General features: G+C 44.9%; 5 protein-coding genes and 1 non-coding gene across 20 annotated transcripts in view; 2 read left to right on the top strand and 4 right to left on the bottom strand.

Annotated features, from left to right (window-relative positions):
* Positions 1-54,834: 54,834 nt before the first annotated feature.
* Positions 54,835-89,870, bottom strand: Dram1 (DNA damage regulated autophagy modulator 1). Of its 2 annotated transcripts, XR_007228522.3 has the most exons (8): positions 89,594-89,870; positions 77,069-77,136; positions 73,901-74,043; positions 68,310-68,487; positions 60,441-60,499; positions 57,416-57,508; positions 56,680-56,886; positions 54,835-55,074 (listed from the first exon to the last, which is right to left on the bottom strand). XR_007228522.3 is itself a non-coding variant. In XM_048418386.3 (7 exons), exons 1-7 carry the CDS (start codon positions 89,722-89,724, stop codon positions 56,842-56,844), a joined length of 717 nt encoding a protein of 238 aa, XP_048274343.1. In that variant the 5' UTR covers positions 89,725-89,870; the 3' UTR covers positions 54,835-56,841. The 2 variants fall into 2 exon arrangements, 1 of the variants encoding a protein (XP_048274343.1); XM_048418386.3 differs by having other exon boundaries at positions 54,835-56,886.
* Positions 65,665-65,771, bottom strand: LOC125390120 (U6 spliceosomal RNA). The gene has a single exon (XR_007228655.2). It is a non-coding gene; the product is annotated as a U6 spliceosomal RNA (small nuclear RNA).
* A 23,246-nt stretch (positions 89,871-113,116) lies between the features above and the next one.
* Positions 113,117-172,922, top strand: Gnptab (N-acetylglucosamine-1-phosphate transferase subunits alpha and beta). 2 transcript variants are annotated; one of them, XM_085683285.2, is made up of 21 exons: positions 113,117-113,362; positions 129,333-129,418; positions 138,254-138,373; positions 138,735-138,776; positions 140,702-140,907; positions 145,911-145,975; positions 146,298-146,432; positions 156,468-156,629; positions 158,062-158,241; positions 158,400-158,570; positions 159,645-159,768; positions 160,756-160,959; positions 161,542-162,629; positions 164,341-164,540; positions 164,717-164,936; positions 165,806-165,919; positions 167,345-167,430; positions 167,799-167,897; positions 169,341-169,508; positions 170,608-170,698; positions 171,294-172,922. In XM_085683285.2, exons 1-21 carry the CDS (start codon positions 113,246-113,248, stop codon positions 171,369-171,371), a joined length of 3,756 nt encoding a protein of 1,251 aa, XP_085539411.2. In that variant the 5' UTR covers positions 113,117-113,245; the 3' UTR covers positions 171,372-172,922. The 2 variants fall into 2 exon arrangements, with proteins under 2 accessions (XP_085539411.2, XP_085539412.2); XM_085683286.2 differs by lacking the exon at positions 129,333-129,418 and having other exon boundaries at positions 113,128-113,362.
* An 8,949-nt stretch (positions 172,923-181,871) lies between these two features.
* Positions 181,872-190,793, top strand: Sycp3 (synaptonemal complex protein 3). Its single transcript, XM_085683280.2, has 8 exons — positions 181,872-182,005; positions 182,395-182,458; positions 182,809-182,843; positions 185,423-185,540; positions 186,215-186,314; positions 188,847-188,945; positions 190,221-190,325; positions 190,450-190,793. Exons 1-8 carry the CDS (start codon positions 181,876-181,878, stop codon positions 190,501-190,503), a joined length of 705 nt encoding a protein of 234 aa, XP_085539406.1. The 5' UTR covers positions 181,872-181,875; the 3' UTR covers positions 190,504-190,793.
* On the bottom strand, positions 190,358-229,650 carry Chpt1 (choline phosphotransferase 1). Of its 3 annotated transcripts, none has more exons than XR_014999754.2 (9): positions 229,335-229,645; positions 215,603-215,750; positions 213,793-213,934; positions 208,395-208,479; positions 206,961-207,092; positions 196,647-196,805; positions 196,159-196,284; positions 192,665-192,868; positions 190,358-190,529 (listed from the first exon to the last, which is right to left on the bottom strand). XR_014999754.2 is itself a non-coding variant. In XM_085683278.2 (9 exons), the coding sequence occupies exons 1-9, from the start codon at positions 229,605-229,607 to the stop codon at positions 190,485-190,487; spliced, it is 1,221 nt and encodes a 406-aa protein (XP_085539404.2). In that variant the 5' UTR covers positions 229,608-229,645; the 3' UTR covers positions 190,358-190,484. The 3 variants fall into 3 exon arrangements, 2 of the variants coding, with proteins under 2 accessions (XP_085539404.2, XP_085539405.2); XM_085683278.2 differs by having other exon boundaries at positions 192,758-192,868; XM_085683279.2 differs by lacking the exon at positions 192,665-192,868 and having other exon boundaries at positions 229,335-229,650.
* Positions 229,651-245,525: 15,875 nt separating this feature from the next.
* The window catches only part of Mybpc1 (myosin binding protein C1), a 78,848-nt gene continuing 48,070 nt past the window's right edge, over positions 245,526-276,303 (bottom strand). For 4 of the 11 annotated variants that reach the window (XM_087901909.1, XM_087901913.1, XM_087901911.1 and 1 more), the window contains 17 exons: positions 274,768-274,934; positions 272,552-272,714; positions 270,609-270,715; positions 270,054-270,187; positions 268,157-268,316; positions 266,421-266,525; positions 265,082-265,270; positions 263,399-263,533; positions 260,239-260,292; positions 259,178-259,345; positions 257,423-257,511; positions 256,890-257,085; positions 254,868-255,007; positions 252,712-252,871; positions 251,933-252,069; positions 250,067-250,253; positions 245,526-245,837 (listed from right to left, as the gene is read on the bottom strand). In XM_087901909.1, coding sequence (XP_087758035.1) covers positions 245,737-245,837; positions 250,067-250,253; positions 251,933-252,069; positions 252,712-252,871; positions 254,868-255,007; positions 256,890-257,085; positions 257,423-257,511; positions 259,178-259,345; positions 260,239-260,292; positions 263,399-263,533; positions 265,082-265,270; positions 266,421-266,525; positions 268,157-268,316; positions 270,054-270,187; positions 270,609-270,715; positions 272,552-272,714; positions 274,768-274,934 — 2,392 coding nt within the window. In that variant the 3' untranslated portion in view covers positions 245,526-245,736. Of the gene's footprint in view, positions 245,838-247,014; positions 247,058-248,422; positions 248,482-250,066; positions 250,254-251,932; positions 252,070-252,711; positions 252,872-254,867; positions 255,008-256,889; positions 257,086-257,422; positions 257,512-259,177; positions 259,346-260,238; positions 260,293-263,398; positions 263,534-265,081; positions 265,271-266,420; positions 266,526-268,156; positions 268,317-270,053; positions 270,188-270,608; positions 270,716-272,551; positions 272,715-274,767; positions 274,935-276,303 lie in introns of all 11 variants that reach the window. The other 7 variants (XM_087901910.1, XM_087901916.1, XM_087901915.1 and 4 more) reach the window with 4 other exon arrangements.

Raw genomic sequence — 276,303 nt, 5'->3', positions numbered from 1 at the left:
CTCAAGAAACTAGACACTAAAACTCTAATTAACCCAATTAAAAAATGGGGTACTGATCTGAACAGAGAATTCACAACAGATGAACTTCGAATGGCCAGAAGACACTTAAGGTCATGCTCAACCTCCTTAGCGATCAGGGAAATGCAAATCAAAACCACTTTGAGATACCATCTTACACCTGTCAGAATAGCTAAAGTTAAAAACACCAATGATAGCCTATGCTGGAGAGGATGTGGAATGAGGGGAACACTCATCTATTGTTGGTGGGAATGCAAACTTGTGCAGCCACTTTGGAAATCAGTGTGGCGGTTTCTCAGGAAACTGGGAGTCAACCTCCCTCAGGACCCAGCAATTCCACTCTTGGGAATATACCCTAGAGATGCCCAAACATACTACAAAAGCATTTGTTCAACTATGTTCATAGCAGCACTATTTGTAATAGCCAGAACCTGGAAACAGCCTAGGTGCCCCTCAATAGAAGAATGGTTAAAGAAGGTGTGGAACATATACACATTAGAGTTTTACTCAGCGGTAAAAAATAATGACATCTTGAATTTTGCATGCAAATGGATGGACATAGAAAACGCTTTACTGAGTGAGGTAAGCCAGACCCAAAAAGAGGAATATGGTATGTATTCACTCATAAGTGGATTCTAACCATAGTTAAAGGTCTTTGAGCCTATTATTCGTGATCCTAGAGAAGCTAAATAAGAAGACGAACCTGATGAAGATTTTTTAACTATCCGCCAGGAGGTAGGAAATAGTCAAGAGTCCCAGGTAACCTTGGGTGCATGGGGGGGGGTTGTTGGAAGGGGAGAGGGTTAGAGAGAAGGGAGTAGGGGAGGAATGGAGAAAGCTCTGTTGACCGGGATGGGGGGAAGGGAGGAAGGATGAATGTGGGATCAGGGAAGAATATATTTCAACTAAGGGAGTCATATTAGAGTTTACAGGAAACTTGATTATATATGGGATCCCAGGTCCAAGGAGAGATCCCCAGATTGTTCTCTGGACAGAGGAGGGGGTTCCAGGCTGTCTTCTAACGTCGCCTTAAGAAAGAGTCTCCTTGTTCCAATCCTGTTGAAGGGTAACTGAGTTCGGTGTAAAGTGGATGGCCTCGGGCTTCCTCCAGTGTGCCTCCGCTGGTCTGCATCCTTTACGAGCACACTGGAAAGCCAGAGCAGCACGGCCAGAGGAGAGTACATTTGTCATCCCAGCTCTAAGAGAAAAGGAAAAGCCAAAGAAAAGAATTCACCTTCGCTGTGGTACTAAGTGGGAAAAGATTTCAAAGTGAAAATAGCTGCCCTTAACTGTATTCTATTAGTATTACTCCCAAATTAAAGTACAATATAAGAAGCCATATAACCAACCACAGCCTAAACGGCTTGTGTTCTTGTTTGATGTTTGCTTTTTAGCTTGATTTTGTTCATTTGTTTGGTTGGTTTATTTTTGTTTGTTTGTTTGTTTTTTCTAGACAGGGTTTCTCTGTGTAGCTCTGGTGCCTGTCCTGAAATGTTTTTGTTTTTATTTATTGTGTTTTATTGGTTACCTGGACCACTTTTGATTAAGAAAACTGTAGAAAGTTAGTAACCGCATGCATCAGTTTTCCTCAGAGTCCTGCTTCTCGGGGTATCTGAACGTCTGCTCAAACTTGTTGGACTCACTTACGGCAGATGTTAGTGCACAGGTTGCTTTTCCCATATCTCTTTGTAAAATCCTGAACATTCTCCAGAACTTTTATTATAGTCCCCATAAGATCCCTCTGGTCAAACATTTAATTAGATATAAACCATTCCCAGTTCTGTAAACTCCATTTGGTGACAAGGGGTGTCCAGTTTGAACTCTGTCTCCCCTGTTATTTGGTGAATGTCTTTAGATCACATCCATGAAGGTATATATTTTAGGAAGCTTCTCCTGTATTAGGTTTCCATACTACCCTCAAACGGCCCCTGATTTTAGCTATCTCTCCTCATATTCCTTCCCTCATCCCTTTCTCCCTCTTTCAGCTCAACCCTCACATCCCAGTCCCCCCACCACCACATACCCCATCTATCCGTACAATAGATTCTATTTTCCTTTTTTCTAGGGAGGGCTATCCATCTCCTCTAGTCCCTGACTCTATATAGAACTTCTGTGGCTCTTCAGATTGTGACTTGGTTATCATTGACTGAACAGTCATTACCCACATGTAAACAAACACATATCATATTTGTTTTCTGGGTCTGCGGTACCTCATTCAGAATGGATTTTTTTCTATTTCTGGCCATTTACCTGTGAGTTTTATGATTTCAGTATTTTAATTGGAAGTAATAGTCCATGGAATATAGGTGTCACATTGTTTTATTCATTCTGCTGCTGAGGGACATTTAGTTGTTTCCTGGCTATTATTAATAGAGCAGCAATGAACATGATTGAGCAGGTGTCCTTGTGATATGATGGAGCGTCCTTTGGGTATATGCCCAAGAGAGGTATACCTGAGTCTTGATGTAGATCAATTCCCAGTTTTCTGAGGAACTGCCATATCGATTTCCGTAGTGTCTGTATGTAACATGAAGGCCGACTTGTTGGGGGGGCCACCCGGTACCCCACAGCCAGCATACCCCAAGGAAAATCACACACAGGACTCCGTAAGATTATAAACTGATTGGCCCATTAGGTCAGGCTACTTATTAGTTCTTATGACTTATCTTAACCCATTATTCTGATCTATGTTAGCCATATGACTTGGTACCCTTTTCAGCTGTCAGCTCACATGTTGCTTCTTCAGTGATCTAGGCATGAATGGTGGAGGGAACTTCCTCCTCCCTAGCCTTCTCCTATTCTCATTTCCCTGCCTCTACTTCCTGTCTGGTTGACTCGCCTATACTTCCTGCCTGGCCAATTAGCGTTTTATTAAAATATATGATTGACAGAATACAGACAATTCACCCACACCATCTGTACAAGTTTGCCCTCCCACCAGCAATGGAGGAGTGTTTCCCTTTTCCACACCGTCATAGCATGAGCTGTCATTTGTTTTATTGATTTAACCATCCTGACAGGTGTAAGATGGAATCTCAAAGTAGTTTTGACTGGCATTCCTTGATGACTAAGGATGAACATTTACGTGTTGCTCAGAATTTTGAGAGTCCTCTTGAAAATTCTCTGTTTAGATCTGTACTCCGTTTTTAAATTGGGTTATTTGTTCTCTTAATATCTAGGGAGTTTTTAGTTCTCTACATAGATGTTAACCTTCTATCAGATGTGTAGCTTATAAAATCTTTCCCCATTCTGTAGGCCGCCACTCTGTCCAATTGTTGTTGCCAATTGCCTTAGTTTCTCACTTTCACACGACTCCATGTGTTAATTGTTGATCTTAGTTCAGGAGTTCGTCTCCTGGACCAGTGCGTCCAAAGCTCTTCCACACTTTCTCTTCTCTCAGGTTCAGTGTATCTGGTTTTAGGTTGAGGTCTTTGTTCCACTTGTTCTTGAGTTTTGTGCAGATATGAATCTGAAGTGACATTCTATTTGTATTTTCATCAATAAAGCTTGCCTGAGGATCAGAGTGCAGAGCTAAGCCACTAGATGTCAGGCAGTGGTGGCACACATCTTTAATCCCTGGACTCGGGAGGCAGAGGAAGATGGATCTCTGTGAGTTCAAGGTCACCCTGATCTACACAAAACTGATCCAGAAACAGATCCAGGTGGTGGCGGCTCACACCTTTATTCCCAGTGTTTGGGAGTCGCACACCTTTCATCCCAGCTCTAGGGAGGTGGAGATAGGAGCGATAAGGCAGGGCAGAGGGATGAATATAAAGGAAAAGAGATGGGAATGTGGTGAAGCACAATGAACAAAAACTCAGAGAGAGAAACTGGGGTTCAGTCTGAAGGTCAGAAAAGCAAAACAGCCAGTCACTAGCTCTTACCTCTACCGCAGTCCAAAATGGCGATCCTGCCTCCAGGAATCTGAGAATGAGACTGAGCCTAAGAGCTGTCTCCTCCTGTTTAATAGTCTTCTCTGGTTCTGGGACTAAGGGCGTGCACCACTACCGCCTGGTTTCTATGACAAGCTAGTGTGGCTCCTGGGATTAAAGGTGTGTGTCATTGCTGCCTGGTCTGTAAGGCTGGCCAGTGTGGCTGTTTTACTTTTCTGATTCTCGGGCAAGTTTTATTTATTAAAATGCAAATGAAATGCACTAGAGTATGGAGTCTGAGGTTTGGTGGAGACACACAGTGCAGTCTGGGCAGCCCGAGGATCGCCCCTTCAGTCTGAGCATCGGTAGAGGTAAAAGGTCTCTCTAGTGGCTGACTGCTCTGCTTCTCTGACCATTAACCCCCATATCTGTCTCTGGGTTTTTATTATTCATGCTGCGTGGATCTATTTACTTTTTTCCACACGCAGACATCCAGTTTGAGCAGTACCATTTGTTGAAGATGCTGTCTTTATTCCAGGGTATACATCTGGCTTTTTTTTTTCTCAAAAATCCTATGTTCATAAGTGTGTGGATTTACATCTGGGTCTTCAGTTAGATTCCATAGGCCAACATGTCTTCTTTTATGCCATAACCACACTAGTTATTACTATAACTCTATAGTACAATTTGAAGTAAGAGATGGCGACACCTCCAGAGTTCTTTTGTTATTCAGGACTGTTTCAGGTATCCTAAGTTTTTGTGTTTCCATATGAAGCTGAAAACTATCCTTGCAAGATGTGTGAAGAATTGTATTGGAATTTTCATGGGGATTGTATTGAATCTGTAGCTTGCTTTTGATAGGAAGCTCATTTTTTTCTTTTTATTCATTTATTTATTTTGGTTTTTCGAGACAGGGTTTCTCTGGTAGCTTTGGAACTGGTCCTGGAACTAGCTCTTGTAGACCAGGCTGGCCTGGAACTCACAGAGATCCACCTGCCGCTGCCTCCCGGGTGCTGGGGTTAAAGGCGTGCGCCACCACCTCCTAGCAGGAGGATCATTTTTACTATATCCATTCTATCAGTCCATGAGCATGAGAGATCTTCCCATCTTCTCATATCTCCTCCAATCTCTTAAAGTTTTTTTTTTCATACAAATCTTCCATTTGCTTGGTTAGAGTTACTCCAGGATATTTAGTATTATTTGAGGCTGTTGGGAAAAGTGTTGTTTCCCTGATTTCTTTCTCAGGTCACTTGTCACTTGTGTAGAGGAAGGCTACTGATTTTGGGTGTTGATTTTGTAGCCAGCTACTATACTGAAAGTGTTTATCAGCTGTGCGAGTTTCCCGGTGGAAAATTTAGGCCACTTGTGTATACTACCATATCATCTGCAAATAAAGATACTTAGATTTCTTTCCCTTCCATTGTGTATCCCCTTGATCTCTTAAGTCGATGTTGGCCATGAGCTTACTGTAAACCGCATCTATTAGGTTGATGAGTGTCAGCTGTATCCTTAATACCTCCAGGAGGTTTTAAATCGTGACTTATGTATTTTAGGAATTTCGATGTTGTGTCTGCATGTATGTCTGCACACAAGAAGAGGGCTTCCGGTCCCGTGGTGCCTCAAGTATAGACGGCTGTAAACAGTCTTGTGGGTGCTGGGAGTTAAACTCAAGACCTCTGGAAGGTCAGCCAGTGCTCTTAACTGCTGAGCCACCACTCCAGCCCCCTCTCCAGAATTTTCATCATGAAGGGGTGTTGGATTTTTTTTCCTCAAGGCTTTTTCTGCATCTAATGAGATAAACATGATGTTTTTGTCTTTCAGTCTGTTTATGTGGTGGATTATATTTTTGATTAGCATATGTTTAACCATCCCTGAATCTTTGGGATGAAGCCTGCTTGATCATGTGGATAATTTTTTTCATGTGTTCCTGGAATTACTTTGCAAGTATTTTATTAAGATTTTTTGGCTCTTTTGTTTATTAGGGAAATTGGTCTGTAATTCTCTTTCTTTGTTGAGTCTTTATGTGGTTTGGGTATCAGAGTAACTGTGGCCTCATAAAACAAATTGGGCAATGTTTCTTTTGTTTCTATTTTGTGGAATAATTTGAGGAGAATTGGCATTAACTATTCTTTGAAAGTCTGGTAGAATTCTGTGCTAAAATCATCTGGCCCTGGGCTTTTTTCAGTTAGAAGACTTTTAATGGCTGCCTCGATTTCACTAGGGGTTGCAGGTCTGTTTATATTGCTTATCTGATCTTGATTTAACTTGGTAAGTGATATTTTTTTAAAAAAACAGAAAACAAAAAAACGTTCTTTAGTTTAGATTTTCCAATTTGGGGGAATACAGTTTTTAAAGTATCTTCTATGAATCTCTGGGTTTTCTTGGTTTCTATTGTTATATCCCCTTTTTCATCTCTAATTTTGTTAATTTTGATGTTCTTTCTCTTCCTTTTAGTTAATTTGGGTAAATGTTTGTCAATCTTACTGATTTTCCCAAAGAACAAACTGTTTCATTGATTCTTTGTATTGTTTTTGTGTGTCTGCTTGTTTGTTTCCATTTTATTGAATTCTCCCTGTGTTTGATTATTTCCTAATGTCTACTCCTTTTAGGTGTAATTTATCCTTTTTGTTCTAGAGCTTTCCAATGTGCTGTTAAATTACTCATGTGAGATCGCTCCAAATTTTTTCTATAGGCATTTAGTACTATGAGCTTGCCTCTTAGAACTGCCTTCACTGTGTCCCGTAAATTTGGGTATGTTGTGTATTCATTTTCATCAATTCTAGGAACTCTTTGATTTCTTTCTTGATTCATTTTCCATTAAGTAGATGGTTTCTCCATTTCCATGAGTTTGTAGGCTTTCTGTTGTTTCTGTTGTTGACATCCAGCCTTAATTTGTAGGGCTCAGATAGGACACAAACTATTCTTCCAATTTCCTCGTATCTATTGAGACTGGCTCTGTGTCTGAGAATGCAGTCAGTCTTGGAGAAGGTTCCACAAGGTACCCAGAAGGTGTAGTCTTTGTATCCGGGCGAAACGGTCTGTGAAGGTGTCAGGCTCATTTGGTTTATGACATTAGTTAGGTCCAGCATTTCTCGGTTTAGTTTTTGTCTGGACGACCTATTTATGGGCAAGAGTTGGGCATTAAGGCTCCCACTATCGGTGTGTGAGGGTCAATACACCAAAGCTGTAGTAGTGTTTATTTTATAAACTTGGCCCCCCTTGTGTTTGGTGTATAGCTGTTAAGAATGGCAATGCCCTTTTGATAATTTTTTTTTCCTTCGATGAGTATGTGGTGTCCTTCCCTATCTCTTCTGCTTGGTTTGGGGTTGAAGTCTGTTTTGTCAGATATTAAAATGGCCATACCAGTTTGTTTCTTGGCTCCGTTTGCTTGAAATATTGCATACTTGATGTTAAGGTGTGTTTCCTGGATGCAGCAGAAGGATGGATCCTGTTTCTCCATCACTTCTGTTTCAGATGCCCTCTCTGATTCGTAGGAGGTTGTGGCATCCGTGTGTTGCCTGGCAGGGAATGCTCCTGGGATCCTGCCAGGTACTGCCACTGGGGGTTTCTGGGTGAAATGGTAGGAGCTGACTATCAGAAACAGGCATGGGATGGGCAAGTGAGGGAGTCTGCAGGAGAGAGGGAAACAGGGTGTTTCACCAGGTTCTGCTCAGTTCGCTGAGAATGGGGACAGGGAGAAGAAAGGTCACATCAGAGGTCTGCTGCCGATCTGGGAATGAGACTGGACTTAGAGTGGAGGAGTGAGCATGAAGACCGAATGCTCTTGATTCTCGTTGAAGATCTACTTGTTTCCCGGAGAGCCTGTGGAGCTGGGGGCTGGGATAAAGAGGTGCCCCCTCATTATCCAGAAGGAAGGATAGATGGGAAGATTTGCATGAGCCACTGGAGATGGGCCAACAGGAAGGGGGGGCAGCAAATGTTCTGCTACAGAGATGAGGGTGAGAATGCGGGATTGAATTTGGAGGCAGGGAGGGAGGGGAGGTGAAGACCTCTCTTTATTCTACCTGCTTCCTTGGCTGGGATACTGTTTGTCTTTATATGTGGTCTTGCTTTACATCTCTGACTGGCTTGATGCTACGCAGCTCATGTTGGTCTTGAACTCATAGAAGACCTCTTTTCTCAGCTTCCTGAATGCTGAAATGACAAACAGGTCTATAGCAGCAGGAGGCGGTTTGCCGCTATGTTTAAAATGGGGCATGTAGGCTGATTTTTTTTCCATCGGGACCACTGGCTCCCCAGTAATGACATGGAGACTTACTGTTAACTATAAACGCTCGGCCAATAGCTTAGGCTTGTTGCTAACTAGCTCTTATAACTTAAACTAGTCCATTTCTATTAATTTACTTTCTGCCTTATGGCTTTATTACCTTTACTCTGTATTGCCCATGCTGCTTCCTCTGAGTCCTGGCATCTCCTTGAGACTCCACCCTTCTTCTTCCCAACATTCTCTCTGCCCCCCAAATCCTGCCTAGCTATGGGTCATTGAGTTATTTATTAAACCAATCACAGTAAAATATCTTCACACATTGTAAGGGAACTTTCCACAACAGGGGCCATCCCTAAAGTAGTGTTTTACGACAATAAACCTTGGAATAGTGAATCTCGGTCCTTAAAAACCACAGCATGCCGGCACCATGTAAGCAGCTCTATATAAACTCCTGGAGTTTATCGTTAGCAAGATGGGTTAATCCTGAAAGCTTGGGGAAACTTCTTTTTGGTTTTGGTTCACCATCAAGACAAAGTTAAAGCACATGGTCTGTATTCTCTTTCCTCTGAGACATCTGCTGCTGTGGAAACATATTCTCCTAGAAGGCTCTTCCAGTCCTGTATAGAAGACTCATATGTTTCTCTAAGTATTGCCTTTCCTCAGCTTTTCCTTAGATAGTTGAAACTCAATAGGAAGAAAATAGATTCCATAGGATTTCTTTTCTTTATATAAAAGAATAATTATTCTTGAATGGAGCTAGAAAACATCATTTTGAGTGAGGTAACCCAGACCCAGAAAGACAAATATCGTATGAACTCACTCACAAGTGACTTTTAGACATAAAGCAAAGAAAAACCAGCCTACAATTAATAATCCCAGAGAACCTAGAGAACAAAGAATACTCTAAGAGAGACATACATGGATCTAATCTACATGGGAAATAGAAAAAGCAAGATCTCCTGAGTAAATTGGAAGCATGGGGACCATGGGAGAGGGTTGAAGGGAAGGGGAGAGACTGGGAGGGGAGCAGAGAAAATGCAGAGCTCAATAAAATCAATAAAATTTTTTTAAAGAATTATTACTCTTAATTAACATTCATAACTATTTTTCGACTTGTTGGAATACACAGTTCAGTCAAATCAGCAAAACAACCAGGCAGATGCAACACCGAATTCTGCAGAATGAATTTAGTAAAGAGAAATTCAGTGTGAGGGCGGGAAGATGGTGCAGCCAGAGACGAGTTTTCTGTGCAGGTAGAAGGATCTCCATTTAATCTCTAGAACTCAACGTAGATCAGAGCTCAGGATGGTGTGTATGGTTCCAATCGCCCTACCGAGAAGAGCAACATCGAGGCACCCCTGAGGCTCCCTGTCCAGCTAGCCTAAGTTCCTTTCCTGGTTCCAGGTCAATAAGAGACTGAGAAACCCATCCCAAAACCAAGTAGAAAAATAAGCAGCAACAGATAAGGTAGATAGCACTGAAGGCTTCCTCTGGGCTCTGCACACACACTTGTATTCACACAAGCACACACATATGTGCATACACATATACACAGACACACATATACATATACATACCAATAAAAGAAAAGTTCAGATGAAAACGTACAGAGACGTCTAGAGTGTGAAGCTTCCAGCGCACGGGCGGATGTCATCTGTAACATTGGCAGGGGAAGGCTGAGGTCAATTTCTCTTTCCCTCCTTTTATTTGTACTAATAATTATAACTGGAGAGCAGGGCTGTGCAATTTGACTGTAATTATTAGGCCAAAGAGATTGCAGTTGACAAGGTAACAAAATTCAGTTTAGAAGAAAGAGAGAGAGAGAGAGAGAGAGAGAGAGAGAGAGAGAGTCAAAATAAGTTTCTCCTCCTGAATGGATGGCGTGAGAGAGAACAGCTTGTCCGCTAACTGCACGATGAAGTCATCACTGCTGTTTCAGTAGGAAATGCTTAGCATGAGGCTCCTTCCATCTCCTCTTGCTCTGCAGTATAACGCTGGTGACAGGTATTTAAGAACTGTGTGTTCTTCCAGAAGGTTCACTGTCTGCTGAGGACTCTCAGGCCATCCCCACACAGAGACTGCTCCTGACTGTTTTGAAGTACAGCAGACCCTCCGTGTGGCAGGCATGCCTCAGGTTGTAACTCTCCCTTTTAGATTTCATCATCATAATTTAACTTCTGTTTTTTTTTTTTTTTTTTTTTTTTTTTTGGCTTGCTAACACCTCAGAGACGTTGAATAAGGTTTTACTTTTTTAAACAAATTCCATTTGTACTTAAAAACAAAGTCACTTCCTAAACGCAAAGAGTCCCGCAGAACATAGTAAAATACTTGACATGGTATCTCAGATCCTCACTAAGCTTATTTTATTTTCATTGTGTAATCAGTTCCATTTGGTGGCAAATCCTTGAGGCAATTTCACATTCTCTTAAATGCTGGCATACACCAAATTTCATGGAATCATGGGAGTTTGCTGGTGGGAAGCAAGAAAGTTCATAAAACCAGGGCAAATTAGGCTAAAAGTCAACGTGATGATCAAACCTTACATTTCCGTTAGCCCATAAAAGAAAAACATGAAAGCCCCTCAATTGATTTCAGGAATCCCTTTCTGACCGTTTCTTTTGTTCACCAGTGTGAGAGCAAAATGACCCTTCAAGCGCCGTCTCTTGAGAACTTGCTATCGCTGCTGCTGTGCTAACAGATGCAGGCTCCAAGCGCTTTGCAGGAGAGCAGTATTTAGCAATAACTTCTCTAGAAAGGGTGAGTCGTCCATCTGAGTATGTCAGACAACAACTTGCCTAACGTGAAAGTTATTAATAAGTCACCTCCCTCCCTCTGTCTTTCTGCTTTTTAATGACCAAAAGTAATGAGCCGTTTTAAGAGGTTTTGTCTCACTAATTTTTATAATACGCAAACTGTACAGAACATCGTGACCATTAAGACAAGCTTGTAATTACACGGATCTCCATGGAAACACTGAAATGCAGATAAACAATCCCAGACAATAGATAAGAATGCATGAACCTGTTTGTTAGGCTTCAAACGTCTTCCTAGTGTTCGTGTTAGCAAGTTCCCTATAAGGGAAAAAAGAAAGTGAGAAGAATCAGGGAGGTGGTGCTGTTTATTGTCGCGACCGAAAATAACGTGGCGTTTCTGCAGTTCTCCCCAATAAAATGGAAGTGTGAGCCACATATTTTATTTGAAATTTAAGTAGCATCCAAATACCAAAGTAAACAGAAATACTTTAAATTTACTTCAACAACTTATTTAACCCAATATAGCTAAACTAGCATTTCAACAGACAACCGGTAACAAAGTCTTAATGAGTAGCTGACATTATTTTTCTCGTACTGTCTTTGAAATTGGCTGTGTTCTCCTGTATCCCAGGCTGGTCTGCAACTTTTGATATGGCTGAGGATTTCCTTATACTCTCTCCTGCCTTTACTTCCCCAGTCCTGGAATTATATGTGTATGCTGCTAATTCTAACTTTATAAGGTAGTAAGACTACAACCCAGGGCTCCACTCTCATTGGGCAAGCATTATACCAACCTCCCTGGAGAGCCTGGGTCACCACATTTAAAGTATACAGTGACCACATACAGCCTCGTGGCCATTGTGTTGGATAAACATCTATTGTATTTTGAAGAGTAGTAGAGACCCTTCGAAGGAGAGCCCTTGCAATTTCACTTTGGTTTAGTTAAGACGTTACACACTCAAACACAGCCTGCCCTGGCCCTGGAGGCCTGATGTTCCTGCCCAGGGTGATCAAGCCTTAGGGACTTTTCATGTTACCAGGAAGAGGAAGCAGACTCACCAAAACTTGCTGATATTTTTGCTCCAATGTTAATATTCTAGAATCTTTCTCAGTTGAAGACCTGAGCTCTACCAATCACTGAAGCTGATTTGAACCCAAGAAGAAACCCTTAAGGTTCTGATGAACTCAGAACTAATATACCCCATACAATTTATCAAGCACACAGGACCGAGTGCCAATTATAGGCGGAGCACTGGCTTAGTTGGTAAGTTTATTGCCCCACCATCATTGGCTTCCAGCAGCATTCAGTGTTAGCCATCTGGTTGCCTAAGCATATGGTATCGTTCCCACACTCTTTTTCCATGCCCTCTGTCCACATGGGACTTACTTTTTGCCGTCTTTTGACCATGTATATAACTTAATATCATCCAGGTTTATATACAGCTTCTTGTGCACATGCCTTTTACAAGACAAGACACAGTTTCTTCTGGTTTCACCTTGGATTGTCTCAAAACCCGACTCATTCATTCTGTGGAATGCAGGAAATACCCCAGACCCAGCCCTTGTTCTACAGGGAGTTTCCCGGTAACCTGAAAACAACTTTATCTCTAATCAAGGCGCTGCTACAGCTTCCATGTAGAAGCACTCTTTGACTTCAGTGTTAATCCTGTAGTCACACGAAGGGCGGACTCACAGGAAAGTCAAGGATGAGCTTGCCTTTAAAGGTTCACTTGAAAGCTATTCGAAGAGTAAGATTTATTTTTTAAACATGGATGTGTCCACAAGGAACCAAAACTAAGATAGGAACCTTTGAGCCCCTTATGAGAGCCAGGTCCACACGAGCATTCATCTTGTGAGGACCCGGTACCCTCTGAGGAGTAGCTCAGCGCACTTCCCCAACCATGTTGAAACATCAGTGCATCCTCACCTTTCAGGCTACCCTAGTTCAAACTCTCTTCATCCCCCTAAAACTTGCCCTTTCAAACTCTTTAAGCTCCCGAGTGAACATCACTTCAACACATAGCACGTTCTTCTATACAGCTCTAGCATCAGCCAAGGTAATCCCATGCTGAGCTCCGGCCACTGCCACCTCTAGCTGACGCAGCCTCTCAGCTTTTCCCCATTGCCTCATAACGGCCCAACTCTTTCTAGCTGCTGTCCAAGGCCCACCCATGCTGTGACCCTAATAGCATCATAATGTGTCCTCCCCTACTCTCTACATGAAGTCCAGCCAAAGCGTACTGGTCAACTCCCAACAGCATCCTATCCAGTCCAGCTTCTGGGCCCCGTGTCTGTAGCATTTGTATTTTTTCTTAGTTCCCTGAATTCTTGCTGATTGAAATGTGAGTCCCACCCATCAGGTCCCCATCAAAGCTACTACCTCTTTTATGAAGTCGTCCTGGATTTTTCCAGCAGGAAATAATCTTTTGGCCCTTGAATCGACTTGATCTGTATGGTCTATTTTGATCCTTTTTGCTAGTTGCATGGTGAGGCTACTTGTGTGTCTTGGGTATCATCTTTCCAATGATGAGGCTATAAAGTTTCTCATTCAATAACTATGTATCTATGGTGTGCTTATAAGAAGACCGATAGAATGTTTGTTATATGTTCCTTCCATTGTCCCCTCTGCAAGTACTCAGAGAATGTTTGTGGAATACATGGCTAAGTTCCTCATTTGTTTGAAAGCTGTACATCCAACTGTCTTTATTTTCAGAACGTAATAGCAAGAAAAGTCTGAGCGCAATCTAAGTAGGAGTTCAAACACAGATGCACTTGACTGTGACCCCACTTAGCCACAGAGACCTTGGCAAGCCCTCTTACACACAGAGCCTTTTGCTCTCAGTCTGTACACGTTTCTAACAACAACCACAGTGGGCTTAAGCATCTGATTTCCAAACTTATTTTAGCTGAGAAACAGCCAATTTGGAGCACAGACTAGAAATGGTTAGTCATTTACATAGACATCAGTAAGACAACAGCCTCATCAAAGAAAAGTCTAAAAACGCACCCCCATGCACGCACACACACACACACACACACACACACACACACACACACACACAGAGAGAGAGAGAGAGAGAGAGAGAGTAATAATAATAATAAAAACGGCAACCTGTGGCCATTTAGGACAGGGACAAGCAGTTCTCCATATCTCAGAAGAGCCCAGGGGCTTCTGGGGTTATAATTCACTACTCCATTTAATGACGGCAAGTGTTCTGACCGGACTGTGTTTACAATGCATTATTTCAGAAGAACATCTTGGAAATGTTTCCATCCAAGACAATTAAAAGTAAAACTTTTGGTGTTTAAAAGGCTAAATCCTCAGCCATCTATTAAACTCGTTTATGCGGAACATGCCTCCTCCCACCCCACCCCCACCCGCAGCCTGGGAAGCCAGGATCTTAGTGTACATCCTTCTACTGCTGGCTCATTTGCCCTAGAACATGTGTTGGCCTCGAGCGTTTCGTTCAATTTTCTTCAGTAAGTTTTATTCCCATATGATCTACAAAACACTCCCAGGGGGCCGATAGAAGACACAGAAGATGCAGGTCTTAGGTTTGTCCTAGAGGCGCTCCAGGAAAGTCCCCTTGAGCAGGTAGGAGCTGTATCCTAAGGAAGGAGAAGTAAATGGGTAGATGGGAAGATACTTAGTAATGCCTCATGTGGGAAAGGAATCATAGGTAATTAAAAGGGGTTCTCAGAGCTGTGCCTCCCAACCAGAAGTGGGAGATTTGTGGAGGTCATCTGGGGTAAACAGCACAAGGGGGGGAGAAGCTAGAAGCATGAAAGAGCAAATATTCTTCAAGAGACGCTGGAAAGCCAGCCTGGCAGAGCCACGGGACCTCGCTTGCAAACCGCAAGAGATAACTTTTGAGCATTTTCGCAGTTTTTTTACAGACCTCTGTAACTATCTAAGGTCATATCTCAGTCTGCTTAGGCTGTCATAAAGAAAAAAGCCACACATTGAGTGGCTTCAACACGAGGTATTTGTTTCTCATCATTCTGGGGTTGACAAGTTCAAAGTCAAAGGGCTGACTTATTTGCTTCTAGGAAGTTCTGTGTTCTTGGTTTTCAGATAACAGATTTCTCTCTGTGCTGTGGGACAATGGTCTTGTACCCTGTCACTAATATCGTATTGTTTTAACAAAACACTGATTGGCCAGTAGCCAGGCAGGAAGTAGAGACAGGGCAATGAGAACAGGAGAATTCGGGGAAGAAGAGTCAGTCTGCAGTCAACACAGAGAAAGCCAGACATAGGGGAAGCAAGATGAGAATGCTTCACTGATAAAAGGTACCAAGCCAAGTGGCTAACATAGATAAGAATTACGAGCTATTTTAAAATGTAAGAATTAGTTCATAAGAAGCCTGAGCTAATAGACCAATCAGTTTATGATAAATGTAGACCTCTGTGTGTTTCTTTGGGACTGAACAGCTGTGGGACTGGGCAGGACAGAAACTACTGTCAACATTTCCGTTTCCTCAACTGCTAGGGAGATGGAAAAGCTATCAGGTGGCTAACCCATCATGACAGCATTGCTCTAAGGGAGGCTGACCCATCATGATGGCATTTCTCTAAGGGTAGCTGACCTACCATGAAGGCCTCATCTAAGTCTTACTCCCCAAAAGTCCCATCTCCAAATATCACCAGATTGGGGTTACAGCTACAACCTATAGATTTGAAGAAGACCAATATTTTCTCTACAACATGATATAATATAAATATAAATCATGCATTTTAAAAAATCACAAAGTCAAGTTGTAGATTATCTCTGTCTCTAATCTCTTATTTTGCGGGAGGGTTTGCATGACAGCCAGTTACAAGCTGTAATGCTCACTTGGTTGGCCTCCTCTACGTTGATTTTACAGGCAAAACCTTAAGAAATGTAAATATTTCCTTTGGTTAAGAGTTCTGGGGAATTTATTTCTAGAAGTCACCAGCTAGTGCCATGCATACATGCTGGGCAATGGTTAACGGATTCCCTAGTAATTGAGTCTGAATGAAAATGTATCCTCAAGTCTGTCAGCTGTAAGGACTGGAGACTGATTGGCTTGTTAAAACAAGCTCCTAATAATTGTTGTCACCTTCCTCACCAGGCTAGAAGAGCAAAGTAAGTGTTGCCCCTAACATCTAGCCCTGCCAGCAAGGCGGAATGTAGAGAGCAGCTTAATAAATGTTTGACCTTGAGATGAATTCATATTTTAATACTCAACTGAAGGAAAATCATATGTTGCTCAAAGTCAACCTGGTCTGAGTTGGCTCAGATCTTTGCAACTGTTAGATCATGTGTGTTTAACGAATTAAAAGCAAATCACAAAATCAGGGATTTTAAAGTCATTAGTTCAAGGACACGTTCATAGTAAATCCAATACACACATCCTGTTGAATTGGCTGCTCCTGTGTAATTGGGAGCCAACTTGAACATTCACATGACAAGGAAAATTGTGAGTTTAAATTTATTAATATGTTACCTTGGCAGAACACCAGACCTCTTAGTAGCAAAACATGGAGAGAAAAGATATTAGTCTCCAAAGGCTCCAATAAACTGATGGTCTTTTTTTTTAAAAAAAGAAAATCATTCATAAGAGCCATAGATGGGGGACTATAAAGCCCTAAAATTTTAATGTTGTGTTTACTTGGAAGTACTGTTGAATATTCAAGTGTTTTGGTGTTTACCTAAGCAATTCAAATCCTGCACAGTTCCTCACTCACTGCCTCATAACTCTTAGGCTAACCTCACAAGGAACAGATATAGTTGGTAGCTCTCCTATGATATAAGGCCCACGCTGGGCCATGCCAGGCACTCACCCAAGACTATCCTCACAAAACCCATTTGAGCAGATGACGCAAAGCTTAGTTAAGGAAGACTACCTCCCATCAACAATCCTATGACTGGCAAAGCAAGATTTTGAACCCAGACCTTTCCTGGTGCTCAGAATTGAACAGACACTATCAGCATTGTCTGGGAACTTGTTGGAAATCAAAGTCTCAAGCCCTATTCTGACCTGCTTGATTAAGAATCTCTGGTTGTAGCCGTGGCAGTGCATGTTTTTAATCACAGGTGGATTTCTGTGAGTTCTAGGACAGCCTGGTCTACATTGTAAGTTCCAAAACAGCCAGAGCTACAAGGGAGAAAGAAAGGAAGGAAGGAAGGAAGGAAGGAAGGAAGGAAGGAAGGGAGGAAGGAAGGAGAGAGGGAGGAAAGGGAGGGAAGGAGGGATGAAAGAAGGAAGGAAGGAAGGAAGGAAGGAAGGAAGGAAGGAAGGAAGGAAGGAAGGAAGGAAAGAAGGAGTTTCTGGTTTGTGGGGCTGCAGAAATGGCTCAGTAATTCAAAGCATTCTGTTCTTACAGATGATCCTAGCTCAGTTCTCAGCCCCAGTGTGGGGCACCTCACAATTGTCTGTCCAGGTTTAGGAGATCTAATAACTTCTGACCAGGTAGGCAACTGCCCTAATGTTTATAGACACCACTCCAACACACATACACATACACGCGCGCGCACACATACACACACACACACACATGCAGCACACACACACACATGCAGTACACACACACACAATTAAAAATAAAATAACCCTTTGAAAAGAATCTCAGCTTTCACATAGATTCTAATGTGCCCAAAAGTTGGGAAAGGACCATCTGTTTCTGTCTAATTTGAGAAAACATCTATGTTTCTTACAGGTTTTTCTGTAGTCCAGAATATTAATGTTATACACATTTTTTTTATTCAGACCATGTGCGTAATAATAGTCTTTATACCAGCAGCAACAATTCTTACATTTAGAATATGTCAAATAAGCTCCAATAAAAATGACAGCACGTTCTTATCTATCAAATAAACGAAAAAAAAAAAAGCTAGAGAGATCGGAGTCCTGCCAAGACCTGACTGCACATACTGATTTGGGATTAAAACAGTAATCACTTAGTTCATTCTAAACCTCAATAGATAAGGCAAATTTTTAATATAAGCTTAGAAACAAGCACCCTGCCAAGAGGGCAAGGGCAATCACCCAGGATACGGCGACGAGAGGGAAATATAATCCTTGAAGATGGCAATCGGAGTCCATTGCCATCAAGGGTTGTTTTGCCAAATAATGAAATGTATTGACATTAATCCCGAGCTCTCATTGGAATGTCATAGAGACAATGACATTTTTAAAGCAAAGTTACTGGAAGTCATTCAAGATATTCATGTTGTTGTAACAGATCAACTAGGGATTTTTTTTTTTTTTACTCCAAACTCCTGGATGAGAAAATATTTGCAATGAAGCTTAGTACTTTCATATACAGGCTTCCGTGGATGAAAACTGATTTTTATCTCCCTGGGAATTTAGCGGTCATTTTTAATAGTTGAGAGCTGGCGTGCTCTCAACAGGGTCAAGGGGTTGACTTAACGTGAAGCCAGAATTTCTGGTTTCCTGGTAGAACAGAGAATTCAGATTCTGCTTATTTAGCTGAGAGCCTGGCAACTCTGGGGCATGGTGCTTGCCTCTTCCAGATGTTTCTAAGTCGTTGCTCAGTGCTTTTCACTTAATCTCAAAGCTGTTCTCTTTATCATTAGACCTCAAAGAGGCTCAGGTGGAAGGAGAGCATGGAGACGTTTGACAATTTTACCATCTCATTCTTTTTTTAAAGTAGAGAACTCATTTGAAACTGGAAAGAAATCACTCGAGTCTATTTCCTGCCCTCAAGGTATGTGCCGCTGCTTTGCAAGAGACTGGCTCAAACAGATGGGCCGATTCAATCTCACAGCTACTGAAAGTGCCCTCGTCTGAATAAGTATGTAAAAGTTTTGCAGATTCGTACTATTTATGAATTTAAAGAAAGCAAAGCCATTCTTTCTACCATTTTTACCTAAACAAAAATTCAACACCGTCATTGCAAGTTCAATCTCTACTCAAGGTTCTAAGTCCTCTCTAGCCATACTTAATTATTCGTCTACGCTCTAGGTCCTCTCTAGCCATACTTAATTATGCCTCTATGCTCTAGGTCCTCTCTAGCCATACTTATTTATTCCTCTATGGTCTAAGTCCTCTCTAGCCACACTTATTTGTTCCTCTATGCTCTAGGTCCTCTCTAGCCGTACTTCCTTTTTCCTCTTGATCACTATTTTCCTACTATCTAGGGATCTACTAAGGGCGAACATTATACTATGTGTTTTACTAGCAGAAAAATGTAACAGGATCCTTAGTTCCTGCTGGCGGAGACTCTACAAGGTACCACCTTGTAGTGAAAAGAATGACATAGGACTCTGTGCTGCTTAGCCGTGTCATGCTTTAAACCACGGAGAGCTTGAGTTCCCATCTCTGTTCGACTTCTTATTCCCTCTGCGTTCTGAACTTGGGTCATACTGAAAAGTATTGAATGACATGTGGCCAGGCGTGGTGGCACACACCTTTAATCCCAGCACTCAGGAAGCAGAGGCAGGTGGCTATCTATGAGTTTCAGACAAGCCTGCTCTACAATGTTCGGGCCAGCCAGGGCTATTACACAGAGAAACCACTTCTTAGATTCATGTTAATACTGGATAAATCTAGTTGATGGAAATAAGAGTGTTTCCGTGCGTGTGAGACTCCTACATCTTCCACCTACTGAATGCTCTTTGGTTTCTCTGCTCCTGGATTGCTTGCCCTTCTGTGGTTATCAGCTTTTTTTCCCGCTATCCTTGCTTGGAGCACTTTGCTCTACATCTTTGCCTATAGGTAGAGTCTAGCCTTGAGCTCCAACCTCCACTAGGGACTGTTCTGCCCCTGCCGTTCGTGTATACAGTTAGACATTTGCTGTGGAAATAATCTGCGATTTCCTGAAACACAAAAGCAGTTATCAATGTAAGTTTAAAAACAGAGTGCATATATGTTTTCTTAAAACACGTTAAACTCGGATTTTCCTAAACTCATCCAAACAGAATTATGGGCCAGTTGACATTCCAGTCAAGCCCAAAGTTTCTGTTGGACTATTTCCATGATCTAAGTATCAGATTATTACAGCCTTAAAAGACATTGTCACCAACTCAAATCAGATAATTAATTAAAAGACTGGTTTGAGGCGAGCGGTGGTGGTGCATGCCTTAATCCTGGCACTCAGGAGGCAGAGGTAGGCGGATCTCTGTGAGTTCAAGGCCAGCCTGGTCTACAAGAGCTAGTTTCAGTACAGGAAAAGCTACAGAGAAACCCTGCTTCGAAAAACCAAAACAAGCAAAAAGACTGGTTTGAGTGGTATTTTTCCTCCTTCCTCTTTTAACTGGAAACATGTGACAGCTATTTTGTTAAATGGGGTTTTTCCTTGTGTAAAAAGTTGCTCAAACATTGATGTGCCTTTATCTAGGTAAAAGTTCATGTTGCTTTGATGAATAAATCTGTCAAACAAAGCAAAACAAACAAAAACTTTAGGTTTCCCATACCTTCTTTTCCAGTAGTGTAGGGCTGTTGTAAGAGCATGTAACACTGTTAGCATGTGCAGACGGGCATCCCTGGCACTCTCTGGACATCTTTTTCATCATCTGTGAAATTAATACCATGAACAGTTGGGCTGCAAGTTCCGCAGGGTGGAGAATCGGATGTCTTCTCTCTGATTGACTGCTAGTCCATAGATGCCTGGCTGACAGTAGACACCAATAAGACTTAAGCGGATGGATTGGATGGATTCTATCCACAAAGTGTTTAGCCTGAAGCTCAGAACACAATAAGTGTTCAAAAAAGAAAAAAAAAGGCTAATGTATTTTTAACTTTTTGTGTGGAACTTCTTAACAGAGCATTTTTCAAACCTGACCCGTGTCCGTAGCATTGTGTGGCTGGGAAGTCTCCACATTATGGAACTAAACCTCAGAGAGGCCCCTTCCAGTAGCAATCTGAAATAGTAACACCTTGGCAAGAAAAGAGTTAGTGGGGGGGGAAAAGTACTGGACCAGAACCCGGTAGATGAAGATTAAGTCTTCGTTCAAGCACTCCCTTGGAAGGGTTGGTTCTCAACCACGAAACACGTTCTTTCCCCTCTTTGCGTCTGCTGCTTCCACTGTGACACAAAACATTTGAATTGCAAGATACCCTCTGGATCTTCGACCAGTTGGAAAGTATAGCAAGTCTTCATCCCTGTGCATTTAACAGCTTTAGCGTTTATCCTCCATGTATGTTAGCCTGTTTTATACACATGTCCACCCTCCAGCGTGCGTGGGAGCCAATGCCTGCCCTGGGTTTTTCCCTAATATAGCAGCATCCCTTCTGGAACGATGAAATCCTCTCTCCTTTTCCCCTTCTTGTGGTGAAGATTACATGTTGTTGACCGTCTGGATCTGGAATCCTTATTAGGTTGAAATGAGAAATGTTTTAAAAGGAAGGCATGATTAAGAAAAATCAATGACCTGTCTTTTCCATTCCAACCCACTGTGATTTCCTACTTACCAATTTTTTCTTTTTATGCTAATTATTTGCCATATTAATATAGCCAGCTAGCCACGTGTATAGAGATGTGTGTACCCTGCCTCTCTACAGTAGAGGAATGGTCGCTAAGTGCATACAGTATTTTGGACACCATGCTTGAGAACTCTCTCTTCTGTACAATTCTGAAAAATCCGAAGTTCTCAGGCACCCCGGAAGTCAAGTCTTCCTCCTCTTCTGCCTTTCCCAGTATTCATAGACCTAAGCAGCAGCCTCTATAGACAGCACCCTGTGGAGTACCTGAACCCCACGTCAGCCACTGACAGAGACCTCCCCGCAAGACTCTTTTATACACTAAAGGAAACCATTTTCTCTAGGCTTGTTAAAGTATATTTTAGGAGAGTTGATCTTTTTGGAATTATTAACTTTCATGCTAATAGTTTCTTGAAGTCTGAAGACTACAATAGTAAGAGACTAAATAAGGTTTTTCTTCTTCTGTTCTCTCTTTCTGTGCGTGTGTATGTCTGTTGTGAATGAACAAAGGCCATGGCCGTGACCAAAATGTATAATTTCAGTTAAGTATTACGTGCTATCAGGGATCCAGGTAAATAGTCAAGAGATGACTCAGAAGTTAGGAGCACTTACTGCTCTTTGGAGAGGAGACCAGAGTTTGGGTAGATGGAGGGGTAGATGGATGGATGGGTGGGTGGATGGATGGATGGATGGACGGGTAGGTGGATGGATGGGTGGGTAGATAGGTGGATGGATGGATAGATGGGTGAGTGGGTGGATGGATGGATGGATGAATGGATAGATGGGTGGGTGGGTGGATGGATGGATGGATGAATGGATAGACGGGTAGGTGGATGGATGGGTGGATGAGTGGATACTTAGATGATTGATAGATAAATAGATGATATAGGTAGATGAGGTGATGGACTTCTTGCAAGCTGGAGAACCAGGAAACCTGCAAGTATTGCTTGGTGCGAGTTCAAAGGTTGCATCCAATATGGGTTTCGTGCCTTTCCATCGTAAGGCAGAAAGACGAGCGAGTGAGCGAGCAAGGGAAAGGACAGAAGCCCAGCCCGTCCTTTCATCGAGAGCCTGCCTCGTCATTCCACCGCAGTGGTGATTTAAATGTCGACATGACTTTTCCAAGCCATTGCATTTTGTATTTCCTTGGACGTTTTATTTGGGATGTCAATTCAAAATCAAATAGCCGCTAGCTCTTTTTAAATAAGCATGTAATGGATTTCACTGTGAGCTTTTCATCCATGAATGTCAGCTAGTTCTTCTGTAATGAATCATTCCAAACTCAATGACTTTAAAATCATGGATCAGGTGCCTATTTGGTAGACACAAATTTATTTGGACATGGTAGTGTCTGTTCATCACCTGCCATTTACGACTATTTTGGAATCCATGCGGCAGAGAAGTCACAAAGGCTCCATGAGCTGATATAATATTTGCTCTTGAGCCCTTTAGAAAGAAAAGGGAGCCACGGTACTGCAGAGATGACTCAGGGGGTAAACAGCTTATGATGCAAGCTTGAGGGCATGAGTTAGGATCCCCAGCACCTACATAAAGGCAGGGCATGACTGTGTGCACCACAGTCCCAGATCCGGGCAAGGGAGCAGGGAAGGTGGAGCGGCAGATTCCAGTTCGCTGGAATGGTGAGCTCCAGTTCAGCGAGTGAGAGAGACTCTGACTCAAAACCAAGGGGGAAACAATAAAGGATGATTTCTTTTTGCAAACCTTCTCATGTTATTTTTTGAAACAAGTTCTCACTGCGTAGCCTTTGCTGGCCTAGAACTCACTACATTAACCGCGCTGGCTGCAGGCTTTCGGGTCCGCCTGCCTCTACCTCCTGAGTGCCCGGATTAAAGGAGGAGTCCTACTTTAAACCACCCATGATTCAGCTGGGCAGCCTTTCCATTCTCACTCTGGCTTCAGTCCTGACCAGCCGAGCGGCAGTGTAACCGTGTGAAGAGGTGGTGCATTGAAAAGACGATGATGTCCTGATCATCAGATGGTTGCCCTTGGGGAATACTTTGTCGTTCGTTTGCACCACGGAAGGACACACCATCCATTTCTTCTAGAGGAAGTATCTGCTTCAAAGTATCATCTCAGAAAGAGGAGATGAGCCTCGGTATGTCTCGGCCTCTATAACTCTGAGACGTAAGTTTCTAATCTTTAAAAATTACCCGTCTCAAAAGAAAAAAAAAACAACAAACATTAGTCTCGTCGAGCAGTGGTGGCACATGCTTTTAATCCCAGCACTCAGAGGCAGAGGCCAGCCTGATCTACAGAGCTAGTTCCAGGACAGCTAGGGCTGTTACACAGAGAAACCCTGTCTCGACAAAAACCAAAATAAATAAATAATAAAAAAATAAAAATGACTCAGTCTTGGGTATTTTGTGACAGCAGTAGAAACAGACTAAGGTGCATTATGATAGAGAAAGTGGTGGAGGTGGTGGTGGTGGTGGTGGTGTGTGTATGTGTGTGTGTGTATGTGTGTGTGTGTATGTGTGTGTGTGTGTGTGTGTATGTGTGTGTGTGTATGTGTGTGTGTATGTGTGTGTATGTGTGTGTGTGTATGTGTGTGTGTATGTGTGTGTGTGTATGTGTGTGTGTGTATGTGTGTGTGTGTGTGTGTGTGTGTGTGTGTGTGTGTATGCCACAGCATGTGGAAGTCAGAAGACAACATGCAAGAATTGATTCCCTCGGCTTTGGATTCCAGGGATGAAACACACGTCTTCCGGCCTCTGGCTTGCCCAGCAAGAGCCTTTACACGGTGAACTATCAAACCAAAGGTCAACTGGGTCATAAGACCCGTCCAGATTTAAGAGTTACAAAGCAGTTTAGCCTGAAACAAGCATTGATAGAAAGCCATATTGCAAAGGATATGGATATGAGAAAGCCCAAGAAAGCACGTCTGTCTTCCCAGTTATCCTGCCACACAGAATATAGAAAATATGGCAGGCTGGGGCTTGACAGGACCAAGGACAGATTTTCATCTGGCTTCAAACTCACTGTGTGACCTTCGATTCCCGCGCCAATCTCCTTAGCACTAAATCCTGAGGTTTTTTAATTTAAAAAAAAAAAAGGCACCCTTTATTTTTGTTTATGTTCGACAAATGTGAATTTTCTTGAAATGCTTTTAGTGGGGCTTGAAAATACTCTGTTTTCGAATGTGGAATGTTGGGGGCCAGCATAACAGGGAACATCTGCTTCCATTTCATTCCCTTGACAGGGATTCTAAATATTTGTAAGTTACATGAAAAAAAAATCACAATAGTCACGCATTTTTTTAAGGCGAAGAGAGGAGATTTTGCAAGTTAGAACAATAGAAGAGGCTGCCACATAGGGAAAGGGGCTGGAGTTTTCTTACTGACTTATAAAAAAAGTCCCTGAGTGACAATAAGAAATTTGGGTTACCGACTCCCTAGAGAGTACTAGGCAAGGGGTCAGGAGAATTGGACTTCCTATGTGCGTGCCAGCCTCTCCAGGTGAAACGAGGAAGATGTTCCTGGACCATCCACGAGACATCCTTCGCAAGCATCCTCCCAGCCCAATCAATCCCTAAGAGGGCTCGCTGGGCAACTCCTCTCAACAAGGCCACACAGCTGGGGCTGGGTTTTGTGACCACTGTCATCCTTCATACTGCGGTTTCGGTGCCTCTCCGGACTGCACATCAGGACCCAACATTACCCCAGTCGTTAAATCAGTTACTAGTTAGCACACTTTTCATCCAACCGCGTGGCATGCAGTCCCCTCCTCCCTCCCCAGTTACTGCCTATTCTCATTTCCTCTTCCTCTTCTTTTTCCTCTTGTTCTCTTACTAAAATCCTTATCAGACTTCAGAGCAGAATAAATTCTATTTCTAGAAACCACCCATGGCCAATACCAAGTCTCTTTGCCTTTCTTTAATACCGACGTAATTCACTTACTTGGCAGATAGCATCCGTGATTAGTGTAGTCCCGACTGTCCTGAAACGCACTCTGTAGACCAGGCTGGCCTCAAACTCACAGAGATCCACCTGCCTTGGCTTCCCAAGTGCTGGGATTAAAGGTGTGTGCCGCTCTGCCCAGCCCAAATGGAATTTAAAACCGCTGTGTGGTTAGTGCTCAGACCTGGCATGTCATTTATTTTCGCCATGCTATGTGAATTATCACTATCACTATATTATTATTATTATTATTATTATTATTATTATTATTATTAATCCTGTAAGGAGATACTCTGCCACTGGCTGAGATTTTCAGAGAAGGTACATGAGTGCCAATGTGGGGACAGGAAAGGAAACAGGCAGCAGTAACGGTCACTGGGCATTCACCACATGCCTGCCTCCAGTTAGGTTTCCATATACATTATCTCTCTTGTCTCTCACAGAAACCTTGTACCCATTTTAAAACCGAGTTGAGCTTCAGAAAGACCAATTGGTTTACCAAAGTCTTCCAGTCCAAGGCACCCCAAACAGGCTTTGAACCCTGGCTATCCAGCTGCGAGCTGCTCTCCTCCCCTTCCTCCCTGTCCCCCTGTACCCAACACCCTGCGGACAGAACGACCTCCTAAAAGTTTGCAGTACGCAATTCTTATTTTCCACAGTCAATGACGTAGTCAATCAGATTCATCCCCACTCAATCAAGTTTCTGCCTTGGACAGGAATGCAGAGGAAACGCCAAGGACGTCACCTGCAGTGCTTTACTTCCAGCGAGGACATCTCTGCAAGAGCAGCACGGGGCAATCGAGAGAAATCTTTCATAGAACTGGTTATTTTTACCCTGTGTCGCTTCTCCTGGAAACAGTTCCCCGGCATGGGAAGCTGTGTTTCCTTTAACTTCGCTCTCCAGGAACGACTGCGCCTCATGCCCCAAATACATATATAAATGGAGAGTTAGGTAAGCTTTTCTCAAAGAGCCAGTGTGCTGGGAAGGGCAGTGTAAATCTGGTTTAAAGAAAAAAGAAAAACCCTAAATGAGGCCCCTCAAACTCGGCCTCTGAGATCCAGCCTGAAAACGCGCCACGGATCTGTGTCCAATAATAAAATCCTCCTCAAATCTGGGAGCACTCAGCCCGGTCCTGCCGTCTCAACCTTCTCAGTGCCTCCTTCTCATGGGCTTTATTTCTTTCCCTATCCTCTTGCAAAATCTTGTTCCAAAATGTCAGTCAACCATCAGCTAATGGGATGAGAAGTTGCCTCACAATCACGAAAACCTCCTGGTCCTGGCCCAGAGCCCCCCATTACGCTCGCGTCCCCAGATGACCTCCCAGCCTTCATGACATAAGACATCTCGGAGCGGCTTCAGAAGCGGACACGCTCATTCGCTATTCATTCAAAAGACCAAGAGAAAAAAGAGAGAGAGAGAGAAATGAACAGGGACATTTTTTTGGTGGGTCACCGGCCAGGACACTGAAACTTGAACATCGAACAATTAATTTGAGAATAATATAAACAGGTTCCAATATTTAAATTTTAGGAATATGCCCTGAAGAGTCTGTGGCTTTGAATTTAAGAATGTTCTCCCCACAGTTGCATTCGGCACCACACTTCACCAGCCCCTCTCCGCGGTCTGGCATCCCTACTCTATCCCTACTCTTGGACTGCCTGCTCCCCTCATTTCTCCAGCTACCTGTGCTATCTACGTGCTATCGAATCCCTTCTCTGGTTGGCTCCGTGTGGCTGCCTAGGCTGCGCTCACTCTAGTTCCCATTGTGCCTCCTGACTCTCATGGTGTTAGGGTTCTTTTTACTCCGATAAAGTTTGAGTTTTCAAAGTGCAGTCTTTTAAAATGCGTCTGTTTATATAAGTCAAATTCTTTCTTGTTCTTTGTCCTACTCCACAATGACAAACATGTAATCCATAAGGAATTCATTAATGTGTAAGACTTTGAAGCTGCTAGGTTGTGGGGGTGGAATGTGTGTGCACGGACACACACATACACACACACACACACACACACCATTCTTTTCTCTTTCTCTCAGAATCTTGCCACTTCCAGCCACTGATTTCGGAATGTTTAAGGGTATATGCCAGCTCAATAATCAAAATCGTTTTGGTACTGGGAACCCAGTTTCAGTCTCTGTAGACCCGTGGAATTTATTGCTTGCTCCACTTAACTCAGTAATAGCACCAACGTTTTGGATAGAGATGGTTCTGATATGATGTGATACGTGCCTTGTGATTCATTTTGATCACAAAACAATTCTTGCTTCGAATCTGAGCCACCAAAAGCCCAATTAGTCGAATGATCGTGGTCTCCTTGCCTTGACCTGGTAAGGAGACAGAGATTCACGTTCACTTCAGAAAAGAGACTTGGTTTTCTGCTGCATACACATTCCTGCTTCCACTCACAATGTAGAACTAAGACCCGCTGTGGAGCCAGCCACCGTGCTAGGCTTTAGGCCCACAGCGGTCATGACGAGAAACACAATTCCGGCCTCATGGCACTCACTGAAGGAAGATAAGTCGGCTGCATAAACGCCTTGGTGAGACATTTGAGACACACAAAAACAGTGTTGGTGACGTTTTGGAACTGCAATCTGCCTTCACCCTGTTCTGGTTCAGGCTTACCCACTCCAGTCTATTTTGCCTTGGATGATTTACACAGTCTTGCTCCGTGGCCGAGCCTTCAATGACAGCTGTCCTCACATTGCAGGGCTATGGGGGAGGTTCAGAGAGCAATAAAAACCTGTGCACAACACTCGGCCAAGTGCCTGATTGTTGTCTGTTAGAAGCAACACTAGTAGATAGGCCACGCTGACCTTCTCCAGAAAAGACTGTTTCCTCATCCTTGGCTTGGTAAACTCATGGGTCCAAATATCACTAGGAGACGGCAAATTCTCCATGTCCTAACAGCCTCTTCAGTCCAAAGCACAGGTTTGCCCAGTGCCCAGAAGTGAGCTCTGTCTGCAGGGCTATATCTGTACCCTTAGCAGCCCGACACTGTTCACTTGCTCAGATCACCATGGCAAGGAGCCCTCACACTAAGTCCTGACACTCTTACCTCAGAGATCGAATTCCCCTCCTCCCTTGTGAGACCTGCCACCAGACACCATGTCTGCAGGCACTAGCCATCTCTCCCCTTCTGGGTATGTGTCAGAAGACGCTTCACTTTGCTCCACGTGGGTCTCGGGAGCAGCAGAACTGCAGCTTTCCATGGTACTGGATATCAGGGGACTTGAGTACCAGCCTCAGCACCCCCACAGGGTCCAGCTAAGATTCGCCATAGCGGACCAAAACCTGGCTAATTGGATCTGAGGGTAAAAATGGAATAAATGAACTCGCACACATTGCTTCTATAGGTTTTCTAGTCCTTTGGGCGGAGAAGCAGCGAGAAGAAGGGGAAAGGGGGCAGGGTGATCTCCACCAGGATTTTAGTTTTTTGAGACATGGTTAAAAATATCCCATGAGCAAAACCAATGATATCATGTGTATTTTGGACTCACACAAAGGGGCAGGTAGAACCTGACGAAGCAGCGCTCCAGGAAGGGGTGCTTCAAGAATCCAGTAGTTGTTCAGCCCACGAGGCTGGATGCCTCGGCTGGTCTCCAGTATACACTGGAATCCTGAAGACGTAGGCTCTAAAGCCAGTGACGTAATGGACTTGCTAGTGAGAACAAGAGCAAGCAGGCAAAGAGAGACCTTTCTCCTTCCGTCTCATTTACATAGATTGCAAACAGAAGGTGTGGTCCAGATTAAAGGCAGGTCTTCTCACCTCAAAAGATCTAGATAAAGATTTGTTTTTTCACCCCAAAGATCCAGTGTGTCTTCCCAGCCTACAGAAGCCTCAGCAGCTAGGTGGAGAAGCCTACGCATGGCAGAGGGCTGTGGAGACAGTAGAAGCTTCCAGAAATTATCTGGCTACTGGAGCTTCAGCCACACCTGCTCCTGGAGGAGCGACCACCTGAGCCTTGGATCTGTAGGCACCAAGAGGAATGATCACCGAAGGCTCTGCCCTGCTTACACCTGAAGGAGCATTCAATGGCGCCAAAGCCCCCAACTACACCATTTGGAGGAAAAGGAACCCCCCCCGAAACACATGCTCCACTTGTTCCAATTAGAAGAAGAGACAGGTAGACAACAGGGTAAGAATACACTGAACAGCATAAAGAGGAGCACAGTGCCACCAGAAGCTAGTGACTCTTCAGCAGCAAGACCTGGACATTCGGACGCAGGTGAAGCAGAAGAAAACAGCATTAAAACTAACTGTATGAAGAGGAAATCAAAAATTCCCTTAAAGAAGTGGAAAAAAAGACAAACAAAAAATTGCAAGAATTTTTTTAAAAAAAAATCCCCTAAAGAAAACCAAGAAAAAGCAATCAAACAGGTGAAAAAAACAGTTCAAGACTTGAAAACTGAAATAGAGGCAATAAAGAAATCCTGAACCAAGGGAATTCTGGGAATAGAAAAGCTGGGTAAACAATCAGGAATTGCAGAAGCAAGCATAACCAACAGAATACAGGAGATGGAAAAAAGAATCTCAGGCACTGATGATATGATAGAGAAGATAGATTCATCTGTCAAAGAAAATCCAACAAATTCTTACCACAAAGTATCCAGGAAATCTGGGATACCATGAAAAAACTGAACCTAAGAGTAATAGGAATTGAAGATTGTGCCAGCTCAAAGGCACAGAAAATATATTCAACAAAATCATAAAAGGAAAACTTCCCCAACCTAAAGAAGATATGCCTATGAAAACACAAGAAGTTTACAAATCAAATAGACTGGACCAAAAAAAAAAAGTCCCCTCTCCACATAATAATCGAAACACTAAACATACAGAATAAAGAAAGAATATTAAGAGCTGAACATTGATGCAAAAATACTCAATAAAATATTGGCAAACTGAATCCAAGGACACATCAGAAAAATCATTCACCATGCCCAAGTAGGCTTCATCCCAGAGATGCAGGGATGAGTCAACATATGAAAATATGTTAATGTAATCCACCATATAAACAAACTGAAAGAAAAGAACCCAGATGATCATCTCATTAAATGCTGAAAAAGTCTTTGACAAAATTCAACACTCCTTCATGATAAATGTCTTGGAGAGAGCAGAGATACAAGAAGCACACCTAAAAATTAAAAAGGCAGTATACAGCAAGCCAACAGCCAACATCAAACTAAATGGAGAGAAACTCAAAGCGATCTCACTAAAATTAGGAACAAGACAAGGTTGTTCCACTCTCTCCATATCTGTTCAATACAGTACTCAAAGTCCTAACTAGCACAATAAGGCAACAAAATGATCAAGGGGGTGCAAATTGGAAAAGAAGAAGTAAAGCTGTCACTATTTACTGATGATATGATAGTTTACAAAAGTGACCCCAAAATCTCTACCAGGGGACTTCTACAGCTGATAAACACCTTCAGTGATTTAGCAGGACACAAGATTAACTCCTAAAAAATCAGTAGCCCTCCTATATATAGATGATAAATGGGCTGAGAAAGAAATCAGAGAAACATCACCCTTTTACAATAGCCATAAATAATGTAAAATATCTTGGGGTAGCTCTAACCAAACAAGTAAAGGACCTGTCTAGCAAGAACTTTAAATCTTTGAAGAAAGAAATCGAAGAAGATATCAGAAAATGAAAAGATCTCCCATGTTCTTGGATAGGTAGGTTTAACATAGTAAAGATTGCAGTCTTACCTAAAGCAATCTATAGATTCATACAATACCCATCAAAATACCAGCGCAATTCTTCACAGACCTTGAAAGAACAATACTCAAGTTCATATGAAAAGAAAAACAGGATAGTCAAAATAATCCTGTACAATAAAGGAACTTCTGGAGGCATCACCATCCCTGACTTCAAACTCTACTACAGAGCTACAGTACTGAAAACGGATTGATATTGTCACAAAAACAGACAGAAGGACCAATAGAATTGAATTGAAGAACCGGATATCAATCTACATGCCTATGAATACCTGATTTTTGACAAAGAAGCTAAAATTATAAAATGGATAAAGGAAAGTATCTTCAGCAAATGGTGCTGTCATAACTGGATGTCAACATGTAGAAAAGTACAAATATATCCATAATTTTCACCATGCACAAAACTCAAGTCCAAGTGACTCCAAGACCTCAACATAAATCCAGTTACACTGAATCTCATAGAAGAGAAAGTGGGAAGTATACTTGAACACACTGGCACAGGAGACCACTTCCTAAATATAACTCCAGTAACACAGATACTGAGAGCAACAATTAATAAATGGGACCTCCTGAAATGTAGAAGCTTCTATAAGCAAAGGACATGGTCAACAAGATGAAATGGTAGCCTACAGAATGGGAAAAGATCTCCACCAACCACATAACTGATAGAGGACTAATCTCCAAAATATACAAAGAACTCAGTAAACTAGACATCAAAATACCAAATAATCCAATAAAAATGGGGTACAGACCTAAACAGAGAACTCTCAACAGAGGAATCTCAAATGTCTGAAAGACACTTAAGGAAATGCTCAACTTCCTTAACCATCAGAGAAATGCAAGTCAAAATAACTCTGAGATTCCATCTTACAAGGCAGTGGACAGACGTTACAGGGCCACCGTTTCAGTTGCCTGTTCCCAAGGAGAACAGTCTTGTCCTCAACCCAGGTCAGGGAGCAGAGCGAAATAGCAGAGTCATTCTGAAAACCCCACTGACTGACCATCTGCTGTTCCAGCTGCCCTGAGCCGCATTGGTCCAGATGAGGCAGGGGCCCTGTTGCCCTCATCAAAACTGAATGAAGGGCTGGTGGGAAGAGGAATGGGGGCTGTTGACATCAGTTCCCTGAAGAGCCCCAAGTGTCCTTGCTCTTGGCATGAGATGTCTTCTCCACGGGTCCTCAACAGAGGAGAAACTGGAAGCTATTCCAAGTCCATTGTGCCCCACCAGGGCTGAAAGTAAGTTATGCAGGTAGGCAGAGGTGGGTCCACACGATGACTCGGAAGATAAAGGCACCTGCTGGCAAACCTGATGACCTTAGTTAGGTCCCTGGGATCTACCTGGTGAATGAAGGGAACTGATTCCTGAAAGTTGTCCTCTGATACTGTGGCAGTGTGCCCTCTTGCCACTGCACGAACACACACACACACACACACACACACACACACACACACACACGCACACACACTAAACAATAGAGTACCAACAGGGCCCTTGGGGAAGCAGACCCAGTGAAGACTTGGCTTGTCGCAGGATCAGACAGGAGTACTTAGAGGCCTTTTCCTTTTTCAGGCCTTCTTACGGCTCTGCTTCAGTCATGAAAAACTGGGCGCCTCTTTAGATGGAACAGAAGAGCCCAGAAACCTCTGGACTCCAAGAGGCTACATGTCAATGGCTGGCTCGGCAGCCTGCAGGATGATGAAACCTCCCAGACCGAGGGAGAAGCCCGTGGTCAGGAATGCCTGCTCCCGAGAGCTCGCTGATTGCCATCCTCCCGTGAGTGAAAACAGATGTGTGCTCGCAAAGACAGCAAACATTGGAGGTCAACGTATGTTCCTTTCTGCAGACCTGGTTTGGCACGTCAGTCGAAGAATGCCGTCTCTGAGGCGGAGTGGAACTTTTCTTTAATGTCAGTGTCGTGACAGAACCACATCTACAGACTTGGGTAACTGTTACACCAACCATCTACAGTAGGTCTTTTTGTCTTCCCCAAGAAGGCTCGGAGCTACAACTCTACCGACATGGAATACATAAGAAAGTATAAGATGTGAGATCCTGTGTGTGATCTTAGTTTTAACACGCTTTTCTGTATAGCCTGGGGCAAGCCATTTAACCTCAATGCTTACATCTGTAAAATGGAGCTCTTGTTTTCTTTTTTTTTTTTTTTAAAAAAAAAAGTTTAAAGTGGAAATATGCATGAGCTTACTTTTACATCCCAGGGAAACAGGACCTTGGGAGAGAATGGAGCACCGGGCTGGTTTCTCTGACGGGGCTGCTATTACCGTATACTCATGTTAACGAAGTCATCGTGAGACTGTGCCTTTGTGTCCGTGTGTTACCTACCACCCTCCTGTACTGTACTTCTCCACCCATTCACCTGTCACAAGATTGACAAAGGACCCAGACCCAACGGGTCAGCCACTGTACAGCAGAGAACCTATTGTATTTGTCTCCCCCTCCCCCCCGTGCTTAGCGTCCGATTATTCCATGGTGCTTGAAGAAGTGGTCTCCCAAGAATTGAGATCCCCAAGTTCATCTCCATTCCTTCCTTCCATAATGTTTACTGAATGCATGCAGCGTGCCATGTACAAAGCTGCAGCCGTAGTGACGGCGTGGTATTGAGAGCCATATCTGAGTCATTATGAAGAATATGGTCTCATGATTCATCTGCTCTAGGTGTGACCACCCACACGATGCATCACCCAACGCTTGTAGTTTTTTTTTTTAAGGTTTATTTATTGAGTGTGCACGGGGACGGGTGTGCTTGAGTACTCATGTGTGTATGGTGTGCATTCAGGAGCCTGTGGAGTCTCCCGCAAGAGCAATAAGTGCTCGTCACCTCTAACCCGGCACCCAGCTCTAGGTTGGTCTTTACACCTAAGACCCACCTATACCCTCCGAAAAGACAGAACCTAACCCCATCGTCTCACCCCACTCGGTGACTTCCTGTCTCCTCTTTAGCAAAACCAGGGCAGAGCAACCCTGACCACAGTCATATGTGTTTGCATGGGTGTTGCCTTGGAAACCACAATGTTACCCTCTGGTGGTTGATAGCCAAACGCCTTCTGGAGGTTTTGAGGGTCCAGCCAAAGGTCACTTGGAGCCTGTGATCTGCCATGGGACCCTGGCATCTACCTCCTCTTTCTGGGTTTCCTGAAGACACGAAACAGAGCCTACCTAATGAGTCAGTGGGTACCTGCTGGTCCCTGAGTCAAGCCTCTCCCCAAGCTCGACCTGTAAGTTGTCCTACAGAGTTCCCGTGACCAGGCTGCCAATTGTAACAACAGATGGATCTCAAGGCCTGCCCCCCCACCTTCCTTGGCTGGGAGATGACCTGCAAGGTCAACACAATGTACTTTTTTTTCTTGATAAATTATCAGGCAGGGGAGGTCTGGTTACTCTCCGCACACCCACCTGCCCTCTCGTTACCCTTCCCTTCTTTCAGCAATAAAAAACCTCTGATTTTTTAATCACTCACAAAACCATGCAGAATAATGTCTGTGTTGACCTTACTACTGTGACCAGTGGGATCATGGGTGTCACAGGGCTATATTTAGGAGTAGTCCATAATAGCTAATTAGCATGCTTCTGTCCCTTTATCTCCTGACTCCCTCCCCCCCATTGCTTGGACTATAAGGATGATGGCTGAAGCTCTTTCATCTGCTTTCAATGTTGGGGTGACCATATATTGAGAGCTCTGGGACAGAGAGGAGCCTAGAGTGGAGCAGAAGCCCTAGTTTTGAGCTGTGTAGCCCTGGACTTTGGACAAAGAAGAAATGATCTTACATAGAGGTTAAGCCGTGCTGCTTCGAGCCCTGTCACAGAGGAATAAGTCCTCGCCAGCATGAAGTCCGGTGTGTGCATTCTGGAGTTAGGTCATCCAGGTTCAGCCACTTGGAAGCCTATAGCTGTGGCAAATGTGCTCCACTTCCCCCCTTCTGTAAAGTGGGGATACTAAAGCTAGCATGTTTACCGTCTCTGATTGTTATAAATGAGCTAAAATACGTCCTGCTTAAAATGTGCAAAGCCCGTAATAGACTAGGAATATATGGGCTATCTTAACAGCAGCCATTTAATATATAAATGAGGAGATTCCTCAAAGGCAAAATTGAAGGTTACTCTCTAAAGTCCGACACAGTTTTTTCCAGCTGCTCCGGTAATAGCAATTGTTATAATAGAAATATCCTTCTAAAACTGGGTTGGAGATATTCCCTAGTGCATGTCTATAGCATGCACAAGGCCTGGACTGCTTACTTGGGTTTTTTATTTGTTTTCGTTTTTGTCTTGTTTGCTTTGTCAACTTGACACAGGCTAGAAGCAGTCAGGAAGAAGGACCCTCAGTTGAGAAGACGCCTCCCTCAGACTGCCGCATAGACAAGCATCTGGGCCGTTCACTTGATTGGTGACTGACTTGGGAAGGCCCAGGCTACTGTGGGAGCTGCCGCCCCTGGGCAGGTGAGTCTTGGGTTGGATGTGAATTCAGACTGAGCAAACCATGAGGAGTAAGACGTGGCCTCTGTTTTAGTTCCTACTTCCAGGCTCTTTCCTTGAGTTTCTAGACTTCTCTCCCAAGTCAGTTTTAGTCAGACCTTTATCACAGCTATAGAAAACAAGCAAACCAGGATGTGGCCATAGGTTCAATCCCTTGCACCAGTAAATAAATAGAATTTTCACGTAGCACTTAGTAACTTAACCTGATGGGTCAAGTATTATTATCGTTATTATTTTGAGGCAGAATCCTACCATGTAGCCCAGGCTGCCCCGGAACCCTCTATGCCGTCCAGAACGGGGACTCATAATCAATCCTTCAGCCTCCCGCCTCTCAAGGGTTAGGTTTAAAGGCACATACCCCTATGCCCAGAGAGTTAGGTATTGTTACTTTTATTTCAAGGAGAAGAAAACTGATACTCGGAGAAGTCGAGCCAAGGATTACACAGTTGCTAAGAGACAGCGGTGACATTTAAACAGAGATCGTTCCCTTCCAAATCCCCTACATTTTCCACAGGCTTTCGTTTGTCCTTCGATACAAACCAACACACCACTGTGCGCTGTGCTTCCTTACGCTCCATCATCCATGTATATTTTTCTTCTAAAGGACTGGATTTTTCTGTTAATAAAGAGACATAGAAAATGTGCACATCTCCACCTAAGAAACGCTGTTTTCCCGTTCCTGGCAGAACCCCGACGGGACTAGGCCCTTTGTGTGTTTACAGAAAATGTCAATCCTAGGAGATGTAGATCCAACTGAGCCTTGGCCTGGGAGTGAACGTGGACGGTGAGCCTCCCTCCATCTTGACTGCCGCCTAGATCCCCAGGCCTGATTCTGATACTCAGGCTCCTTGCTGAAAGGGGCTCCAACAAGACTTGCGCATCTGGGGTGGGGCCGGCCTGAAAGCATGTGTTTTGAATTGGCAATTCTTTTCACAGAAGCAATTTGGAACCCAGACAGGGAAGCAGCCGCTGCTGGGACTCTGACAGCCATTTTCCGTGTCCCCCGAGGGCAGGGCCAGCAGGGCCTCTCGGAGGGGACTTCAGTTAGATGTTTGGAAGAACTTTCTCACTCTGGTGACTGGGAAAGACGTACAAAAGTGGGTTTTAGAACTTGGCTAAAATCGGGGGTCTCCGAAGAGAGAAGGGGTGTCACACAGATGGAGGATGTGCTGCGGTCCCACCAACGGGAACTAGGGAGTGAAAATGGGAAGTCTTGATATAGTGGTTCCCAGCAAGGACTTCGTGGGACAACCCTGAGTACAAATCCCAGCTTACTGGTTCGGTAACTTGGGCCCATATTCCTCACCCAGAACAGAGTGACTGAAGTTTGAAGTAAAATACATCCAACGTTATGGAAGGTGACCGGCAAAGATTCATTTCGTCCTTTCCGTATAAAGCTTTCCCTCGCCTGCTACTCTCTGATTCATCACTTCCTGGAATTCTAAGACACCGGTAACTTTCCAAGAGTGGAAACGGCCTCGGCTGCGGCTTCCAGGCCCTTCCCAGCATTCCTGTGAGAGGTGAGTGGAAGAGACCAATCAGAAATCAGCAGCCCAGCCCGATGTTCCTACCAGTGGACCACCACACCACGTTTTTCTCTTCTGCTCCTAGTAGGACAAAAACAGAATTGCCAAAGAAAACAAACAAAACAAAACAAAACAGAACAGGTTGCTTCACAAGGTAGTGGAATCCTGGTGGAGCGTGGTTTGATGACTCCTGGCCACGCTTGCCTATGAAGGTCAGTGCCCGGAGCCTCTCGAACACCCAGGACTAAGTCTACCATAGGACCATGAGCCGCACTCCTTTGGGAACAGGACTCGGAAACCTCCAGCACTGGTAGGGCCGGTCCCCATCTGCCTCTCTTGAGAAACCTGATCACCTTGCAGATACAAAGAAATGATGCCATTAGATGAATGTTAAAAAGTTCTCTAAACTCAAAAGTTCCTAGGAACCAACCATGTATCCTATCTATAGGCGGAGACGGATGGTCTGTCCCAACTTGGGTCCACAGGCTACCCCTACCCAATGTCTGTTTAGACTTTCTTCTGGGGAGACGCTTTGAAAAGCCTACGTGAAATATTTTTCTTAAGTAGGGCTTTACGTAGAGGGGGGTATCAGTAGGAAAGGCAGAGGAAGAAAATAGTCATCGGCCTGAGCGTTTGCTGCTGACAATATTATTTCAGAGCAAGTCACCCCGGAGGCCTTGGGGTGCAGCTCAGTGCTGGAGTGTTTGCCATGAATACACAAGACCCTGGCTTCAGTCCCCAGCACCAAAAAGGGAGAAAAGTCATCCTAAGTTGTGTTTAACTCGGGCTCCCTTCCTAGATACACATCACGTGACAAAGGTGTCAAAAAGATGTGGGTGCCCATTTTGCCCCCAAGCCTCTTACAGCTCACCACAGCATTAAAAGAAGTCAAAGTATAAAATATTAAGGTGGGTTTTAAATTATAATATATACATATATTATAATTAAATCTGTTTCTCAGCTGTATGTATATCAATATGTAACCCAGGCTACTCTTGAATTCTCTATCCTCCTGCCTCCGTCTCCTTACTGCGAGATTTAAAGACATGCAAACCGCACCCTCCTTTTTAATTTATAATAAAAGAATTTATCAAGAAAAAAAATAAGGTTTTCATGGTCAACTGCAGCTGGCCCAAAGTGAGTACAGACCCTTGAAAGACGGATGAAAATATTTGCTTTCTGGGATGTGTTTTCTCCCTCTGAGGACAAAGGGCAGAACATGCTTCTTTACTCGGTTCTGTCCTTTTCTTCCCCTTGTGCAGAGGAAATAGAAACCCAAAAGGAAAAGCAGCTAGTTCTCAGTAGCTTTCCATTTGGTTGGGAAAGGAACTGCTCAAGTCCCCCTGGCTGCTGCAGCTTGGGGTTTGCCCTCCCTTGCCAAGTCTGTCGTGGGTTGGCCATTATGACAGTCCGCTAGCGCCCCCTATGTTCTGTCTCAGGACACTGGCCATGACCCATATACTGCTGAACCTTTCCACCCTCTCTGGAAAACAAATCTCAGAACTTCAAAATCAGAATTTCACCTTTGATTCCCCAAGGAACCACTGGAAGTCACGTTCTGAGGTTATCTCCTGGACTTAGGAGATTCTAGAAAGAGTCCCTCAAAAGCACTCAGCCAGATTAAAAGAAAAAGTGTGGAATTAATTATGACCAATGTTATTCAAGGAAGAGGGCTGGGAAATGCTGGGTGAGATAGAATCAATAAACATTAAAGATGAAGGCTGCTTTCTGCCCTTCCTCGGAGTATTTATTATGGACCTTCTATCTCCCAAGGGGAAGTGATATTTCCCATTGCCTGACAATAGGTCAGCAGCCAGGAGGAAGCTAACGATGTGTAAACTGAGTCCCAAGAAGGTGGCAAAGATCCCTTGGAGGAAGGTGACAAGGTTCCTTTGGCGGTAGGAAATCAAGTCGACCCCTTCCACGTTTGGCTCACCTCTTCGGGAATAATTTGTTCCCACGACGTTTACTGTGCTTTCTCTGTTCCGGGAAAACTTCGCTGTTATACGAAATGTTCTATTTAACAAATACTTATTAAGCAACCCCTGCCTCCACGTACAAATGAGGGCAAAATCATGCACGATCCAAGAAGAGCAGAGATTTGGTGGCTCGGGTTCTGCTTTGGCCATATCCTCGCCGTGCTCTCCGGGAATCTGCTCCTCAGTCTAATGAAGCGGACTCCTCATGTACAAAACAGGGCTGATGATAGATAGGTCCGTTGCTAGAGTGTTATTGAGACTGTAATCAGATAATATCCACAAACTAGTTAGCAGAAGACTAGCATGTAGGGAAAACTCAGTAAATATTTACCACTTCCGTTATTGTTGTTGTTGAGATAATTCAGGCACGGTACCCTCGAGGACGTGATAGTTCCGCTAGAGACAAGGGACAAGGACACTTATGGAATTAAACACCAATATGAAGGAACCGGGCAGAGAGGACAGCCGAATTTCCTGTCGTTTCTCATTCCAGCCTGCTTTTAGTGACGGCCTAAAATGCCGCTTAAATTTAGTTCTGTTCTAAATGTCTTACTAGCATCTATTAAAGTACACAATAAAGGGCTTCAGCATGATATTTCGTACTTCACATGATACGATTCCGTCGTATTTCTCCCCTTGTATCTTCACGCCACTTCTCGGTTAGCTTTCATTTTCTTCTTGCTTTTCCTTCTTCGCTGGCTAGTTTCATGTCAGGTTGACACAAGCTAGAGTCATCCGAGAGGAGGGAGCCCCAGCTGAGAAAATGCCTCCGTAACGTCAAACTGTAGACAAGGCCGCAGGGCATTTTCTTAAATAGCGTTAATGTAGGAGGGCCCAGCCCATCGTGGGTAACGTCACCCTCGGGCTGGTAGTTTTGGGCTCTATAAGAAAGCAGGTTGAGCAAGCCATGAGAAACAAGCCAGTAAGCAGCGCTCCTCTGTGGCCTCTGCATCAGCTCCTGCCTCCAGGTTCCTGCCCTGTGTGAGTCCCTGCCCCGGCTGTTTTGGACCACGAATGTTCCATGCAAGCGTGAGTGAAATAAACCCCTTTCTCCCCAAGTTGCTTTTGGCCACAGTGTTACATCACATCAGTGGACACCCTAATGGAAGCTCCTTCCTTCCTTCTTTCCCTCCTTTCTCTCTTTCATTTGACAAGACCTACCTAGCTCAAGCTGGCCTTGAACTCTCAAACTTCCTGCCTCAGCCTCCCAGAGTGCCTACACACCCCCCATGCCTAGCTCACTCTACGTCTTATTTTAAGACTTCCAAACCAAGCATAGAGATCAACGCCTATAATCCCAGCACGTGGGAGACTAAAACTGGAAGATCACCAGTTCAAGGATGGCCTAAATTGCCTATCAAGACCTTGCTTAAAACCAAATGAAAACACCCAGTGACGTGTGACTTTAATCCCTGCATTTGGGAGGCAGAAGCCAGTGACTCTCTGTGAGTTCCAGACCAGCTGGTTAGTGCTACACCGACTCTGTCTCAAAAACAAACAAACAAAAAAGACACTACCCCTGCAGATGTAGCTCAGTGGTAGAGAACTTATCTGTAATGCATAATGCCCCAGGTTCAATCCCCAGCAAAACAGAGAGACAGAAACAGAGAGTGAGGGGGGGAGAGAAGGGGGGAGAAAGGCATTGACAGCTACAAAGAGAAAGAACAGCAAATAGGTAAATAAATATGTGTTGGAGACATCACAGAAGAGTGGGGTGGAGAGATGTGGTTAGGAGCCATGCATTTGCTGCGGATACAGCAAGTGGTTAATGATTAGACAGACCAATAAGCTCTGAAGGAGGGCAGACATATCCCTGAAGGGTGAGTCAGCCATGATCATGAAGAAGACTGGAAGACAATGAATCAAACGGATAAAGTTTTGTGAGTGAAAAGGACAAACCCGACACAGCCTGTTTAGGGGCGTCCGATCTAAAGGAAGATTTGATGCTGGAGGCTCACTTTGTAACTATGGTAACCAGAACCGCTGCACCGGTCACCCACCATCAAATAGGCTGCCTGTGGTTCTAACAAACCCCCTCATACACACTGGACCACGGGCCTACATCTGAAGGGGAGTGACGTGGATGCCATTCGGCCTCTGCCTTGAAGCTCTTTCTCACAGCCCTTGCTCACAAACAAAATCCCACCATGTCAACTCGGTAACCGGGAAACCCCGTGGCCAGGACTATGCCTGGGATTGGAAAGATCAAGAACCGGGGGTCTGAATGCCATCGGCCTTCCCTCCTCCTTCGCTTGTTTCTCTGGCTCCCTCGCTCCTCATCAGCCTTGTGCCCACTGAAGATCCACTTTTTCCACATGGCAAAAGGCATGGGGGCCAACAGCTCCTAAATGTCTTAGTACCCCGCCTAAAGACTGGCCAGTTTCTCTGGTTCTAAGACCGAAAGTCTCAGGAAGGACCTCTTTGTCTAACCTGGAGAGTCACAAGACAGTTCGGCAGTTTATGTGGGGGACACAAACATGGGGGTCAAAGAGGAAAAGTTCTGGGAAAGGGGAAAGTGAAATTCGAGGCAAGCAATATAAAGATGCCTGCTGCATTCTTCCATTATGAGTCATTTGTCTACTGTGTGGCTTGAACGCGTAGGTACTATTCCCGTGGCGGCGGCAGCGTTCTGGGATGTGTTACAACCTCTTGGACATAGGACCTACCAGGAGAGGTGAGTCGCTGAGGTGACCTTTGAAGGGAATATCCATGGCTGGGTCCAGCCTGAGTTTCTACTTCCGGATCCAGCAAGATATCTGCAGGCCAAAGCAAACGCTCCCACCATGATGGACAGGAATCTGCCGAACCCAGGACCCAAAGCAAATCCTTTCTCCCAGAACTTGTTTCTGTTCACTACCCTTTCCCAACAATGACCAAAGTAATATATGTGGCAATTCAACATAGCTGTCAACAAACAATTCTATTGCTTTGGTGAGCATCTATTCTCTGGCTGAATGTGTGCACTAAGCCGGGGTGTGCACTATGTTTTAGAAATGTACAGAACTTCCCATGCTTTTCTGTGAATAATGTGTTTCTCGGGGGACCAGGCATTCAGAGATACAAAGAAATATAAGACATACTTGGCTTGGAGCCTTTAGCAATTCATGTTATAGCTGGAGAAAGAAAACAATACTGAGTCATTTAGTAAGCTGTGTGTCATTTGGGACGGGGGGGGGGCATCTTGGAGACATCAGTGGCCTTGCAGGGTCTTTAGAGGAGGAGGGAGCTTTGTTTACAAGCGCATGTGTTTAGCATCCCGTATTCTCACAACATCGCACCAAATGAGACCATCTGCATCTGGAGGCTTTCGGGAGCACAGTCTGCAGTCAGCGGCCTGGTCCTTGTTCACAGACAGGGCTGCCACCCACAGCTCTTCTGATAGTCTTGTTTTTACTTGTTATGGACTGTTGGATCAAAGCCGCTGAGTTTGATGCAAGTTCAAAATAATTTCCTTCAAGGATTAACTCATCTTTCTGAACTTAGGGAGCTCCACAAGCAACATCTGGAATGGCCGTCAGAGGGGTTTTTTTTTTTTTCACCAGTTTCAGATTTCAACATGTGAGCCATCCTGCTGAAAAACATGGATGGGAAATAGGTCTGGGTGGCTTTATCTTGTAATGAGAGCCCCGCAGAACACCCCCGCCATCATGTTTTGCACGCCACCCTAATAAATAGCACCAATTGTAACAGGTTCCTTATCATTCCCTCTCTGGCCAGAGTGACTGGATTCCAGCTGTCGGGTTGAAAGCCCCTTGCGGGTTTCCTCTGGGGCCATTCCACAGCCCATCCTAGGCCCGTGAATAACACAACCCCCTCCCTTGTGCACCGAACAACCCTTTGCTCGCATTTTAAAGCAGCCTCAGGGACTCTGCTGGATGGGTCCTATCATCTGACTCCACCCACCACCTCCCTGTCTGCACAGGCCTGCTGGCAGGACCCCAGGGCCTTCTCTTTGCCTTGTGGTCATCCCTGGCCAGTTTTCTCCGTGCAGTGCACTTGGTATTCCTGGCTCTCTCCTCTGCGTCTCCTGGTCCAGTCCAGGCACCCCTGGCATTCTCTTCCAGGGTGAGACAATTCGTGTTCTTAAAGAGGGGACACCAAGAGTTGGGTGTTGTGGCAGGGATGTGGGACTTTCGGAGTCACGATTATCATCAACGGAGACTTCCTGACGGAAAGATGCTTATTGTGAGCAGAGAGACACAAAGCCTTTCCTTGTGCTGGAGAAACAGTTCGGTGGTTAACGGCATGTGCTGCTCTTTCAGAGAACCCAAGCCCAGGTCCCAGCACCCGCGTCAGGCTCGCAGCCACCTGTACCCCCATCTCCAGAGGGAGGCTGCACCTCCAGCCTCCCAGGCCACCTGCACTCACGATATACACCCACACAGAGACACTACCCGTAATGACAAATTAGATTCTTTTTTAAAAACGTCACGTCTGGTCTGGAGAAATTGCTCAGTCAGTAAAATGCTTCTTCCACAGTGTGAAGGTCTGGGTTCTATTCCCAGCACCCACAGCCAAAACATTTAGTTGTGGCAGCATGCCTGTCTAGTACTGGGGACAAAGAGATAGCAAGGTCCCTAGGAATTACCGGCTAGCCCAGTCCAACTGGGTCAATGAGCATCAGGTTCAATGAGAGACCCTGTCTCAAAAAAAAATCCAATGCAAACATCTGACACATGTACACATACATATGCATGGACATACATGGGCATGTATGTGAACATACACACATATGAACACATACATACTCAAACTCACACCCCAGGGTTTCTCTGTAGCGTTGGAGCCTGTCCTGGAACTAGCTCTTGTAGACCAAGCTGGTCTTAAACTCACAGAGATCCGCCTGCCTCTGTTTCCCAAGTGCTGGGTTAAAGGCATGTGCCACCACCGCCCGGCTTGGTACTGCAGTTTTTAAAGAACAAGCATCAAAATTCAAAGAAAAGGTCATGGAAGTCTGTGCTTCCACATGAAGGTAAAAGGATGGCAGGGAAGTAAAACACCCAGCGCAGCAGCCGGAATTCGGAGGAGAGACTTGTAAGGAATGACCGACTGTGTCTGAAGCAGCAATGTCTGAGCATACAGAAGCCAGCGGCATCCAGAAGGCTGCTAGCACACATTTTCCAAAAACAAAAAGTTCAGTAGTAGGTCTGGAAGAGGTTGTGAGAAAGGGGGCAGGAGGGGCAGAACACAAACGGAAGCAGTTAGAGCATGGTGGAGTAAGAGAACTGGTCTCTATCTCCTCCACCAGAGATCTGGGCCTGGGGCCCAGGGCTCATGGCCTGCTGGGCCCTGCAGGTGAGGCTGGCATGCTGAACTGGAACTGCGGGGCTCCGCTGTGGCGGTACCTCCGGCCCAGGCCCTGAAATTCCTCTGTAATTGGTCTGCGTTCTGGGGTTTGTCAAAACTCTCCTGGTGGCTCCAGTGTGCAGCCAGGGTTGAAAACCGCTGCTGCGGAGAGAGGAGCAATGAAGGGGTGGAGGGGTTGGTATGAGACATGAGCTCCAGTCAGGCCAGGCACGGTGCGGAGGCTTGGTATGATCGTCTGGATCACTGAACAAGCCTCTTGACACCTGAGCTCGGTGGGTGACTATCTCAGTGGGTAGTAAGACAAAGCTATGGTGTAGAAGCCAACCTAGTCCTTCGTGATATGACTCCAAGAAGTCCCTGACGTCCTGGGTAGTGACGGGACTGGGAAAAGTAGATCTTTTTAGACAGCAAAATACTCAGTTTTTAAGAAAAGTATGACAAAATGAAATACTCTAACCTTTTTATCCCCACTGTTTGTTTGTTTGTTTTTGTATTTTTGAGCTGGGTTCTCATGCATCCCAGGCTGGCCTTGAAGTCACTAGGCAGCGAGGACCTTGAACTTCTGGCCCTTCCACCGCCCAAATGTTGGGATCACAGGCCTGCACCACCACACCCAGGCTTGGATGGTGCTTGGGATGGAGCCCTTGGCATCGTGCATGCTAAGCAAACACTGTACCAACCAGGCCACCTCCCAGTTGTGTAGCTATTGTTAGCCCAACAGTATTGAGAGCACTGCACAGCCACCATTACTGACCATTTCCGGACATGCTTCCATACCCCAAGCAGAAACTCTCACCCATTAATAATGATGTCCACCTCCCCTTCCCTACCCCCAGTGACTTCTGTTCTGTTCTTTGTCTCCATCAATCAAATACTCATTCTTCATCCCTGTGTCATGACGGATTCCAGCAGAGATGGAGGTACTGAATGTGATCAAGGGATTTCCTTGAATTGATGGTATCTCCAAGTTAGCCGAGGCCAGCACCACACCTTCCAGTCCCAAAACAAGTTTAAATACCTTACTCCCAAGCACATTCTCTCTTCCTCACATGCTTCTGCACTTCTGAAACCTTCTACGAGTTGTAGCCCCACCCCTATCCCACCTTCATTTAGCAAACGTGGTCCCCCTCTGAGTCTCTAGCCAGGCAGGACTGTCCACAGAGATCTAAACCAAACTTCAACCAGTGTGGTCTCATGGACCAAGGTTTCAAAAAGAAACATTCACTCAATTTGCTTGTGGAAATGCAGGAGTAGATTCAATGAGTCTGGTGCAGAGGCCTGACAGTTCTTTCAAGCTCCCAGATGATGCTGATGCTGATGCTGATGCTGATGCTGATGCTGATGCTGATGCTGATGCTGATGCTGATGCTGGGTACCAGTCCCCACTCTGTTAGTGAAGGCTACAGAAGAAGTCCTCCATGGTGATAGACTTTATTAGTGTTCACTTGGCTAAGCTCCCAGGTGATGCTGATGATGCTGATGCTGATGATGCTGATGCTGATGCTGGGTACCAGCTCCCACTCTGTTAGTGAGGGCTACGGAAGAAGTCCTCCATGGTGATGGACTTTACTAGCGTTTGCTTGGCTAAGCTCCCAGGTGATGCTGATGCTGAGGCTGGGTACCAGCCCCCACCCTATTAGTGAGGTCTACGGATGAAGTCCTCCATGGTGATGGACTTTACTAGTGTTCACTTGGCTGCCTCACTACTCCACTGGAAACATCTTGAGGGCAGAACTCCATCTTGTCATTATGTCCCCAGACTCTAGAATTGTGGCCGGTCCAGAACAGCATTAGATAAATGCTGAATGGACGAACAAATGAATGAGCTCGAAGGTTGGCGGGAAATAAAAAGGAATCTACAAAATGCTCCCTAGGTTAGACTAAGATGTTTGAAATTCATCAGCCTACGGGCAGCCTCCAAAGGATTTTCAGTAAGCGTGTGAGAATGTTCGACGTGTGTCTGTGTGTGTGGCATGTAAGATGTGTAGAGAAGGGCCTAATCTGGAGGAGATGGCCGCAAACTGGGAATCTTTATTTCCTTCTCTCTCTCTCTCTCTCTCTCTCTCTCTCTCTCTCTCTCTCTCTAATTTGGTTGGGTTTTTTGCTTGTTTGTTTTTTGTTCTTCAAGACAGGGTTTCTCTCTGTAGACCAGGCTGTCCTGGAACTCTCTCTGAAGACCAGGCTATCCTTGAACTCACAGAGACCCACCCGCCTCTGCCTCCCGAGTGCTAGGATTAAAGGCCTGTGCCACCATCAGCATCACCATCTAGAAAATGAACTCGTAGCTTCTTTAAGAAAGTCTTTAAGTTGGAGAGTTATCGCAATGTACTTTGCAGTCCAGGGCTCAGCAGGAATTGTGTAGCAGATACACAGTGGTTGCTGTTGGTAACATAGGTAGAAGACACCACCAAGCAAGAACACGTCCCCGGAAGTTCAAGATGGAGTTGGTCCCGGATATTTTATTACAGAGGGAACCTGCCTTGTTGGCTATTGAGACCAAGTGATGACAGTGGATTGTCAAAAAGGCCAAGCCATTCTGGTTTCCATTTTTCTCTCCTCATTCCCTTTCCTCCAGATCACCAACGCAACTGCCTCTGTTGGTGTTCCATGACTTTTGAGTGTCTTCAGAATGAACTGGACCAGTTAACCACGTCATTTACACAGTCGGTGTTAACTACTTACCACATCAAGGCCTGGCAATTTGAGTTGGAAGAACGCGCGCCCTGGTCTGACAGTTCCAAGCCCAAACTCAGGGACACAAAAATGTCCTGCATCATTTATAAACCTCGTGACCCAAGAGCATTACTAATCCCCAGTCCTCCTTGCCAGCATGTCGGCTTCCACCACCCCGGCAGTATGTCAACAGCTAGGTAATTATTTAATAACAACAGGAGACAGGCTTGTGCTTCCTCCCCTGGCGAGTGATAAGGGATTTTCCTGGTTTCAGCTTCAAGGTGGCTCTGATTTAGTGGCTCTAGTGCAGTCGAACGGAGGAATGGATCCACCTGCTACCGCCCTGGAGCGAGCTTGGAAACAGCACGTGGCTTTTCCAGTATTAAGAAGGAATGAAAGACCGAATCTGTTCATTGTAATCCCTGTATTAAAGAGTCTGTTCTCAGCGGTCTGCGTGCTGGCCAGTTCCACGCTCTTCACTCTTCATCTTGAATGAGATGCCCGGGGTGGGACCCGGGACTAGCTTCCCGAGGATTACCCTGACTGAAGAGCCGTGGAGAAAAGGTAAAATACGCCTCCTAGGCCTTCCCGTCATTGGTTCTACTGTTATCCTGATTAATGGGACAGAGGAAGAAAGCTGGAGCCCAGGGCTCCAAGTCCTACTGTGGGCTCAGAGAGGACGACTCCGTGTGTCAGAATGTCAAACCTGCATATTTGACCAGAAGTGAATGCCGAGACACCGTCTCACACTTGTTCTGATGGCTACTTTCAAAAAACCTCGGAGAAAAAGCAGCAAACGATGCAAGAATAAGGAGGAATTGCAACCTATACACCGCTGATGGAAATGTAAAATGGTACAACCGTTGTCGAGAAACTGTATGGAGACCCCTGTCTGGGAAGACAGCTCAGTAGCAGAGAGGGGTTGGAGAGAGGAGAGAGACAGAGACAGACAGAATGACAAGGAGAGTCAGAGACAGAGAGAGGAGGGGCTAAGACCAGGCAGGGTGGCTCAGACTTGTAGCCTCAGTACTTACAAGGCAAGAGGGGTACAGTGAGGTCCAGGCCAGCTTAGGCTACAAAGTGAGACCCTATTCCAAAAGACCAAAGGGGGGAAAAGAAACACGAGTCACAGATTATATAGCAATTTCACTTGTGTGTACCTGGAAGGGGTGTACCTGGAAGACTGCTTGTACGTCTGTGTTGACACCAGCATCACCCACGATAGCTGAGCTAAGGGAGCAGCCAGTGTCCTCCGGCTGTCCGGTGACTGCAGAAGTCGAATGCGGGACGTTGTACAGTGGGGTCCCATCTGGCCTAATGAAGGAGGGTGATCCTATCACACAACACAAGAGGAACCTGGGGGGGGGGGCAACATGCTGAGTGAATCAAGCCGGTCACACACGATGAGCACCGCCTGATCCCAAGGCAGGAAGCAAACTGGAGGTCTCTAGGGTCTAAGGAAGCTGAAGAATTCTTGTGGCTGCACGGCTTCTGCCTTTCAACGAAGACAGGAAAAGCGCATTTAACAACACTGATGCATGCTTTAAAGAGCCTGAGATCATGGATGGAATTTCATGTGGGGTTTTGTTGTAGTTACGTCTGTTCCCATCATGCCTTCGTCCCACCGGTTCCTGAGATAAGGTCTCACTCGCGATGCATCCCAGGCTGGCCTCCAGCTCCTGACCCTCCTGCTCTGGCCTCCCCAGTGCTGGGACTGCAGGCATGCACTGCTATCGCTTGATATTTATAGATATTTAATGACAATAAGTGTTTAAAATATGCGCGTGGTGGCACGTGCCGATAATCCCAGCCCTCTAGAGAGATGGGAAGATGTCCACACACACACCACACATGTGCACGCACCTATGTTAGCTGAACAAAGTGGGGCACATGTATAACCCCAGCACTTGGGTGGGAGAGGGTCAGGAATTCAAGGCCAGCCTTAGCTACACAGTAAGTGTGGAGCCAGCCTGGTCTACATGAGACCCCATTTAAGAATTTCTTGGGGCTGCTGGCATGGGAATGGAATGATGCTCCCCCATTCTGGGCCACCATGACTTCTCCCTTAGGAATTCTAGAACACACATTTCTTTCCAAACAAAGGCAGCTCCCAATCCATCTGCTGTGCCACCCAGAAGCAAAGATGCTGGAAGTCAAGAGTCCTACAGAACCTCCAGGGCCTGAAAAATCACCGCAAGTCCCAGCTACAGGTCCAGCAAACTCAGTGCTTACCCTCAAAGTCCAAGGGTACTGGGGAACTTACCTTAAACCCCCACCAAACATCAGGCCTATCGTTAATTCCAGTTACAGGGGAGCTAACACCCTCTTCTGAACTCTATGGGCAACAAGTGTGCAAATACACACACATACATATACATCCAGGCAGGCAAAACAGTCATGCACATAAAATGACTTTGCTAAAAAGGAATAACTTAAAGATTTATTATGCGATCCCAGGAAAACCGACAAATTGATTCATGCCCACAGGCAATTTTAAGGTTCTCAATGGTAGAGCTCTCTCACTCACTGCCCCCAAACCTCCTGAATCCCCTTATCCGTGGGTCATTCTGCACCAAGCCAAGGTCCAGGAGGCTCTCCATGTCTGTGAAACCCCCTGGGGTGCTGTTGTGAATCACCTGTCTCAGAGGGAGAAAGAGAAGATTGTGATGGTTGCTCTCTATCAGAGCGTAATTCTCAGCAAGCGTAGGGATGTGTTGTCCTTGATCCCAGCACTTGAGGACAGGGCCAGCCTGGGAGATTACCATGATTCATGTTCATTGTTCACCAGGATTAAGAAAGGTCTAGGGGGATTAACGAAGCACACTTTGGGGTTCGTCCACGATGATCCCAGGGGCTCTAGCCTAGCGGGCAGGTGGCGCCTTCGATGGATTCACGGTACGATGGCATCATCCAAAGGTGGCCGAAGAGAGGAGGTGGTTGGGAGAATGTCTCTATAGCTACAGCTCTCTCTGGGTCTTTCCGGTATCTGCTTACCCAACCGTGACAAGATGAGGAAGGCCCCCACCTTTCTTCTACCATCGGGATGAGGCGACACTTCTGAAACAGGAAGGCAGAATGGACCCTTCCTTAAGCCGTCCTGTCGGTCATCGGATGACACGTGACTCACACAGCTGAGTGATGAGATGCTGCTCTTATAAAGAGCACGGGTCTCTCAAATAAAATAATAATAGTAATAATAATAATAATAATAATAATAATAATGAAAGTAGATCCCCCAAAATGCCAAAAACGGAGCTAGGAACTCACATATCCCAGTCACAGTTTGGTCACTCTGATCAGTCATTTGTCCTCTCTCTTTACCCTGTGTCCTTTTCTGTGTCTGGTAAGAAAATGTTTCAAATAAATCTAGACATTTTGCTGTGTGGAGGCTGCAATTAAGGGGGCAGAGACAGGAATGGGGCTGTGCATGTGTGTGCGTCTCTAATACACACGGTGTGTGTCTCTAATATCACACTGCAGTTCTGTGGTACTGGGGACCAAGTTTAGAGCCTTGTACATACTAAGCTTGTTTTATGCTGAGCTATGGCTCCAGCATTTCCTTTCTCCAGTTAGAGTCTCTGTCGGTCAGGCTGGTTTGAATTTGCTGTATAGATCAGGTTGACCTCAAACTGTAGATCCCCCTGCTTCATCCTGCCTAGTGCTAGGATTACAGGCACGTGCTATCGTGCCCTGCACTGGTGTATCATATTTTCTCAGTCATTTTGTCACGCCGACATCAACTCTTCCAAAGGAATGGCGGAATTTTATTTTTGTGCCTGTGATAACTGCTACGGTTTCTATTGGTTGTTGGCATGACAGGTTTAGCCTCACCATGGAAACAAATGCCTGGGTACATCCGTGAGAGTTTGTCAATTGTGTTAATTAAGGGGGATGGCCATCCTAACTATGGATGACAGCCTTCTGTGGGTTTGGATAGTAGACTTCATCGGAAGGCCCGCTGACTGTGCACCAAGTTTCATCTCTCTCTGCTTCCTGACTAGAGACGGCATGTGACCAGCGGCCTCGGGTTCCAACCACCATCAACTCACCACTGTGACTTCCGCTCACACTGTGAGTCAAATAAACCCTTCCTTTAAAAAGTTGTGTTTGCCAATATTTCACCCCAACTGTATGTAAAAGTAACTAACGCTGATGACAAAACTTTAACCTCAAGATTTTCTCCTTGGAGAATTCAATCTCCCAAACTTTTTGTTCTCCTACCGACTACAGTACCTAAGTCATAATTATTATTTTTCTCTGTGTTAAAAATACCACTATTCTGATTTTTTTTTAAAACAAGATCTCATTACATATCCAATCTAGACCTCACTATGAAAAGCAGGCTGGCCACAAACTCATGGTCCTCCTAAGCCAGACTCCCAAGTACTGGGATTATTGTAGTCATCATTCCTGGCTTGATTTTTTTTCAATAAGCTCCACCCTTCCTCTTCCTTCTCCTCTCTCATCTGTCCTCTTCTCTCCTTTACCTCTCCTTCCTCATTGTCATATAATATATATCATTATATTATATTATATATATATATATATATATATATATATATATATATATATATATGATGCTGGGTAGTCGGGAGGGGTAGAGAAAGAAAAGATTATGCTGCTACAGTCGAGTGCTCCAGGGAGTCTGACATTCTTTTCTGACCACTTCGGTACCCACACACTGATGCTCACATATACACACACACTTTAGGTCTTAAGAAAATAAAAAAGAGCCGGGCGGTGGTGGCACACGCCTTTAATCCCAGCACTCGGGAGGCAGAAGCAGGCGAATCTCTGTGAGTTCGAGGTCAGCCTGGTCTACAAGAGCTAGTTCCAGGACAGGCTCCAAAGCCACAGAGAAACCTGTCTCAAAAAACAAAAACAAACAAAGAAAATAAAAAAGAGGCCAGCTGTGCCACACAGCTCTCTGCCGCAAACGACCCCCAAGAAGATCTAGCTGTATTAACAAACGTTATCTCCAGGAGACATTGCTAAATCAAGGGAAAGCTCAGAGCAGCAGTATTTAGTAGCATAGTTTTAATTTCTGTGCTTGAGATAAACATTCAAAGGAGAAAACTAAGAAATGTTTCGTTTTGCTTATGTTTAAAAAAAAAAAAGTAATGGAAGTAACCATCTATAGGCCAGTGGATCAAAGAGAGTTTGATCACCAGATCCCATGGTATAAGGAGAGGATCAATTTTCAAAATTACCCCTTGATTCCAACATGTACTGAGCACATGCCCCTCACCCAATACAAGTTAGAGTTTATTCTTAGTCTTTTCTTTTATCCCTTTTCATTGCAAAACGACCACAACTATTTTTATTAGTTTCTGATCAATATTCACCCCATCCTCTACCTCCCCCTGATTCGCCCCTTCCCCTCCCAAGGCACCCAACTTTCTTTTCTTCTCACCCCTCAAATCCAATTTGTGCGCCCCTCCATTCTTGGAGGCATGGCCTTCCAATGAAGGTCGTGTGACTCACCAGGGCCTACACTCCCGGAGAAAACTGGCTCTTACTCTCCCTGAGTGGGCGGGGTTTTGTCTCCACTCCCCCTCCCTCCCCTCTCGGGGTTGAAATTTAATTTTTAAAGTAATTATCTTTAGGGATAGGAGTAACCTGAATAAATGTAGATACTGCGAAGTGAATTGGCTGCTCGGGGCATACATAGTTTGATGTTGTTATAAGACTTCAATCAGTGATACACCGCTTACTTAAAATGTTAGAGCAAATGGTTCAAAGGACTTCGAGTATAGATGACCAAACCCCACTTACCTTGCAATTTCTTTTTTACCCAGAGAGTGACCCAGCAGCAGGTCACAGAACTGGCATTGGCTTTTCTGTCTTCCTCTCGAAGAGGCAGCTTTTGTCTATCCCCACTTCTTCCCTTCCTCCCTTCTGTTTCTCTCTCTCTTCTCTCCTCTCTCTCTCCCTCTCTCCTTCCTCTCTCTCTCTCTCCCTCTCTCTCTCCTCTTTCTCTCTCTCCTCTCTCTCTGCCTCTCTGTTCTTCTTCCATAACCTACTAAGTAAATATCTATCCAACCTCACTCTGAAAAAAAAAAAAAAGAACTATCATTGGTAGAATCCCGGGTTAATTGTGTCAGAAATCTTATAGGTAAAATGTCAAATGCATCTTGAGCTGGGTCTGGTGACTCACACCTGTAACTTCTGACTTTGTGTACCTGAAATAGGAGTACCACTTCAAGTTCAGGGACTTGGCTAGCAAGTTGGGTTCAGGCCAGTCTGGCCTACAGGACCAGATCCTGTCTCAATTTTTAAAAAAATGAATCTAAAATGGATTCCTGCCAGAGAGCAACAATCCACTTCTGATAAGAACAGAGGTGGAACCGGCTCGGGGCTTGGGCGGCAGACAGAACTGCTTCCTGAGAGGGAAAGCCCGCACCACAGGCTTCCCAGCAACTCGGGGCACCCCGGCCTCAGCCTCGCACATTGCTGGCGTCTCCTCCAGCCGTTTCCAAGCGTCAACTTCGGAGGTCGCTGCCATCTCCAATACGAGCTTGGGGTCCTGTTACCCTTCAGTTTAGAATGCGGATCTGCTGGGGGTGACCAAAGGGAGCCAGCAGCTTCCCCTCCGGGGCTTCAGTGCGGTTGCTGTCTTGTGCAACCGACATGATGCAGATGCATGACATTCTGGGCTGGAGAATGTGGGGCACTCAGAGCCAGACCGAGAGTATGTGTGTGGGGAGACAGCTGGGCTTACTGGCTTGCCAGAATCAGGGAGGGGGAGCGAGCGGGAGACCACTTATCTCCCCCACCACCGCTCCCCTTTCCTCATTAGGTCCAAACTCCAGACCAGCGTGTCTCCAAGTGAGGGGGGAGAAAAAAAGGGAACATGGGACAATGCCACATGTAAGGGATGTTAGGAAACCCAAACACAGTTCGGCACTGATGTACTTAATTTGGTTTATAAAATTGCAATTTGCAATTTCTGTGGAATCCTCTGTTAGTGTTAAGAGGGAAAACAAAAGGGCTCAGTTGAACAGAAGACAGGAAAAACAGAGTCCCGGACTGGAGTCTGTCGCCACGGGGCTGGAGACGGCTCGCAGGTCGCTGGACCGCTCTGTTAGTTTCCTTATCAGAAAAACGTGATACTAGCCTAGTCAGCTTCACAGAGCTTAGATAGAAACCTAACAGCCAGGGCTTACATCTTAACAAAAGGCATATGTGTTACTGAAATGGCTTGCTTTTATTTTTTTTTAATCTGAAAAGATTATTAGTGAATATAGCTTATATAGCTTGATTTGTTCTCAAGTAAGTGGGCTTCTTTTTTTTTTTCATCTTCTTTTTTTTTTCTCCCAACCTGTCCAAGGCCTGTTTCTACAGCTTTCTGAAGGTAGCTTTACCCAGCATCAACCCAGGGACTTTGGGTGATGCCAACCGCTCCTTCCCCCCAGTAGACATGTGACCAATCCGAGCAAACCTGTCCCAGACGTGACCCATGCTCACCAATCAGGGCAACAAGTTTCAAATATGAGCTTCGGGTGGAATTATTTATTAGACAAGCCCCTCTCCTTGTCAGGGGGCAGGTCTGGGGGTTCTAAAATCCCTCCTCACTCCTCCAGAGGAGGGGCTGCGGGAAAACGCCGACCAAGAGGCAGTAGCGAGGGTCCCAGTGACAGCTAATGCTGCTGCAGTCCCTAACGCTAGTTCTGCTCGGTGACCTCTTCAACTAAACCGTCTGACCAGCCAGTCACAACCATCCTCCTGTATCCTGACCCCTCCCAGCACTGGGGCTCCAGGGCATGTAGCCCTTATGTGGGTGCTAGGGTACCGAACTCGGGACTTCATGTTCAGGCAGCTCTTGTCCACTGCATCAGTAGGACCCAGCCACACCCTTGGAACAAACACCCAACTGTCTGGAACCAGCCCAGATAACTATACTTCGTCCGAGCACCCGGGGGACACTTTATAACAAAGACAAATGACCAGAATAAAGAAATATTTTTATTTTACCTTCTTAGGCATGAAGTTCCAAGGAAATACACATTTGTAGAAATGAAGAAGAATACCAAAATGGGGGATAAAGTTAGAAGTTGCATGGAATCTGCAGAATGGGGTGATTTGGGGCCTTCTCGGTTTGCCAAGACAGGTCTAGCCCGTGTAACAATTGCTGTGGTATCTGTCCGGAAGAGAGTTGTCACCGAATCATGAAGCCCAAACAACTGGAACGTGTGTACAGTACACAAAGCAAAATGGACAACGTTACTATGTAGCACAGCCTAGCTGTTGACATCAGAAGAACTAGTGAGCTAGAGAAATAAAGCCGCAGATGGCACCTCAAACATCCCCAGTCATTGCGGGATTTGTTCATTCGTTTACATATGCATACATTCAGTGGGTATTTATTAAGCACCGACTGTGTGCTAGAAGGCACTGTGTTGAACTCTAGTTAAGGCACATGTTCAGCCCTGAAGGAGTGAGTGCCCAGGGGTCTCCTCCAGTGGACATGCAGAGAGCTGCCTGCGTTCTGGGAAGTTCCGACACTGTTCCTGCTCAAAGCCAAGAGCAGCGTGGACTCAGGCAACCACAGTTCCCACGGGAAAGGTGTCGGCTCCCCTTTCTCTTCACAATGACGTCTTTGTGTCCCGGGACTAGCGTGGCATTGTATTACAGCGGACTCACAAACGGTCGGCAGTTTGCACCCCTCCACGCTTGAGGACACACAAGACATCGGGGCAGAAGTGGCTGCTGTGGCTGCTGACGCTCACCCACGCAGGACTCAGCACTTGCGTGCCCCTGGATCCCCAGGTGTCCCCTCACCAAGGCTGCCCAAATGGGCTGCTAGGCCCTGGGCACATGGTCCCTCAAGGCAGATCCACTTTCCCAGACTGAGATAGAGAGCTTGGGATCTTGTCAGCACCTCCAAGGCCACGTCTTCTCTACAACAGCTGGCATTTTCTTTAGTCAGTTGTGAGCCGGATGAAGAGGTGGAGTCTGCGGACCTTGCTTAGGCAAAGGCCTGACTCACCTTCCACATCACCTGCACTCAACAGTGGCCACAGGCATTGAGCAGAGCAATAAATGCAGCCTGCACCCGGGTTTCTAGCCCCCTCCCCTTCCCCCTGTCTTGGATTTGCGTTCTGGCTAACTTGCTCACAGGGAAGCTAACAAGTCTCATTCCTGACGCCTGGACCCTCCCAGGCAAGGGCAGTTTTGACAATTCTAAGCTGCCATCCTGAGCCCATCCTACCAGGAATGAGTTCCTGGGCCACCTGTTAACAGCAGCCCAAAGCTTTCACTGTGGCCCTGTCGGGGAAGCAAACCAGACCCGGAGGCTGAATTTCCAGACCGAGGTCTTCTACACTGCTTGGTTAATGTGCATAGTAAACGGGTTTTGAAGCCTTGACTGTAAAAACGTTGTGTCTAAAGCGCTAAAAATCAAAGTGTTTTAATATTGATTTATTAACTCTATCTTTACTAGTAGGGTATATAATCACCATGAATTAGATTGTGTAACTGCTCTTGGAATGAAAATGTGTGCAGCTCATCGTGTTTTTCAAAAAGCAAAATTTTAAAGTGACTATGTCCTGATTTGGCTTCTTCTTTTAAAAAAAAATGGATTAAACTTAACATTTTTCACTTAGTGTATTTTCACCGATCATACATAAAAAGTCTAAAGAGTCTATACAAAAATAATCCCCCAGTTTCCATAAAGCGGAAAATGTTCTTTTCTGCATGTGAATTTGTCCATATAAAGAGTGTCTTAGAAAATATAAAAACTATCGCTAAAGTGTCATAGGTGCTGAGCATTCTCTAGGAAAACATACCTTTGTAAATAGAACAACTGCTAGAAATTCTTAATGGAATTCAAGTCCCGGGTGTGCCATAGATACGTCCTGATCAGGGCGACACTCAAGCCCATCTGTCCTCTGAGCCACTTCCAGAAGCTGTCTGTGACATTCGCTGAGTGAGACAGGATGCCCAGGCTTTCAAAAGTCATCGTTGATCTCTGTGGATATCCTCAGGGTGACGCTCTACGGAGAGGGAGGGGAGGGCACCAGAGAGGGAAGCATTCCAGTGTTAGCTATGACATTCTCAGACGCTCTCCTCCCCCTAAGAGGTGACCCCACTATTGCGCCATGCTTGAATTGAGCCCCGAAGGAGTTTCGGCTTTATACATCATTTTGGCCAATGACTCACTCGTTCCCTGCGGTCAAACATGCTAAATTCTTGTCTTTTCAACAACACAAAGTTTTTTACACAGTCATATTTTCGGGGTTTTGGAACTAGTGAGATCTACCTGAACACAGACAGGATTTTGAGATTTGAACAGCAGACAGCACGAACGTGTCCCCGGTTATGACCAGTTAGAGCTGTTTAGAGCTGTAATCTGATCTATCCCGCTTTGGGAACAGGCTAACAAAGTTGTGTAGGACACAAGCCTCGCCCCCAACACACACATTATTAACAGGGAATGTTTTTCAAAATGCAAGAACTTTTCTAAATTTTTACTGATCCTAATCGTCATGGACTCATAGAACGCTTGAGCTGATGCATCCTTACCTGGAAATCCTGGATGAATGTTAGGAAATAGAAAATAAAACCAAAGGCCACGATCCATTCACAGATGGCGCTCACTACGTGATATACATAATCCTAGCAGGAACAGGAAAGAAACAGAGGTTAGCCCAGCGGGGCTCATCCGAAGGAACTCACCCGAAATATGAGAGAATCAGGACCGGAGGGAAAAGCTGCCCAGAGAACATAAACTGTGACCGCGAGGAAATGCCAGGAGCAAAGACTCGCGGGGAGAGCTCAGAGACCAACCCGGGGCTGATGCGAACGCGCAAAGGTGCCCAAAATTCTGGACGGCTCTCGCTTCTTGTTTGAAGACTCAATGTGCGTGACTTCAAAATTAGGTAGATTAAGGGCCACAGAACAGCTGAGACCTCGAAGCAACTGAGCTCCAGTAAAAATTAGAGCTTGATTTGATTTGGTTGCCCTTCCCTGGGGAACCCCATAGTTGAAGGGCACAAGGAAGCGTCTTGTGGGCGCTCCCAGAGATGGCCCAAGAATGAGTACGTGCATGCTTTCAGACGGGATCAGGTCAGCCCGGCATCTCACGGGGTTTTTGGGTCTCTCTGCTCCTGTAGGTGTTAATTGTGCAAACACTTCTGCTCAGCACCCTAAGAAAATGCAGCTGCACAGCAAACGCCAGCAGCAAGACACCCATGGAACCCAGCTGTGCTTGGAGGTGAGGGATAATGAACCAAACAGTTGAGATACAGAAGGTCAAAGCTCATGGTTCCTCAACTCATCCCATTTCTTTGGATTCTTTACTTCAATTTATTATTTACTTTTTATTTTTATTATTTATTTTATTTATATAATTATTATATTTATTATTTTATTTTACTTTTTATTTTACTTCAGTTTATTATTTGTAATCTTTTTATTTTTTGTATTGTTGGGGGTTGAACCCTGGGTGTGTATTTCCCATGTCTGTGTGGGTGTGTATTGTATGATCATCTGCTTTTTTTTCCCTGCTGTATGATCACTTAAAAGCACTCTTCAATTCTATGGTTTTTTTTTTTTTTTTTGCCTTCATCTGCATTCTGACCAACTCACACGCCAACCCTGTCGACACTTGGTTTGAGGCCTGTGATGTCAGATAAACAAGTCAGTTCTAGGGCAGCAGCTCTTTGGCTTTCTTCGCACCCACAGAGATTTAACATGTGTGTGTCTCACTGCAGTACATGCCTCTACAGATGTTCACATCCGTGCACGGTTTTTACCCCAGGTCACAAGTGAGATGGCTCTGGCCTGATTAGAGGCGGAAAACAGTGGCCACTAATACTTGGTACCAGCAGCAGGAGTCATGCCCTATCCCAAATCACCCCCGGACAAAAAAGATGGCTTAAAAAAGCAGAGGGCAAGGCGTTAGAGGGATGGTTCAGTTGGTAAGAGCCCCGGCTGCTCTTGCAGAGGACTGGGGTTTGTTCCCAGCACTTGCATGGTGGCTCACATCTGTCTGTAACTCCAGCCCCAGAGGATCCCAAGCCCCTTCTGCCTCCAAGGGGGAGCACCAGGCATGAGCATGGTGTGTATTCATACGTGAAGGCAAAACACACATAAACAGTTACTTAAAATTTTTAAGCAGACAGCAAGATCAGCTCCCAGGGAAAAGGCATCTTGGCCAAGCCTAATGACCCGAGTTTGGTCTTTTGAGTTCACATAATGGAAGTAGAGAACTGATTTTAGACAGCTATGCTATAGGGTGTGTGTGTGCGCGCGCATGTGTATCAATGTGTGTGTATCAGTGTGTGTCTGTGTGTGTGGATCAGTGTGTGTGTATCAGTGTGTGTGTGTGTGCGTGCATCAGTGTGTGTGTGTGCGTGCATCAGTGTGTGTGAGTGCATCAGTGTGTGTGAATGCATCAGTGTGTGTGCATGTATCAGTGTGTGTGTATCAGTGTGTGTGCATCAGTGTGTGCGTGTATCAGTGTGTGCGTGTATCAGTGTGTGTGTGTGCGCGCGTGCATCAGTGTGTGTGTGTGTCAGTGTGTGTGTGTGTGTGTATCAGTGCGTGTGCGTATCAGTGTGTGTGTGTGTGTGTGTTAAACAAAAATGGTGAGGCCATATGATACTAAGAAGGTACCAGACCAGAGTCCCAATTTCTCCACTTTATGTGTAAATGTAGGCTAAGCTGCATGAATGACAAAGAGCTGTATAATTCTTCCCCTCCTCTCCCCCATCAAGTAAGCCCCAGTATATAGGGAAAGATCGGACACACTCTGTGGAAGTTGAGGGCAGTGCCTAACTGTGACTCTACCCAGGCAATTGATTTAAAGGTTCTCACTGCAGCCACTGACACTGGAAGCAGAAGGCAATATCTGGGTGGCACAGTGAAGAGAAAACCAGTCACTGCCTTTATGCTATTTTTTAAGGCTCTACAAGGTCTCCCTATGTAGCCCAGGCTGGTCCTAAAGTCATGCTCCTTCTGCCTCAGTCTTTAGAGTCCGGGCATCGCAAGCAGGAGCCACCCATCCTGCCTTCCTCCTTTTCACACTTTCAGATAGAAAATGGAAGAAACTAACAAATTTCCTAAGGGCATGCTCATTGAGCCCAGCTGAGCCATTGATTGCATCTGATTGGCGGTGGAACGCTGCCACCTAGTGGCTGCATATTGAAGTACACCCGGAGTTGCTCAACTGTCATGATGTCCTCCAGTGTGTGTGCCTGTGTGTACGCGTGCAGGTGTGCATGTGCACGTATGAACGCACACTGGTCTCTACCACTGAGCTTCTTCCCCACCCAGAGTAGTTCTGGAGTCCTTACCCTAGGCTGTAGACCGGCAGGTGCCTTGGACTCAAGAAGTACAAAATGGCCAATCGCTCCTGTTCCTATGTTTGCTTCCGTACTGTCTTTTGGAGCTAATTTTCACACGCACACAGTAAATTGATTCCAAGTCACGCTGACTCAGCGTTTTCCAGCCCATTCTAAGAAAGGACAGGGACTCTTCCTAGGACTCACCAGCCGCAGGCTCACAGACCCAGGCTCAGCAACCGTACCAAGGATAAGTGGTTTACCTTTTCTTTTGGATTCCATTCCAGCTTGGTTATAGAAATTAGCGAAGCACAGGCAATCACTTGAAAAGGAGGAGATGGTTAAGGAAACGGCAGAAGAAAACAGGTCCTTTACTATTAACTATTTACTATTAACTACTAATGATCTATTAACACAATCATCACACAACATTTAAATATAATATTTCTACAATTGAATCAACTATATGAATTTCTTGTCATCTCAGACCCTCAATCCCGACAGTAGCTAAGTTACAACCAAGTTGCAGAAACACTCGCATGGCAAGCTCAGGGCCCTTGGGTTCAGTCCCCAGTTCCACAAAAAAAATACACAAATCAATAAATTATAGCATGGAAATGTAGTTATTCCTTAGCAATACTTTTTTGGGTCCTGGGGTGGTTTGACCCCCATAGGCGTGATAGATTTGAATGCTTAGTCACCAGGGAATGGAACTCTCTGATAGTATTAGAAAGAGTAGGAGGTGTGGCCTTGCTGGAGGAAGTGTGTCACTGGGGTGGGCTTTGAGGTTTTCAAAAGCTCACACCTAGCCAAATGTATTTCTCTCTTTCAGCCTGTCAATCAGGATATAACTCCTATATCTGTGCCAATTCCAGCACTGGGTCTGCAAGCCGCCACGCTCTCTGCCGTGATGAGGTGACAGCTTTCGTGAAAAGGAACATTCTACATACAAGAATAAGCTGTCAAGGGGCTGGAAAGATGGCTCAGTGGTTAAAAGCACTGGCCTCTCTCCAGAGAACCCAAGTTCCAATTTCTCGAACCCATATGCATAAGCGGAAAACCAGTTCCTAGGGCTCTGGCGCCTTCTTCTGGCTTCTGTGGGCAGCACATAAACTTGGTGCACAGACAAACATGCAAAACACCCATACCCACAAAGTAATAATTTTTTTTAAAAAAAGCTATTTTTCAAATTCAAATTACTACCTTTAAGAAACAGACTTTTGGAAAAAAGTGGGGCCCCTTCCTCTCTATCCTGAATTTTAGAGTCAAGAGGTTCCGCTTAAGTCAGGCTTTGGGGAGAAATGTTAAGCCCCTTACGGTCCCATATGATTCCAGCCACAGAGCCCCTGCCTTCCTTAGGCACTGCTACCTCACAAGGACAGGGGTTGACGTTGGAAGGCAAAGGAAAAAAGCTATGGGGAGAAAGAAGGCTCTAGAAAGTCTATTTTTAAAAATACAGGGAAGCAACTCCAAGTGCTGAGCCAAAGCCACAGTTTGTGCCTCTGCATTTTAGAGCCGACTCGTCTTTTCTTGGTCCCTCCCTTCGCATTCGGCAAAGCCTAACAATCTCCATCGCTCAGAATAAAAGCAGCCGAGAGCAGAGATGTTTCTTGATAATCTAATGGCCACATTTCTGTTTCTACCAGTTTTAATGTCTACGAATTATCTTATTTATTTACTCCTTACTTCCATCTTCCTTGCACCAGATACCACGCTGTCTGTCGGGGGGTAGATGGGACCACACTGTCTGGGGGTAGATGGGACCACGCTGTTTGGGGGTAGATGAGACCATGCTGTCTGGGGTAGATGGAACCACGCTGTCTGGGGGTAGATGGGACCACGCTGTCTGGGGTAGATGGGACCACGCTGTCTGTCTGCCAGTAGATGGGACCACGCTGTCTGTCTGCCGGTAGATGGGACCACGCTGTCTGGGGGTAGATGGGACCACGCTGTCTGTCTGCCGGTAGATGGGACCACGCTGTCTGGGGGTAGATGGGACCACGCTGTCTGGGGGTAGATGGGACCACGCTGTCTGGGGTAGATGGGACCACGCTGTCTGGGGGTAGATGGGACTACGCTCTCTGTCTGGGGTAGATGGGACTACGCTGTCTGTCTGGGGTAGATGGGACCACGCTGTCTGTCTGGGGGTAGATGGGACCACACTGTCTGTCTGGGGTAGATGGGACCACACTGTCTGGGGTAGATGGGACCACGCTGTCTGGGGGTAGATGGGACCACGCTGTCTGGGGTAGATGGGACCACGCTGTCTGGGGGTAGATGGGACTACGCTCTCTGTCTGGGGTAGATGGGACCACGCTGTCTGTCTGGGGGTAGATGGGACCACACTGTCTGTCTGGGGTAGATGGGACCACACTGTCTGGGGTAGATGGGACCACGCTGTTTGTGGGTAGATGAGACCATGCTGTCTGTCTGGGGGTAGATGGGACCACACTGTCTGGGGGTAGATGGGACCACGCTGTCTGGGGGTAGATGGGACCACGCTGTCTGTCTGGGGGTAGATGGGACCACGCTGTCTGGGGGTAGATGGGACCACGCTGTCTGGGGGTAGATGGGACCATGCTGTTTGGGGGTAGATGAGACCATGCTGTCTGTCTGGTGGCAGATGGGATCACGCTGTTGGCCTGGGGGTGGATGGGACCACGCTGTCTGTCTCAGGGTAGCTGAGGAATTCAGTTAAATAGACTTAGTCTCAACACTCCGAGATATTAAATTCCCGTTCGACAAAGCCCAGAGAACTCGGAGTGCTAGAGACAAGGGAATGACAATGACTCAGAAGAAAAACACGAGCAAACAAACCATTAATTCAGTACGCACTGGCATTTGGGGCACTGTGGGGAATTCATCACAGAGCTCGGCTTCATCTGCGTTATTTCTTTGAAGGCCTCTCTATGGTAGCCATGCCCTCACAGAGCTAGAATGTCCTAGTTGCTAGTAGTCATGTTTTTAAAAACCAAAAAGAGCTGGGCAGTGGTGGCGCACGCCTTTAATCCCAGCACTCCGGAGACAGAGGCAGGCGGATCTCTGAGTTACAGGCCCACCCGGTCTACAAAGTGAGTTCCAGGATAGTCAGGACTGTTACACAGAGAAACTTGTCTCTAAAAAATCATAATAACAATAAATAATAATAAAATAAATAAATGAGCTGGGTGGTGGTGGTGCACGCCTTTAATCCCAGCACTTGGGAGGCAGACGGATCTGTGAGTTCGAGACCAGCCTGGTCTACAAGAGCTAGTTCCAGGACAGGCTCCAAAGCTACAGAAAAACCCTGTCTCAAAAAACCAAAATAAATAAATAAATAAATAAAGGCAATCAATCTTAATAGTGTATCTTATTTTATCCAATTTACTAATATAATGCTATCATCATCATCATCATCATCATCATCATAATATATTATTTAGTGTTGGGTTTGTTTTGTTTTTCGAGACAGAGTTTGTCTGTGAAACAGTCCTTGCTGTCCTGGAACTCGCTCTGTAGACCAGGCTGGCCTGGAATTCACTGAGATCCACCTGCCTCTGTCTCCCAAGTGCTGGGATTAAAGGTGTGCGCCACCACTGCCTGGCTTACTGTTATTTTTTATACTAGTAAGTAGCATATATCTTATTAAATACTAATGGTGATGGAAGAGAAGTCATGGCTCACTGTCAAGGGTGCGCTGTTCTTGCAGAGGACGTGGGTTTGGTTCCCAGCACACACAGCTGGGCAGCTGACTATAAACCTCAGCTCCAGGGCATTTGATGCCCTTTCTGATCTCTGTGGGCACCTGTACACATGCACATATAATTTAAATAATAATATAAATCAAATATTGGTGATGGTATAATTTTAATGTGTAATAATTCAGAATTATCAGAATTAAGTTGGGTGTAGTACCTCCTGTCAGTAACCCCAACACTTGGGAGGCTAAGACAAGAGAAATGAAAAGTTTGAAGCCAGTCTGAGCTACATAATGAGTTTAAGTACACTCACAATCCCCCCACCAAAAACAACAACAACAACCAACCACCAAAACAGCAAAAGGAGAAGGAAAGGGAACTAATGTTGTCATCTAAACTACACTTCTTCTTCTTACCAAGTCTTTGAAATGAGTGTGTATTTTACATTTATGAAAGACCTCCATTTGGGCTAGCCACATTTCAACTATGCAAAAAGTCAGGCAGTTACTGTGATGGACCAATAGTCCAGTTCTAGAACAGCCCCTGGGAGGAGCAGAGGCAAAAACAGAGAACAGGAAACCACGGTGCCCAGGGCGGGGGTAAGAGGGTCGGGGTGGGGTGGGGGGGGTTACAATGATCACATGTCTCAAGAACCGGGTGAAGCTTTGCTCTCTTCCTTTCTTTTCCACTCCCCCTTTCTTTCTTTTTATTTCTCTTTTTTTCTTTCTTCTTCTTTCTTCTTTCTTTCTGTCTGCCTGTCTTTCTTATTAATTAACTAATTTATTTATTTTTGAGACAGGGTCTTATTATGTAATTCTGGCTATCCTGGAACTCACTCTGTCAAACAGGTTGGTCTTGAATTCATGGAGATCCACCTGCCTCTGTCTCTCAAGTGCTGGAATTAAAGGCACGTGCCACCACCACCAGGCCCTTTTCTTTCTCTTTCTTCTTTTCTTCCTTTCCCTCTCTCTTTTCTTTCTTTCTTTTGTTCTTTCTTTTTCTGAGTCAGGTTTGGGCTATTACCATCATGACTGACTTCTGTGAAGTTTTTGGAAGCTTTACAAATCGGGGCAAGATAAGCCAATAAGCAGGAGAAATTTAGAAGCCTGGAATGAAATGAAAGGCCTCCTAGCTGGGCATGGAGGCTGGCACATGACTTTAGTCCCAGCACCTGGGAGGCAGAAACAGGTGGATTGCCATGAGTTTGAGGCCAGCCTGGTCTACAGAGCGAATTCCAGGACCAGCTGAGGAAAATTTGCCTCTAGAAGTTGTAAACAAACAAACAAAAAACCTGTTTACAATGCTACAAACATCCCTTACTTACACATTTTACAGTCAACACAAGCTAAAGATTTATGGAAATCTCTTCTGAAAGTCCGAACATCTTCAAACTGTAAACAGGAGAAGCTGAAGGTGCTGTCTTAGGAGTGAAGGCTGCAGTGTGCTAGTACACGGCTCAGTGTCTGTCGGGGCTTAGCTCCTCCTTGACTGAAAATTCCATAATTATTTCCCCAAGACTAGGAGAAGGAACCCAGCTAGGTGGCGCATGCTTTTAATCCCAGCGTGTGCCTTCAATCCCAGCACTCGGGAGGCTGAGATGCAAAGGGTTGCTGCAAGCTCATGACCAGCCTGAGCTACAGAGTAAGCTTCTGTCTCAAAACATTACAGAAAACAAAAGCAAAATTGCATACTTGGGCTATCTGGTGTTAATATCTATTTTAGGAGAGAAACGGGGAGCTCAGAGTTTAGGGTCCCACAGCTCGCTTTTTTGGTCAGTTGACGGGTTTGTAATGTAGCAGTAAGGTTGCTGAAAAATATAGAACACTTCGCGAATTTGCGTGTCATCCTAGGGCAGGGGCCATGCTAATCTTCTCTGTGTCAACCCAGTCTTACTGTGTGTGCTGCCGAAGCCAGCACGAAGCTGAGCCTTTAAAGGACAAGATGTGTCCCAGAGCTTGGCCACTACACACCACGACCTGGCCTACATCGCTTACAAAAAAGAAACCCTCCCTTTTCTTTTCTGCAATCTGACACAAGATCAAAAGATGGAGAACTTTCCACCTTTGGAATATGGTATAGCTTTTATTTTCTTGGTTTAAATACTTCATTAAAGAAAGCAAGGGAATCGGGTGTGATCATACACACCTGTAATCCCAGCACTTGGCAGGCTGAAACAGACTAAGCAGAGGGAGTTACATAAGGAGACCCTGTCTCAAGCAAGCAAATAAACAAATAAAACACACACAGGAGAGAAAGAGAGAGAGAGATTCCATTTTCTTTGTGAAAAATAGATTATTCGTTGATACAATCCATCCCTACACAGTTCTCCCACCTTCCCCTCTTCCCCTCTCCTCTCCCCTAGATCTATTCCCCTTCCACTTCCCCTCAGAAGAGAGCAGGCCTCCAGGAGACAAACCAGCAAACCAACAAAACAAAATATAGTAAGGCAAGGTCAAAAGCCCTCACATGGAGTCTAGACCAGGAGGGAAGGGGGCTTTCTTAGGACACCAGTCCCATGAACCCAGGCTGATCCTCCTGCCTAGGCCTGTCAAGAGCCAGACCTATAAGCACGTACCACCATGCCCAGCTTTCATTTCCTGTAGATCAGAATATATAAGCATGATTAAATACTCATCTCCTTTTTTTCTCATTGCTTAAATAGAAAAAGAAGTGAATTTCATATTGAAAACAAGAGCGGCAACTACAGAAAGGTTAAGTGTCTCTTGGTTGACTTAGTCACGAGTGATAAGAGTTTATTTAAGAGGAAACTCCCTGAGTACAGCTGAGCTGGTCAAACTGCCGCATCCCCAGCGGGCAACGCGTCTGGACTGTGGGGATGTCGCAAAGCTACTTCTTTAAATGCAATGCCAATATTTGATGTCTTTAACCAAGCACTTCAAAAAATTAAGTATTTTCATGTGGCTTGTGAAACCGACTGGTGGGAAGGAAATGCCAACAGGCTCGAGAGTACCTTGCTTTTTTTCTATTCCCATTCACTCCTTCCCCCCAAAGCCTGTTTGGATCTAATTCTTCCGTAGCACTGTACACTTTTCTCCTATTTCCTCTGAAGAGGATGGACACTTGACAAGGGAAAACTCCTTAGTGCTTTAGAAACAACAGCGTAGAGGGAACATCAGACTTGCTGGGGCAAAGATGCTTTGCTTTAGCTGAACTGCAGTCTGGATCCTAAACCTTCTCCTGGACCCATATGTGCCCGTCAAAATAAGGAACAACTTAAGTGGGACATAAATTTAGAATATAAACTCAATTTAACCACCCCTGATTAAGGTTAGTGTGGTGGGCTGAATCAGAATGGCCCCCCAAAGGCTCATATACGCTAATGTTTGGGTCTCAGTTGGTGGAACTGTTTGGGAAGAATTCAGAGGCGTGGTCTTGTTGAAAATGCGTCACTAGGGGTGGGCTCTGAAGTTCCAAAGGTCTTTGCCATTCTCAGTTACTTCCCTTTGCCTCATGAGTGTAGATCAAGATGTAAGTCCTTAGCTACCGCTCTGGTACCATATGGGCCTGACCGCCTGCCTGCCATCATGGTCCCCTCCCCCCCTGCCCCATGATGTCATGGACTTCAACCCTCTGCAACAGTAAGCACCAAATAAACTCTCTGCTCAATAAGTTGCCTTGGTCATGGTGTCTTTCACAGCAACAGAAACAAAGTAACTAAGACAGATAGAAAGTGTCTCCATCCCAGCCCCCAAAGGTTCAAGCATCTGTGGGGGACTTGGTCCCAGCAGGTGGCACAATCAGGTAGAGATTCTAGAAATTTTAAGAGGTAGGACCTATCTGGAAGAAGCAGATCACTGAAGTCAGTCCTTGGACCAGGGCTTGGGGAGGCATGTCCCAGACCCCTTCCCCCACCCCCTCCTCCCATCCCTGCCTCTCTTCCTCCCCTTCTCCCCCTTCTTCCCCTGCTTTCTCTTTCCTGTTCATAAGGAAGTGAAGAAATTCTGTGCCCACATGCCCCAATTGTCACAGTGTTCTGCAAGAGCTCATGGGTCCAAGCAACCATGGCCTGAAGTCTCAGAGACGGTGGATGGAGTCTAGTAACCCATCTCCACCCAACTGATACAATCTCTCTGGTTAGAGTCGACTCCCTCCGTCCCATGCATCCCCCAGGATATTTGATTGCCCTGATTGTGTCTTGTACAAGAATCCCACCGAGGAAGTTTAGCTACCTCAGGTCTCCTTGGTTCTCTCCTACCCAGTGACCCCAAGTTGCTTCCTGGCTCTAGACTCCTACTTAGCTGGTCTTGGCAGGCTGGGGAGGGAGTGGGCGTGACTTATCTCTTAAAGAGGCAGGACAGACCATTACATCCGCGTACTCAGTGAGTCTCTCTCCCTACTGCATGACACACCCCCACCCCCACCCCCCCCACCCCCGCTTAGAGCAGCCCCTCTAGAACAGACCGCATTTTTCCAGTTGACACGTGGAAAGGATACTGGGGATGACAGCTATACAGGAAATGGCAGAGATGACCATGCGGACATGGCACGTGGTGTGACTGTTCCACTGGGGACACGATTTGTAGGAGATGACCGATTGCAGGAATGTGTAAACCACACCGCAGACGAAAGCCAGGAGGGCGCCGGCGTCGTGGACCACGGGCATAGCTAACTCCTGCAGAGATCGTGAGTGGGTTCTTACTCCGTGGGGGAGGTGCTAACCAGAGGCCACCAGCAGCTCATTCACGCGCTCCGGGAGGCTCCAAGCCAGCGATTCTCAACCTTCCTAATGCTGAGACCCTTTAACACCATTCCTCGCGTTGTGGTGCCCCCCTCCCCAACCATAAAATCCTTTTCGCTGCCATTTCATAACTGTAGTTTTGCTGCTGTTATGAACTGTAATGTAAATATCTGGTGTGCAGGATATCTGACAGGCAACCCCCGTGAAAGGGTCATTTGACCGCCCCAAAGGGGTCGCGTCCCCCAGGTGAGAACTACGGCAGAGAAAAGCCTCCCACTGCTGATGAACCCACTCCCACCACCATTACTCCCGTACAAATGAGAAAGGAAAAAGAGCATCCACCCTGGAGGAGAGCTGGGATGGGCCTTAGAGCCTGGTCTTCTAAATTAAGTCATAACTCCACCATAAGACTATGACCTTAAGATAATGAGAGCCTCCATCTTGGTCTGCCATCAGTTCTGCTTTGTATGCTCACAGTGACGACTACAGGAGAGTATCTCCTATAAAACACTGCATTTGGAGCAGGGCAGTAGTGGCGCACGGCTTTAATCCCAGCACCCGGGAGGCAGAGGCAGGCAGATCTCTGGGAGTTCAGGGCCAGCCTGGTCTACAGTGTGAGTTCCAGGACAGCCATGGCTACAGAGAAACCCTGTTTAGGAAAAAAAAAAGTGCACTTTTGCATTTAGAAGCCAGGTGAGGCAGCTCAAGCCTGTAATTTCAATACTTAGGAAACTGAGGCAGGTGAGTTACTGTGAGTACCAGTACAATTGCATTCGTATTCTACAATGTGCTGTGTTATTTTCTATAACTAGGATATCTAACATGGGCATACAGATATAATTCTGTATATAAAGTAAGGGACAGTCTATGTTTTAAAATATGTATGCCCCTTTAAATGTGGGTGTACGTACAGAATTCAGAAAAATAGCCAATGAATAATACAGAGAAAAGTACTTAAGATGAAAATTCTATATTATGTATATTTTACCATAGTTTTAAAAGATGTCCTTAAAGAATTGAGAGAAACAAATCCCTTTCACGGCTTGAGTGGGAAGCAAGTTTGCGTGAGGGCAAAATAGAAACCAAGGCCCCTTGTGCTAATGAGTCACTTTCAGGAGTGGTCGGAATTCGGGTACTTTCCGCATTCATAGACATCCTGAATTTGAACCCATTTTCTCCTCTGGCTGTGAGAACATTTCCTTCCTCTGTCCTGGCCATCTTGACACGTCCTTCTGGAGCTAAATCTGCAAGCTTCGTGCTTGTCCTGCCATGATCATATCGAAAGGCTCCAGACTCGGCAGGTGTTGCATCTCTGATGGGTCTTCTTCACAATGGTATATGTACTCTGTCACTAAAGGGGTCTTAACTGAGGTGTGGGGGTACACACCCATTATCACTCAGGAAGCCGAGGAAGGGGGATCAAGTGTTCATGGCCAGTCTGGCTTACATAGTGAGATTTCATCTCAAAAATCACTTCTCTCTCCTCTCTCTCTCTCTCTCTCTCTCTCTCTCTCTCTCTCTCTCTCTTTCTCTCTCTCACACACAGAACTTCATGTATTCCAGGCTGGCCTCAGACTCCTTATGTAGCTGAGGACCTTGAATCCCCTTGCCTCTACCTCCTAAATACAATAGGTAGACTTGCACCATCCCCAGAATTAAAGGGTGTTGGGGATTAAATCCAGGCCCTCGTGCATGCTAAGCAAGCTTTCTGTCAACTGAACCATACCCCCAGGCTCCTGTCTTTAGAAAGGGATGGTTCGTAGGTCAGATATGGATTTTGGGCAGATAAGGTGGAAAACTGGCATGCCTCGGACTCAGAAGCTTTTGCAAGTTTCAAGACCATGAAGCACAGAAAACACCAGAATACTGAGGGGTTAAACTTTGGGTATTTTCTTTTTGCCATAATGAACACCTCAGTTTAAAAAAAAAAAGATTAGTTTTAAGGTATAAATAATAATTGTATTTATCCATGATTTTTATGAAAGTTTTGTGTATGTTTATAATGTAAACTGGGCAAGATAAGCTCTGTCTCTGGAGTGAGCGTGTGCTGCCATGTCTGGCTTGTTTTCGTTTGTTTGCTGATTGAGACAGGTTCTTGTTTGTAGCTGAGGCTGGCTTCCAACCCATGATCCTCCTCCCTCAGCCTTTTGAGTGCTAGAATTACAGGTGTGTGCCACCACACGAGGCTTATGGTGTGTGTGTTCATGTGGGCCATGGTGCGTGATCCAGACAACTTTGAAAGTCAGTTTTCTCCCTCTATGGTGGATTTTGGGGGCTGAGTTCAGGCCTCACAGCAAGGCAAAGGCTGACATCTGATGAGCCATCTCAATGCCCTGATTTACAGCTCTTAATTGGCTGTTTTTCCAGTTCTTCACTTTAACCACTTGGCTGTGACTACACAAGCATTGGATTTTCTCTTTGTTCTGGAATCAGCCACTCTTTTTGTTTTGGTTTGGTTTGGTTTTTGGTTTTTTGAGACAGGGTTTCTCTGTGTAGCCCTGGTTGTCCTGAAACTCACTCTGTAGCCCAGGCTGGCCTCGAACTCAGATCCGCCTGCCTCTGCCTCCCAAGTGCTGGGATTAAAGACTTGTGCCACCACTGTTGGGCTTCAGCCACCCTTCTAGTCCATAAAATAAACAGTAAAATAAAATTTATTTATAAAAATAAAAAGTAAGTGCTCCCTTGCTTCAGCTTCTTTAGAGTCCACCTATGAGGAAGATTGTGTGATAGTTGTCTTTTTTGCATCTGGCTTATTTCATTTTGTGTGGGGTGTTGCTCATGTATGTGAGTGTGTGTGTGTGTGTGTGTGTGTGTGTGTGTGTGTATGTGTGTGTTCATGCGTCCACGCGAAAAGCAGAGGTCAACCTCGGGCGTCGTTGCTCAGAAGCCCCCACCTTGTTTGAACAGGGTCCCTCACTGACCTGTAATTCACTAATTGTGTTAAGCCAACTGACCAGGGATCTGCCTGTCTCTGTGTCCCCAGTGCTGGTGTCACCTGAGTTACGTGGGCTCTGTGCACTTTATCAGTAGACAGAGCAATCTCCCAGCCCCTGGCTCATTTCACTTAACATGCTGTCTCATGTTATCACCTCACAGGACGGAATTCTGTGCAGAAAATGAAGCCCTGGTAGAAATAAATGAGGCAAGCACAAGGCAGGTAACCTGCCCACCTGGTGAGGGAAGCAAAGCTGTGGCCATCTCAGGAAGATTTAAATGATCAAACTCCGGAGCCTCCTCCACTCTCCCTTGGTCTCATAGTTCGAATTCTTCTCCAGGTCCACGGCTTGTAGCAAGCTAAAAATGCGCCACAGACCCTCAAACAAGGACGCTGTGTGGAAAGGCTTAGGTGTGCACTGACAGAGCAAACAGTGGACGCCCACGGAAGTCGTCAAGCTCCCACGTCTAGGATTTTTGTAAGGACTTAATTCACGGAAGCTTTAAAGCGAGTTTAGGAGAAAATCCATTATCTATCCATAATATTTTCTTCACAAAGTCTGTCCTTTGTGATTTTACACCCTATAATGCTATTCAGAGGAGGACGTGGTATTATTATAGCATAGTATATCAAAGCATATTCTATCATATTATCAAAGCACACCTTCCTCCCGCTGAGCTGTTCATATATACTCACTGATAATGCTCATCACTCTAAGGTCCCCTCTGCCTGTTAGCCTGCTGTAAACTGTGCAGTCCCCTTTCACCAACCAAGGATTGGTTCGAAGAACGCTTACCCATCCCCGCCCTGTGGGACATCCTGAATATGTAGTCCTGTATAAGAAAGGTGACCTTTCACCCTAACTGTTGGCAAACAGTCCTGAGTTTCCTGCAGTGCTTTATCATGAGCTCCCCACCCCCAATGCTAACAGAGGGCGCCTCGCTTGATGGGTGCAGAGACAGTGAGTCTGTGGGGCTCATGAGATGCAGGTCAGGCTGAGGCCACTCCAACCACGCTCCAGCTCCATGCAGGAGTAGACACTAGAGCATGGATGGACAGCAGGTGATGTAGGAAGTTTTGTGCTTATTCCTGTGTACGGCACATCCTGGAGCAGCCCACTAGAGGGAAACCTGCTGCTTTTTGTAAAAACAAGCATCATACAAGGTCATTGCTGGTGGGGAGAAGGTTAGAGATTCCCCTGGGCAGAATCTAAGGCCTCCTGTAGAAACCCATCCTGCTCTCCCGTGGAGACAACAGAGGGCAAGACCATCATCACAGTGGCTGTGACTACGACAGCCACCGAGTCCAGACGGCTGACTACTGTACACTGATTCTCTCTGGTCCAATCCTTGTAACCGTCTTAAGAGGTGGGGACTGTCAGAAGTATGAACAGGAAGCTTACAGATTTTTCTAAGCTATTAAATAGCTTTTCCATAGACAAATCAAATGCTCTCTTGGAAAAGACTGTGGGATGAGCAGGAATCTACAAATTAAAGAAAAAGTGTGGGTCCTGGGATAGAGGCCGTATTCTGGTTCTGCAAACTAAATTCACTGAATAAACCTGAGCAAATGATTTCACCTCCATAAACCAAATCTTCAACAAAAGAGAGAGGTTAGGAGCTTCTCTTTGAGTAAACGATGGATCATATCCCACAGCAGAGACATAAGCATTGGCTCAGTTGTTTACAAAGCTAAAGTACCACTTGCTTCACACTACATGAATATGAACTGGAGAGCCAGGCGTGGTACTTCATGCCTGCAATCCCTGCACTCAGAAGACTGGGGCAGAAGAACTCAGCATTAGTAGTTTTAAGGTTAAATCTGTGTGTGTGAGTGTGCATGTGTGTGCGTGTGTGTGAGCACGCGTGTGTGCTCACATGCACGTGTGTACACATGATGAAAATGAGGCCTGCCAAAAGTTCCAGACCAAGTTTAGCCATATAGAAGAGGGTAAAGAAGAGTCCTTTTTTTTTTTATGAGGCTGGGGTGGGTGCATACCTTTAAACTCAGTACTTGAGAGGCAGAGGCAGGCGGATCTCTGTGAGTTCGAGGGCAGCCTGGTCTGCGAAATGAATTCCAGGACAGCCAGGGGTGTTACACAGAGATACCGTCTCAAAAACCAAAACCAAACAAACAAACTGAACAAACAAGAAGCAGTGCCGAGCCTGTATCACTACTGGAGGTACACGCTCTCATTGGCTTGCATATATAAACCCTTCTCCCCCAGTTCCCAAGAAAGACTGACGATCATGCTAAAACTCAACCCAATCCTAGCTCTTTGGCCATCTCCCAGCTCTCCCAGCGTTCCTGGCTCTCCCGGCTCTCCCAGCACAGGCTGGTTTTTGAATCCCTGCTTCTCTACTCATGCGTGGGCTCTTCCATGGTCAACCACCCCAAACACTCAGACCATACCTGAAAATTAGCTACAATGCCCATTCCAAAACACCCCACAAATCCAAGAACCAAGGACACCAAGTTGAAGACAGGAGTGCCGAAGTAGCAGGTCTCGTTTTGCTTCTCCACTATTTTATATCTCATGTACATTGTAGCCGCACCTGAGGGAAAAAAGTACAGTCTAGTGAGTTTTAATCCCTGATGATTTTTAATGAAAAACAAGAACATGTGTGAGTCATTTTTTATTTTACACAAAATTTCTTAATTACGGCCGGGAGTGTAACATGAGGCCTTGGGTTTGATTCCCAGAACAGGAAAGAAAGAAAAAAGTCCTGATTGCAACACATTTAGTTCTTCCATTCTCTGACCCACGTGCTGTGTGCGTGTGCGCACACCCACGCCCACACCCCCACACTATCTTAGCTATTTTCATGTAAAGGGCATTGCACTCTGTGCGTTATTCTATGACTTGCTTTTCTCACTTAACAATGGACCGTGAAGCTTCTTTCAAATTACTGCAAAATAAATCTACACTGTCATTTTCAGGAGGCTTCAATATGGCGTGTGAGATCCTGTCTTTATTTTGCTCTTCTCTTATGGATGGAGTTCTACTTTGTTCCCTGGGTTTTCCAGCTACAAACCATACTCCATTAACATTCCTGACTTGTAAATTCGGGGTATGTCTTCAGAGTAGTAGTCTAAGGTTAAAAAAGTAAGTGTGTGTGTGCGTGATTAAAATGCTGAGAAGCAGGTCTCGCTCGCTCTGAGTCTGCCTAGGTGGGAGTGTCGCTGTGTGCGTAACCCTTTTAAATGAACAGTCATCTGAGGCATGAAGATGGGAAACTTTAATTGGTATTTCCTCTTTAGTGGGCGGTGACAGTTTCAGCCTCCTGAAAATTGCCTTTTGGTTTTTTGTGTGTCTTCTGAGAATTGCATGACCATGTTGCATTCATATTTTCCCCCTGGGTTCAAGCTGTAGTGACTTTGACACATTCCGCATGCCAGTCTTCCGTCTACTGCCAATATGAAATGTTTTCTTCTGGGCCGTTTGTGAAGTGTGTAAAATGTGTGGCCCTCACTCTGAGAAGCTGGACTTTGTGTGTATTTACACAGTTAAGGCCACATTGGGCAACCTAGAAGAGACTTTATCTCAAAATTTTAAAACGTTGAAAACAAAGTAAATAAAAAAGCAGACTCGCAAGGGGTGATGGCGCATGGTGAGAGTCCCAGCCTTTCAAAGCCTAACGAAGAATTGCAAGTTCTACGCAACCTCTGGCCTACACAGCAAGTGTAAGTGGGCCCGACCACACAGCAAGGCTTTATCTTGTAGGGGAAAAGCTAAACCTGGACACTTAACCCACTTTTAAAATGAGAATATCTTCATGGCGTGTATTGGGTCGAAAGCCTGAACCTGGTTCGGCAAAGATGCATGAAAAGGCATTGGAACTGACAGGCTCTCTCTTTCTTTCTGCCCCCTTTCTCACCTCCAAACCCAACTGGGAGAGCCCATAAATGGGTGAGCAAGAGAAACTTTCTGCCTAGTTGCACAAATTCTAAAGCGGCCCACCCACTCCTTCCGGAGGGTTCCTGGAGGTCCTCCTGGCCTGCTCTACGGAGGAGAGAGGAGGGAATGTGGGTCACGTCATAGGCTCTGAGGGTTCCACAGGGCAGAGGATAAACGGATGGAGAGCCAACCCAACCCACCCCCACACCCCCCACACCCCCTCCACTCCCGGCATCTGACACCTCTATCCTCCAATCCTCTGGCAGAAGATCGAGTTTTATATCAATGGCAAAGTAACTGGAATCAGTGTACATGATAAGACTGCATCCCAACCATTATTTCTACCTGACTTCTGAGGAATGGACAAAAAAATATACACACACACACACACACACACACACACACACACACACACACCTGAGACAGAAACAAACTGCTCTGCTTTTATCTTTTTCTATTCCTCCTCACAAGTCAGCCGTTCCCAGTCTATGAAAGGCAATCACGTCCCCTGAATTGCTTTGGTTTGGATTTAGGGATCAAACCCAGGTCTACCTACATGCCAGGCAAGTGGTCAACCACTCTTCTCCACCCTGGCTCCACGTGCCTAGGTACAACACGTATTCCCTGAGCCCTGTTACAGTTCTTTGACCGAGCGGATCTGTAGGTAGCTCAGGAACAGGCTTCTAACCCCAGCTGATTCCATGTAAGCTGCCCTCAGAATACATTTTAAGACATGGCCTTAGCCGGGTGGTGGTGGCGCACGCCTTTAATCCCAGCACTCGGGAGGCAGAGGCAGGTGGATCTTTGTGAGTTCGAGGCCAGCCTGGTCTACAAGAGCTAGTTCCAGGGCAGGCTCCAAAGCTACAGCGAAACCCTGTCTCAAAAAACAAAAAACAAAACAAAACAAAAAAACAAACAAAAATAAGACATGGCCTTACACCCTGGATTCCTCACATGCCTTGGTTATAAATGAGGCTTTTTTTGTTGGTGGTGGTGGCGGCTTTTTGTTGTTGTTTGGTGGGGCTAGGCATTGAGACAGGGTTTCTCCATGTCGAGACAGCCCTGGCTATCCTGGAACTCACTCTGTAGACTAGGCTGGCCTGGAACTCAGAGATCTGCTTGCCTCTGCCTCCCAAACGCTGGGATACAAATAAATTTTTTAAAGCTAAATTTTCTGAAAATCCCTTTCAGGCCAGAGAGGTGACTTGGCAGTTAAGCAATCTTGTTGCTCTATCACGAGGACTGGAGTTCAGATCCCAGCACCCACATCGAGTGACTCATAAATGCTTCTAACTCTAAGGGATCTGACTTCCTCCTTCTGACCCCCAAGGATACTGCACATGCATGTCTGTGTCCACACACAAATCGTGAAAATTAACCCGACATGTGCATGTTTATGCATGCACACACACAAATAATAATATATCTTAGATAAAATAAAATTTTAGAAGTTTGGGGTTTAAAACCACCTCTTACAAACTCTGTGCCAGATTACCAGATAAGGCATAGTTCTATAATAAGGCTAAAAATCATTCTGAATGTTTTACATACTTTAGTCTCTCAAAGTGGTGCAGAATTCTAGTTGCACGGGTTGTGCTCTTTTGCAAAGTACACAAACTATAGATAACATTTCATTTCACATGAGACTGTAAATCTCTCATTTATAATAATCGTGCACTTACCAAGAAATGCGGAGAAGTTTATCATAAACCCGAAGACACTGCTCTCTGGAGGTGTGGTTCCCGTGTCACTGAGAAGGAACAAAATAAAATATCTGAATTATTTCTAAAGGAACTTCAATTCGAACCCCTGGACAGATAACTGGTCTGTTCTATATTGGTCTTCCTAGGTGTTCACTGAATTCCAAAGATATCACTTGAAGTTGTTCTAAGGTATTTTCGTTTGAGCTCTAAAGAAACCTAAAATTAGTTTTCCACCAAAAAAGATGGCATTTAGGGCTAGGGAGATGGATCTGTCAATAAAGTGTTTGTGGCAGGAGCGTGAGGCCTTGAGTTTAATCCCCAGCGTCCACGTGATACGTCTGGGTATGGTACCTCAATTTGTAATTCTGAGGGACTCGCTGGCTGCCAAGACAGCCCGGATGAATCGGTGAGCAATCTTGTCTTGAGAGGGAGAGCAATTGAGTTTGTGAGTTTGGCCTCCAGAAGTATGTGCATGCACACACGCACACACACACACACACACACACACACACACACACACTCATACTGCACCTGCACATTCACATGTACTCACACATACATGGCCCTCAAAGGGAGTAGCACTAGGTGTAGGGCTTGTTGGAGTGGTGTGGTCTTTTTGGAGGAAGTGTATCACTGGGGAAGTGGGCTTTGAGGTTTCATATATGCTCAAGCTGCGCCCATTGAGATGATCACTTCCTGTTGCCTGGAAGCCAAGATGTAGGACACTCAGCTATCTCTCCAGCACCATGATGGACTGAATCTCTGAACTGTAAATGAGCCAACACAATTAAATGTGTTCCTTTATAAGAGTTTCCCTGGTCTTAGTGTCTCTTCACAGCAATAGAAACCCTAAGACACACGGATAAAAGCTAGAAGGTGTTTAAAATAAATGGCAAGACTGTCTCTCAAACCACCCCACCTCGTAAGCTCAATTGAGTGAGACTGTTTTGGAAATAAAAATAACTGAAAAATATGCTTGAAAATTCCATGGCTGAGATATTAAAGGCACACAAATCCACCGCGTTATAATGACTAGATTTACGCACAATGACAAAGAACCGAGTCATATCATTGATCACTGCTGAGCACTCTATGTAAGCCCACAGGAAGGAAACCTCATTCGCAGCTGTCCTCAGCGACAAGCAGCCCATAGGCCATGGGTCGACTACGCCTGTTAGAGTATTAAAGTATGCTCATTTGAACAATTGTCTTAACAAAATGAGGTTCCTAGTAATAAAAGAAAGTCTTGCTGGGTGGTGCTGGTGCACGCCTTTAATCCCAGCACTCAAAAGGCAGAGACAGTTGGATCTCTGTGAGTTTGAGGTCAGCCTGGTCTATAGAGTGAGTTCCAGGCCAGCTAGGGCTGTTATACAGAGAAACCCTGTTTCGGGAGGGGAAAAAAGAAAGTCTTGGGTGCAGTCTATCAGTTACGTAGGTGACTCAGAAAGCGGTTGTCAGGAGCTGGGAGCATGGCTCAGTGTCAAAAGCCTAGCTCACACAGGCACCCAGTTCCATCAGAAGAAGCGTTGGGCATGTTCTATTTTCTTTTCATTGGTGCCAGGTTAAAAACTGTCAGGCTGCTCACAAGCACCCTTTCCAGCTTAAAAATGATGATGGAGGTGCTCCCAACATGTAACGGCTTGCACGGGCTCAGGATGCTTCCTCTTCCAAAACCAGCTCTGAAATGTATATGCTGAAAACCCATCACGTTGAACAGACACACTTCCAAGCAGGCCGACAATTCTACAAGCAGCAAGCAGGTAAAGTCCGACACTTAACTCTTAAAGGGTGCAAGGAGGCTAAGAGCGGCTGGGAACGAACACCCGACTCCCAGGTGTTTCCATCTTGGCGTCAGAGCCTGATTAGGGCAGAACATCCCCCAGTTCCCTAGCTTCCTGCACTCGAGGAGGGCTGGAGGGGACTATCCACGTGCAGGCGGCCCTGTTGAGCCAAAGGTTGAGCGGACCAGGGGTAAGGGACGAGAGCCAGGAACACAATAATGGCCAAGACAGCCTGAGCCCTCGGGCAGCACATCTGCAGATGATTAAGTCTGAGAAGGACATCAGGCCTTCCTGTCTCCACCTTAGGGTGTAAAAAAAGAAACAAAAACCAGTGAGGCACCTCACAGTGCTTGGCACCCATTTGCCACCTTAGGCGTGCTAGGGACAGGGGCTAGCGTAGACGTGAGAGTGTTTTGGAAGGGAAGGAACGAACATAACGGGTCGCTATTCAAGACAAGTATGTGGCTTTATGAGGGGTAAAAAACGTTCGAAAGGTCGTGAGAAAACAACTAGATGGGGCACTTGTCTACTGATGGCAGACCAAGACACATGTCATAAGCCTGGAGGTAGAGTCCGTAGGGCATCTGACATGGGATCTGGAAGTTCAGGTTTTCAGAATGTTGCTTTCTTCTTGTTTATCTGTTTCTAACCATAGAGGCACGATGCGGCTCACTGCCGGAGTGTATGAGTCATGTGAGAAAAGATTTCGGTTAAAAATAGGAAAATAAATAAATAAATAATAAATTAATTAAAAAATGAATAAATAAAAAATAAAACACATAAATAAATGAATGAATAAACGAATAAATGGACAAACAAACAAATCCCTGCAAGCAGAATATAAAGCACCCTGTAAATAACATATTTATTTACATATATGTTTACTGAATGAGTGACTCTCACCCTCCAACCCTGAAAAGGCTAGCCAAGACTTGGTGGACACACACCTATAATCCTAACACTTGGGCAGTTCAGGCAAACTATGAATTCAAGGCCAGCTTGGGCTACATAGCAAGACCCTGAAAAAAAAGACCTAATTTAAATCACTTATTGAATATTAATTATGCATCTGACACGGTTTTATATTTACTGTATTGCTTGCATTTGCACTATCAGGAGCCTTGCTGAACGTTTCTGGGGAATGTCTACTATAAATTCCATTTTATTCAGGGAGATTGGGTATTTGAGAGGTTTTACAACTTGTTCAAGTTACAGAGAGATCTGTACCTAATGTCCAGCAACCTGATTCCCTGGCAGTCAAACAAAGCTGTCAGAATGACTGGGGGGAGCGACCACCGACGTGTTGACAAACGTTTACTAGACAGCCCTAGAAGATGCTTGGTTGGCTAGCATCTGCCAAGTCCTTACATGGGAAACAAAGGTTACCGAAATCCAAGACCCTGAACCTGGAGTTGGGAAGAGAATTACACAGATGGCTCTCAGGAGTCATGGCTGCTGGCCCCAGCACGTCATAGGGATGATCACCATGGACGTGAGAAGGGACCACTATGCCTTTGCTGTAGACCAGGAAGGGATTACGTAGGTGAGAACTCTAGGCTCCTCAAATAACGGAATCGAATTGTAAAGTCTCTTTGACAAGCAACGCCGTGCTATGTCTAATTTTTCTCCACAGTTCTGGATGCACAATAACTATCATCAATGTGTTATTTCACACCCAGGAGGCTCACAGTCGGCTACTTTTTGCCACCATAAGCAGCTGTCAACACAACTATTTAAAAAAAGAAAACTTTGCTATGACTCTTTAAAAATAGTATTATACTTTATTCAGTGGTCAATAAAACATACTAAAAACCATCAGAATTCATCAACAAGAAGTAGGTACAGTTGCTCACTCTGTATTATTCCCAGACTATGAGAGGATGAGGCAAGAGGATCACCTCAAGATCAAGGCCAACCTAGGCTCACATCGTGAAACTCTGTCTCAAGAAAAAAACCAAACCATTTGAGTCATAGTTTCCTACATCTATCAGATAAGAATAGTCAGATTTGGGGTTTTCTACTCATAGATAAAACAGTACCTAATTGTATGAGCCAATTTTTTTCTCAAGAACATTTCGTGAAAAGCTTCTAAGCAGCAAATAAAATCTGGCCATATCTACAAACTTTATGGAAGAGTATTATTGGGAAGCGGGCGGGGGAGGGGAGGAGAAGACAACAGAAGATGATATTCTATGTGGAAGGGGTAAGGGACATGCAAGATGAAGACAGAGGAATGAGGGATGGAGAGGTCTTGTAAGAAAGAGATAAACAGCTGGGAGGTGACGCACACCTTTAAGCCCAGCACTCCGGAGGCAGAGGCAGGAGGATCTCTGTGAGTCTGAGGTCAGCCTGTTTTACAGAGTGAGTTCCAGGACAGACTCCAAAACTACAAAGAGAAACCTTATCTCTGAAAAGAAAAGATAAACAAAAACAAGCACAGTAGTATACATATTCCATAACTCAACTTGTCATTTTTTGTGCTAACTTAAAATTTAATAAATAATAATAGTAAGTAATAAATAATAACATTATACATTATCATTGGTAAAAGTAAATGAGTTCTTATTAGCAATGAAAAATGTCTTTATGCTGGGTGTAGTAGTACAAGATTTTAATCCCAGAACTCAGGAGGCAGAGGCAAGCAGAGTTCTGTGAGTTCAAGGCCAGCCTAGTTCATATATTGAGTACCAGGCCAACCAGGGCTACATAGTGATGCCCTGTTTAAAAAGAAAAGAGAAGAGGAGAGGAGGGGAGGGGAAGGTAGGGGAGGGAAGGAGAGGGGAGGGGAAGAGAAAAGGAAAGAGAACTCTTCATAAATCTGTCAAGTCTCTGATATTACATATCACATGATAAGTAAACATTGAGCAATCCCTTCCATCAGATGTGGAAATGCAATAAATGTATTAACAACAAGGGACAGCCAAGAGGCTTTGTGGGTGAGCCTTTTTTTTAATTTTCTTTGTAAGCGCAAACTAAATGATGCCATTACACAAGCTCAGAGGTCGAGCAGTTGGGCATTCATATCTGTATCTTTATCTATATCTATTGAACCCATGGATTCAACCAAGAAAAAAATCCCAAACATATTTCAAATTGCACGTGTGCCATATATATGCCCTTGTCATTATCCCCTAAACAATACTGGGCAGCAGCTACTTTCATAGTATTTACTTTGTATTAGATGTCCTAAGTAATCCAGGGATGGCGACGTTGGCAGGAGGCTGTGCAGGTTTATACGCAACCCGACGCTGTTCTACATAAGGCATTTGAGCATCCATCGACTTCAGCATCCTCAGGAATTTTGTATTCCCGGGGTGTCCAGGAACCAGCCCTTCACAGACACTAAGGGATGTATTTCATTGATAGAGGTATACCTGGGTGTTTGATTCAAGAAACTGGAGAAAGCGAGGGGTCAAACCGGTCGTTTTCCAATCTAGCTGAACTTAATCCATCCTGCTCCCAGTATGTCACATGGCTTCCCAGCATGCTTGGCCCTGCCCCAGTCCCATGCCCCACCTCCCTGGCCTCCTCGTTAAGGAGGAATTTACAGCAACAATCGGGAATAACTTTTCTTCTGCCTGTGGCTTAGAAGTTGTTGAAGCCATCATAAAGGCAGTAATTTCAAAGCAAGCTGTACCTGGCAAGCCAACTGTGACCACATTTCCTGTGTTTACATTTATATAAATTAAGCCAAGTTTGGAAAATTCCAAGGGATCTGAGGAACATACTCCAAACTAAATTTATGCTCAGGCAGTGAATAATCACTTAAAGTTAAAACAATATAATGAAATGCTTGATGGTGTGTGACGCCCCCAAGCATGGACAAACAATGTTCTTTATCTCTCAATGCATGTGATTCCCACTCCCAAGGTGATAGTTTAACCCGGGGCTGGAGACGTTGAGCGGATGTAACATTATTTGTGTCTTCAGACAGAGGATTATTAGTCTAATGCCAGGTTCAGCGAGAGAGGGGGAGAGAGAGAGAGAGAGAGAGAGAGAGAGAGAGAGAGACCCCCGTCTTGGTGGGATGAGGCCTCTGGTGGAATGTACCCTCATTTGATGCAGAATGATCAAATGGGGTGAATGTGAATCCCAAGATGAAGGTTACCCATCATTCATTCACTTGTATACATGCCACATACAATAAATAAATATAGAATTAAAGGCATTGGAGTGGCTAAGTACGACAGCATGTGTCTGTAAATTCCAGCATTTAGGAGCCTAAAGCAGCAGGCCCTGGAAGGAGTCTGAGGCCAACTAGGGGGACTTAGCAAGAATTCTGTCTCTGAGTTGGGTTAATGGTAGTACATGTCTTTAATCCCAGTACTCGGGGTTTGAGGTCAGCCTGGGGGACTTAAGAAGTCTGTTTCCCTCCAAAAAAGGAAAAAAAAAATTCGCTTAGTCCAGGACTGGGTCACTGTTAACTTCCAAACCTAAACTCTCAATCTCAATTTGTAGCCAAGCAGTGGTGGTGCACGCCTTTAATCCCAGCACTCGGGAGGCAGAGGCAGGCGGATCTCTGTGAGTCTGAGGCCAGACTGGTCTACAAGAGAGCTAGTTCCAGGACAGGCTCCAAAGCTACAGAGAAACCCTGTCTCAAAAAACCAAAAATAAACCGGGCAGTGGTGGCGCACGCCTTTAATCCCAGCACGAGACCAGCCTGGTCTACAAGAGCTACTTCCAAAACAAAACAAAACAAAACAAACAAACAAAGTTACCAGACGCTATGCTCCCACGGCAATAGGAACACGCTTATGGAAAGGCAACGCGGGCCATCACGGTAGAGCTCCTAATTGTGTCCATTAACTTTAGATGTTTGGCCTGGCTTCCCACTCATGTGGCGGTGGGCAAATTTTTAAAGAAAGTTTTCCTTTTTTTTTTGGTAGCAATACTGTCTTAGGTAGGTTTCCTACTGTTGTGGCGAGACACCATGATCACGGCATCTCATCTCATATCATTGGGGTGGCTCATCTACAGTTTCAGTGGTTCAGTCTGTCATTACCGTGGCAAGGCACGTGGCGACGGGCAAGCAGACCTGCTGCTGGAGCCGAGTACCGACTCTTGCAGGCCACAGGAAGTCGACTGAAAGTCATCCGGATGCAGTTTGACTGAAAGAGACCTCAATGTTGGCCCCGCCCCACAGTTACGCATTTCCTCCAACAAGGCCACACCCCTAAGAGTACCACTCCCTTTCTGGCCCTTTTTCTTTCAAAACACTGCTTCATCTTGGATCTTTTGTTTGGAGACACGGTCTCATTCTGTAGCCCCAGCTCAGCTGCGTCTCACTAGGTAGCCCAGGCTGGCCTTGAACTCACCTCCCTTTGCCTCTCAAGTGCTGAGGTTATAAGCGTGAGCCACCCCAGTTTGATGGTTTTTTTTAAAGACAGTCTCTTCCTCTGTAGTCCTGACCAGCCTCAGAGTCACAGAGATCCACCTGCCTCTGCCTCCCTAATATACCACCATAGCCAACTGTGATTTTCCTTTTGAAATTAAAGTCCTAACCAGAGTTTTCTTCTCATTTACTATGTAACTCTGGTTCTCTCTTTACAATGCCTTAATTCTATAGCTAGCTGGGGTTTCTGCAACTGTTCATTGAGCAGAAATTATGGTCGTGAAGGACTGCAAGCATAGATGCTCAAAGACCACGTATGCTGTCTCACCAAACCACACTCCCACAGAAACTAAGGTGGGCCGGCTTACAAGAGGCCAGGCCAAGGCCACTAGAGTGCATAGAAGAGGAAAGAGAAACTCCAAATTAGGCCTGGTTGCTTGGGCTTGGGAGTGTGGGCGTGGCCTAATCCTAGGAGATAAGTTTTCGTTTGTTCCTGGTTTTGATAGCCTTGCATAAGCTAGTTTATAATGCACACAAAAGTAGTTTTATATACTCCAACTTTATGCGTGCAGTGGGTCTGATTCTGTGTTTCTAATTTAACCATGGGATAGAGAGCCTAATTATTGGTTTAAAATGTTGAAAACATATAAAAATATACCAGGAAGATTCTTACAATGTCCTGGTGAACTCAGCAGCCCTCTGCCACAAACACTTTTATTAGTCTGAGGAACTGGTGATGATCCAGGACCTGGTCCATGCTGAGCATGTGTTTTTGGTTTTATCTTGGTTTGGTTATTTTTTGTTGTTGTTTGTGGGATTTTTTTTTTTTTTGGAGACAGAGTCTTAGTCTGTTATTCTGTCCATCCTGCAGCTTGCTGCGTAGACCAGGCTGGTCTTGAGCTCAAGGAGATCTGACTGCTTCTGCCTCCTGAGTGCTGAGGATTAAACACGTGCACCACCACACCTAGCTAAGCCTGTGCTTCCATCGTTGAGTTTAGCCCCTAGTTCTTCGGTCGACACTAAAAGCCTTCTTTATCTCAGGCTGTCCTTGAGACTGTGGCAACGTCCTCAAATCCTGCCCCTGCTGGGTGCTGAGATTAAGGTGTGCACTAACAAACCCAGTTTCCTAGTAATCTTCGTGCAAGCTGATACAAGTGCGTTTGGCTTTCTCCTCTCTTGTTTCTAACTGCAGATAGCAAGTTTTGCTTTTTCTCCAGGTAAGAATGTATCTTGGACATTTACCCATCAGAATGCAGTGATTCAAAGATAAGATACCCCGCAGGGGCTCTAGCTCGAAGCCCTTTATTCTTTGGTGAATCGATTTACCTAGCAAGCCCTTTGTTATGGCTATTTTAATAGTTTCCAAGCTTACTGAAAATGACGTTGTAACTCAGTGGGCGAGACCTTGTCACACACAGAAAATAACTAAATGAGTAACTAGAAACACCGAGCAACCTGACCGATAGGCATTTCTTTCACACAGACAAGCAAACCTGCAGGATACTTTTCCTGAAAAAAGGGCAGCTGCTACATCACAGGATGTATTCATCCTTTCTGCAAAAATCTTCACTAAAGTCCCTCCATAAAATTGAACATCAAGGGCTGGAAAGAAGACTCAATGGTTAAGAACACTGCCTGCTCTTCCCAAAGACCCAGGTTTGATTCTCAACACCCACTCGGAGACCGGGTCTGTCACTCCAGTCCCAGGGGATCCAACACTTTCTCTAGCCTCCTGGGGCATCAGGCATGCACATGGCGCACAGACATACATGTAGGCAAAACACCCACCAATAACAATAATAAATTTTAAATTTTAAAATCAATTTACATTCCCAGGAACAATGTATGAAGGGTCTGTTTTCTCCCCAAACCTCACCAATAGTGCTAGCAAATGGAAAATGGAGGGCATTGTCTTCATTTTTTATTATTTATTTTACTTATGTATGAATTTCAGTTTCTTTCCATGTCTCAGAGCCATCTGAACACTTATGCCACGTGGTAAAGAATAATGGTGCTGCTCACTGGGCCTGGTGATCCACACCCACTATCCAAGCACTTGAGAGGTGGAGGCAGGAAGGTCAATACATAGTTCAAGGTAATCCTTGGTTTCAGATCAAGTTTGAGGCCAGCCCGGACTACTTAAGACTTCATTTCAAAAGACAAACAAAACCAAAAAAAGGTCGTCAACAGGGTCACAAAGAGAAGTTATCTGATAAGAAGGAAGCTGACTTTAAAACCGTCCTGGCAAGTGGTTTCCCTCTCATTTCATAAGTGCACTAAAAATACCAGACTACACAATGGCCAAACGGCGCAGGGAGAAAGGGTGCATCGCCAACCAAACACCCAATTGGCCGGTCTTGTCTTATAGGGATCTGCCATGACCTGGAGTAAACAGGCTGGGGAGGGGGGCATTTTTCTATTCATGCATGTATTTACGTGGAGCTGGAAATCAAGTCCAGGGCCTTGAAGATGTGAGGCCTACACGGGGCTCCTCCCACTTTCAGAACTCTCCTGGATCTTACATTCCTGATTTGTTAGAAGGCAATGAGTACTGGGGTGAATAAAAGATGGGAATAATGCTTGTGGTTGTCCCCTGGTGCCTTCAGGCAGTTGGACTATAGCTGTGGTTGCCCTGGGAGACCCACGGGCCAGCGATAGCAAGTGAACCACACAATTGAAATGGGTGTGTTACAACCACATGGCCTCCAAGGTGGGCCAGTGGGCAAGACCGCTTGCTGCCAGGTCTGATGGCCAGAGTTTGATCCCGGGGAAACCACACAGCATCAGCCGAAAACGGACTCCAACAAATCGTCCTGTGATGGCTACTTGTACGCCAAGGGCCTCATGCATGCACACACATCCACGTGCACACATAGACCGGTTATAGAGGTCCAAGGGTAGTAAGAGGCAATTTTAAATCTTCAGCTACTCTTCCAGGTTTTATTAGGACAGGTTTTGTTAAGATGATGTTTGAAGAAAGAGTCGAGAAGTTCTGTAGATCTCTAGACAGCCGTGGCCATGACACGCAGAGGCGTGCGTGTATCTACAGCGTGGGAAGAACTGCAGATATGCACTGGCCGTGCATCGCAAGGTTCAGGCTAGAGCAACAACAAACCAGGAAGGAGCCGGACTCAGGAGCAGTCGATTCTTGTCCCAGCTACTTGGGTGACTGGGTCAGGAGGGGGGGAGACAGCAGCATGGGCTACAGAGGGATGCCCAGGTCATGAAGGAAAGGAAGAGGAGACGTGGTTGGAAGTGGTTGCTCAGGCCTCTAATCTCAGTACTGGGAAGCTAAGACAGGAGGATTGCCGCGAGTATGAAGCTAGTCTAGGCGATATAGCAAGACCCTGCCTCACAAAAATGAAACAAAAGAAAAAAGAAAACAGAAATCAAGACAGACATAGAAAGGAAAGGCAGTGTGATTAGAGGAGATACAGAGATATGGAGAGGAGAGGAGAGGAGAGGAGAGGGGAGGGGAGGGGAGGGGAGGGGAGGGGAGGGGAGGAGGGGAGAGGGAAGGGGAGGAGAGAGGAGAGAGGAAGATCTGCCGAGATAACTGGTAAATACAGAGGCAGAGAGGTTTTTGTTTGTTTAGAAAAGGTCTCTCTTTGTAGCCCTGGCTGTCCTGGAACTCACTATGTACACACCAGGCTGGCCTCAGAGATTGGCCTGTGGAGGTTTTTGTTGTTTTTTTTTTTAACTTTATTTTTCTTCTTCTTGCTTTTCTTAGTACTGGGGACTAAGGCCAGAGTCTTGTGCATGCTAGGCAGTCCACACTCCGATTTATTTCCAGTGCCCACATGCTACATGATGTCTAGCTCTTACCTGCATCACCCCTATGTCAAAGGCTCAGTGTTCCCACTGCTATAAAGGAAGAAGACAGTTACCCAAATCCGCAGGCACACTTGGACAATCTTAGGTTTGTTTTGGCTTGTAGTCCCTAGCAATAAGGGGTCTGTCTTGTGACTCTGTGACCCCTAACTCGGCACTCCTTAAGGCTTTGCTTGCTAGTTTGTTAACCTCTTCCTCGGAGTGTCTGTGATTTCAGCATCTCACCTTATCTGGCTGATTTACCCACTCTGATCTTCTCCCATTTGAGGTTCACAGTAGGGGAACATCAATCCTAACTACACTGAGGCAATGATTCCAGCCTTGCCTCTGACAGCCATATCATATGTTAGCTAGGAATGAAGTTCAGATCTAGGAAAAACATAGCTAGGATTTTCCCAGAAGGGATGGCAGCTCATTTATACACACATCAAAGGGAGTGTGTATCTTCATTCAGAAATGAGAGGAAGGAGACCGGTACCTGGGATGGACATGGGCCATGAGTATCACGCCAAGGTTTTTTCAGGGACACAGCACCCGTTATTAAAGTTCCTCCAAAGGCAAAGCCACCACTGTCGCTAAATACATGGCCATGAAAGAGGACCAAGCTATTGTCCCTGCTGTGGATAAAGTGGCCCTCAGGAAAGAGGGAGACAAAATAGAAAACATTGAGTAGTAACACAAATGTCACAGTTTTTTTGTTTTTTGTTTTTTGTTTTTTTTTTTTTTTTTGATAACTTCAGGCCTCTGACTTTGGAGGTTCCAGGTCCACGGGAGTCTGAGGCAGGCCCCATCCTAAATTTGACGCCCCAGGATCTGACAGTAACTCTGTGTTGCTGTTGACCGAGGGTGACCAGGTCATGAATTCTGTTTCTGACCAGGATGTTGAATTCTGTTTCTGTCGTTTGGTAGCTTTCATACCAATGGCTCATCAATGTCCCTTCATCCATTTTCTTTCACGGAAAATAAACTTAGACATTCACTTCAAGAGCTGTTGAGAAGGGGGGTGGGGGTGAGGCTCATGCCTTTAATCCCAACTTGAGGGAAACTGAGGTTGGTGGCTCTCTTGTGAGTTCAAGGCCAGCCTAGAGTTCAAGCCAGCCAGGGCTACCTAGTGAGGTTGATCAGGCTCAGAGAGTGGAGGAGGGAGGGGAGGGACCAGGAGTTTTTGGAAAGTGAAGGAGAAAGAGGTGAGCAACTTGGCATATGCCTGGGCCTACTTATAATAAACCGAGTTGATTCGGAACTATCCTTGCTTCGATGTCACAGATGAAGGCTCTTCCCAAGATTTTATCCCATACCCCAGGTACCTTCTGATGGTCCTCGGGATGCGGCTGCTCTGTGCAATGTTCCTCAGAAAGGCAGAGCCCAGCTCGTGCTCCCTGTCTCTCTACACAGGCCGGGGAGGTGGGAGGGGGTGTCAGAGACTACCTTTCATTGTCACACCTTGCCCCTACCTCAAGAAGACACCGCTATGCCTGGCCTGGACAGCTTCCCTCCCTCTCAGCCTCGCTGTCTTATGGACTCTCTCCCCTGGTCCCTGACGCCCCACTTGCTCCTCACCTGATGTAGGGGAGAAAAGGACTGACGTGCCCGAAGAGCACCGCGATCACGTAGGAGATGATGAAGGCTGCGGACGACCATACCACCAGGAGGAAGGGGACGAAGGCCATTCCCCTGAGGAAGCACTGCATCGCGGTGAGAGGGCGCTGCGCTCGTCGGGCCAAGAAGCCGGCTTGCTGCGGGCTGCCTGGAGGCGGTGGCCACGACACACAGACAGCTAACGTGCGGCGGGACGGGGGCTCCGGGACAGCCGGGGCAGGCCCAGCCCCGGAGGGAGGGAAGCGCTCAGAGGCGAGAGGGCGGACCGGCAACCGGGTGGGTGGGGCGCGGGCGGTCCAGGTTTGTTGCGAAACCAGTGAAGTCACAAAGCGGCCGTCTGGTCCCCGCCGAGCTGGGGCGCGCGGCCACCTCCCCGCCCACGCCGGGTCACGCCGGACCGCTAGGCTTCCTTTCACTTTTGCTTGGGACCGCGTCGGGTGGGTGCAGCTGGAGACTCGGGACCCCGCGGGGCTGATCCGCTCTTGCGCAAGTCGGCAGGCTGGGCTGGATTCCCAGCTCCTCCTTCCTTCGCTTGGGATTTCCCTCGGAACCCACTGGGCTTCCTTCCAGGGTCTGGCCCCCGATGCCCACCCCATCAGGGCGCGCCGTGGCTGCAGGGGTTCAGGCAGAGGGGTTCAGTGACGCTGGCCAGGTCACTGGGCATGGTTGTGACACATGGCTGGGTGGTATGCACCCGGAAACCCAAATCATATTGTAGCCAGGCTTGGTAGTATGGGTCTGTCATCCCTGGCGGTGGCTACTACGGAGGCTAAGGCAGGAGGATCACAAGTTCAAGGCCTGAGTGGGCAGCTTATTGAGACAGTCTCTAAAGGGGTGGGGATGTAGCTCAGTTGTAGAGTGTAGACGGGGCTTCATCTCTAAGCATTGTAAAAGACCTCATGGCAAAGGCCCTCATTCAATCAAGTAACGGAGGATTGGATCCAGCACTGGCCCAGCCTGGGTTGCCCAGGTTGCTGCCCACAATTCCGTTCCCACCAAAACTACTCGGAGTATTTATTTCCTCGCAATAAGACAAGAAGACTTGATCTACCTGAGATCCACCTCAGACTCCACCAAAACCGACCCGACAGGCGTTCCTGAAGCACAGACCTGTTCTGTGCAGCCGAGTTACAGTTCAGTTTGGGGATTCTGAGCCCCACTCTTGGCCACAGACGTCCTAATATGGGTTCATCTCAGCCAGATAAACTTGTCTTGAGTGCCACACTGTGCTAGGGAGCAGCCTATGGGGTTTAACCAACACCATCAGAACTAAAAGATGATCTACCGGCCAGCAAAGCTATGCAGGACAGGATTTAAAACATGAAATTAAAAAAAAAAAAAAAAACAGAACTGGGGACCCAGAGCTCAGATGAAGGACCAGAGTGGTTTTGACAATATAATAGTTTTCAAGACATCTGGGGAAGAACACATGACCACCTGGTAGCACTGTCCCATAGCTCCAACTCCCAAAGGGAATAGTTAGCCAGACAAAAGCAAGACTGCCTTGCCAGGCCAAGAAATTAGCAAAAAATGCACCGGCTGAAAACGCCTCTGCCTTCAAGACGAAGACATTTAAATACCTGTGAGACAAAGGATGGCTTGGTTTTAGCCAGATGTGGAGCTCACAGCTGTAATCCCAACACTTGCAAGGGTAAGACAGGACAGCCAAGAGTTCAAAGCCAATCTGAGCTACACAGTGAGTTCTAGGCACACCTGGGCAACAGAGACCCCGCCTCTCTGGTATCGTCCAATTGTGAGCCATTTAAGAATCTTCGGCCTGAAACTCCTTGTACCTTCTAGAACAGCAATCCCTTGGTCACCTGGACCTGGGAGACAGCTCAATGGATAAAGGTGCTTACAGCCAAGCCTGATAGCCGGAGTTCCATCCCATGGAACCACATAATTGTAGGAAAGAATCCACGGCCTCAAACTGTTTTCCACACACCTTCCCCTCCCCCCAACTGTCATTCATGGCTTCTCTCCTGCCAACCAGTTCCCAAATAATCACTCAGAGGCTTAATATCAGTTTCAAACTGTTTAGCCTATTAGCTCAGGCTTATTATTAACTAGCTCTTTCAACTTAAATTAACCCATATCCATTATTTTATATTTTACCACAAGACTCATGGCTTGTTACCTCATATCTTGCTTCTTCAGCAGCTGCTGGCATCTCCCTGACTCCACCTTCTTTTTCCCTTTATCGTTGCTTAGATTTCCCACCTGGCTCTATGTTGCTGGCTTTGGGCCAAATCAGTTTTTTTTTTATTAACCAATGGTGATAGGACATACTCACAGCAGACAGAGGGGGGTGTCCCACATCAATTCACTGGTTTCCTGGGCTTTGGAAAACAGCTCTCATTCAGTCTTCCCCCCTCCCCATCCCCCACTTCTTTTTTCTACCTTTAGATTTAGATCAACACGTAGCTCTCCCTTAGTCAGAGGACTAATGGCCCCCAAAGAAGTTTCACCTGGTTATTTATGTTTTGTTGATTGTGAAAAACCCAGATAAATCCAGACCCCTCTAGCAGGAAGAACAGAGCCAAAAATCTAACAGGAAGAGAAGAGCTAAAAATCTAGGTTAGCCGGTTCAGTGACTATGTTCCAGGAACTAGCTGACCATAAAGTTAGATTATAATCTTGAAAATAATCTTGAGAAACGGGGAGTTACCTCCCTTGTGATTATCACTGGTATTTTTGTAATTTTCCAATGATGCCCTCCCTACCCCCTTTGGGTTGTGTTTTTTCCCCCTAAATACCCGTTCTCCCAGCTACTTGGGGTGGAACTCCTCTACCCCGCGTGGGATATGAGTCTTGGCCCCAGTGTGTTGGTTCCTGTCAATAAATCTCATGTGATTACAGCAAGGACAGTCTCTCATGAGTTCTTGGGGGGTCGTGTTATCCCAAGACTTGAGTAAGAGTCTCCCCACTTTGGGGGTCTTCCAATCGTATGATTTGCTACAAAATTCAATTTAACAATTACTATTTTTGTCATTTAAGGGTTTCTCTCTTGCTTTCTCTTTCTCTCTCTCTCTCTTGGATTGTTTTGGAGTCAAGATCTCTCTGTGTAACCTAGGCTAGCCTCAAACTCATCTTGAAATCCTGAATGCTGAGATTTCAGGTATGTACCACAACTTGTCCCGCACTACCGTCTCAGCAGCAAGAACTACGCGGCACACTTAGGATCCTTCTGCAGAAAAGTTTTAATGCATCTTGAGAGAGAGAGCATAAGCTTCCAAAGCGGAGACCCAGAATGAGGGGAACCCATCCCTTATATAGGAAACAGTCCTCGCTTCGGACGTGTCACTCTTGGATTGGTCCGCTGCCCATCAACCCAGATGATGCCTCGGGAGTAGGCAGGGACACAGCAGTGGAAAGTTACCAAGCACATGCGCATTATGGTCCCACTGTCTCTGACTCCCCAATGCTGGGATTAAAGGCGTGTGCTACAACACCTTGAACTCACAGAGATCTGTCTCTGCCTCCCAGGCATTGGGATTAAAGGTGTGTACTGCCACACCCTGAAGTCACAGAGGTCAACTACCTCTGCCCCTTAAAGTAATGGAGAATGTGGTTGCAGCCCTCCACAACAACTGGCTTGCTAGCCATTTAAAATATTGAATATAATAAGTTGTCTGACTATAGTGGCAATGGTGTGTTTGCTGGTGCTGTTGTTTTAAAGAATTCACATAAAGTTTATCACAAGGTGAAAGTGTGCATTCAAGGACAAATGCAGACTAAAGGGTCACCCCTTTTGTTAGTTACAATGGATATATTTGCATCTATATCTCTTAAATAAGATTGCTTTGCAGAAAGCTAGCATAATGATCCATTTTAACTGCCAACTTAATACTATTAGGAAATACCTAGGGCACTGACATAAGACATCATGGATGTATCTATGAAGATATTTCCATAATGGTTTAACTGAGAATGGAAAAACTGACCCTAAATATAAGTGGCACCATCCCATTGGGCCCAGAACAAATAAAAAGGAACAGAGGAAAAACTGAACACCCTCACCCATCCTCAGGGCTACAGATCAAACAGGTCTACTGCCATGATTTGCCCACTGTGGTGGACTGAGAGCCTTTGAACTGTGAGCCAACACACATGCCCTTCCTCTGCTAAGTAGCTTTGTCTTAGGTACTAAGTCATAGCACTAAGGAAAGCAAAGCATATGACCAGTGTATGAGAAGTGGCCACCAAAGGTTGATGTTACCGAGAGGCAGGAGAGAAAGGCAAGCAAATCCAAGTCGACGTCAAATGTAATTTTTTAAGGCTTGCCAACAAAAGCATGTCTTGGGTTGCAGGGAGAAAGAAGGACCAGTCGCCATAGTGTGAGAGGGAAGGGTTGATAAACTGTTACTCAAAGGCCCACAGCCAGTAGTAAGACAACTGGATTTTCTCTTTCTCTCTCCCTCCTCTCTTTACATCCACTTCTTTATATTGCATTGCATACGTGTGCATGAGAGCATGTGCTCATGCCATGGTGCACGTGTGAAGGTCAGAGAGCAATTTATAAGAGTAGTGTCTCCAGTAATACCACTTTTGGATATATATCCAAAGGATGCTCAATCGTGCCACAAGGACATGTGCTCAACTATGTTCACAGCAGCTTTGTTTATCACAGCCAGAACCTGGAAACAACCTAAATGCCCCTCGACCAAAGAATGGATAAGGAAAATGTGGTACATTTATACAATGGAGTACTACACAGCAGAAAAAAATAATGACAGTTTGAATTTTGCAGGTAACCCAGACCAGAAAGGCAATTATCACATGTACTCACCCATAGGTTGTTTTTAAACATAAAGCAAAGAAAACCAGCCTACAATCCACAATCCCAGAGAATTTAGACAACAATGTGGATACTAAGAGAGACTTACACAGATCTAATCTACATGGGAAGTAGAAAGTAGAAAAAGACAAGATCTCCTGAGTAAACTGGGAGCATGGGGACCTTGAGGGAGGATTAAAGAGGGAGGAGAGAGGCAGGGAGGGGAGCAGAGAAAAATGTAGAGCTCAATAAATATCAGTAAAAAAAATTTAAAAAAAGAGTAGGGTCTCTCCTACCATGTGGGTATTTGGGTTCTGGCGAATCATACTAGGTCATCAGGCTTGGCAGCAAACCCCTTTAGCCACCAAGTCATCTCATTGGCCCCTACCCTAGGCTTTCTCAGAATCTGTTCTCATGTCAAACATTAGTTAAGGGACCCAGGTCTGCCTCAGAAGGCTTAACTGGCTTTGGTGAAGACTTTGCTCGCCTTGTAGAATTTGGAATATGCTGGTCAGTCATTTGTCATCTGAGAAGAGAGAGGTTCGGTTGAGAAAACGTCCCCTCTAGGCTGGTAGGCTAGTCAGTGGGGTATTTTCTTGATGAATGGTGGACACAGCAGGGTCCAGCCCACAGGGGATCATGCTAGCCCCACAGGGTTCTGGGTGGTATTAAAAGAAATTTGAGCAAGTCATGTAGAGAGAGCCTGTACGCAGTGCTCCTTCAAGGTCTCTGTTTCAAGTCCTGCCTTGAGTTTCCGCCATGACTCCCCCTCCTGGATTAAGCACTCCCCACGTTGGCTTTGGTCGGAATTTTATTACAAGGGAAACCAAACAAAACAGAATGCAAACCAGGGCCACCTGGCAGACTAGATAGCCCTTCGGACGCCATGGCAGGAGTCGTGGCAAGCTGGATTCCTACATAGGTATATAATTGTACCTAACCGTGTGTGTGTGTGTGTGTGTGTGTGTGTGTGTGTGTGTGTGTGGACAGCGTATGGTGTCACACAGTCCTGAGAACACAGCTGCTGCTTTCCCTTCCCAAAGTTTGCTCTACCACAGATCTTCCCAGTCCTAGCTTTATACCACGCCCAACTCTTACTTCTGTATTTAAAACAACACAACGCACCTCAACTCTGTATATTTCAGTTATTTCCCCACAAGTAGTGCCCTGCTAAGAAGGCGAACAAACATCTCTGTGACTCTCTGTAAGCACCCTAACTCACTTGAGAGGGTGGCATCGTTTTCTTCGCCTCCATTGATGTGGGTGTGTCAGTCAAGTATTGGGCTCTGTTCCCATTGGCGCTGTAAACTTTTGATTTTTAAGTTCTGACCTATACACCCCTTTTAAAGTCAGTGATTATTTTGTTATTCTAATTTACTAGTTACCCATTCCAGTTTCTAATTTCCTTTCTCACTAACAGAATCCTTACTTATTCTGCCCATCTTCAAATGCTCTGCGTTCTCTTGGACTTGATTTTGACCTATGCATGAATAAGTAGTATTTCACAATATCTATAAAAACGCTATTTCAGGAAAGCTGTCTTATAATTTGATGAGATGACCGAAATCCAGTGGATATGTTGGAATATAAAGTTATAGATTTTAGAGAAAAAAAACTTTCACTGGTGGTTGGGGTTGAGGTGGGTATTTCCAAGTTCTTGGTCTCAGGCAAAAATAGAATAAAAGAAAGGCTCACACAGATTTGCATAAGAACCAAGATAGTTGTATTTGGAAGTAAACAATAGTACAGATTAAAAGAAATGCACTGACTGGGCATGGTTGTACATACCTTTGATCCCAGCACTCAGGAGGCAGAAGCAAGTGGATCTCTTGAGTTCGAGGTCAGCCTGGTCCACAGAGCAAGTTCCAGGCCAGCCAAGGCTACACAGAGAAACACCATCTAAAAACAAAACAAAACAAAACAACAACAAAAGCTCCCCAAGAACACACAAACAAACAAAGAGGCATGAACTGTCGGTGGCCCACATGAGCAGAGGTACTCAAGGTCCCCATGACACTTTGGGGGGGGGTCCTTTTATGGGACTCAAGACAAGAAGGAGGTGGATACCAGGCAGCATAGTTTGGGTGCTTTTCTATTCTGAATGATAGTTTATATAATATTTATTTATTTATTTTCTTGCTGAGCCTGTCCCTCCCCAGCTATTTTTAACCAAACTTATACCCGACTGTGCACAGTCATTAGACTGTAAGTGGGAAGCTCTCCCTCAAAGTTTACTAGAGGACGTAGCATTTCCTCATTTCTATGTAACCGGAATCGGTTCCAGCCTGTCCACCCCATCTGTCCTTCACATCTGGATCCACTGGGAACACACCAACAAGAAACTGTCTAGATTGTCACTAGGGCTGAGAAAGCTGTTGTCTGGGGCTGGGAGTACAGTACTTGTAGCCCGATGAAGGGAAAGGAATTAGGATTACAAGTGCATTGTTACAATGAAGGGGACACGAGGCAAAACCAAACCCCCTTCTGTGCTTGTCTGTCTCGAAGCCCTCAGCCGCATCAAAGAAGGAAAATGTGTCCCTCTCTGGCCTCAGAGCACTACTGGGCAGCCTGGATTGTCTTGTTCTAGGTTTCTAATGGAAACAAGAAACTTCTCTCTTGCCTAAACCACTTTTACTTGGGGATTTTTTTTAATTTTTACAAGTAATCCAATTAATACTTATTTCAATTGATTTAATTATTCTCTTCTTGTATCAGAACCTTAATTGATTTAAGCATTCTCTTTCTAATGTACCAAACCCAAAATATTTAATTCAACAGCTGGCCACACTTCCAAAGAACGGGGCATAAATTCACTTTTCTAGATGTCTTACAAATGCTATAGTAAGTCCATTTGTTGATTACCCCCAAATTTATTTCTTTTGAAAATCTGGATTTGTATGTGCCAAAACTGGTTTGAAAAGCCTTGTGTGTTGCTTCTACCAAATCATGACATTTTTCAAATTCAGACTCCAGTCCTTGTGTTTCTCCCATACACATTTCTAACTGGTGTCTTCAAGAGATTGTCCTGGGCCTGTAGACAGACCAGTAATTGCATCACTCAGGAGGCTGAGGCAGGAGGATTGTTGTTCAAGACATGCCTGGGCCACATAATGAATTATGGCGCCCACGTGGATTACTGAATCCACAGAAAGCCTGAGAAAGCTTGGGAAAGAATAGAGTAAAGCATGTTTTGTTGGTAGCAGCGATTTCTCAGGTCTGCTCTGCTTGCTAGAGGCAAGCAAGCACTCTCATCTAAGAGAGGCTTCCTGACTCAGCTTTAGCTGCAAAACCCTGCAGCTCTTTTAAGAGGTCCTGCCACGAAACACTTAACCAGTGTTGATGAAAAGCTGAACGCTTGCTTTTCAGGTTTTCAGCTGTAACAGGAAAAAAGCTGTGCTGTTTTAAAGTGCTGGCTTTCTGGGCCGTCCTGCCAGGGCAAACTCTTACTCTTTCAGGCAGGCAGTCTGACTGAGTGTGGTCTGTGAACAGAATGCTGCTGCTTGCTTGCTAGCAAGGACCTTGAAATGCCATAGAGTTGTGGCAGTGAACACAGCTCTGGCTGGTATCTCCGCCATGAGGCTGGAAAGCTAAGGAATGGACTGGATCTAGCCGTCAAAGCCACGGTTTTAGACTCATGTGGTCAGAAAAGGAGAGCTATACAGTAAGAAGAGATTCAAAGAGGATGAAAACCTCTAAATGGTTTAGAGTATGTTAAAAATATATGCAGGATAAAAGTTAAAGTTCTTAAAGTAAAAAGAAAGAGAGTAGTTGGGTGTGGTAGAACACACCTTTAATCCCAATGCCTGGGAGGCAGAGGTACGTTGACCTCTGAGACTTTAAGGGACAGAGGTAGTTGACCTCTGTGACTTCAAGGTGTGGTAGCAGACACCTTTAATCCCAATGCCTGGGAGGCAGAGACAGACAGATCTCTGAGTTCAAGGTGTGGTAGCACACACCTTTAATCCTAGCACTGGGGAAGCAGAGAGGCATGGATCTCTGTGAGTTCAAGGTGTGGTAGCAAACACCTTTGAGCCCAGTACTGGGGAGGCAGAGACAGAAGGATCTCTGTGAGTTCAAGGACAGCCTGGTCTACAGAGTTATTCCAGGACAAAGATATACAGAGAACCTGTCTCAAAAAGTAAAAGTAAAAATAAAAGAAATAGAGGTTGAAATAAAGCTGCATAAAGATGGAAAATACACAGAGAATCTTGATACTGTATGCTATTATTCTCTCTTTGAATTGTTTGAATGCTGAGGAAGGAGCAACAGCTGCTAAAAGACTTTTGTTTATAAATGCTGCTGAACTAACCCAAGATAGGCATTTTGAAAATACCTTGACTTCAAAACTGAAGTCAAAAGGTATGTTACTTTGGAGAAGAGATTTTGCTTTTGTTTCCACAGAAAATGAGAGGCTATGGATTCATTCTGAGTTAAGAAAAATCAGCTTTGATCAAGGGAGGCCACCTGAGAAATCTCCGGTAGGAACAGATGGCCCAGATGTCTGAGTTCTTCATCCAGAACAGGTTCAAGACTGCTGCCTGAGATGATCAAGACTCACAGGATACTCCAGTCATGACTTGATTATAACTCTAAGTTTTCTTTAGGTCCCCATAAGATTATCAGCGCCCCTAACCAGCAGGAAGTAGCCTGAAATACTACGCCCACATTCCCAACAAATGGACTATGGGTATTTTCCTTTGTTTAAAAAAAAGGGGGGGAAATGATACGGGAGAATTGTCTGTATTCTGTCAATCATTTTAATAAAACGCTGATTGGCCGGGCAGGCAGTATAGGCGGGAAAGCCAGACAGGAAGTAGGGGTGGAGCAAAGAGACTGGGAGTATTCTGGAAGCAGAGCTCCCTTGGCACTCCTGCGCAGACCACCGAAGAGGCAGCATGTAACTTGCCCAGCTGAGAAAGGTACGGAGCCAATGTGGCTAATGTAGATAAAGATAATGGGGTAACATAAGTTATAAAAGTTAACAAGAAGCCTGACCTAATGGGCCAATCAGTTTATAACCTTATGGAGTCCTGTGTGTGATTTTCTTTGGGGCCTGTCTGCTGTGGGGTACTGGGCGGGACAGATACCCCAACAAGCCGGCCCTCATGTAACAATGAATCTCTATCTCAGAATAATAATAAAAATAACAGCAACAACAACAATAATAATAATTGGGAAGATCATGAAAACTGAGAAGAGACTTAAGAACAGACGCAGGCTGAAGACTAAAGTAATAATAATGCAGCCAGAATTCTGGATCACAGATGGAACATTAGAGAAAAAGGAAGATCCGTGAGACTTGCATAAAGTCTGTCCTCAATGAACACCAATGCATAGGTGTTAATTTTTTTATTTTGATGAATGTGCAATGGTAATATAAGATACCAACATTAGGAGAAAAAAATGGGAAAAGGTGTGTTTCTATCATCAATCTTAATTTTTCTATAAATTTAAAATTATCCCCAATAAATGTTTCTTCTAAAAAGAATGGCAGTAGTTTGTTTGCCTTGAACTCAATGTAAAGTTCTTTCTGTAAAAATGACACACACACACACATATGCACATGCATGCACACACATGCACATGCATACACATACATGCATGCATGAACACATACACTTGCACACACACGCGCACACACAAACACATGTGCACACATGCAAAAACACACACATGCACACACCTTTGTTCTGGAGATTGAACCTAGAGCATTGTAAATGCCAACCACTGATATGAGATGTCCTTCTGCATATGTGCTGCTTTTATTTACTAGTGAATAAAGCTATTTCAGCCAATGGCTTAGCAGAGTAAAGCCAGGTGGGAAATCTGAACAGAGACATAGAGAAAAAGTAGACAGACTCAAAGAGATGCCATGTAGCTGCCAAAGGAGAAGGACACGCTGGAACCTTACCAGTAGGTCACAGCCTTGTGGTGATACGTAGATTAATAGAAATGGGCTAATTTAAGATGTAAGAGTTAATAAGAAACCTGAGCTAATAGGTCAAACAGTGTTGTAATTGACATAGTTTTGTGTGATTATTCAGGTTTGGGCGGCTAGGAAGTGTAGAAGGCTGCAACCACACTCTCCACCATAGATGGCGCTGCACCGCCAGGTGAGCTAGAAAGCTCACACGTGTTAGTAACTTTCCACTACTCCCAAGGTATCACCTGGGACTGGGAGCAGCGGACCAATCCAAGAGTGACACGTCCGAAGCAGGGTCTGTTTCCTATATAAGGGATGGGTTCCATCATATCTGGGTCTCCGCCATGTTGGCTGAGGCTCGCTCTCCCAAGGGGCATTAAAGCTATTTCTGCAGTAGGATCCTGTGTCCTGCGTGGTTCTTGCAGGCGAGGCCGAGCGCGGGACAAGGAAGCATTTACAAATGATACCCATTGTCTGGCATGGATCCACATGAGACCTAAAAAAAGCCTTAAAAGTGTGTGGGGGGGCTTCTAGACCCATAAAATGGGAGTCAATTGGAGCTTCTTGGTAGCCACATTTTCTTTTAGATAGGCTGTTTGCTGGCTACATGCAGTGGCACAACTTCTTTAAGAAATGTCGGGCGCACACCTTTAATCCCAGCACTCAAAAGGCAGAGGGTCTCTGTGAGTTCAAGGTCAACCAGGTCTACAAGAGCTAGTTCCAGGACAGGCTCCAAAGCTACAGAGAAATCCTGTCTGTGGCTTCCCGGTTTGTGGCAGTACAAACTTTGACTCTTTCATCAGGTCTGCACTTAAAATGGGCTTGTGGGCAGAGTCTTACTAGTTGCTTAATGACAACCAAGATCCACTGTGTCTCTAGAGCCGGGGTGGTGAGCATGGCTAGCAGAGGAGGTAAACATACCTCTACCGTGTTAGTTAGGGCAGAGCCAACAGGCAGAGCTTCAGCGTTGGTCCTAGCCACACCCACCTAGCATTTAAAAAAATAAAAATAAAGGCACCCCTGGGCAGAAAATAATTACAGATATGCAATAAAGACAGATTCAGAGAAAAAGAAAAGACCTCTAAGTGGGTCAAAGTTTTGGATAAATGTACATGGGCTTAAGAGAGAGAGAGAGAAGAAAGAATACAGAAAGTCACAGAATAAAGGAGTAAAGATAATTAAATAAGTATTAAAAGGTAATAGAGTAAAAAGGCAAGTAAAGATGGAATGTACACAGAGAGTCTGGATTAACCATATTATTGTGTCTTCTGTGAATTTTTTTGACTGCAGAGAGACAATTGATTCTAGGGGCTGCTAAGCTAAAATAACATGTATATTTTAAAGATATCTTGACTTCAAAATTTGAGTCTTAGGATATGTTGCTTTGGAAATGAGGTTCTGCTTTTCTTCCATAGAAGATGAGAACCTGTGGATTCCTTCCAGGCTAATGTGGTTTGATGGAGTAAGACTCCCCCCAAAGGTCTCTCTGGACCCTAAAATACTTCACCCAACAAACAGCAGGACGGAGTTTGGAGAAAACTACATCCAATTCCCAAAATGATTGTTTGTAAGTGTTTACTTTTATTTTAGAGGGGTTGGTTATAAATGTTTAATGGTCACAGTCAATTTCTTTAAAAAATAGGGATATGACATAAAAATGAATACTTTGTGGACTTTGGTTTATTGATACAAATTTCAGGTCAATTGAGTTATATGTATATTTCTACTCTTGTTTAAGGTATTATGCTCATACAGCTCATTTAAAAATTTAATGTATAATTAAAAATTGTGAATTAATAGGTAGTCATCTATAATAATCAAACTTGTAGTCCTGTTAATTAGGTTTTCTAGATATGCAGAGATATATTTTAGGTAGGTAATTTTTAGCTCTTCAAAAACTTACAGATTATAGCATTTAAAATGCTTTAAGAACTTAGATTTTGGGTGGTGGTGGCGCATGCCTTTAATCCCAGTACTTGGGAGGCAGAGGCAGGCGGATCTCTGTGAGTTCGAGGCCACCCTGGTCTACAAGAGCTAGTTCCAGGACAGGCACCAAAGGTACAGAGACATCTTGTCTCGAAAAAAAAAAAAAAAAAACAACTTAGATTTTTCTCAACAGTGAGGCATGTCTGCTCCTGGCAGCACCAATTACTTCAGAGAGGTTGATGGTCTTGAAGAAACTCATATGAAATTTGCCTTCGATGTGATAAAGTTAGCTGTTTGGGCAAGAAACTGCTCTTGCATGGATTGCTTGATGGTATACTTATACTGGACATGCAAGACCCAATGGAAAATGACTGCTGAACTTGCCTAAAGGTGAGACAGTCCTTCAGGGTTCCTGTTTCATGAGAGAGCCTGTCAAACATTCTGCAGGACCCAGAAGAAAGTGACTGACAAACTGCCAATATAAGCAAAACAGTGTTTCAGATTTTCTGCTTCATGGAAAAGTTTGCTGCATATTATGGGCCTGTAGACTGAAGATGGGGGCTCCAATGTTACAAAAAAAATGCTAGGTAATTGTCCAGGCAGCAAGATGTCTCTGTCAATTCTAGAATTTTAGAAATTGCTTGCAATGTGTTTCCTGTTTACTTAGGTGATATTATATCACTCTGTCAATGAGCATGGGGTCACTCCATGTAGTCCAATCCCACTTCAACCTGGTCATCCATGTTTAAACCATGCCTGTATATTGAATTTCTCCCCCAAAACCCAAAGGAATTCAATGTATGTATGATGAGCTGTCCATACAGTCAGCACCCAGGAGACTGAGATGGGAAAAGAGAGTTTGAAGCCAGCCTTAAAATAGATTATAAGACACTGTCTCAAAGAGAAAAGGAGATGAGGAGGAGAAGGAGATGGAGAAGAAGAAGGATATGGAGAAAGAAAAGGAGAAGAAGAAAACAAAAAGAAGACAAGAAGAGGAGGAGAAGAGAGGAAGGAAGAATAGGAGGAAGGAGAGAGAGAGGGAGGGAAGGAGGGAGGGAGGGGTATATTTGTTCCTTTTTAGAATGTTCCTCTGCTTAACTCTGTTCTTTCTTGTAGACAGAAGTTTCTGTACCACCTGGTCCCAAAGCTGTTCAGTCCCAAAGAAACACACAGAGGCTTATATTAATTATAAACTGTTTGACCTGTTGACTCAGACTTATTATTAACTAGCTCTTACAACTTAAATTAACCCATAATTTTTATCTATGTCTAACCACTTGGTTTAGTACCTTTTCTCAAAGGCCTTCTCATCTTGCTTCCTCTGCATTTGGCTTATGATTGCCTCTGCCTTTTCTCTTCCCAGTATTTTTTTTAGTATGATTGTTTTGGCTATACTTCCTGTCTGGCTAGTGGCCAGTCAGCATTTTATTAAACCAATACAAGTGACAAATCTTTACAGTGTACAAGAGCATCATCCCACAGCACTTTCTTGAGGCTGTTCTCCTATATATAGGCTCATCATGGTCATCCAGATGTGAAGTTATGCTTGATGTGGGTGCTTCATAACCGTTTGTTGATCCATTTGCCTGCCAATCCAGATGTTTGACCTTTGAACCTCTTCTTTGTATCCCAGGGCTATTTCTATTTCATATTCCACAATGTTAACATGTTATCCTACCAACTAGACTCTAAAGTCTTTGAGAATAGGAACTGAATTTGTCAAATTTCTATCTCTAGTATCAATAATGGATACAGATTAATTGATTAATGTTTATTGAAACAATATATGAAAGCAAATGTGTAACATGACGGCTGCCTTGTTGGGGTTTCTGTTCCCGCCCAGTACCCCAACAAGCCAGCAAGCCCCAAGGAAAATCACTTACAAGACTCCATAAGATTATAAACTGATTGGCCCATTAGGTCAGGCTACTTATTAGCTCTTATAACTTTTGTTACCCCATTATCCTTATCTACGTTAGCCGCACAGCTCAGTACCTTTCTCAGCGTGGCAGCTCACATGTTGTTTCTTCGGTGATCTGAGCAGGAATCGCAGAGGGAGCTTCCTGCTTCCCAGAATATTCCCAGGCTCTTTGCTCCACCTCTACTTCCTGTCTGGCTTTCCTGCCTATACTGCCTGTCTGGCCAATCAGCGTTTTATTAAAATATGATTGACAGAATACAGACAATTCTCCCACACCATTTCCCTCTTTTTTTAAAAAACAAAGGAAAATACCCATAGTCCATTTGTTGGGAATGTGGGCGTAGTATTTCAGGCTATTTCCTGCTGGTTGGGGGCGCTGATAATCTTATGGGGACCTAAAGAAAATTTTAGAGTTATGATCAAGTCCTGACTGAAGTATCCTGTGAGTCTTGATCATCTCAGGCAGCAGTCTTGAACCTGTTCTGGATGAAGAACTCTGTCATCTGGGCCATCTGTTCCTATTGGAGATTTCTCAGGTGGTCTTCCTTTATCGAACCTGATTTTTCTTAACTCAGAATGAATCCACAGCCTCTCATTTTCTGTGGAAACAAAAGCAAAATCTCTTCTCCAAAGTAGCATACCTTTTGACTTCAGTTTTGAAGCCAAGGTATTTTCAAAATTCCTATCTTGGGTTAGTTCAGCAGCATTTATAAACAAAAGTCTTTTAGCAGCTGTTGCTCCTTCCTCAGCATTCAAACAATTCAAAGAGAGAATAATAGCATACAGTATCAAGATTCTCTGTGTATTTTCCATCTTTATGCAGCTTTATTTCAACCTCTATTTCTTTTATTTTTACTTTTACTTTTGAGACAGGTTCTCTGTATATCTTTGTCCTGGAATAACTCTGTAGACCAGGCTGTCCTTGAGCTCACAGAGATCTGACTGTCTCTGTCTCGTAGGCATTGGGATTAAAGGTGTGTTCTACCACACCTTGAAGACACAGAGGTCAACTACCTCTGCCCCTTAAAGTCTCAGAGTTCAATTTACCTCTGCCTCTGAAGTGTTGGGATTAAAGGTGTGTACCACCACACCCAACTACTCTCTTTCTTTCCTTACTTTAAGAACTTTAACTTTTAGCCTGCATATATTTTTAACACACTGTAAACCATTTAGAGGTTTTCTTCCTCTTTGAATCTCTCTTTACTGTATATCTCTCTTTTTCTGACCACACGAGTCTTTATGGAGAGGGTTAAAGCCGTGGCTTTGACAGCTGGATCCAGTCCATTCCTTAGCTTTCCAGCCTCATGGCGGAGATACCAGCCAGAGCTGTGTTCACTGCCACAACTCTATGGCATTTCAACATCCTTGCCAGCAAGCAAGCTGCAGCATTCTGCTCACAGACCACACTCAGTCGGACTACCTGCCTGAAAGAGTCAGAATTTGCCCTGGCAGGACGGCTGGCATTTTAAAACAGTGCAGCTTTTTTCCTGCTACGACTGAAAACCGAAAAGCATGCATTCAGCTTTTCATCAACACCATTTAAGTGTTTTGTGGCAGGACCTCTTAAAAGAGCTGCAAGGTTTTGCAGCTAAAGCTGAGTCAGGAAGCCTCTCTTAGATGAGAGTGCTTTCTTACCTCTAACAAACAGAGCAAACCCAAGAAATTGCTGCTACCAAGAAAACATGCTTTACTCTACTCTTTCCAAACTTTCTCAGGCTTTCTGTGGATTCAGATATCCACGCTTGATAATAGTTTGATCCTACTACCAAGACAATCTTGCTTTATCCATTTGTATATTATATTTAGTATTAGTGTTAGCATTCCATAAGAGGTTCTATGGTTTTAAGCATAGAAATCAGAGATGTTTAACAACCACCTGTCCTTCCAGTTCAGAGGATCCAACACTTCCTTCTGGCCGCCAGAGGTATTGCATGTATGTGTTGCACAGGTATACATGCAAGCAAAATGCCCATACACATAAAATCGAATGAAAATAAATATTCAGGGCTGGAGGAGAAGCCTCAGTGGCTGTTCTGCCATAGGTTCTGGCTTCCATTCCCAGTACCTCCTTCGCAGCTCACAACTATCTGTAATTCCAGTTCCAAGAGATCTGATCCCTTGTTCTGCCCAGCACAGATGCAAGGCATGAATGTGATACATGGACATACATGCAGGTAAAACACACACATATATAAATGGTAACAAAAAACAAATTTGAAAGAAATAGAGAAGGTTTAGGAATGTCAACCTCTCAAAGAGACAGAACATCCAAGTCCTTAGTGACCACTGTAATGAAAACTCAATTGTCCAGGTCATTGCCATTCAGGGCATTTAGGGTAGTTAACATCGGACACTTCCTTAATTTCATAATAATTTCTGGCAATTGGTTTTATTAAAGTTAGTAAAAAGTCTTTCTGAGAAATCTGGGGATTTCCACTTTGACAGTGAATACGAGAATTGTAAGTTTTAAGAGGTCAGTTCTTTTCCTGCCTTTCCCTCCTGCATAGTTTCTAGATTAAGTCACAAATACAGGAACCCGTATGACTTGAGTTTCTCAATTTGGCTAACCTCAAATCTTTACTGACTTCAATAGTCGTGCATAGGGTTTTTCTAGTAGGTAGAAAATCGTGTTCAGTTGTCTTTATCTATGGAAATCCTCTGGTATGATGCCATCATTTATAAAGACCACACTGATTTATCTGCCTATTTGTATCCCCTCAGAGGCTCTGGGTCTGTATCTATATCTCATAAGAGGTACAGACTCCACGCAGAGCAAAGAAAGATCTCAGCAAGCCGTCTTCTCTTGGAAGTCTATAAGCAGTGAACACACTGGAGAAGAGCCCAGGGCCAGAGAGGTGGCTCACTGGGTAAGATACTCGCCACCAAGACTGAGAACCAAGTTCGGTCCCAGAGACTCATGTGGAAAAGAAAGCAAAATGATTCCCACAAATGTTTCATGTGTGCTCAGGTACAAAAGCGCAAATTTGTGTGTGTGTGTGTGTGTGTGTGTGTGTGTGTGTGTGTGTGTGAGAGAGAGAGAGAGAGAGAGAGAGAGAGAGAGACATGCTCTTAAAAAAAACTTGAAGAGGGCTAAGAAAACAATAAGACCATCAGGCCGTAACTGCTTGCCCTGCATTTCCCAAATAAAATGCAATTTTGGAGTGTGGGGGGGAGCTGGAGACATGGTTCCGAGGGTAAGAGCACTTACTGCTTTTGAAAGGGGCCAGAGTTAGGTGCCTACCACCCATACTGGGAAGCGTATAGCTGCCTATAACTCCAGCTCCAGGTGCCTCAATGCTCACCCTTTCCTGGCCTCCATGAGTGCATACATGCAAGAAGACACACAGATGAAAATCTAAGGCCTTTAGAGCAGCTCTTTGGAGAGAGGGATTTCTCTAGTGATGCCTTTTGTTTCCCCTTATGATTAAGGTTTTATAGAGCAGGCAATAACCCCGAATTTAAGATGAGTTCATTTAAAAGCACATTGACTAAGGATTTGCAATTTGCCAAACACCGCACTTTGTGTTTCGGAACACAAAGAAAAGTCAGAGAACAAGGCCATGGTGTTCGAGTGGACCGTATTTGTCTAGGAGAAGCTAAGTGGTTCTGTATGGCAGGAACACATAAGACTGGGAGAAACGACTGGATTTTTACCATGGAAACAATATGGAGAGTTGAGTCATAGGATGGCCATCATTCCTTGATTGGTTTGGGACCAGGCGGGACAGAAACTTCAGTCTGCAAACAGCACCCAAACGTTTGGCAAGAATTTCCACATAAAGCCTGAGAGCGCTTAAAAAAAAAAAATGCTTTCTGACTCAAGAGTTAGTGGCAAAAACCTAGCAGCTCTTTTAAGAGGCCCTACCACCAAACACTTAAATGGTATTTATGAGCAGTGGGTGGCATGCTTCTTGGTGGTGGTGTGAATCTAGAAACCCCACAGAGTTGTGGCAATAAACGTGGCTCCTGCCCAATCCCGCAGTTTATTTGGGACTGAATGGCCGTGAGACCCGGTGGGACAGAAACTTCCGTCTCCATTGGTTGATTTTGTTGACAATAATAGTGGCAGTTCACAAAGCCTAGAGATAGCACTGTCTCACTAGAGATAGCCTTGAGGGTTAAAGGTGACTACTTTAGAACAATGGTAGCCAGACGTGGAGGACCGCTTAGTTACACCGCAAGTCTGAGGCCAGCCCAGACTATGAGACTGTTTAAAAACAGAAAAGAAACACTAAACATGTAAGTTAAGATACTAGATTGTAGGCGGAGAGAAAAGATTTGCTGGTCCACTTTTCGAGTGAACTAAGAAAAAGAATTGAGGATGCAGAGCTTGTTGCTGGCATCAGAGTCTCGGGAATTTTAAACATTGATGGAGTCAGAGAAGCTAAGCGTGGCCGGGCTCCGAGTCTGGTTTTCGAATGCACGGCGGGTCTGACGTATCGGCACGGTGCTGGGGGACTGGGAAATGGTTAGAAGTGAGATCACCGTGGATTGACATCTTTATGGAATCACGAGGGAGGGGAAGGTGAGCTGGGGCAGACTAGCAGATGCCGGCAGTCTTCTCCAGAATTCTAGAAGAGCGGTGCAGAGAGAAGCTGGACTACTGGACTAAAGGGTGATGGTGTTAGAGCAGGTGAAGGGGGATGCCCGAAAGCCACAGAATCTGTCTCCCTGCTTTCCTTTCAGCAGGCTGATCTGGCTCCGGACTTGAATCCTCTGTCCGCACCTGGAGACTGCTTTGAAGGCTGACCGCTGTGGAGTTTCCGGGAAGTGAGGCCGCCCTGCCTAAGCCGGTCACTAGGGGTGGCCTTTTGAAGGTTATGCGGCCCCCTCACCCCCACCCCAGGTTCCAGCACACTTCCTGCTTCCTGGTTGGCCGCCTCACCTTGCTGGCTACCAGGTACACATCTGCCCTGGCAGCCAGAGCTCTCTCTGAAACCCTGAGCCAAAATAAACTTCCTCTTTGTCGGATTGTTTCTATTGAGTATTTTGGTCAACTAATACAGCTGGCCTATAAAGGTTTCTCTGAACAGGTGGTTTTTGTTTTTTTTTAATTAATTCCAAAGTTCCAGAAGCTGAGGCAAGGTTCAGAGCTAGTCTGGACTACAGGGTTTCCCTGACCAAATAATAGGAAGGCAGGAAGGAAGGAAGGAAGGAAGGAAGGAAGGAAGGAAGGAAGGAAGGAAGAAAGGAAGGCAGGCAGGCAGGCAGGCAGGCAGGCAGGCAGTCAGGCAGGCAGGCAGGCAGACAGGAAGATAAATTCTCTAACCTATACTGTCTGATACCAGTCATAAGGCTCTTCTCATCCAGCAGGATGCTGCCCATAATTTGAAGGAAGAAAGGCTACCTAGGCAGAGAAAAGGGAATCCGAATCTATAGACCGAGTTGTGCTTACTCTCCCAGTGTAGAAGCAATCACGTCTGCGTGATGAAGTCTCTCTAAAGCCCCAGAGGACTTGGGTCCAGAGAGTCTCTGGATAGCTGAACATATTCCTAAAGGTTGGTACACCTGAAGAGGGTTTGAGGGATGTAGAACCCCTTTCCCCTCGCATCCCCTCCTTTCCATCCTTCTTTTCCTTCTGGTGGTGGGGGTATCAAACTCAGGACCTGCACACGACCGGCGAACACTATTCCTGGATCCTGATTTTCTGAGATAGTATCTCACCATCCAGCCAGGCTAGCCTCGAATTTGCGAGCCTCTGCCTCTGCCTCCTGAGTGCCCAGATTATACAGACGTGAGCCGCCAACCACACTTAGTTTGTATCTATGTGGTTATGATCGGCAGCGTGATGGAGAAGCAATGTGGGAAGAAATGGGTTTATTTCACCCTACAAGTTAGAGTCAGTCAGCAAGGGATGCCGCGGTGGGGACCTGGAGGACCGCAGCGTCTCAATTAGCTTCCTACGGCATGGTCAGCTTGCTCCCTTACACAGGACAGGACCCACGGTGTTCGGGACCCTTCCCCATCGATGAAACTGCCCTGCAGACATGCTCAGAAGCGAACCCGATGTTTCAAAGCATTTTCAACGGAGGTCTCTCTTCCCAGGTGACTCTCGTCTATGTCTAGTAGTTAAAAAGCAATGGGCACACACGGGCAATCTGCAGCCTTTGGAGCGCTCGCTATAATGAAGCAGCAATGTAGAATTCTCTGAATTCTGTGAGCGGCTGAGGCAAACGAATTGAACCTGGGGAGATGGGGTTGCGCGAACCGTGAGAACTCCAGTTTGTACCCTGCCCGTAAGCCCTGAGAAACCTGAGGGTTTGACTGGCATCTAAATAGAGAGCCCGGTGTTGGGCACTCAACCTTTGGGATCTGTCACTGTGTCGTATCAGAATTTAACTGGAGTGGACACCCGGATGTTGCTCACTGTTGCAGAACTTATGCTCGCAGGCGGGGCAAAATCCTCACCGGTTTTGAGGTCACACGTTTTTTTTTTGTTTATTACTGTGTGAGGGAAAACGAGATGTTTGTTTGTTTAGACAAGTTCTAATTGTATAGGACAGAATTGCCTTCAGGGTTGTGCCAGAAATCAATTTTCTGTTCCAAATGTGTACCTCTGGTGTGTTAACGGTGACCGGCAGCGCCGCGGGTGTAGTGTTAAATTTGGCCAGCAGAGGGCAATAAAGGCACATTGCAAGAACAGGGCAGCCTCTTCCTTGTGATTCTATCTAGTGGGTGGCTTTTGCTTCTTCCTCCAGCGGCGTGGTGAGTCGGTGTGCAAGCCTGTGAGAATGGCAGTGGTGATCTGTCTCAACCACAGATGCCAGAAAGCAGTCTTCTGGCGACCTTGCCATCATGGAATGGGTTTGCTGACCTCCCTGCCAGCCTTCCCCTTGCCCCAGGTACCCCAGGTCTGAAGCAGCACCAGACTCTCATGGAGAAGCTATACCCCCATACTAGTCTCTGCGAGCTACAATACAATTAGTGCTTACAGGGAAATCTATACTTTAGGGTTTATAAGAAACAATGCAGGAGGCCCCGGGTTCCGTTCTCTCAGAACCACAAAACAAAAATACCGGGCAAAGAGGCAACCTGAGTATCAATTTTGAGAAACAGAGTCAAGAACGTCAGAACAAAAGGAGGAAAAGAAGATTGGAACTTTCAAAGGCAAACACACAAACCATTAAAATAGAAAACCAGAAGAAAAAGTGGTGTGTACCTATAATCCCAGTTGGAAGGGAGAAACGGGAAGATCAAGAGTTCGAGGTTTGTCGGGCTACGCTGGACATTAGAATCCACATGAGACGCTGTTTCAACATCCTCTGCCTCCCCACCTCTGCGCCCCCACCCCCATACATACACACATACATACATATACATACACACATTTATGTACATATACATAGTGAATGGGGCTGGAGAGATGGCTCAGAGGTTAAGAGCACTGCCTGCTCTTCCAAAGATCCTGAGTTCAATTCCCAGCAACCACACGGCAGCTCACAACCATCTGTAATGAGGTCTGGTGCCCTCTAGAGGAAGAGACCTGGTCAGTCATCCTCATCCACTTAGACCATGAAATCCAATGTGGACAAATTCAGCAGAATTGCCGTACATGGGCTGCCCATGCATGCTGCAGCATTTTTCATTTCATATACAGTAAATGAGTAAAGCTCAAATTATTAGCCCCAAATTTTCTCAAACAATATGATGGTGTCTAAGGAGGGCAGGGCTGGGGTTCCTCACAGCACCTTCACTAAGTGCCCTGTGAAACTCATGGTTTCCTAGTTAAGTACAGAAAAGTATTTCATTGTTTGGGTTCAGTTCATTTCTTTTTGGTGCTTGGAATGAACACAGGTCCTCCTCGATGTTAGGCAAACTCTCTGCTATTGAGTCATATCCCGGTTCAGATAAAGTCGTGTGTACACAAATATTCATGGCATGTATTTCCCACGAAGTTATAGCTCCCATGAGTTATAGTTCCCATAAAGTTATAGTCCCCCTGAAGTTATAGTTCCCATAAAAAGCAGCACCTGCGGTAGAGATTCCACAAAACCAAAATTGCATGCCTTTGTGGTCACGGGCAGTCACGATTGTTGCAGACCAGAGCCAAATTATCTTGGGATGTTTTTGGTTCTTTTGAAAGCCATTCTCTCTCTCTGTCCAACCCAATAACCTTGTGACTATACACCTTTTCAGTTGTATTTTAGGGGCACTGAAATGACCCAGGAGGGTCAGGTGCTTGCTTCCAAACCTGACTACCTGGGTTCAATTTCCTGAAGCTATAGAGTAAAAGAACAGAAACAACTGGCCCCCACCCCACGCACACAGAGGAGTACACACACACTCTCTCTCACACACACAACTAAATATAGTTAGAAATAAAAATAAAATATTCATAACAAATCACCTATCCAAAGCTAAGGCATCTGATAGTATTTAAACCCGTTAGAATATTCCCTGCTTTGCGGCAGCCAGTCTAACCTCAAAATGTGTTTGGCAAATGCCTTGATTAGTGACTTTTTTTTTTTTTTAATAACTAACCAAACCTCGTGTAAGAACATACAGAGTAGATTATCATTTAGGGGCAAGCTGAATGTCTTCCCTAACCACGGTCACTCACATTTGTCTCAAGTCTAAACTTTAGATAGAAGCTGTGCTTTTTGACCCGGTGGCATTGTCAACCAGGGTTCTTCTGGGGACAGTCCTGGTCGGTCACCTGCTGAACTGGGTGGGTCCCACTAGGGAGCCCGGCAGGGCCCAGAGGACGGAGCCCGCCGCGCACGCGCAGACGGCAGGGCGCGCGCCTGCCCTTGCCCCCTCCGCCCTCCAGGTGGCGCTGGCGACCCGCCGCCGCCGCCGCAATCGCCGCCGCCTCTCGGAGGCCAACCCGGGCGGCGCTCGCCGCCTTGCGGGCCTCGGGTCCGCCTCCGCCGCGCCGAGGGCGTGGGCTCCGGGCTCCCGGAAGCGGCGGCCACGGCGTGGAGCCCAGCGGGCTGTCGGTCGCCGGAGCGACCATGCGCGGCGGCCCGGGGGCTGAGAGCCAAGCGCGCCGGTGAATGGCGGCTCGCTGAGACGGCGGCGGCCAGGCGCGGGCTCCTGCCGGCGTGGGGTGGCGGGGCCGGGGTGATGCTGCTCAAGCTCCTGCAGAGACAGACCTATACCTGCCTCTCCCACAGGTATGGGCTCTACGTCTGCTTCGTGGGCGTCGTTGTCACCATCGTCTCGGCTTTCCAGTTCGGAGAGGTGAGTGGCGGAGCCCGAGCCCCGCAGCCGCGTGCGCAGCCCTTTCCCCGGCTGAGCCCCGCGCTGCAGGCGTCCCCCCCACTCCTGCGTCCCCAATCCTTGCTGCAGCCTGGGGACCAGCATGCAGCCCACCCGCTCCGGCCGCCGGCAGCATCTTCTTCCAGGCTCGGCTGCGGCAGCTGCACTGGGTCTCCGGGCTTCCCGTGCTCCGGGGTGCCGGTTCCCTTCCTTCCCCGGGCTGTCCTCAAGAGCCCTCCAGTCATTTGACTTCGGCTTGCAGGCCTTGCGCCAGTGAAACTCCCTCCGGGGATATGCAGTTGGTATTTTTTTTTTCCTGTCGCGACCCTTCATGTCTTGGTCCTCCTTCAGATCCAGTCCTCCGGTGCCACCCTATTAATCTTTCACCTTTGGCAAAACACCTTATCTTCTTAACCCGGTTTCTCCTGGGTTTCAGACTTTAGGAGGCACGTGCAGTTTTGCTTGTGAATTTTGCAGCATGAAGGGAGATTTTTTTTTTCCCCTCAACTTTTCCCTTCTTTTTCATTCTGTACCGTATTGAACAGCTGTATGTCAGCGGGTGGAGGCCTTAACTAGTAAGACCGCTCACGCTGTTGGGAGGCACCAAGTGCTTATCTAGATGAGCCGAGAGTAGGGTCCTCATCAGGTGACTAAAATTGCCGACCTTGGACTCCAGCCCGGGACCTCTTGGGAGTCAGCACAGACTCTTGCGTCACGGGGCATAATAATACTTTTTAGATCAGGGCACTAGTCTGTCTTGGGCCGAGACCTGCGCATAATTTATGTGCAGTAAAGCAGTTTGGTTAGATTGTAAACTATTCAAAGGGCACAGCAACCGGTTTGGGAGGTGGGTAAGTGGATTTTGTGCTCCTTTGGAGACACACTTTGGACGTCTTTGGATTGAAATTAGACATTCCTCTTTGTTTTAAATTTCACAGTAATTTGATTCTTGGCAGCCTGGTATGGTACTCTGTCTTCGGTGTGCACAGGGTGGCGAGCGTGTCAGAAATGGTGTGATTCAACAAAACACTGCTCCTGGAAACAGGAAGAAAAGTTGTTTGCAAATGGCCCTGAAATGTGTCTCCCAATTTTACGTAGTCGTTTGTATTTTAGTAAGAGGTTTAGAGGGTTCTAAAATGATCAGAATGGTTTTTGTAAAACGCCGCAATGCACATGCGTGCTGTCTGCACCCACACTGGACTGTAAGGTCTGTAGAGGAGGTGGTTATCTGTTTAAATGCGGTGACTCTAGCGGAAGCCCAGTGCCAGGCCCCGCCACTGTGTGCAGACTAAGCATGTGTTTAGTGACTGGGTGAATTATATGGCATGTGCCTAGGTGTGTTTTTAGTGGTTACAGCACCAACGGGGGGAAAAAATAGTCTTACAGGTGGGAATGAGAACTTCCCAGGCTTTTAAGTGTGGGGTATTTTAATATTGCACTCACTCCTACTCTGCCTTGGTTTCATCGTTAGTGTCTTACTGCTTTTGGGTGACTTGGCTTTTAAAATAGTCTCAACTAAATTGCTGGGCTAGTCAGAAGTTTGCAATTTTCTTAACTTAGCCCTCCCTCCCTTAGTTAGCTGAGGTCACTGGGTTATGTTTTTAACCTGGTTAATTTTGAGTGAACGGTTTACTAACCACAGTGTAAAGTACATTTGTTACAACCTTGAAGTCCCCATAAATTTTCGTTTTATTTTGAGATAATGTCTCACCATGTACCCCGTGGCTGGCCTGGAGCTCCCTATGTCGACCAGGCTGGCCTTGCACTCGCAGAGATCCACCTGTCTCTGTGTCCAGAGGTTAAAGGTGTATTGCCACAATGCCTGACTGTGGGCACAGACCTTGACGTGTAGGTTAAGTAAGAGAAATGACGAGTGTCAGAAGGTCACACAACAGTGACTGCTGGTCTGTGCTGTGCTTACACAGAGCAGTGGAGAGGCTGGAGGGCTGGGTAGATGGATTCGGGATTTGACTGATGGTTCCAGCTAATAATCATGATAATAGCAAACATAGTCTTTACTAGGCGTGCTCTTTAGTCGCCCACAGTATCATCTGATATGGGCAGTAGTATTTTACCCACCTTACAGGTTACGCAGCCGAGGTATTTGCATAAGTTAACACAGCTAATTCATGGCAGGCGTTTGCCTCAAGCTTAGACAGTTGGCGCCAGGCGGTGGTGGTACACGCCTTTAATCCCAGCACCCGGGAGGCAGAGGCAGGCGGATCTCTGTGAGTTCGAGGCCAGCCTGGCCGACAAGAGCTAGTTCCAGGACAGGCTCCAAAGCTACAGAGAAAGCCTGAAGTTTTCATTTCATTTATTATGTGCGTGCATGTGGGGTCCACGTATATCACCTGTACATGTGTGCATGTGGTTCTCTCTCCACTTCATGATTCCCAGGGATCAAACTCAGGGTGTCAGGTTTGGCAACCAGTGCCCTTGTACATCCTCTAAGACATCTCATTAAGGTCGCCTCCTTTCCTTCCGCTGCTGGGGACGGAACCTATGACCTGCTGCTCGGAGGCAAGGGCTTTACCCCTGAACTTCATCCCCAGTCTCGATGGTTTCTTGGTTTCTCAAGTAGCCCACACTTACCTGATCTGGGAAAAGAAATCTAACCTCTTTCCATTTCCTCCTCTTCAAAATACGGGCGAGGATATCTTATCAGGATCACCAGTGGGAGTTAAACGTGTGAAGCCCTTCATTCTGTTGATAGCACATGACGTTATTGAACCATCATAGCTAATGCCGCTCTTAATGCTATCATAAATTATTTGGTCTCGGTCCCTGAAATATTCTTTTGAAACAGTACTTTGATTATATATGTAGCACCCACTTGTTAACTAGTTATACTGTATATAAGGGTTCAAAACATCATTGTAAAAGTATGAGTTCACTAGTTATAATGTATATAAGGGTTCAAAACATCATTGTAAAAGTATGAGTTCATTATTCCCCCTTTAGTGTTAGAAGCAATGTGGGTATTTTTTTTAAAAACTGTGTGTGTGTGTGTGTGTGTGACGATCCCCTGGAGCTGTGTGTGTGTGTGTGTGTGTGTGTGTGTGTGAGACGATCCCCTGGAGCTGTGTGTGTGTGTGTGTGTGTGAGACGATCCCCTGGAGCTGTGTGTGTGTGTGTGTGTGTGTGTGAAGATCCCCTGGAGCTCTGAGCTCTGTGTGTGTGTGTGTGTGTGTGAGACGATCCCCTGGAGCTGTGTGTGTGTGTGTGTGTGTGTGTGAAGATCCCCTGGAGCTCTGAGCTCTGTGTGTGTGTGTGTGTGTGTGTGTGTGTGTGTGTGTGTGTGTGTGTGTGTGTGACGATCCCCTGGAGCTCTGTGTGTGTGTGTGTGTGTGTGTGTGTGTGTGTGTGTGTGTGTGTGACGATCCCCTGGAGCTGGAGATCCAGGTGGTGTGAGCAGCTCAGTATCAGTGCTGGGGTCCAAACTCCAGTCTACTAGGGGAGCCTTAGAGTAGCTGCTGCCAGCTCTCCAGCCTCTGCTAGAGTGCCCCCACCCTGTGTGTTTGAGACAAGATCACGTTTGTGCGGCAGGCTAGCCTCCAACTCCTTAAGCACCTGAGAATTGAATGACCTTCAACAACTTCTTCTTCCTTTTTTTTTTTGTTTGGTCTCCCCCCCCCCCCAGACAGGGTTTCTCTATGGCTTTGGAGCCTGTCCTGGAACTAGCTCTTGTAGACCAGGCTGGCCTTGAACTCACAGATCCGCCTGCCTCTACCTCCCTCTGGGATTAAAGGTGTATGCCACCACCGCCCAGATGACCTTGAACTTCTTTCTGTCCACTGGCTTCAACCTCCCTAGTGCTGGGATTACAGTATGCAACACCATACCCAGTATGGAATCTAAACTGGGGCTTTATGAGTGTTGGGCAAGTGCCGTCCTGATTAAGCTGTTTGAACTGCGGGTCGTTGCATTTTAATAAGCTGTTTGAACACTGGCTCAAATTTTGAGGAACAGTATAGTCAAAGGAGGATCTACTAAGTAACTTGTTTTCCCCTGTAAGTCTAGCCGAGTACTTCCGGAAAACCCCTGGGGATTCTGGTAAGATAGAAACACACCTGGATCCAAAGGTGACAGTCTAGAGGGTGGGCCCTCCTAGTGGAGGTCCTGGTCTGAAAGAAATGACCGTGATGTCCCCACAGTCTGGTGAAGAGGTTTTTATTGTGGTTGTGAATGAGATTGCATCCAGAGAGGCGTCTGAAAGAGTCCAGAGCTGGGGGAGAAAGCAGTATATTAAACATGGCCAGTAGAGTGAACCGGCCATGATGGGAGCGAGAGAGGAAAAGAGCAGAGGAGAGAGAGAGAGCGCTAGTGCATGACCCAAATGGCAGGGTTATATAGGAATGAGAAGCTGGAGAAGGGAAGCCCATGAACTGGAGAAATTCAGGGTAGGGGGCTGAGGGGAGCCAGGATGCCAGCAAGGACTCTGTAAGAGGTTCTTGTGCTGAGAGAGCCTTGTATGCTAATGAGCACCGCATTTAGCCTTTTGTCCCAAGTTTCCTTTGGAGGGCAGGCCAGTCACAGCAGTGGGTGTGGGGAGCAGGGACCAGCTTGTTTGCTTTAAGTCACACGGGGCTGAGAGCCTGAGTTCCTTCTAAGTCAGGCACTAGACTGTCCTTAGGAGTCCTTTAAGGAATCTAGATCGACTGTACCCTCGGTTCAGAAATGTTATAGTGTGCTTTGTATGATATAACACGACTGTGATATTGGCGCTCAGGAGACAGGCAGGAGGTCTGAGCATTAGAGGTTAGCCTGGGCTACACGGTGAGACTTTGACTCAAAGGAAAAGGAAGACTTCTGGCTCATTATAGTGGCTGTTATGTGTCTTAAGCCGTGCTCTTGAGATGAGCTTGTATTCCAGGCCCATCCTTTATGTACAAATCCACACACCCCTTCCTGAACCTTCCACGACTGCCGTTATCTTACCATCAAATACCCGCACTCTCCACGGTGAAGAGCATGAATATTTATATTCCATGAGGAAAATTCTGCCTATAAATAATAGCTCTTGCCAGTTAAATGAGTTCAAGAGAGGTCAGTGTGCCACCAAGCGACGGACAAAAGAAAAAGGGGTGTTTGTAGATCACCTGGACGTGGGTGCGTTTGTGTGTGTGCCTTTCTTACTTGGGACTATATCACTTTCTTGGAACAAAACAAAATTAACTCACATAAGAAAGTCAGTTCTCTCAGTTGAAGTCTCTCTGCTCCTACTGACAAGAATGTCCCCCTCGCCTCCCTGTTGAGAGTCATGTTTTTGTATTAATGAAGCACTCCTTTTCCGGGGCAAAGAGGATTGAAAACCAGGTCCAGCTCAAGTTGCCGCTGTGACTGGCTTCTTAACTGGTCCGGTTTCAGGAAAAGTGTGTGTTGCCATGTTTGTTCTTGATCAGTGTCCTGATTAAACTGTAGGTTTTTCGTGTGTGTTTTTTTTTAAAGATTTTATTTATTATGTATACAACATTCTGCCTTCACATATGCCTGCACACCAGAAGAGGGCGCCAGATCTCATTACAGATGGTTGTGAGCCACCATGTGGTTGCTGGAAATTGAACTCAGATCCTCTGGAAGAACAGTCAGTGCTCTTATCCTCTGAGCCATCTCTCCAGCCCTTTTTCGTGTGTTTTTGGTGAAAGTCAAAAGAAGTAGATAGATAGATAGATAGATAGATAGATAGATAGATAGATAGATAGATAGATAAACAGACAGACAGGCAGACAGACAAATAGTAGATAGGTAGGTAGATAGATAGACAGATAGTAAATAGATAGGTAAGTAGATAGATAGATAGATAGATAGTGGATAGATGAAAGGTGACCTGAAAGAGACCCATCCGAGGGCACAGTCTGCACAAACTAATTCTCAGTCATACTCAAAATGAGTTACTAGCAGCTGATCCTGTGGGTGAGGGGTCATCTCTCACAGCTTTATTATTTATTTTTAGCATCAGGGGTTTTATTAAAAAGTAATTATTTTGCTAGGAATGGTGGTGTGTACCTTTAATACCAGCACTTGGCAGACAGAGGCAAGTGGATCTTTTGAATTTGAGGCCAGCCTGATCTATATTGTAAGTTGCCAGCCAGCCAGAGCTATGGAGTGAGCACCTGTCTTACAAAACAAAAGCAGCTAAAACGGCAAAATGGTTTCAAAACCACTGGCCAACATATTCAAGATCCCTCCCTCCCACTTTAATGTCCAAGAATGTTTTATTGAGGTTCACACAGGAAACCTGAACTGGTTGGCAGTGTGGCTCAAGGGGTAGTCCCTGTGCCACATCCCTGAGCTCATATAAAAGCTGAAGAAGAGAAGTAACTCCACAAAATCATCCTCTGCTTTACACACACACACGCACACACACACACACAGACACACACGCACACACACAGAGACACACACGCACACACACACACAGACACACACACGCGCACACACACAGACACACACGCACACACACACACAGACACACACGCACACACACACACAGACACACACACACACAGAGCACTAAAAATAAAAAAGAAACCGGGCAATGGTGGCACATGCCTTTAATCCCAGCACTTGTCCCAGCACGTGGGGAGGCAGAGGCAGGTGAATCTCTGAATTTGAAAGAAGGGTGAACTATAATATTAATGGAATGTGTGCAATGGAGAAAGGTTAGGGGTCACATAGAACTTTCTTTGGGGGACACTGCTGTCAGAGCCTAGTTGATTGGTAAAGCAGAGACTATGTCTCAGCCACGGCTCAACTCTTGGTAAATGAAAAATGCTTATTAACCGGAAGGTGCCAAGTAAATTCTGGAGCACAGATGGTTGGATGGATGGACGGACGGACGGGTGGGTGGGTGGATGGTTGGGTGGATGGATGGATGGATGGATGGATGAAGGGTGGTTTTTTTTTTTTTTTACCTTGCATCCTTTTAACCTCATTTTCAGTGAAGGTAAGGTACTCTGATCAATGTGTGGTTACTTTATATTTTCAAACATGATTCATATGTGTAACTTGTCCGTTTCATGTTCTGAAACTCGTTTTTGTTCTCGGAAGTCTTTCTAGAAACCTGAGGCCTGCTGATAGGCTGTGAATAGTAGGTACCACTCAGGCTGGGGAGAGGAGGCCCTACTGCACACATAAGAACCACGTCATAGTGTGAGAGAAGAGGGAATTCAGCGTGTGAATCGGCACGCAATAACGGCTTAGTTTAAAGAAGAAAAGTCACTGTTGAGACATTTCAGAGGGGCCCCAGAGACCTTTGCATGACGCACAAGCTTTCAGGTGGCCTCTTATAGGAATAGGCCTGTGAGCAGAGGGAAGGAGAGAATGCTTTGGACAGTAAGACCCTTTGGTAGCTGAGCCGAGGCTTGCTAATGTTCAAAGTGTCATCCCTTTGCATTTTGAATCCCTGGTCACTGGGAATAGGTACTGATTGTCATCCGGAGTCCTGGGTTGCAGGTGACAGATCCCAGCTCAGGCCGGTTTTTTGAAAAGAACTTGCTAGCTGGTGTAACTGGACAGGCTAAACCTCTGGTGCCTTGGATCAAGGTGCTTGAATGATGTCATAAATTCTCCTTGTCCTGTCTTCAGCTCGGTCAGGCAGCCTGCCCCAAACAGGTGTGGCCTCCAACTTCTCCGCTGCCCTGGCTGGTCACTGCAGAGCCTTTGTCAGGGGGGGGTGGCTACCCTCGGAGCTGCCTGCCTTGCCCTGGGGCTGAGTGCCCTTATTATACCCACGTCAGCCACCCTAGCGTCTGCAGAGCCTCGGGCGGGCAGGCCTGGGAGTCACAGCTGAGTCATGTGATCTGAGACTGCTACCCCAGAGAACAGTTACCACAGTGTTATCAGAGATCGGCCAGAGCAACAGATGTCAAAGATACCGGCTTCACTTCAAACCGGTTTCCTTTCCTTGGTCTTCGCCAGTGATAACTGTTTGCCCTCCTTCATGTAGATGCAATCACGGGCTGTTTCCGTGGAAAGTATTTGTGAAGTTTGTAGTTCTATTGTTTGTTTGTTTGTTTGTTTTTCGAGACAGGGTTTCTCTGTAGCTTTGGAGCCTGTCCTGGAACTAGCATTAAGGTGACCAGTCTCAGGAAGAAGCAGGTTCCAGAGCCTCAGTAGAGGCTTTGTGGCTCCCCTAGCTAGACCTGCAACAGACAGCAAGACCAAAATGGAGGAGAGAGGTGTGTTTGTGGGCCCCTCTCCTTGCTAACCCAGTGAGTGAGCACACAGAGGGCAGGAAGTCCTTCCCATGTAAGGTAAGACCTCAGGTTTGGCAAGTGTCAAATACCTAAAGGGCATCCTTCCAAGACCACTCCTACCACCCTGCTTAGAGCAGTCACTTAGTCATCCCTATTGAGACCAAACCCAGGCCACTTTCATTTAGATGGGTTGCTAACTCCTCCCATAGCCTCTGGAGGTCTTAGCCTCTGACTCTCAGGGTGTGTATGGCGGAATGCAGATTGGGTCCGGGCCCAATAACAGGTGATTCCCTGCTGGTTCTGTGTCCTGTGTGCGACCCACTTCTCCTACAGGGCACACCCATGTTTGGCTCCAACTAGGGAGTGTGAGCTGCTTCCCAGGTATGGACTCCCACCTCCCCCTGAGAATAGAGAGCTGACAGCCCTTGGTGTGGCTCAGATGTGCGGCAGGGGTGGCTTTGAGCAGTGGTGAGTTGTGTTGGTGTTGGTGACTGACCCCTGAGTCTTTTCCCTGGGTTGGGAAGTTGGGAGTGCTTTCTGTCCTAGTCCAGGATAAGGTCGATCAGCAGTTACAGAAGGCCAGCCGCTACCTCTGGGCTATCGCCTTTGCCTCCTTATGCCGTGATGGGGGTGAATTTCTCTCCACTCTGCAGGGAATTTGGTCTTTTGATCCATGACTTCTCTGGCCCTGGAATGTGGGTTCTTGGATTTGGTCCTTCCAAAGAAATGCGTATTTTTATGTGCCCAGCAGTTTCTCAGGGCAGCTAGCCTGCTCAGGAGATAAAAGTTAACTTCCCATTTTGTACTTAGCCACCTGAGGTCAGAGATGGCATCTCTGAAACCTTAAAACTCCGCTTAAAACATCCACAGGATGCCCGGCTCATTCATTCTGTTAGGAAAATGCTTAGCCAGGCCCCTGGGGCACAACAGTCAACGAGGAGGCGTGGTTCCTGCCTACGAGGAGTCTGTACAGTGGGGGCACTAAATGCTACTTCATCACCACTGTGGGTGTTGCTGCAAAGACATAGAGGGCGTGGTGGGCAACACCAGCAGCGAGAATAGATTCCTCAGGTGGCCTAGGTCAGGGTAGCTTTCTTGATGCTGTGTAAGTCCATTGGAGAACCAGCAGCACTCAGCAGGGGACAGAGGAGGCCAGGGCTGTTCCAGCTGGTGGTGATCTTTCCCCCAAGGGATGTTTCACAACATCTGGAGACATTCTAGATCATCCTAGCCGGGCATCAAATGAAGAAGTGCTATTGACTTTAATGTGTAAAGACCAAGTCTCGGCGGAGGGTGTCCAGGTTGAATGAAGTCCACAGAGCACGAGGTTGAGGTGAAACAGCAGCTCGTTTATTGTTCTGCTGGGGCTAGCTTTTATACCATGGCACCAAATGGGGAGGGGGCTGCGAAGGGACTGTCACCTGACCCAAGGAGGGACTGTCACTTGACCACAGTAGGGGTCAAGGACTGATCATGTGCATTCAACCTTCACCTGTTCCCAGTAGGGACTGTCACCTGACCCCAGCAGGGATCAAGGAATAATCACGTACACTCAAACTTCCTCATCCAACTCCAGGAGCAGAGGGAAGTTATGATTCTCTGCAGATAAGCACTTCAAATGGGGGCAGGGAAATATAACTCAGGGTAGCAATTCCCACAGAATTCTGTTAATATACAGGACAATCCCCCACAGCAATGACCATGCCAGTGGTGCTGATGTTGAGAAACTACCACTTCTCACCAATGAAGCGGAGTAAAGGCCTTGATGTCGGGAGAACAATTAAAAGGGTAAATGAAGGGGCCGATGAGATGGGCCAGTGAGTAAAGGTGCGTGCCAGTCACCAAGTCTGGTGACCTGAGTTTGAGTCCCAGGACCTGTGTAGTAGACGTAGAGAACAGATTCCTGATCCCTACAAGTTGTCCTCTGTCATCTACATACATGCCGGAGAATTTATGTGTCCCTGCCGTACACAAAATAAACCAAGACCCTTGTGGCGGGAGATAGAAAGGAAGACAGAGCTGATACAGAGGTGATGGGTGTCGTTGTGGGGACCTTCCCCCTGCACCTGGTACCCTTAAAGGTTGTTATGTACCGGCTTTTAGTAATTGAGGCCCAGGGACACTGCTAAATGATGATATCCCTCTCTTGACAGAAAAACTTGTAGGGCGCCACATCAGAGGTACAGGAACGGAGAAACCCTGCGTATGTGCGACTGCAGGCAGAGTAGTCTGCGGGAGTCTTGGATTAGGTTGGAGGAAGGGCGTAGAGACATGGGTAGAATGGGAACACTTAGGGGCCCAACCGTCTGTTCATCTGTTTGCCGGCCGCTCCACCAACATCTTGATCCACAAGTGTAAGTAAAATCGTGGGCTGGCGCTCCCCACCCCTAGTGGCAGATGTTCCGTGAGCCCCTGCTGAAGGACCGCTGTGAGCATCAGAGCTTGTTTTTGTTCATTGATTGTGCCGGCTGGTTTTGTGTCAACTTGACACAAGCTAGAGTCTTCGGAGAGCAGAGAACCTCAACTGAGAAAATGCCTCCATAGGATCTGGCCATAAGGCATTTTCTTAATTAGTGATTGATGCAGAGGGCTCACCCATTTCTGTGTGGTGCCATCCATCCCTGGGCTGGTGGTCCTGGGTTCTGTAAGAAAGCAGGCTGAGTAAGCCATGGGGAGCAAGCCAGCAAGCAGCACCCCTCCATGGCCTCTGCATCAGCTCCTGCCTCCAGGTTCCTATCCTGCTTGAGTTCCTGTCCTTACTTCCTTCTGTGATGAACAGTGCTGTGGGAGTGTAAATCCTTTCCTTCCCGACTTGCTTTGGTCGTGGTGTTCTGCCACGGTAATAGAAACCCTAACCAAGACACTGACTGTGGCTGAGCCTGGTGAGGACAGGTGGGTTAAATGAGGCGTCAGATGTCTGTGAGGCACCTTGCGAAGTGCCCAGTGACAAGCATCCAATAAACACTAATTAAATGCCATATGTCCGCTTCGGGAGCTCTCCTGGCTGTGATGCCCACGTAGGCAGAAGTGAGAGGCCGGCTCGCTCAGATGATGCTTGTCTGTGCCATCGATGGTCCCCGGAGACAGCAGAAAAGCACCCAAGGATTGCCCTGGTGTGCTGTGGTGTGTTAATGGGCTAGCCGAGGGGCAAGTACTTTATTATTATGCCTTGCACTTTATAATCACCGTGTAGAGGTCTTCCGTCCTTCCTTCTAGAATGTAGCAAACCAGTGTTTGTAATAGATGATGCATCTTCCCAGGATCCTTTTTTTTTTCATTTCTCTAGTCTTGGGACAGTTTGTTCCAGTCCTGTGGTGCAGATGGCAGCGTCTGTAGCGGGTGATCAGTCAGCTCGTGGGTGATTCATACATGCAGCACATTCAGCGGGAAGAAAGGATCTTAGAGACCTCCTACGGACTAAGTCTCATCAAGATGGAGGGAGTCGCATTCTGTGATCAAGCAGAAAACTCTATGATTTAAAATCAAACAGAAAAAAGGAAAGGAAGCAGGCTGAGGGAGCCATGGAAGCAGGCCAATAAGCAGCTCTCCCCCTCCATGGCCTCTGCATCAGGAGGTTCCTGCCCTACTCGAGTTCCTGACCTGACTTCCTTTGATGAAGAAACTGTACCCTCATTTTTCATTAATTTTAAATTACATTTTTACTGTGTGTGTTGTGTCTACATGCGTGTGTGCCGTGCCGTGTCTGTGGAAAACGGAGGACAACCTGCAGGAGTCGGGTGTCTGCTTCATCTGAGAATTTTAGTCACAGTAGGGACAATAAGAACGTAAACTTCTTGTGTAATCTTGGCCATTTCCAGCAGTGGGGGTGGGGGGATAGTTCTGGGTCACTGGATGCCTGCTGTGTTAGGTAAACATCAGCCTCAGAAGTGGTGAATGGCTGTATTCATTAGCATATTTTACAAGCCAGCTGCGGAGAAACCTGAGGGGGCAGCCTGAGCAAAGCCAGCATCAGGTGACACAGGCTCAACCCCTATGGCCAACGAGGGGGGGCGCCTGTGTCATCATAGCTGCTGTCACGTCCCAGGGACTCAGTGAGGTGCAGCTTGGCTTTGGCTGCCATCTTGTAAAAGTTGCCCGGCAACTGATTGTGAATGCCGTGATTATTCAAATAGAACTCTAGAAATAGAAAACTCAGGACGCAGGGAGATGGCCCAGCCAGCGCAGTACTCACTCCGCAAGCCCGAGAACCTGAGCTTTTCCACTTAGCACCTGCATTAAAGATGAGTGTCGAAGCATGGTTCCCCAGTCCCTGGACTGGAGAGAGATGGGGACAGGTGGACCCCGGAGCTCGGCGGCTGTCCAGTCCAGCAGAATCGGCGGGCTCCAGGCCTAATGAGAGACTCTGCCTCAAAAGCTTAAGATAGAGAGCAATTGAGGGAGATATCCCGTGTTGATCATTGATCTCCACACATATTTGCACAGATGCGTACACACACCACACACGCAGAAACATTTCTACCTGTTAAAACAGGCCTCCTTCTAATGGTATTTGTACTTTTTAAAACTAGTAACATTGTATGGTATGTCGGATTATTTTTATAAAGAATATTGCAGTTCACCTAATCTTAGACTTTACCAACCAATCTCCCTGATGGCAGAGAAAAGCATCCTGAGGAAACTGGCCTAGACCGGTGGTTCTCAACCTTCCTAATGCTGAGACCCTTTAACACAGTTCCTCTTGTGGTGGTGACCCCAACCATAAGGTTATTCCATTGCTACCTCATAACTATAACGTTGCTACTGTTATGAACTGTAATGTAAATATGACCTCCAAAGGGGTCACAATCCACAGGTTGAGAACTGCTGGTTTAGGGGCGGTGTCTGAAGGAAAAGCTTCAAGTGGCAAATCTGGCATTTTATCTGTAAAAAGTGACATTAATTTTCATATAATTTTTTATAGGACAAATTCAACTGGTCTGTTTGGTTTTAGTTTTTATTTAATTTTCTTTTATGTGCGCTGGTGTTTTGTGTGCAGTCAGGCCTGTGTAAGGGTGTTGAATCCTTTGGAACTGTAGTTATAGGCAGATGCCGTGTGGGGTGCTGGGGATTAAACCCTGGTCCTCTGAAAGAGCAGCCCTTAACAGTTGAGCCGTATCTCTAGCCCCTCTGTATCAGGTTTTAATTAGCGTTAGTGCCATATAATATTCTAAGTATCTCGCCATTACAATCATGAAGGTTCCAGAAGCTGTGCCCCATTTAATAAGCTGTCTAACATGCCTGGCTAGCACAGGAGAAAAGGTAAAATAAGGAACAAGGCTAGGACTGTAGCAGTGACTCAGCATTTAAGAATACTGGCTATTCTTCCAGGGGACCTAGGTTCGATTCCCAGCACCCATGTAACAGCTTCCAACTGTCTGTGACTCCGGGCACAAGGGATCTGATGCCCTGTCCTGGCCTCCACAGGCACTACATGCATGTGGTGTTCAGACAGACATGCAGGCAAAAAGAAATAATATTTTTTTAAAGATAAAGACAACAAAGCTATCAATCAGGCATGGAACACTGCAGACAGTGGCGACTAGTTTCTAAGTCAACAGTCAAGGCACACTAGGGCAGAGAAGGGAGTGAGCGTCTGGATTGAACTGGGGGGTCAGAGATTGTTTTACTAATACGCCAGAGCGCCCTGAAGCTGGCGAAGTTGGATTTTCTGGTGTGAGCCAACACACGGAGGGAACATAAAACTTATCACCTGGGCTTCCCTTGGTGCAGCTGTGTGCCCTCTCTCCCACCTGCTGCGTCTCCTGGGCAACCCACTAGCCACGAGCTGTTGCTGGGTCCTAACGTCCTCCTCGGGGAGGGGGGTGAAAAAGCACAATGTCAATGACCACAGACGGTGGGAGTCGGGTGGAAGGCTTACAGCAGACTCATGTGTTTAATAACAGGGAAAACACTTAATACTCTCCCAGCACCCAAGCAGTCTGATCAGTGCCTCTTGCTAGGTGCCCCGGAAATACCGCTTGGTAGTTCCTTCTGGTTAGGCACAGAGGGGACCTTTGGCAGCTCCAGGCAGACTCCAGGTTGGCTCCTTTCGGTCTGATGGGCCTTAACTCCCCACAACAGACAATTTTCCTAGCTTAATTTTTTTTGGTGATTTGTTTTTCAAAACACAACTAGCGGTCGTCCCGTGGCAGACGGCACAGAGCTAGCGACGGCGAATTGCTGTGTTGGCGCTCAGTGAACTGATTCTCCTGCAGCCAGCCGACGCTCTTGCTTCACAGTGCAGATGGCATTATAACTCGGGTTCGGTTCTGCGTGATGCAAAGATGGAGGGCAGCTTTGTGCATGTTTAACTTTATTCACCGGTGACAGCAGGACCCTGGATCTCGCCAGCCCTTGTCATTGTACCTGTTCCTCTTGTCATCCAATGGCCACCATCTCTTTACGTGCTGCAGGAGAAGTCCCAGAAGCCAACAGCCGCCCTGAATCCTCTTTCTCTCCCTCACTCCTCCATCAGTCTACTATTAGAACCCGCCGACGTGTGCTGTGCTCTCTGGCTGCTCTTCGGAAAGGCTCTGCTTGTTAACACTGCAGACCTCGCTTCCTGAGGGAAGCCGTTCTCAGTGATTTTTCCTAGAAGGGGTTGGCATCCCTTCCTCTGTGCAGCTGGCATGGCAGTCAACTTCCGTTCGAAAATCGATTGTAGATTGTAGAGAGATGTTGGCCAGAGAGCACGGAGTTTGGCGAGGAGGAGTAAATTTGGAGATGTCTGGTACAGCTTTGTGACTGTGATTAATAGTACATTTGATACATGGACATTATCATGTACATATTCATGGACATGATATACAGATGATACATTTGATGCTTAAAAATTGCCGAGGGCTGGCAAGACGGCTCAGCAGCTAGAGCCCTGAGTTTGCTTCAGGGACCCACGTGGCAGGAGAGGACTGACCCCCACGGGCTGTCCTCTCATCTCCACATTCTTGCTACACGCAAAATTTTAAACCGTCATAAGTTGTTCAGTGAATTCACCCTGAATGTTCTCATCACAGGGATATGTCAGATGGCAGATGCATAAGTTAGTTTGATTTGATCACAGTGTATGCAGATACCGAGGCGCAGTGTATGTCGTAAGTATGTATGATTTTTGTCTGCCAGTGACACATTTATGACGCCATGGAAAACAACCAGCCAACATAGTTCCTTTAAGCTGGGGCTCTTAGCTTATTCTTTGAAGCCTGCAGTTATGTGCAGATGTTTGTAGATAAATGCATTAAATGAGGACATTGGTATGTGGTACTTGTGCGGGGTCTGAGTGAAGGAGGCAGTAAAGGTAGGCAAAGACCAGATCTTGGAGCATCAGAAGACCATGAAAACAGATGGCCGTGTGTTATGGCACACAGCCTCCATGTACCAGCTCTGCTCAAAGAGGTCAGCTGCACAGCTGGCCTCAATCAACCTGCCCCAAATACACTCTTCCAACTTGGCTGCCGTTACCTCTCTCTCACCCCCCTCGAGACCCCGTTCAAACATCACTTTCTTTAAAATTTTGTATTCCCAGACCCCATCCCAAGTCCCGTGAGCTCCTAAGTCTTCTCAGATGTCTAAGCCACAACTGTAGCTTGTGTACTGGCCTGAGCAGGGTGTCTGGTGGGAGGCAGGCATAGAGTACACGGGCGCTCTGGACTGCTTACCTGGTTCTGCAGCAGTTGCTGACGTGAACTGACTTTTGTATTGAACTCTTGGTTTTTGATACCCAGAAAGCATTGGTGTTTTTCTCTTTTTTTTTCTAGGTGGTTCTGGAATGGAGCCGGGATCAATACCATGTTTTGTTTGATTCCTACAGAGACAATATTGCTGGGAAATCCTTTCAGAATCGGTGAGAGTTATTTTGTAGCTTACCTGTTATGTGAATTTAAACAGTAAGCTGTGGATTCCTTCATGTTTTAAATATGGTGGTCGTTTAAAGAGATCTGGCCAGACTGCTTATGTCTGCACGAAACACGTCTCTCGCCTACAAGGGAATAAGAAATAATCTATTTTTTGAGGCAAATGTGTGTGGCCAGGAACATGGATTCGTATTGTGCGAAGTCATGTGTTCCTGTGTGGAAATGGGTTCATGAATCATGAAGTCTTTATAGTTATGTAGCAGATGGCAACGTCAGGAAAGTGGGTTCCAGCAGATTGGGGGGGATCTCTGCCACAGGTTCTGATGATGTCATTCCTAACTTTTGGATTGGTGGAAGCTAGTGGTTTGTTAATACATTTGAGTGTCTCTCACTTGGTGGTGGCAAGGACCTCCGCTCTGACATCCAAGTGAGCACTGAATGTCTATGAAAGATATTAAAAATTAGCCCAAGCGAATGTGGCTGTGTATCTGCAGCGTTCTAACTCTCTGTAATCAGATGTAAAACTTTAATAGAGGTGTGCCTTTGTTCTGGGAATCTCAGTTCACATGCGTATGGTCTTGTATATTTCAGAACAAATACACCCACTTGTAGAAACCATCTAGTTTACCCTGTTTTGTAGATGAAAATTTTTGATCTCTAAGAAATGATCTTGCTGTAGACGGTGGTGGCGCACACCTTTAATCCCAGCACTCGGGAGGCAGAGGCAGGTGGATCTCTGTGAGTTCGAGGCCAGCCTGGTCTACAGAATGAGTTCCAGGATAGATTCCAGAGCTACAGAGAAACCCTGTCTTGGGTGGGGGAAATAATCTTGCTTGCAGGTCGAGTGGACTGAGTTGTAAGGACTCGTTTTCTCTGTCCAGCTCTGTTAGGTCCAGAAGCTTTCATCCCTCACAGGAAGATAGGTTGCCACTACACAGCCCGCTGTGAGCACTGGCCAGCTTAGTAGCACTCTGTCCACGCAGCCACTCCCATGGTGACTGCTGGGCTGGAGCTGGCACCTGGTCATCACATGTTGCTGCCCCTGAGGTACCCACGGCCTCCGTGCTGGGTTCTCCTCAGCTTTGGTGAAGCCTCCTGGTGAAATGCTTTCTTTATTCTTACCCTCAGAGATTTTTCTCTTTCATAAGCCAGGCTTCAGAATAGAAGCAACCCCCCACCCCCTTATCCTGTGTCTCTTCTGACAGACAAAATGAATCCCGTAGGTCTTTTTATTTTATTTTATTCTTTTGGAGACGAGGTCTCTCACTGAACGTGGTGCTTGCTGGTTTGGCTTGCCTGGCTGGCAGGTGAATGCCAGGTTTGCTCACCAGCGGTAGCACCTGTTTCCACCTCCTGAGATAACAGGTGTGTTGCCGCGGCTCGGTATTTACATAGGTGCCGGGCACCCGAGCCGCCGCAGCTCCGGCCCGAGCTTTCACTTTTTGCTTTGGTCTCCACACTGTCAATGGTGTCCCCTTTACAGAGATCGGCTCTCTCGGATTTTACCTGCTCTAGACATGGAGTTGTGTGTATCTGTGTTAGCAGTGAGTAGGGAGGCAGACAGCGTGTAATCAAAGCGAAGGACAGCCATCCCGTGGGGTCTTCAAAACAGCAGTTTTCAGACACTCAGGCTTCCCAAGGCCTTGGGTTCTATGAAATACAAGATCTTCCTCTAACACGTTTGTGTCTTATTTGTTTTTAAAAAATTATGCATCAATGAGTGGAGTAAAAGCAATAGTGTGTGGGATTGCTCACACCCTAACCTTTCATCCCTGCATTACTTAAAGGGAACAGACAGGATGGTTCTGTTTATCAATGCTCAGGATAAGGCAGTGATGGTTGTTAGCCTGTTACATGTTGATCCTTGAGGATACATCTTTTTAATACTTGTGGGTCATGACCCCTTGGGGGGGTCGCATATCAGATATCCTGCCGATCAGATATTTACTATTCATAACAGTAGCAAATGACAGTTATAAAGTAGAAATTTTATGGTTGGGGTCAGCACAACGTGAGGAACTATATGAAAGGGTTGCAGCGTTAAGAAGGCTGAGAACCACTGTCCTAGATGATGCTCATGTAAACAACATGGTAGTTGCTCACATAAAAACCTTGGGGCCATTGAGTCACAAGTTCAACTAGCCATCTCTTTTTTTATTATTCTTCTGTGTACTTATTCTTCGTGTCTTTCACATCAGGCCTCTCCATCCCATTCATTTCCCTGTCCCTTCATATCCACCCTCTGCCCTTGCAACATCCCTCCCAAAATAAAAGAAAATAAATAAAGCTTAAGAGGGAAAAGAAAAAGAAGGGAAAAAAAATCTAGTCATGGAAGCTGCAGTGTGATACAGTGAGTCACACAGTAAACCGTTTTGTCTATACATCTTTACTTACAAGTGTTCATTGCAGAGAGTCATTGTTTGTTTCGAGGCCTCTGGTTTCTGCTACACTATCGATGCTGGGCCCTCACTGGAAACCTCTCTTTAGTATCCTTTTGTTGCCCTGTGCTGTGGAGATCCTGAAGCTTTGGATCGGCTGACTGGTCCCTTCACACGCTGCTGGAGATTACAGATGGGGTGGATGTTGGGGTGGGCCAACTCATAACCCTGGTTATGGGCCTGGGTAGTTGTAGGATTGATCAGCCTGTCAGCTCTTCCCTGTCCTCACCACCAGGGAGTGCTCTCCTGCATTGTCCTGGCAAGTTCTCCCAGTGATAGCAAGGGATGGGGCCATCAACAGGACATCTTTTTCATGGTAACTCTTGTTGCTTGATAGGACAATCAAGACTGGGATTCCTTAGATTTATTTATCAATTTGTTTGTTTATTTGTTTATTCGTATATTTATTTATTTGTCAATGAATATGGTCTTGTCATTTCAAGGAAAGCAAGTAACAGTATTTGTTGGTAATGGTAACATTTGAATTTTCGGGCGTCTAGACCTTGCTTCCAGCATGGTGACAGTATCAGCATCACAATGCTTTTGTGATTAGGTTTGGCCTCATCTCCCAAGTCACGGTTAACTGTTAACATTACGTAAGAAGATTAATAGAATGTGTTAACATTTGGCAGATCCATATGACTATTCAAGCTGTTGTCTTCCAGGGTGTGGTGCTACAGAATCTTGCATTAGGGACTGAGCCGTTCAAAGTGCAAGAAAGGTCAATGGGTTTGAATGAGAAAGTCCTAGAAGTTCCTTGTGTGTTTTCAGATTCCGCACTGCAGCTAGCCCTGAAGTCACTGTGACTGATGTTGTGTTAGTGTCAGAGGAGAATAGAAACTCTTGTCTGAAAGGCTATTAGAAGATGCCCCACCCCCATGTCTGTGAGTGGACATTTCCTTCAAAACCCTTTCCCCTTTGGTTGCTGTAAGATGAGCATAGGAGAGATTGTCAGAATTGCAGTAGATGTTGCTGCTGCTGTTGCCTAGAGAATGGAGTTTCTGGGTTTTTTAGAGATGGATCTGTTGGTAAAGTGCTTGCAAGCAAGTGCAAGAACCCTGAGTGATCCCCAGCACCCAGGTCAAATAGCCAGGTACATACCTGGGAACCCCAGGGCAAGGGAGGTGGGGAGGAACAGAGGTGGCTCTGGCTGGCCTGGAATTTGCTGTGTCAACCAGGCTAGCCTCAAAAACAAGGGATCCTCTATCTCCTGAGTGCTGGGATTAAAGATGTGCACCACCACACCCAGCTCCCTAAAGAATTTGTTGTTGTTGTTTTAAATCTTGGTTATTTTTTTATTTTTTTATTTTATTTTATTTTTATTTTTTAAAAAGAAAGCAAACATTTTTTTTTTTCATTTTACACACCAATCCCAGTTCTCTCTCTCTCCTCCCATCCCTTCCCCCTGTCCCACCCCCCATCCATTCCTCAGATAGGGTAGGGCCCATTGCTTTGGGGAAGCAGATCTCACCTTGTAGCCCAGTCTTGCCTTCATCCTTGCTTTCAGAATCTCGCCTCAGCCTCCCAAGTGCTAGGATTGCAAGCTAAAATCCTTGTGACTAACGTTCCTACTTTTGTAGACTGCACCAAGCGATGCAATATTTAATGAAAGCTTCTAATCTCTTGTTAGTTTTTGTGCAGTTTTTATTAGTGTCATTTGCTCTGAATAAAAAGGAAATCCTAGTCTCTGTGGTAGTCACAAGCAAATATTTCCACTTACTGCTACTGATTTCCAGGCAGCCATTCATTCTAGGGCTCCATTTCATTACGCATAAAACGTGGGTATTAAATTGTGTGTCAATCCTAACTGTTTTAGTTCTGTGGTTTGTCCGCCCCCTTCCCCCGTAAATGACTCTAAAGTTTACCTTAAATAGCGTCTTATATACAAATTGTTTCACTTTTGTTCCGAGTCCCAGGCTTCCTTCTCATCTGGAAACCCAGATCATGGTCTAGCGGTCAGAGCTGAAGGCTCAGACTCATCCCGGCCACGCCTGGCGGAAAAACAACCGACTCATGACCATGAGCTGGTCACGCGGTCTTTCAGGGGTTTAAATCCAGCCCGTGAGTTAAGCTGGGCCTGTGATAACGGGCTCATGTGAAGAGAGCAAGTGTATGAATGACTTAGGGATTTGAGTTGCTTTCTTCAGCTGAGCGTTTACCTGGGTCTCTTGATTCTATTAAAACCCATTAAGAATAAGTCATTGCTTTGCCAGGAAAGCTTCAGAATATACGTTCCCACTTCCATCCTTTCCCACGTTTTCTTCGGAAACTATATCGACTCAAGCAGGTTTCTTTTTTTTCCCTCAATATCATTATTTTTATTTTATACTTTTAGGGTGTAAATGCTTGTCTTGCAAGCCTGACCACTCAGTTCAGTTGCCCGGAAGTCGTGTAAGAGTCAGACGCGGTGCTGTGTCTGCAGTCCCAGGATACCCCGGAGTGGAGATGGGAGGCAGACGCGGTGTTGTGTCTGCAGTCCCAGGATACCCCGGAGTGGAGATGGGAGGCAGACGCGGTGTTGTGTCTGCAGTCCCAGGGTACCCCGGAGTGGAGATGGGAGGCAGACGCGGTGTTGTGTCTGCAGTCCCAGGGTACCCCGGAGTGGAGATGGGAGTCAGACGCGGTGTTGTGTCTGCAGTCCCAGGATACCCCGGAGTGGAGATGGGAGTCAGACGCGGTGTTGTGTCTGTGGTCCCAGGATGCCCCGGAGTGGAGATGGGAGGCAGACGCAGTGTTGTGTCTGTAGTCCCAGGATACCCCGGAGTGGAGATGGGAGGCAGACGCGGTGCTGTGTCTGTAGTCCCAGGATACCCCGGAGTGGAGATGGGAGGCAGACGCGGTGCTGTGTCTGTAGTCCCAGGATACCCCGGAGTGGAGATGGGAGGCAGACGCGGTGCTGTGTCTGTAGTCCCAGGATACCCCGGAGTGGAGATGGGAGGCAGACGCGGTGTTGTGTCTGTAGTCCCAGGACACCCCGGAGTGGAGATGGGAGGCAGACGCGGTGTTGTGTCTGTAGTCCCAGGACACCCCGGAGTGGAGATGGGAGTCAGACGCGGTGCTGTGTCTGTAGTCCCAGGATACCCCGGAAGTCATGTAAGAGTCAGACGCAGTGTTGTGTCTGTAGTCCCAGGATACCCCGGAGTGGAGATGGGAGGCAGAGGCAGGAGAATCAGAGCAGCCAGCCTGGGGTACACAGTCACAGAGAGACAAATCCTGTCTCAAACTCGGTGGATGAGTGAGAACTGAGTCCTCGGAGTTGTCCCCTGCCCTTCGCACATGGCCGCATGCCCTCACTGCTACAAAGAATCTAGTTCCCACCCAACACAGCACAGTACACACATACACACCAAAACAAGGAATTTTAGTCTGAATAAAGGCCACTAGGGAGGCTGGGCGTTAGAGTGGCCTTGAATAATTTGTATATGGGTATACTGAGTCAGATATTAATGGGAAACACACACATATGCTGAAGACATCGTAGTTATTGGGGCTGGAGAGGCAGCTCAGTGGTTAAGAGCACCGATTACTCTTCCAGAAGATGGGGGTTTGATTTCTAGCATCTGAATGGCAGCTCACACTTGTCTGTAACTTCATTTCCGTGGGATCCAGTGCCCCTTTCTAGTCTCTGCAGGCACTGGGCACATAGGTCACATAGACATAGAAATAGGCCAAACATCCATATACATTATAGTAATAGTAGTAATAATAATAAAATTTTTAGTCAAATTATTTATCTAACTAATATGTATTGGCCCAGTCGTACAGGCACTAGTCTAGACCCTAGGCAAACAGTGGTGAACAAGGTAAGCTCATTGACTGGAAGTGCAGTAGGGAAAAAGGAAGTTCAGTTCCAGGGGCAGCTGTTGTCAGAGTATAGCCTCCCAGATTGGCAGTGTCAGCACTAGCCGAGAACCTCTTAGAAAAGAGCATTCTGAGGTCCCACTTTAGACCCGTGCACTTAGAAACTCCATTTCAAAGTCCTCCAGGCAGCTGCCAGCTACTGCTTGAGAACTATTGCAAGGCATGTGCAGGAAAAACCTGGGGCGGGGGGGGGGGGGGGAAGCGTTTGAATATTGTTGTGGTGGGGAGAGAGCCTGGAGATGGAGGAGAGAGAATGAATGGCCAGCAAAGCAGGACACAGGAGGCAGAGTTCTGCTGCCCCAGATGCTGTCTGTCTCGAGGAAGGTGTGCACACCTAGTAAAAGTTAGTACAGTGTACTAAGAATCCCTTCAATCCCTTCAAACTGGGCGGTGATGGTGCATGCCTTTAATCCCAGCACTCAGCAGGAGAGGCAGGGGGCGGGGGGGGGGGGGGGGGGGGAGGGGGGGATTCCGTGAGTTCAGGCCAGCCAGGGCGACACAGAGAAACCCTGCTGCTGTGGGATAATAATTTAGCTAGGCAGAGATATGTTACATTTGTTTATGCTGTGGGATCCCACTTTAATTGTGAAAAGATGTGTTGCTTTTGTTTGCGCTGCATTGTTTAACTTCGTAAAGATGTGTTTGCTGTATTTGTTTCACCTTGCCCGCCTAAGGCACCTGAACCGTGGGCGGGAGAGGGATAGGCAGGGCCGCTGCACAGAAGAAGTCAGAGAACTAGACACAAGAAGAAGTCAGAGAACTAGACACAAGAGAAGACTACAGGGACACGCCCCCTCCAGGCAGCCAGACTGAGAAGCAGTGAAAGTGAGATACCCAGAAGGAAGGAAAAGTAAAAAACCCCTAGGCCAAGGTAGATACAGAGAAACAGGAGCGTTTGAGACTAGTGTTATCTCTGTGTCCAGTGCTGTGGGAGAGCCCTGCTGTGAGTTCTCCTCCGAGGAGGAAGTGCTTCCTGCAAGTTCTTAACCCTAACGGGAGGGTCGGCAAGCAGATGCCCTGAGAAGGACAGTGGTGAAGCCCAGATTGTACCTGGAACAGTGGTGACTCTTCACTCGGCTGCCACACACGCATGCTCATTTTCCCGACAAAGCTGTGGGACCTTGTTACCTTTCTGATCTCCATTTCTGGTTGGGTTCTTCCGTTTCCTTGGTCTCCTCCTTTCTTGGATAAACCAGAGGCATGCGTGTCTCAGGGCACACCAGAGCGCCTTTCCCGAGTGTGTCAGGGCACAGCTTCTGAGCAGGAGGGCGGAGGCTCTGCTGGGCCAGGCTATCCTCTAGACTCCAACAATGTCCTATGTTTTACTCTGTAAGCTTCCGAGTCCTGCCCTTCTCTGGCCACGTGACCCGGCTGATCCTGCATTTGTGGAATACGTGAGCCACCGATTATCTCAACTGAGGTGTAAGACTTCGTCCTCTACTCCCAGATCATCATGACTCTCAGTCTGCTTGACATTTTCTTACTGTTGCAAAACATACCACAGCATGGGACTCGGCATTTTAACCATTTCTGAAGGGTATGTTTGAGAGTGGCAACAAAGGCCTCCACGATGTTGAGCGACTGTCGTGACCATCTAGTTCCAGAACTGCCATCATCCTCTCCTGATGACCAGGCTCCCCCTACTCCACTGGGACCCTCAGGCCTCTGTAGAGCCACTTCTGTCTCTCAGATTCTCCTCTGCTAATCTTTGATTATTGTTGCTGTTGTCGTTACTGTGTGTGTATGAGGGTGGGGGTGATGTGCCCAGTACACCTGTGGAGGTCAGAGGGTAACTCCGGGAGTTAGTTCTCTTTGCCTTCTCAGGGACTGAACTCGGTCTTAGGTTTGTGCAGCAAGCACTTTGAATTCACTGAGCCGTCTAGATAGCTCCCCACCAGAATCTCTTAAAAGGAAAGGTGTCAGTGGGGGTGCACGCCTTTAATCTCAGCACTCAGGAGGCAAAGGCAGGCGGTTCTCTGTGAGTTTGAGGCCAGCCTGGTCTACAGAGTGAGTTCCAGGACAGGTGTCAATCTCTTTCCAGGGAAGTTGTGAGGATCAAAGGATAGAGATTTCACGAGGTTCCTAACAATGCGGTTCGCAGAGGGTATTTAGTAGACACCCCTCTCCCAGCTGTGGCTGCAGGACAGCACACGGTTCTGTTGAATGGGTATGCCATAGCTGTCTAACCTTTTCGCTGACTTTCTATGATGATTTCTAAATTTAAACATGTTTTTGTTGGTTTGTTTCGATGTTGTTTTTTGGTTTTTTTTTTTTGTTTTGTTTTTTTTTTTGTTTTGAGACAGGGTTTCTCTTGTGGCCATGGCTATCCTGGAACTTGCTCTGTAGATCATGCTGGCCTCGAACTGAGATCCACCTGCCTCTGCTTCCCAAGTGCTGGGAGTAAGGGCGTGCACCATCACCACTTGGTTTAAATTTAAAATCTCAACTATAAGTTCTGTTATAATCCTTTCCCCGAATGTTCTGGAAAACCTACGTTAAGCTGGAGGACTTGTGGGTTTGCCCTAGGCTCTGTCTGCCCATGCCGATCGACGTGGTTTACACCTGGGTGAATGGCACAGACCTTGAACTGCTGAAGGAGCTCCAGCAGGTCCGAGAACAGCTGGAGGAAGAGCAGAAGGCGATGAGGTAAATCCGCTTACAAAGAAGTCCGTGTGTGCCGTGAGCTCGTGGCGGTGCACGTCAGAGGTGGGCAAGGTGATCACTCACAGCCAGCTCACGTTTCCCTCTCTTACCTGGAAGATTTGCTAAGCCCCGCCCCCCGCCCTACTCATTTCTTTATAAATGTCGCCAGTACTTTCCAGTTAGAGGTCCTCCGCACCATACACATCAATGCCTTCCCTCGGCCATAAGCGTTGTAACACTTCCTATTGGCAAATTGCTTCCAGTGAAGTCACCAAGAAAGGCGACATTGGAAACTCTGCCTTGTTCAGTCGGGGGCTAGCACCGGCTGATGCCTTTGTCACAAGCTGTGTTTGCTTTTTCTTAGGGAAATCCTGGGGAAGAACACAACAGAACCGACGAAGAAGAGGTAAGGGTTTGAGTTTCTTCTCAGGAATAAAGCGCGAAGGCCGGAAATGAAGCGTCAAGTCGTCACTTGTGGGCGCAGACGGTTTTGATTTGTATCTGCCCGTATTCGGCCCCACCCCTGCTCTTTTTGACACCCCAATTAAGTGCATCCATTAAAGAGAATTAGCAGTGCTAAGCAGCATGACTGAGTGAGCGCTCAGGGTTTTCCGTTCTCGCCAACCAAATCCTGCTTGCTTTTGGCAGCCCGGAGTACTCATTTATCTGTCTTGATGCATTGTCCTCTTGGCCTCTTCGAACTAATTATACCCTGTGTTTTGACTATAAAGTTTGTGCCCATCATCCATTTGTCCATTTGTAATCTCTCCTTATCTTTGTAAGCTGTCAGATTGTACATACTTAAGGACCTGGAAGGGGATTTAGCCCAATGACAAGAACCAGGTACATCTGCCTCGCTACATATATTGGTTTCAATCATGCTTGACTCTGATGAGGCCATGAAACAGCTCCGGTGGACAAGCAGAAACGTCTTCACGGCTTCTTTTCCACTTAGACTTTAAAGAGGTTGTCTGTGGAGGTGATCCTCTACCGTCTTTTTGCTTGTTTGTTTTTATTTTTTGAAGGAAGCTCTCACCTAGCCCTAGCTAGCCTTCACACTCACCGTGCAGCTGAGAATAGCCTTGATTTGTTCCTGCTGCCTCTTGCTCAAGTGCTGGATCGTAGGAGTGTGCGGCTGCACTCTGCTCACAGCTGTCAGCCGTAGCCTTAACTTACTGCTTTTTAACTCCTAATCGACACGGTATTTTCATGCTTCGTACCTCTCCGTATAGTGGGCAGGCACGGTATAAGTATATGTGTGCTATAAGTATATAGTGTGTATATAGTACCACACTGTGGCTCTGTTAGCTGTGAGGTCAAGTATGTTTGAGAGGGACAGATTTAATAGTGTTTGGATTAACACTCAGTCACCGTTTTCGAGGGGTGCTAAGTGAACAAATGGGGTGACAGTTGCTTCCTCTTGCACTTGTTTGATTGTAACATGAGGGGGGCCAGCTTATTTGTGTTTTTGTCCTGCCCAGTTCCCCCAGATGTTTAGTCCCAGAGAAAAATCACACTGAGATCTCTATAAGTTATAAAGCTAATTGGCCCATTAGGTCAGGCTTCTTACTGACTAACTCTCACATCTTGATTAACCCATTTTTTTGATCTATGTTAGCCATGTGGCTCAGTACCTTTTTCAGTGGGGTAGCTCACATCCTGCTGCTTCAGTGATCTGGGCAGGAGTGGGAGCAATCAACTTCCTCCTCCCCAGAATTCTCCTGCGCTATCTGTGATTCCCACTTTGTGAGCTTTCTAGCCATGTTCTGTGACTATGGCTTTTACTCGGGTAACCTCTGAAGGGTTGTCTTTCGTTCAGACAGAAAGCCCCCTACGTGTTGACACGAGAACCATGCTATCCTTGGCCTTTGTATCGTGAAATGTCCTGTGTTGTTCATATTGTTCTAACTGGGCTGGGTAAACTGCATCCAGTAACATGATACTATTAGCCAAAATCTCTTTCCAAATATGCTAACAAGGGGCTTCAATTGACTTACATATGACAAGCTTACTTTTTTGCCCCCCCAGACATGATTTCACTGACCTAGAATTCATAGTCGATTCTCTTACCTCATCCATCAAGTATGAGATGCCACACTTGAGTGATATATAATCTTATATACTACTCTTATAATTAATAGAAACTTGAACACTGTATGTTTAAAATGTATCTTATTTTTATTCCATACTTACTAACAACAATTTGGGCATTTTTGGGATGAACTAATTTATTATGGTATAAATTTTATAGATATGGGTTATAGGATTTCAAACCCCCTCCCCCGTCTATCAGTGGCCTCAAGCTTTTCCTTGGTGTGCTTGTCTCTGCAGCGAGAAGCAGCTGGAGTGTCTGCTCACGCACTGCATTAAGGTGCCCATGCTTGTTCTGGACCCACCCTTGCCAGCCAACAGCACCCTGAAAGACCTGCCATCTCTTTATCCATCTTTCCACGCCGCCAGCGACATGTTCAACGTTGCAAAACCGAAAAACCCTTCTACTAATGTGTCCGTTGTTGTTTTTGACGATACTAAAGATGGTAAGATTTTTTTTCCTATGTTTTTTTTTTAAAGGTTTATTATTTTGTGTGTATGAGTGTCTTCTGCATGTATGTCTGTACTCCTCATGTCTGGAGGCCAGAAGAGGGTGTTAGATCCCCTGGAAATGGAGCGGTAGAGAGTTGTGAGCTGCCATGTGGGTCCTAGGAGTTGAGCTGATAATAGAGCAATAAGTGCTTTTGCCTGCTGAGCCATCTCTCCGGCCCATGCATATTTATTATTATTGGAGGTTTAATTGTTGGGGCAGGGTCTCTTATGTACCCCTGACTGTCCTGGAATTCACTGTATAGACCCAATTGGCCTCAGACTCTGAGATTCACCTGTCTCTGCCTCCTGAGCACTGAGATCCAAGGTGTGTTGCTGTCCAGCTCTGTGTGTATATTTAAACCATCGATATTCAGAATAGCAGTGGTTCTGAATTCTGAATATTCTGATTAATTCTGAATAATCAATATTCCGAATGAAGCAGTGGTTCGGTTTTTAAGAACCGTCCTATAAACTAAAGATGTCCAGGGAAAACCCACAGAGCCATTGTCGTATTGCCCTGTGTCTGCCATCTCAGGAAAAGGCCGCAGACACAGCATCGCCCGTGCTCCGAGTACCCGTGAGGATCTTTGGTCTGGTGTACAGAAAGTGCCTCCACTTCTGTCTCCTGGCGCAGTCATCCTGGAGGCTGGTTGTTGTTTTGTTTGTTTATTATCTTAACAATATAACTCAATGAGATTGTGTTCTGCAGTTTGAACAGAACACACTAGAGCATTCTTAGTCTCTCTTCAGAAATGGCTTGTCTTCCTTCTGCTTCACACGGTGAAATCTGAATTCCCAGTGGGATGTCACAGGAGGTCTCGCCTTTGGGAGATGAGGGCGCAGAGGCTAAGACTTAATGAGTAGGATTTCTATAATACCGCAGGCTCCATGAGAGTTCATGAGTAGTATTATATTTTTATAGGCTCTGTGCCCCCCCCCCCCCCCCCGCCGCTGCCCCAGGAAGTCTACAGGATGCCTCTCACTACAGTTGGGAAGGACCAACTGTGCCAGACCCTGCTCTTGCCCTTCTGGTCCCCACTCTTGCCCTTCCGGCCCCTGCCCTTGCCCTTCTGGTCCCCACTCTTGCCCTTCCGGCCCCTGCCCTTGCCCTTCTGGTCCCCACTCTTGCCCTTCCGGCCCCTGCCCTTGCCCTTCCGGTCTCCACTCTTGCTCTTCCGGCCCCTGTTCTTGCCCTTCCACTCTCCAGAACTGCAAGGCTGCCCTATCTGCTGTTTGTAAGACATTGGGTTGCTCAGTAACTCTTAGAATCTGTCCCTGTGCTGAGACATGACTGCTAAGGCCACACATGTGTCTAGCTCTGGTCTCTCAGTCATCCTGTGCTCTGGGCCTCTCTACCTGGAGATGCTGTGAATTTTACGTGGGTACTGTGAAAGCTGTCGGGCTCCTGCCACAATATGGGGAGGGGGAGTATTTTGTCCACATCCCGTGTCTCAGCCTCGCTTTTTGGCAGCATCTTTGCCCCTTCCCTGCTTCTTACTTTATAAACTATAACTAACCTCATCCTATTATTTGCTTTTGTTTTGCCAATAAAAGGAAAGGTCTTAGGTTCTTCCCCTGTTCATTCCATTTCCCTCACAGACACCCAGCTGTTCTGTCTGTCTGTGAAGCTTTCCACCTAGCTGGCGAGTAAATCTGAAAATCCAGATCTCATTGGTTCACTGTCTCTTAGAAGACCGTACTTCAGTAATATGTATTTGCTTTTCATCCAGATGTGAGCTCCTGGGGTCGCAGATGCTGCTTGTCTGTGCCCTTCATTCTCTTCCGTGTAGTTTCTCATCGCACGTCAGCTGCCAGTGGTCACTGCAGTGCGGGCCACGGCTAACGCCACAGCCGCCTCTAACCATCTCCTGTTCTTCCCCATCCATCTCCTCTGTGGGAGAATGAGGGCATCATAATGCTTTTTATCTTTGCTTTGCTAGCTCCGAGGTGTTTGTGCCATAACTCACAATTTATACTAAATGACACAGGGATGTATGGTTTCCCATGTGATTTATTGACTGAGACAGAACTTTGCCACACACCGGCTTAAGTCACAAAAAATGCCATAATGCTGCTCCCGATTCTGACATTATTTTTAGGTCGAAGGAAATTGTGAGCTTTCTTAATGCAAGCTTCTTCCCCTTCAGATGAGAGGAGCGGCTAGCTGTCACCTAGCCCAACCCTGCAGCCTGGTCCCAGGACTCCAAAGTGGCTTTTCCAGTCACACTAACACCCGTCGGTTTATGAGAAATGACACCTTTATAGGTCAATTCACATTACCTCCGAACTAAACTGGCCTTTAGGACAAAACCACAAATAGCTCTCTCTTTTTATACTCAGGTGTAATGTGTGTCCAGTGGATGGGGGGTGTAATCCCTTCCCCATGGGGTATTCCTTTCATTCTTGATCCCTTACTTCTTAAAGTGTGTTTATTGGACTGTGGGTGTTGCCTGGGGGGTAGAACCCTTGTCTAGCATGCACCCTGTATATGATCCTCAGCATAAAAAACTTACAATGACCTTTGTACTTCCTATGGCTCACTCTGCAGGTAAAGCAGGCCTCCCCACTTAACAGTACGCCAGGTACTGTCCTTAGTGACAGAGACAGAGCACATGAACAGGTGGCCGTATTCTCTGACCTGAATTGGCAAATAATTAACAAATAAGTAAATTACATACTTTGTAGACAAGAACGCAGTAGAGAAAAAACCAGGTGGGGGCGTGGAAAAGGAAATGGCAGTCAGGAAAGGGGTGAACATCTGAGTGGTGGGGCAGGCTTCGAGTAGGGGGTGAGCTTTCTAAATTGAGTGGTGGGGACAGGCTTTGAGAAGGGGTGATTTTCTTCTTAAATGAAATAATAGAAGATTAGGGTGCCAGCAACACGAATGACCGGAGAAAGTCCTGTCAGGGAGCTGGAGTAGCCAGGGCAGAGCCCCGCAGTAGGAATGTAGCTGCTGTGTTTGAGGAACAGGAGGAGGCCAGAGAGAGTGAAAGAGAGTGGACAAGAGAAAGCAGGTAAAAGATGAGACCAGAGAACGGGGCGGGAGCGGGTCACGGTAGCCACGTGGAACTTAAGAGTCTTTGACCCATAGTGTGATGGGGGAATCACTGGAGCGCCGGTCTGACTTGTGGTCCGTGGGAATCAGCTAGCTGTGTGCAGCGAGAGCACCCGAGGAGGGACAAACATGGTTGGAATCCAGACAGGTGTGAGTGTGGCTCAGTGCAGAAGTGCGTGGACGGTGAGAAACGTTCGGATTCTGCCCGTTTTGAAGGTGGGCCCACCTCGGTCCTTGGGGAATGCCTCCCGTGATGGTTGTTTGTAGAACTGGCTTGTGGCGCCTGGTTATGGATCTTACCTTTGCTTGTAGAAGACTGTATTTTGCGCATTTGATGCTCTGCTCTATGTGACTAGAACCTTGGGGAGTCCTTAGTCTGCTAGCTGGGACACAACATCGCGGTCAGCTTTGTCCACACAGTTCACAAACATGCTTCCTGGTTCTTTTGTTGTTGTTGTTGTTGCTGTTGTTTTTTTGTTTTGTTTTGTTTTTTTTTGAGACAAGGTTTCTCTGTGTAGCTTTGGACCCTGCCCTGGAGCTCACTTTGTAGAACAGGCTGGCCTTGAACTCACAGATATCCCGCCTGCCTCTGCCTTCTGAGTGCTGGGCATGTGCCACCACCGCCCAGCTCCGGTTTCTTTCAGAACTTTGGTGTGGGGTTCAAGTTAGAGACAAGTGCTGTGGCAGGGCCTCTTGTGCGTTCTTCCACGTTGGCTACGGCTGTGTGACTCGCGCCCTTCGGTCAGGATGGGTTAAGTCATACTCTCCCCTGCTGTGTATCTAACCTCTTTGTCTCATAAACATGAAGGTGGCGTGAGAATATTGTGAAGATTGGATGAGATTACATGCGTGTTATATTACACCTATCAGACCTGTTAGAATTTTCCAATTTGCCAGCACCATTCCCCTCTGTCCGTGGGGACAGTTACCTGATAAATATGTTTGGAAGTCACAGTCATTCCTAATGTCCATGCCCCAGTTCTTAGGAGTGGGGTTGTTGCTGGTGGTGTCAGCCTTTTGTAGATAGGCTACTGTGGATGGCCCTGGCTGGTCTGCTGTTCACTGTGTGCAGGCTAGGACTGAACTCTTGACAGTCCTCTTGCTCAACCTTGTGAGCATTGAGATCTGAAGAGCGAGCTACCGACCGCTCCTGCCTTCTTTCAGGAAGCGTTCCTAGGGCCCTGTGCACCCTAAGCAGGTGCTGTCCCACTAGCCCCAGCCCCAGCCCCAGCTCCGTTGGTGCCGGCTTGAGACTTCCCCAGATTGTAATTTGTAGGTCTCTCCAGAAGATCCAAGTCAGAGACCACACCCCGAGCTTCCTGGTTTCCTCCATCCTGGATGTCAGCAGCACCATCCTTGAGCCGCTTGTCCCCTCTTCTTACTTCTCTTGCGGCTGTGTGCCCACCAACTCTAAGAAAGTCACTCTTGAGGGCATAGTGGCTCAAAGGCAGCTGCTTGCTTTTCTGTAAGCACCTCTGCTATTGTTCACGCTCCCTTCCCGTGTCTGACTACTCTCATTTGCTGGTCATGACATTCCCAGAGGTTTAGCATAGTCAAACAAAAACCTCGTCCAGGTTTGCTGTTGCATCTGTGAGTTTTCTACCATCCGATCATTTCTTCCTCAGTCCGGCTTCAGGTTAGGTTTTTCCACAAAGCACCTCACGTTTCTGCCGCCCGCATAAATCTCTTGACAGTGCAGAATTTCATGTTCAGTTATACACCGCTTTATAGTATGCCTCCTTGGTTGAATGTGCTAATTTTATCGTCTCTATTTTTTTTTTTTTTGAAATCGCATGTTATGCTACTTTAGCAGCTCCCCAGATGCTCTGTTGTAGTGTTCTGCCGGAGAGTTAGATAAGCGCTTGTTAAACGTATGTTTGTTTCTTGCATTGTTTCTTGTAGTTGAAGATGCCTATGCCGGACTATTTAAGGGAAGCAGCAAGCAGACGGTTTGGAGAGCCTACTTGGTATGTCATTTTAAATCTGATTGTACTTCTGCATCCGACCAGAATAAAAGTATGAGCAATAAAGCTGCTTTCCTTAGGTCTTGCTACCTAGTCCCATCTGGCCTTGGACTTTGAATTTTCCTGCCTGCCTCTGGGAATGCTGGGATTGCAGTCCTGAGCCACCATGCTTTGCTCCCTAAGAGCCTGGCGCCACTGAGCATCCAGCTACAATGTCTTCTTAACTTGAAGCTCAGCAAACACAGCGGAAGCGCACTGGCTTCTCCGCCGTGTTTCCACCAGCTCTGAGATGAAAGGCGAGCTGAATCTTTCCCTTTTATTTCAGACGACAGACAAAGAAGTCCCAGGCTTGGTGCTGATGCAAGACTTGGCCTTCCTGAGTGGATTCCCGCCGACATTCAAGGAGACAAGTCAGCTGAAGACAAAACTGCCGGAAAACCTTTCCTCTAAAATAAAACTGGTAAGAAGAGGAAAGGTCACACCAGCGTGGCTCGTCTCGGTCCACGCTCGGCTCCACCCTTCCCTCGTGACCCTTTGTGCGTGGGTTCACGGTTTAGCCAAGGCAAAGATGAAGTCTGTCCTGTCACAGTCTGCTGTCAGAAAGGCAGATCTACACAGAAGAGCCTCGTTCCATTCTCTCCTGCTTGCGACTAGGTCTCACTCCACAGGCAGATTGGTTTTGAAATTGTAGCAATTCTCCTGCTTCAGCCTCTCAAGTGCTGGTGTGACAGATTTGTGCCTCCAAACCCAGCTCTGAAATGACTATTTTAATAATTTATCTTTTTTTCTTCTTCTTTTTTCTTTTCTGAGACAGGGTTTCTCTGTAGCTGTGGAGCCTGTCCTGAAACTCACTTTGTAGACCAGGCTGGCCTCAAACTCACAGAGATCGCCTGCTCCTGCCTCCCGAGTGCTGGGATTAAAGGGGTCGCCACCACCACCCAGCTCATAATAATTTTTTTTTTTTTACAATATGTGGTGTGTGTGTTTGGGGAAAGTCATAAAAGTAGTAAGAGTTCTAATGAGCACATTTATGAAAGCTCTCATTCATAAAGGAGTTATACGGTTATACTTCAGGCATTGATAGTGTGGGATAATGTGAAACTCTGATTCATGAACAGCAAATCCAGACATTGATGAATTTAGGACGTGTGTATAATTCTTAGCCTTCAGCCTCGACTGGCCTTTTCCTGAACATGCGTAGATTCAGGACACAGTCCATGTGTTTTCAAGTTGACCTTACTTTCGGCATGCTATTGCCACGTATTTCCGGTGGGAAACATGGGCTTCTCTCTCTCTTAGGCAGGGTGTGCTTCTTGAACTTGTGAGGTTCTGCCATAGTTGAGCTTGCCTTCCCACTTCCTCTCCTTTTGCCAGTTAACAGTTTGTGGGGGATGGAGAAGGTGGGGGTCACGGGGCAGGGAGGAAGGGAGTTTTCTCCATTCTTGCATTAGTCACGCCATCCCAAGTTCCCTTTTTCCTCCTCACTGGGTCTTACAGTTTAGATGCTTTGTGTTATAAGAACAGTGATACGGATGGGCCGGCTTTGTCTCTGTTAAATCTTCCCCATAGCCGGCTTTGTCTTTCTGCTTCTCCTATTCCTTCCTCTTCGTTTCTGCTTGCGGCGGTCTCGCTACATAATTCTGGGCCTGCAGCCTGCTGTGCAGACTGGGCTGGTTTTGAGTTTATAAACTTACCGTCCCTGCAGCTCCTCTGCGCCAGGCCGGCCCCTTGTAGCTCTTCTTCATTTACTTTGAAATACGGTGGGGATTCCAGCAGCGTGATTGGCTAATACGCAGCACTTGTATGGAACGGAACAGCACTCAGCTATATTGGGCTGAATTTGTGGTTAACCTGCAGTTATTTCTAAAATAGATACATCTCCTTCCCCTGCGGGACTTTCACTACTGATTTGAGCAGTTAAAACCATAGGTTAGCTTTTGTTTCAGCCGAAGTTTGTTTGGCTTCTTAGTTTCTGGTTCCAGAAGGACAGATACAGGCACATCCGTCCTTCCCACTGTTCCCCATCAGCTCCTCTCCCTCTCGTGGGAAGAGCGGCTTCTGTCGTCCGCATGAATCCAAACCTGAAAAGAAATTAGGAGTGCACTCTGCTTCCTTATGCTTTTGTGTGACCGTGTCTCACCCTGCTCTGTGCGGCCAGCTGCCCCTCTGTGCTGACAACTTTCCATGTGCCTCCTGGTGGTGGGTGTGTGCTCATGAAGATGAGCGTTCCGAACAGTGGCGGGCCTCCGTGGAATCCCGGATGGCCTGTGTGTGTGGTGTGTGAGCGCGGGTGGAAAGTGCGGTGCTCACTTGAGTCGCCAGGGAAACTGAGAACCAGGGAGGTCAGATGTGGCGGCATTTGAGTGTAATTCTTCAAATCTGTGTGTACTGAGGGGGGTGATACTTGTTCCAGAGAGAGGAGAGAATGTGTGTACGGGTGTGTGAGTGTATGTGTACAGGTGTGGATGTGTTCACATCCACATGACTGTGTTCACAGGTATGTGTGTGCGAGGGTGTGTGTTTGTATATGTGTATGCTTGTGTGTGTGAGCGAGTGTGTATGTATGTGCAAAGATGTGTGCATGGGTGTGTGTGTGTGCACACGCACGTGTGGGTGTGTCAGCCATCTTTCTTGGTTACTCTCCGCCTGATTTTTTTGAGCGAGAGTCGCTCCCTGAGTCTTTAGCCTCACCAGATGTCCAGGCTGCCCAACCAGTGAGCTTTAGGGAATCTGCCTGTCTCCCATCCGCATACCTAGTGCTGGGATTATAGGCATGCCCAGCTTGAACGCGGGTTCTGGGGATCTGACCTCATGTCTCCACGCTGTCTTCCTGTAGGCTCTGCTCTCTAGATCTATGATGGATCTTCTGAGAACCGAGTTTCCTATCACAGGCTCCAGTCCCCTGGATTATTTTTATCAGATACCCCCTGTGTGTCGAGGGGTTATGTCAGGGAGAACCAAGGGAATCAAAGCATTTGCTTGGGACATGCCCATTTCCAAAGAGTAGTATAAAGTGCCCAAGAATGCCTGGGCCTTAGGCGCTTTGAGGGTTCGACAAGCTTCGCAGCCTGCTGGGCCCAGGCAGAGCTGCTGCTCTTGGGCTGGGAGGGGCGTGCAGAGAAGACAGCCTGAACAAAGGGCTGGAGGCTTGGAAGTCTGGGGAGCAGATAGTGTGTCTGGGGAGCTTCAAAAGCTTAATTGCCAGAGATAGGGGAGGCAAGATGGCTGGACCTCATCCCGGAGGCAGGAAGAAGACAGTCTGGTGTATTTCGAAGTCACAGAGTAGGGGCAGGTGTGGTAGATGCGACCCGGGAAGAAGCCAGAGGCCAGAAAACCAGTTCAGTCCCGGAAGACACTCCTGTTTAAGGGCCTCTGGCCGTGGGGATGCCAGTTGGGGAGGAGTTCCAGAAACATCCGAGAGGCACTCAGCGTCCTGTGTTGGCCAGCTGCCGGGGAGAAGGGAGACTAAAGAGGAGGTGGATGTGTGCGGTGCCTTCGAAGTGATGGCGTCAACCACACCAACTGCCGTGGGAGCATTGCCTTAGAGGCACACATGGCATGTGAGAGGGAAGACCTCAAGACCCTGAATTTCAGGACCTGAGCTGCTCGGCTGTGGCAATGCTCCAGTGCTCCTCCAGAAGCTCGTTGTGAGGCCGGAGGTCCAGGGTCACAGGGAGGGCGCCACTGTGTCCAGCAGATGCCACAGGCCGCAAGCATCTCAGGGCATTGTGCTCTTATATACCTCTGCATGGGGGTCGAGCACCACTCTGTGCGGGGTGTGGGGGTGTTTGGGCATGACACTCACCGTAGGCAGGCCTGGGGACAGAAGGGAAAAGCTTGTCAGTGCTGAGAAGACCCGCTTGCACGATGCCTTATGTGCAGGTGTGCCCAACGCTGAGTTGGTGTGTGCAACACCTTTGCCTTTGGCGTCCTGTTGAAAGGAAACGAGCTTTTCGCTTGTCTAAAGACAGGATGCGAGACTGGAAAGCGCCGTATTTGTAAGACAGTGGATTTGAATTGTCCTACAAGTGGTCCACTCTGCAACAAACAAGCCTTTCTCAGGGTTTTGTTTTGAGAAACCTTGAGGTGAGTCGTAATCTGATCAGTTTCCTATGAATTTATCCATAACTGTTAGACGTGACACGTACAGAATTTCTCTTGATAAATTACCCATTGGCTTTTGTTTTCAGTTCACGCTAAACCTTGCTGTGTTTTTAGACTTTTTCATTAGTGGTCGGACTTTCTTTTCCATTTAGGTTCTGGTTTTGTTCTGTTCTGTAACATGTGAGGAACAGACGGGAAATGGTCCCAGAGTTCACAGCAAGATGCTCACAGTAGGTCTAATATAGTGATGGCAGTCACTGAGTGGGAGTGCAGGCGAGGAGAATGGACGCTCTGCCCCTGAGGAGTCACAGAGCATATGGGGAGTGCAGGGGTGTTTGACAGACCTGCCACGGAGTTGCCTGGTTAGGATATGGATAGAAATGTCCCTCCGGAGATTCCTGTGTTGGAACACCAAGTCCCTGCTGGTGACACTGTTTTGAGCGGCTGTAGAACTTCGGGGAGATGGGTCCCAGCTGGATGAAGTGGGTCACCAAGGAGCAGACCTTGAGTGTACAGGCCAGCCCTGCCTCCTAGTCTGCTGAGATGTGAACAGGCAATTTCATGCTTCCGCCATCATTCTGTGAACAAACGTTCCTTCAAATGGTGAGCCAGAGTAAGCCCTCCCTCCCTCCCTTAATACAGTGGCTCATGTGGAATAGGGTCTGTGTGGTTTGGAGACACTGGGGAGTTCGCTGAAGGCTAGATGATCTCATGGCGTAGCTAGGCAGGATGGCACAGGCAAGGTGTGACAGTTTACTGAGTCACCTGCATTCCTCCCCCTCAAAGTTCTGTTCCGGACCCGCTTAAGGTCACCAGAAATTATGTTCTCCATGAAGCGTCTCTAGTCTCAAAATCCAGAGTCTAAAATAAATGCTCCAAAATCTGAAAGTTTCTGACACCGACCTGCCACCACCAGTGTAAGATTAGCTCTACATCCTCACAGGACACTTTGCTTTATGTATAGAACTACTTAAATGGGCATCTTCAGGCTATGTGCATAAGGTATATACGAAACATGAATCTCATGTTTAGACTTGAGTTTCATTCCCCAAATAGTTTCATTACATGTATATGTAAATATTTGGAACTTTTTTTTTTTTTTTTTGAGACAGGATCTCCCCATGTAGCCCTAGCTAGCCTACAACTCACTATCAAGACCAGGCTAATCCTCAGACTTAAAGTCCACCTGCCTCTGTTTCTTGAGTGCTAAGATTAAAGGTGTGTGCAGCTGTGTGGGGCTGAAACAAAATAGACACTGGCATAGTGGAGCACACCTTTATCCCAGCACTCTGGATGCAGAGGCAAGCGATGGTTGTGAGTTCTAGGCCAGCCTGGTCTCCATAGCCATTTCCAGGCCAAGCCAAACAACAAAGAAAACCCAGCTCTTAGCACTAAAACCCCTCTGGTCTCAAGCATTTTAGATAAAGGCCATGTATTATCATTATTAACACACTTTTAGTGGCTTCTATGAAAATATCTTACTCGGCTTTCAGTGCATGACCCTCTTTATTTCTAAAGTTAGTTGGCAGGTGAAGCAGCGATTATGGAACTAACCTTAGCTTTGGAACAACCATGAGGGCATTCTAAAACCTAGCAGCCCCGAACAACACCTTTTGGTTTGTTTCCGGTTAGCTGTAGCAGACGTGTTTTTAATCCCGAAGTCTTTTTAATAACACATAAATCAACCCAGATTTAAAACCAGTTTACAACTTCTGAGTTTTTGAGTCCTTTAAAATGTTGTTGGGGATGTTTGTCTTACAGAAAAGCCCCTGCCGTTCTTTAGATTTGCCATTCTCCTTCCTAGAACAGGTTTGCTTGCCTCTCTGTAGTGGCAGTCTTGCCCCAATACAGCTGCTCGTAGGGTGTTTGGCAGTGCCAGGGCCTCTAACTTAGCCTTCTCACCACAACCCCTGTGGCTTGAGAGTTTTTATATGACTCTAGGTGTATAGTATAGGAAATAGGTGCCCATTTGCTGATGATAAATTATAAGGAAAATTTTTGTTACTTACACTTATATTGTGTGTGTATATGTATGTATGTGTATATTTATGTATTTACACTTATATTGTGTGTGTGTGTTACTGTATGTATGTGTGGAGGTCACAGGACAACTTCACGAGTCAGTTCTGTCCACTGTGTGGATCCTGGGAATCAATCATGTATACTTGGTAGCAGGTGCCATCCATCATCCACTGAGAAATCTTTCTAGCCCAGGAATTTCATTTTCAGTTAATTCTTTGGTATACTTGTAATTTTTCCATTTATCAAAGGCAAATGCAAATTTCATACTATTAAGGTGGTCGTAAATAATTACATTCTGGACATAGTTGATACTTAAGAATCAGGGTTTTTTGTTTTGTCTTTTTTTTTTCTAAGCTAAGACTTCTACTTTCTGGTAGAAACACGTTTAGGGTATTTCAGAAGTGTTTGAGGCTGGGGATGTAGGCCAGTGGGTTGAATGCCAGCCTAGCATAGCAGAGGCCTGGGGTTGGGCACACAGAATGACCTAATGTTCCCGCTCTGCAGAACTGGTGGCAAAAGAGTAGGAGTTCTGACCAAGAACTCAGTGCTTCAGCAGACACCCAGATACTCAGGCTTACCAGAAACCAAAAAAGTGTGAAAGTGTGTGTGTGTGTGTGTGTGTGTGTGTGTGTATGTGTGTGTATGTGTGTATGTGTGTGTGTATGTGTGTATGTGTGTGTGTGTGTATGTGTGTATGTGTGTGTATGTGTGTATGTGTGTGTGTATGTGTGTATGTGTGTGTGTGTGTGTATGTGTGTGTGTGTGTATGTGTGTATGTGTGTGTGTGTGTGTATGTGTGTGTGTGTGTGTGTGCGTATGTGTGTGTGTGTGTGTGTGTGTGTGTGTGTGTGTGTATCCAGGATCAAGGCATATCTCAATTCCTTTTCCAGCAGAAGCAGCTTCTAGTACACGTCATAGAGTCGCAGGGTTAGGTTGCCGCCTAGTGGCCAGCAGAGGATACTTCATGCTCCTTGCCGCTGCCCCTTACAGAGGCAGAAAAATCTGTCCTTTATAAGGTTCCTTGCTTTTTTTTTTTTTTAAATTGATTTTATTGAGCTATACATTTTTCTCTGCTCCCCTTCCTTCCTTTCCCCTCCCTCTCCCATGGTCCTCATGCTCCCAATTTACTCAGGAGATCTTGTCTTTTTCTACTTCCCATGTAGATTAGATCCATGTATGTCAAGTTCCTTCCTTTTAGCTCTTTCAACTATTGTGTGGCTACCACGAGAAAACCTATTTCTGATTTCAATGATATAGTTACAAGCCAGTCCTGGGCAGCTGCTAGTAGGCTGACGAGATGGCTTAGTGGGTAAAGGTGCTTGCTGCCAGATCTCCTGGCTGCCTCCAGTCCTGTCCACCCACTTGTAGGGAGACGAAGACAGGCTCCTGCAAATTGTCCTCTGATTTCCACACCTGAACGGTGGCATGCATGCCTCTCCCTCCCACAAAATACATATATAAGATAAAAAATTTAAAATTATTTAAGAATAATTTTTATTTAAGAGTAATTTTTCTGTCACACTTCTTACCAAATTAAAGGCCTTACAAATCATGAAATAAAATTGATGGCATTTTAAAATAATGATGTGAATCTTTGAATTTCTTATTAGAATTCTCAAGTTAATCTTAATCTCTGAAACATCTTTTTTTTTTTAAATTGGTAATGCTGGGTTGAAGGCCAGAACCTCACACATGAGGGTCAAGCACTCTTCCTAGACATTTCACATACTTAGCCCAGTTTATTCTCTTGCCAGTAATAAAACAACAGACCTTTATATTTACCATAAACAGTAAAAAAAAAAAAAAAAAAGGAATGTGTTTTGTTTGCCTCGGAATGGAAAGCCCTGGCCTTTCAGGGGTGGTCAGCTGGGCTGCTCTGTGACCTGGGACTCTGTGGGAGCTGCATAGACCTCGTGACACACAGGACCTGGCAACAGCCCGCTTCCTGCTTTGTTCCCCAGCCAGTCTGGATGGTTTTCTCATTCTGACCCTGGCTGGTGATCCCCGGGCTGCTTCCAGGGGGGACAGGAGCTGAGGAGAGAATGTCCCTTCCCTCCTGACTTCACTGAGCTGGGCTCGGCCGGCAGCTGGCCCAGCAGGTCCTGGGTGACCCCAGCCAGCCTGCCACCTGCCTGCCTCTTGTGTCTCTAGTCCAGGCCTCTGCTTGAGTACAGGTGTCTGCCCAGCCGCTATCCCTGCACCCCATGCTGCCGTAGCAACGGAAGCCAGGATGGATGGCACTCAGGCCCAGAGCAGTGCAGGACCGCATTTACACTTTAACCCTGCGCAGTAATTGCTCAAGGCAGTGTCTGCTGCACATCACATGCCCAGTCACTGGGGGACCTCGTGGTGGCTGTGCTGTGATTACCAATAAAATACAACGCAGACTTGGAATTTGCCTCATAGGCTGGGATAGGAGCATTGCAAATTCACAGCCTGTCCGGGCACCTCAGTAAGATCCTGTCTCAAAATAAAAAGTAAAAGGGCTGGTATATAGCTGCAGAGTACTTCCCTGGCCCACATAAGGCTCTGGGTTCATTCCTCAGTACCAACCTGAAGAGAAAGTGTCTTGGGTAAACATGCTGAGACAGTTTGACTTTGTTGGTTTTTTTTTAACACAGCGTATTTGTAGCATCCTCCTTATTCAGAGTCTGTGCAATTGGTGTTCCCTGGTAATAGCACCTAGCATTTTCACCTACCGGGAAAAAGATGCTAGCATAAATCCATCACTAATGACAAATGCTGCTCGTTGTGAGTTAGAAATTAAGGATCGCATTTGGATATGCTGGTCATGCCAGCGATGCGTATTAGCCTTAGGTCATTGACTGGATTTTAAATTTATCCTAAAGCATCTTAAAAAAAAAATCTGTAAACTTTTAAAAGGTCCATGAGGCTTCAAAATAATTTCCAAGGTAAAAACAGTATTGATAGAAGAGATTATGATGCAGACCTTTTCTCAGTAAGTTTAAAATTATATTGAATTAAATTGTAATATTAAATTACTGTTTATTCTAGAGCAGTGGGGTTTCCCATCCTAGGGGGCCCTGTAGGAACCAGGGAATGGGAAGGAAAGGGGCAAAGAGTCGTGCAGGGACGCGTGGGGACGTGCCTAGGTGACTGCTTCCCATTCTGCTGCACGCAGAGGTGGGATTGGCAGCCGTGAGAGCTGAGTCCAGGACAGTCGAGGTCAAGGACACAATCTGAAGACAGTGAACCCATGGGGATGGTCAGGAGTTAATGGCATGCATCAGCGAAAAGGAAAAGACAGGCCTGAAATTCCACCCCTCTCTTCAGGTCTAGAAACGCAGAGATTGCTCAGAAGAGGAGTTAGGACAGTCAGATAGCAAATACAGAGCCCAGGGTGACGCTGTGAGTGGCTGTGCTTGTTTCTGTCTTAGGGACTAAGAAGGAAAAGAGCCGCGTCAGAAAAGCCAGTGTGGCAGGAGGACTTGCTGCTTCCGGAGGGGTGATGTCTACCCTTCTCCATAGTTACTGGCTGACAGGCCTCTTTTCCTAGGAAGTCTTGATACAGAGTCTAACTCTAGTCCACGGGAGTGGTGTGGGCGTGGAGAGGGTGGAAAAGCTGCTGTGTAAAATTTGGTTTTTCCAAAGCTTTGCCCTCAAAAGGTATGTTTCTGTGGAAGCACCTGGACAACCAGGCCCAAGAGACTCCAGGAGAGAGTCAGGAAGCTGCTGAGATGCCAATCACAGCACAAAGCCACCTAGTCCAGCAGTGCTACCCTGCAGGGTTCCCCCAGTGTGATCATTTCAGATATATTCTAGAAGAAAGTGGGTCTCTCTACATAGCTCTGGCTGCCCTGGAACTCACTCTGTAGATCAGGCTGGCCTTGAGCTCACAGAGATCCGTCTGCCTCTGCCTCCAGATTGCTGGGATTAAAGGTATGTGCCACCATGTCCACTATATAGTTTTTTAAATGAAGATCATAAAAAACGTCATTTAAGCCAGCTCTGAGAGTTGGGGGGATTTCGTAAAAAGAGCCTGGCGTGTCAGGAGATCTTAGAGTCTCCCGCGGGATTGAGTGGCTACAGCTGTCAGATGCCCAAGGTGCCCAGGTGACACCGCTCTCCCACTCCTGTTAACGGAGATTCTGTCGCGGTCATCTGGCGAGCACTTTTGGCCTGCAATACTGTCTTTACATTTCAAGATTGGAAGTTAAACAGCTGGCCATGATGGCCCGCACCTGTAATCTCAGCACATGGAAAACTGAGGCAGAAGGATTGCCATGAGTTTAAGGTCATTCCAGACCCTGAAACTCTGTCTCCAAAAGAAAAAAAAAAAATGAACGGTAAATCTGTGTTTATTCCCTGAGGTCCAGGGTGCCCACGTGTATCTCTTCTTGTCCACCAGCTGCAGCTGTACTCGGAGGCCAGCGTCGCTCTTCTGAAACTGAACAACCCCAAAGGGTTCCAGGAGCTGAACCAGCAAACTAAGAAGAACATGACTATCAACGGGAAGGAGCTGACCATCAGCCCTGCGTACCTGTTGTGGGACCTGAGTGCCATCAGCCAGGTGAGGGCTGTAGACCTCTAGACCTCTACAGCCCAGAAAGGACTGTAGGCCCCTGTTGCTGGGGAAGGGGCATAGACCCTGCAGCCAGGGAAGGGGCATAGACCCCTGCAGCCAGGGAATGACTGTAGACCCCTGTAGCCTGGAAAGGACTGTAGACCCCTGCAGCTGGGGAAGGGTCATAGACCCCTGCAGCTGGGGAAGGGGCATAGACCCCTAAAGCCAGGGAAGGAGTGTGGACCTCTGCAGCTCAGGTCACGAATTCAGAATTTGTGCCATTGTCAGAATAGTTCGACTGGGAGAGCAGTGGGCTGAGGAACCAGAGCGCTAAGCTCTAGATGTTGGTTTAGTAGGAGAGGAGGACTTCCTGAGGGTCTCATCAGACTTTTCCATTGGTTTGATACTTACTGACATTAACAGGGCTGGAGAGGTGACTGGTAAGGGCACTTGCTGTTCTTCCGGAGGATCAAAATTTGGCTTCCACTCCCACACTGGACAGCTTATAACCTCCTATAATTCTGGCTTCAAGGGATCTCACCCCTTCTCTGGCCTCGAAGGGCACCCACAAACCCATACACTCAGTCCCTCACTCATAAATGTCAATAAAAATCAAATAAAGCTTTGGTCAGGCTTGATGGCACATGCCTTTAATCCTAGCACTCCAGAGCAGAACCAGGCAAATTTCTGTCAATTTGAGGCTAGTCTGGTCTACGTAGTGAGCACCAGGCCCGAAGACCAATTGAATCTAAGGTCCTTTATGTAAAGTATAATAAAGAGAAGGTCTGTCTGTCTTTCTGTCTGTCTCTCTCTCTCTCTCTCTCTCTCTCTCACACACACACACACACACACACACACACAAAACACACACACCTGCTCACACTCACTTGAATTTAAAGGGTAGCCAAAGCCCCTGTTCTAGTTTAGGTTTCTTTTGCTGTGACGAACACCATGACCAAAGCAAGTCGGGGAGGAAAGGGCTTGTTTGGCGTACTCTTCCGTCTCACCGATGTTCATCAAAGGAAGTCAGGGCAGGAACTCTGACAGGATAGAAACCTGGGGCAGGAGCTGATGCACAGACCACAGAGGGGTGCTGCTCACTGGCTTGTTCCCCATGGTTTGCTCAGCCTACTTTTTTATAGAATTCAGGACCACCAGCCCAGGGATGGAACCACCCACAGTGGGCTGGGCCCTCCCCATGCATCACTGATAAGAAAATGCCCAACAGACTTGCCTGCAACCTAATCTCACAGTGGCATTGCTTTAGCTAAGGTTCCCTCCTTTTAGATAACTTCGACTTGTGTCAAATTGAGATAAAGATGCGCCCCCCCCCCCACAGCAGAGCAGCAGGCAGAGGGTAAAGATGAGGAGGAGGAGCTGGGGTTTATGGGGTTTAGCGTAGATACCTCACGCGCCGCGCTTGTCCCCGGCCTCCCAGTCCAAGCAGGATGAAGATGTGTCCGCCAGCCGCTTCGAAGACAACGAAGAGCTGCGGTACTCTCTGCGGTCCATCGAGAGGCACGCGCCGTGGGTTCGGAACGTCTTCATAGTCACCAACGGGCAGATTCCATCCTGGCTGAACCTCGACAACCCTCGGGTGACCATAGTCACTCACCAGGTGCGTGACTCTGCAAACACCACCAGGCTGTGGTCTCCTGTCTGTGCCTTCCGTGTGGTCCAGTGATCTCGCCTTTGCTGCCACCTTCCTCGAATGAGCGCAGCCTCTTTCTCAGTGCCCAGCCCACTCCTGTTCACCTTCCGTGCTTTCTGTTCCAGGACATCTTCCGAAATCTGAGCCACCTGCCCACTTTCAGTTCACCTGCCATTGAAAGTCACATCCACCGCATTGAAGGGCTGTCCCAGAAGTTCATTTACCTGAACGACGACGTGATGTTTGGGAAGGATGTTTGGCCCGACGACTTCTACAGTCACTCCAAAGGCCAAAAGGTGAGCGCTAAGATGGGCGGGCACCTAGCTGGACAGTCACTGGCAACTGAGGAAACCAACTCAGGTGTCTGTGTACACATTTCTATATGCAAATGTGAACTACGTTTCCGTGGGTGTCTGTGTATACTTTTCGTTATGCAAATGTGAACAACTTTGCGTCTGTGACTCCCAGGCTCAGGAAATTCTAGGCTGAGCAGGAAGCAAACTGCGGTGGAGCTGTGAGCGGTGCTCTCCTGCGGCCTCAGCTAAACAGAACCCCCCCTTTTTCCTCCTTGACCCTTAGACTTTCTACTGCAGCAATCCCACTTTGCAACAATGTGCGGCTGGCATGACAGCAAAATGAGCTTAAAGTGCTTCGGGTGGGGAGGGGGTGAAGTTCCACGTAAGGCGGTCCCTCTGTTGCGGGGACGGGTGGGACACGAAAGGCTTCAAACAGCTGGGCTGGGGAGCCTGTCCCATGGAACTGGATTTGTTTGTTTTCTGTGCTGGGGGTCACCCCCAGGAACTCAGACTCGCTAGAAGAGTACTCTGCCATAGAGCCAAACTGTAGCCATTGGCAGCCTCTAGTTTCAGTTTAGATTTAAAAAATCAATTGGGAGTAAGTGCTGCACAAAGGAAGGGCGACTTTAAAAAGGGAGGGGCATGTTTATCGCTAGCGGATTTAATTTATAAAGTAACCAGGCCTTTCAGGAACTCAGAATGTTGTTCAAATTAATTTGCCTAAACACAGCCTTAGGGTGGAGATGTCTGCTAGCACTGCCTTCTCCCTCCCTCAGCCTTGAGGCGGTTCTGCGGGGAAATCACTGGGTTCCTAGTGAGTGTCCTGCCTAGAGTGACCTGCTGTGTCCTGGCTAAAGAGTGACCTGCTGCAGAGTTCTCTGAAGCAGGTGGGGAAGAACTGTGCTCAGCAGGTTAAACTCTGTCGTGGGCACTGTCCAGCCAAAGGCAGTGCCCACTGTCATCAGCAGACAGTCTTTGGGAAACTTTGGAAGTTCAGCCTTTTTTTCTAAAGGTATTTTAATCCAAGAGTAAAAAGCATCAGAAACTGTTGTATCGTCTCTGATCTTGTCGCAGGTTTATTTGACGTGGCCTGTGCCCAACTGTGCGGAGGGCTGCCCGGGCTCCTGGATCAAAGATGGCTACTGTGACAAGGCCTGTAATAATTCAGCCTGTGACTGGGATGGCGGCGACTGCTCCGGTAAGGACGGGCTCAGTGTGACTTGTTCATCTCCTCATCCTCATTCCTGAGAACGTGTGTGTGCCGTTGACTGCTTACATCACACGCTGAAACGTTCCCGAATCCAGAGATGCCTGGTCGGTGTTGCCGTGTGGCCTAGTTGATTCGCGGTTTCCGTTATTGAATACATTTCCCTGGTCTAGGCCCTGCACTTGAAAGTATCTCCTGTTATTACTTGAAGTAGCTAGAATACTCCTGATTATGTCGACCCGAGGATCGTCCCAACTGGGTCTGCAGGACTCCATGGCAGGAACTTTGGGTGGGAAACTGCAGACGACAGTGAAATGACCACAGCAGCAGAACAAACCATTCCTATCTTCTTAGCAGCACCCCTGCCCCCATTCACCTTTGGACTTGGTGTTGGCACTTTTGAAAATATATTTGCTTATTATTATCTTTCCGTTCATAAAGATTCTAGAACCTTCATTACCCTCTTGATTGGGTGGGGGGGTTGCTCTGAGAACGAGCCTGAACAGATGCCATCATCCTGGCGCTCTGGATGTGGAAACGGGCTTGGAAACGTGTTGAGTATTAGAGGAAGTGAAGCATCAAAGCCGAGTTTAGTCTTCTCTGCCAGGTGCCCTGTTGTAAACTGTAGGCAGCGGCAGGGAGAGAACGCGGGCGTATGAAGTAGACCTAGCAAAACGGTAACACTGGCGATGTCATCGCCTGTGTCTCACCTGGTTTGGGGAATTCCGAGCCATGGTCTTTGGGATAATCGCTTTCCCTTCTCCAGCTCAGCTCTACCCGTCTTAATCACCACCGTCTGTACCCAGCCGGGTGAACTCCCTTCCCTTAAGACACAACTGTAGCTGCAACCCATGCATCGGCCTCCATGTTAAAGAATGAGATGAACCTCTGTAGCGGCAACCGATGCATCAATCTTGCAACATTAGTAAGAAATGATGTAAACCCAGTAAGGACTCTTCCTTCCTCTTCCCTCTACAGGTAACAGCGGAGGGAGTCGCTATGTTGCGGGAGGTGTGGGTACCGGGAATCTTGGCGTCGGACAGCCCTGGCAGTTTGGTGGAGGAATCAACAGTGTCTCTTACTGCAACCAAGGGTGTGCAAACTCCTGGCTCGCCGATAAGTTCTGTGACCAAGCCTGCAACGTCTTGTCCTGTGGGTTTGATGCTGGTGACTGTGGACAAGGTATGTTTATTGCCGTGGAAACGTCAGGAACAAGGAGCTAACTCCACAAACAGGAGCACTCAGTGGTTGTCATTGTTGAAAGTAATTTTCAAATGGGCAAAAAGTGGGAAATTAGTCATTCAAATTTATTGATTAAAAATTATGCCCCATCTCTATAGTGAACCAGGGTCAATGTCCCGTGTAAACTGCTATGGTCAGCTCAGATGGTAGGACGGCCATATCCCCAGACCTTGTGTTAGAATTTGTGAGTTCAAGAAAATATCCTGCAGGAAAAATAAAAAAACAAAATTTGTGAGCATTTTTAAATAAATTTCAAGTCACCCTTAGAAAATAAAAACTTGAGCCCAGAGAATTAAGGAACGCATAAGAATGTCTGATTAAGCTGGGTGGTGGTTACACATGCCTTTAATCCCAACACTCGGGAGGCAGAGGCAGGAGGATCTCTGTGAGTTCGAGGCCAGCCTGGTCTACAAGAGCTAGTTCCAGGACAGGCTCCAAAGCTACAGAGAAACCCTGTCTCGAAAAACAAAACAAAAAGTGTCTAATTTAAAAGAAACCATGTTTGTGTGTTTTTTCCTCTAGATCATTTTCATGAACTGTATAAAGTAACTCTTCTCCCAAACCAGACGCACTATGTCATCCCCAAAGGTGAACACCTACCTTATTTCAGCTTTGCCAAAATAGCCAGGAGAGGAGTGGAAGGCAGCTACAGCGACAATCCGATAATCCGGCATGCATCCATCGCGAACAAGTGGAGAACCATTCATCTCATACTGCACAGTGGGATGAACGCAACCATGATCCACTTTAACCTCACACTCCAGAAGTCCAACGATGAAGAGTTCAAAATCCAGATAACAGTGGAGGTGGACACAAGGGAGGGGCCGAAACTGAACGCCACAACCCAGAAGGCCTATGAAAATTCGGTTAGCCCAGTGACACCTCTTCCCCAGGCCGAAATCCCTTTTGAAGACGTTCCCAAGGGGAAACGCTTCCCCAAAGTCAGGAGACACGATGTTAACACCACAGGGAGATTCCAGCAGGAGGTGAAAATCCCCCTGGTAAACATTTCACTCCTTCCGAAGGAGGCCCAGGTGAGACTGAGCAACTTGGACCTGCAGCTGGAACTTGGAGACATCACCCAGAAAGGATACAACTTCTCCAAGTCAGCCCTGCTGAGGTCCTTCCTGAAAGGCTCACTAGATGCTAAAGGAAAACCTCCATCTAGACGGACCAACGAAGCAAATGACCATCTGGAGGCCCCACAGGAAAATCCCTCTCACAGAAGCCCAGGTGGCTTTGCTGCCGGTCAGAGAGCAGAGAGACGGACATCCCCAGTGAGGACAGTGGACGCGAATGACCGTGACCGTGGTTTGAATCCACCCCTGGTCTACGCGAATGGCCATGACCGTGGTTTGAATCCACCCCTGGTCTTGGAGAGCAACGCAAGATTTAGGTTGGAAACTCAGGCCCCACATGCACCAAGCATGAGTGTACCCAGAGAAGACTTCACCGGGAAAGAAGAGGCAGGAGGCAGAGCAGAGGGTGATGCTGATGGCCGCGTAGCCGTAGAAGAAGTAGTGCGGGGAAGGCAGCTACGCCACTACACGGAGACTTACCCAGGCTTTTTGCCTTGGGAGAAAAGAAAGTATTTCCAAGACCTTCTTGATGTAAGTTCGATCCAGCCTTATCCCCTGTCATGCCCACGAATATAAATAGCTTCGTAAGTGGTATTGTTATAGTAAGTATCATTTGCCACGCATTTTCCTGCGACCACGGCTGAAGAAAGTGCTTCCCAGTAACCCTAGTCTTGAAAATGCCACATCCTCTTGCAGTCTAGGTAGGGGTTTTAGCTGGGGTGGAGACTGGGGGCGTGGAGAAGCAGCGGTGACGTCCTGACTCCTTAGCCTGTAGCTCCGGTGCTAGTCCAGCCTTACTGGTGAGAAACTTGAGGTTCAGATAAGGTCATTGACATTTCCACCATCAGTACCATCAGCTGCAGAGGCCAAACCTCAGAAGCGGGGCTCTCATCCCTTGCGTCACCCGTGCCTCCGCTATGCCGTAGTGCCATTGTTCCTGCCGGTGCTGCCGCAGTGATGAACTCTGGGGAGCACAGACACAGTCAGTGCTCGGGAAGACTAAGAGGCCACTGAGGAAGACAGGTCTAGATAAAGCTGACGGTTGTGGCCATGGGGTATCTCTGTTGAGTCACACGCGAGGAGTCCCAAGGGAGGTGGCCTCAGGAGCCACCACGCCCTGTGAGCTGAGCCTGGTTGGAGTTGACAGATAAAGAAAAATTGTATGATCAAGGCTGGACAGTGAAGAAGAGTGTGAAGTGGGGCCTGTGTCTGTCCCTCTCAGCGCTTTGGGGGGCATCTTTTTGCCTTGCGTGCTTGGCGTTTACTGATTGAGTGGGAGCCCGTGTTTCTCTCTTTCTGGAGACTCGTGTGGTTTCCAAGCAGCACAAAGATCTGCCATACAAAGGGAAGGTCTTCTTGAACCTCCTTCCTTGAGATTTGACAAGTGACTGCCCTTCCAGGCTTCTCTAGGTGCATAAGCATGCCACGGGTGTGGTTTCTGTCCTACAACAGTGACTGCACACCAGCCACATGCTCCCCGTGGCTGCCCCTGACTCGGTACCTGGGAGAAAGCAAGCAGCCCTGGGCCGCGCCTTCGGTCTTCTAGCAGCTGAACCTTGCCAGTATTTGACAGCTCCAGCACTTCAGCAAGTTCATTTATGCTTACGTCTTTATTTCCCTCGGTAGAATTGTTGGGTTTCGTCCTTGTAAACTCTCTGTCCTAAGATGTGGTAGCACGTCACACCGCCATGGTACACAGGAGCGCTTGCTGCTCCGTGCGCTATGCAGCGCTAATCACAGCCATTCCGCCGCGTTTGCTTCAGTTTGTGAGGCAAAAATGTGTGCTCTCATTCTTGGCCAGTTTCCCTGGCCTGTGCAGTTCTGCTGAGCTGGTTTTGTCTCTGTCATATAGTGGAGCTCAGTTTCTTTTAGTCACGTTCAGAACTCACATACATGCTATTTGTCACCAGCAAAACCAGCGTGAAAGTTAAAGCACTATAAAATTAGTGTGTGAGCAGTTTTTCTAAGGGCTGTACTGAATTGGCTTTGAAATCACGTGTTCTGTGGCTGGTTTTTAAGGCACACCCAATAGGTCTGATACGTCGCCATTATTCTGAAGCCAGTGTTTTCCTTAAGGTCCTCGAAGGGACCCTTACAGCATGGAGTTCATGTACCCTGAGGACTGTTAGTGACCAGGTGCCACATTCTATAATAACTCTGCACGATGATGCCTTTATCTCTTGTCGGTAGAGTCTACTCTGGGCTAAACACAGTGTTGAGTTATGTGGAATTCTCCTTACAGGAGGAAGAGTCGTTGAAGACACAACTGGCGTACTTGACCAACAGCAAACGTGCAGGGCGGCAGCTGAAAGACACGTTTGCGGACTCACTCCGATACGTCAATAAAATTCTCAATAGCAAGTTCGGATTCACGTCCAGGAAAGTCCCCGCACACATGCCCCACATGATCGACAGGATCGTCATGCAAGAGCTACAAGATATGTAAGTCTTAGTGTGCTCATGCATGCCTGTGTGCTTAACATTGGTGTGTTTGCCATGGTAAGCCACGGCCTTCCTGTCTGCTAAGTCGAAGATGCCATATAAATATGACATGAAGGCAGACTTCCGATACTGTATGTACCCCAAGTATCCAGACTCTCCGTGTTCTGTCTGGACAGGTTCCCCGAGGAATTTGACAAGACATCGTTTCACAAGGTGCGCCACTCGGAGGACATGCAGTTCGCCTTCTCGTATTTCTATTACCTCATGAGTGCGGTGCAGCCCCTGAATCTTTCCCAAGTCTTTGATGAAGTAGATACAGACCAGTCTGGCGTCTTGTCGGACAGGGAGATCAGAACACTGGCTACCCGGATCCACGATCTGCCTTTAAGCCTGCAGGTAACGTGTTGTTTCGACCCTAAGCTTGTGATGTGTTGAGTGAAAAATACAATTCTGGCAAGGCCTCTTTTTCTACTGCATTTCAAGTAAAGAAAATTCTGAATATCTAGTGCCCGGGCTAGTAACTCCTCATTCATTTATTAATTCCAGGACTAAAATATTTGAAATTTGTGTTTTATGGATTATTTTTTTGTGGCCTTGCATTGGGTAATCGTCTGTCGTCTGAGGGGAGAGGCAATGGTAGATACCTGCATGTGAGCCTTGTGCCAAGTTCATTCAGGGTATGGTATGGGACTGACTGGGACTCTCAGCCAGGTCCTCCTGAGATCCTTAGAAATGCTAAACTCATGTACAGAGGTGTTAAAATGGTTGAGTTGCACTCCCTTCTTCTGCGTGAGCCTGCAGCACCTTGTGAATACGGGTGTCTCACAGCCCTGTGCTCTCGTTCAGATGAGAATGGAGTATTTGTTGTTATGCTGTCTTATTTTGCCCTTTTGAAATGTTTATACTTAAGAATCCTACTGCTTTTGAGCCCTTTAGAATAGCCACTTAGAGACCATCATAGATGTTTTTATCATGAGTTTTCCTTTTATTTTTTGAGATTATAATTATATCATTTCCCCTTCCCTTTACACCCTCCAGGTCCTCTCATGTACCTCCCTTTTTGAGTTTTTTCAATTTCATGGCCTTTTTATCCCCATTGTTGTTAGATACATGTATGTACATGTGTGTGCGTATATGTATTTCTAAGTACATGAATTCAGCCTGCCCAGTCTATAGAACGTTACTTGTGTGCGCCTGCTTTTCATTTTTAAACCACAGTTTTTATCTGTCATGTGTATAACAGGTTTATGTTTTGCTTTGGTTAGGATCTGACAGGTTTGGAACACATGTTAATAAATTGCTCGAAAATGCTTCCTGCCAATATCACTCAACTGAGCAATATTCCACCAACCCAGGAAGCGTACTACGATCCCAACCTGGTAAGTTTCGAGTTCATCCTTACCAAGTGTGTCACCACCATCGCCATGAGGCACACCAGAACCAGAGGCTGTGTAGCAGCATGAACAATACCCGGTCACTTACATCCTGCGCTCGAACCCCTCCCCAGGGTGCTGCTGGCTTTTCCTGGCTCTGTGGGGGATGGCAGGTGAGCTCCACACACCTGTGACGATATCACTTGTCCAAAGTAATCGGAAGACTGTTAAATGTCCCCGTTTCAGAGCTGCGAAAATATGTGTGCCTCAGAATTGATGAAAGCTCACACACAATACACCATCTAACTGGGTTTTATAAGTTGTATATGGGAAAATGCTTAAAATCAATTGGATGAGGCGGAAAATGGGAAGCATACACTCTGACTTAAATAATCAAAAATTTCCTAATGTAATCCACCTCCTTCTCGGATACCAGAGCATACATACCTCAAAAGATATTTTAAATCACAGATAGGTTTTTGGTGTTGTTATCTTACATTTTCCATATTTTGTATAGCTCTTGCTTTTGTAATTAGAATAAAATTTTGTTAAATTTTTCTGGAGGGGAGAGGTGGCTCAGTGATTAAGAGCACCTTTTGTTCTCGTGGAGGACCTGGGTTCGGTTCCCAGCACCGACATGGTGGTTTACAGCCATCCATAACATCTCCTGTACCACAGCTGGCTGTTCAGTGGAAGGCTATGTGTGTAGTCATTTTCTGTCTCTGGAGAGAATAAAATCATTTCTAAGACCATAGAAGTTAAGTCATGCAGGCTAAAGGACATTCTCAGGAGAGTTTTTGAACAATAATAACTCTTTCCTAAATGCTTCCCTAGATTTAGTTACACCGGCTCTGCAGTCAAGGCATTTGTAGGTTAGTTGCCTGTTGTCTTTTGCTTTGGGTTTTTGCTTGTTTGTTTTTAATTCTATTGTCAGCCAGGCCTGGTGGCAGACGGCCTGGAGTCTACCACCTGAGAGGCAGAAGTAGGAGACAAGTTTACAATCAGCCTGGGTCTCCTGAGTAAATCCAGGTCAGCCAGGACTCCATAGAGTCATGCTGCCTGAGAGAGCAGAAATAATAACTAAATACTTAAGTAGGCCAAGGACGGGTCATTTGTTTTTCATTCACAGATTTGTCAAGGTAACCAAATTGCTATTAGTTATCAAGGACGTGGACACACCCTTTCTCAAGAGGAAAGTAGGCCCTCTAGACTGCCAGCCCCATCACTGGCTTTTCAGGCATCTTTATGTACATATCCTGCATCCCGAGCTCAGCTAGGGTGTGGCAAGGACCCTGAGGCGACAGGGTGCTGGGCTCCCGAGCCCCGTGAACTCTTGGTGGCCCTGGGTTCAGCGCCCAAGGCCTGTGCCTCACTTGCTCTTTCTCGCCATGCCCTTGGTGGACCGTCTGATCCTCTTGTGTTCTCTCGTAGCCGCCAGTCACTAAAAGTCTTGTCACCAACTGCAAACCCGTGACCGACAAAATCCATAAAGCGTATAAAGACAAGAACAAGTATAGGTGAGTGGCCGGTGCGTGTTTGCTCAGCTCCTGGAGAGTTCCGGAGGTCCAGCATGGTAGTCCCTTACAGTGTCTTATTAATTGTGCATTCATTCCAAGGTCATGTGACATTTCCTCGGGGGGGGGGGGGGGGGGGAGATCTAGATGCAGTCGGTTCTGTGCCCCTTGAGTCCACTCAAGTTTTTGTTGTCTGTTTTTGTTTTTTGTTATGTTTTGTTGTTTTTTCAAGACAAGGTTTCTCTCTGTAGTTAAAGGCGTGCACCACCACCACCCGACTTCATAAAGTTTTTAAGAAAGCTTTTATTAATGAAATTTTGTTTTTCATTTCCACATATTTATTAAGCTCTCTCAACATGTCTGACCACTAGGTTTGAAATCATGGGAGAAGAAGAAATTGCTTTCAAGATGATCCGCACCAATGTGTCTCATGTGGTTGGCCAGCTGGATGACATAAGGAAGAACCCCAGGTATTAACTTTTCATTGTTTTTCTGATTGACTATAAAAATGTGGTTGTTTTTTTTGTTTGTTTGTTTTAATTCTATGACTAAGAAAGGAGCAAGTAGGGATAGAGAGAGGGAGTGGCTTATCTCAGTGTGGAGTAGACAGAGACCCTCTATGGAAATGACAGAGCGTGAGTTAAGTGTGAGGTTCCCCAGGGGGGCCTCACCCAGACTTCTAAGAGATGGGGGCCCAGAGCAGACTACACTCAGTATTTCTAAAAGGTTCTCCCTGAGAGTCGTGCTGGTTAGCCTGAGTCCCTGGTGCCCTAGCACACAGGAGGGGTCTCCTGAGTGGGCTCTCTAACTGCTGGAGCAACTCCCTGACTGTTTGAGCCCAGAGCTTCTTAGCCTTTCTATTTTCTGTTTTGCTTTACCTTATTTTTGAGACAGGTTCTCAGTAGCCCAAACTGGCCTGGAGCTCACAGAGATCTGCCTCAGCCTCCTGAGTTCTGAGATACAGGTACCAGCCACCCTGCTCAGCTAATTTCCTTTTATGAAAAACTCGTTCGTTCCCTTTCTGGTTCTTTGTGTAGGTTCTTAAGATGTCCCTATGTCCTCTCTATTTTTTCATAATTGTTAGTTGGATCTGAAGGTTTTGTTAATTTTTTTTTAATTTTTTTGTTTTCAAAAGTACCGTCACAATTTATTATACCCTTAATGGGACCTTGGTGTAGTGATTTCTACCTTAAAGAAAACTTAAACAAGTAACGGCGAATCAATCCCACACCAGTTATGTTTTAAGGGGTTATTTATTTTGGGGGGGTAAAACTTACATACACCGAACCAAGAGGCCCGAGCCGAGATCTGTGGCTCTTTTTAAAAGAGAAATAGACCACGCCCCAGTGGGCTGGTATTTCAGCAGCTATTGGCTGACGGAGCGGAAGGCCCTCCCGCAGCACCGTGGGCTCGTGTTTCAGCGACTGTTGGCTGAAGCAGCGGAAGATACTCCCACAGCAAACAAGAAGGGCTGCCTTATCCTAACCTGATTCTTCTGAACTCCAGCTTCTCAGCTTGGTTGAAGATAACATTAATTCAAACCTCAGAGGTCTGCACCGTAGGACACCAGCTTTCTCCATCCACATGAGCACGACATAATGGACAGCTTGGAGAACCTGTTTTAGGTGGTCACTATAATTTTCCCTTAGCTGCTAACAGAATATCGCAGTCAGTCAGGTAGATTTCCTGAACACGGACATCTCACTGCACTAAGTGGAAGTCATTTATTTATTCTCGTAGTTACATGGATCTTTTAGAATTATCCACCCTCATTCCCCTGTTTTGCAGGTGAGGAACTCCTCCAAGGAGCTCCATCAGCAAAGGCACCAACGCTGGGTGCCGGCGCAGATCTCTCGCTGGATTGGGTCAGGCTCATGCATGTGATAACCAGTGACATTAGCTCTCTGTTTCAGGAAGTTTGTTTGTCTAAACGACAACATTGACCACAATCACAAAGATGCCCAGACGGTGAAGGCTGTTCTCAGGGACTTCTATGAATCCATGTTTCCTATCCCTTCCCAGTTCGAGCTGCCGAGAGAGTATCGGAACCGTTTTCTTCATATGCATGAGCTGCAGGAATGGTAAAGTCTGGTTTTGCATGCACATGTGTGGGCCCATGCATCCACATATACATTCGTATCTGGATTTCAGATTGCTGACATTTCTTTAATGTGTTATCTGATGTGTAATTTATTTAGGAAAATATAATTACAATTTTTGCTTTATTAAACATTTAAAAGATGTTTACTGGCATTTCAAGAGATTTTTTTAAGTTAGTTTTTTTTTATTTTATATCGGGTGTTTTTTTGTTAGCATGTATACAATAATGTATTTTGTTGCAGCATTTTACCACTGTGTACTCTGATGTTTGCTCTGTTCCCTTACTCTTCATTCCTATCTCCCTGTCCTCTTGTTGGGTCTTTCCCCCATTAGTACCCCATTAATATCCCCTATTCCCTTGTGATATATATATTCCCCTACCCATGTAGGAGTTTTTCTTGCCCTCTCATGAAGTTTTGTAGCTTCATAAGCTAGGTACACACAAGAATATGTACAGATTAACCTAGGTACACAGAGGAATATGTACAGATTAGCAGGTATGCAAAGGAGTCTAGCTTTTCTTCTCCTACCTCCAGTATTTTCAGTTGCATCCATTTTTCTGTTAATGCCACGATTTCATTTTTTTGTGGCTCAATAAATCCCATTGTGTATGTGGCCCATATTTTCTTTATCCCTTCACCTGTTGAGGGACATCTAAGCTGCTTCTGTGTCTTAGCTGCTGTGTATAGGGCAGCAGTAGGTGGCTGTGGAGGTGTTCCTACACACACGAGAGCCCACTGATAGCAGGCCAGTGGCTCTCCAAGCTTCTCCACACTCTCAAGAAGAGATTTAATCCTGCTTTATCCCTCTGTGTCCAGGAATGTTTTTTTCTGAAATAAATGAATGTGAATGAATGAATTTTAAAAATGTTATTTTAAGGTCTACAAGTACTGTTCTTTTGAAGCTGAGGAGACATTTACTACTGAAGAAGAGCATTTATTATAAAACAACCGATCTGAACTTGTGGTAGAAATGTGTATTTTATTAACATTTTAGAGTTGACTATGCATACTATCTTTTTGCCTTACGATATGCTGAGTATGTTTTTGTAAAACTCAGTAACTCTTGGTCTCCGAACAGGAGGGCATATCGAGACAAGCTGAAGTTTTGGACCCACTGCGTGCTAGCAACACTGATTATATTCACTATCTTCTCGTTTTTTGCTGAACAAGTAAGTTGTCTCCATTTTGCGTAGATCTTAAGCAATGTTTCTGGGTGGACCATTTCAGCTCTTAATCGCTGAGCCATCTCTCCAGCGCCTAGAAATGAACTCTTTGCACTGCAACCCATTCATAACCGTCATCTTATTTTCAAATGACTGTTTATAAGCATAGAAAACATTGAAAGGATTTTAATATAGTTTTTAACTGTCTTATAAAAAATAATCTATTCAAACTCAGAATTAATGTTCCAATGATTAAACAGCAGCAGTTCCTTTCACCTGAAAAAAAAATCAAATGAAACTGGACAAAGATCTTGAAAATAAATGCCCTTAGCAATGGCTCTCACTGCAGGTCTTTGAAAAATGAACCATGAGTCAATATCATTTGGTCTCACATCTCTGTGGGAATATGCTTAAGCATACTGACTATAGTACTGAGCAAAACTGTTGATTGCTTTTGTTTGGGGATGGGGCATGAAGGGAACTTGTTTCAAACAGTGGCAATGATCAGGAACGTGTGGGTCACAGAAGGAACACCTGCTTCACCAACAGTCTTTCTTCGATATGGAAAACTAACACTGATTTTCTGCCCTCCATCATGTAGATAATTGCCCTTAAACGGAAGCTATTTCCCCGGAGGAGAATACACAAGGAAGCTAGTCCAGATCGAATCAGGGTGTAGAAGTTCTTTGTTTGCAATCACCTACCTCAGCGTCTCCTGCGCATCTCACACCTCACCATCACGGGGTGTCCGCATGACGTGATGCAGACACAAGCATGTCCCCATGATGTGATGCACCAACACAGGGGTATCCCGTGATATGATGCATAGACACGGGGGTGTCCCCATGATGTGATGCACTGACACAGGGGTGTCCCCATGATTTGACGCACAGACATGGGGTATCTACAAGACGTGACACAGACACAGGGTCTCCCCATGATGTGACGCACAGATGGCGTGCTCGGAAGAAGGGACAGCATGCAGACTGTGTTCTACTGCAGCATGAAGAGAGCCCACTGTCCTGGAATTAATCAGCACTGAGACCTTGTGTTGGCAGCCGTACAGCTTGTACTTTTAAGGGATTTGCCGAAGAGATTTGTCAGCTTGTTGATTTAAGGGATTTGTCAGCTTGTTGATGGACCCTCGCTGACAAGCTGCTGGTTTCCTCTCACAGTCCCTGCAGCCTGAGAAGCGGGGCCAGCCTGGGGACAAGTGCTGAGGGACCCCAGGCTTTGCATTCCGAAGTTCTTTGGCCCTAACTTTCTACTTTCTTCTTTCTTTCCTTCATTTCTCATTTTTAAAAATAAGTAACGACTAAGCTGTCCTCGCTTCTGAAAATAACGAAATCAGAATGTCCAAATGTTTGTATAGATCTTATTTAAATAATGTAGAGCTATCCTTTCCTTTTTAGCATATCTAAATTATTGACTTTTATGAGCATTCAAGTGGTCTTGAATCACTAATGACTACTGAAGACCTGGGGGCGTTGATGTCGGCAGCACTTTGTTTAACCTAGCTCCCAGGATGCTGGGATTTCGTCTGCAGGCCTAATTGCAAAGGGCTAGTGTCAAGCACCAATGCTATTCACCAGATGTCATCATGTCTTGGAAACGGACACACTCAAACAAAAGTGCCTCACTCTAGAAATGAGTAGTGTCGACGGCGGCACCAGCACGCGGCTGTGGCGTCCAGCTGAAAACCCGTCTCTGTCAGCAGCTCACTTTTCGCTTGCTGTGGGAACAGTGGTCCGCCAGCTTTTTTTGTTAAGAAAACAGAGCGGATAACTTGAGACACATCTGTCTTTGTCAAACATTCTTCTTGGCTTAATTTTTTTGTTTGTTTGGTGTGGGGGGCTTCTTTTGTTTTTGTAAACAGCCCGATAAAACCAGCTTTAGCTTGCAACTCTACAAAAACAGGCTCCAGCCAGACTTGAACCACAGGCCATTGTTGGCAGACCAGAGAATCAGCCTCATTTTTACATATGAGTGAACAAACCACAAACCCTGACATTAGCCATGCTCCATTATATCATTGTATAGTGGTTTTGTGGAGACCTGATTCCATGAATCCGCTTTGAATTCTGACAGCTATCTTCAATCATGATTTCAGTGGTATTCTTCCCAAATTGCACACACTTTTGTAATGAGAACTTGAAATGTAAATACTGTGTTTGTGCTGTAAATTTTGTGTATTTCAAAAATTGAAATCTCATAAAAAAGATCACATTTATTGATTTGAGGGTTTATTTGGTGTGTATGTATATTTGCCTGGATGCACGCCTGTGCACCATCTGGAGGGTGTCATATCCCCTGGAACTGGGTTTACAAATGGTTGTGAGCCGCCATGTGGGTGCTGCGGTTTGAGCCCAAGTCCCCTGGAAGAGCAGCTGGTGTTCTTAACTGCTGAGCCATCTCTCCAGCCCTATGCTTATAGCTTTAAGTCTTTGAAGACTGGTGATACTACTGCCCAGATTCAACAGTCTTAATGGTCGTCTGTGGGGAGTGTTCAGCCCTCTGGCTCAGCAGTGAACACAGTAAAGTGTGAAGTAGTGCACGGAAAGGTTAGGATTACGACATACTAGAGAATGCTGCCTTGTGGGATGGGGAGCAGACTCGAAACGGAATTTATCCCCCCAAAAAATTAAGTGTTATCTGGGTATTATTTAAAAGCTGAGAATTGATTTCGGAACAGTTATAGATAGTGGACATTTGGGCGTAATATAGACTTCTGCGGTTAGATGAGTATAAGAAGTTTGGTAGCACAGTGGATGATAAAATACAAACATTCGTGCAATCATTTATCTAATGATCCAGCAGGTTGTTGGGAAAGAATTTGAACAGTGAGTGACCAGAAAATTTAAACCTGAGAACCATTCATTCAGATGGAATTCTATAAAAGGTCAGAGTGTGATTTGAGCCCATTTGTTGTACAAAAATAAAATATAATATGCTTGTCATCCCTGCATTCAGGAGGGCGAGACAGGAGATTTTCACGAGTTCAAGGCCAGCTGGGTACGTTCCAGGTAGCCCGTGCACCAGAGACCGCATCACATAAACCAACACCACACGGAATAATGCTCAAGCATGAATGAGTATGAAGAACAGAAATGCATGTTCTAGGAGTTGTAGGGTTGACAAGTCCAAGGCCAAGATGCTGGCAGGTTCGGTTGTTGCCGAGCACTGTTCTGCTTCCAGGTTGACTCCGTGAATACTGTGCCCCCCAGGGGTGAATGATGCCTTGTGCTAATAGGGCAGACAGCAGAAAAACAAAGGGGACAGATTCTTTTCATTGAGCCTTTTATAGGCAACACTAATCATGGCCACCCTAGGTTCTGCCCTTGTGAGTTAATCACTCCTTCTTAGCACCATTACACAGATGATTAAGTGTCACAGAGATCTCCCTGCCTCCTGGGTGCCTGGATTAAAGGTGTGTGCCACCGCAACCGGCTTGCGTATTTATTTTGTGGGTGGGTGGAGGAGGCGTACGCACGCCACGGTGTACCTTTAGAGGTCAGAGACCAACTCATCACTTGTTCCTGTGACGTGGATCCTCGGAAACCAGCTCAGGACTTCAGTCATGACAGCATGCACTTTCACGTGCCGCACAACGTCACCGGCTCTGGTAATGTATTTTTCCAGACTGGCATGGTTGTGGTACACACCTATCATTCCAGAATCCTGAAGGTAAGGCTAGAAGGTAGCAAGTTCAAGGTCTACCCAAACTTCTTAGCCAAAGGGAGAGGGAAGAGTTAAAGAACATCCCAGGGCTGGAGAGATGGCTCAGTGGTTAAGAGCATTGCCTGCTCTCCCAAAGGTCCTGAGTTCAATTCCCGGCAACCACATGGTGGCTCACAACCATCTGTAATGACGTCTGGTGCCCTCTCCTGGCCTGCAGACATACACACAGACAGAATATTGTATACATAATAAATTTTTTTAAAAAAAGAACATCCCAGATCCAGTGATAAAGGGGGCTTCTTAGTCTAACTGCTCCCACTTCCCCCTTATTTTAGTTCCGGCCCCATCTTAAAATTCTATTAAATGGCAGGCAGTTTTTCTACTCAAGTCTCCCATGAAATTCATGTGTAGGCACTGAGACGTGCTTGGGTTGCAAATGACGTAGGTACCTTAAACTTCTTAAAACAGAGGAGTACCAGAGACACAGCCTATGTGTGTCCAGTTGACAGGATCGATAATCTTCTAAGAGGCAAGCCACGGTGCACACCCCTAAGGTGTCACCTAGGTTAGGTCAACTGTAGCGGGGAGACCCATTCTACCCCTGGGCAGCACCTTTGTGGCAGCCCAGATGTGAGGGCGTCTGAGGGAGCTCTCACCGTCGCCGGTGTGCAGGAGCCTCTGCGGGTGAGGGTGTCTACCGTGTTGGCAGCTTCCTTACCCTGTGGCTGCCCCTGCCCAGCTGTTGCGGCTGCTGTCCTTTGTTGACGCCTGAGCCCAGCTTCTTCAGCCTTCCAACTCGGGCTGAAGGTCATCGGCTCTCCAGGAATGCCCCGGGGACCTGAAGCACCACATTGGAACTGCCCAGGCACCCAGCCTCATGCACTGAGCAACCACCAGGTAGTGGGTGTGCGGACAGCCATTGTGGGACTGCCCAGCGCAGATGGTGGAAATCCGCCTTTAGTATACGCGCATTCCACCTGTGACCTTCTTCCAGAGGCCCTGACTAATAAACCCCCGCCAGGACTGTTGCTCAGCTCTGCTCATCCCGCCTCTCTTTCCATGTCCGTTCTATCCCCAGAATGAAGGCATGCCTCTTAACTCACATTCTTCAGGGAGTCCAGAAACTTCATCTCTGGTTTAGTATAGAAAATACTGGTTGGGAATGAATACAGTGGTTTGTTGATTGTAGGCACCGTGCACTTCTGGCCTGAGAAATAGAGCCTTTCATTCAGAGGAGGCTTGCAAAATCGACAAGAGAATTGCCCCCTGTGAAGCTGTGTGTGTGTGTGTGTGTGTGTGTGTGTGTGAGAGAGAGAGAGAGAGAGAGAGAAAGAAAGAGAGAGAGAGAACAAGTTTCCTGGATTGCCCAAGTTGAAGGTAAGCTGCTATACTTGAAAGCATTGCAAAGCCAGGTGGTGGTGGTGCATGCCTTTAATTCCTGCACTTGGGAGGCAGACGCAAGTGGATCTTTGTGAGTTCGATGCCATCCTGGACTATAAGAGCTAGTTCCAGGACAGGCTCCAAAGCTACAGAGAAACCCTGTCTCGAAAAAAACAAAATAAAACAAAACAAAAACAAAAAAAAAAGAAAGAAAGAAAAAGAAAACATTGTAAAATTTAAATCTGGTGATTAAAATTCAACCAACTTAAAAAGTGTTGATAAAAAACACCATAAGGACTCTGTAAATATGGCTGATATGCTTGGTGCTGGAGTACCTGCCCCACATGTACATGGCCTTGGCGGAGGCCCCCAGCACAGAAAAAAATAAAAATATTTGTGAAAATATAGCAATTAGTACAAACTTAAAATTAATAATTGGTGCTTTCCTCTGCTTTCCCTCACCTGTCAACTTAACTTTTGACCTTTACATTGTGCCAGCAGCGTGGTGTTTTCACAAATATGCCATTCATTTCTCAGTTGGCCTGTGCCTGTGAGATCCTGTTCTTACTGTTTCACGTGCCTTTTCCTTCTTACCCATTAATCTCCGATTCATGTCTCATCATTGTGGTCTATCACCAGTTGTTTACCTGCTGTCTTAGTTAGGGTTTCTATGGCCATGATAAAATACCACGACCAAAAGCAAATCTGGGGTGGGGGTGGGGGGAGCATTTCTTTCATCTTGCAGTTAAACAGTTAATTGTTAAGAAAATCTGGACAGGAATTCAGAAGCAGGAACCTGGAGGTTGCGATTGAATCAAAAGCCATGGAGGGGTGCTGCTTACTGGTTTGCTCCCCACAGCTTGCTCAGACTGCTTTCTTAAACAACTCAGGACCGAATGTCCAGGAGATGGAACCACTTGCCATGGGCTGAGCTCATCTACATCAATCATCAATCAAGAAAATGTCCTCACAGGCTTGCCTACAGGCTGATTTTTTTGGAGGCATTTTCTCAATTGTGGTTCCTTCTTCCCAGATGATTCCTTAGCTTCTGCCACATTAACAGAAAAAAAAAAATAGCCAAGTGGTGTGGGACAATTCTGTATTATGTCAATTATGTTTTAAATAAATGCTGATTGGCCAGTAGCCGGACAGAAAGTATAGGCGGGACAACCAGACAGGAAGTAGACGTGGGGAAAGGAGAACAGGAGAATTCTGGGAAGAAGGAAGCTCTTCCCCAAGTCCTGTCCAGACACCAAAGAAGCAGGATGTGACCTGCCCTGCTGAAAAAGGTACTGAGCCACATGGCTAACATAGATAAGAATAATGAGCTAATATAAGTTATAAGAGCTAATACGAAGCCTCCCTGGAAGGGAGGGAGGGAGGGAAAGAAAGAGAGCTGAGCAAGCCATGTGAAGCGAGATAATAAGCAGCATCCATAGCCTGTGCATCAGTTCCTGCTTCCAGGTCCCCTCCCTGTTTGAGTTCCTGTCCTGACTTCCTTTAGTGAAGGACTAGGGATGTGGAAGTGTAGGCCAAATACTCCCCCCTCCCCCGCTGCCTCCTGCTTTTGGTGGTGCTGTTTCATCACAGCAATTTCAACCCTAACTAAGACAGAAGACAAAAATGGCAGCCGGCCCCTTAGACAGCAGTACCAACGAAGTTCCAATTAACAGGAAAAGTAGCCAGCATCTGCAGCAGGGGCTCTCAGCCAAACCTCAGTCCCAGCACACCCGTGCTCTCGCCCCGAGGCCTCTCTGCCTACTGCCAGTGTGTAGACATGTCTTGATTCCCACTGTTCCTATGTTCAGAAGGGATCTTTTCTGTGAATTCTAATATAGTCATTCACTAGCGATTCTTTTTACCATAGGCTGTCTCGATGTGATCAGTTCAGGAAGGGTTAGGTAATTTCTCTCCAAACAATATTTCATATGCATTTCAGCAAAAACTTATTTCCATGGTGTGTTACTTTACTTCTGTTTGTAAAATATGCCAGGCACTTCAGAACATTTAGAAAGATATTGTCAAACTTACTTCACACTATCAAATATATACACACACAATATACACAGAGAGGAGAAATAGACACACACACAATGTTGGGATATTTAAAAACAATGTCTTCTCTATGTGACCCATCTGGCTCCCTTTCTGCTCAGCCCTCTAAGCTACAAAACAAAGACAATGTCACTGCCGAGGTGCCAGAGGCAGCCTAAACAACTCCATTTCAAAGTCACTTCCAGAAGACACCCCTCCAACTTAAGACGACTGGACCAACACATGTGATTTTCCCCCTCCACTTTACCCTGTGTGGGCAATCCCTACAGCTAGATGCTTAGATTTAGTCCGAGTTTTTAAAAAGACTTATTTATGTATTTTATACCCAATGTTCTGCCTCCACCCCTGCCGGCCAGAAGAGGGCACCAGATCTCATTACAGATGGCCGTTAACCACCATATAGTTGCTGGGAATTGAACTCAGGATCTCTGGAAGAGCAGTCAATGCTCGTAACCTCTGAGTCAGCTCTCCAGCCCTAGGCTAAGTTTTTGTTGCAGTGGTTCTCATGCTGTGAGCCTTTAATACAGTTCCTCATATTGTAGGAACCTCTAACCATAAAATTATTTCATTGCTACTTCATAACTGTAATGTTGCTACTGTTATGAACCATAATGTCAATGTTTGGTATGTAGTATATATCTGATTTGTGACCCCTGTGGGGTCGTGACCCACAGGTTGAGAACAGCTGGTTTTAAAGGTTGGCGGAAGATTAAGAGCAGCTTTCTCATCCTATATACGCAGACCTTCTACAGTAAGTTCCATTAGCATTTCCAGCTGGCCACCAAGTGGGCATCAAGTGATCCCAAAGCTGGAGAGGTGGAGGAAGCAGAGGCAGGAAGACCTATGGGACCCAGCCTAGCTCACCTGGTAAGTGACAGGTACCAATGAGAGGCCCTGTCTCAGAACGGCAAGGAAGCTGAGGAATGATGTGCAAAACTGATCTGGTTTTCATATTGCATGTATACACATTTTGGAATACCCATGTAATGATCTGTCTCTTTAAGAGACAAGCCACGCCCACTCCCTCACCCATTCTCTGAGGCAGGCAGGTCTTCCTTCCTGCTTGTAGCCTTAGTCTCCCCCCCTCCCCCGCAGCTTTGATCTCTCCTCTTCTCCTCTCTCCTCTCCTCTCTTCTCCTTCCCTCCCTTCTCCTCCCCCCTCCTCCTCTCCTCCCCTACCCACCTCTCTCTCAGCCTCTCTGTTCTTCACCCCTTCTCCCTTCCCTTCTATAACCACTAAATAAATATCCAGCCTCACTCTGCATGGTGTGCCTGTCCGTCTGTCTCTTGCCCTCCGCCTCCTCATGGCTCGCCGCCTTGGGAGATTTGTGGCATGGTCTCATGTGCAGTTCCTGCCTAGGACTTGGGAACCCCTGCCCACTGCCTGCCACCACTGGGGATCCCACAACAAGCTACTCGGGGATCTGCAGCAATTTTTATTAATCCATTACAACCCATGCACGCACACACACACAAATGCAAAAGACCAGTAAGACTCAATCCTCTCTAATTTGGTCTATAGATCAGTGACACCCCCACACACTTAAAAGACAACAACAACGTTTGTTTTGTTTGTTTTTAATGGATCTAGGAAACCTAGCTAAAGTCGTGTGGGAAATGAAAGTTCAGGAACCCACAGTATATTTACGAAGGAAAATAAAGGTGTGGGACTTGCTCTATCAACTACTGAGAGTTTCCTAAGGTTGGGTTGATGAAAATTGTGGTTTGGAAGCAGGGATGTTTAAAAAAAATTGCCAGAGGAACAAGCAGAAAGAGTAAATGCGAGAATTCTGGGAAACTTCCACTTTGATTTGATCATTACACACTGCATATGTGTGTCAAATCATCACACTACCCCCACAGAGATGGACAGTTGTTCTAGCACAGTCTTTCTTCACATAAGCTAATGGGGAGGTGATCTATGGCACCACTGTAATGGGAGAGCACACACGTTTTCATAAATTATATTGAGACGTCAGTTTCCATACTAAAGAAAAACTAATAGGATACATGTTTGATACGAGGTACAAAACTGCAGACAAACATAGCCAACATTTAGAAAAAAAATTATGATCTTATAGAGCTTGTAGAGGAATGATTTTTAGCATTCAAAGTAATGATAAATTTTAAAAAACAAAAAAGAACCCAGAAAATGTTAAAGAGATGAAAAGTTAGCATGAAAGACCTTATAAACTCAGAGCTAGGGCTTGCTCTGCATAAATCCTGAGTTTTCACGATACTCCTGGCTATTTATAACCATGGTTCTTATAGCAGCAATGAATAAAACATGAGCCGTAGACTATTATAGAGTTGTACTTTTTTTGTTATTGCAATGCTCAAACATAAAGAAAACTAGGGCTGGAGAGATGCCTCGGCAGTTACTGACTGCTCTTCCAGAGGATCCGGCTCAATTCCCAGCACCCACATGGCAGTTCACAGCTGTCTGTAACTCCAGTTCCAGGGGACCTGACAACTTCACACCAATGCACATGAAATAAAGCTAAATAAATCATAAAACTTCTTTTAAAAATATAAACAAAACTATTACGTGTTGCCATGTCAAAGACCATGTCTATGTGTCATCAAAACTCAGAAAATGCAAATCTGTCATTGATTAGTCCCATCATCCCAGCATTTAGGAAGCTAAGGCAGGAAGATTACTGATCTTTGAAGTCAGAGTGGGACCCTATATCACAAATAACGAAGAATCGAACAAAAACATCAGACATCGGGAGATTTACACAAAGTCACAACTTCCCGACACCTCTGAATGCGGAGCCACCTGCTGAAATGATGTAAACGGTGCGGTTTGGATACCCAGAAGGATCATGAGAAGTGTGGCTTCACGGAGCACTGCCCCGCCCACCGTGTCTCTGACCTGGGGGGGGGGGCTCCAGAGTGGGAACACGCATGCTCCTGGAGAACAGGGACGTGAGCTCACCCCCCATGGGGCGGGGCTAAGACGTCACCGCGTGGGCCCATAGCGTTCAGCCAATCAGCGGAAAGCTTGTTCGAGGCCACGCTGGATTTTTTCCCGCTCAAAGGCGAAGCTGCCTCAGAAGCGTCGAGGCGGCGGAGGCGTCGACTTGTCGGAAGGGCCGTTGACGTAAGACGAAGGCCGTGGGCCCGGTGGCCGGACTTGGCCTTGGGACCTTGGTACCGGGCTGCGGGTAGAGGGAGGAGGCCCCGTGCTGCCCTTCCTTCTCCAGGGAGGCAGACGGCGAAGCTGGGCGAGACGGACGCGACGAACCTCCCTGAGGGCCGAGCATGGCCTGTGGGGTCGGGCAGGCCTGAGACTGGACCACTCCGGTTCGGCAGGGGACAGGGCCGTGGTCCGAGGGGGCCGGGGTCGTGGGCCTGAGGGGTCGGAGCCTGAGGGAGCCGGGGTCGTGGGCCCGAAGGGGTGGGAGCCGTAGCTCCGAGGGGGTCGGGGTCGTGGGCACGAAGGGGCGGGGCCTGAGGAGTCGGAGCCTGAGGGAGCTGGGGTCGTGGGCCCGAAGGGGTGGGAGCCGTAGCCCCGTGGGAGCCGGGGCCGTGGCCCGAGGAGGCGTGACCCGAGAGGGCTGGCGTCGGCGGACCCGTGGGAGCCGGGGTCGTGGGGTGGGGGTCGTATCCCCGAGGGGGCAGGGCCTAGGGGGGCCGCGGGGCCCGAAGGGGCGGGGGTCGTAGCCCCGAGGGAGCCGGGGTCATAGACCTGAGGGAGCCAAGTCGTGGGCCCAACAGGATTGGGGGCCATGGGCCTGAGGAAGGTGGGAGCCGGGTCGTGGGCCCTAGGGGGCTGAGGACCGAGGGGTTCGTTTGGGGAATAAGGAGTTAGGATCTCAGAATTAGGATTTGGGGTCTAGGGAATTAGGAGTGGAGAGCTAAGGTAATAAGGAGGCGGGGTCTGGGGAGTTAGGACCCAACTGGTGGAAGAGAATGGACTCCTTCCCTTAACTCTACCTTCCACATGTGTTTCTCCCCTCAAATAAATAATAAAAATGTTTAATTAAATTAAAGGATGTCTTTGAATTCAGTTTGAGAGATTTGGGGGATTTGCTCCTTTTTTTTTAAACAAGGACACTCTAAAGATGGTGCCTAGTGGAAGAAAGCTTTCTGGGAAATCTGGGAAGCCATCATCGGTGGATCAACCTAAAAAAGTCTTTGACTTTGAGAAAGAGGATAAAGATTTGACTGGTTCAGAGGAGGATGTTGATGATGGTAAATATCCATTATGTTGGGTATTAACAATGTTCTAGAATTCATCTGTTTGGAACCCACTACACTTAAGACTGAATAAAGTAAGCATTTTCACATACTTTGTTTCTCATCAGATGTTTACATCTCGGTATCGGAGTTGTGGCACATCAAAGAGTATCTTTGCAGTGCTAGTAACTTGATAAGTATAATACATGACTCCGACCAGACTTAAAAGTTTGCTTCTATAAAATGGGTCATGAATTGTGATGTGCTTTCATTTTTCAGAGGACATATCACCTTTGTTTATCTGCTTTAAAAATTTGTTACAAAATCCTAAAGAGCTGAAAATAGACTTCATTAAAATTTAACAAACAGCATACTTAATTTCAAAATTTATTTTGTCAATACAGAAAAGATTCTAGCAATTGAGAAACATGGGAAGAAAAGACCTGGAGGAAGAGTTGAAGATGTGGGGTAAGACTTTAAAAAAAAATGAGGGTGTGCATGTACATTGCATGCATACTAAGCACTTTGTTGGGTGTTGAAGTATGTTAGGTATTCGTGCTTGCAGAGTAAACATTTAACTGAGCTATTTCCCAAGCCCCAAAGATGTTTCCTTTGTTCGATAAATTAAGAAAAATTTACTTCAGTTTATCTAACAAGTAGTAGCATAAACTACTTGGTATGTGGTATTGTGAATCTCTAAAATTGTTTTATTTTTGATGGTGCTAGGAATCAAACCTAGAGCCTTCTGCACATTGGGTAAATGTTCTGTTGCTTAAATTACATTCCTAGTGTTAATTTTTTAATGTAATTTTTCACAGAGGTGAAGTACAGAATATGCTGGAAAAATTTGGAGGTATGTTTTTGTTAGATAATTTAAAGAACATTGTTTAAAACTATTGTATAATAGGAAATGTTGATCAGTTAACTGTTTAATGCCTTGTTCTCATAGGGTTTTGCATATTTATGATTAGCATCATAGATTTTTCTTTCTTAACCTCTTTTTAATGATATGAAAAGTTAATGTGGTACTTTTAAGAATTTTAGAAAAAGTTTTTTCTGCTTCTTTATATTCACAAAGAATGGTCTTTCATTCACTTATTTTCTAGGACTCTTATGTTCTTTCATTTATGGAGAATATAAATAAAAGCATCATAAGAACTATTATTTTATACTAACAAATTAGTAATTGAGAGTAAATGACAACTTTTCCAACCATTAAGAGATTATGAAGACCTTAAGTTTTAAATATGTTTTTATGTGAGCTTAATTAGGAGACAGCATTTTGCTTATTTACTTTTCGAGACAAGCTGGCTGGCTGGCTGGCTGGCTGGCTGGCTGGCTGGCTGGAATTTGCTAGTTAGTCCAGGCTGGCCTTAAACTGGTATCTCTTTAGCCTTGTGGGTGCTGGGATTACAGACATCAGTCACCTTGTCCAGTTTAACATTCTGAGGAGAGGTGGGCAGCACATCATGATGCATGTATGGAGGGCAGACAACAGCTTGCTGGAGTCACTAACCTCCTACCCTATGGATAGATCCTGGGGATCATACTCAAATTGTCAGGCTTGGCCGCAGTCACCTTTACTTGTTGAGCAATCTCACCAGCCCCAGAATACTATTTATTTGTCTGTCTATATATCTATTAGCTTGTTTTTAAACAAAATTTTACTGTGAGCACATACACATACGTGCACATGTTAGAGTGACCATGGAGTACAGAGGTCACAGATTCCTGGAAGTGGGGTTTCAGTTGGTTCTGAGCTGCCTGATAAGGGTGTTGAAAATGGAACTCGGGTCCTTGGGAAGAGCAATAATGGGTCTTCACAGCTGAGCCATACCTGTAGCCACAGAACATTCTTCTTAAAAATATTTGTTTCCTATAAGGATTATTCATACTGTTAAGTCTTTAAGAACTGCTCTATTTGGTAGTAAGAAAATTGTTTTCTTTCTTTTTTTTATTTTTTGGTTTTGTGAGACAGGGTTTCTCTAGCTGTTATGGAACTCCCAATGTAGATCATTCTGGCATTGAATTCAAAGATCTGCCTGCCTCTGCCTCCTGAGTGCTGGGATTAAAGGTGTATGCCACCACCACCCTGCCAATTTGTTTTATAAACTTACTATATATTACTGGAAATATAAATTATAGTTACACTAACATAGTGACAGAAGATAAATTAATAGCAAACATTATTTAAGGTATTAAATTTTTTATGAACTGCTGTACTTATTATTGATACTAAATGCCCTATAAAAACCACTGTGAACTGGGCTTGGTAGCACACACCCAGCTCTTGGAAAGCAGAGGCAGGCAGATCTTTGAATTCAGTGCCAGCATGGTCTACATGGGAAGTTCCTAGCCAGCCAAGACTATGCCATGAAACCCCATCTCAACAAGACAAAAACAAATGCACAAAAAACCTCCCATTAAAGTATTATAAGGTATTCCTAGATGCATTATCTAGATATTACACTGATTTCTTTTATAAAAAATGTTTAATGGTATTGACTTATTTTACAAATTTTATTAATAATCCTTTTTAGATTCTTTGTTCTAATTTAGTATTTCTGATGAGTTCTAACAAATGCATAAAGTATGGCCTATCAAATGGAGGATGTACTATATATTTAGAAATATTTAGCCTTTATTAGGTTTTCTTCATAAGTCTGGCCTTGATTCTTCATTTTACTCAATCTTTATCATCCTTAAATTTAAAATTTACCTTCAGTTAGAAAAAACACAATTGAGATAAAGTTGGATATATTTATTATTCTATATTTAAGACCAAAAATGGTTGAGAATCCAACAGTTTAGATTCATAATATTTGCATAGTCTTTATTGGCTGAGCTTCCCTAGTCTGAAAATCCAAAATTTTAAGTGTTCTAAAGCACACGTTTTTCGAAATACCTGTTCGTGCTATTTTTAAAATGTTTTAATTTTAAATTTTATGCTTGTATGTTTGTGTGTGATGTGTATGTGTGGTATAAATATGCTGTGGCAACCATGTCAGAGGAAACTTTGGGGAGTTGACTCTCTTCCACGGTGGGAGATGACATCTCTCAGGGGTTGGTTTGCTCCTTCCACTGTGGATTCCTGGGATCAAACTTAGAGGTTGTCAGGCTTATAATAGACAAGTGTTTTATTTTTCTGAGTCGGGGTCTCTGTGTTTCCTGGCTGCCCTAGAACTGACTATGTAGACCAGGCTGGCCTAAAATTCAGAGACCCGACTGCAAGAGCTCTTTCTTCCAAGTGCTTGGGAATTAAAAGCATGTGCCCAGCACAGGTGTTTTTTTTTCTCTTATGAACCTTCTCCCTGGTAACTAAATTTAATTTTAAATGTCCTTGATATTGTTGAACCAACCCATACTTACTTGATTCTATGGAATAAAATCATTTTCTTCAACATTAAATTTCAATGTTTCTTTTCAATATAGCTGACATCAACAAAGCTCTTCTTGCTAAGAGAAAAAGAATAGAAATGTATACCAAGGCTTCTTTCAAAGCCAGTAACCAGAAAATTGAGCAAATTTGGAAAACACAACAAGAGGAAATGTAAGGATTTTAAAGAGCTACATCTTTATCATTTCTTAGTATGTCCTGGTGCAAATTACCTACAGAAAATAGCATCATCTGCTTATTTAGTTAAAATGCTTGGCTTTTTTCTAATCTAGTCCTGTAACTTCATGCCTTCGTAGAATTTAAAGTCGGTGAGGATTTTATTTAATATATTAAATTTATTTAATTTAATAACTGAAAGGTTATTAAACTATATCCATTGTGGAAATATATTAACTTGAATGAAAGGTGTAGATATTATAGAAACTACTGTTTAATAACTGGGAATGTAGAAAAATCAGTTTTTATATTGTAAATAATTTACACATTTTAACCAACTTGACTATTCCTTTGTATGAAATTTTTGCCATGCCAGAATGGGAGGGGGCACAACCTAAGTGAAATAATTATTAATGTAGTTATGAGAACTATATTCAGTAGGAAAAAAATGAAAAATTTCTTGGAGAGTAAAAGTAAATTTTTCTGGAAAACAAAATGTCTTTAGTTTTCAAGAGCTAACATCTGTTAGGAAAAAAACTTACTAAAAACAACATAAATTTTACTTTTAATTTTCCTATCAAAATATTTATTTCCTTTATATGTGAATTGAATTTGTTTTTAATGGTATTTTCACATGGATGAAATTTGACAGAATTTTTTTTTCTTTACAGACAGAAGCTTAACAGTGAATATTCTCAGCAATTTATGAGTATGTTTCAGCAGTGGGAACTGGATATGCAGAAATTTGAGGAACAAGGAGAAAAACTAACTGTAAGTATTACAACTGACTTTTATAATTTATTAAACCTAAACCTCATGTAGAAAGAGACCCAATCATATTTTATGTCTGTAGAACTAAGACAAGTTATATTGCCCACTGTTGTCTACATGTTTTAATATTGCCAAATCCTAAACTACAGAAGTATAGGTGCATACAGTATTCTAAAAGTATTCATGTTCTCAATAGTTGATATTCTTGCATTTTTAAGTAAAAGAAACTTGCCAGTGGATAAAAGAACTACTGGGTTTAGGGAGTAAGTTAGCTTTAGACAACACAGTTGAATAGGGTAGGGAAGGGTTGCTTATTACAGTGTCATCTGGGCTCTGCTGCTAAGTCTCCATGAACTTCTATAATGTTCTCCCAGTCCCTGATTTACTACAAATGTAGTGACTACATAGACTGAAACAATCTTTCTGAATATCTTTGGCAGAAAATTCATGTAGTGGAACATCATTACTTTAGTTTCGATCATGTGCTCATTCCTAACCAATCACTATCCTCCTCCTCCCCTTTCTCTCCCCATAAATGCTGGGGAATGAATCTAGATGCTTCATGCGGTCTACAAAAACATGCTATCACAGAGCTATAACCCCTCATGCAAAAATACAGTTTATGAATATCCAGGCTGTATTATTTCTCTATTTCCACTGGTGATGGATGGCAACCCCCACTCCCTTTTTATTGAAACGGGGTCTGGCCTTTAACTCAGTGCTCTATCTGCCTCTCCCTCTCAAATATTGGGGTTAAAGATGTGTACAACCATGACTTATAACCAGCTGTTTCATTTTTTTTAATATTAAGTGAAACAGCATGATCATATGCTGATGGGAATCTAGAGGAACAAATTTAATTATTTCTGTTATTGCAGATTGAACCTAGGCCTTTAAAACTGGTCTACCACTACACTATGTTCTCAGCCCTCTTTTTTAATCATTCATTTTGAGACAATCTCACCCAGATACCCAGACTACTTTTGTGTGCTATAGCCTATGTAGGACTTCAACTTGTGACCTCCTGCCTTATTAGCCTTGAAAGAAGCTATGGTTATAGGCCTGTACCACCAGGTCTGCCTACAGAGAGAAATTTAATAGTAACACAAAGGGGGAAATTGCTAAATTCTTGAGAATGGAAAAGATAGGCAGACTGAGTATGGTCATCCTTAGAAATAAGAGGAAATAGAGAATATAGATACAAGTAAATACATCTATATAGATGGATGATAGTTACATGTGGTGATGAAAAACTGTTCTATTTGGATTCTTATTTAGTAAGGTTATCAGATTGTGAAAAGTAGTACCATCATGCTAAAGTAATTAGAGTTGAATTTTACAAGCTAGGGATTTAGCCAAGTAGATGACTAAGAAGGCAATAATATACAACTTAATCTGGGAATTACAGTAAAAGGAAGAATGAGAGAACCTGTATTATAGAATGCATGGCAAAATCTAGAATGTAAGAATGTGAGGGCTGGAAAGATAGCTCGGTGGTTAGGAGCACCGGCTGCTCTTCCAGAGGACCTGGCTTCCATTCCCAGCACCCACATGGCAGCTAACAACTGTCTGTAACTCCAGTTCCAGGCAATCTAACACCCTCATGCAGATAGGAATGTGGACAAAACACATGAAATTAAATAAAAATATTTTTAAAAAAGAATGTAAGTGAATAAAGAGGCTAGAAGACAGTCATTTGTGGACAATAGATTAAGGAACTAAATGTCCAACATTCAGATTTCTGTGTAAGACATTGAAATTACTAAATAAGATTGGGGATGTATATCAGTTGGTAGACTCTAGCATGCACAAAGCCTTGTGTTTGATTACCCAGCACTTCTTAAACTAGGTATGATTTTACTTTCCACTCTGACCTTACTCACTAAAACACGTTTATAATCCCAGCATTCGAGAGATAGAGGCAGAGGGCCATTTTTGATTACATGGTAAATTTGAGGTCAACTTGAACCCTGTCTCAAAACCTTGAACACTGAGATTTCCTATTCATTTTTTTATGGTGGTATATTCCTATAATCCAGCTACTTAGGAGGCTGGGGTAGGAGAGTCACAAGTTCCAAGTCAGGCTGTGAAACATAGTGAAACCTAGTCTCAAAGAAATATTTGGTGCTGGAGCAATGGCTCAGAGGTAAAGAGTTCTTACTGCTCTTGCAGATGACCTGGGTTTCATTATCTGCACTCAGATGACAGCTCAAAATTGCATCTAACTCCAGTTTAGGGGATCCAATAACCATACACTCAGACACAAAATATTGTCAGAAATGTTTATCCTTATTGACTTGTAGGATTATTACAGTGCATGTCAGTGGTAAAAGTACTTAAACCTAGTCATAATAGTTGTTAAAATACTAAAGGTATTAAGCTTAAGCAGTGCCTTTAATATGAATTGTTTTTTGACAAAAGGTTGGGAATAGAGCTCACAGCTAGGTGTCTTCCTAGAATGCATAAAGCCTGTAATAGCAAAAACACTTTTACCAAATCATTATTACAGGCATTTTATTTTAATGTTTATAGAACCTTTTTCGACAACAACAGAAGATTTTTCAGCAGTCTAGAATTGTTCAGAACCAGAGACTGAAAGCAATCAAACAGCTACATGACCAGTTCATAAAGGTGAGTCATACATGGTAACATGTTTTTGTTTTGCTGTATTTTTTTTTCTGTGTGTTTGAGAACAGGGCTCACTGTATAGTCTGGCTAGCCTGGAACTTGCTATGTAGACTATGCTGGCTTCAAACTTAGATCCTCTTGCCTTACTTCCCAAGTTCTGGGATTAAAGGTGTGCACCATTCTGCCCAGCATGATTCTTTTTAAGCTTCAGACTATATATGTCCGTTACTCCAAACTCTACATAATTGCTCTCTGAATCCACACTTTTTCCCTGCTTCAGTTATACTATTCCTCTAGAATGTTTTAAGTTCCCTTTTAGTTAATGAAATAGTGTACTTTTTGTCAATTAAGCGGGAATAGTCATGCGTTCCACTATATAGCTACAGAAGTTGCATTTCCATAATTTTTCTAATTGAAACAAACATGTTACTTTTTTAGTTTCTCCACAGAACGTAGTACTTTTTACATAGTAGGCAATAGAATAACTATTAAATTAACATTTCAGAATTTTAACCTTTTTCATTAGCTGTTATAGCACCCTCTTAATTCCAGTAGAGGGGAGCCTGAGGCAGGATTAGGGAGTTTGAGGTGAGCCGTGCCTATATATTGAGATCTAGTCCAGAAAAACAAAATACTAGGGCAGAGTTCAATCTCTAGGACCCACATGACAGAAGAAAACCCAACACCCACATGTTGTCCTCTACATATAGTGGCTCATGTATGTGTGAGACATGCACAACATATACACTGAGTGAATGTAACAATTTTTAGTATCTAATTTTTATAACTTGAGAAATGACTTCATGCTACAGATATTTCTTTCTCTTTTATAGAATTCAAGTCACATTGACTCTTAGTCACAATAAGTAGATTATACCCAGCTGTTTTAAGAAAAAGTAGAAACAGTGATAAACCATTTTGAAAATTTCTACTGTTTCTACTTCTGGATTTCTTTTTCTTCTTTTGAGATAGGATCTTATGTTGTCCAGAACTAGCCTCAAATTCTCAATTCTCCCATCTTGGCTAGCTCCTGCCCCCATTTTTCTTTTCATCATCTTGACCTTAATATTTCTTTAAACTATTGTTTTGGGCAAAGATAGATGGTACTTATTGCGCTTCATATAATTGCATTGATTAATGTGTGATATATTTTACTTGTTTATAGTGGGAATTTGGTATATATGAATTACTTAGAATGTTGGGGTAAATAATGAGCATTTGAATAATTAAGATTTAGTTACAGTTTATATAACCAGAGTTTTTTTTTTTGTGTTTTAGAGTTTGGATGAAGTGGAGAAAAATAATGATAATCTGTTTACTGGCACACAAAGTGAACTTAAAAAAGAAATGGCTATGTTACAAAAAAAAGTTATGATGGAAACTGTAAGTCCTATTTTAAATTGTAAAGATAGGGATTAATGGAGGCACTGAAATGTTTTATTTGCTGAAACTTTTATAACATTTAACTAAAAATTAAACATGTTTCATATCTCCTTTCATGAAACAGCAGCAACAAGAGATGGCAAATGTTCGAAAGTCTCTTCAATCCATGTTATTCTGATGAGTCTTTGAAGAAAGAACTTGAACCTATGTAATATGATAGAATTAAAACATTAGCTATGAGGCACACCTTTAGAAATTATAGTTTAAAACTATAACCATCCATAATCAATAGCTTGTTTAAGTGGAAGACTTCTGTTCCTGTTAACTTCTAAATAAAACTTCTAAATAAACCTAAACAGCTGTGTAAGTAGCAGCTGTTTCATTGTAGTGAGCGTTCAGCTCTTTTGTTATAATAGTGAATTGTTTGTTTTTTATACTTTTTCGTAAATAAAAATAATTTAAGTTTCAGTTTCCGTGTATCTCTTAACAGTCCCAAGGTACCTCTTGCCCAGATTAGTCTAAAACTTTTGGGAGCAAGTGATCCTTTATACCTCAGCCTCCCAAGTAGCAAAAACAAATGCATGCTACCACTCCTGGCTTACACTGTTCTCCTTTAAGGAAAAAAAAAACACAGAATCTGTTCTATGTGTTCATCTTTATAATCTTTAAAGAGAGAGAATCTGCTATACATTTTATTAAGAGAAATTTTAGTGTGGTTTGGAATAAATTAAAAAATGCTAAAATCATTAATACACTTGAAACATAAGCATTAGTTTCAATCATTAGATTTATAAATATTTTATTTCTGCAAGGTCATCAAGATACCATTTAAATGGGCTGGTCTGTACTTAAAGACACATGCCCTTAGTAATGATTAAGAATCACAAACACAGCTAAAGTTATTTATGATATATATCTGTCTTCAAATAGGAATTACCTTGATGCCTTTTCCATTGTAGCAATCAGTAAATATACTGAAACTTGATTTCACATTAATTCCCAAACTTGAACTGTATTTAATTTTTAAAATAGGCATTTATACAGAGAAATTTAAGAGTTGAGCTTCAACATTTCTTTGAAATCAGTTAAACTTACTAGTTTTGCTGAAACTGCCTTCAATGAATCATTTAGAACAAAACATACCCATCTGATGGAAAGGAACAATCTATTGAATTTTGTTCTACAATTCACCCTTTGAAGATTTTAAACAAGTCTATACAATACTATCTTCTAGGAAGAAATTATCCTTCTAGCATTAAAAAGACATTAAAAGGACAGTTCAACTAATTATAAATCCTTTTGGGTGGGGTGTTGCTGGTAGATCAAGCCAGGGCCTCACCCATTATAAGCATTCACTCTTCCACTTGGCTATGTCTACAACATGGAATATAAACCTTAAGTATCATTCAAACTTTTAAGATCTTTCAGAAGTTTACCAGGAGTTAGGCAAAGTAAGTACCTCAGAGGGTTTTCTCTGTATTCACATATTTTTACCTTTTGAAAACTATATACTTATAAAAGTCCTTTTAAAAAAAATCCTCTTTTCTTGTTTGAATACTTAAAAGTACATGTTTATTTGTCCGATTATTTCATCATATGGCATAAGTATTATTTCAACTGAGAATAAAAGACTATCAGTACCTAATGTACTTAGTGTTGAGAAACTGACACTTGTTTTCCCCCCGTTTCTTACTATTTTTTCTAAGTTCCTAATTTCCTTTCCTGTCAATATTTTAGCTACTTTTTGTCTTCCTTTGGAGAATTTTTTTATGGAAGTAAATTTTTTTACTTGGACTAATAAGGTATACAAGGTTACCCTCCCTCAAAGATTGACATCATGCTGAATTGGTACAACAGATTCCTTTTTAAGTACAAATTACAACAAAATTACTATAACCATTGTTTTAAATTCTAGATAGTACACTAAAGTGTACCTTTCTATAATTAGCATATCTCTTGAACAATGGCTATTATAGCGAAATATTTCTCAGTGTATCACTTGTTATATACTTAGTATTCTGAGCTCACTTTACAAGTTTTATCAATCAGATATCACTGCCAAGGCAGCTAGAAGTTCTTTTAAGTTCTGAATAGTTGTGTAATTCTTTGGTAAAACCCCAAGTCTGATAGGTATTATTTTGTAGACACAGTGTTATTTAGAATTATTGGGGTTTAATTTCTTACTCTTAGTATTCAAACTTTTTGTTTCTAATTCATACATTATACTGACATCTGTGATAAAATATGTTAATGACAAGAGGGATTCGTTACTAACAGACATAATAGAAGCTACAAGATAGTTTTTACATTTAACATAACCTTATAGATAATATACTAGCCTCCTGCATAGGGGGGTTTCCTTCACACATAGGTTCCCCTAACTGCTTCTCCTCTTTTCCTTGGGCTACTAGTCAGTCAATATGCTTGTGAACCTGTTCAGGTGCTTGTTGACATGAAGTCTTGAAGATACTTAGATGAAGGTGTCTTGAAATTTGCAGGCACAAAGAACTAAAGTATATCATCATATCAAATGAAGAAATGACCTTTGGAAGCAAAAAAAAAAATGGGTTATGGTTCATCTTTTTCTAAATCTACAATTTTTCTATCAGCAACCACAACTCCCATCTCAAATGTCCTTAAAATTCCCAACTGAAAATACTGTATTTTAGAATATTTTTTATACCTTTCATTCTTAAATCATCGTATAAGCCTTTAGTGTTATTTTGTTTTTAGTGTTTTTGTTTTTTTAAACAGGATCTTGCTATTATATAATCCTGGTTGGCCTTTCAAGTCATGAGCCCAAGCCAGCCTTTAACTCATGTCACTTCTCTTACCTTAGCTTCCCAAGTGCTGGGACAAGCATGTGCCACAATATCTATATATTCTGGGTATTTATAGAAATTGAAACAAAGGTAGAAAGACTAAAGTACAAATGCTCAAAAGTAGAAGAACTAAGTCTTCTGACTCTACATTATACCAACTTTCTGCCATTCAATGAAGATTTCCTATTAGAAGGAGCTGTTCACATATTTTTATTCCTTTGACATTTAAGACCATAAAGGCCTAGAAAAGATAACTGTAGTTGTTTTATACACATCAAGTTCTGCTGTATTGAAAAACTAAAGGAAAAGCTCTCTAGATACTGCCCAGAGATTAGAGTCAAATACTTTCCTTCAGAAAATAAAGCCCAGGGGGCTGGAGAGATGACTGTTCTTCCAGAGGTCCTGACTTCAATTCCCTGTACCACATGGTGATTCACAACTATCTGTAATGAGATCTGGTGCCCTCTTCCGTCCTGCAGGCATACATGCAGGCAGAACACTGTATATTTACTTATAAGTATAAATAAATTTGTTTTTAAATAAAGCCCAGAAAAAGCTTTTAGGAATGGAATTCTCACCCATAGGAAAGGTTCCTTTTTACTTGGGAAAATTCTATTACGTTCTTTTTATTTCTGAAAGCCTTGCCCTAGAGATACTATATAGACCATAAATGTTCTATTGACCCATGTTTTGTGTCTGGATTGTCTTTCACATAGTCTTTTTAAAGAAAAAAAAAAATTATATTCTCAGTTCATTAGACTGCTCTATCATTGGTGTAAATCCAGCCAATTGTTATATTAAAATAAGTGCTTTAGCCAGGTGGTGGGAGTGCTCACTTTTGATACCAGCACTCTGAATCAGAGGCAGGTGGAACTCTGAGTTCAAGCCCATCCTGGTCTACACAGTGAGTTCCAATACAGCCAGGGCTACACAGAGAAACCCTGTCTCAAAAAGGTGCTTGATTTTGATTCCCCGCCCCCAACCTTTCGGGGGGGGTTTCTGGGGATTATACATAGAGTCCTTTGCAGGATAGGCAAGTGATCTCAAGGTCACACATACCCCAAACTTCCCAATATTCCTACTCTTTCCTCTAGAAGTTTGAGAGTTTCAAAGTTCAACATTGTGGAGGACTCAGCCACAAACGAAACTTCAGTATTACAAACCCCTTTCCTAAAGGCTCGGGAAACATTGTGGAAGTGTGTTTGTGTGTGTGTGTGTAAAGACTGAAAGAGCCAGAGGCTAAGGAGGACTGGGACAAAACTGTGTCTGTTGGACATGACAGGATCACGAGCTCACAGCATTTATGTGGTTGTCTACATAAGATGAAGCCAGTCAACCATTTCAGCATGACACAGGCTCTCATCCTAACTAAGGAGCTTTTGACATATGAAGGTTGGTAGGTGAGGGAAAGCTCATTTAAGCTTAGCCCTCACACCCAAGGGTTTATGGACAGTACCAATTGGACTCATTGGGTTATTTTTGGAAAGGGCATGAAGTTAGTATGGGTGTTAGGATGGACCTGGGAAGAGTTAGGGAAAGAGATATTAGTGAATATAATCAAAATACTTCATATTGCATGTATGGAATTCTCAGAAGGTATTTTGTAAAATACTTCCATCCGGTTTTCAAGGTATCTTTAATAATAATTTCCTATTTGGCTTACTTTACAACTATAAATTTATTATTTCTTAATTGGGTTTTTTTGGAGTCATAAAAATAGAGCAAATTAAAAAGAAATTGGTTATCAAAGACTTTTCAGAATATTGCTTAAAAGCATTCACTATCTATTCACCAGAAAGAAAAAAATGATTAACACTACTAGGAATAATAGAAGACTGAATGGAATATCAATAGTAGGCTATTAATTTATTACTCCAGTAAGTTTAATGCTGTATAAGCTATTGAAGGGTCATTTAATGTATACCAGTACCTGTGCACAGAATACATAACAGATTTTTTTAAAAAAAATACCTAAGTCTAGCAACAAGATAATGATGTAAATTAGCAAAAGATTTGCTGCAGACTCTAAACATACATACATACGTACACATACACACACACACGTTTGGCCCCAGTGAGGGCCATAAATAGGAAAAAAATAGAGTAAAAACTATCTTAATCACCATAAAGTTCAATACCAACCATAAAGATCTCAATATTATAAAATTTTAAAAGTGTTCCCAGTAATGACTTTTCCTCAGAAATTTAGTATCTCTTATAAGAAATATATTATATATATATATATATATATTCCTTTTAAACAAAATTTTTGTTATTTTCTGCTTAATATCTGTGCACCAAAGGGTACAACATGAGTGGAGGCCCGAAAGGCACTGGAGTCACAGATGGTTTTACTATACCACGTAAGTGGTAAGAATAAACTCAGCTCCTCTGGAAGAGTAGCCAGTGCTCTTAACTGCTGAACCACTGCTCCAGCCCTGTACATTGCTTTCTTAATCAGGGTATAATCAATGAGATGAGTTTTATGACCAAGTCATTAATAAAATATATTTTCATCAAGGGCCATTTTCAAGGTTGCTTACCTTGCACAGAAGCTAGCCTTCAAATCTTATCCTGAGACACGGGATACTATTTGTTCTGCTTCTCCAACATTTAAATGGCAGTTTGGGGTGTAGGAAGTGCTAATGCCAACCCCATCCAATTGGCTTGTTACCTGATACAAGCTGGGAATAACTTTAATAAGCTTAAGGAAAGTTGGAAAGTCTTGGGCAAAGTGGAATGTTTTTTTTTTAAATACCTGTTTTGATTTGGGGGAAGAGAAAAGAGTTATCTTTAGGTACACAGCTGTATTTCCATGATGTAGGTTGTTGGTAGCCTGACCTCTGAGATATGCCAATCACTTCACATAATATAAAATGATTCATAGATTAAGTAAATTTAAATATGCAGAAAACACTTGACTACACAGACTATATATTTATGATCCCACTGAAATGGTTATTAAAATGTGAGCTAATGTGTTAAAAAAATAGAAGCTCAAAAGTACTTACCATTGCTATCCATAAAACAATATATTCATCTATAAAATTATTAAAGTATTGGTCTAAAAACAAAAGACCTGGACCAACAAAGACAGTGTCTTGAAGATACAGTTCACTTTTCGTCATGTGGGCTATCTATGAGAAAGGAAACAAAACAATTTCACTATTAAGTTTTAAATGATTTTTTGCTCTAATTTTTAGGAAATATGATATTTACTATTAACACAAGTTCATTTCATAAAGGAATATTTAATGTACATCTCAAGTTCTTGGGCAGATAGCTTACTAAAAGTTCTAATATTTAAGTTCCTTGATATCAGAAAGTTATAATTGACTGTTAATGAGAAAGGAATTGACTGTACTATTAACTCATAGTTTTACCTGGAACACAAACAGCTATTTGTTGTAAAAGAAAACCAACATCTTAGAAGAAATTGTTTCCAGCTTTGTGGAAGACTATAATATTTATATATCATGAACAATAAAAAATTTCTTACCACCAATTTTTGTGCAACTTTAGCAAAGACACATCCGAACATTAAGGTATAAAGGCAAGGGTGTTTTTCAAACACATTTGTTGCAGACTTTTTATAGATCATTATTGCCAATATAATAATTAATCCTATGTGGAGTCCAGGTGACAAGACACTGGTGCCCTAAGGGATAAAGGCAAAATACTTAGAATCACATTTTAACACGCATATTACAATGCAAACATTTTCATTTTCTGTTTTATTATAAGGATTCTAAACTAAGAATTCTTTTTTGAAATTTTGTTCTAATTTCTTCAAAACTGAAAATTTGTCATCAAAAGATAGTATAAAGTATGACCAACAGTAAATGTATAAGACCTGTGAATACTGAAAAAAAGATATGTAACAGCACACCATAATGTTTCACGAAAAACATGCTGAAAAGCACCAATAAATTGTCAGAATGTATTTTCACCTTCTTTACATTTCCTAGGCATTTTAATTTTATTTTTAGTAAAGATAAAACCACAGTTTTTTGGAATATATTCTTTGTGACATGGAGGAGTAGTCAGTCAATTCTAGGGACAAACCATGATCCCACAAAGCCATGACTATGATTGTGGGAGCCTGGAAGAGTCAGGATAGTGATGGGCCAGACCCAAGGGACTGATAACTAAAGAAACCTGTTAAATTTGGGAGTTCTTTCTAGTAAGTGAGACAAGAAGTCTAGAAAGGCTCTTGATTATTTTGCCCATGTATCTGTTCCAGCCCTGGTTTGTGAGACTCTCATGGAAAAGTTACCCACTACAATGTGGAAGTCTAAATTCAGCAGCTCAGCTGGAGTAAAAGAACAACATAAATCATCAACTCTGAATGCTGTGACTAGTCAACCCTAAGTACTCCTTGCTGAAATTACTATAAAGTATTCTTAAACTGTTCAAGCCTCGACAGCTGAAAGTAACTCCAGAGTGTGTGTACCCTTTTGGGGTAGAGTCAAACCCAGTCTTGGGTACAGGGCTGCCACAGCTGCGTGCCAAACAGCCACTTGAAAGTTGCTGTAATAGAGTATCAAAGGTCCTCGAGGCTCTTTAAAACAATTTAGATAGTTTATAATCTCTTAACTGCCATTTTTACACAAAGCTGCTGATACACAGAATATTAACTTTTCACATAAAATACATTTTTCTCAAATGTTCTTCGTGTGATAGTAGTTTCTGGCCTAATGGATTATTAAGAGGCTAGGCAGCTGTGACAGCATACGTGTGGCTGCAGGACAAGATCTTTCAGCCGACAAGGCATGCCTGTGGAGGAGGAGAGGGCTTCCTGCAGTATCCACTGACCAGTAGTGACCTTTGCTTTCTATGCCCTGGGGGAAGAAAGGCTATCCTCAGACTACAGATAGCACGATTTCTAGATTGTCCTTCTAGAAAGTTTAACAATGTCATCTTCTCTCAAGAGAGTTGGCAGGAGAAAAAATACTGTAGCCATTTTTGAATTTTTTTTTAAAGGCGGTGTCATGTAGCCCAGATTAGCCTCAAATTCATTATGTAGCTGAGGATGACTTTGATTCTACTGCTACCACCTCTCGAGTGCTGAGATTATAGGCATGTGCCAGCAGGGCCAGCTGTGAAGGTCTATTCTGTGTGAAGAACTAGAGAACTAAAGAGTACAGCATAGTATATGGATTAATTCAAACTTTCTCAAGACCCTAGCATTATACAATAAAGTATACCAGATAATGATTCAAACTTTATATATACATGATTTAGCAACCAACAAAAATGGCAATAAGATTTTCTATATCAACTTTTACTAAGTCAAAGGCTATTCATACTTAAGACTATCAATAAATTTTTGTAAAAATGTTAAAATAAAACTTAGCCCACTAACTACAAGATACCAGAATCATTGATTAGGAGAGGTTTAATTTAACCTTGGTTTCTTTCTACATCAATACCTTCATATAAAATTATATATTCTAGGTCATTAAATTTCTTCAGTGTGAACCAACACTCTTATCCTAAACAAAATGTTGAAATCTATTTAGTATTGATACTTAATAGTAATTAATTGATACTTAATTGAATCTATTAACCATCAATGTGTTCATTAAAACAGCCTAATTCTTTTAAGTTTAGATATTTTAAGTTAGAATTGTCTATAAATTATAGCCAGGACCACACAGCGAGACCCTGTCTTAAAAAAAAATAAATAAACCTTGTTCTAAATGATATTAAGTAATAGCACTTTGTATTTTTATATATTATGCTGTTATATTTAATTCAATTTAAAAAATCTGCTAAACCAGAAAACCTGTGCAGTGTTGGGCTATCCAACAATCCCAATGTTTGGGAAGGCTGGGCATGGAGTTTGAGATCAGTTTGAGCTGCGTGTGTGTATATAATTTTTGTTTGTTTGATCCTAGTTTTCTAGTTGAAAACCCACCATTTTCAGTTAGAAATTACTTTCTAGCTTGTATTTCAACTCAATTCATCCTTCAAACATTTAGTAACTATTTCTTGATAAAATATTCTCTATATGGCTATTGAGTTTTACTAAATCTAATTTTCTTTATTAGCAACATTTATTCCAAATACCTAAAGCCCAGTATTACACTAAGGTTACAGGGAAAACACTTAAAAAAATGACAGTTTTTACAAGCAGATCAGAACTGACACATCTAAATGAATTACATAATTTGCTTTTGAATTATAAGTGATATATTAAAATTTGAAAATCTATTAATTATGGGAGACTTTTGAAAGTGTCTTGAGAGCCAATTTGCAAATGACTTGGGAAGATGAGAATTTTTGTAACTAAAAATACCGTATCTCCTGTTTATTACTCTTGGTAATAAATCTTGTTCTATCTGGGTGTGGTGTGAGTTGGTCTTGTCTACAAAGCAAGTTTCAGGGCTCCCAGGATTGCATAGAGAGACCCTGCCTCAAGAAAACAAATTAAACCTTGTTCTAAATCAATAAACCCTTTAAGGACAGAAAATTTGAGTCACAGAATACAATAGTTTAAAATAATTCTTAAGCTTTCCAGAGAGGTGAGTGGGTGCTAGCCTGGGCAGCCTGCCTGCCTCTCCGGGAAGGGAGGACAGCCCTTCCCCCCTCAGCTTCTGCGGCAGGGTCTTCGGTGTTCCAAGGGACCCCTCCCCTCCCCCCACTGCTGTGGGCCCTTTGTCTCCTGAGTCCTGGGAAGACCAGCTAGCCCTGTTGCCCTGCTGAGCAGTTCTTCCCAGAGAGGTGAGTGGGTGCTAGCCTGGGCAGCCTGCCTGCCTCTCCGGGAAGGGAGGACAGCCCTTCCTCCCTCAGCTTCTGCGGCAGGGTCTTCCGTGTTCCAAGGGGCCCCTCCCCTCCCCCCACTGCTGAGGGCCCTTTGTCTCCTGGGTCCTGGGAAGACCAGCTAGCCCTGTTGCCCTGCTGAGGAGTTCTTCCCAGAGAGGGCTGAGGAGCTCTATCCAGAGAGTGCTGTGAAGTCCTACCCAGAGAGTGCTGAGGAGTTTCATCCAGAGTGGGGGAGATGGGCAGGCGCCAATGCAAGAATTCCTCCAACAACCTGAAAGGCAACATGACATTGCCTGAATCCAGGGAGCTCGAAACTAGAAGAATTGAACACCCTACTCCAGAAGAAATAGAAGAAATCGACTCTAAGCGCTTCTTTATGAAAATAATAGAGGAACTTAAACAGGAGGTGAAAATCTGCCGTAAAGAAATGGAAGATAAGTATAACAAAAAAATTGAGGAAATGAGTAAAGAATTGGAAGAGAAATATACCAAAAAGTTTGAAGAAATGAGTAAATCCGTAAATGAAATTCTGGGAAACCAAGAAAAAACAATCAAACAGGTAATAGAAAAAGTTCAAGATTTGAAAACTGAAATGGAGTCAATGAAGAAATCACAAACCGAGGGCCGGCTGGCTATGGAAAATCTGGGTAAACGAACAGAGACTTCAGAAACAAGCTTAACCAATAGAATACAAGAGATAGAAGAGAGAATCTCAGACTCTGAGGACACCATAGAGAAATTAAACACTCTGTCCAAAGAAAACAGCAAATCCAACAAATTCTCATCACAAAACATTCAGGAACTGTGGGACACAATAAAAAAACCAAATCTAAGAATAATAGGAGTAGAAGAAGGAGAAGAATTGCATTCCAAAGGTCCAGAAAATATACTCAACAAAATTATAGAAGAAAACTTTCCCATCCTAAAGAACGATATTCCTATGAAGGTTCAAGAAGCATACAGAACACCGAATAGACTGGATCAGAAAAAAACATCCCCTCGTCATATAATAATCAAAACACAAAGCATTCAGACTAAAGAAAGGATATTGAGAGCTGCAAAGGAAAAAGGTCAAGTAACTTATAAAGGTAAACCTATCAGACTTACACCAGACTTCTCGATGGAAACCATGAAAGCCAGAAGGTCCTGGATAGAGGTACTGCAGAAACTAAGAGACAATGGATGCAAACCCAGACTACTTTACCCAGCCAAACTATTGTTCACTATCAACGGAGAAAACAAAATATTCCAGGATAAAAACAAATTTAAACAATACGTAGCTACTAATCCAGCCTTACAGAGAATACTAGAAGGAAAATCACAACCCAAGGAATCCAACATTCCCAACACTGCCTACATTAACTCAGACATCTAGCGACCCTTCACAAGCACAACTCAAAGAAGGAAAACACATACACGCTACTACCCAAAAAAATGACCGGAGTCATCGATCACTGGTCATTAATATCACTTAATATCAATGGTCTCAACTCACCTATAAAGAGGCACAGACTTAGAGATTGGATACGAAAACAGGATCCAACATTCTGCTGTCTACAAGAAACACACCTCAACCACAAAGACAGACACCTACTCAGAGTAAAGGGTTGGGAAAAGGTTTTCCAAGCAAATGGACCTAAGAAACAAGCGGGTGTGGCCATTCTAATATCTAACAAAATCGACTTCAAACTAAAATCAATCAGAAGAGATGGAGATGGACATTTCATACTCATAACAGGAACAATTCATCAGGAAGAAGTCTCAATCTTGAATATCTATGCCCCTAATATAAAGGCACCCACATATGTAAAAGAAACTCTTCTAGAACTCAAGGCAGTCATCAAACCACACACACTAATAGTAGGAGACTTCAACACTCCTCTCTCACCAATGGACAGGTCAAACAGACAGAAACCAAACAGAGAAATAAGAGATTTACTGGAGGTACTGAATCAAATGGACTTAACAGACATCTATAGAACACTCCACCCAAATAGGAAAGAGTATACCTTCTTCTCTGCAGCTCATGGAACCTTCTCGAAAATTGACCACATACTTGGTAACAAAGCAAACTTCCACAGATACAAAAAAATATTAGTGACCACCTGTGTCTTGTCAGATCACCATGGATTAAAATTAGAATTCAACAACAATGGTACCCCCAGGAAGCCAACAAACTCATGGAAGTTGAACAGTCAACTACTAAATCACCCCTGGGTCAAGGAAGAAATAAAGAAAGAAATTAAAGTCTTCCTTGAATATAATGAAAACAAAGACACAACGTATTCAAACCTATGGGACACTATGAAAGCAGTGCTAAGAGGAAAGTTCATAGCACTAAGTGCCCACCTAAAGAAAACAGAGAAAGCACACATTGGAGACTTAACAACACACTTGAAAGCTCTAGAAAAAAAAGAAGCTGATTTACCCAGGAGGAGTAGAAGACTGGAAATAATCAAACTGAGGGCTGAAATCAACAAAATAGAAACACAGAAAACAATTCAAAGAATCAATGAAGCAAAAAGCTGGTTCTTGGAGAAAATTAACAAGATTGACAAACCCCTATCCAAACTAATCAAACGGCAGAGAGAGAACTTGCAAATTAATAGGATCAGAAATGAAAAGGGGGACATAACCACAGACACAGAGGAAATTCAGAGAATCATTAGATCTTACTACGAAAGTTTATATGCCACAAAGTTGGAAAATGTAAAAGAAATGGACATTTTTTTAGATAAGTACCATATACCAAAGTTGAACCAAGACCAGGTGAACAATCTAAATAGACCTGTTAGTCGTGAAGAACTAGAAGCTGTTATCAAAAATCTTCCTACCAAAAAAAGCCCAGGACCAGATGGTTTCAATGCAGAATTCTACCAGAACTTTCAGGAAGAGCTAATACCTATACTCCTTAATGTATTCCACAATATAGAAACAGAAGAGTCACTGCCTAACTCCTTTTATGAAGCTACAGTTACCCTAGTACCAAAACCACACAAAGACACAACCAAGAAAGAGAATTACAGGCCAATCTCACTCATGAACATCGACGCGAAAATTCTCAATAAAATACTGGCAAACCGAATCCAAGAGCACATTAGAAAAATTATCCATTATGATCAAGTCGGCTTCATTCCAGAGATGCAGGGCTGGTTCAACATACGCAAATCTATCAATGTAATCCATCATATAAATAAACTGAAAGAAAAAAAACCATATGATCATCTCACTAGATGCTGAAAAAGCATTTGACAAAATTCAACACCCATTTATGATAAAGGTGTTGGAGAGACTGGGGATACAAGGATCATACCTAAATATAATAAAAGCAATATACAGCAAGCCAACAGCTAACATCAAACTGAATGGAGAGAAACTCAAAGCCTTTCCACTAAAATCAGGAACGCGACAAGGCTGTCCACTCTCTCCATACCTCTTCAATATAGTGCTTGAAGTTCTAGCAATAGCAATAAGACAACATAAGGGGATCACGGGGATTCGAATTGGAAAGGATGAAGTTAAACTTTCGTTATTTGCTGACGATATGATAGTGTACATAAGCGACCCCAAAAACTCTACCAAAGAACTCCTACAGCTGATAAACACCTTTAGTAATGTGGCAGGATACAAGATCAACTCCAAAAAATCAGTGGCCCTCCTATACACAAAGGATAAAGAAGCAGAGAGGGAAATCAGAGAAGCATCACCCTTCATGATAGCCACAAATAGCATAAAATATCTTGGGGTTACTCTAACCAAGGAAGTGAAAGACCTATTTGACAAAAACTTTAAGTCTTTGAAGAAAGAAATTGAGGAGGATACCAGAAAATGGAAAGACCTCCCCTGCTCTTGGATTGGGAGAATCAACATAGTAAAAATGGCAATTCTACCAAAAGCAATCTATAGATTCAATGCAATCCCCATCAAAATCCCATCAAACTTCTTCACAGACCTTGAGAGAACAATAATCAAGTTTATATGGCAAAACAAAAAACCCAGGATAGCCAAAACAATCTTATACAATAAAAGAACTTCTGGAGGCATTACCATCCCTGACTTCAAACTCTATTATAGAGCTACAGTATTGAAAACAGCTTGGTATTGGCATAAGAACAGAGAAGTCGACTTATGGAATCGAATAGAAGACCCAGATATTAACCCACAAACTTATGAACACCTAATTTTCGACAAGGGAGCTAAAGGTATACAATGGAAGAAGGAAAGCATCTTTAACAAATGGTGCTGGCATAACTGGATGTCAACCTGTAAAAAAATGAAAGTAGATCCATATCTATCACCATGCACAAAAATCAAGTCCAAATGGATTAAAGACATCAACATTAATCCGTCCACTTTGAACCTGATAGAAGAGAAAGTGGGAAGTAGTCTACAAGATTTAGGCACAGGAGGCCTCTTCCTAAGTAGGACCCCAGCAGCACAGACAATAAGAGAAACAATGAATAAATGGGATCTACTGAAACTGGGAAGCTTCTGTAAAGCAAAGGACACTGTCAGTAGGACAAAAAGGCTGCCTTCTGACTGGGAGAAGATCTTCACCAACCCCTCATCAGACAAAGGTCTGATCTCCAAAATATACAAAGAACTCAAGAAACTAGGCACTAAAACTCTAATTAACCCAATTAAAAAATGGGGTACTGAACTGAACAGAGAATTCACAACAGATGAACTTCGAATGGCCAGAAGACACTTAAGGTCATGCTCAACCTCCCTAGCGATCAGGGAAATGCAAATCAAAACCACTTTGAGATACCATCTTACACCTGTCAGAATAGCTAAAGTCAAAAACACCAACGATAGCCTATGCTGGAGAGGATGTGGGGTGAGGGGAACACTCATCCATTGTTGGTGGGAATGCAAACTCGTGCAGCCACTGTGGAAATCAGTGTGGCGGTTTCTCAGGAAACTGGGAGTCAACCTCCCTCAGGACCCAGCAATACCACTCTTGGGAATATACCCTAAAGATTCCCTAACATACTACAAAAGCATTTGTTCAACTATGTTCATAGCTGCACTATTTGTAATAGCCAGATCATGGAAACAACCTAGGTGCCCCTCAATAGAAGAATGGTTAAAAAAGGTGTGGAACATATATACATTAGAGTTTTACTCGGCGGTAAAAAACAATGACATCTTGAATTTTGCATGCAAATGGATGGAAATAGAAAACGCTTTACTGAGTGAGGTAAGCCAGACCCAAAAAGAGGAACACGGTATGTATTCACTCATAAGTGGATTCTAACCATAATTAAAGGTCTTTGAGCCTATTATTCGTGATCCTAGAGAAGCTAAATAAGAAGATGAACCTGATGAAGATTATTTAGCTATCCACCAGGAGGTAGGAAATATACATGAGTCCCAGGTAACCTCGGGTGCATGGGGGGGTGGGAGGGTCGATGGAGGGGGAGAGGTCTAGAGAGAAGGGAGTAGGGGAGGAACGGGGAAAGCTTGGTGGCCGGGGATGGGGGGGGGAGGGAGGTAGGATGAATATGGGATCAGGGAACAATATATTTCAACTAAGGGAGCCATTTTAGGGTTTACAGGAGACTTGATTATATATGGGATCCCAGGTCCAAGGAGAAATCCCCCAGATTGCTCTCTGGACAGAGGAGAGGGTGCCTGAATCGGCCGTGGCCCATGACCATACTGATGTATATTTTGCTTATCACCATAGATCCTTCCTCTGGCGAAGGACGGCTATGCAGTCGGAGGCCCACATTGGAGCACCGGATTGAGCCCCCCGAGGTCCGGAGGGGGAGCGGAAGGAGGAGGAACATGAAAAACGAAATCAATACTGCGAGGGATGCTATCACCCACTGATACAAAGGAACGGATCTGATGAGAGTTTACCAGGGCCAGCCGGATTGGGACTGAACGAGGACGTGATCTAGCCAGATTCTCGGAATTTGGCCGGATTCTCTGACTGTGGCTGGCCCGGGGTCTTTCTGAAAAGCCATTGACTATGACACTGGGACCTGTTTCCTCTGCATATGCTGGATTTTGGGGATCCAGTCTGTTTGGACGCTCGCCTTCCTGGACCTGGAGGGAGGGGGAGGGAGCTGGAGCTTCCCACAGGGCAGGAAACCCTGACTGCCCTGGGGGACGGAGGGGAAGGAGGGGGGGAGTGGGGGGAGTGGGAGGGTGTTGGGAGGGGGGGCGGAAATGGAAACTTTTATAATCTAATAAAATTTACTAAAAAAAAAAAAAAACAATTGGATGGTAACAAGTATCATAATATTTAAAAAAAAAAGCCAAAAAAAAATAATAATAATTCTTAAAAACCATTCTAATAGTTTTGCTATAAAATGGCATCATTTGAATAAATACTACCTTCTTATGGTCTCCTATCTTGAAGATGTTATTAGACTTTTTTAAAATGTAGATATCACATTAATTTAAAAGTGTTAGAAAGTCTGTCTTCCCTTTCCTTAAAAGTACTGGTTTTTTGTTTTTGTTTTGTTTTGTTTCGAAACAGGGTTTCTCTGTAGCTTTGGGACCTGTCCTGGAACTAGCTCTTGTAGATCAGGCTGGCCTCCAACTCACAGAGATCCACCTGCCTCTGCCTCCCCAGTGCTGGGATTAAAGGCGTGTGCCACAATCACCCAGCAAAAGTACTAACTTTTTAAAACAATTATTAATAAATATACAAATTATGATATAATAAGAAAAGTATAAAGACCACAAAGACAAGCACATATACTCAAGAAATGAGGTTAAAATATTTAATTCTAAATCATTAGAGTAGTTCTTTTAAGTAAATTTCGGTAAAATTCCAACAAAATTTCTAAGTAATACATTCTTCCATCTATGAAACCTTTGGTACCTTTCCTACCATTCAACCAATATTTGCTGCTAGTCTGATCGATGCTGCCTATAGTCGTTGTGTACAATAATAAAACACTATAAACTGTTTTTAAAATGTTTTTGTGCTGTGTGTCTGAAGCAAATTCTTCAAGATAACTGGTTTCTTTCTCCATTCTGGAGTTTTATTATGTATTAATATTGAATGATGAAAATAATGTCTTACTGCGATAGTAGATCCATTCTTGCCAACACCGCCATGGAGGATCACATGGAAATAATTTGAACAGGAAAAGATTGCTCCACCCACTACTCCAAGAACTGGAAAGATCTTCAGTTTTATTTCTAGAATAGGTATCTTTAGGGATGAAGGAGACAAACAAATCATTAGGAAAACTGAGTTTTCTCTCTATTAAATAGAAGCATGACACTGTCATGTACAATAGGCTATCCTTTTTCGCAAAACCAAACCTCATATTCTGAAATATGAACAGGAACTTTTCTAGCATTGCTTTACTAACTGAAAAGTGAGTCCAGCAAATCAGATCAGTTTGTGTATAGGATCATAACTGAATAGTCAGTTTTCTAAGTCATTATCAACTTCAACATGAAAAAGGATAGTTCACTGGAATTCAGCAGCTTCTAAAAGGCAGTAGCACAGGAAAGGCAGGCATGGCGATCTGCACTCTACAAGTGATGACCACCACGTGTGTGCATGCAAAAAACTGTTAAGTTAATATCCAGGATTAAACTTCCACCGATATATTTACCTGTTGGTCAACTGTTGCTCAAGACAACTTCCAAAGGCAGCAAAGGATTTAAAAACAGTTAACAATGAATTGCTAGATGCTACAGCTAGTATATTTTGAAAATAGACTTCGAGAGATGATACCAAAATTTATGGACACTGTAGGCTAACAACTAAATGCAGAAAACCATAAGTATCATAAGTTGTGAGAATAAGGTGTGTTTTCTCCCTGTGTTATTGCCAAAAGCCCTGAATGAAATAAGTTTAAGATTCAGTTGCAAACTGAAGACAACCACACCTGATTTAATGACTCTAACTGCCCAGCTGCTTCTTGGTTCACATTCAGCATCCAGCAGATCTAGGTCAGTAGTAGAATATATTTGACTCCACTGTTCATATGGGAAGGAATTGGAACGTCCTGGGGAAAGTCTGACTATCTGAGAGTGTGCTAAGTCTGTCTGCGCTCGCAGGTATGAAGTAACTGGAAACTTCAAATAGTTAAGTGCCACAAGGAAACTTGGCTTTTAAGAATCGATTTTTAAAACGTGTGTGTGTGTGTGTTTGATGTATATCCAAGGAAGCAGAGGATATTTAGGGACAAATTTCAAATATATCTTACTAATTCTTTTTTAAATATGTGTTTTATAAATTTTGTCCTGGAAAAGGTAATTTCAATGGATTTTTTTTCTTTTGTATTAGGAAAACAGGGACATTTTCTATGCAATAAAACATTCATTACAGAAGAAAATGTCACGTAAACACAGTATATTGATATTAGTATTATTAAAAAAAAGCTTACAAAAGAAAATGAATTAACTGTAACTCCCATGATTTCTAAAGACAGGCAACAATCTAGTATCTTCCTATGTACATAAAAAGCACTTATATGTAAATTTAAATATTTAGATTTACCGTATAGTCCCACATTGTTGCTCCTCCAAATGTAGACAATATAAAGATGACCACTAAAGCTACCTGAATCTCAGTTACATCCACTCTACAGAGGAAGAACAAAGAGCAGGTAAGTGTTTGCACATAAAGTTTTTGAACATGAAGGTGAGTTACCACATACTCTATGGCACAGATGCAAATAAATCATACAAACTTGGTTGATTTTTAACTTTTATGTCCGGCAATGGATTCTGCAGCAGCTGACTGTGTTAGCTAGAATAGAACCACATTTGTTCTCACACAGGTAAATACAGTATAGGCAGAGAGAAGTTACTATATAACATGTATCAGGCTACAAGTAACCAAAACTATAGAAACAAGATAGTTTCCACTTCGTGTACTTCTGTGGTTTGAATTTTTTTAAAAAGTGTTATTCTTAAAAATAACATTCATAATAATACATAAATGATTTGACTTAAGGAAAATTATTATTGCCAAGTATGACTTGCGGGCTGGAGAGATGGCTCAGCGGTTAAGAGCATTGCCTGCTCTTCCAAAGGTCCTGAGTTCAATTCCCAGCAACCACATGGTGGCTCACAACCATCTGAAATGAGATCTGATGCCCTCTTCTGGCCTGCAGGCAGACACACAGACAAGAATATTGTATACATAATAAATAAATAAATATAAAAAAAAAGTATGACTTGTGAGTGTAGGTGCATGTGGAGGTCACAGGACAACTTTAGCTGCTGGGCCTCACCATGCACCTTGTTTGCAACCAGTCTGTCATCTGCTGCTGCACATGCCAGGCTAACAAGCATACAAGTTTCTGGGTGTGTGTGTGGCGGGAGTCCTCCTGTCTTCACCTCCCATCTAGCCCTGGAAGCAATGCAAACAGAGATTGCACTCTCATTTCCCAAACACCCAGAACCAAATAATCACACAAAAACTTGTTAATTACAACATTGTTTGGGCTAAAGGTTCAGGCATATTCCTAGCCAGCTCTTACATCTTAAATTAACCCATTTCTATTTTATATCTTACCATGAGGCTTGTAGTTTGTTACCTTACATCTTGCTTCTTGAGCAGCTACAAGGTGTCTGCCTGACTCTGCCTTCTTTCTCCCTGCATTCAGTTTAGTTTTCTCACCTAGCTATATTCTGCCCTGTCACAGGCCAAAGCTGCTTCTTTATTAACCAATCATAATAAAACATATTCATAGCATACAGAGGGGAATCCCACAAGCACTGCGATTACAGACAGCTGCTGTTGTACCTGGCTTTATGTGAGACCTGGGGATTTGAACTCAGGTTCTCATGCTTATAAAACAAGTGCTTTACCCACTGAGCCACTTCCCCAGTTCTAAAGCAAATAATTCTTCCTCCTCTTCCTCCTCCTCCTCCTCCTCCTCCTCCTCCCCCCCTTCCTTCTCCTTTTCTCCTTCGTCTTCCTCCTCTTCTTGGTGATTAGTGTTCATTTTTTATATATTTTTTAATCCAGTTATTTTGTGTGTGTGTTAGTGTAGTGTAGTGTATATTTGTATGTGTGTGCCATGGAGATCAGGAAACAACTTTCTCTGCTCTCATGAAGAAGTTTGAAGACTGAAAACTGAGTCTGCACCTGTACCTTCTCCCTCTCTTCAGATGTGCTCTTTAATGTACTACAGTCAGCCTATGGCCCCATTATTCACTGAAATTTAAACAAATGGATTTTTCCCAGTGTGAGGCACTGAGTCCAGGTCCCTACATATTCTGGGCACTGAACTGCATCCCAAGTGACTTTCAGTACTCAATGATTCAATTTTTAGTAATGATCTTGCCTGCTTTGCATCATAAATTGTAGTACATTTTATTGCACATATGAAGATCCCTGATTTATAGAAACATAGTTGTATCATGATTAGTAAAAATCCAGAAACAGGAATTGGGGTTCAACCTGAAGAAAAGCAAAGCAGCCAGCCACTGACCTCAGTCCAAAATGGAGATACTGCCTCCAGGAATCTCAGAATGAGACCGCGTGTGAGAGCTGTCTCCTCCCATCTTATATTCCTCTGTAGGGCTGGGATTAAATGTGTGCACCACTACTGCCTGGTTTCTATGGCAATCTAGTGTGGCTACTGGGATTAAAGGTGTGTGTCACCACTGCCTGGTCTGTGAGGCTATCAACCGGTGGGGCTGATTTACTCTCTGATTCCCAGGTGGGTTAACACTACCCAGTAGTTTATGAGAAATAGACAACAGTTTGCTCTAATGATTCCTCAGTATGCAGGTATCAGAGCAGCGGCTGTGTTGTGTTGGAATGTATGGCTTCAAACATTTCTGTGTGAGTTGCTGACTTGTGTTTCTCAAAAGGGCATTAAATAAAGCTTGGCTTAGGATTATGAAAGAATTTTCAGTTGTCTTAGTCAATGTTCTATCGCTGTAAAGAGATACCATGTCACAGCAAGTCTTTAAAGGAAAACATGCAATTAGGGCTTGTTAAAAATGCTGCAAGATCCCTGGCAGCAGTAGGCAGCAGAAATGCTGTAGGTTCCAAATGGTGGTAGTGGGCCCTGGGAGCAGCCAGTCTCAGGCAGAGACGGCTACTGATCCCCGAGTGGTGACTGGTCCTACGCAGGGAGACACATGGCGGGCGGGCAGGAGACAGAAACATGGATAGACACGACATGTAGAATGAGGCTAAATATTTATTAGTTGAGTTATGGAGGGGAAGGCAAAAGGGGAGAAGCGGGAGTGGGGGGAGAGAGAGAAGCGGAGCTGGAGGAAGAACAGAGAGAACAGAGGGAAGCCAAGATGGCGAGAGGTGGGGAGGGAACGCAGGGAGTGGGCATGGCTTGTCTCTTAAAGTGACAAACAATCATAACAGGGCTGCCTTACAGATTCAGAGGTTTAGTCCATTCCGTCACAGCGGAAAGCATGAGGGTTGTGTGGGCAGACTTGGTGCCGGAGAGAGAAGCAGTTAAGAGCTTTACATCCCAGTTGGCTGGCAGCAGCAAGAGAGAGGAACACTGGGCCTGGCCTGAGCATCTGAAATCCTAAAGCCCACCCCCAGTGACACACTTCCTCCAAAGAGGCCACACCACCTCCTAATCCTTTCAAACAGTGCTATTCCCTGGTGACCAAGCATTCCAATCTATGAGCCTGTGAGGCCCGTTCTTATTCAGACCCCATCCACTCCCCCACGGCCAGTAGTCGTCACAACGCAAAAACATTCAGTCCAGCTTCAAAAGCTGCATGGTCTGTAACAGTCTCAACACTGTTTAAAAGTCCAGAGTTCACAGTCTCTTTAGAGATTCATGACAATCTCTTATCTGTAATCTCTTGTAATATTAAAATAAAAAAGCAGATCACATATTTCCAAAATATAATGGCACAGGATATATATTACCATTCCACAAAGGAGAAGGAGAAAAGGGAACAAGCAGAAATACTTGGCCAAAGCAAGACCTAAAACAATATGGGCAAACTCTGCGTCTTCATGTCTGATGTCAAAATGCGATCCCCAACTCCTTTCAGCTTTATTGACTAAAACATAATATATTCTCTCTCTCTCTCTCTCTCTCTCTCTCTCTCTCTCTCTCTCTCTCTCTCTCTCGTGGTTCCATACCCTATTAGCAGCTCTCCTTGGCATGTACCTGACAACTCTAGCGTCTTCAACATCTTGGGGTCTCCAACACAATAGGCTTCATTTCATCTTTATGGATTCACACAAAGACCTCTCTGAGCCTCCACACAGAAGTACCCCTACCAATCACCTAGTCTCAGCAGCTTTCCTTAGTCATAGAGATTCTATAATCCCTTTGGCTGTCCTGAAACTGGATTGGTAGACCAGACTAGCCTTGAACTCAGAGATCTGCCTATCTCTGCCTTCCTGGTGCTGGGATTAAGGCCTGTGCCACCATGCCTGGCCCTAAGATTTTCTTTAATTTCTCTTCACAAATTGGAAACTTAGCTGGGCAAGGTCTTGTCCTGAAGTCACCAATCCCTTCATTCCATTTAGCATCAGACTTTTCATCTCCCTGAGCACTGGACTTAGCTCTGTTGTACTTCCTGGTGACCCTTTTCTCCTCAAACTGTACAATTTATTTTTTCCTTGCTAAGCTTGCTCCTTTTTGTTATATATTTGCAAAGAACAGCCACTAATAACCAAGCAACACAATCAATACTAGGCTGTTTTGAAATCTCCTCTGCCAATGCCACTAATCTCCAAACTTTTCAATTTAGCCTTAGGCAAACTTTCAGATAAGGGCAGAAAGAAACTACATTTTTCACCAAAACACCACAAGAATAATCTCCAGGCCTCTTACTAATAGGCTTCTCTGAAACCTCTCTGGCTAGGCCGTTATAATCTACATTATTCTCAGCACCATGGTCTTCCCTGCTCCTACTAGTGTAGCCCATTAAGCACTATTTAAGCATTCAACTGCTTTCCTAATCCAAAATTCACATTCAGCAAACAAGCAGCATGTTCAGGCCTGTCACAAGCAATACCCCACTCTCCTGGTACAACTTCTGTATTAGCCAATGTTTTATTGCGGTGAAGAGGCACCATAATCACAGCAACTCTTACAAAAGAAAGCATTCAATTGGGGCTGGCTCATAGGTTCAGAGGTTTAATCCATTATAATGGTAGGACATGGCACCATGCAGGCAAACGTGGTGCTAGAGAGGGAGTTGTGAGTTTTACATCCAAATCAAGAGGCAACAGCAGGAGAGACTGGGCGTCTGTGTGTGCTCCTGCACTCCTCTATGATGTCTGAAGAGGAGCCTCCCAAGGCGGACGTAGCAGGCAATGTGCAGGTCTAGCATCTACAGGGTGTAGGGTGTTCTCATGTGAGCTCACCTGTCTCCCACAGCTTAGTCTCCAAATCATCTGTTGCTGGTGACTGTTGTCAAGGGGGTCCCTCTATCAGAGTACATGATAATTTGACCCCCCAAAAATCATCTTCATTTGGACATGATGCACATCCTTTAATCCCAGCACTTAAGTAGATAGAGGAAATTGGATCTCTATGAGTGTGAGGCCAATCTGGCCTACATAGTGAGTTCCAGGTTAGTCAGGGTTACCTATAAAACCCTACCTAAGGATTTTTTTGTTTTGTTTAAAATTCCTTAAATTCAACAGTAACAAAAAAATTCTTCAATTCAACGTCACATTATTTTATGAGCAAATAGTGTTTAGGTACTATACATTGTTTGGGTACTTATTTTATTTTATTCTATCCTGACCTTGAACTAGTAAGTCTGAGAAAGTTAGAAGAAAAAAAACGTTGTCAAGTAATGTAACTATAGCAGGCGGGATAACAGAACAGCTCTAGGTGTAGCGCTGATGGACATTCCAATTAATGTCAGATGCTATTATTGATTATAAAAAAGAATTTGGTTGTACTTTAAAATGTGGAACTTAAGAAAATGCTTACCTTCCAAATCTCAAGACCCCCGAGACGTAGGTCTGCCAGTGAGCACAGTAAAACAGAAACATCCCGATAAAGGAGCAGAAGAACAACAAATCAGGGTGCGTCCCCAGGCGAACAGCAACCGCAGCACCAATGGCCATAAATACTGAAAAACAACGTTTATAAACAGGAATAAAACCAAGCCACCCAGGCGGTGGTAGCACACACCTTTAATCTCAGCACTCAGGAGGCAGAGGCAGGTGGATCTCTGTAAATTCATGGCCAGCCTGGTTTATAGAGTTGTTCCAGGACAGCCAGGAATACACACAGAAACCCTGTCTTGAGAAACCAAAATAAATAAATAAAACCAAGTGTGTTGGTTTAAAAGAAAATGGCCCCCAAAGAAAGTGGCACTACTAGAGGTGTACTTTGTTAGAGTAGCTGTGGCCTTTTAGGAGTGTGTCACTGTAGAGGTGGGCTTGAGGTCTCACATGCTCAAGCCACACCCAGTGGTCCATACAACTTCCTGCTGCTTCCGGTTCAAGATGTAGCTCCTTCTCCACTCTTAATTCCTTCTCCAACACCATGCCTGCCTGCTTGATACTGGACTAAACCTCTGAAACTTTAAGCTAGCCTCAATGAAGTGTATTCCTTTATTAAGAGTTGCTGTGGTCACAGTATCTCTGCACAGCAAACAAAACCAAGACTAAGACACGAAGTACTGAGTTATCCTGTTTAGAAATCCTGTTTAAGGGACACTGGCACTAAAATACAATACACTTCAAACAATGAAAACTTTTCTATGATGCAAAGTTGAGTTCTGTTTGTCTATGACTTCCATACGTGGGACAGAGAACGTCTGAAGAAAAGGACAGTAGTTCAAGACTAGCACAACAGTTGAGTCAGACCTCCTGTCAAAGCACAAAGTAAGAGAACCTGGGGATGTAGCTCAGAGGAGACCACTTGTCTAGCAAGGAGACCCCAATTTCATCCCTCAGTATCAAAACAAACCACAGTAAAACTCATCCAAGGGTAGGTGCTTAGGAAGCTGCATTCCTGGGATCTTGGAAGGTTCATTTTGTAGGCAACCTTTTATGGGGGAGGGGAGGATTATTCCTGAATTAAGGAGGACAAAAAGGAGGATATTCAAGGAATGGGTTGTGACTTTTCCAGAGAGGGTTCCTTACATGTCCTGTCTTTCTAAGGCATGTCACAGCAGCAGTCTTTCCTGTCTCTATAGGGCATGTCACAGGACATGTGACATGTCACAGGACATGTCACAGCAGCAGATTCACCACAGAAACAGGAAATCTGAAAGCCTACGATGTGGAGACGGAATCACACTGAAACAATAGCATTTCAGGGTCATTTGGTCCTTGCCAGGCTCGGGGACGAGCTCTGGAACTGCACCCGACACCATGAAGACTCCATCCATTGCCTCTATGCTCTTTGCCTACACAGCCCACTCGGTTTCCCCTCAAGAGACTTTGTCTTTTGAACCATAAGTGGTTGAAGATGGACAAAGATCCATTCTCCACAACTACCTGCAGCCGACACTGGGCTGTCGCCCTGTGTACTAAGAGAAAGGAGGGTTCTAGCCTTTGACCCCAGGGGAGTGGGAGGCTCTGTGCATAGGGGTGAGCTGGAAACCTCACAAGATCATTCTAGCACAAAATGAACTTTTGAACATTTTAAAACACACTGGGCAAAACTGCTCCCAAATACAGACCCCAGAAAAAAAATGAGGACGCAATTAGCTCAGATCACTGCGGTGTTTCTGTTGTCACTGAAGAGTAAATCACTGAAAGAAAAAAGCAAAACTCTACTAACTTACCTGTGGAGAGAGAGTCACAGCCATGATCAAACAGTTCCCCTAGAGGAGAACAAGAGTTTGTCCTTCTGGCTTGCTTTCCATCAATGGCATCCAGTGACTGGTAGATGAAGAGTCCCAGGGCGCACATAAAGTATGTCCAGTACGGTGCCTACAAGGAAATGCAAACACGCATAAGTGACAAGCCAGCTCCTGTGTGAAAACATGAAGTGGCTGAGTAGCTTTGACTCTAACCTACATTCCTAGTCCACGCTTTTCTAATATCCCCATACTCATAAGCTGCACGTGTCTGGCATTCTTCAGGGAATCTGTGCTCTAAGAAAGACCTTCAAGGCAAATTACAGACCAGTCTGTGTCCACTCATGAAAAAGATCAGAGACTGGATTTACTCTCCCACCCACGCAAGCTGAGATCTCTTGTGGAATATTACTTTAACTATGTAACTAGGCAAAGATGTGTTACATTTGTTTGTGCTGCAGAGTATTTAACTATGTGAAGCTGGGTTACACTTGTTTGTGCTGCCTTTGTTTAATTATGTAAAGATGTGTGTTTCACCTTGCCTACCTAAGGCTCCTGGTTGGTCTAATAAAAAGCTGACAAGTCAATAGCTAGGCAGGAGAGGAATAGGTGGGGCTGGTGGTGTAGGAGATTCTTCTTTCTATGGGTTGCTTTCATTGATAGGGCAGAAACTTAGGTAGGCGGGAAAGACAGAACTGGATGCTATGAGAAAGAAGGCAGGCAGGGAGAGCTGCCATAGAGAGGCCAGAGTCAGACATGCTGAATCTTTCCCGGTAAGCCACGATCTCGTGGTGACATACAGATTATTAGAAATGGGTTGAATCAAGATGTGAGAGTTAGCCAATAAGAGGCTAAAGCTAATGGGCCAGGCAGTAATTTAATTAATACAATTTTGGTGTGGTTATTTCGGGGGTTAAGCTAGCCAGGCGGCAGGACGCAGCCTGCTCCTCCATACTACAGGCTGGCAGACAGAATAAGTAAGAGAAGGAATCTAGGTGAGGGAAGGAGAAAGAAAGAGAGGGAGAGAAAAAAATAAGGGGGGGAGGAGAGGGAGACGCCCAGGGCTAGTCAGACAAGGAGGAATCAGGGAAGTAGGACACACAGAATAAAACAAAGGTAAAAAGTCCTGAGGCAAAATACAGATAAAGAGAAACAAGTTAGCTTAAGTGATAAGAGCTGGTAGGACAAGCATAAGCTAAGGCTGCGCACTCACAACTAATAATAAGCCTCCGTCGGTGTCATGATTTGGGAGCTGGTTGGTGGCCCAAAGAAAGTCTGTAAGAGATCCTTGAAAGAAGGAAAGAGAGGAAAACCCTTGGCTGCTCCAGCTGACTGGAGTTCTAGACCACAGCCCAGTAATGTGTTAAGAAGTGCAGAGTTGGGAAAGGTTAAGGCAGCAAGTGCAGAGGGACCGAGGAGGCAGCTGCACAGAGAAGTGGGCTTGGGAAAGGCTCCCTCTGAGTTACTGGCTCAGAACTGACCTGTGCCTGAACAGGACAAGATTATCAACCAAGGCCAGGGCAAGAAGCCCTAGGAAATGAAGGTCTAACAATTCTCAGATCTCCCACGAAAGTGGGGAGAAGCCACATTCCCATCAGGACCTTGTGACATGGGACACAACGATTCTCAGAAGTTGACTACTCTGGAGCCATGAAAATTAGCCCTGGACCAGGCATTTACCAGACTTCTCTAACAAAAACTAACACAGAGACTTTGAGAACACCTGAAGGGAAAAAAAATCTTGCACCCCAAAATACAAATCCAAAAGATTTGGCACCCAGTCAAAAATTACCAAGAAGCAGAAGATGAAGAGAAGTGAAATTGATCAATAATTATACTCAAGAATGTCAGAAATAATAGGAAGAGCACACCAGAGCATTAAGAAAGTTGTTATAAATATGCTCCATATTTTTATGAAAGTAGAGAAAAATTACGAAAGGAAAAATGGAAGACTCAAAGAGAAACTTCTAGGTTTCTAGAACAGTGCAGTAAGCACTCTGTAAAACATAGTGACTGAGACCATTTTCATCAGATCCTCAAGGTCAGAGAATTGGCAGACTGCTCGAGGAAACCGATCCCAAATGGTGCCCGGGAAGAGACTAAAGTAACCGAACTCAGTACAGACTTCCCTCCAGTGCAACAGGAAAGCACATTATGTGTATGAGTTTCAAACAGGAGCAGCTGGAGAGATGGCTCAGCAGGTAAGAGCACTGGCTACTCTTCCAGAGGACCCAGGTTCAATTCCCAGCACCCACATGGTGGCTCACAGTTGTAATTCCAGTTCTATGGAACCCAACTCCCTCCCACATACATGCAGACAAAACACGATACCAAGTTAAAAAAAAAAAAAAAAGAAACAGGGGAGTCATCAAAATGACAGGAAATGATTGAAATTTTTCCAAGTTTTATGAAATTTATAAACCTACACATCTGAAAAGCCCAACAGAATAGTCTTAAAACCAACCAAGTCGTTAGGTTGGGATGCATGTCTGTAATCCAAGCATTCAAGACATTAAGATAGGAATGTCATGAGTTCAAGGCTCATAGCAAGCAATAGGCTAACCTAAGCTATACAGCAATGTCCTATTTCACTACACAAACACACTCTCTCTCTCTCTCTCTCTCTCTCCCCCCACCATGGCACAGAATAGTAATAATAATGATAATAATAACAAGCCTAAAGCACAATGACAAAATCATTTTAAAAGCCAAAGAAAAGACACATTGCATACATCAGCACATACATGGCAGAGGAAAGCGTCATCAACTTGAAGCGAAAGCAATAGAAAATATCCAGTTCAAATATCAGACAAGGGACTTCATAGCGCTCACTCTTCTGTGCAGCGGTGAGGTCATCCTTCAGATGAAGGGAAGGCAGGATTATACTGACCGGTGGTTTCGGAGGTTTCAGTCCATGGTTACCTGGCTCCACTGTTGCTGGGCTGAGCACCACCAGCAGAGGGCCACGGTGGACCAAAGCCCTCTATCTGGTAGGAGGCAGAGCGGGAGGCAGTATTCAGGGATAGAACATAACCTTTAGGCCCACTCATCTACTTCTTCCCGTCAGGCTCCCTCTGCAACAGTCCACTGAGCCAGGACTCATGGATTAGGGCATCGTGAGGTCATACAGAAGCCCACCAGCTGACCACCACGCCCTCTCAAGCCTTCAGGGGAACTATTTAGATGCAGGTCATCTCTAGCCAGCCTAGTACTGTACACTTAGCAGAGGCAAGAAAGCAAAACTGTTAAGGAATTTGGATCTTAATGTTAGATGTGTGTTTGATTTCTTGGCTCTGCCATGTAAGAACCATGTGACCTTCAGCAAGTCATTTAACCTGATTTTTTTGTATTTTCTTTTTGAGACAAGATCTCACTAAGTAGCCCAGACTGGCCTTGAACTCACTAGAGATTATCCTGCCTCTGCCTTCCAAGTGCTAGGATTTTGGGTGTGTACCCTTAAGATAATCTAGTTTTACTAAATAGGTGAATAATGGTTTTATCTGATGAAATAAACTGTTACAGGCTCTTTATCAACCCTGGCACACAGTAAGCTTAATAAAGTTAGCCAGTAGCACTGTCTACCTATTTTTTGCGGCAAATCTATTTTTTAAATATCAACCTGTGTATGGTTTATGATAATTATATCAATACCCAGTCAACCCAAAAACCTATTTCTCAATCTTCCTAAAAAACTTGCTCTGGATAAACGTCATCTCAATATTCACAATTTATTAATGTTAGAAGACCAACACTAATAACCACACCGCTAGTGTCTGCTTTGATGTTTCCAGGTGTTGTCTGGTTTAAGGCCGGGTCTCTGCACCCTGATGGGCCTGGGTGTGCCCAAACGTTAGCTGTGCTGTGCTGAGAATTACCTAGAAGGACTCCAAGTCACCCTGACCCTAAGAGAAGAGCGGGGTGGTGCGGTGCAGCTGCGCGCATTTGTGAGAGCAGCAGCCAGGTGTGAATAAGCGCACCGAGCCGGCACACACAGTCCTGAGCGGTGTGCCGTCGAGACACAAGGCAGGTAAGAGGAGGAAGAAACAACTGAGAAATCATCCTGGCTGCATAAAACTGAGAAACAGAAACCCGCCTGGAATTTAAAAAAAATCTCGGGAGGTTTCATGAAGAGCAGCCCTGCCCATCAGGAGCGGTCAGCTCTCCCCTGCCCATCAGGAGCGGTCAGCTCTCCCCCGCCCATCAGGAGCGGTCAGCTCTCCCCCGCCCATCAGGAGCAGTCAGCTCTCCCCTGCCCATCAGGAGCGGTCAGCTCTCCACTAAAAAGAAAGAAGCCGCAAATCTTCAGGTTGTATCTCAAATGCATATAAAACTGGAAGTCAGGGTTAAAACTTCTAAGATGGCACACAACATCATTTTTCCTCTTGCTCTCTGTCTTCCTCAATTACTCACTCTTCCTCCAAATGACAGGCTTCTGGCACTAAATTCTATCTGGGGTCCTCCACTGAAAAGCCGTTATAAACAGGCACTGGGGAACCAGCACCACCTTCGGTTACAAGATAACTATTTTCAAAGCTCCCCAGTGCTCTCTTGAGTTCTGCAGAAATAAGACACACATCGTTTTATGAACATATAAACCAACCAAGCCGTTGCCGAGCCTGGAATCTTACATTCTCCAGGCACAGAGCTCCACCGAGGAACAGTCTAGCAGGCTTTAGTTTAATTATCATCCACAATTTGTTTCTTCAGGAAACCATTTGGGCGTGAACAGACCCATGCATGAAACACCTAATTTCACGTCCATATTACAGAAAAGGGAGCTGGGGAGGAGCAGGACCACGGACCAGGGGAGGGGAGGGGAGGCTGTCCGTGCTCTCCTTCCAGACAGACCCACTTCCACCTGCTCCGTGCTTTTCCATCTTCAATCAAAGCTCTTCAGCCCAGAGCTCCAAATGTCTTCTGTTCTTTCTGTCTCAGACAACAAACCTCAACTTCCGGTCTGAACTTAGAGTAAATAAGCTTGAGCGATGGCCGGGCTTGTCTCTCAGGTCCACTTCTATATTCCCTACGCCCAGAGCAGGGACACACCATACATGATTGAGTGATAGCCGGGCTTGTCTCTCAGGTCCACTTCTACATTCCCTACGCCCAGAGCAGGGACACACCATACATGATCAGCTGCCACTAGTCACTATACGCCACTTTAAAATATACCTTCTACAGAAATGGGGTTCCTATTCCACTTGCAGAGGACTTCAATTCCCAGCACCCAAGTCAGATGCCTCATAATCACCAGTACCTCCAGCTCCAGGGGACTGGATACCTCTGGCATTCACAGACATGCAGACACATGCAGAATACACTCAGACAGACACACACGCGATTGACAATAAAAAGAACTAAGGTGGTGATTCACTATTTCACTTGAAGAAACGATAAGTCGAATGACTTACATATTCTTTACCTTGATTAAATTCAATCTTCGTTAACTAGAGGGTTTCAGAGCTGTGTGGTTTTAATTTGCTGCCACCAGCTGTGGAATCACAAGCAAGCTGACCCCTGAAGAGAGTGCATTGTTAGAAAGTCACAAACACCCTCCGTATGTGGTTTCTTAAATGTTTGGATTTGAAATGCCAGCAATCCTATGCCCGTGTGCCACCCTGCAGCTGAAATGAGCACTAACTAGGATCTCATGTGCCATTCAGGTTCTGGAAAAGCACTGAGACCAGGTGTTGAACTACAAGCACTCCGAGCTCGCTCTTCTGTGTCTAAGGCAGGCACCTTAAAGCCTGTTCATGGTACAGACAAAGAGGAACCCATTCAAGTGAGAAAAGGCAAGGGTGCCACACGGGCTTGCCCTCACTTCCTGAAGGCATGGACTCCTCTATGGAACTTCTGCCAGGAAGAAAATTAATTCCTAATTGCTCAGATGATTTGACTTAATAAGGGCATACCACCTCTCATCAGTAACAGTGAAGGTTACGGGGAGGAGGGGAGAATCCATCTACTTAGTCACCAGGCATTCAGCCGGTGGAAGGCCCTCCACTGCAGAAAACACAGAACCTCTCTGAGCCGAGGCATGCCTGTTCTCTAGAAGTCTACTGCTAGAGAAACGAGCAGACAGAAAGAGGAACTGCAGTAAACAAGGTCCCAAGACCACGGACCACAAAGCCTTGGCTGCAGAGTAATGGATGATTGCGGTCACGGGTTGAGCTTGGTACCAACTGATCTGAGAGATTACAGCAGTAGATCCTCAAATAGGAGGTTCCGGAAGCTTCCACACTGTAAGCTATGCCACAGAATAACATACAGAAAAATAAATAAATAATAAACAAAAACTCCAGGAGTCCAAAAAGCATCCTTATCATAAACCTAAATCTACATTACAAAACATAACACTTCTTAATCCAGGTTGTATGGCGGGAAGTTAAACACCCAGAGATGTGAGGACCTGAGTGTGTCAACCGCCTTTGCTGAAATTAAGCCTGAGCAGGGAGAAGACCTGGAGATCAGGTACTGATCCTGGGCATCCGAAGAGTCAGGGCCAGGGAGGGAGATGGGACTTCTTCTGCTCACACGCCTCACTGATGCGGACTTGTCAGCACTGGGCTCTCTGGGCAACAGTCTTCGCCATCCTCTAAATCCACCTGCTACACCAGGGCGACTCAAACCCTGTGTACGCCTTGGATTTATATAACAGGACCTGCGCTGAGTTTCTGAATCTGCTTTACTCGACACAGAAGCCGAATAACACATGTCCACTCTAGATTCACTAGAGTGAGGACCATGAGCTGAGTTTCTGAATCTGCTCTGCACGACACAGCTGAACGCTGTGATGATGAAAGCCAGCAATGCTCTAACACATCCCACCCGGGAACAGTTAGCAGTAATTGTGGCCAAGGAGAGAATGACCCCCAGGCTTTCTTCCTGAGTCTACTTGCACCCAGATCTTTGCTATGCCGCTTAATGGGTGGAGAGTTAGAAAAATTACTTAACTTCTTGGTGATTCAGTCTCCAAACATGAAGAAAAAGAAAGGAAGGAAGAAAGGGAGGGAGGAAAGTAGGGAGGAAGAAAGGGAGGGAGGGAGGGAGGAAGAAGGAAATAATCACTGTCTCGTGAGCATTAAGTGGATCACTGCATGTGACGTGCTTATGAAAGTACTAGACTGAATGGAAGAGGAGTCCTGCTGGTGTTACTGTTATTCTGTTACTGACTCTTCTGGACAATGTTAGGTAACTCACGGGTGATGTTTGGGTCTGAACAGTTATGAACTTATTTCACGTATTTTGAAAAGAGTAGTTAATACACACCTAAGATTTTATACATATTAAGGCTTAGAATGGGACTATTTTTCAGTCTTAATGCTGACGCAGTGGAAAGCAGCCGACTCCCAATCCAGGACCTGCTTTTCTAAGGTCCTCCTGTTTTCACAGGTGGGAGGCTTTGTGGCAAACGCTTGCCTTCGGGGTACCTTTCCTATAGTCCAAGAGAAGAGTGTGAAGCTTCTCTTTAAAGGTGGTAGTCCCCCTAACAATTGCAGCCACTCTCTGGGCCCATCTTGTCCGTCACGCATTTTCTAGTATCTGTCGGCTCTCTCAGCACAGAGCTGCCAGCCCAGGACAGTACCCATGTCACCGCCTGGACGTTAAGCTGTCCTGAAATCTGCTTCACCAAACAACTCAGCCCACTGCTTTCAGCTTCACTCTAAGTTTTAGGTCACTGGCAGGATGCAGTCAGGTGCCCCTCTGAAACCTCTGAGGCATGCCTACGCTGTTTCTCTTGGTCCTACAAACCCCACCACAACGGCCTGTCACACTGTTTACATCCGTCTGGGGCTTCTCTAGTCCACGACTCCACACTCTTCTTCATTCCTCCCACAAACCAGCTCCAAAGCCCAGTGAATCAGGCCCAGGTTCGTTACAGAAAGGCCCCACGCCTCGGTACTGAGCTTCCACAGCTGTCAATGTTCTTGTTAACAGAGTGTCTGACAGAGACTCGGGAAGGCGGCTGCTCTGGTCCATCGTGGTGGAAAGGCACACAGGAGAGACTGGGAACACCAGAGCCGTGAGGCCTGCTGCTCAGGGTGCTGTCCCCTCCGCCCTTTCCTGGTCACTCACCCACCACACAGTGTTTCCCACATTCATGGGTAGCTGACAAATGTGAAAGGGGATTCACAAGCCTGCTCTGTGTCAGCTGGGGAGATCCGAATACAACGCATACTCCAGCTGACTTCTCCATGAAAATGGACACGGCGTTTCTACATGCTAAGGAGACAAGAAGTTGTGTGTGAGAAGTGTGAGAAAAGTGCAACGCTAGCATACTGTTCACACCCTCTCAGGAGATTCTAGGATTTCTCAGAGAACTTGTAGTGTCTCCAGCACACTGCTAGCCTGGCTCAGGAAAACATGCCATCAGAAATAACTAAATGCCCAATCTTGTAACTTCTCTAGCTTATACAATGTGCCTGTGATGTGTTAAAACAGCTTGCTATCGGGGCAGTGGTGGCACACACCTTTAATCCCAGCACTCAGGAGGCAGAAGCAGGCAGATCTGTGAGTTCATGGCAGGCCTGGTCTAGAGAGTGAGTTCCAGGACAGCCAGGGCAACACAGAGAAAAACTGTCTCAAAAAAACAAAAAACAAAATAAAACAACAGCAAAACCAATTTGCTGTGTGTTGGGAAGACAGCTCCACTGGTAAAGAGATGAACAAGTTAGCGTAAGGTTCAATCCTCTATACCCACGTAAACAGACAGGTGTGGTGGCATCTGCTTATGATCCCAGTTATCATACATGGGGAAGCAGGGATAGCAAAATCCCTGGGGCTTGCTGGCCAGCCAGCTTAGGCTAACTGGTGAGCCCCAAGACCCACTGAGAGACCATGTCTCAAAAAACAAGCTGGGGGTGGGGGTCCTGAGGAATTACATTGGAGGTTGACTTCTGGTCCAGACACACTGTGCACGTATGTACACACACATACACACACACACACACACACACGGAACTGTGACAAGCAGGGCACTTCCTTGTTCTAGGGCAGGTGAATGGTCAGGTGAAAGAGAACACCCTTGGTGGAGCCAAACAGGCTAGCTGCAGGGGCTCCCTGGTTTCATCCTGGACTTCCGGCTTCAGCTCGGTTTACACACTGGGGTGACGAGAGCACACCACTGCCATGAAATGTGGCCGCTATCAGCAGGGCACAGGGACTCACACATCACTCAGGACACACTCAGCCAGAAGCAGAGGGTCTGAGGAGTCCAAGGAAGGTGGCTTCTCTCTCTCTGTTTCTGACTCTTCCAGATCACTTTCCCTACTTCGGTTCTTACCGGAGTTCTTGGTGAAACCCTAAGGGGAACCAACGAGAGACTATGAGGCCAACTCCCAGCCAAATCTGTCACCAGGATCAAGTGTATTAGACACCCCAATAATCTGCTCTGTTCTTTAACGTAAAGTGAGAGGGGTCGTAGACTACACCGCAGTCTAACAAAACAATCCTTCATGTATGTCACCATTTCAGGTTTTACTGATATTTGACATGGACTTTTACAGGAGACACCAATTAATCCTTAGGAATTAACTGGAGCGCAGTCACCGAATGTCACCGAAGCTTCTCCTGAGCACAGCTGGAAGGAGGACGAGACAAGGAGGCCCTCGGGCTGCAGAATTTATGAGAATATCTGCTCGTAGGTGCCAGAACGGGCCTCCTCCCAGGCTCTTCCCTGCTTCAACTTTCACCTTCTGGCAAATGGGAGTTAACATTTTCTTTTAATAAGAGAGGCCATACCATTGCAAGACTCCTGCCTTAATAAACAAGGCTTGACAAAGTATTTAGCTGCTTAAAAAAAAAAAAAGGTGATTAAAAGGAAATACAGATCTCAAAGAATTGAACTTACTATCTCCCTTTTTTTTGGTTTTTTTTTTTTTTTTTTTTTTGGTTTTTTTGAGACAGGGTTTCTCTGTTTAACGGCTCTAGCTGTCCTGGAACTAGCTCTCGTAGAGCAGGCTGGCCTCGAACTCACAGAGATCCACCTGCCTCTGCTCCTGAGTGCTGGGATTAAAGGTGTGCTCCATCACTGCCCTCTTACAAAGAAACCCGAGTGGGAATCTGTATACAGGCTCTAGCTTTTCCTTTCTATCTTCCCCGCAATGCTCTACAATTCTCAGTAGAGCAAAGGTAGCTATTCCCCCGCTATTTAAAACCAGGTACATCAGGCCTTCATGGATTCCTCAGGCACAATCACGTTCTAACATAAGTAAGAGAAATGTACTAGTCCCTGCCTTCCAAGCTGGCCTCAAGCTCGGTCCCAGTCTGCTGTAAGTGTGCCCTTGACAGAGACACTAACACGGATGTAAATGCACGGGTTAAGAAGGCAGGGAGAAAACAGCAAAGCAAATAAGCAAAAGAGAATTATGCCACAACTTATATTAGCAAATAAATAATAAAAACATGGAAGTATTTTGTAGTAGAGACTCTACTGCAGCTGGGGCTCCGCTCCCCACCCTCTGCTCTTTTGCACTTCTTTCTGTAAACCTCTGGCTTAATAGAGCCCCGTCTATATGCTGATAACTCTTTCTGGAGAACGCACACACGCACACCCTGGTTAGCTAGACTGCCTCAAGTCCAGCCTCACTGCCTCCTCCTCGCCCACGGAAATCTCCAACAGGGAAAACAGAGCCTCGGGGAACCAGTTCTCGCTCCTTCAGGGCTGACTGTGCATAAACCTGATTCCTTTCTACCAATCTCACTCTCCTGAAGACTGGCATCTCAGGGGTCAGGAGCAAGGATGTTTGGTTCTGCTAACCTTAGGAGACTGGAGCTAGAACTAGCTTTGAATCACCCAGTTTAGGAACTGCATTAAGTTGGCTCCAGGCCCTTTTTATATTCTAAGAAACTATGACTCTACTTTAGGAAGAAAGAGCCAAGGACTGGAGACAGTTACTCAAGAGTGGTAACTGCTTCGTCAAGGTGCTTCATCAAGGAGAGGGGCTCCACTCATTCACCCTAACATCTGCAGTGAGTGCTGAGGAACAGCATCTCTCGGGATGGCACTCACTGCTGTGAACTGAAACCTGATGACTGTCCCACTCAACAGGAAGAAAGGGAGACTCTGTCCTGGGCGCTACAGAGGCCTGCAGCAGCAGAAGCGCGGCTGTCGGGTTTGCAATCCTAGTTCCCGCTTCCCGTTACACAACCCTAGGAGACAATTCCCCTTCATTTTCCAAACCTGGAGGAGTAAGCAGCTGATTTGACGTAGAAGGAAAAAACAACCCCCGGGGTAGTGGTGTTAGGGCAAAGAGTGTTAAAGTTGAGCATTGGAAGACAGGTAGGTAATCGGATACATGAAGAAGGAAGAGGGATGAGAAGAAACAGCCCTGGCAGGGCAAATTGTTCCGCTTGAGTTCAGGGAAGGCCAGGAAGGCTGGACTGCACGGTACCATTCTAGAAACTTAACTGTCAACCACAGTCTTTTCAATTAGCTCCCCTCCACTCCCAATCATGTTCTAGAAATGAGCGCATGGCTAGTGACCTCCAGGCTAGCCCAATCAGCTAAGTGAGCCCTACCTCAAAATTCAAAGTAAAATGAAAACAATGCTGTTCAGGGGCAGAGAGAGCCTTCTTGCCTGTCTTCCTCAAGGCCCCGGTTCGTCTCCATACAGCACATACGCAGTGTGAAAGCCCTACGAAAGCTCAAGTCCACGAATCAAAACCTTCCAGGCTAGGTCAGCCAATTCACCTCCGTGGACTTCAATTTTCCCTTACAAAAATGTATACCAGTTACTTCAGGCTGGCAGGAGGGAATTCCAAGACAGTAGGAGGACCACCCTAGGAAGAAAAAAAAACTCCACCGCCTCTTCGGGTTGATAAAGGTAAAAACCACAACCAAAGAAAGCCCTTCGCACACTTGTTTTCCTCCATGCCACACAGGCGACCAGAAGGACGGACACTTCACAGTCGGACAAACCTGGATCTGAATTTTATCGAGCTGGGTCACTTATGATTATAGGCAGAAATAGCCAGAAACTATTGTTAGAACATATTATTATTTGCATCTTAATTAAAAACCACTGTGGATCCTGCAAGGCCGTTTCTCCTTTTACTTTGGCCACTGAGAAGCAAAGGCAGGACCCGACGGCACGCACTCTACAACCACCTTTGCTTATCTCTCATTTACCCCTTAGCTCTCTCAACCTGGGCTTTGTGCATTTTTTCTCGTGCCTCAGACTCCATCACATCCTCTTCGAAAAAATGAGTCTGAACCTATAAATTAATCACAAATTTATCTCATCTACTGGTCCCCCTTCAACCCTGAACAAAAGCCCGGGGACTTGTTTGTCCTGTCTAAGTGCTCAGCAAACAGACGGGAAACAGCATCAACGTTCATGGCTTAGCTGACTGATGCCGGAAGCATCCAAAGGCTGACAGCCAAATCTGAGCCCAATTCAAACCTAAATTTTACCGTGCACGCTTCACAACACCCAATTGGGTTTTTGACGTGCTGAGGGACAGTTTTAACTTCTAAAGTGCAGTCAGTGTCCCCCCCTGAACTGCATGCATCATCCAGTCGTCACCGCCGCCTTGTCAGATTGGCCTGGCCGGCATTATTTCTATTTTCAACATGAGAAAACAGATCTGGCAGGTCTGCCCCGGCGGAGGCTCAGGGGAAGCCAAGTCCTTCACTTGCAGGTCACCCTTTTATCATGATACAGTGCTTCTGGGGGCTCCCCCAAAGTCCAAACGGCTTAGTCTTTCTTCAAATCACAAGAAAACAACTGATGATACAATGTCTGCTAAGGAATGGATAACGGAAAGTCTTCGGCAGGCGAGATGTTTTAAACTGCAGACTCCACTAAGCCCTTTAAAGAAGTTTGCATGGATGCAGAGCAGGAACTATTTCTATTGTACTTCAACTCTCATTTTTGGGCACAACCTATGTTTACCTATAATTATGGAGGGAAAGCAATATCACAGAATCTGCATGCAATATGTACCCTACATAGCGTTATCAGGGCGCTTTCACTGTGGTATGTATTCCTTCTCTACTCAGCCCAAGGAACCACTTCTGATCACCAGTGTCCAAAGCCCACATGGCTTATTATTCTTACTTTAGACATGGGTTAGATATACTTACAACTAATAAAATGTGTTGGCTTTTATAATCGCTAAGTCTGGATAACTGTAAGGAATGTCACCTATATCCTGTTTGTTTTTCATTAAAAAGTCAATGAACCAAAGAGGAAGTTACTGGCCAGAAGCAACTTATCTTTGATCAGTTATAGGCACCACCTTTGAGAAACAGAAGATTATAATGTGCCAAAGGGCATCGTGGGCTTACCCGGCCGACCCACAGGTCCTGACAGAATGGAGATGGATGCGGGTGTTTAATCCCCAGGGTGCAAACTACAGGCTGGTGGTCCCTATGTCAACTTTCCAGTCGGTCAAGGCCCCAGGGACGAAGTGGGCAGACAGAGGACAGTGTCAAGGGGCAGTGACCTTGACAGCCCCCCTCCAGGGACCAGGGAAGCTCGGCACGGTCACGGGATTGGAGTAGTGCCGTGACAGTCTCTAGGAGCCCCGGAGAGGCTAAAAACGAACACCGCCGTGGGACAGCGGTCTGGTCGTGTCGGTCCCTCCCTCCGAGACCCGGAGAGTGCTCCGCCAACAAAGGGTCTCCCCTCGTCCCCGACGCCTAGAGTGGGGCCGGCTCGGGAGGAGGCCCAAGGATTTGGAGGGAACAACCCTGGTGGGAGGCCAGTCCTACCTCCTCCGTGACCGTAGGGCAGTAGAAGATGAGCACTAGAGTGGTGAGCAGGTTGATGGCGAGGCCGACGAGGGTGATGGTGTTGGGGGCCATCCAGAGCGGGATCCATTGGAGCAGCCAGGTCCAATAAAGCTGCAGCGGCGGCTCGAACAGCGACTCCCCGACCGCGGTGTAGCGGTGCTCCTCCAGCCGCCGCAGCTGCGCCGCGCTGAGCGGCTCACCCAGCGCCTTCACCCAGCGCGGCCCCGGCCTGGACCCGGCGCCCGCCGCCATGGCCGCCTGCGGGGCCCGCCGCGACCCAGCGCAGCCCGCGGCCCGCGCGGGGGGCGGAGAGAGCCGAGCGAGGGCACAGCGCCCCGGCCAGCTCCACCGGTGGCACACACGAAGCGGCGGGCCTCGGGGGCGGGGCCTCGGCGAGCTCTCGGGCTGGGGGCGGGGAAGGGGCGGGGCCGCGGCGAGCACGCGGGCTGGGGGCGCGGAGGGGGCGTGGCCTCGGCTAGCTCGCGGGTGGGAACTGGATAAGGGGTGGGGCCCCAGCGAGCTCGAGGGTGGGGCGGGGCCATGGGCGGGGTCCCATCGAGCTCGAGGGCGGGGTCGGCGCTGGGGCGGGACCTCAGCGAGCTAGGCTGGGGGAGTCCGGGAGGTTGAGTGACCCATGGCGTTTTCTGGCTCAGGTCTTGAGTAGCAGGTGCAGTCGCTGTGAATTTCCTTGCGGGTTCCACGGCTGGCCTTCCTCTCCAGCTTCTGCTCACGTTTCCGTGGCGATGTCTCGCTAGCCTGGACCGTGGCCAAGCTGGGTTGTCCACCGAGTGGTAGGTGCTAGTGTGCCTCTGCTCTGGCCTTTTTATTAATCAAGAACAGGCATGCACGGATCAGAAAACACCCAAGCACCATCGAGGGACGTGGCCTCTTCCGCGTATTAACTTAGTTAACCCTCCCTGCGAGATAAGACAGTGAGGTTTTAAATAAGCAAACACAAGCCAGACCTTAGGAATATTGTCAAAGGGGAACAAAATGTTAGAAACACAAATGTCTGTTTTTCAGACCATTCGACACTCACACGGTGGCTTCTTTTAGACACGCCCTAACTGGAGTACAGAAAAATCTAAGCCAGTTTCCCTGAACGGTTGAGAAGGCCGATTGCCACATAATGGAAGGTCACCAGTCCCTACCTCACAATGCACCCATTTTGGACTGGGGACATGCTGTCATAAACATGTTCTATTGCCTAACCAGACATAAGCTAGCCACTTGCTCTTCACGTCCTGGGTCTGATCTGGATGTATCTTTCTGAGGCGTAAGACAAGCTGGAAACCGCTTCCTGGATGCTTGGATTGAGCAACAAGAATCAGTAGATGTGCGCTGCCTCACGGCCTCTTGACAAAGAGGGGTCAGCGGACTTGGGTCTGAAGGTCAACCCCACCATCTCATTTCCCACGGCCCCACGACAGAAGTACACTTTTTACATTTTTAGATTATTGGGGGGAAACACCGGAAGAACAATGTTTGTGATGTTGGAATTTATGAAATTTAAATTTCAGTTCTGTAACTCTAACCGTGTTTATTCCAAAAGAGGTGAGGGGGGACGACTTACAAAGCCTTGAGTACTTACTACCTGGCCTTTTACAAAAGTGGTGCCACAGGCCTGTAATCCCAGCACTCAGGAGGCAGAGGCAGGTGGGAATAAAAATGGCAACACTGGGATTATATATTCCTAGTATTTTATTTATTTTGCTCCCAGACTGAACCTTGCTCTCTACTGAGAGCTTTGTCTTAAGTCCTTTGTTTGCTTGTCTTTTGGGGTTTTTTGTTTGCTTGTTTTTAAGACAGGGTCTTGCTGTGTAACCTAGACTGGTCTTGACCTTGTGATCTCCTGTCTCAGTCTTCTGAGTAGCTAGGATTAGAGGCAAGTGCTCTCACACTTGGTCTAAGGAGCCGCGGCTGTGAAGGGCCACACGGCTTGCTCAGGAGATCTTGACAGTTGCGTTAGGCTGCATCTAGGTAAACTCCTGTGGCTTGAATGAGACGGAAATCCGTTTCACCCAAACACAGGGTGGATAATCGAGGGCAGCTGCAAAAGTTCAGCGTGGGAGAGACATGGATTCCTTCCATTTCACTGCCCGCTTCCTTCAGGGAATTGCCCTGGTCCTGGTTGAAAACAGGTGATTGTGATTCCCCACCCATTGGAAGGAGGGAGAGAGAAAGGAAGCTGAGCGCTCTTGCTTTGGAGGTGGTGATCCAAAGTTTTATTCCTCATTTCTGACAGAACCCTGACAGGTGAGGGTGACACCTAACTGGGAGAAGACCTTGAAATGTAGTCTTCAGCTGGCCCGCAATTTGTGTGGCTAATTTCTCCTACCACTGGGAAGTGAGAGAGTGGGCGCTGGAAGCCGTCTGTCCACTTCAGTCACAGGCTTGTGTTCTGATGTGTATATACGTTCCTCCTCTCTGGCTCTGGTTTTTTTTTTTTTTTGAGCCAGGGTTTCTCTGTAGCTTTGGAGCCTATCCTGGAACTCGTTCTGTAGACCAGGCTGGCCTCGAACTCACAGAGATCCACCTGCCTCTGCCTCCCGAGGGCTGGGATTAAAGGTGTGCCCCATCACTGCCCCGCTTTTTATACACTTCTTAAAATATATAATATTTTATTAGTTCTTTGAGAATTAGATATATTTTGATCCCACTAGCCCCTTATTCCTCTTCCTAACTCCTCCCAAGCCCACGCCTAATTTCTAACCTCCCCAACTTCATGTCCTCTTTATTATTACTGTTTACATAACCTGTCAAGTCCAATTTATGCTGTGCGTATACTCCTGCGTGTACAACTATTCAATGAAGCATGGTCAACCTACTAGAGGTCATTACTGTAGCTCAAAACTTGGTAACACTGTTGATGGCTCCCTCCAACCCCATTTTACAGATGAACATAATGAGGTCCAAGCTCTTGTCCACAGTCGCACATACAGCCAGTACAGTGCTTAGCTAGGATCTGAGCTTACACATTCTTATTCCAGAACCTTTAATCCCAATCTGCAAATTCCCACCTAATGCATGGCATGATTAAGTACAAATTAAGCATTACTAATTTAGATTCTTTTTCTTGTTTTTTTTGAGACAGGGTGTTCTCTGTGTAGTCCTACCTGTCCTGGAACTAGCTCTTGTAGACCAAGCTGGCCTCGACCTCACAGAGATCTGCCTGCCTCTGCCTCCCAAGTGCTGGGATTAAAGGTGTGCCCCACCACTGCCTGGCACTAATTTAGAAATTTGAAATGCTCACCCCAATGTCCAAAACTTTTGGACATGATGCTTGCTGCAGGTGGAGCATTCCACAACTGATGGATGCCATATGACATGCCAATCAAAAAGAGGAAGACCGTATGAACACACCTGCAAATGACTCATGAAGCACATATGAAACATTAATGGGTATTGTGTTGAGACTTGATTCCCAGACCCAAGGTTTCTCAGTCCATACATATACACATATACATCTAAAATCTGAAAAATACAAAATTCGGAACACTTCTTGCCCCAAGCATTTTATGAAATACTCAGCATGTAAACAAGCTTTAGATGGGGTATTTACTTTTGCCAGTATTGAGTAGTCCAGCTTCTATGTGTCATGTACATTTGTGCCATTATCGTTAATCCAGAAGATTCCATAAGGAGTTATTTTCCTAGATAAGAAGCAACGAAGTCCATTGAAGAAAAATAACCTCTGGCGTTCATGGCTTCTTTTCCCAGAGGGAAGCAGGCTTTGTTCATGGTTCTTTTGTGTAATTTATACTCGGATTTCAGATTTTCTTCAACATCTTTCATGTGTAAGGCAAATTTCTCAAAAATGTTACATAGTTTCATCCAGTCATGGTAGATACAGATTGTACATGGAATAACTACTTCAAAGCCCAGTTGTCACTGGTTTGGACAAAAAGGCAAGATCTCAGTCAGCAAATCCCCCTGGACCTCGGTTTGATCATGGTACATGCTAAACATGGTACATGCTAAACATGGTACATGCTAAACATGGTACATGCTAAACATGGTACATGCTAAACATGGTACATGCTAAACATGGTACATGTTTATGTGTATCAGATTTTTCACACCATATCCAGTAAATACACACAACTAAAACACTGGCTTTTAAAAAAGGAATTGCTTGTCTAGACTTGCAAAATATTCATGTTCATCATTCTGACTAGATTATTGTAATTACAAGGTCCTATTGTATAAACACTTTTTTAAGATTTTATTTTTCCTTTATGCATTTGAATATTTGCTTGCATATCTGTGTACGTAACATGCGCATGTCTAATGCCCCGGGAGGCCAGACAGTGGTGTTGGATCTCCTGGTATTGAATTACCGATGTCTGTAAACTAACCATGGGTGTTTTGGGAACTGAACCCAGATCTTCCAAAAGAAGATCTGGTTAAGATCCTCTTAACCACTGAGACATCACTCCAATCCCATAAACACTTGCTTTTATTACATTTACGTGGATCTGCCTTGATACTTTTGTACTTTGAGATCCTAAAGTTCACATTTTATGTAACTATGTTATCTAACAAAATGCATAAATATGCTGTGTTCCATAATAAATCAACTGAAACCTTTGCTCCCCTCTCTAGAAATGCTTAGTGTCCTGCTCAAGATCAGAAAGGAATAAGAAAGAAAAAAACAAAACTGAATTTCACAACCGAATCCCCGAGATGTGGTAATTGTGCTTTTTATCTGAAATTGCAAAAGCAATTGAAGGTTAAAGAAACTGGTCTTCCCTGGACACAGTGATTATATTTTATAACCTCAATCCGTTTTTTGGGGTTTTTTGTTTTGTTTTGTTTTAAATGATTCTTTCCTCAGCCCACATTGTACTGGGTTAAAATGTTTTCCTTATTATGATTTGAGGAACTGTAAAGGAAGCTCCTTCCTCAAAAATTCCTTTTTCAGCAACTTTGCCTAAAACCCTGCCTATTGCTTGGGGATTTAGGAAGAATGGGTTAAGCCACCTTTGGAGGTAAAGCTGGGTCATTATCTGGAGGGGTGTTGTGGTCTGAGTCTACACTGTGCCTCAAAGACTTATTTTAGGACCCTTGATTTCCAACTGGTGGCTCTGTTCTGGGAGGTTGTGTAACCTTTGGGCAGTGTGGCTTACCTAACAAGAATCTGTCCCTGGAGTTGAGCTTTGAAAGCTACATGCACTTCTTGTTCCAGCCAGAAGACAGTTTTCTGCTCCCCTGAGATCTAAGGAGCCTTCACAACATGCTCCCACCACCATGAGGGAGCCAAGTCTTTCCCACTGTGGAGCCAGAAGAAATCCTCCACACTTTAGGACCCTTCCCGCAAGTGTCTTGTGACAGTGATCTGAAAAGTAACAAGACAAGGAGATGCCTTTACCTGAAGCTTTCCTTTAAGAAGAAGAGGGTGGGGACTTGAGAGATGGATCAGCTGTTAAGAGCCCTTGCTGCTCTTCCAGAAACCCAGAATTTAGTCCCCAGGATCCAGGTTGGGTACCTCATAACTCCCTGTAATTTCAGTCAGATGCATAGATGTCATTGGGAATCTCATTGAAACACAGATTTGTAAATGTGTAAGCCTTGGGAAGAAGTTGAGAATATTAATTTCTTAGAAGCTCCCAAGTGATCAGGTGGAGTCATCAAATCACCCTTTGAGTAATAAGGGGTCTAGAAGCTTGGAGTGCAGATACCACAGCTCCCTTAGGCCCCAGCTGGAAGTGGAGAGAGAGAGAGAGAGAGAGAGAGAGAGAGAGAGAGAGAGAGAGAGAGAGAGAAACAACTACTAGAGTAATTGAAAGATAGAAAAACCGGTCTCTCTATTTTTCCCAACACTGATGCTTTTTAGACAAAGGTCTAGATAGAAGAAAGCTAGATATTTAAATTTTTATATTTTATCCTGTAGTTTTTATTTTACATATATGTAAAAGACAATTATGTAATCTACTTGTAGAGTAATGGCTGCCTACTTTTGAGGCGTAGGGTATGGTGGTGTCTGGAGCTTTCCTGAGGCAACACTGTGCCCCTTAGTCTAGGAAACCCTCAGCATCCTGACAGTATGGCCGAAGAAACTAGCATCAGTTTGAATGTCTGGGAAGGTAAATGTTTCAATAGGAAAAGACGTGCATATACTGTTGGTAATCTGTCCCCACTAAGGCAGAAAGTGTGGACGGGGCTTCATATCAAGGCGTCACTTTCTCCAGCTTTCTCCCATGGTTCCCTTCACTTCCCCAAAGAATTGTGCCATGCTGGGAAGGGTTAAGAAGCCCTGGCTGGGTTAATACTTGAAAGGCAGGTAAGCAAGAACCCCTTTCTTTTCCGCCCTGCTTCTTCCTCTAGTTCCTTGCCTGCTAACGTCATTTCTGGCTTCATTGCTCTGGCGACTTCTGACTGCCCTTCCCTCTGTACAAATAACAGAGTGTTAATCTGTCTGCCCCTCCTCCTCCTGCTGGATAGTGCTCCTAGGTCTTGGCTGGGACCCAGTCCCCTTATGTCACATGCTCCTGCTCCATCTCTTGGTGCTTAACTCCTTAAAGGAGTAATTGTGGAGGGCTGAGTTTGGCCACAGTTGGTGTTTGTCACGAGGAGGACTGGAAAGCAGGAGATGTCTCAGGAAAGTTCATGTCACCACGGATAGCTTCTGCTGGAGGAGTGTTGGTGGCATTCTGGCTGTCAGCGACTAGGAAGAGCATAAAAACAGCCCCCCGCTAAAGGGTTCTCACAGTAACCCCCACAGTCACCGCAACTGTCTTCTTCCAATGGCACCTCCAACTGCAGGAATAGGAAGTGAATTCACAGTGGCCCCAGCAGACACCCTGGTAGCAGGCTGGGAGAGGCATGTCACCCTGTAGCCTGCAGGGGACACTTCTTGGCTCCTTCATCCCTGGAATCTTCCAGATGGCCACATGATGTTTTCTTTTGAAACACGGCTCCCTTCCAGTGGCCCTTTGTCATAATTCTCGAAGAAGGTTGCCTTACAATTTAGGAAGAGTGGCTTCCTTTCCTTGCCGTGGCGCTGTGGATGAACTCTGCTTATTCTTTTTTTTTAATTAAAAATAATTAAATTTAAAAAATATTTTTAAACTTTAAATTTTTAAGCAACATGTGTGTGATATTTTTTAAGATGTTTCCTGGGCCCCAAGGTTGGAATGAGTTGAAGAATCAAGACAAACAGGAGTGATTTTTTTGTCTTGGGGAGCGACCATAGTACCTATCAGAAGACAGAAGGACTGTCACTATTGCTTAGGAGAAACAGAAGATATGCTGGATGAGCCAAATGAGGGCAAGACTATCTCCTTAGTGATGTATTTGAGTCACTCAGTGCTTATAGCACACATAATAAAACCCCAGAGACAGATATTGAGGTTCAATCTGAAGATCAGAAAAGCAAAGCAGCTAGTCACTGGCTCTTACCTCTACCTCAGACTGAAATGGTGATCCTGCCTCCAGAAATCCTCAGAATGAGACTGAGCATGAGACTTGTCTTATATTCCTCTCTAGGGCTGGGATTATTGGCATGCACCACCACCGCCCGGCCTCTATAGCTAACTATTGTGGCTGCTGGGATTAAAGGTGTGTGCCACCACTGCCTGGCAGTGTGACTATGGCTGACTAGTGTGGCTGCTTTGCACTGACCTTCAGGCAAGCTTTATTTATTAAAACACAAATAATATACGACTATAAATGCCCAAGCCAGCTTTGAGTGCTCATTGTACATCTGTCTTGGTATTGTGCCCCTTGTAACCTCCTTCAGGCCAATGCACCCGGGAACACAGAGATCTGGCCAAGTGACTTTAAGAGAGTAATGACAACCCTTAGAGTCAGGGTAACAGGTTGTGTCACTGGATTTGCTTCTCCAGTCTAATCTTTTATCAACATTTAATTACAAAAGACTTTATAAATTCTTGTAGCAGTAACCTGAATATTGGGTGCAAGAACAGCAATTAATTGGGACCCACAAAACTAAGGGTAGTTTCTTTTAGACGACTTACAAGTAGCCTACTCCGAGAGGTCCTAGGCACCCTAGTCTCATGGCCAAACTTTAGTCCCCCCTCTTTCTCCAGCTTCCTGGCACACAGGAGACTGTAGATCAAGCTTTTGGCCTTGGGGTGCATATATTGGCTACAAGGTGCTTCTGTGGGCATTTGGATCCAGAGAAAAGATCCTAGAAATAGACCTGGCTGGATGGAGGCTATAAGACAGGGAGGCATGAGAAGTATTGCAAGCAGGAATGTCTGCATGAATGCATGGACTCCCTGACTTGTGGAGAAAGCTAATACTTGAGGATCCCAGACTGAAACTCTAGAAAATGCTGAGATCCTTTCTGTAGTAGACCCGTCCAAATCTTTCCCAAAGAACACACACAGTCAGCATGCAAAATGCCACAGCAGTCAGTTTTTTTTAATTTTTTTTTATTAAATTATAAAAGTTTCCATTTCCGCCCCTCCTCCCAACACCCTCCCACTCCCCCCACTCCCTCTCCTCCTCCCTCTCCATCCCCTAGAGCAGTCAGGGTTTCCTGCCCTGTGGGAAGTTCAAGTTCCTCCCCCCTCCCTCCAGGTCCAGGGAAGGTGAGAGTCCAAACAGACTGGATCCCCAAAATCCAGTATATGCAGAGGAAGCAAGTCCCAGTGTCATTGTCAATGGCTTTTCAGAAAGGCTCCGGGCCAGCCACATTCAGAGAGAATCTGGTTGGATCACGTCCTCGTTCAGTCCCAGTCCAACAGGCCTTGGTGAACTCTCATTATATCAGTCCCCTTGTATCAGTGGGTGCTCGCATCCCTCGCAGTCCTGATTACTTTTTTTATTTTCTTCATCCTTCTGCTCCTCATTTGGGAATTGGCAACAGAATGCCACGTAGATGCTCAAACCACACTTACGGTGCTTTTAAAAGACTTTAGAGGCGCACACCTTTAATCCCTAGCACTAAGAAGGCAGAGGCAGGCAGATCGCTATGAGTTCAAGGTCAGCTCGTCTCTGTGTACCAACACTGCACAGAGAAGCCCTGTTCCGAAAAACTAAAAATAATTTTTTAAAAAAAATCTTAGTATTTGAATGGATAGGCCGGGTAAAGCAAATTGCCTTCTCAACGTGGTTGGACGTTATCGGGTAAACCCAGGGCTCTAGGTGCTCCTAACTCTCAAGCTCTCCAGCCTAGGGTGGAATTTATACCATCAGCATTCTGATTCTTAGAGGTCCAGCTCTACTACTGACTTTACCAGGTGTTCACCCTGTGAAGGGAAAACTGCGGATGCCCAGTCTCCATAATTCACAACCAATACTTTTGGACTCCATCTCTTCCTAGAATCCAGTCACTTATCTGTCTATCTAATCTAATCATCTACCTCGTGTTAGTTCTGTTTCTCTGGGCATCCTAATACAATAGGCAAACTACAGCCTTGGAAGCCAAAATAGCCAAACTCCACAGTTCTCAGAATCATCTGTTTTTGAACAAACCATGCCACCGCCTGCGTAGGCTGAAGACCAGAGGCCTTTCCTTCGCTCTTTTCCCCAAGCACCAGGAAAGAGCACAGTTGATCTGTTGAAAATATGGCGCTCCACCCCCACCCCGCAGCTGCATTTACTGCAGCAACACGCGTGTCACCAGGCGCCCCTTCTGGAGCGTCACGTTTTGCTTAGAGTTGAGTAGCGCTGGTGACAGGCGCCCCCTAAAGGTCCAAACCACTCCCCCTTAAAGATCCAAACCACTCAGATCGCTGCTTTGTTCCTTCCCTCCATCTCCTGGCTTCTTGTCTTGTTCCCTCTCTCTGTCTTCTTCGTTTTCTGTGTCTCCCAATCTGTCTGTCTGTCTCGCTCATGTCCCCACTCCGAGACAGCCTTCCACCCTCTCCTCCCTCCTGCAATTAACCCCTTGCATTAGATCGGTTGTGTGATCTCTTAGCGGCTCACCTTGGCAGGGACCCAGAGGTACCTTTTCCTGTCCTTTATTCTTTCAATCATCACACGGGATAGAGGCTTTTTCAATCAATCTCCCTAGTTGCTAGGGAATTCAGGGCCACATTTGCTATAGAAAAATAACGGGGCAGTGGTAGTGCAAGCCTTTAACCCCAGCACTTGGGAGGCAGAGGTAGTTGGATCTCTGTGAGTTTGAGGCCAGCCCGTTCTACAGAGAGAGTTCCAGGACAGCCGGGGCTAGACAGAGAAATCCTGTCTCCAAAACCAAAAAAAAAAAAAAAAAAAAAAAAAAAAAAAAAAAAAGAAAGAAAGAAACGAAAAATTAAGCAATATATCCTGTCCTATACAGTGATTCTAACAGATGTATAAATTACATTATCCAACTTTGAATCCATGTATGTACTCTGTACCTTCTCTGCTTATATGAACATAAGTTTTTGAGTTTCCAGCTGAATGTATCACTGCACGTGGCGGGCAGGCCCTCAATAGCTCATTTGTTGAACTGAGTATTGTTTCCAAATTCAACTTCAAAGTGAATAAGTGGAGAACACATTGCCTCCTCTCAACATTTCTTAGACCTGATGGATATTTTGTTACTTTCATATCAACTTAGCCAACATTCATTAGGCTTCCTTTTAAAAGAAATCAGTTCAAATTTTTAAATGAATCCACCCCTCCCCTACCCGATTTGGTAAATCCCCATGGTACACAATTTTTCTTCAATGGAATGACACTCCAACCTAACTACAAGGAAGTTAGAGGAAAAACTGGTGGCAGTGACGGCTTCTGATGCTTTTTGCTCTCCAGAGAGTTTCATAACAGCCTTTCTCTTCCTTGGAGCTTTGCAGGGTCTAAGTACTGTTTGTATGAGGAATGATCATAGAAATACTTAAGAAGATCAAAGATATAATTAAGAAGGCTAAGTCATGAGTGGAGAAGGAAGTGGGAGAAAGCTTGGCAATCGCTTCTCAGCTGTGTATAGCTGGGCTTCGGAGACTTGACCATGAAGCTGGTCAGCAGGAGGCAGCCCAGCTATTGTGCTGAGCCAGCAGGCAGGGACACGCTGCTCCCCCTGGCTACATTGTCATTTCTTTGGTGCACACAAGGAATTCTAGTCTTCACGTGTTTATAAATGAGTCAGCCTTCATTTGTACAAAATATTTTTGTCACTAATACTCAGATAGCTTTCCCAGGGTGAGGGCTAGCGTTATGCGGATGGCTAACGTTATGTTTAAAAGTTTAAAATTACTGTGCTTATTAAGAGAGCTATGAAGCAAAATTGGACTTCCAAATAGGAAGGGCTGCTAGGGTTAATTTTTGTAATCGTCTAGTCTTTTACAGCTTTAACAATACCGTTTCTGTTTCTCTGAGCAGAAGCTTGCTTTGCACAAGATGACCTGCTTGTATATAGACAGAATGTCACTGTGTTCTTTGCCTTTAACAACCCCTGACTGAGGAGGCTGGGCACTGAATTAAGTCCCAGGTGTAGACCTGGCATCTGTACACAAATAAAAGCCTCCTTTGTTAAAATTTAGTCATGGTGGTGGCACACCCTTTAATCCCAGCCCTCGGGAATCAGAAGCAGGTGAATCTCTGAGTCTGAGGCCAGCCTGGTTTACGAGTGAGTTCCAGGACAGCCAGGGCTCCACAGAGAAATCATGTCTTGAAAAATCAAAAACAAAACAAAACAAAACAAAAACAAAACACAACCACAAACATGGTCAGACTGGTGAATACCTGGTGAAGAAGGACACCATACCTATAACATTTGGGGCTTGTCTGGGATTTAGGCATTCAACCAGATCCACCTTCTTTTTCTAACGTTTTTTGGGGACCCTGGAGGCTCTTCGAGTCCTGGAAGGCGAGAAATCAGACAGGTCTAGTGTTTGGAGCAGGTTCTCAATGCCTAGATTGCGGGAAAAGAGGCATCAGAAAACCTCCGGAGGTGTAGGTAAGGATCCTGTTTGTCTGTAGTCCGCATCTGTGGGACTAGTAGAAAGGCTGGCTGCAGCATTAATTCCCGAGTCGGAGGGATACCGCTGGCCCTTGTCGGGAAAGCCTAGATGGAAATCTGCTGTTTGACGTATGAATGAAGGTGGCCACCAAATATTTTGTTTTTGTGCGGTCCCCACTGACCGTGTGACTGTCCTGTCTTTTGAGTGTTTGGTGGAGTTGTGCTTTCTGGTGCGTCCGTAAGTTTGTTGCAGGTGTTGCAGAACCGAGCCAGAGAGGGAGAGAGCTAAGAGGGTAGCAGAGAAAACAAGAGAACAGAGCTACAGCGCTGCGTATACACTCCACTCTGGCTGGTGGGCTCGCCGCTCGCTCCTGCAGCGCCCTCTGTCTGTAGCCAGGGCTCAGACATTTCTTATCTCTAAGCCGCTGTTCTCCGTCACTCTGGTCCCTCCTACAGTCATGGGTTTTATCCGGACTCTGGGGTCTTTTAGATATGAATAATATTAAAATGTCATATGCGGTTATACTTCAAAGAAAAGATGGCTCTGGAATTGGGCTATACCCCCCCCAACCACCTCTAGACCCAAGCATGCTTGTTTGAAAGTTTCCTCCAAATCTCTGTCCTGTGTCACGCGACCACTGGACTATGTGACAGAGAGCAGAGAGCCGAAACCAAGACTGTTCCCAATGGGGTTATTGCCACTCATCTTGGGCTTTTTAGGATTTTATTTAATTCTCTAAAACGTTTGCTAAAGTATGACTCTTATCTCAAGATTTGTAAGACGGTAATGTAAACTTTCTGTGCCTCAAGACTTGAACGTTTATTGGGTATGATTAAGGACTTGTAAAACTGGTAACAAAATGTTAGCTGAAAACTTACAGCAAGACAGCTGATGTTTGAAAATTTATACATGGGCAATCTTAATGTACTACAGCATACTGTATTCAACTCTTGTTTAAAATAAATGGATATTTTTAAATAACAGTGAGTCTCCAAGATATTTTGGATTAGGCTGGATTTTTGTGTAGTGATTCTTGTCTACAGACTAAAAATAACAGATGAGGCTGGGTGGTGGTGGCCCACGCCTTTAATCCCAGCACTTGGGAGGCAGAGGCAGGAGGACCTCTGTGAGTTCGAGGCCAGCCTGATCTACAAGCGCTAGTTCCAGGACAGCCCCAAAGTTACAGAGAAATCCTGTCTTGAAAAACCAAAAAAAAAAAAAAAAAAAAAAAAGGATGAAGACAAAAACCACAAAAACGAGGCTTATTAAAAAAAAATTAGGATTTTAAAAGCAACCTATGTTTGATAACTAGGACATTAAAACTATACTTTATGCATTTATATGCAAGGGAAAACTACATATAGAAAATATTATACACAGGAATATAGGCAATCCTCTACAGATTTACCTTTGTAATGGTCTTTGATACAATGCCTGAGAAACCAGAATTTTATTTGGGGGGAGACAACCCCGAAAAGGCTGTGACTGTTAAAAATGTAACTTTTATTCCTCAATTAAAGCATCATAAATGTGGTTTGTTTACTGTGTTCAGTAACTTTTTCCTCTTTTAAAAATACGGCTAAAGAACGGGTCTTCTAGATGTCTCTCAGCTTTATCTCAGAATGCTGTCAGCCTTGTCTCAAAATGATGTCAGCCTTGTCTCAGAATGTCAGCCTTGTCTCAGAATGATGTCATCTTTCTCTCAGAATGATGTCAGCTTTACTTCAGAAACTGGGACCACACTGGAAAGGACTGCACCTTGTTGTCCTGACCACCCCCACTGCTATCAAGGTAGATGGTGTCTATGCCTGGACACATCACCCCCAGGTCAAGCACATCAAGGAGTGACAAGCCAGCTGCAGAAAAAATGGACCGTCACCAAGGCGTGTGACGATCCACCAGAGATCAGGCTACTATGGGGTGTAGACTAATAATGCTTTGTCTGGCTATGATCCCCCCTGTTCTTTCCTGGGATATATGTCTAGGTCCCCCACTTAAGATCAAATGCAAGCTTGCCTTAACTGTCTCCCAGATCCCAGTTACCACTTCAGCGGGTCCTTTATCCCAGCTGAAACTGTTTGGTTTGCATGTACTGATGGTTGCACCCCTGCTCGCCTATTTTGGAAGATGCATCAATCCCCAGATTCTGTATCCTTTTATCCCCACCTCCCTAGATATATGTTTATGATGATCTAGGAGGGAGAAAACACATGGGTGCGTAGCATAGGACCTTCCAACCTCCATGTTAAGGGGAAATTGCACAATTCCTCCCCCTCCTAATCCTCATATTGTGCTTGGGCTTAGTGGCTGACATTAGCTTCAAAAACCTAGGATTCCAAGTAACCCGAGAGCTGTCTGTATTAGGGAAAAATGTATTGCTAGGCTAGAAGAGCAGGCAATTATCACAGAGTCAAGAATTTGACTCAGAGAATGACTCAGGGGGAATGTGAGGGCTAATGTTATGCTGATAGCCAACTTCATATTTAAAAGTTTAAAATTTCTGTGCTTAAGAGAACTATAAAGCGAAATTGGACTTCCAAATGTTAAGGGTTAATTTTTGTGATAATCTGGTCCCATACAACTTTAACAAAACCGGTTCTGCTTCTGTGAGCAAAAGTGTGCTTTGCACAAGATGACCTCCTGCTTGCGCATAGACAGAGCATCACTGTGTTCATTGCTCTTAAAAGCCCCTGGCTGAGCAGGCTGGGTGCTGCAGTTGGGAGTCCTGGGTGGAGACCTGTATAGGAGTAAAAGCCTCTCCTTCGTTAAAATGTATTCATGGTCAGACTGGTGAATCTCTGAAAGAGCCCTGATGTTTGCATGAGGCCTGTTCGTTGTGACAGTCAGCCCTTCGTGTCCGGGATTCAGCTGCTAGGATAGTGAAATTATTCAAAAGAAAACTGTGTTTGTGTTGAACATTTGGGGGTGGTGACTGTTTCCCCCCCTTGTCATAATTCCCTGAACAATAGTGTAACAACTATTTATTTAGCGTTTGCATAATCTTTTTGGCTTATTTTGTACTGTAGAAGTCCAGAGGTGATTTGAAGTACACAGGAAGAATCATGTAGATGAACGTGAATCCCGTGATTTTGAATAGAGAATTTGAACACCTGAAAGTTTTGGTACCCACAAGGAGTCCAGAAACACCCTCTGGAGCCTGAGGGACTGAGAGACAACTATTATTTTGGAGTGATCGGGGGTATAAAAGCAAGGCTAGTAACAAATATTAATACCCAGGAAGGCAACATCACCAAGTGGTCAGAACAGAAAAAGAGGGAAGCCATCACAGTTTGACCATAAAACAGTTTTCTCTTGACATGTCCAGATGCACTACAGCCACCCAGACATCCATTCGTCCCTCCCTTGCTGAGCCCAGAGGATGGCTCTCACACCCACCATCATCTGGAAGGGAGAGGAGGAAGTGTTTGAAAACATCCTTACAGGATGCTGTGGGGACATCTGCAAGCAACAGTTTACTCAGCCTTGGGGAAACAAGTGTGTGTGTGTGTGTGTGTGTGTGTGTGTGTGTGTGTGTGTGTGTTGAGGGGGTGTGTTAAGGGAACAAACAATAAAGATGGGGTACCGCGCACTTCTACCTCCTTCACCAAAACTCAGGAAGAGTGAAGAAGTTGCTAACTTGACTATGGAACTGTTATATAAATGTTTATCAACAGCTAGATTTTTAAAAGTGGTTGACTATCACTAGGACTGGCTTCTTGGGCAAATAGAGTGGATGTTATGGGAAAGTTTGGTAGCTTCCTGGACCCGAGACTTTTGCCTCGGCTCTGAGAACGTGACTTCAAACAAATAAGCAAATGCTGTGCTATTTCAGCACATGTACTGCAGATTGATTGGGCCACTTACTAGATACAGTTTCCTTTTTTTTTTTTAACTGCTAAAAGAAAAGCCTGAAATGTAAAGCAAAGACACCTTTTATCAAATTTAAATGGGGAAAGAGAGAGTCTAGGTTCTCGTGTCAAGTCAGCCTGTATGAAACAAGTTTGAAAAATTTATTAAAGCCATTTTAGTGTTTCCCACCTATGTCCCCAGTACTCAGGGGGCTGTGGCAGGAGGCTTGCCGCGAGTTTGAGGCTAACCTGGAGCATACAGTGAAAAGTCAATTAAGAAAGATGGGTTCTCAGGATTCTATTATGGTGTACTATGTTGTGATTTTTTCCACTCTGGGAAAGAAAGGCATTTAGAGACACTGTTAGCAACTGAGCTAATGACTTTCCCTTATTCTACAGTTGGCTTTTTAGTAAATGACGACAAACTAAGCAAGACTGTAGTGAGCAAAGGGTGACGGCAAAAAGAGACTTCATTCGCTAGTTTTAATCAAGCAATCTGTGCAAACAATCTTTTTCCTGTCTTCAAGGTTAGGCGGAGAGGAAATGACCACACTTGGGGGCCTACGAGAAAGCCAGAAAATGGTTTCCCTTTACAACCAAATTTCAAAGCAGTGGTGTGAACAGAGGCAGCGCCCCACCCTCAAGCAGTGGTGTGAACAGAGGCAATGCCAGCCCTCAGGACTCTTCAGGACTGCTTGACTGTAAGTCCCGCAGATAGGAATCAATTATGTTTGGAGGCACGCCTTGTAGGAGGAGCCTGCAGAAGGACAGCCCGCCTAGAGAAGACAGAACAGAGAAAGGGGAAGTTAAAAACACCCACGCGAAAGACGGCCGAGAGAATATTCCTGGACTAGCTGCCTGCTAACGGGGTCAATTTTGTTCTTATTCCACTCACTCAGTCCCTACTGGAAATCGTCTCCTGGCTTCGGCACATGTAGAATTTAAAGTGCTGGCATCTCAACAACAGGAACAAATCAAGTCCCTGGCGGACCCATAGCAATTTATCCCCTCTACGGTTGTGCAGTCTTGGCTTCAATTCCTAATGGTTTGAGAGCGCATTGCTCTTGGGGAGGGTTTATGAGTCCCCCGCAAAGGATGTACAGCTTCTGACTGAATGGCTGCAGGTCATCTGGAGAGCCACTTCCCAATTCCTTAATGCTCTGTTTAATTAAGCACAGAATAGTCTGACTCAAGCACATTGGAGAGGAAAAAAACGTTTGCTTTAACTTTGGCCATCAATACAGTGTGCCAAAACTAGAGCCCATACCTTCTGAAAGCGAGAGAAGTGCCAACTAATATCTTACACCTACCTTTTGAACTCCTGTTTATATATATATATATATATATATATATATATATATATATATATATATATTTAAAAAAAATAATCAAAGTATCACTTAAGAGAAAACCCACAAAACCAGAAGCCTGTACTACCCTTTAAATGGACGCTTCACTTCTTGCTAAAAAAAAAAAAAAAAAAAAAAAAAAAAAAAAAAAAAAAAAAAAAGAATTCATGACCAAACAAAAGCAGCATGCTGTTGGAACAATCTTAAAACTTCTTTAATGCAAATCTGAGAAACTCATTCTCCTCCATAAAAAAGAAAACAACCAACCACATCACATATTGGCAGCAATGATGCCACTTATAGACACGTCCATTCCTTGATGCAAAGAAGTCAGAATGCATGGGTACCATTCATCTCACCGGCATCACATCCGTGGAGTCATGCTCTACCACATGCCACAAACTTGCTGCATGTCAAGAAGAAATGGGGCGAGGGATCGGTATTAGACGTTAATTCCATGACCCAGGCATACAAATTAAAACTACCAAGTTAGTAGGTCCTGGTTTCATTGGATTATGAAATGAAAATCATGCCATACTCCACAGGCCTGGTATGGCTTATGACATTCATAAGCTTCATATGCTGAGACCATATGAAAGCTTACCTTAGGTGACAATAGACACTCAAACATCCTTACTGTGCTACAACTAAGGAAGAGAGAGAGAGAGAAAAAGAGAAGATGTGAGCATTAATACAGGTGCTAACAACAAGGGTGAGCACGTTGGAGGTGAAATCACGGTCACGATTATGATCAGGTGATCTCATTAATCCTTAGTCGGGTAAATGACAAAGGAAAAATCGAGGGAAGGGTGTCACTTCAAGAGGATCATTAATACATATAAAATTAATAATACGCATAACCACTTTGCTAGAATAGGTGGCAAAGCTAATCTGACTAGTGAATATTTATGGTAAGAGCTTCCAAACTGTTAGCTTAAAAAATACCCTACAACATATATATATCGTGTTTTTCAACAAAAGAAAAACATAGACGATATTTAAAAAATGTTAGTGTTCATATATATATGTTGAAATTCCAAAAGGCAATTATCAGGTATAAATATGAAGCTAGTGTATTTTATAATACTCTGTTTGGGACCGATTTTGTATGGAACTGGTCTAAGTAAGTCTTCATCTCAAGCTACAGTGACTGCGTTATAGCCTACAACAGTTCAAAGGAAGAACACTGGTATTTTATTTTCTCTTTAGTGTTGATATTAATCTAAATTCAGAAAGCAAATACTATACATTCAGCATATGTCTACATTGGAGTTTAGTTCAGATTGTATACGGAGCCCCAAAGAACTCTTGGTTAGCTCTTCCAAGTGAGAGCAGGAAATACCACAGGACTTTTATATGTGATGCATTTTTCATAAGATCCTAGACTTTTCCTTCCTTTTACGTTCATACGCATATGGAATAATTTGGATACCACAGGATATCCAAACTGTCCAGTACATGAATAGGTTAGATATTCTACCAGTGAATGTGCAATAGGAAAGTCTTACATAGGAGAATCTCTGAACGTTATGCCCGTCTTTGTATCCTCCATCAAAAATACACAGAGCATGCTCCCTTCACAACTTAGCAGGTGGGAGGAGCTCAGTTTCTGAATTCCATCATGAATATAAGTTCCCTAGGCTGGAAACTATCGTCAAGGACCAACCTATCTTTACACTTGAAAAGCAAAGACATTAAGTACATGCCCTTATTTCCAAAGGGCTTTTGGGTAGCCATACATGAAACAAAGGTTTCCTCAAGTGCCGCTTTCTGACATTGTGTATGGGACCGACTGGTCTGCCTTCTGATCAAAGGTATTGGCTCTGCATGAATTAATATCCTCGGATAATTTGCCTTCCTCGTTCATGGCATAAGCATCGCATGCCATGAGCTTCTAAGGATCACAAAAGCAAACGAGAAGCTCAAGCTTTACATGCAAAGTGCATTTTCATGTAAGAGGAATGGAACGGAAAATCAAAATATCCAGGGCGGGGGGTGGGGACGTCTTGAACCTGTTGCTGCCCCTCCAGGGAGACTGGCTGTCCAGGGGTATTTACTCCTTGATATATCACTGCAGAATTAGAATATTTGTACCGTGTTTATTCATGCTTAGTTGACATTCTTACCCTTTAATACGTCGCTTAACTCACTTTAACCCCTTAGCACATAACAATCTGACGACAAGCAGTCTCAGCTTTGCTTTTAGAACCGAAAGCTTTTATCAAGCGAGAAATCACAGTCGACACCTCATCGCAATTTGTTTACAAGAGAATACATTTTCTTCATTATTAAATTCAGTCCACTCAATTGACTATAAATTTACTAAAAATGGTAACATTCACAAGCATGATATCGGTATTCGTGTGGAAGGCTCCAAATATTGAACCACTTAATGAAATTATCGTTTTATGCCCTCATCATTGTTATTTTCAAGGCATGACTGTATGACAATTCTTTATTTTGCTTTTTAGACGATGTTAGAAATTTATCAAGAATGCCTTGAAACATTAAAACTAGAGGTTTAGAAACCTGATGAGTTGTATGTGTGTCCTAAATCATCACTTAAAGCTAAGTACAGCGGTTAAATTTGTAAGGGCTTTCTTAATAGTAAGCTGTGGCGGTTTTTAAATGAATCTCATAGGCCCTATGTTTAACACAGAAGTATTTCTCTTATCACTCAATTCTGGATTACCGTATACCTGAGGGCCGACAAAATTCGTAAGAGAAAGAAAAGTTAAGAGCAGGTTCTTGATCAAGACGTGTCTTGTGTACTATTAAACTAAACAGGAGGAAAAGGGTCTTTTAAAAATACCTTACACATTTATCATGACTATAAGATGCATATTTACAAGGCCAACTTTTCTACTTTTAGGTTCTAACTGCTTCGTCATAGACAGACAGGGAAAATAAAGCACTTTTGTTATCAGAGGATAGAAATAATGAGGGAAAACACATTAGGGTAATGTCTGGTATCGCATGGTGTCCCAAGGTAGGCTTTGGTTGTTAAGAAAAACTTTAGAATAAACTTTTGTCAATTAGTAAGAAATGTCATTAAGATGGCAATGAATGCTAAGATTTTTTTCTCCTAAATAAATCCTTATGCATTTTTCTTGGTTTGCATTAATTGTAACATTTCTTAAATGGGAAAATTCTTTAGTAATGTTATGCTATAGATAAGCTGTATCCGACACATATCAAACACTAACGTAACAGTACTGCTATATACGCATGTGTGTGTATATATATATATATATGTATACGCATGTATGAAGTTTCACAGATGACTACAACAGGGTGATGTGCTGAGCTGCAGTTTCAGTCGATAAGCCCTTACAACGAGGCTTCTGTTTACTGAAGGACCCTGTCACCGAAGCAACAACGCCTTCACTTCCTTCATTCCCACTGCGCTGCCCACCTTCATTTCAGTGAAATCCACGTTCCTTTCATTAACAAGAATTTTTAAAAATGCCAGAACAAGTTAACCCAAATCGTCACGTATCCTAACAAAGGGCACGACTGAGCAAGTAGACGGGCCCCTTCCCGGTCGATCCTGCCCAGGTACAGCATCCAGCCAAGTAGCTGGGAATTGCGGTCAGAGTTAAGCCGCACCCGCGCCCTTTAACGTGAACCTACAGATGAGATCTTAGGGGATGTACCTTTCACCTCCAGTTTGCACTCGATCTCCACAGTCCCCAGGTCGTTGACTGCTTTGCAACAGTAAGTGCCTCCGTCATAGGGGCTAGGCTTGCGGATCTCCAGGGTACAGACTCCTTGGTTGCTGAACATCCTGTATCTTGGGTCATCCACGATAGCCACTTTGTTTTTCATCCAGGTGATTTTGGGCTGCAGGCCAGATTGAAGAAACTCAAGTCAAAACCTGTTTGTATGTTAGCACATGAAGAGCCCCTCTTGTAACATGAAGTCCTGCTTGTTTGGGTTTTCTGTCCTGCCCGGTTCCCACAGCTGTTTAGCCCCAAAGAAAATCACACAAAGATCTCTATAAGTTATAAAGCTGATTGGCCCATTAGCCCTAGCTTCTTATTAACTAACTCTCACATCTTGATTAACCCATTTTTCTGATCTATTTTTGCCATATGGCTCCGTACCTTTTTCAGCTAGCAGGTCACATCCTGCTGCTTCGGTGATCTGGGCAGGAGTGGGAGGAATCAGCTTCCTCCTTCCCAGAATTCTCCTGTTCTCACTGCATCATTTCTACTTCCTATCTGGTTTTCCCGCCTACACCTCCTGCCTGGTGTAATCATTTAAAACATGATTGACAGAATACAGACAATTCTCCCACACCACCCAATGCTATTGCTTTCCAGAACTTGAGCTCTAAAGGGCAGGGTAGCACCTCTGTGCTGAGACTCCCCAGCTGAACGCCACAGCCTGGGTCTTCCTTCTAAACTCGGGGTTGACATTTCCTTATGCCCACGTCACATCTAGTTACACACGAATTCAGCCCCTTCCCCCATGCTTCTGCTAGATCGTCCCTTTGACTTCCCCATTCTGCCCAAGACATGTGTCCCTATTACTGCATTTCATCCTACCAGAGTTTTCAAAATTTGAGAGGGCTTTCTCTTGGTGCCACCCAGGGATAGAGGCCACCATGGACCACATTTGTTAACTGTTGTGTTTAAACACCAGCAACATGAAACCTGAGACCCTTTCTAATTGTCCCCGGTTGATTGGGATCACCTGGTTCTAGCATCCTGTGCCCTTAGCAGAGCACATTTGGTATTCTGCCCTGAGTGTCACAGGATTCGGTCACGCTGTGAACCCCCCAAATGCCTTAGTTACTGGAAAAACCGATTTCTAGTTGGGATGTGGCTCAGTCCTGGCACACACCTTTAATCTAACTGCTTGCTGCTGGAATATTGTAAACAGGATTAAATGCAGTCAACCATGAATCAAGAGGCGGGGCAAGCAACCAGTTGGCAGGAAGTGAACATGGGATTATGAAGAAAAAAACAGTAAGAGGGAGTCAGAAGGACAGGCAGACAGGAAGTGGACAAGGAGTTTGAAGAGAAAGTTATTTGAAAAGGCAGTGAAAGAAGGGGTTTTCTGAGACATTGGTTGAGGATTTGGCAGCTGGGTGCTTTCTCAGTCTCTCTGATATTTGGCTCCCAAGTCTTTATTGAGCTTCCGTTAAAAACAACACCTGTGACTGTGAAGTGTGTTAGAGACCTCTTGATGAGTCAATATTACCACCTAATTTTTCCAGGGAAAACAATATCCCATCTTCTTACCTCTTGTTTTTTTTCCCCCCTGTGGTTTTGTTTCTTTAGCGGCTATCCGTTAGTGAATAAAGACACATACCATGTTCATTTCTGCTAATTTAAATATTGTAATTATTACCCACAATCCCCACCTCTCTTCACTCCTCCCACCCTTGGAAGATACAAATAGACGCTTAGAAGGCCGCTTTACCTTTTTAGTTGCCATTATAGCATGGCAAATATAAAAGAGAGGTTTTGAAATCAATTCTTAGATTTAGGTGATTTGATAGTAAAACGCAGTACCTTAGGATTTCCTCGGACGCTGCAGTTGAGGGTGGCATTGTAACCAGCGATGGCGTAGGTGTTGACCAGAGGCTGAGTAAACATGGGGGCCTCTGTGAAATCAAAGTCTTCATAGACGGGATTTTTGTAGATTTTACCTTAAAAATGAATATTGAAAGATGTTTAAAAATAGAAGTTGGCTTGAGATCTATTATTCTTGGCATCCTTTACTCATGAGCAAAACTTTCCTCAACTCAGAAGATCACAAGCAAATGGCACACGGCATTTAGTCTCAAGGGGACAGATGAGCCAGTCCCACCTGAGGTGCAAGGTCACAGCGGTCAGGAGATACTAAACCTAGTCCTGAATGGATGTCGTTGTCGTTCTAAGTGTCTTGATCAGAAGTATGTCCTAATGTGAACATGGCAGTGAAGAACTTGAGAGAAAGTAACTGAATAAAAAGGTAGAATTTAGCTCCCTGTTTCTTTAGAGCAAGTCTTAGGTAATGCTACATTGAAGGTGTCGACAATAAACAGAGACCCAAGAAACGTTCCCTCTCTGTGTGACATCCTCCATGTGTAGACCCAGCGGCCAGACACTGGGATGAATTGAATCGGTAAAATCTATACTAGTGTAATTCCCCTAGAAAACAATTACCTACAGAAGTGAAACTTTATTCGACTACCGTTGCCATGACTTCCCAGGTATGCTCATGGTCACCCCCTTTCCCCACATCTCTCTCTCATCCTTTTCCATTGAGTCAGCCAAGGTGTCCAGGCCTCGGTCCACCCCCAGCTCACCGTCCTTGGCGATCACCGCGCTCTCCTTCGTCATCGTGGCGTCCTCGCTGAGACCGCACATGTTTTCGGCGAAGACCCGGAAGTAGTACTCGTTCCCTATGACCAGCTCGGTGATGGTGGCATTGGTACGGTGGTAGTGCTCGATGACAGTGAACCATTCCTGAGGGGGAAAATGATGATTATTCCATGAAAATCGCCTATCAATTGGAATAAAGAGAATGTGTCATTAATGCAAACGGCACTAATTTTTAGGCTGAGGGCAATGACAATATACATTTAATAGTATATAACTTATCTACGGTTGTCTGCAACTTAGTCTTCATTTACACTTTAGATTCATATCACGTACAGCTGCCATCTTGATATTTTCCATAACTACATCATGTCTGGTATCTATTTATCCGCCCATTGATCTATCAGTCTTTTGTGGGACAAAATATAATGATTGAATGTAAGCGATAATTTATTAAGAGTAATAGCTGAAGGTAGATGACTAGAGAACAATTAATAGTATCCAATAATTTTGCCTCGCTTAGTAATTTAGGTTATTCTAGCTATCACCTTACCCCTGCCTGCTTCTCCTGCTGTGTGGGCTCTCTCTACCATTTTGAACACAGTTTATGACTTTAACCTGGATGCCTTTCCCTCATACCCCTTGTTAAATTCACACACACACACACACACACACACACGCTCGCGCACACACGCACACACTTATTTTACTTGTTTGCCCTCCCAGCTGCAGTGAGTACACCCTTGACATAAAGCCTGCTTTCTCTTCCCCCTCACAGAGCCTATGGCAGTCCCTGGCACCTAGTAGGTTCAATACACAAAGCAAATCCTAAATATTTAAAGGACAAGGGAATGAATAAATTAAGACACTTTTAAAATTTCTGTCCTCACCATGCTACAAACTAGAATTTCAAAGCTTGCCCTGTTGGCAGTCGAAGACCACACTGTTCAACATAGGTTTTGTACTTCAAATGTAGCACGATTAATAAAAACCCAGAGATAGAAACTGGGGCTCAATCTGAAGGCCAGAAAAGCAAAAGAGCCAGACACTAGAGAAGTCTTACCTCTACCAAGGCTGGGAGACCGCAAACTAAGCAGACTAAGCCTCTCTCTCCTCCCTTTTTATATTCCCTCTGGTGCTGGGATGAAAGGCCTGTGACTCCCTAGGACTGGGGTTAAAGGTGGGAGCCACCACCACCTGGATCTGTTTCTGCATTGATCTTGGGTAGCCCAGGGTGGCCTTGAACTCACAGAGATCCATCTGCCTCTGTCTCCCAAATAGAAAAACTGCATTTGCTAATAAAAAACATACTTTCAAAAGTAAAAGCATTTTCCTTGGAATTTTCAAGGCCATTATCTATAAATTTTGAATAATTTAGTACCAAAAAACCCCATAGTTATGTGTTCATTCATTTCCCAAAACTCTTTGTGTAAATCTTTATCCTAACTCTTTTTATATTGGCTTATTATGTGGTTTTTATGTCTTTCATCTTGCCTTGACTGTGAGTTCCCGAAACATGGGAAACTATCTTCCTTCCTTCCTTCCTTCCTTCCTTCCTTCCTTCCTTCCTTCCTTCCTTTCTATTCAGCTGCTACAACGGTGCTTAACACACAGTAAAAGAGCAGAAAAGTGAGTGTTTGGGCCCACAGAACAGAAACAACACAGGTAGGAGGGAGGCCATGGGGACTTGGTGAAGACTGGCATCACCAGGCATGAAGAGACAAGGGTGACCTTGTCCTCTTGAAGAAGCATTGGTAGAATTAACACCTTCTTGTCCCTGGTTCTGTTGTTGCTGAAACTCAAGAGAAACACAGGGGTGGGTCGGAGGTCACCAGGCAGACTTGATCACGTGGACCGGCAGGAAAGTCCTGGCCCCACTGGACTTGACTATCTTTTTTTTTTTTTTTTTTGGTTTTTCGAGATAAGGTTTCTCTGGCTTTGGAGCCTGTCTGTCCTGGAACTGTGTAAGTGGCAGCACTGGGGTTTAATTCAGCTCTGTGGCTTACAAGGCCCCACCTTGCTGGCTCAGCCGCGTGGCTCCTCCACACTCCCCACAGGCTCCACCAGAGAGACCTCACGGCATCCCCATTACCGCTGATGGGTGTGACTTGGCTCCTGATGTGGAATCAGAAGCCAGACTCACCATGCTCTTCTTGTCGGCCTTCTGGATGGTGTAGCCTGTGATGGCGGCATTGCCGTCGTCCTTGGGTGGGGTCCACGTGAGAGCGACGTTCTCTCCCCACACATCTTCGATAGTCACGGCTTGGGGTGGCCCTGGGCGATCTGTAGGATGGATTCATGCCATGACTGTAAGCTCTATAGCGGGTACATGAGGCTACCTCAACACGCCCCTTTCCTCTTACGGTCTCAGTCACGGGGTCCGCACAGGACCTGTGCTTCCTTCATCCCAGACAAGGCCAAAGGTCTCACGCTCCTCCTAGCTTAGAAAACCCCTTAAGGTTTGGCAAGAAGAAAACAGTGCTTGGTTTAGAGAGCTCCAAGTTTCCCAGAGGAAGGGGCGCCTTTAGTTCCGTGGTTCTCAACCTGTGGGTCACAACCCCTTTGTGGGTGGAATGACCCTTTCACGGGGGTCACATATCAGATATTTACATCCCAATTCATGAAGTTACGGCTATGAAGTAGCAACAAAATAATTGTATGGTGTGTGTGGGGGTCACCTCAACATGAGGAACTGTATCAAAGGTCACAGCATTAGGAAGGTTGAGACCTCACTGCTTTAGTGAGAGAAACTCAAGCCCCAGCAAATTGACTGGAATTAAAAAAAAATGATTGAGAACAAGGCTTCTCTTAATTCACTAATTTTTATTGTTTGGTGTTTTAACTAGACATTAAACTTAGAATTCTCCTGCCTTAGCCTTCTGCACGCTGGGATCACAGGCAGACATCACTCTGATGGACTCTTAAGTTCTTTCTGTGTACGTGTGTGAGTGGCATATGTGTGTATGGGTGTATGTACATGTCAGGGGTGGGGAGATAGACACATGTGGAAGCCAGAGGAGGGTGTCACGTGTTCTCTCTCACTCTCCACCTTACCTCTTTCAGGCAGAGACTAACCCTGAACTTGGAGCTAGTGGTTTTCAGCTAGACAGGCAGGTAGTAGCCAGCACATAGCAATCCCGGCATCGCCTTTAGACAGGCAGGTAGTAGCCACATCACATAGCAATCCTGGGATCGCCTTTAAACCCAGTGCTGGGGTTCTAGGAGTGTGTGGGACCACACTTGGCTTGTGGTGTGGGTGCTGGAATCCAGCATCAGGTCTTTCATGCCCTGTAAGCAAATGCTCCTTCCCCTCTGAGCCATCTCTTCAGTCTCCTAAGTTTATTTACTGACAATGCAAACATTACAGAAAAGCTTAAACTGGGAGGCGGAGAGCTGTGCAGAAGGATCTCCACTCTGTTTCCTAATTCTGAACAAAAGCTAGAACTAACCTAGTGATTACCTTTCTATGGGCACTGGCTTGCACAAGTGATCGCCTCCTGTGTTTAACCGTTTGCTGATGTTTCTTTACCTTAGAAAGACATCTTCTCTCTCCATTCAGACTGTACAGCTGGTGAATTTTGGGTGTGGTGAGGAGTGTTTTAAACGGTCTAGAAGCCACTATGGTTTTTCAGCATAAACCATACTTTCTCATCAGGAAATTAGAAAATGGCAGCAGAGAGAACTGGATATAAAGTGACGCAGACGGAACTCACTAAAAGTGTGTCCGTTAATTCTCTGGCACACATGTCCCTAGTTCTCCCAAGGTTAGTACATTTAGTCTGCGAGGGTTATTTTGAAATACTAACAAATCCTACTGTTCTTATTGCTTATTTCTTTTTTGTTCTTCAAATTGTTTATTTGCTTATTTATTTTTGGTTGGTTGGTTTTTGAGACAAGGTCTCTCGAGATAGCCCTGACTGTCGCAGAACTTGTTCTGTAGTGGGTGACAGGCTGGCTGCGAACTCACAGAGATCCTCCTGCCTTTGCCGGCTGAGTGCCGGGATTCAAGGCGTGCACCACCACTGCCTGGCATCTCTTTTTTAATCTTAAAAATATGTTTGAGTAGAAACAAGCCTTGCACATTCCTATCTCTTCCCTGATGACAAAGACCAGTAGTTTCCACCCTCCTCTGACAGAATGTTCTAGCTCCTTCCCCCAAACCTACCTACGATCTGGATGTCGATGGAGGCGTTTTCCACGTACTTGTCCACTTTGACCTGAAGGTCGTACTTGCCCGAGTGGCTCCTCTCTGCTTTCCTAATGAAGATGATGGTATCTGTCTCGGAGTTGCGAATGTTTATCTGATTCTTATCGATTTCCTGACCATCCTTCTTCCAGGTCAGTTCTGGTCTTGGTTTGCCCTAAAAACAAAGACAGAAAGGTTAAAGGGGAGAAATGACACGGTCTTGAGATTGTCTTTTTTTTTTTTTTTTGTAACATCATAAGAATGACGATGGCCTAACTTATCCTAGACAAGGATGGGAAATGCCACACCCTGACCTGGTGGTGGGTGACATTAGACAAGCAAGGCCACTTCCAGCTGCTTGCCTTCTGTGTGTCAGCTGTACGACCTTCATTGTCCCCACAATCTACACATGGGTGAGTACCATTATCCCCACTAAAAGGCTACACCACCTCCCTCTGCCTTTTGAACACGCCAGCCCTGGGAAGGCGCAGTGAGAGGTTTCTACCCTTTACCTGGAAGGGAATAACCAGATTGACAGCCTCTCCAACTCTGCGGATGTACGTCTGCTTCAGGTGCCTTGGGATGCGGATCTTCGGCGGCTCTGGGGAAGGGTAGAGAAGCGTAGGTGAGCAGCCAATCTCTGAATATGCCCTTGCCCGAGTGGAATGGCATGGGCTCACACCACTTTCACACAATTCTGATGTTTCTCTAACAGTAGATTAAGCAAATCTGGTCCAAACTGTTTACGTACAGATATCTCTTTATTTATTTGTGAGGTTGGGTTTTTTTTTTTTCGGTGCAGGATTTCTCCGCGTAGTTCTTTATTTTTAAGATGTATTTTTAGGGGGTTAGAGAGATGGCTCAGCACTTAAGAGCACCGACTGCTCTTCTGCTGGGGTCTGGCTTGATTCCCAGGACTCACACAATAACTCACAACTGTAATCCAGTTACAGGAGATCTAATGCCCTCTTCTGGCCTCTTTGGATACCAGGCACACGCATGGCACCCTGGCACACATGCAGGCAAGACACTCATAAGCATAAGATAAAGTAAAGTGATAAAAAAGAAAGCACTTAAGTGCTTATAGAACTAGAAGGCAAGCAATCCCCCTGCCTCAGCCTTTCAAGCAGCTGAGACTAAGGGCAAATAAAAGGATGATCACTTTCTATACATGTTTTTTTTTTTTAATATGCATTGATCATTGGGAAACAATTACTATATAAAATTGTGAGCTCTTCTGGATGCTAATGTTTTATTATATAACATTTTAAAAAATCTTTTCTTATTGATAGGACCACGATAGCGATCAATATTTGTAAGTGTTCGGAAGCTGCTGATGCAAGTATGTAAGCCTGATGACCTCAGTTCAACCCCTGAAACCCACGTGATGGAAAGAGAAAACCAAGCTTTGAAAGTTGTCCTCCAGTCCAGAAAAACAAAAGTTATGAACTCAAACTAACATTTTTTAAATGTAAACTAAAATACAACTAACATTTTTTATGTTGGATCAACAACACTCTACGGCAAAACTGAGCCTTCTCTTTAACTATGAGCACATGGCAGGGTAGCTATTATAGCTCTGTGGATCTGACCTGATTCATGCAAACACACCGAGGGAAGACATTAGTATGGTGAAAAGGCCCAAATGTATCTATGTCACCATGAAAATGGTTGTGATCTTGAAGACCCACTTGAGCTAGAGGTGGATGCAGTTCCACTGGAGTTGGTTAAGAGAATCTGGCCAAGTCATTTAGCTGTCTTCTGAGTACCAAACTGTAAAACCCAAAGCTGACCGCCTAAACTGCCTAAAAATCAAAGGAATGGCAGCAAAATAAATTTTAAGTCAAGGATATGTATGTGCGTGTGTGTGTGTGTGTGTGTGTGTGTGTGTATGTGTGTGTGTTTGCGTGCGCGCGCATGCAGAGGTCACCCTTGGGTGTCATTCTTTAGGACAATGTCCACCTTGGGCTTTTGTTGTTGCCTTGTTTTTTGAGGTGGAAAACTCACTGGCCTGGAGCTGGCTGATTGGCTACACTGGCTGGTCAGCGTGCCCCTAGGGTCTTCCTGTGTCTGTCTCCCCAGCATTGGGAGTACAACATATCACCATGTCTGGCTTTCTTATGCTGGTTCTGATGATCAAACCCAAGTCCTATGCCTGCAGGAGGGCTTTACGGTCTGAGTCATCTTCCCTGCCCTAGAAAGAGATTTTAAAAGATAAAAGCAAACAAAGAAAAAGGTAGATGACATGTGAGAGCCGTTCCACCCACCTATGACTTCCTTCACAAGGATGGGCTGAGAATAGTACTTGGGCTCACTCGCCCCAGCCGCGTTAATCGCCTTCACACGTACGAAGATCTTTGCATCCGTGGGCAGACCGTTGATGGTGAACTTCGTCTTGTCGATCAGGTCTGTGTTTGCAACGATCCAGTCCTCAGCTAAAACCAGTAGAAGAAAAAGAAAAGGAGCAGGGACAGTGTTTAGTGAGAAAAGCCATCCCAGGCCGTCACCACCAATTCCAGCTTGGCATTTTATCCATACTTAAATCAGAAAGAAGTGATTTGGACTAGACTTGGGTTATGATTATTCAAATATCTAAAAAAAATATCCCCAGATGACTAACATAAACAACATGAAGAATTAAATTAGACTCTGTTATTTATGAAAAAATAAAATAAAAGCCTCTTGCTCAGGAATAAATTGCCCTGAGTAAGAAGAGAAAATGTTCCCAATAATTTTGTAGTAGCTCTACTCCAAACTTGGCTCCATACTGCTTGATTTAATCCTGTTAGTTAAGCCTTGATAAACTTTAGAGTTCAGAAAGACAGGACATTGCCCTTCTCATGAAGGAAAGACATTATTCTTGCCATATGGTCTCTGTTTTATCTCTGCTGGTTTATTATCACGGAACCTTGGTGTGAGCATAAAGACTCCGAACACTTGCATTCATGAAGAAAAGCCAATTCTGTTTACGCAGAGGAAAGGAGGCTCATGATCTGATATCTCATGAGTTGGCACAACCCTTTCCTTCAACCAAAAATTGGGTTTTCTTTTCCAGCAGTTGGCAGCTTTGTCTGTGCTCTTATAAATCAAGAGACTTTAAACCCAGCATCTAGGATATACAAGTATTTTCGCTTCTAGAAGTCTGAAACGACCGCTGGGAAAAGAGAAGTCTGGGACCCCCAGTGAGAAAGTCACCCCTTCCCCCCAACTCTATGGGCTTCTGTGTGGAGGTGGTGGGGGAGGTCCTTCGTGTGAATGTCAGGTCATGGAACATTCCCAGATATGGGTCAGAGAGTAAGAAAGTCCGAGAGCGCCACAGATACTTTACCTGGTAGATCAATCGCAGCCTCCCCATTCTCATTAGACTGTTTGGCTGATGTACCTTTGAGAGTCCGTCAATACATTAATTAAGACACCCACTTTCACACCAGGAGACTATCGTTATCGGTAATCAGCATTCTCTGTTAGTAAAGTGTGCAGAGTAGACAAAGAGACCTGTCTTCAGGGTAGTGACGCAAGAGACCAAACGTGTTAAGGGGAGGTACAGCTTTCTCTCTAGAGCCTGTGGGTTTTGGCTACAGGCACCTGCCCCAGAGAGGAAAAGGGTGAAGAAAAGAGAGGCTGGGATACCTCCACGGGCGGGAAGAAGAGCTAGAGAGCCAAACAAGACCTTGAAGGAAAAGGAAGAGTCAGTTCTGGAATCCAGGAGGAGCAGTCTGTTCCTCTCCACTCCCCCTGGGAATGGGATGCTCCCATGGTGGGACTCCTTCCCCAGAGCTAGGAGGACCCTTTAGCACTGTCTTACCAGGACTCAGCTGTGCCTTAACACAGTAGGAATGGAGTCAGCCCCGGCAGCTCAGGGAGCAGCCCTGGTTACCATGCAATGAATGCTGCATCAAGAAAACAAATTGGACGTCCCTATGTCCCTATATTCCATGTGAGGGGCTCACAGGATGGTTTGGGGCTTGTTCCAGTGGTTTGAAACAATGTACCTATTTTTTGGTACCAAGGGGATGAACTGGGGTAAAGGGTCCAGAGTGGCTGCCTCTGGGAGCCTTGGCCTCCCTCTCTCTTTTCCCAGCCCTATCGGGACTTGTAGGAAGGTTTGATATCTTGACGGCTGAGAGGGCATGCGGATGATAAAAATTACTCATGATTTTGAAAACAGATTCGTCCTTCAGTGAATAGTCTGCTTGGTAGTTACTGTGCTGGCTGCCTAGGCAAGACTCCGTGGATGGGAAAGAGAAAGCGAGAAATGAGAGAAAAAAAAAAAACAACAGAGCAAAAAACAGATAAGAGAGAAAACAAGATGAAGGGATGCGAGAGGACCAAAAATCGCCTATCTCGTCACCTCTGAGCTGCTTGAACTGAGGGGCACAGAAAGAAAACAATGCTTGAGGGGCAGGGGAGGGCGTGGGTAAGTTGCTCAATCATGAGGTCTATATTCTAAGAAAAGGATGAACTTGAATGAAGACAACAAGAATAAAATGCTTCAGGCATTAAAAATAAAATAGAAGATGCAGAGTAATAAAAATAAACGCACACAACCTTACAGAAGAAAGACTTTTACAGACTAAACCTGGCATATCCAAAAGCATCAAACACTTCAGAAATTAGTCCGGAGAAGAAGCAGCCATTAAAAGAGAATGAAGAACCAGGCAGCCACATTAAGAAAACCAGGAAAGACTGCGAGGGGAGAGATACGCGTTACAAAAGAGTTCCCATAGAAAGCTAATCCCGACAGGTTATGTGGCAAAATATATACAAAATGACCATGTACACGTGGACACATACATATGTATATCCTCATATACATATATATCTACACAGATCACACACAAAACTATGTAAAATACACTTGGTTGTATTTTATCTAAGGCGGGTAACATCAAAATGACAGCCATCTATCATTTTGCTGTATCTTCTCATGTTTTAAACCTATCAGAAAGAAAAGAGTAAAGGATTGGCTCCGTTTCATACACATACAGAAGAGTCTTGCTCAGAAGTCACATCACCCATAAGTTAGGGAAGTCTGATGGCCGGGCCATATGAAAAGCAGAACGGAGGACCCGGGGCAACCGAACGGAAAGAAACCATACTCGGAAATGCTGGCGGACGCTCTTGTTGAATTGGCCACAGTACCCACTTCCCTCCCTCTGCTAACCCTAGGCCTTTTTTCTTTTAAGATCCCCCCACTGGTTTTGGATCAATGACCTTCTTAAGCTTGAAGAAAGCATATCAGTTGGACTGAGGACTGGATAAGAAAAAAAATCAGTGGCCCCGGGTGCTTCAGCCCCATCTCCTCTTCTTCCTGAGTGGCAGCTGTCATTTCTGCCAGGGCCCCAGTGCAGGCTGGGACGTCAACAGTGGTTCTTCGTTAAGCGTCTTCTCCACAGTGACTTTCCTCCAGGGACACGCATCAGTGTTTATATTCTTGATACCCAAACACATTGCTGCTTCTCGTCCTTCACGGGGAGCTCCAGTGTTAAAGTTTGGGGTCCAGTGGTGATTGTAGAGGTTGATTCTCGGTCTTGCTTGGTGAGATCTCAGTAAGTTTCTTGGGGGGACTGTTTGCCTACTGCCACCCAGAGAGGAGCTGACTCCAGAGCCAGGGCTGTTCCCGTCTCATTCACCTATTGCTTGTTCTTCTCTCTTCCTTTCTTCCTTCCTTCTTCCCTTCCTACATACCTTCCTTCCTTCTTTCTTCCTTTCCCTTTCCTCTCTTTTTTTCCCTTTTCTTTTTTCTATTTGGGATCAAACCCAGGGCTTACCACACTCCAGGAAAATCTTTATCACTAAACTACATCCCATTCCATTTTCAAATGCCATTTTCTTCTGGCCATGGCAAGCAGGAAATTAAAAAACGTTAGGCAATGAGTGACTATCACACCCTTTCGGTTTTGGTTTCCTGGGACATTTTATTTCTCCCTCTCCTTGACTTCAATCAGCGGGGTTTTTTGGACTCTTTGCTTTCCCCTCCAAAATTTAATTTCCACATACATATGATCAGTTATTGCCATCTGTTGAATGCATCGCTCATGTTCTCTGGGATTAAATCCTAGCTTCTTAAAATTAAGAGTTGCTTTTAAGTCTTCCTCTCTTTAAGAAGGAAAGGCATGCTTATTGGATTGCCAAATGCATAGTCTATCCCCCTGCGATTGCCTATAAGTAGACATTCAGTGCTCAGTGGCACACTGCAGCTGCAAGCGTAAAAATGAATGTCCCCAAAGCTTTGCCGAAAGACCATCCTCCTAGGCCAGCCCAGTGGTGACACCCACCTCACAGCCCAATTAAGATGTCTTTAGCATCTAAATATATAGCATTAAATACCAGAGGATGTCTACATTCACCTCCATCTTAGAAAGATGACCTTTGGCTTGGTATCGTTTTCAGGAAGAAAGCGATTGTTTCCCAAGAAAGGCAAAAGAAAACAAGGCATAGCTCACCTAGTGCTGAAGGTATTCACTGTAACTGCTAGGTGTACTTACTTCCTTCCATGCAATACTCTAGCACATATCCATCTAAACCTGCTGCACCAATCTGGTCCGGGGGCCTCCACTTCATGGTCACCGACGAGTCGGTAACGGAGTCAACAGCAAGAAGAGTAGGAGGGCTGGTCACAGCTGAAGAGATGAAAGTGGGGAAAAGAAGAAATTGTGAAGGCGGAGCCATGGCAGAGCACCTGTGATAAGGTAAGCCGGGATGCAACTAGAAATGCAAGCAGAAGCTCCAGGCCTTGCTAACGTTCAGTGAGAGCTCCCAGAGCGTGGCCATGGGTGAGCCAACCAGAGTGTGGCCACAGGCGAGCCAACCAGAGCGTGGCCATGGGTGAGCCAACCAAAGTGTGGTCATGTGTGAGTTAACCAGAGTGTGGCCATGAGTGAGCCAACCAGAGTGTGGCCATGGGTGAGCCAACCAGAACATGGCCATGGGTGAACCAACCAGATCGTGGCCATGGGTGAGCCAACCAGAGCATGGCCATGGGTGAGCCAACCAGAGCGTGGTCATGGGTGAGCCAACCAGAGCATGGCCATGGGTGAGCCAACCAGATCGTGGCCATGGGTGAGCCAACCAGAGCATGGCCATGGGTGAGCCAACCAGAGCGTGGTCATGGGTGAGCTAACTACCTGACTGACGAAAGAATCTTGGAAAGACTGCCACGTCCTTCACCAGTTGGGAAAGTTTGTGGGAGGAGTTGGGCAGCCACAGGGAGTTAGAGAAATCAATTTGGGGGAATCTAATGATCTAGAGTAAAGTCTCCATAGCCCTAGAATTTGAAATATTTGTCATTTTTAATTATGCACATATATGTGGGAGGGGGCTATGTGCCCATACAGACAGGTGCCCAGCATCAAAAGAGAGAGTTGTCAGATTCCCTCCAGAGGTGGAGTTAGAGGTAGCTTTGCGTTTGCCCCATGTGGATGCTGGGTCAGACTGAGGTCTTCTGCAAAAGCAATGCCTGTTCTTAATCACTGAACCATCTCTCCAGCTCTGAGAGTTGTCATTTTAAACAAACTCTTATACTGAATTTTCCATTTCTTAAGGAATACTTAAATGCAATAAAATTGTAGAGACAGCCTATCTTTCATTTGCCTTTGCTGGACTTTCTGTTGTTGCTTCATAGATAAAATCTGAGACACAGTTGTAAACTAAGGTACAGTTACAAGGCAAAGAGGTTCACTAGCAAATGTAGCTAGGTCTATGGCACTTTAAAAAGCACGATGGAGAGGAGTCACGTGGACTCAGCTTCATTTTCACAGTCAGGAATAACAATGGGAGCCACCCACACCTCTCACTGGAGTTCTGGAAATGAATTCCAAAACCTACCTTCTGAAGACGGTCAACGTCTCCAAAGTCCGTATTGATTTTGTTTTGGCTTTGGTTTTTCAAGACAGGGTTTCACTTGTGTTGCTTTGGAGCCTGTCCTGGAACTAGCTCTTGTAGACCAGGCTGGCCTCAAACTCACAGAGATCTATCTACCTGCCTCTGCCTTCTGAGTGCTGGGATTAACGGCGTGAGCCACCACTGCCAGGCTGTATTGAATTTCTTTCAGTATTGCCCTTAGCCTTGTCTGGCTGGTCCAGGTCATCCCAGTTTAGAAGTCAGAGGGAAAGCAGTAGTAATGGCAGGGGACAGTGGTTTCCACGACAGAGCCGCTTCCCTGGACTCACCCAAAGGAACAAAGGGCTTGGATGGCATGCTGGGCTTGGAGATTCCAATGGCATTGACCGCAAAGATGCGGACCTCGTAGGCCACGCCTTCAATCATCTTCTTGGGCTCGAAAGTTGTCTCTTTGCAGAGATCAAAGTTCAGTCGCATCCACCGAGAGCTTTGCTTCTTTTTCCTCTCAATGAAATAGCCTGTAGTGTACGAAGCAGAGACGCCGATTGTTTATCTTGCCTCCCCATTAAACTTTAGTAGACAGCTGTTTTTAAAATTTTGCGCATTCTTAGCAGACTGAGGGAAGCAGACAAATACATTTCTGCATTAATATGCCTTATTCCATCGGCTGTTAGAGATCAGATAACAGAAATGTGAACTCTGCAAGGCACAAGCAAAAGGAAATAGCAGTACTAGAGAAAGAAAGCTGGACCAGAAAAAAAAAGAAATGAATCAGAGATGTGCAACTCCTAGCAACTTAGGAGTTACTAAGCAACTGTGGCCGAGCACTCCAAAGCCAAGAATCCAGAAGGTGGCAGCAATGAAAATAAGGGGGGGGGGGGGGAGAGCGGGAAAGATCAGTTTTGTAAACTTTATTACCACCAATAGAGAAAAATTATTTCTCTGTGGAGCAGGCAAATTCTCCTAAGAATTTTATGCTGAGAAATTCCTTCATGGCACAACCTGTGGCGGTTCGAATGAGACTGACCCCCATTCAGAAGCTCCCATCAGGCCCAACTCCCTGCCTGGTGGTTGCAGATCGGGATACAATGTTCTGAGCTACTGTTCTGATGCCACGTCTGTCTGATTCCCACCATGATGATCGAGGACTGCCCCTCTAAGGCTGTAAGTAAGCCCCCAACTAAATGTGTTCTTGTCTAAGAGTTGCCTTGGCCACGGTGTCTCTTCAGAGCATGAGACCGATGGCTAAGACACAGCCCTATGGCACTCACTGGCCAGAGCAATGGGAATTAGAGTTGGAGCTGTCTTGGAATTAGTTGTTGAGTGAAAAGAGCAAACAAGAGAGAGAGAGAGAGAGAGAGAGAGAGAGAGAGAGAGAACAGGTGGTCAGAGGGCATGCATCAGAGCTACACAAATCCCAAGGAGCTGGAGAACATCACAATAGAAACTTCAGTCATAGCATATACTACAAACACTTGAAGTCATAGCATATACTACATAAGCCACTGTCTCCTCCTCTCCCTCGACCGTTAGGGAGACGAGGCCAGGACTCTGCCTACTCAACAGGCTTTTTTCCAGACTCATTTTCCAGAATGTATTTCTTCTAATACGCGTTGAGAGAATGCCAACCACACAGGCCATCACATGGACTGATCCGTCTGTGATTACCCAAGATTGGTGACCCTCCATCATAGGCAGGAGGCTCCCAGTTCATGGTGCACCAGTCATCCCCCACTTCCGTCACGTTGGGCGCCACTGGAGGGTCCGGGATGTCTGCAGTAGACAAGACAGAAGACTGGTAATGGTAAAGGACGGGTTCTGGGGGCAGAACCTGGTCCCATCGTAGGTTTTTTTCCCTTTTCTGAAATTTATTTAAAAATTAACTTGGATAAAATGTCAACACAGGGTAAGGGGAAAGAACTCAGTGAAAATAAACACAACGATGTCTAAAATCCTTGAAAACTGCCACGTTAGATGTTCCACATGGAGCCCAAGACTCTTTTCTTTACTCTGAAAATGGCAATTTAGTCATTACCTACATGATGGATACAGCTGTTTTTATTTTTTTAACTACAAAATGAACTTTCAGTGAAGTGGAACCAAGGGCTAATTACTGTCAATTTTACATCAAAGATTCAAGATATTAATTGGAGGAATTCACTTCAGCACTGGCAAGACACCAAGTCTTATCATTTAGCTTCTGATAAAGGGACAAATTTGGAGTCCATTTGAAAATTTGTTCCTCAAGGAAATTCCAAGTGGGAAGAGGAGCTCCGGAGAGTCTGGGATGCTATCAGCTAGGTTCATGCTCCCGGGTTTCAGCTTAGGAAAAGTGGATTTAGAAAGCTAAGAACCAAAATCACCATTCCTCAAAATGTTTGATGTGTGTCAGTGACCTTTAGTGGGCACCCAAAAGTCACTACCCAGAGCTAGTGAGGTCACGGATCTCAGAGGAGAACCTATGACTGGTGTGTTACTAAACTACCATGATTCCTCACTGCATTCTAAATACTTAACCTTTCACCCACAAATAAGTTCTCACCCCTCAACAGAGAAAACTTCTCTTTGCAAAAGACTATTAAACACTACCACAGCTGCTCAAAATGAGAATGACAACCAGTCACGGGGTGTCCGCACCAGCTGATATGTCTACGACACAAGCTCGAAATCCCAGACTTGGGGAACACTGCAGAGGAGGGCACGGGAAGATGCCAAAGGAGCAAGACGTCTGTGCGATTGCCTGTCCTGGAAAACGGTGGCTCCACCCAGGATCAGACAGAATGCTGTCTAAACAAGACCCTAACAAGGACAGCATGAACAGATGCGCTAATGTGGAAGGGGAGATCTCATAGGGCTCTCCCGTACATAAAGAACTGCACAGGCAACTGAGGAATGCTGGAGCTGGGAGGAGCCGTCTTCGCCATGGGTGAGCCCCTAATTGGTTACCCAATACCAAGCGGTCAGTCCTGAAAGCCCACACGTGCAAGTAACACTGACTGGACCGAGCAGGTTGTATTTCTACACATGCATTTGGTGTGTGCGTGTGTGCGTGCTTGTGTGCATGTGAATAAGAATTGAAAGAGGCCTTGGGTTTGCAAGGGAGTTGGGGGGCATGGGAGGAGTTGGATGGAGAAAAGGGAAAAGGTAAAATAACGTAATTATCTCTTCATTGTAAAAACAACTTCAAAGGGATGACAGCCTTGAAAATCTAAGACCAGTAGCCCCAAATACCCCTGACTACTCAGCTGTTCAGTCCCTCTGGTTAAAATTCCTCTAGACAAGAAAACAGAAGGGAAGAAGAAGAGGGAGGAAAGCAACACAAAGAGAAAAATAATATAGACGAGAGAGACGCCGGTCTCCTCCTGTCAGCTCTGGAATGGAGGTTGGCTCCGTGGAGGACTTACCCACAACTTTGATCTTGATGCTCGCATGAGCTTCCCCAGCTTCGTTTTTCAGGTTGATGTTGTACACGCCAGAGTCGTCTCTCTCCGCCACGTCAATGACCAGCGTGCTGCTGTCAGGGTACGATTCTGCCCTGATCCGGCCACTGCCCTCCATGATAGCCTGACAAGGAAGGGGCAGACTTGGCACGAAGGACTGACAGGAGCTTCTGCAGAGCCCCCGAGGACCCCAGGCAGGGAGGCCCGAGAGCCCAACAGACACATCGTCGGGTCAGTCCACGTCCTACTCCAGTTACTACTGTTTTCCTTTCGTTTCTCTTAAGAGTTATTTTTATTTTACTTGTGTGACTGTTTCGCCTGAACCATGTGTATGCAATGCCCCTAACGGTCAGAAGAGGGCGTCAGATCTCCTGGAGCTGGAGTTATAGGTGGCTGTGAGCTGCCATGTGGGTGCTGGGAACTGACACCTAGGCCCTCTTTAAGAGCAACCAGTGCTCTTAATCACTGAGCCATCTGCCCAGCCCTCAGTTTCCACTTTAGATGAGGACCAATTTCCCGCTGGCAGAGGAAAGCTGAGCCTTCTATCCTTCTATTGTGTTCTTCTTTCTTCAATTTAAAACCATAAACCATTGAGCTACATCCCAACTTCTAGTTTACTGAACCAGGGTGCCACTACACAGCCCTCACTGGCCTGGAACTTGCTGTGTAGACCAGGCTGACCTTGAATTCACAAAAACCCCCTGCCTCTGCCTCCAGCATGCTGGGGTTAAAGGCCACCACACTGGTTGGAGAGCCCCGGGGCTGGATTTGTATAACTTTCTACTCTGGCACATGTCTGATGATTTCTGCCATCTTGAACTTCTTGAATGAAAAATCCTAAAGAGTCGGTAGGTTCTGACTGGGTGCCTCCTCCTGTACATTCCTTGAAACTGAAATATGTCCTCTCCCTGTCCCCTCCTCTGCAAGGAATCAAATCCAGGGCCCCCACACATGCCAGGGCAAAGGCTCAACCCCTAAGCACATCCCCCACCAGGGGAGAACTCGCTCAGCAAGGCAGTTGTAGGCCTCCCTCACTCTCTGGTCATATTTGGAGTTGTTCCGTTTCAGAACTCAATGCCAATGTCGAGAAAATAACTTCACACAATTTTGTCAATTTGGGGATTACCTATGTGAGACTCTAAATCGGGTTCCTGCTGTTCTGTTTTGGCAGGAAGTTTCTTGTTCTGCTTTTCAAATGTAAGTTTTTGGTAGCAGGAAGCCAGGAGCAGCTTAAACTGAGATTCTTTCCCCACCCATTTCTTGTGTTTTTCTCCTCCTGGCCTAAGCGTCCCAGCAGACTTTCTAAGTCTCCCACACGTTACACTGCCTCCTATGCAAAGTGATTTTATTCCTTAATTTCTTCACTTATTCACGACTTTTCCACTTTTCTTCCTCCCTGCCCCATGACATCCATGGGGTATAAGGTGGGACCCTGTCCATCACTCGTAAAATCATGCTTGGCAGAATAAGTGGGTGGCTGGAAATAGGAAAATAAATATATGATTAATAGACTTATCTGAAAACCAGCATCCATTCTCTTTTCAAAGGAATTATATCCATAATGTGCTCCGTGTGTGTGTGTGTGTGTGTGTGTGTGTGTGTGTGTGTGTGTGTTTGAGTTTGGGTCTCATTTTGTAGCTGTCCTGGAACTCCTCATGTAGACCAGGCTAGCTTCAAACTCACAGAAATCTGCCCGTGTCTGTTTCCAGTGTTGGGATTAAAGGCGTGCTCCACCCCACTACACCCAGCTTTAGCATACAACTGATTTGTACCTTTTTCCTTCACCTGAATCATGGGGGAAAGGGACAAGGAGTAGGTTGGGCCATGTGCATGCATGTGTGCATGCGTGTATGAGACAAACCTTATCTGCTCGGCTCCAGATGGCTTTGGGAGGTGGCTCCCCTGTGACCGGGATCTCAAGACGAAGCTTGCTTCCAGCAATCACTGTAACTGTGTTGTCAGCATCAAGGCCATCCAGGATGATCTTGGGTGGATCTGGAATTTATTCAGCACAGCGTCTGTCACCATACACCTTTTCCATGTATTTTGACTAGTGACCAGCTACTGATAAACATTGGTAACAATCAATTTTTAACCTGGCTAAAAGTACGTACGTATGTATGTATATGCATATATTTATATGTGCATATATACTCATATTTACATACATACACACACACACACACACACACACACACACACACACACATATATATATATATATATATATATGTCATCACAACACTTGGTGCTTGGCACCCTTAACTGCTTCTTGTTAGACTTATAAATCAACTACTTATAATGGATGAGTAATATCAAGTTAATGGATCCTTGAGTCATATAGCTTTTGAGGCATTACAGTCCAAGGTGAGCAAGCAAATGGACAGCTGTGTGATAATGTCTTTGATCTACTCACCAATGACATGCACTTTGGCAGACATAGGAACGTTGTAGGCGTCCGGTGTAAACACATATTCCCCTTCATCTTCTGTGAGAGCATTGGCGATGACTAACTTGTGGATCCTAAAGGAACAGATTCCCGACACTGCAAGGCTGGAGAGTATCCATGACCCACGCCAAAGAGACCTGTCCTTTACTTAATGTGCTTACTTCATAGAGGAGAGGGAGAAAGAGGAGGAGAAAGAGGGACACGGAGAGATTGGGGGGGCATTTATTCTATTTATTGACCAAGTCAGCTCTGGCTTGGAGTCTATGAAAGTATCTCTGCAAATGCAATTTGCTTATTATATATGTGTCTATCATTCCTTTTTCATAACTTCAAAAGGAACAAAACACAGTATCTTAGCAATGCTACACTTACACATACAAGAAATGACAAAGAGTAACGCTGACTCTGGCTGCATGCATCAAAGAATAATAGCTCCTAAATTTACGGGTCACGAATCAGTGAGGACTGGATGGAACGTATGGACATTCCACTGTAAAACGTGTATAGCTCGGGGTGGAGCGTTAGCCTAGCATGTGTGAGGCCCTGGATTCAATCTTCAGCACTACACACATATATACTGATGTAGACATACATGCAGTGACGTATGAAGGACAATCTGTGATGTTATGGATGTGTGTATTTTTGTATACATACAAAACTTTAAAGACTATTTTTAAGCTCCATAAAGCCACTTGCAATCAGGTGAGAGTCTGTGAATCAAGGTTCAATTCCTTGCCTTAAATCTTTGCTAGATTCTAGGCAATTATGCTTCCTCCAAGAAATCGAAAATAGAAGGAAGGTCATAGGATAGCTATTATTATTTAATATGACTTAATTAAATGACTGACATAATTATTGTGTAAAGATTTTTTTTAAAGATTTATTTATTAGCCTGGTGGTGGTGGCACACATCTTTAATCCCACTCAGGAGGCAGAAGCAGGAAGATCTCTGAGTCCAAGGCCAGCTTGGTCTATATAGAGAGTTCCAGAATAGCCAGGACTACACAGAGAAACCCTGTCTCAAAAAATAAAACCAAAACCAAAACAAAACAAAAACAAACAAGAAAAGATTTATTTTTATTGTATGCGTATGGGTGTTTTGTTTGCAAGTATATATGTGTGCTGTGTGCATGCAGGGCCTGTGAAGGTCAGAAGAGATCTTTGAAACTATAATTAAGACAGCTGTGAGCTACCGTGTAGGTGTTGGGAATTGAACTCTGGTTCTCTAAGCTCTTAACCACGGAAGCATCTCCCCAGTCCCTTGGTATAAGGATCTTAATTGACCTTTATTTGCATTCTGGAATCAGGCAACAAACTCCATAAAGCAGAATGAGTGCTCCAAGAAACTGAAGAGAGGAAGCTGACATTATAGACAAAGGGGTGGGGGGGAGCAGCATCAGATAACACAACACAGGTTCTTCCCAAGCAGAGGGAACTCCCTCCTCATGCCAACTCCACGTGTCCCATTCTAGGGTTTGGTATTAGTCCTCATTATCTCAATTTCTGCAGTTCAGATAAATGACTTGGTTTGGGCAAGGCAGGGTGGAACTTCAGCATGGGTACCACCATGTTTATTTGGTCTGCTGGGCCCGGGGGCAGAAATTCAGCCCAAACCAGTGGTCTCCTATCTATCTTAATGAACATTAGGGCCAGCTGATAACTGGTCAGGTCCTCAGTCATTCCTCTAGCCTCACGTTCAGATGGTGCCGTTGGCAAGTTTGGGATGGTATGCCATAGCATGAGGCACAGGCAGAGGATCTCAAGCAGGGTGGGGTATACAGCAAAGCAGTCACCAGTTCTTACCAGACCGTGAATAAGTTGTCTCCCTACTCTCCAAAGAAAGAGTCCACGAATATGTAACTTGGGGAGTAGGAAAAGCGAATGTGGCCAACTCTGGATGGCTTGCTTACCTTCCTTTATGCACAACCTTCACACGGTCGCTCTCCTGGACAGGCAGGCCATTTTTTGTCCATTTTCCCGGCACGTTTTCAGAGATTTCGCACTTCAAGCACACCTCTTTCCCAAGTTTGACAGTCTGATCGGTCAGCGGCGTCGTGATTTTGAGGGGCCTCACTACAGAAACAGAGAGCGTGATGAACCCGCAGCCAGGCTGCAGACCAGCCCGCCTGGCGGCATTTCACAGGGTCCTGTCAGTTCTGCTGCCACACATGCTCTGGAGAGGACACATTTTCCCAGTGTTGATGATGGAACTGGACAGAACCGAGCGTAGCACAAGTTCATCACCTCAGATAGCCATCACGATGGTTGTTCGCCCAGAAGATACAAGCCACATCCATTCACATCTAAGGTTACAACTGTTTGTAAACTACTCCATGTTTAATTCCAGGGCCACATCCACAAGGAAATCTCAGGTCCCTTTCAAGGTTAAGACTAAGTACTGTTATTACCAACAATTTAACACGAGAAAAACTGCGACACATTTTTGTTCTTTGGAATGAGATCTTTATCTTTTATTGTTTGAGACAGGGTTTCTGTGTGTAGCTTTGGGGCCTATCCTGGCACTCACTGTGTAGACCAGGCTGGCCTCGAACTCACAGATCTCCGCCTGCCTCTGCCTCCCAAGGCGTGCACCACCACCGCCCGGATTATCTTTGTATTTTCTAAAGACTTGTTTGCTTTTATTTTATGAGTATTTATGAATGTATCTATATATACACATTGTGCGCATGCCTGGTGCTCAGGGAGACCAGACAGGGCACTGAATCTCTTGGAATTGTAGCTACACATGTAGCGAGGAGTCACGTGGGTTCTGAGAACTGAACTTGGAGCCTCTGCAAGAGCAGCGCATGCTTTTAACCACAGAGCCGTCTCTCCGCCCTTTGCTGTATTTTTAACAGGTCACTAGCAGAGTTTTTGTGGAATGCCTCAAATCTTACTTATTCCATAAACCTTGTGGTTATTATCACATGAATTTGCATAGTGTAATGATTTTTAAAAATAGATACAACACATGAAGGCAGAACTGACTGTAATTACTTTGAATGGATACAAAGGTCAGGTCAAAATCTGCCCGTGGTCAACACACATTTTGATATCAAACTAAAATGGCCACAATTCCATGAATCATATGGAGACATTGAAATTGTTTCTTCTGGACCAGCAGAGGAGTAAGGAAGAAAGATGTCTGCTCTGTGCGTGTGATCAACCTTTGGGACATTCAACTATTCTAATTTTCGTGGCAGCTGGGACTAGATTGCTATTGAGAAATGGCTACTTTAAGAGAATCTTCGGGTGTGAACACGGAAGCAGTGGCTCTCTTACGCTGTGCGAGCCCCGCAGCAGCAGATGACGCTCCTCAACTGAGAGTCCTCATTGGCTCCCTTGGTTTAAGCAACTTCCTTCTCATACCAAGTGCAATTACAAGTTGTATGCCGAGTGTTGAATCTTTAATGACCAGATAGCAGAAAATAATTAGGCAAACGGCGTCAGCATTGGGCATATTTACTGTCTGCCTTCATGGTCTGGCACTGAAAACTTTCTAGGTAAGTTTTCTGGTAGGTGATTTTATTCTTTCTTCCCAGAACTGGTACACTACTATTAAATCAAGTAGTTGATCCCTTTCTAAGAGACTTGATAGAACACACAGCAAGAGTCCAATTCTGCATATCTTGATCTTTTATCTTTGAGTAAAAGATCAAGTAGTATAGCGGCATTCCATCTGTAGTTTAATAAATAAAGCTTGCCTGAAAATCAGAGAGTAAAACAGCCACATTGATCAGCCTCACAGACCAGGCAGTGGTGAAATACACCTTTAATCTCAGTAGCCTCGCTAGTTTGCCATAGAAACCAACCGTGTAGTGTAGGCCTTTAATCCCAGTGGTGCACACATTTAATCCCAGCCCTAGAGAGGATTATAAACGGGAGGAGACAGCCCTCAGACACAGTCTCATTCTGAAATGCCTGGAGGCAAGATCGCCATTTCAGACTGAGGTAGAAGTAAGAGCCAGTGACTGGCTGTTTTGCTTTTCTGACCTTCAGGGTGAAAACCAACATCTGCGTCTGGGTTTTTATTAAACGTGCTACAGAGCAGATTGAAATGTCCTAAGGCTGAGTTAATAAACACAATCGTGTATAGATTGAGAAGACACAGAGACGTCTGACTTACAGTCAACACTCAGTTTAGCAGATGATTGTCCCCCGGTCGTCATGGCCGAGTACTCGGCGCTGTCAGCCTTCGTTGCGCCTTCTATGATCAAGGTGTGTTTCTTGCCCTCAACTTTAACTTTGTATCTTGACTTTGGACCTGGGAAGATCTCTTCACCGTTCTTAAACCTGAGTTAGCATGGACGTAAAGGGAGGAAGAAGATGCTCAGTGGGAAGAAGAAGGGAATAAGGGAGGGTATTGGGAGATGTGATCAAACTAGATCATACATATGTATATATAATATATGTATGTAATACATATAAAATGAAAAAATTAAGTTTCTGGAAATGTTTGTTTATTGTTTTATCCCCCTGTTTTCCAAGGTTCCTAACACACCCCAGACAGACATACAGGAAGGATTCACTAAAGAACACAACTTAGGGGGTTGGAGAGATGGCTTAGCGGTTAAGAGCATTGCCTGCTCTTCCAAAGGTCCTGAGTTCAATTCCCAGCAACCACGTGGTGGCTCACAACCATCTGTAATGAGGTCTGGTGCCCTCTTCTGGCCTGCAGGCATACACGCAGAAAGAATATTGTATACACAATAAATAAATAAATATTAAAAAAAAAACACGACTTAGGTCCGCTGGTCAAGTCTTTTGTACAAAATCACATTTAAAGAAAACGAGCACTGGGTGGTGGTGGCGCACGCCCTTAATCCCAGCACCTGGGAGGCAGAGGCAGGCGGATCCCTGTGAGTTCGAGGCCAGCCTGGTCTACAGAGCGAGTTCCAGGACAGGACAGGATCCAAAGCTACACAGAGAAACACTGCCTCCCCCCAAAAAGCCAAAAACAACAAATAGACCAAGAAAAGAACATGGAGCACCTCTTCTCATTCAGTCGGAGGTGGGTGCTAGGAATAAATTCGGTCTCACTTTCGGACTCACAACACACTTTTAAGGTGATATTCCAGACCAGTGCTAACGATCTTTTCCACACTCGTGACTACTGATTCCTGCAGTGTAATTTACTATATTCCTCTCAACACCACATTTCATCCTATGATCTTAAATCTTCTAGTTTTTAATCTTGAGCTAATGATGCTCAGGGAGCATACAATAAAAGACACTTCCTTTCCCACCACCTTGCATTTTTGTTTTTCTTTGTTTGTTCGTGCATGTGTTGCAAATGGTCAAACTGAGGACCTTGGACCAGGTAACTGTGCATCACCATTAAAACCACATCCCCTGGCTCTTCTGAATTACCGAAAGGAGTTGGCGATTTTCATCCTATCGTATTTTTCTAGGGAACAAAAAATATAAAGTGGTGAAAAAATGAATTCTTGGGCGATAGGGCTGGGGTCTGGGGCCTTGAGTGTGCTAGGTGAACGCTGTCCTGCTGGGTTTACCTTCCCAGAGACAGTGAGGATTGAAATGGAAAATAGGCACATTATATTTTTCGTGTAAGTCCCTGCTTAGGACAGCTACAAAGTTGAAGAACACCCACACGACTTCCAGTCAAAACTCTTGGATAACCTGCGTGACCCATTTCCCAGTA

The sequence above is a fragment of the Myodes glareolus genome, chromosome 26 (genome assembly GCF_982192425.1).
Source record: "Myodes glareolus chromosome 26, mMyoGla1.1, whole genome shotgun sequence".
Lineage (NCBI taxonomy): Eukaryota > Metazoa > Chordata > Mammalia > Rodentia > Cricetidae > Myodes > Myodes glareolus.
This window is presented reverse-complemented; position numbering and strand designations above follow the sequence as displayed.

Coding starts and splice junctions, on each gene's coding strand:
- Chpt1 (XM_085683278.2), bottom strand. CDS start 229,607: ATGGCGGCGGGCGCCGGGTCCAGGCCGGGGCCGCGCTGGGTGAAGGCG. Junction 213,935..215,602: donor CTGTGACTCTCTCTCCACAG/GTAAGTTAGTAG, acceptor GTTGTTTTTCAG/TATTTATGGCCATTGGTGCT. Junction 207,093..208,394: donor CAACAATGTGGGACTATACG/GTAAATCTAAAT, acceptor TCATCCCTAAAG/ATACCTATTCTAGAAATAAA.
- Sycp3 (XM_085683280.2), top strand. CDS start 181,876: ATGGTGCCTAGTGGAAGAAAGCTTTCTGGGAAATCTGGGAAGCCATCA. Junction 182,844..185,422: donor TATGCTGGAAAAATTTGGAG/GTATGTTTTTGT, acceptor TTTTCAATATAG/CTGACATCAACAAAGCTCTT. Junction 190,326..190,449: donor AAAAAGTTATGATGGAAACT/GTAAGTCCTATT, acceptor TTCATGAAACAG/CAGCAACAAGAGATGGCAAA.
- Dram1 (XM_048418386.3), bottom strand. CDS start 89,724: ATGCAGTGCTTCCTCAGGGGAATGGCCTTCGTCCCCTTCCTCCTGGTG. Junction 74,044..77,068: donor AAACTTCTCCGCATTTCTTG/GTAAGTGCACGA, acceptor TTTTTCCCTCAG/GTGCGGCTACAATGTACATG. Junction 60,500..68,309: donor CTGTATAGCTGTCATCCCCA/GTATCCTTTCCA, acceptor CTCCTTTTCAAG/TGATTGCCTGTGCTTCGCTA.
- Gnptab (XM_085683285.2), top strand. CDS start 113,246: ATGCTGCTCAAGCTCCTGCAGAGACAGACCTATACCTGCCTCTCCCAC. Junction 140,908..145,910: donor TTTTGACGATACTAAAGATG/GTAAGATTTTTT, acceptor TGTTTCTTGTAG/TTGAAGATGCCTATGCCGGA. Junction 164,937..165,805: donor ATCTGCCTTTAAGCCTGCAG/GTAACGTGTTGT, acceptor TGCTTTGGTTAG/GATCTGACAGGTTTGGAACA.